This window comes from Fundulus heteroclitus, chromosome 23 (genome assembly GCF_011125445.2).
Source record: "Fundulus heteroclitus isolate FHET01 chromosome 23, MU-UCD_Fhet_4.1, whole genome shotgun sequence".
Classification (NCBI taxonomy): Eukaryota; Metazoa; Chordata; class Actinopteri; order Cyprinodontiformes; family Fundulidae; genus Fundulus; species Fundulus heteroclitus.
Window position 1 is genome coordinate 1,721,816 of NC_046383.1, and position 241,627 is coordinate 1,963,442.

Below are 241,627 nucleotides of genomic sequence, written 5' to 3' on the forward strand. Positions count from 1 at the left end.
GATGGATGGATGGATGGATGGATGGATGGATGGATGGATGGATGGATGGATGGATGGATGGATGGATGGATGGATGGATGGACAGATGGATGATGGATGGGCAAACAGATGGGATGGACAGATGGGATGGATGGATGGAAGGATGGATGGATGGATGGATGGATGGGAGGATGGATGGAAGGATGGATGGATGGGAGGATGGATGGATGGATGGAAGGATGGATGGATGGAAGGATGGACGGACTGACGGGATGGACGGATGGATGGATGGATGGACGGATGGATGGATGGATGGATGGATGGACAGACGGATGGATGATGGATGGGCAAACAGATGGATGGACAGATGGGATGCATAGATGGGATAGATGGATGAATGGACGGACGGACGGACGGACGGACGGACGGGATGGATGGATGGATGGATGGATGGATGGATGGATGGATGGATGGATGGATGGATGGACGGATGGACAAATAGATGGATGGATGGACGGATGGATGGATGGATGGATGGATGGATGGATGGATGGATGGATGGATGGACGGACGGATGGATGGATGGATGGATGATGGATGGGCAAACAGATGGATGGACAGATGGGATGCATAGATGGGATAGATGGATGAATGGACGGACGGACGGACGGACGGACGGACGGGATGGATGGATGGATGGATGGATGGATGGATGGATGGACGGATGGACAAATAGATGGATGGATGGACGGATGGATGGATGGATGGATGGATGGATGGATGGATGGATGGACGGACGGATGGATGGATGGATGGATGGATGGATGGATGGACAAATAGATGGATGGATGGACGGACAGACGGATGGATGATGGATGGATGGACGGACAGACGGATGGATGATGGATGGGCAAACAGATGGGATGGACAGATGGGATGGACAGATGGGATGGACAGATGGGATGGACAGATGGGATGGATAGATTGATGGTTGGATGGATGGATGGATGGATGGATCGATGGATCGATGGATGGATTTGGACTGATATGTTTCAGTTTGGACAAAAGTTTTGAGCCTAGACTTGTACTTGGTAGAAAAGACTTAAGACTGGATCTGGGCTTGCCCCTTAAAAACTTGTGACTCGAGGTGGACTTGGGGTGAAAAAAAAACACTTGTGGACACCTCTGACACAAACCTATTAAAATAAACTCTTTAATGACTAAAAACAGTGGAAAGAAAGACAAACGAGTCATTTGGCTAAACAGATATCCTTTTTACGCCTTTCCATCTCAATGCCGTTCTGTCATGTTGATGGACCGCATCTTTTCGCAGAGTTCACACAGGTGAGACACATTACTGCGGTATCCGATCAGGTATCTTCCTCCGTGAGGATAATATTTCATGTACAGGACATTCATTTTCTAGCCAACTTCAGCGGGTGAGGCAGCGCCCATCTCTGGCCATCCATCATCCCCTGACCTTCAGCGCGGTGTCCTGACGGCTGCCCGGGGCACAGCGAGGGTGACTAATGTCGTCTCAGCCGCCACCTCCTCGCACCAGAGGCCTCTGATATCCTTCAAGTATTATACAAGGCAAGTGTCTACAGATTCCTATCACAGCTACGGGCTTTAATTATTCACACTGCTTGAATCACTTGCTCATCAGGGAGGATGTCATTCATTCCTCCCTCGTGCTTTGCTTATCTAGCTGACAGTTTGACTTAATTTCATTGGGTTTTTTGTTTTGTTTTTGCATTTATTCTTTAGTGGAAAATTGGTTGTTTGAGCTTGTCTGAAAGTTGATTAAATTGGTTTAACATATTTATGGGGGAGTTTCCTCTTCAGCCCCAAAGAAAAGCAGTCTTATAAAAAGTTTCCCGATTTTATCGCGGTGGCTTTCATTTCCCTAAAATCCAGCCCTGATCTCATTCTTTAATTGTGACAGGCAGCGGAAAAAGTCGAAGGGGTGGGCGGCAAACTCTTTTAGCCTTCAAAACCGCAGCGAGACGTCGAGGCGCTGGCGTTGTGAAGAAGAAGAAGAACATTTAAAACTGTTCAGCGAGCTGCTCAGATGACTGGAGATGCTTTGACCTGACAAGACAAATGAGACGCTTCAAAGTGCAGCTCGTCTGAGACGCACCGGAGAAAAGCAACGCGATCCATCGGGGCGTGATGTTCTTTTGAAGCAAAGGCAAACTGGTGAATATTGGCTAGACAAATGAAAACCATAAATAAATGTCTTCATCAACTTGCAAAGGTGCAGTTATATGTCTTAAAGGAAATGTCAGCTGACACAGTCACTCTCAGCCACTCTTTGGGTTACTTCTGTACGTGATGTACTGATACAGAGCACCTCTGCGGTTTGCAATTAAATACATGCTTTTCTTTTACCTACGTCAGAACCTGATGTACAAAAAATAAATAAAAAGTCATCTAGATGTGCATTTTATCTACTTTCAACTCTGTGTTGCTAACACCCCAGAGCAGGACAATGGATCCTATTTCTTCCTGACAGGTCCAGGACACAGCAGGCTCAGTTTTTGGCTGTTGGGATGAGGATGAGCCTGAGGGGGGTGGGGGGGGAGGAGAGGTTGAGGACACAGGATGACCTGCCAGATTGACTCGCCGGCGGAGCTGTCACCGGGGGCCGAGATGTGGAGATGTTTGGGGACTTGGCGTTAGCAGCTCAACAGATAAGCATCAGTGAGAATATGAGAGGCGAGATGATAATCTTTCACAGGAAGTCAGGCTATACCATTGCAGAAGAAACCACAGGAGAGAGGCTGACCTTGTGCGCTAGAGCGGCATCGCGTTTTTGAAAAAAGAGTCCCCAGCCTCACTCCCACTGCAGACAGGAAGATGATTTTGCGTACAACTAGTTGTGCCGATAGAGCTGTCGTTGTGAAGACTAAAAACCCTTTAAAAAATTAGACGTGGGTCTGTTGCTTGTTACAAAACACATGATAGCCTTCTAAACGAATACTTTTCTCAGTAACTAACCCTTTTTATTGTTTGGTGGGTCTGGTTACCTTGCAGCGTTAGAGTAGGTTTGTTCAGCATAGTGATAAAAATGTAACATTACCCCTATTTGCACAATTGCCTCTAGGAAATAAAAAGGGGAATAGACCACATCTAGTTCATGCAACAAAGTGAACAGGCCAAAATAATTATAACAAAGATTTAAAAGGCCAGAAAAGCCAAGAAAAAAGGAAGACTGAAAATATATATACATATACATACACTAATTAATAAACCAACAAGAGGCAATGAACTATATGAGATAAAAGGCAAAAAAAAATGAAGATTTAATTAGGCTAACTAAGACTTAATTAGGTTAACAACGTCCCCCAATCTGTTCTGTCAAAGTTAAACTTCTGTAAGACCCAAAACAGCGGAAACAAGTCAACCTAGTTCATCTTATAAGTTGTGTTTGTGGACACAAAACATAGTTGTAAATCAGAATAGGGCCCAGTGGCACTATGGTAAGTTAGTATAGAAGTTACTTGTGTCAAAATGTACAAACATCTACAGTATATACTGCTGTCTGGTCTCTTTTGGTTTGGAGGGACTGAGTGAAATTCAGTAACCGTAGGTCTGATCAAGCAAAGAGAAGGCTTTATACGGACTTTAACGAGGGTCAAGATGAAGTCACTAATATGAATCTTTGTACTCTAGAAAGTGATCTTGGAATGGTGAATCTGTGTTTTGTTCCCCATTAGCTTTCCGCACCTTGATAGATGGCCGTTCCTCATCCTGAACTTCTGCTGAAGATTTCCTCCTGTTAAAAGGTAGCATTTCCTTTCCACTGTCGCCAAATACTTGCTACGAAGGGGGTATTGCCGTAAAGTCAACGACGCAATTTAACAGGACAAGGTTTCCATTTGTCAATTGGCATTGTAAACTTAAGTTATCTGAATTGCGTTAACTAGGATCAAGCTGGAAATTGCAATGGCATTAGACTGATTGTATATTTCCTAATGACTGGAAATGAATTTGATGTGATTTTCTGGAAAACTGCTATGACAACATTTGTTGTGAATTGACGCTTCGTAAATAAACCAAATCGGATCCGTGCAAGAAATTAGGATTTTAATTGCAAAATTCTTTACAATTAAAAACCGAGTCTTCTTAGGTACTCCGGCTTCCTACCACAGTCCAGAAATACGACGGTTACTTTAGATGCATTAGCTAATAGGTTACCTAATGCTGCTCCCGAATTTTCCTCCAGTGCTTAGTGTGTGCGTGCATGGCTGTTTGCCCTGTGATGGACTAGCGACCCATCCAGGGTGTAGCCAAATTCTTACCCAATGATCCCTGGAGATAATGGCTACCCCTCCCACTGCAACCCTGCAAGGCTAAGCAGGTGTAGGCAATAGATGGATGAATTGGAAAGGGGGTGAACCGGACTTTTAGGGCGACACAGTAAGGCTGCTGAGCCAACATATCAGTTGGCGCTTATTTAAAACATAACGTGTAATGTCTGCTCCTTCATCTCTATGCTTTCAGCCTTTATTTTGCTCAGAGGCAGATAAAACCCAGCTCCACAGCTGACAGAGGAATACTCACAGCACACCTCTACAGATTTTTTCCCACCCCCCGTTCTTCGGCTCTTCTTAACTGCCAGTTCCCTTTAGGGGTAAAAAATCTCAGCAAGGCACCTCATCAGACATCTTACAGTGCAATGTTTTTTTCATTATACGTCTGTCTGTGCGATTAGGAAACCTATTTGGAGCGGTTTACAACCTAACTTGGTGTTTATTTTTGGAAATGAAAATGATCGCAGCTAAAGACTATCGTCGCTTTCAAAAGGTTAAGCTTTAATTAAATGTAGTCACACATTCAAATTTGGGTTCAGCTCCCCGTTTGATGCAGAAGTAAAAGCTGATGGCAACGCGCAGAGTAAATGTCACCCTGCTTCCTTTTGTAGCCGGCATGGCTGAAGTTAAAATGTCACATCAACAGAAATACCCGAAAGCTTTGAAAGACTGCTGCCTGATTTGAAGAAACGATGTTTTGATTAATAATAGATTTTCTTTGACTGGTTGCAGGGTGAAAATAAAGTGCCACGTAAAGCGCCAGCGAGGTGTCAAAAAACTCAACACAGCGAACACTACCGACGTTTTATAACAGCAGATTGCAGCCATGGAGGGAGCAGAGAGATGCAGATATGACCAGCGATGCTTCTGATTAACATTTTGTTGGCTGTCTTCACTGGCAGCTTTTTTTTACGTGGAGGTCGACAGCATCAGATCACAAAGGCAGAGGATGAAGCCCTCCACTTAGTTGCTAACAGACCTTAAGTTGTAGGGCAGTCAGTCACCACACAGGAAGTTGTTTTTAGGTTGCAGTGGGCTGCTCGGCACTCGCAGACAGTCACAAAGCTACTCGGGTGTTGCCGTTCGGTGTACGGGAGAGGAAGAAAAATTGCAGACTTTTTATTTCCGTGAGCGAATGCAAACCAAAGACGCGGCGTTTACTGGATACCCGCTGACGCAGGTGTGTGCTTTGTTCAAGTCTTCAGAAAAGGTAGGCAGACTGGATTTTTTTTTTTTTTTTTTTTTTATACTGACCTTCAAATTTTGTATTATTGAGAAATTATAAACTGAAATCAGGAGAGAAAAGCTTGTCTTGGGTAAAAATGGGAAAGATTTCAGAAGAAGCGCTTTAAAGATGTTCTGGAGAGTGTGAGAATCGCGCGTCTTGCAACGCATGAGGGTGATTTTATTTTAAAAGGAAATGTAGTTCAACTACAAAATCAAAATGTGCTATATTTAAAACGGTTATTGTATTCAAACAAATAAAGTTTTATAGCTAACCTCTTCAAGCATGTTAAAAATTTGCAAAATGTGATTAATACAAATCTCTTATCACACATGGTTAAACCTAAAACTAATCATAATCTGCTAGATTTATATTTAAAATATATATTTTTTCCTTTAATTAAGAAGTCCAACAGGAAATGAGACAGACATCTCTCAAAATGTTATAAAATTGTTATTGAACAAACTAATTTCTCTGTTTTAATTCACAGTTTAAACAGAAATCTTACAAATGACTAATACCCTTCTCTCTAATCAATGGAAACTGTTCCTTCCACAGCTGACCAGCGTTTTGCATCTTTCCACTGCTATCCTGCCACGCTTGGTGATGAGCACCGAGTCTTTGAGGTTGGAAGGCCTCTTGGCCATCACCCTAAACTTTAGTTCCCTCCACAGATACTCCATCACTTTGGCTGTCAATCTTTTTTCCACTTTCAGTCAGAGAACTAAAGTTTGTGAGTTTAAAAGATTGCTTTGAGCCTAAATATGGGCTCAACTGCCGGTCTCTATATGTAAATTTGCACCCAACATCAACATAGCATTATCAATATTCCTTCTACCCTCAGTGTATCGTCTGTTAGTATCATTTCCTTCTGAGACTGAACCTTTACTGGCTCGCTCCAGCTGACGCTTTCTTGGCGCGCCAAGCAGAGCCAGGTCACAAATCCTTAAGAGCTCAGGTGGTTATGATCCTGCAAAATCCTCTGCGCCCATTTCCATGAGGCCAGAGTTCATCTTCCAGAGTAACTGCTCAGCCTCAGATGCTAACTCCTTTTTATATAATCCCTCCTGCTTTTCATACACCTCCTCTCACCCCACTCTCCATGTCTCCGTAAGCTCTGTGAAGAAGCCAGGCGGCCCCAGCGAGCGTTGTACCTCGGTGCCAAATCCGATACCGAGACTACTGAGACCGAGTTTTCCTTTAGAGATGTGAGCCGGTGGCCTTTAAATGCTGCCATTTCTTTCTCTCTCTCTCTCTCTCTCTTTTGCTAAAATGTCCTAAAATCTATTTTGGGGTTAGTTTCATTTCCACTGGCCTGTTTCATTTTTCATCTCACCTAACTGAATTTAAATCCTGACACTTACGGGGGAGTGGGGGGTGAGGGAGGGGATGGGGCTTCATGATGAGCAATTTTTATTTCCATGTCCCACTTACAGTGTAAAACAAAAAGGTCACATATTTGAGAAAGAAGCACTCACACTCATTCGCTTGGATTTAAATCCTACCTGATCACTTGGGATGCTTTGCTGCCGAGATTCAGTCGCGTTTTTGCGCCTGTATCACAAACTTTACTAAAATACCACAACTCCACACAGAAATTAAAGTTAGAAACATATAACAATTTCATAGCTATCACTTAAAGAAAACATAGACTATTTATACTGCTGCCAAGATAACAATAATAGAGCAAAGAAAATGTTATTTGTAGCACTTCTTTGATTTGATTTTGATACCCACTGCTATTTACAGAGCGGCACAAGTATAACTAGAAAAGGCTGTTCCTGCGAAACAGCAGTGAGAATGCTAATCTGCAGAATGATTGAGCAGAAGATGCAGAAAACATTGAAATCAGATTTGAAGAATTTGAAAAAGTTTGAAGAATTGAAAGAAATAGAAGAATTTGAAGGATTTTGAAGTTTGAAAAATTTGAAGAAATTTGAAGAATTTGAAAAATGTTAAGAATTTGAAACATTTGAAGAAATTTGGAGAATTTGAAAAAGTTTGAAGGAATTTGAAAAATTTGAAGAAATTTGAAATATTCGAAAATTTTCAAAAAATTTGAAGGAATTTGAAAAATTTGAAGAATTTGACAAACTTGAAGAATTTAAAAATTTAGAAGAAATTTAGAGAATTTGAACAAATTTGAAGGAATTTGAAAAATTTGAAAAATTAAAAAAAATTGAAGAATTTGAAGATTAAGAACAACTAAAAAAATTCTGAAGAAATTTAGCAAGGCACCTGCCTCGTGGTACCGTCAAAAATACTAACGGGGAGTAACACTGCGAATTTCAGCTTCCTACGGTCTTCACAGCACCCACAGTGCCCTTCGAAAGGTGCCATGTTAAGTCAATGGACCTCCTAGAAGCCTCTGGCTAAAAGGGTTGTCATGGAGACTCCCTCACAGCTGTAGCCCTCTATTTGTCTGTAAAGGCAGAACAACCCCGGCTAAGCAGAAGTTGGTAGGACCTTTCTAAAGGTACTTCTGGTTAGCAACATGCTAACCATTAGCCGCTAGCATGGTTGTGCTCAGGATCACCGGGTGAAGTGCCTCAAATAGGGGTGCCAATACTTAATGTCACCAAACGTGACCAAAGTTCATGGGTCAGATTGGCCTCCTTTAGAAACTCAGCCTCACCACATCTGGGCCAAGAACTCAACATTTGACCAAAATGGTCAGTAGCGCTATTTCCCACAGGTGGGTGGTGCTGTATTGGCCAATTGGGTCGTGTCTGGGCATCATGCCAGGTCCTGTTGGAAGCAAAGGCCCAATACGAAAGCATGTGACATCCAAAATGGGACAGAAAAGTGACATATCACTGAAAGTCACTTGAAAATTTTAAAATGTCAAGAGGAAGTGACTGTGCGAATTTCAGATTGCTACATTAATCATAGCCGCTGCAGCGGGCGTCGAAAGTTGCCATTGTATCTCAATGGAGATTCTCCCTCTGGCCCTCAGAGTTCCGTCGTCATGGAAACTCACTGACACAGCTGCAGCGGCCAGTCTCCCGAAGTGCAGAGACTTTGTCAGACTCTGCCTCATTGAAATAGAATGGAGAACTTTGCCTCAAACAACGCTCCATATATCCTGTTCTGTAAATGGTAGAGACATAATTTTTTCAGCGTTTAGTTCGTAACGGATAGGAGAACAAGAAAAACTATCGGTTTTTGCTAGAAATATTTTAATTTAGGCGTAAAAAATTATGATATAAAGAGGATTTTTATGAAATTTGAGAAATCCTCTACAAACGGTCCCGAACAAATCGCTGTAGCTGAAAAGGTATAAGGGATATCAAAATAATTCTTTCACTCTGAGTATCAGCAGGCTTTTGAGGACTATGGAGTTCATTTTTAGGTTTGTACAAAAATCGGTGTAGGCACAGCGACGATGTAAAAAGTGGATGATGTGGAAGAATGAAGCTCCAAAGCGTTTTAAGGATTTTGCACATTCGCTACTCCCGAACAAATTGTTCCTGCGGAGAAACTCTAATAGTTATCCACAAAATTCCTTTTTTATGAGTGCCAGAAGGGTCGGGACATTCATGTGTGAAAGTCTCATGCCTGTACATAAAACGGTTTAGGAGTAGTGACGATGTAGAAAAGTGCCTCATTTGGGGAGATTGAAGTCTGATCCTGTTTTAGCATTTTCCCAAAATGCTACTCCCGAACAAATTGTTCCTGCGGCAAAACCGTAACATTTATCGACAAAATTTCTCTTTTGTGAGCGCCAGAAGGGTCTGGACATGAATGTGTGAAAGTCTCGTGCCTGTACATGAAACGGTTTAGGAGTAGTGACAATGTAAATACATGTGATGTTTTGGATTTCCAGGTGTCATTTTGAAAACCGCTCCATAGGAAATGAATGGGGAAGGTTTCGGGTTAGTGTCGCTCTGAGGTGATTTGCGAAAAATCTATAAATCCCACACCAATGATGGTTACATTTTCCGAATCCAGACAAAAATTCCTACGTTTTGATGTATAATTTATGTGGATAGGTTGAAAATTGAGCGAGTGAGAAGAAGTTGTTCGGAGAAGAAGAATTTGTTGAATTTCTAGAGTGCGCACTCTAACAGAGGCTCCTTGACAACCATAGCAACGCATGTTATTTGCTGAATTTCTTGAAAAGCCAAAATTATTTTAAAGACGTACTATACGAAAATGGTGAAAGATATGAAAAAGCTGAAACATACCATAATAGCCAAAAGATATCACTACGTTTTAAAAGTTGAATGGCGTTTATAGGTGAAAGTAGGCTGAAGCAGTAAGATGACAAAAAGTGGAAATATTTGAAGAATTTGAAGGATTTTCCATTCATTTTCAATGAGAGCAAAAAACACACAAAAAGTTAAATATTTTAAATATTATAAAAGTTATAATTACAAAAAGACATAGCAGTAATGTCGTGAACGAGCTGAACGTTTTGATACAAAAATTGTTTAAATCGGTTGAAGTATGCAGGAGTAGTTAGATGCCGAAAAACGTACGGAATAATAATCAAGACCTGAAGGAACTTAATAAGTGAGAATGCTGTATAGCATTCTCACTTGATAAGCAAATATTTAAAGGTTAGTTGGTCATGCTACTTGCTGGAGTAAATAGCCTACTGCCTAAATTACATTAAGTCTTTATTTATACAGCGTCTTTCATGCAAGAAAAAGCATTAATTAAAAAAGACCATTAATGAGTAGAACAAGACGATTGAAAATGGCAACAACGACAAAAAATATATCTCACATATATCAAGAGATACCACAATATACACCATGACTGGCATATTCAATCGTACAACACAATTAGAAGGCAAAATAATGAATTTAAAAATAGATGCTTAAAAGCTTATAAAAGTAGGTCTTAAACTTTTTTTATGTATCTAATGAAAACAAAGACAAGATTTTTTCTTTCCTACTTTAGATTCCACATGATTAGTTTCTTATTTTCCAAACTAGAAATATTTCCCTTTTTTTAGGCCGCTGAAAAGTGTATGACCCGTCTTTCAGCCAGCTGACCAGCCGTGCTCCATTACTCTAAGCCTCAAACAGCCAAAAGAAACTCTGGCACGTTCTCTGGCATCTCAGTAAAAGACGCACAAGAAAAGTTTGGTGGACATTTTTGATTTTAAACCTTACATTTCCAGAATCTCTCCCTTGATATTAGTCTACGTATGGCGATCATTCAAGTGATCACTAAGTCAGATATTTTTATTCTTGAAAGCCAAATTAGAGTATTTTGAATTGCCAGCAGCAGCTAAATGATTCATGGGTACAAACATTTGTTCATTCCTGAGAATCAGCCTGTCTCTCAACAGGCTAACAATTCTTCAGGGTTTTGATCCTCTTGAATCTTAAAGCACAAATATGTGCTTTGTTTCCTCAGGCTTCAGAATCTTTTTTAGGATTTTCATTATTTGACACATCCTATTGTACAAGAAAGCTAGAAGATCAGTTCAGTCTGTATTTTTCACTCATTAAGATTTATGTGCATGTGTAAAGACTTTGACTGAGTGGTGTGCTATTAGACTTGAACACAAATCAGATTGAGTTCGAATTTTTAAACACGGCAAATGTTTTAGCATTCTGCCAGGTTGTTTTCTCATATTAAAAAAAAAATGCCCCCCTGTACTGAGATTAGATTGTCCAGCCAAACTGTGATGTTTGAGTCGCGACTCTATTTTAGCCTCATTTTGAAATTGGTCTTTTTGAATTTGCCGGAAGAACAGCTTCTGGGAACAGATGCACAACTTGATAAGGGTTCTTTAAAAAAAGAAAAAAAAGGCAAATGATTATATCACACAGAGTAATGCCGTACTTAAATATGAGTGCAATGAAATTAACGTCAACGTTGCTTCATCCTTCATATTTCTTTGAGTGCTAAATTCATCTGAACAAAATGAGACACGTTTGTCATAATCTCCCACTTGTAACATGTATTACAGCAGGGATTCACGAAAATATCCTAACTTGTGATGATTTCAAGAGATAAAGGTTTTATATACAGTATGAACGAGACAAGTTTCTTAGCGTATTGAAGTAAATTCATTCAAGTTGGGACGGCATGAAAATAATAGACGTTTGAAGGTGAAAGACTTCAAAAAGTCAAATTAAAAAAATGTAATTCAGACTCCTCCAGATGTGAAACGCAGAGCAGCAGGGAACCACAAACAGCTCAGCGTGCTGCTTCTAAAGACCCCGTTCCTCTGCATGTCTGACTGTTGAGCAAGACAAATCCGAGAACAAACCGAGTTGGAAGGACACATTCTTTAGCAGAAAACCCAACTAATGATGTTTTTCATTTCTGTTTCTCTCCCTCGTTAGCCGCCGAGAGAAAGGAACAGCCATGAGTTCACTGTGATAATGGTGAGTTATGGTGCTCCAACACACACTGGTTCCACATGAACGTTCCCGCCGGGGAACTTTTGGAGTTGACGGAAACTTTTCAAAATGATTACTCTAAATAAAACACATTGCTTTTGACGGCAAAGTAAAGCTGTTGTTCAGGGGATCATGTTTGGTCTGTTTTTTTTTTTGTTTAATTTGTGTTTTGCACACTTGTGGTATGTCTATAGTTGCTTTTTGTCTGGTTTGTTTGCATTAGTTTAGCGCTGTGTACACAATATTCAGATGTTGAATCACTAATTAAGTTGTGCAATATATAGAGGACTGTGTGCTGTAATTGTGTATAATAAACGCTGAGTATTCCTAGTTATGTGTCGCTTAAATGAGCACAGGACTGGACATACTGTATAATGGGGTAATGGACAGCATGATTTGATGTTTTTTTTTATTGCTTCTTGTACCGTTGTCATGTTTTTGGTAGCTTTAGTTCATACACTTCAGAAAGGAGCACTTGTTTGAAATGGAGCTTTTCACACTGTGATCTACACAGTGTATTTGACATGTTTCTTTAGAATAAAATAAGAATATCTGCTTTTGTCCTTCAGAGGGGAAATTCTGGTAAAATTGAATTTCCATCCAATTCTCCCCCCCAAAATGGAGAATTAAAAAATCAATTTACCTGCTTATCTTGCAGGGTTATGAAGGGCTGGTTCCTATCTCTAGCTTTAATTGGCCAACAGGTCCGTGCAAAGATAGAACCATAGTGATGCTGAAGCACCTGCACTTTTACCCTGAATGAGAAAAGTGATCCTTCTTCTGGAGCCTTTTTTTTTTTTTCATTTATCCATATTTAAAAATAAAAATTACCGTCTTCACTCAATTCCCTACCAAAGTGTTTGGATATTTGACTGGCATTTATCAGAGTTCTTGTAGAAATTGTGCACCGGCCTGATACATGGTGCGCATAGCCACGCCTTGCCTCTCCCTCTTCCACCTCCACTTAGCCCTCATGCAGTGCTGAGCGCCACACTTCTCTGGCCCAAAGCATCCGACAAACAGTCGATGTCAGTGTGTGTGTGGAGTCTCCGACGTTGTTAAAAATTAACCACAACAAATACTTTGACGTTATTGTTAAATAAATTTTATAGAGAACGGAGAAAACTAAACAGATTGAAAAAGACCCAAACAAAATATAATGATATCTATGGATAAACTAAATTAAACTTTTCTGCACTCCTAGAGACTCCAAGTGCACAACAAAATGTACTTTAGGGCTATAAAAGTGGATTTTGCATGATGTGCCAGCTCGCACATACTCCATCCATCTAGTTCTGCAGTTGTGTGTCTTATAAAGTGAGAAATGTACTGGCCATAATTCATGTTTTGCCACCTGATGTTGAATAAACACTTCCATTGGTTCTTGCTGTCTGTGTACAGGCCTTTAATGTTTGAGGAATTACTGTACTTAATGCAGCATTTAATTTGACTCCAAGGGCAGAACCCGGATCTGGGAATGTTTTAACCATATTCCAGTAGCAAGCTGAAAATAATCGTTGGATTAGCAAAAAGTGGTGCCACACTACTGGCAACAAAGGTTAGTTACAAGGTAGCTCACAACCGTTTATACATTTTTCATACATTATTCCAATTTCATAACTGTAAGCTTGGCAGCCATAATAGTTTTTAAAGTTGATCCTGGTTAGGAATTTTTCAAACAACTTCAGGGATCAGTCCAGTTTATCCTTCCAGCTCAAAACTTCCCCCAAAAATAGGGATTTTGAAAGCAAATAGTGTGGACTGTGACTATTATCAAGACAGTTAATGATGAGCGTCACTTTCATGGATACCATTAATGCCGTTTATTTGAAATAAATTTCACAACCAACTCAAATCAATAGTTTATCCACCAATAAGCATAGCAGCCATATGGGACTTTTTGAGGTTGTGGTATGAGAAAAAAGAAAGGACCAGAAACTTTCCGAGGTGGAGGAATTTCCTGTGAATTTTCTCAAGCTGGAACTCAAAAGAAATTCCAGCTTCTGAATTTTAAATGGAACACACCAATAGCAGCAGGTGTTAGCATAACAGTAGCATTGACATGCTAGGTTAGCTCAGGAGTTAAAGCATTGGCTTTGCCAATACAGTGTGAAACGGCGCTGGTAAAACTACAATTACTGCATAACATTATTGAACTTGTGCACAACATAGAGGACACTTAATTACAGTAACCCTAAATTTATGTTTCTACACCAATATCATTGTTGTGGTAAAAATCACAACAAAAAGAAACAAATCCAATTTTGAAACCTATGGCTTTTAGACTGCAACAATCGTTGCAAGTCTCAATGTTTTTTTTCCCTCCAACAACATCATAAAATTCTGACACACTAAGCTCGCAATGTTTGAAAAACTACATAATTGTTTCTTCCCCACTAGCTCATAGGTCACCAACACACTGCTTGTGGGCACCAGGTAGCCACATGTGGTTCCCCAAGCCTGGTGTAAAAATTGCGCAATCTGAAATAGTATTTTATTCTATCACTCTTCCTTTTTAATGGTACTTGCATTTATATAGATTTAAAAACAACATATTTTTGAAAAGCATTAAAAATATGTTTATTTTAAATTTATTATAAGTTAAATTGAACTCTGACTCTTCCAGTTCAAAAGTCAGTACTGGTAGCCCTTCATATGAGTATCAATTAAGTAGCTCTCAGTTTCAAAAAGGTTGGTGACCACTCTAGTTATTTCAACATCTCTTCAAAGAGCATGTCTTACATGTCAGCATTTTAGAAACTGTATATAAAGGTTGGCTGCTATGTGTTTGGCAAGGTAAAACTATCAGTTAGTTGCTTGAAAGTAATGGGCCTTAAAATGTAAAAATGGAAAAGTTGGCAGAACTCAAAATTCAAAGACAACAAACTTCAGGAGCATTTTTGTTTAGGACTTCAACTTAACCATTCAAGTTATACTTTTGAGTTTTCCAAACTTAAAAATTTATGTTTTTGTAATCTGAAATCCTGTGTTTGTTTGTTTTTTTTTTGTTTTGTTTTTTTCAAATTTATATGAAAGTAGCAGTGACTTGTAATGTAGAAAACTAAGAAAATCAAATTTCTTAATTAAAGAAAAAATCCAACTTTTTATTCAGCCCTTATTATCTCTCAGAGGAGAAATTTGTCATCTGCATTATAACCCAGCCCTTTTCGTTTCAGGGACTTTCTGAGTTTCAAACCAGAGACCTTTACAGCCTCTTTAAGAAATAAATGACCTGCTCTCTAATCACTAGGCCACCATCTATCGGCTACAATCCCTGACTTCTGGTAACCTAAATATAAGTTGTAGTAACTTTAAACTTAAGAGACAACTAAGAAGCTTTACTGTCATTGTACAGAATGTACAACAACATTTTGTTTGGCAGCATGTCTTTAGCAGCCATTTTTTGTCAAAATTGAAGGTTATAAGAACACTCCAGCTCTATTTCAAAATGCAACTCCAAAAGTTGGTTTTCCCACATTTCATAACAAAATCACAAAAGTTAACAGAACTTTCACCAGTTGGAATTACGTACAACTTTAAGGTATAAGTACTGAGAACTCATTGAGTAATGTTAAAGATTATAACTAGCTTGGTTTTCTGAACTGAGTTAAATTATTGTACGTATATGTCACACTTAGTTTTTCAGGTTTTCACAACTGAAAATAGTTATTCAGCTTAAAACATTTTAAAAATAATTTTAAGTGTAGGCTTACACCTGAGGCACTTTTTCCCAATGGAGAAAATTGATTTAGACTCAGTGAAGAAGGGTCATAACCTGTGATATTCTGGGCCCAAACAGTCCAACCAGTCCAGCATAAATTGAAATAGAATGGAATATGCAAATTCTTAATATAACTGAAATAATTAAACATCAGATTTTGACATTTGTATGACCATTTAACTCCACGGTTCATTAAAATAACACCTTGCAAGGCATAATTAATATATCTTGTTGAACTAGTTTTTTTTTTTTTTCTGACAGCTTTGTATCAGAGGGTTTTTTTTTCCTTACATGTGTAAGCTGATTAGCATTCATTCATGTAAAACACGCCTTAAGTTAATTTATTTCTGTCAAGAGTTACAGAATTCTATTAACTATGACTTTATATACAATAATATATAAATATATTTAGCAGTTAAGCCCAAAGCTATTAACACCCCTGTCAGATATAGGTTCAGGGCAAATGTTTTACTTTCTCTTGAGAAAAATCAGGATGATGGCATGGAGGTTCTCCTACAACATCAAAGACTTGAAGCTCATCACCAAAGGCAAATGGTAATTCTTATAAATGCTAATCAGCATTTATAAGAACTGTTTGTTTGCTTTAAGGCTAAAATGTATTTTTTCATTTGATTATCGAGAAGAGCATAAGTGCCAGTCGACATTTTATAATAACATTTTTAAAAAGCATAAACAAAAACTGATTCATTTTTTTTAATCAAAAATTATATTTAACTTTTTTTTATATTGAGGAATGACTGTCACATTTCCTATGAAAAGCAGATGCATTGGTTGAATTACATTTATTTTAAATCTAAACCTGCCAAGGTTGATGAACGTCAATAACTTTGATATTGGGACATTAAATGATTTCCTGGGTGGTTTTGACAAGCAATAAATTAACTGCTGCTGGGATAACAAACAATGAAAAGAAAAAACAGAAATAAGAAGATGCTTTTATTTATGAAGCAATGTGTGTTTGAATGAATCACTGTATATTCAAATAGCCTTGCAGGCTGAGTTCATCCTGTATAAAAATATCTTCACACCTAATGACGTCCGAAGTGTCGGCCTTCATGAAAGAAAATCAAAATCGCGTGGTGTCTGTGTAACATCTTCATATGAGACATGTTCTACGACTACTGTTGCAATTGTCCCAATCAAACCCATTTGACCATAATTGTCCTACACTTTTAGGCATAATCCCTTTCCTCGCTGAAAGAATGTGCTCATTATTTAACATTGTGAAGCAGAATCCTGCTACTTTTCTCAGGCTACATGCGAAAGTTAGTCAGTGCGAATCAAAAGCTTAAAAAAAAAAAAAAGAATCCCCCGGGCGACAAGCGCGTTGTTATGTTGCAACACTTCACAACTTCCTGTGCTTTTCAGTAAATATAGATTTAGATATTAAAAAGGCATAGCTGAGAAAAATCTCACTGTGCATTTCTTGACATAAATACGAGGAAGAACCGTAGCGTACTGAGACCGCAGGTTATCTGGAAGAACAGTGCTGCATAAAGAAGCTGCGATTCTCTGTTTGCAGGATCGCTTCAAAGAAGACAGGAACAGAGCTCAGACATGTGGTGACACGGTGGAGCCCGAGTATGACGTGGTGGATGACCAGGAGGAAGTGCACAACGTGCGCATACTTCCTGCCAGGCCTATACATGATGAGAGGGAGTACGCAGGTAATAATAGGGACGCACATTTTGCCATGTCTCCATGTCTCACTTCCTCTTAAGTGGGTTTGATTTAGTCAATCTAATTTCGGTTTAATTTCTGTTCCGAGTTTTTTTTTTTTTTTTTACCGAAAACGTATTTAAAAGTGTACATTCACCTGAAAGTTTCCCCAAAGTGCTAATGCACTGAAGGGTTGGTCTCCTGGAAATTGTACCCAAGAAAGAACCAGACTTTTGCAGGCCCACGATTGTATTCTGGATATCTCGGCTTTTTCTTTTGGTTTTCTGATGAGTTCATACACGGAAGCAGTGTGTTTTAGGCGCTGCCGCAAATACCATTCACAGGGAGGCCTCCAGTTCACTCAAACGTTGTGAATCAACCCGCCAGGACGGCCTCAATTACTGTCTGAATAACCATTTCAGCGCGCTTATGGGAGCATTGCACTTTTATTTTCAGATGGTCAGTTAATCCTTTATTGTGGAAAAAGTCAAATAAATAATAAAAGGTCACAGTGACGTAGAAAAGTAAGTTCGCCGGTCACCGTGTGGCAGAACACTGTGAATTCCACGGCACAGATCCCAGCAGGTCCAAGAGGCACATCAAGAAGCAGCCCGTGTTCTTCAAAGACCTGACCTGATCTTCCACAAAATCCACTTTATTCCCCTCGCCCTGAGATCTATGTTATGCATGTTTTTTTTTTTTTTTTTTTTTTTTTTGTAAAGCCAGTATATATAGCGAGATAAGAAACAGTTTGACAGCAGCTTAAAGTAGTACTACTTTACACTTTAGCCAAGACTCTGTGGCTGGGTATGCACTTGTGCATATAATTAGAAAGAGTCTAAATTAAGTTCAGGCAAAAAGAAAAAGTTAAAACAGCCTGGCTGGAGAGAAAAAAAAAAACAAAAAAAAAAAAACATGCTGAGACTGAAAGCAGTGCGGCTCTGAGTGAGAACTCATGCTGAGCGAGCATGATCTGCTAGTGGGTCTCCAGGGCCATCTGTTGGCTGAGTCAGACTGCGGGAGATTACAATTATCCAGGAGCCGAGGAGGGAGTAATGGGAACAGACAAGCTTTTTTTTTTTTTTTTTTTTTCTCTCTCCTGCATGAATGTGGCCCACAACCAGAGGCTTCACAGCTGCACGTCGCCAAACCTTGTACCCAATGTGTCTCTTAAATGTTTACACCTGCAGCCGTCTCCGTCGGTAAGCCGCGTGAGCTTTCATCTCGGCGCGCACCTGGGACCGGCGCTGACCCGAGTTACCGGGGGATGACGCAGACCGTTTTTAATAAGAGCTAAAACTCACACATGCCTTGTGCCATTAGTGATGCAAATCTGGCAATGACATTTTCATTTGCTTTCAAGACAGGGATCTTCCGAGGTTATCGTCTGCTCAAAGCCCTTCATCAATCTCTACTGTAAGCCTTCTTGTCACTAATTTTTTAAATAGATGACCATGTTCAACTTCACTACTGTACTGCCTTTACTCTTTGTTCTGTTCTTCAATCAATCAGCGTAGACCCCTTCCTCGATATCCACCCAGAGAGATCACCCATAATAGAGGTAAGCCAGACTATTAAAATATATATTTTTTTAAATAGAGTAAATGTTTAAACTTTATACGCTTTTCTAAAAAAAAAGTATTTGTCATGTTACATCTAAAAAAATTCAATGTATTTTATTGGGATTGTATATCACTGAACAACGCAAAAGTGCAGAATTGTGAAAAGCAAAATGACACATGGTTTTTTAAAAAAAATATGCTGAAAATTGTACCTTTTTTATTCAGCCCTCCCGAACCAATGCTTGCAGATCCACCTTTCATTGCTGGTATGGTTGCAAATATTTTCACCAACGTCTCTACCAGCTGGCAGAGCCATTGCTCTAGAGATGGAGACGTTATCCCATTGCTCATTCAGATTGGATGCATACTGTCTAAAAACAGCAACCTTAAAGTCTTGCCATAAGTTCCCAGCCAACTTAAGCACATGATACCTTGATCAAAACCATATACCAAAGCAACGCTGATGTATGTTTGGGGTCATAGTCCCTCTAGAAGCTGAACCTTTAGTCCAATTTCATGGATTCCTGTAGCATCTAACAGGTTTTATTTCAAAATTGTCCAGAATTTAGCTCTATCTTCCCATCTGACTAGCTTGAGTGTCACTGCTTAAAAATAGCATCCCCAGATCATGATACTGCCACCGCCGTGTTTGACTGCAGCCGTGGTGGTTTTACAGTGATGGACGTGATGGATGGTTTGTTTTCACACATTTAGGCAAAAAATAAAATAAAAATCTCACTTTTGGTCTCATCGGACTAGAGTGCCTTCTTCCATACATTAGCTGTGTCCCCTACATGGGGGTGGTGTGGCACACTATAAACACGCACCGAACGCCTATAGTATGTTCTTTAGAAATGTTCCAAAATCGTATTACTTTCAGACCACAGCTATGCAACACATTGTGCTGGTCAGCTGCACATAAGCTATAAAATATACTGAAGTTTGGGGTTTAAACACAGCAAAATGTGACCGAAATACAGGGGGACCCATTTGTAAGGCACTGTGCTTGTTTAGTGGCCAGATAAAATATTTTACTTTTGTTCTTGGGACAGTTTATTTCTTGAAAAGAGTACTCTTCCCCAGTAAAAATGTTGATTTTAAAACATCTTTTATGTCTCGCATTATTATAGTACATTCCTGCTGATTCTTTGTGTTATGGGATCTCACGGTGCTGCTCTCTGTCCTTTGACACCTGATGCCTTCTCTTCTTTCTGTTTTCGGTCTTCAGGGCCTGCTGTAAATAGAGAGCTGAAGCCAGGCCGGCGAAAAAGGAAATTAGGTAACACCATTCAATGGCTAATAACACTTCGCCTCTCTGGTTCACACTGAAGCGTTAAATATCCACACACTGCCTTTACAGACCGGAGGCCCCCACCTTTGGAGCCAGAGGAGCAAGTAAACACCTTTGGAATAAACTTTTTATTTAATGCAGATACAATCTTTTGATTCCAACTTGTTAAAATCACAATTCCTTTCCTTCTTTTTTCTAATCTGACAGCCCTCTCGCAGGTAATCGCATAACTATTTACTTCAGGTCTTTGTCTCTAACGTCAGCTGAGCAGATTGACAGATTGAGTCTGTGCTCTGCAGATGTTCCCCGCCCCATCCACCTTCTGCCGTGGACGTAGCGAGCGCCCTCGCAGGGCTGGCGGTAAATGAAGCCAGCGGGAGTGAGTGAGTACAGTTTCCCTGGCCTGTCCTGCTTCCACGCTGCTGTGCTTTACCGCTTCATGATCCAGAGCCCTTGTGTGGACCGGTCCCTGTCCCTGCATGTTACCGCTGCCTGTTGCTGATTGTAGAGCGTGGCAGTGCTGCCACCTGCTGGTTGGTTAAAAGGCCTGCAGCTTCCCTGGAATAACGCTGCTCTCTTTTGGTTTCAGCAAACAACTGAGACACGCAGAAAGAGTAAGTGAGTCATATATATATATATTTTTAAATCCTAACCTGCATTGGCACGTGTTACTGGCGTATTCTTCAAAGGTCTTGACTTATTTTCTCTAAATTTTCTTCCAAACAACTAGACTTTTAAAATTCTTAAAAAGTGGCATCAAGTCAGGCATTCTTTAAGCCAACTAATGTATGCTTTTTTTACTCTCGTATTTGTTTAGTTTAGTACAGCTATTTTACTTTGCCAGTATTTTTAAGAAAAATATGCTCTTCAGAAATGCAGTCAGCTACTTAACGTATTTATTTATACTTATTGATTAATTGTGTTTCTTTTTTTCTGCAACTATTGTTACTGCCATATCGAGGGGCTTGGTAATAAAAATACAGGGGTTGGACATTGAAACTGAAACCCCTCTCATTTTAGTGTGGGAGGTTTCATGGCTAAATTGGACCAGCCTGGTGGCCAATCTTCATTAATTGCACATTGAACCAATAAGAGCAGAGTGTGAAGGTCCAATTAGCAGGGTAAGAGCACAGTTTTGCTCAAAATATTGCAATGCACACAACATTATGGGTGACATACCAGAGTTCAAAAGAGGACAAATTGTTGGTGCACGTCTTGCTGGCACATCTGTGACCAAGACAGCAAGTGTTTGTGATGTATCAAGAGCCATGGTGTCCAGGGTAATGTCAGCATACCACCAAGAAGGACCAACCACATCCAACAGGATTAACTGTGGACGCAAGAGGAAGCTGTCTGAAAGAGATGTTCAGGTGCTAAACCGGATTGTATCCAAAAAACATAAAACCACGGCTCCCCAAATCACAGCAGAATTAAACATGCACCTCAACTCTCCTGTTTCCACCAAAACTGTCCGTCAGGAGCTCCACAGGGTCAATATACACGGCCGGGCTGCTATAGCCAAACCTTTGGTCACTAGTGCCAATGCCAAACCTTTGCACCACAATGGTGCAAGGAGCGCAAATTTTGGGCTGTGGACAATGTGAAATATGTATTGTTCTCTGATAAGTCCACCTTTACTGTTTTCCCTACATCCGGGAGAGTTACGGTGTGGAGAAGCCCCAAAGAAGCGTACCACCCAGACTGTTGCATGCTCAGAGTGAAGCATGGGGGTGGATCAGTGATGGTTTGGGCTGCCATATCATGGCATTCCCTTGGCCCCATACTTGTGCTAGATGGGCGCGTCACCGCCAAGGACTACCGAACCATTCTGGAGGACCATGTGCATCCAATGGTTCAAACATTGGTTTGATGAACATGAAAGTGAAGTTGAACATCTCTCATGGCCTGCACAGTTACCAGATCTAAATATTATTGAGCCACTTTGGGGTGTTCTGGAGGAGCGAGTCAGGAAACATTTTCCTCCACCAGCATCATGTTGTGACCTGGCCACTATCCTGCAAGAAGAATGGCTTAAAATCCCTCTGGCCACTTTGCAGGACTTGTATATGTCATTCCCAAGACCAATTGACACTGTATTGGCTGCAAAAGGAGGCCCTACACCATACTAATAAATTATTGTGGTCTAAAACCAGGTGTTTCAGTTTCATTGTCCAACCCCTGTATGTTTAGTTGGAAAAAAATTCTGTAACAAAAAAATTAAGAATGAACAAAATCCATAAAAAACAATTGAATTACTCTCTGAAAAAGTAAAAGTCCTCCAACTCTCAAGGAGATTTAATTAAAACAAGAGAAATTAAGGGGCTGCTGCTGAATGAATAGATTTTTTTCTTCATTCTATGTTTCCAGGGAGACGTCAGATCGCATGCCAAAGGTAAGCCTAGAAAAAAACAGTCTATTACAGTCATCTATGTAACATTTTTTGTAAATATATATATATATCCCAGCCTTAATGATGCTTAATGTGTTTTTAGGTCCACAACCTGCCATGCTGACCCATCAAAGACATTCTTTGGATTTGGAGACTCATGACTTAGAGAATAGGTGGGACTTAATTCTCAGGCTCATTAATACAATTATGTGACGGCGAATGTAACTTCCACGCCATCTTCTGTCTTTCTCTAGGTCACATCAGCAGTTAGGTGAGTATGTTTGAACCCATCTTAATCAATGGTTTAATCAGTTAAGTGAGTCACACTTTACATCCGGCTAAAGAACGCTCGCCGTCAAGACGCCATCACCATGAGTGGCCTCAAACCAAGGAAGACATCGACCAAAACGATTTTGTTCCGGCAGACAAGCCCAACGTGAGCCTGCCTTTGCACACTTTCAGAATTTGCCCTACAATAAACATTAACAGCCGATAACTGAGGCATGAACTGCTCTCTAAATACTGCAGACCTACTGTGAGGAAGACTGGTATGTCGGGGCTTGTAATCGGACAGACGCGGAGCACGCCTTGCACCTGGTGAACAAGGTATCTCAATACGAAACCAGTTGGAAGAGTATTAATGGCCCTGGAATGTTTTATTACATTTTGTCTCGTTACAACCACAACCCCCTCCAGTGCAACCTATTGGGATTGTTTCTGGTGATAACACCATGTAATGAACAATTGTGACGAGGAAAGAAACGGATTTACAAAATGTTTTACAAACATGTGTGTTGGTATACATTTGCATTCAGTCAATACTTTACTGAACCACCTTTTTTGCTGCAGATTTTTGGTATTTATTATCCACAGACTAAACGTGTCGCTCCTTCATCGCTTCCTTTGGAAATGACTCGTGTCAGTCAGCGACAATGGGGAGCGTCTGCAAGTCCTGTCACAGATTTGCAATCTGATTTAGGTCTGGACTTTGACTGGGCCATTCTTATACATGAATATGCCTTGATCTAAGCCTCTACCACAGTATAAATGTTATAAAGGGCTAAACAGACACGAGCCTGTTACGTGCAATCTCCAAGCTTATTAGCATTTTGTTAAACACAATAATCTACTATTACATCCGTTCTCAGGCTCTCAGTTTTAATTTTGGTTCTGAGGCGCCACTTGTTGGTGAAAAGAAATTAAAGCGTGGCCAAGAGCAAAGCGGCCAATGGTGTGGCTGCCTAATGGTCCATTCATACCCTACGTGTGGCCTACACGTCCGTATTTCTGTCTGTACGTTCTATCTGTTGACTCCTTCATACCTCTGTCCGTCTTTTATGTTGAGGTGCGCAATAACCAATATTTCCTCTAGGTGGCAGTGCTAAAATTGGAGGGCCTGCTGCAGACATCCCGTTTGCTCCACCGGCGCTTTTTTTTATTATTTATTTTGCTATGAGCGCACACATAGCGCTCCCTAATTGCGGTCCACTTGGATTTTATGACATCCCCTGTCATGCCCAGAGCGTCCCCGATTTCTAGAAAACTATTTAGAACTCTTTGTTTGTCCCTGTGCCCCGGACATGACACATCATCACATCATATATGTGTGGGTAGTTGCGGACAAGCTCCGCAAGTCGTTCCTCGAATCCCGCAATTGTTTAAAGCCCAGAATTATAACCTTCTTCGTGATTTTGTTAACATTTTGTACTACAAACTCAATAGCGCCCCCACCTTTTCCGGTAGTATTGCTCCGTATTGATCCGTTTCGTCCGTAATCGTAAGCTCCCCAATTTTCGTGTCAAAATACGGACGAAATCGACGGTTAGAATGTATGAAACACTCCACACGTATTCGTATCCGTGTTTTACGTGAGGTACGAATGGGCCTTAAAACTACTTAGCTGGAGATTTTACCTGCTTTTACATTATTTCTTTGTGTTGTACTTTACGACCTACACTAAACCCCGCATAGAGATCTTACATGCAGACCCGACTGAAGCACGTTTGTACTCCTCAATATCAAAGACCCGTTCTTAGCTTCGGCTTTGTGGACAACAGAATGTTTGGCGAGTGTCAAACATCCAACCAGCTCACATTTATTCATAGCTCCTCCTCTGAACTTGTCTTTGCAGCATCTAAAGGGCTATTTTTTTACCCACCACTTCCCAGCATGATGCTGCCACCAACATCCTTCTTCTGTCGTTTCTTGAAGGCATCTCGCCTCTCACCCAAAAATGGTTCTTCAGTTCTGAACATGGCTGGAAGTAACAGGCTTGTAGTCAGAACAATCACACCAACAGAGGCATTAGAGTCAGTTCTGGGGAAATTAGGACAGACGAGTCTTTGGCCCTACTCTCTTGTATGATGTTCAAAGTGAAAAAGCAAAAAGAGATATGGAGTTTGGGTGCCATCTAACCACAGCACTTTGTTTGCTGTGTTCCCTTTTAGGTTTTTGGCAAACTACAAATAGCACCTCTAAAAATCGGCTTTCTTCTTGCCACTTGTCAGTAAAGTCAAGATTTGTGGAGTGTGCAACGGATAGCTGTTCTGTCCACAGAGTCACCCGGCCGAGCTGTGAATCTCTGAAGCTCCTGAAGAGTTACGATGGGCCTCTTGGCTGCCTCTGTGATTAATGCTCTCCTTGGCTTGGCTGACAGTTTAGGAGGATGGCCTTGTCCTGAAGGGTTTCCAGTTGTGCAGTGTGAGATGTTCGATCCTTGGGAGCCTGTTTTAAAACCTAGCTCTGCACAACTTCCTGACTGGTCTGCTGTGCTGCTCGCTCATTATTGGGTTTTTTGTTCACTAACGTTTTCTAACAAACCTTCAAGGCCTTTACAGAACAGCTGGGTTTAGACTGAATCACACCGTCAGACTAATTACTGATCTCGTAACTTCTGGAGGTCCGTTTTTGTGTTGGATTTCATTTAGGATTACCAAAGTAAAGGGGCCTGAACAGTGTTGTATAAAGTACTGAAATATCGGAGTCAAGTAAAAGTACAGGTACCTCTCCAAAATATTACTTTGGTAAAAGTCCAAGTCACTGACTGAAATGTTACTTGAGTAAAAGTCTTAAAGTATCTGAAATGTCTTGTACTTAGGTATGAAAATTACTGTAAAAATAGATGTACTCAAGTAATGTAATGAAAAGTATAAGTAAAAAGTAAAACAATGCAAATGCAGTTTGAATGACATTTTTTTAGTTTTTGGTCAACTGAAATGGTAAATGGTAAATGACTTGTACTTGTATAGCGCTGTAACTACTCTTGACGACCTCCAAAGCGCTTCACACTACAGTTCAGTCATTCACACCCACATTCACACCCTGACGGTGGTGAGCTATGTTAGTAGCTACAGCTGCCCTGGGGCAGACTGTAACTGAAAGTCAAATTCACTTAAAATAATATGAACAACCAAGTGCAGGAGAAATTTAGACCAAGGGGTGTATACTAAGAATGTGGTGATAAAGTGATAAAGTGATAAAGCATGCTTAGTTAACCTACAGGAAGTGGTAAACCTGCTAATAGATACACCTGCAGGCAGGCCAGCTGACACCTTCGCTAGGGCCCGGGACAACAGTCTTTTTGGGCCCCCTCTCTACACCTGCCGCCACCACACACCAAAAAAAAGTCAACTTAACTGTATACTTCATGCCCTGGAAATGTCTGTATTTTATATTGGATATTTTCAACCCATCTGTTTAATTTAGTGCACTAGTTGATCTTTTCTTCATCAGAGAACAGCAAGCACTCCAGCCAGAATATGGCCTTTTTTGACCTGCTGTATATTAGCCAGTCCCTAACAATTTTTTTCCCTACCATTGCAGGAGGTAGAATATGTTAGATAAATTGGGAATTCTTTGCCCTCTGAATCTGCTGGCGGTTCATTTGCCATCTCTGAGAAAGGCTTCCTTTTTGCCATTAAACGCACAACATTCATTTGATCAGAATCAGTCATTTTTGTTGGCCATAAGGCGGGATCACTGAAATTAACGCTGTGATCAATCTCTGAGCGACGATGCTCAGACTATCCGATCGGGCAGTAAGCCTCTCCACCTGCACTGTCTCTGTTTTCGCTAGGGATGACTCTCTCTGTCTCCTCCTCAAACACACTTTGCAGGTATCATTTAGTTAAGAAAATTAGGACTCTCTGCTATTAGATGCTTTACTTATACCACAAGGTTAACCTAACATGCTTTACTACTGAACCAGCTTCTTATCCTGTTGGTGGCGATGAACAAGCTCAGGCAAGTCCCGACTTTGTTGCAGTCAATCAGTAGTTGGGGTCAAAACACTTGTGTGCGTGAGTCTCTCTCTCTCTCTCTCTCTCTCTCTCTCTCTTTCTCTCTCTCTTTGTAACGAGTAACTAAACCAAACATTGAAAATGTATCTGAGTAAAAGTATGCAGTTAAGTTTGGAAATATAATGACGTAAAAGTAAAAGTTATCAAAAAAATGTAAACTCAAGAAAATTATAAAGTACTCCAAAATATACTTAAGTACAGTAGTGAAGTATTTTTACTTCGTTACTATACAACACTGGACCTGAATATATTACACTTTTCTTATTGTTTGTGAAAGGCTTCAAAAATCCTTTATTCCTTACCTTTACTTTGCAGTTGCATGTTACTTTGTGTTGGTCTACCGCATAAAAACTCAATGAAATACATGGAAGTTTCTGGTTGTAACTGTGACAAAATGTGAAAAAGTTCAAGGGTTATGAATACTTTTGCAAGGGGTCGTAGGCATATTATAGTGTGTTCCATTGATTGTCTTGTACATCTTAAAGCCAACAAGCACATTTCATAGAAGAAGCTGCCGTAAAGTGATAACAACAAAACACAACAGCTAACAGCTAAATCGGCTTCTATAAGAAGATACAAAATCCTCCTAAAATTGAGGCACACAGCTAACCCACTTGAAAAAAAAACATTTAAAATTGTGTATTCAATCAAATGATTTAAACTTGTCCTTATTTCTTTATCTCTGACAACAGGATGGGGCGTTTTTAGTGCGCGACTGCTCAATCAACACCAACAGCGAACCCTTGGTGTTGGTCGTGTATCATGAGAGGAAAGTCTATAACGTAAAAATCCGGTTTATTGAGGCCACCGGGAAATACGTGTTGGGGACGGGCCAGCGATCAAACGATGTAAGTGCTACAATTCAATAAAGAACATTTAAACGTGTACTCTTCAAAGCATTAAATGTATTGTAACTCCCACCTTGTCCCCCCCCCCCCCCCCCCCAGATATTCGACTCGGTAGCAGGAATCATCAAATTCCACTCCATTTTTCCAATAACACTCGTCAGCGGGAGAAACACGGCAGCCAGCAAATGCCCAGACAACTGTGTGCTGACATGTCCAATAACGAAAAGGGATGTTGTACAGCTCCTAAAGTAACGTCTGCACCTTCCAGCAAAGAAAACACGTTTGAGCTTGCGCTGTTCTCCACAAGAGCTACAATATTATTAAAATGCTGAGATGAATATTGCACACAGGAGCTGTTCTGGTGGGGTGAAGATAATAAAACCAAAGGTTATCTTCTGTTCCCCTCTTGATGACTACTATTAATTATTATATTGATGTCATATGACTTGTAGCCGATGATTTTGTGCTGAATAAAAGGGTAATTTGTGTTTTTAGAGGTCTTGTTCAAAATATTGCATATTTAAACTGGTCAGACCTAAACTAGATTATTCTTCACTAATAAGAGATTATTTAAAACATAGTTTGAGATTTACAAAACGTTTTTTCTAATTTTGAAACAAACACAAAAAAGACAATCATCTGCTGGTGTGTCTTGTTGAATAAACAATTGAACAATGTTCTTTTTTTTCTTTAATTTGAATAAGTTATATGGTAAAGAAAATTTGTTTTCAGATTTGTTTTATTGGGGAAGTTGTTGTGTATTTGGATGCGTGTGGGGTGGCAGGAGGACGGTCCCGCCCTGGGGCGCCGTTTACTCTAGAGCCGCCCCTGAATGCAAGTCAGAATTTGATTCTCAATTAACAACAGGAAAGTGTTCATATTGTATTTTTGCCTATTTATGGAAGCACAATGAATATTTGGCTTTTATCAAATTATTACATATTAATACATCAATATAAAAAAATAAAGGTTTATCAAAATGTATGTTTTTTTTTTGTTGTATCAGCTAAAAAATTATTTCAGACTAAATTTAGGAGGGATTGAAACCAACTCTAAATAAGGTAAGAATTTATGTTACCTTTGTTACAAATAATACTGTTGCCCAGAAACTTTAAATACATTTTGTTACATCTTCACATGAAGTTCTTTAATGTGAATTAGATTCCAATTGTGATACTTTTGCTGCCCCTCAAATGGGAAGTTTATTTTTGAAATGACAGTAAAAACACTAACTGAGGCCGTATCAGTATGAGTGTAAAGATGGTACATTAAAAAAGTATAAGAACACAGGAACAAAAAATGTAACCAAAACAATTCGAGAAATTGTGTAAAGTATCACTAATTCAAAATTTTCCAATTAGTAATCATGTTAAATAATTGCAGGACAAATTAATTAGCATTTAAATCTCTGAGGTTTGGATCAAAGCAGCACGCGTCTCCATCCTGAACGAAGAAGAATAAATCCCTCAATTAAAAAGGCACAGGGTGATCAGGACAGGAAGGCACTGACCAAGCTTTCTGTAGAATCCTCTCCCAATAGTTTAATAATTTGGACGACTTGTTTTTGTTTTGATGTCAGATTGCCTTAAAATAAGATTGTGCAATATGTTAAATCTGAATCAATAAGCAGACTCTAAAGATGTAATTTCAACATTACATGAATTCAATTTGCACAGATAAACATCCTGAAGAGGTTTTTGTGTTCCTGAGTAAAGTTTTTTTCCAAGCACCCTCCATAGGTTCTTGGAGCTGCCACCATTTCCACATCTGGTCCACAATTTTATGTAAGAAGAATTCATACTTTTGAATTTTGTTTATAAAATTCAACAACTGTATGCTTAGTTTTGGCTGTTTCACAATAACACAACGTGTCAAAACTGGATCACATCTCCATCCCAGAGTAGCTGCATCATCAGCAATGTTCAGAGAACGCCTGTCAGAATGGTGACTACTTGCCGTCATCATTGTAAAACGTGAGAACTTTGTCAAACGCCAGTGGGTGACATCTTCCTCAAAGACCAAACATCATTTATCCTGACTGACTGCGACCTGTGTGTTAGAAAGTCCAGCCGCCATTTTCCACGCAAATATCAAGATTAAAAATGACACAAGGTTTTTTCCCATAAAACCCATGGCTGGATGGTATTAAAAGTGAGGGAAAATCTATGAGTAAAGGCTTAGGATGTATTCTCAAGCTGACTGGATGCGGCAATGATCCTGTAGCCTGCTTTTTACCGCCGACAGTTCTCAAGCTGTTTATTACAAGTACTTCGTCACTAAACACTAGAATTTCCAAGTACCACCATGTTTTCAGATTTTAAAACAGCATTATAACAGAAGATGGACTTTTTTCTATTTTTGATGTGTTTTACCTTTAAAGAAACACCAATAAAAGGAAAATGTGTTCATTTGCCTTTCTATATTATAGGGGAAGTTTTCCAAGCTGGAAAAAATTAACGCAAAGGATTCCTGAATTTATAATGCATCCAAGATGGCATCTTCAACCTTCAACTCAAAATCCAAAATGGCTGCCACACTTTAGGAGATGAATAGTAATATTTGCAGTAATAAGCTATTTGCAATTTCGGCAGCATATATATATATATATATATATATATATATATATATATATATATATATATATATATATACACACACACACACACAAACAGCTTAATAAATATCCAAACATGTACAAACTAGATCCTAAAACAAGTTTGTATGAATGTCTCTATTAGTCATAAGTTTCGATGATAAAGAATCGGCATCAAGCGAACAAATTCGGATGTTATAAGTCATGCTGATGACAGCCGCCGTATAAATGTGTCAGTTAAAAGCAGCTAAAGCAAAGTCAGGATAACAAACGCGCCATCTCACAGGTGTGATGTAATATGTGAGAGCTCATTTTTTTTTAAAGTTGTCACATATATATATTTCTGGTTATTAAACCTAATTATCTATATCAGTTGTATTTGGCGCAGCAGTTAAGAGATTTTGCATCAAAGCTTTCTGGATGTAAGGTAGCAGTAAGGTATGTTTTTTCCTCTCTCTCTGTGCTCTATTCTTCTTTAGGTCTACCAGATGTCATAAGAACATTTACAAACAAGCTTCCTGAACCGTCACTTGGTCAAACAATTTCCCCTTTTGAGATTTTACTGTCTGGAATTTAGCTGTCATGACAAAGTAGTGTGCTGGAGGGGCCAAAGAGGGGCCCCACCCATGAAAGAAAAACCTTTTGCATCAGATAACACTGAAACTTTTGGCTTTTTAAAAAAAAAATTTAACTACAAGGGTTTCGAACTGATTCCGTGTAAAATTTACACGAGACGACCTCACAAAGGAAAGCAGAAGACATCAGTCGTCGATATATTTCCCCCTGATTTTATTAGAAAAAGTGGAGTTACACAATTGTTATAAAAGCATGGAACACAATGATAATGAACACTGAGTGTGAATCGAAACAAAAACAAAACAAAACAAAAAAATAAACACCTTTGGACTAGATTAAGACTAACTCTAGCACAAATGAGCAGGGAAGGGAAAATGTTCCGACACTTTGGAAATAATTTATAATGGTGACTGCACAGCAGCTTCAGATACTGCAGCGGAAAGGAGGATATGAGCTGGCGGGCGTTCATACCAATCAAATATGAACACCGCAGTTTGTTTTATACATTTAGATAGATAAGATTTTCATATTTGGGTCTATTTACAAAAACATGACAAACGTGACCCCGAAAGAAAAAAAAAAGAAACAGAAAATGTCCATAAACAATAACATCTGTGGGCAGCCAAATTGATGTAACCATAGGTCTAGCACCTTATAGGACTTGATTACATCATAAACGCAGATAGACAGATAAAAACAGCCTGAAAATGGTCAGGTCAAAAGATTTACGCAAGTCAAACTCAAAAAACTCAAAAGAAATATATACACAACAGGCCTGGACGGCTCAAGGACAATTACATTTAGCATCATCAAGACAGGAAAATGTTACAACAGTTAATCCGTTTCATTCGGACGCTTTGCTTTGTTTGCTTCAGATCGAATGGGCAACTGAAAGCACGGGACAGAAATTATAGATGTATATATATATAAAAAAAAAAAATTGTTAAAAGGAGTTGCTGATCACATGTTTAGCTTCCCAGTCGAGAGCTTTTACAGTAAATTCACACATGGCAAGATAAGTTAACACACTGTGTTGGAGACTTTTAATCTGCTAGTTCAGGCAAAAAAAAACAAAACATTAAATCCTTTTCTTCTTCATCTGCGCTCCAGCCTTAGTGTTCGGTTCAAAGTCTTCCCCCTTTCCCCCTCCGGTCACGGAGCCCCCTCACCTGGCCACGCCCACGACGCTCCCAATCCACGGAGTAGCAAAACACTTCAAGTTACGAAAAACAGCGACGTTTCTCACCACGCCGCTGGTCAGTTTGACAATACCGGCCGAACGCATCAGTGCTGATTAACTTAACCAAACGTGCGTTGCGAAGAGCAAAAGAATAAATAAAAAAAAACAAAATTTACGTCTAAAATTTCCCTTCCCCACACCTCGCAGGGGCGCGCTCTGGTCGCCGCGGGGTGCCCGAGCCGCAAGGGGCGCGTCTCCGGGGGGCTGCTGGAAAGTTTTACCGTTTTGCAGGGGGGGAAATTCACCCGTTGCTACTCATTCTGCAATTTCAAACCTAATTGGCGATAGATTCCAAACTTTAATGCTGATCTGAATGTTTGAACGTGTGCATCAAAGTTGGATCGTCGCATACGGTGACGTGAACACGTGCGAGTCGTGTCCGGTGAACTCGGCCCGCATAGAGCGGCTCTTAAATAAAATGCGATAAAACTTCAGAAGGACCGTCGGGTTTTTCTTAAGCAGCACTCGACCTCTGCGTCGGTTTGTGCAATCTACAGTGGCACACAGTCCAAAACCCCCTGGGCATAAACGCATCCGACTGCATTGCACTTGAATATTCAGTATAATATACGACATTTATGTTTGTTTCTTTTTCTTTGCAATAAGAAAATAACTGCCTTGTAATTTTATTTTATTTTTTTTTTTTGCGAGACTTTAATGATAACACTACTTCTTTAATAATAAATGTACACTCCGGTCCGCAGACGGGACACTACATTCAGGGAAAGTCTCGGACGGTACAGCCCATCACTTCGTAGCTCTGCCCGATCCCTTTGCTGAGCCTCATTTTTAAAATTTGGCACTTTGGAGTCGCCTCCGGGGAGCCCGCGTCGGAAAACGAGTCCGCCCTCGTCCTCTGCACGCAGGCCCGGGGCTTCGGGTGATTGAGCACCACCACCGGCTGGTTGGGCCCGGGCCGCTTCACGGGCTGGTCCTCCTTCAGCGGCATGGGGTAGATGACCGTGCAGTCGTTGAGGCCGCCCGCGGGCAGCCGGGGCTTGTATCTGGAGATGCGCAGCTTCAGTCCTTTCTTGCTTTTTTTCCAGACCCCGACCTGGACCCGTTTCAGGGAGATGGTCAAGAACCGGGAGGAGTCGCCCCCCTTGCTTTTGTCCGTTGGCTGCAGGGGGTCTACGGCGGCGGGCGCCTCCGTGGGTTCAGAGTCTTCAGGTGCGGAGGGCTTTTCAGCCGCATCCGAGTCGCGCTTTTTAGCGTCCGTCGTTTTTGCTCCGCTTTCCTCCTTCTTGATGCGAGTGGCGTTTTGTTTCGGCGCCGGCAGCTGCAGGTTTTCCTGCTCCTCCACCTTTACACACTCGGCTGCCGCCTCTGCCAGCGGCACGCCGCGGGGGAAGGCCCCGTTCTTCGCGGCCAGCGGCACGCACCGGCCAGAAGGCGCCGTCTTCCTCGTTCCGTCCGTGTCGCCTCTGACCTGATCTGGACCTGTGCTCTGCTTCTTACCCATCACCATCCCCTGCAGAGCCATCACCAGCGGCTGAATGGGGCCCCTGCCTCCCTCGGGCTGCTGGCTTAGCGAAAACACAGAGGAGATGACCGGGAAGCTCCGCGGCTCCGAGACACCTCCGTCTTTTGGTACGCTTTTAGGCCGGGCCTCCTGGACGCAGGTCGGCGGTTTAGGGTTGGCGGGTTTGGACGACACGGGGGGTTTCACCGACACGGGTTTCATCAGACTGCTCGGTATTGGAAAAGTCTGGTGGGTCAGGTTGTCTTTGCTGACCGAGACGGCAGGAGGTCTCACTTGGACGGCTGGAGGAGCGGAAGCCCTCAAAGGCTTGGGAGGCGGCGTGCTTCGCTGATCCAAGCACACCACGTCTTTGTCCTCCCCAGAAGCGGCGTTGCTCTTCAGGCGGACCTCCCTGCCGCCCGGCTTCCCGGGCATTTCTTGAACACAGTTCGAGTCGGACAGCCTCCTGGGCGGAGCGCTCTTGGAGAGATCCACGGTCCCTTTGTTCCTCTCCTCCACAGCCCTCGGAGGAACTTTAGCAACACCAGCCGGGGGATGCAGAGCGCCGCTCAGCCTGACGGGGACCCTGCCGGACGCGGCGGCAGAAGACGAGGAGCCGCGGTTCCCCGGCGCCGCCTGCGGGACTCTCATCCCGCTGTTGGCTTCCCGCGCCGGCGTGAGAACCGTTTTGGGGACTTTGCTCGGGACGACCGCGTCGCACTCCAGGTTGATAATCTCCGTCGAGGGCCTCTTCTGCGGCGCCTTCTCCTGTTTTGCCGCGTTGGCCGGACCGTTGGGGATCTTCGCGCCGACGGCCGTCATCGTCTGCGTCTCGCTCTGCTTCCTGCTGCCGGCGCACATCCCGGCGCCCGCCGCCCGGTTGGGGCGGAGCAGCGCCGACGACAGGGGCTTCTCCGGGCCGGCGTTCTGAGGAGCCGCCGGCGTTCTGGCGTTTTTTATCACCGACTCGTTCTCCTGCTGCGAGATGAGCCGCAGCTTCAGCTCCTTGGTCCCGTTGACGGTCTTCACCTCCACCAGCTCCACCAGGCAGCCGGCGGGGATGTTCACCTCCTCCGGCAGGGACACGGTAAGCGCCCGGTTGGGCTGAATGATCCCGTTCAGGTGAGACAGACGTTCTGCGCCGCCGTTAGTGGCGTTGGCCAAGTTCAAGTCCAGCGTCTTCCCCAGCCTGGCGGCCGGTGCCGCCGGGGTCGGCACGGCAACGCGGACGACGGGCCGGGGGAGCGGCGGCAGCAGCGGGTCAGCGGCGGGCGCACTCGTTAAGGCACTGGAGACGGTGACGGGCGGAGCTTTCGCCGTGCCGGCCTTAGGAGGCCCCTGGTTCACGCCGTTGCTGTGCAAACGTTCGATGTGCTTCACCAGGCACAACCTCCTCATGTAGCCCTGTCCACAGTGGGGACACTTGAACGGATACTTGGACGTGTGCTGCTTCAGGTGCTCGTTCAGCTCCGCCTCGCTGAAGGACGCGGCGTTGCAGTAGAAGCAGTAGAACCTGGTTCCGTGCTCCATCATGTGCTTCTTGAACGCGGCGGGGTCCGCGGACGCGAAGCCGCACTTCTCACAGTACAGCACCTTGGAGGCGCCCAGCAAGCGCTCCAGGTGGACGCCGTTCACCGAGGACGGCATGCTCTGGTAGGCCACGGGTTTCATGGCGGGGTCCACTGGTCATCTGGTCTCACCGGCGAAAGCTGAGGCCCGTTTACTCCATGAGGTCGACTGGCGTTCGCCTGGCATCCAGGGCTTGGTCCACGGGAAGGTTTCACGCTGCTGCGGCCATGAGGGAGTCCCTGCCTGTCTGGAGCAGATGAGAACAGAGAGATTGAACAGCTGCTGCATTCACGGAACCTGACAGAGTACAGTGCCTCTATGAAGAGGAGAGGCCCATAAAAGCCCCTCCCCCTCGCATACAGCTAGTGCAATATTTTCTGCAGCCATTTATCCTCCAAATGGAGAATTATTTCAATCCTTTGCAGAAAACACCCGGGCAGTCGGTCTAACCGCATGTATTCCTATCAGCATTCTCTAACTGCGGCCGGGAGCTCCCCTCCTTTGAACGTCAGGGAAAAGGCCCTCCCTAACGAACAGGAGCTTCTTCTCCCGGACGACGCTCGGCTTTGCCAATGTTTATGTTTTCAAACGAGTACGGTCTCCCGGAGGCGTCTGATTTGACAGCAGCTGAACAGCTTACGGTCTGTAACGTGGTTTTCGAGGTGGTAAAAGGGGTCAGAAATACCTTGAGTCGAGGTGATTTTAACGCTTATCGCCGCAGCAAATGGATCCCCCCTGAGTTAGCTTGTCATTAGCCGTTTAAAGCTAGCAGCAGGATACTGTTCCGGAAAACCCCTGGTTAGATTTACAAAATAAGAGCATGGAATTAAAATAAAATAAAAAATAAATAATAATAAAATAAAATAAATATTGACTTACGCTTCTTGTTTTACTTTTATACTTTTATACATTGCGTCAATTTCGGTATATATATATATATATATATATATATATATATATATATATATATATATATATATATATATATATATGTGTAAGTATTATATAAATAGATATTTATATAATACATAATATATACACAATATTTTTATCCATCCATCCATCATGCTTATCCCTGTTGGGGTCACGAGGGGTGCTGGTGCCTATATCCAGCTGTCAATGGGTTCACCCTGGACAGGTCGCCAGTCTATTGCAGGGCAACACAGAGACAGACAGGACAAACAACCATTCTTACACACACTCACACCTAAGCAGAATTTATAGAGACCAATTAACTTAACACTGTGGAAGGAAGCCGGAGTACCCGGAAGAGAACCCACGCATGCACAGGGAGAACATGCAAACTCCATGCAGAAAAACCCAGGGTCGGACTCAAACCCAGGACCTTCTTGCTGCAAGGAACAGCGCTACCCACTGCAACACTGTGCAGCCCATATATTATTATATCATATAATAAATTAAAAATGAATAAATAATAATAAAATTATTACGATTATAAATAACCTCAAATGGCTATGTCTATATCCAAAATGGCTGTATAGACATAGCCTGGCCAGCCAGACTGAGGCTCCATCAAAATACCTATATTAGGTAAGGACTCTTCTAGCCAAAGCGGAAGTGTGATCAGCATTATAAGTGCTGTCCAAATAGTGCAGTGAGTTGAGAATGAGGTAGGAAAAGGAACCTGTATGCTTCCTCTCACAGTTAATTTAGCATAGGAACCTTGCCATGTTCCTTACCGGCGCTATGGGGCTATAAATGAATCCCACAATCCTTTGCATAACATGACGTATAAGCACAGCCCACCTCACGGAAATTAACGAAAATGTTCAGAGAGAAGACAGCTCGCACTTTGTAGTTTATTCTTAAAAGGCTGTAGGCCCGGCACGCATCATTACATAACAGTCAAGATGGTGGCCCTAATGGAGCAATGTTTATATGATGCCCTTTATTATGTTTTGAATGAGCTGTATAAATCCATCCATCCATCCATTTTCTGATATAAATATCTTTAAAAACTCAACTGACTGCTCTAAGATAGGGTTGGGTGATAATTTAATAACAATATATATCGATTGATAGACATGTGGTTCAACAGAAAAAAAAGTTCAATAAAAAGTTCAGTAGAAGAACAGTTTTCCTTCCTTTTGCATTTTAGCCTATCACGTAGGTTAATACTACAGTTATTACATCCTCCCTACCAATCACAAACACAGACCCCGGGAAAGCTCCGCCTCCAAGCTTCAAAGAGTTAAGAGAGCACGGGTTTTCTTTTTTGTAAGACCAGTTTTGGTAAAAAGTTGGTTGAGTCATCACTTTTTTATAAATAGTTCATTAAATAACAGTATAAAATCTATATCTATATCGATCAATACGATTGCTATTTTATCAGTACACTTTTTTTCATATATTGTCCAGCCCTACTCTAAGAGCTAAATCAAAGCGAGTTGCTTGCAGTTGGCATCCAATTTGTAGTTATCTGATTGGTTTCAACCTGTTTCCAACAACCCTGTTAGTCCCACCTTTGAAATAGGGCTTAACCGGCTACTTTCCAGACTGATATGCCGTGTTTACAGCCTAGTGTTGCATTCCAATTGCCTCAGAAAATGAAAATTGGAGCTGGGAGTGGGGTAAACCCGAGTAAAAAGTGTTCAAGTTAAACCAGTCAGAGAAGTTGGGATTCCAAAATAAAAACAAAACAACAAAAGGTTAGGATTCCGATATGGAGACAGCCAGAAAAGCTGTTGTTTTGTTTGTAGTACCTCTTACAAAACGCCCTTTAAAGCTGTACTCTCCACATGCAAACACCACTTTTAATTTGTTTGGTTCAGAGTTGCAGCCATGACATGTAACATTGATTATAGACGCACTCTCACAGCATGCAGCTGCCATGTTGGACCCGACAATCGGGCTTAAAAAATTTCTCAGACTTTCCAGAAAGAAAGTCTGACTATAGCAGTCATTACAGTTGATTCTTCGGGCCGTAAGCCGGGTTTTCCAAGGAGCAACTGCAAATGGAATGCAGCATAAGTCAGTCTGGGTGTTCAGGCAAATAGACATATATGGGCATGTTGCTCATTTTATCCCCATTTTCATGTCCTCTAAAGTTTATATATTTATACTTAATGTATGTACACCGTGAGTGCTTCTAACCTAGTTCCTTGTTTGTGCACATAACCTTGCCAATAAAGTCAGTACAGTGGGGGAAAAACTGTTTTTCCCCCACTGTCCCTCAACTTTCCCCAAAAATGTTTTCTTTCTGTTTCTAGTCTGCTGTTCTGTTACTTCTGCCTGTTTTTTATATCTATCTATCTATCTATCTATCTATCTATATATATATATATATATATATATATATATATATATATATATATATATATATGTGTGTGTGTGTGTGTGTGTGTGTGTGTGTTACATATTAACTACGTGTACGTCACCCTTTTAAAGGGGATTGCGGAACGTCACAATCTTGTTTGACGGAACATCCGCATTAAATGTTCAAACTCCTGTTCAGTGAAAAACGTCTGACAGGCATACATCCCTCTGGATTTTTTTTTTTTTTTTTTTTTTGTGTATTTACATATTTTGGAGGTGATTTTATTTTGACAGTTCTCCACGGACGCTACGTCCAACTTGTGTTGCTCTTGACAACAGGCTGGCTTGCGCAGGTGGGATTCCTAAAGGTCGACAACGCACACGTCTCTGGGTTTTTTTCCGTGGGGTTTACGTAAAGGATCTAAATTTACTACAAAACAACGTGCTGTTGTGGGAGAACGCATTGTTGTCAGCTCCCACTGCCTATGAACGCGAATGTGCTGTCATCTGCCGCGGCTACACGGTCGTAAATATTAACAGACAGGCGGACAGTTTGCGCACCGCTAACGGTTTTAGACTTTGACGTTTCCTGGGGCGGACCTTCGCTTGACTTGGTTAAATTACCTCAGAGACATATGGCAGCATGCAGCTGATAAAAGTCCGCAGATTACTGTGCGTGTCTTTGCAGAGGTAAGTTTAACGGCGTGTCCGTGGCAGTGATACACGTCCACTGGTTTCTCCGTGATATGTAGCCGTGATATTTCAGCGAACAGCCGCAGCGGACGGCTTGTTGTTGGAGCCCCAGCACAGTTGCCCCCATGTGAGTCTCGCTTTGTGGAAACCGTTTCTGGGATTTGCACACCATTGTTGCAACTCACAATGACACAGCACAGGCTTTTCGCTTGACCCTCCCATTTTTTTTTTTTCTGTCCCTACCCTCCCTGTGCAGCTTCCTGGTTATGGCACTATTCTTGGGCCGGTTTCCATTTGTCAAAGCGTCCGCTTGGTTCGCCGCCCGACGGCTGATCTTCTCCTCTCCCCGCAGACACGAGCTCATCCGCCGCAGCATGGCGTCAGACCGCGCGTCGGCCGCGGAGACCACCCGCTTCGACTTCCTGGTGATCGGCGGCGGGTCCGGAGGTCTGGCCGGGGCTCGGAGAGCGGCGGAGCTCGGAGCCAACACCGCCGTGATCGAGAGCCACAAACTCGGAGGTACCTGCGTGAGTAAAAATGGAAAACAAACAAACAAACACAGTTTTACACACACGCTGACACACGCGGCGGCGTTAACGCCAATCAGCCATCAGGGATGACTTTGTTGATAAAGCGATCAGGAATTTAATATTAGTTTTAATTTTGTTTTATCTAGCTTCCTGACATGCGGCGTGTCTCTCTGGTCCACTAGGAAACACAATTTCTTAATAAACTCACTGGGGGGATTTAATTATATATTTGACATTAAATCAAATAAGTTACTATAACAACTTATTATTTTAACTTTATATGGCAATAATGGATGTGGTTGTCACACAATCCCGGTTCTGTCAGGTTGTAGTATATTTTGTTAAACCTTTATTTTTGCTATTTATTTGTTTTGCTCATTTCTTTACAGCAAAAGAACTTAAATAGGCCCTTTCCTTTCAAGTTCCCCTTCAAGTGAGTTTATTTGATCTGCAGCCCCTTCAAAAAGCAGCTAAGTTTGTCTCCAAGTAAATTGTGAACCAGTTTATCAACTTTAGCATTTCATAGGGGAGATGGGTTACTCAGTTGTTGGTGAACTTTATTTGCTAAATGGAAATGTCAGAGCCCTGCTCTAGATTATTGGTTTGTGTCATTTTGAAGTTCATTTGAAGAAGTGTCTCTGCAGATTGCAATAGGAGCTCTTAAACAACACCCCGATTGCCTAACTCTATCGCAAGTTAACATTCGCTTCCTAATTTGTTTCTTTTGCATAAGGAAATTGGTGCATGTATAACATAGTTTTCCCATCAGTTACATTTCAGGTGAAAAGCTTATCAATTTCAGTGTGTGCAGGTTTTGAGTTGCAGCGTAATATAATACCCTTCCTGTCCAGTTTAGTTTCATATCTGTCTTTCCCCCCCCCTCTTCATTAATCTCTAAACCAGGATGTAGTTCAAATACATTTACGTCGCTCTAATATAGAGATTTCACATTCATTTAATTGTTGTTTACCAAGAGCGTGCTGAATTTATATGCTGTGCTTTATTATTTCCCCAGGTCAACGTTGGATGTGTTCCCAAGAAGGTAGAGTTTCCTTCTCTTGTCATGTGACGGGTCACGGTCGGACTAATACCCCGTAGAATTTGAAGTCACGCCGTCTTTCTGTGTTTTCCCAGGTTATGTGGAATGCGGCAGTTCATGCGGAATATCTACACGATCACAGCGATTATGGCTTTGCGACTGAAAATGCGCAGTTCAGTTGGGAGTAAGTTTCACTGTCTGTCTTTTGTTCACTTTGTGGTCAGCCGCTATGAGCGCTGTTGAAAGTTTCGAGGGAAGTTGTTGAAAGAAATCAGTGTTCTTTCACAGTCATGATGCCTCATCTAGAATGCTGCTTTTGTTTTGTTTTTTCTCTTTTGCCCACTTCTCTGTCTTTTGCCCATAGCTTTGTTGAGTCATCGTGACTTTTAAAGATAAGACTCTTGAGGGAGTGGTTCAACGCAACATGAGCAAACTTTAAAGCGTGTGTGTCTTAATTACCCTGAACCCTTTAATTTGTTTGCATTTCAACTGCAGCCCTGTTTATATAAATTACATGGAAGGGTGGAGAAAAGTAAAAAAAAAAAAAAAAAAAAAAAAGGCTCCCCGAAGAGGAAAAGGAAAAACAGCATGAGAAATGGAAATCCTCTCATTACTTCTGTATGCTACGACATATGTAAAGAAACATCGAAGTTTGTGCAGCTGTAACAAGTTTCAAAAGAAATTGAATTGAAGAAATTGTACGCAAACATCTTTCTTTTTCCGCTCTGGTGGCTGAGAGAAGAACAGGCACTCCCACTGGAGTTACCATCCACTCTACTAAAGTCTTGTGCTGCCTTTCATTTACCCCAGAACTCAAAACCGGGTCTCAGAATGCGTTTTTAAAATCCCATTTTATCGCAGCAATAAAATGCCACAAATGTTAAACCAATGAAAATTACAATAACACAGTTCTACTTGTTATCTTGTGCATATAAACAGCACTAAAACATCCTGTGTTGTCCTCACTGTAGCTACTGCCGCTATACAACTGGCTAAACTCGTCCTCATAAATGAGCACAAGGTCAGAGTGAAAAGACGTTGCCTCTGTGAAGTTAACAGTGATAAATTCAGGTATTTGAAGACAGAAATGTAGCAAAATGTGAACTAACCTCCTACAACTGCTGTACTAACTGAAAACAAACCTGAGTTAAAAACTGCCCTTCAAAGTAAGAGCTCCTTCAAAACAAAGGTCAGATTCATGCCTGAAAGGCAACACACATCCCGTCTCATAAACACTGAAAATTAGTACGTGTACAACTGACTATATGTTACTTAAATGATAAAGAGCTGCTTCAAACAGTCAAAGACATTTCAGTCAATGTTGCTGCAAGTAGCAGCCATCTTTAATGCAGAAGTCGGGTACTTTCCGACTTGTAATTCCAACTTTAAGCTGAAATTTCCTGCTCGGAGGTTGGAAATTCCAACTTTTGAGTAAAGATGGAATGCTATCTAAAAAACTTTTTTGTTTTTTAGATTGCGGTTATTCTCAGAAATATAGGGGGAAAATCCTTCAACACTCTGAAGAAAGATGCATCATTAACACGGGTTTAATAAATCTAGCCAGACGTGTTACAAAACACTAACACACACCCTGCACTGTGTTCCTGCTTTACATCATTCCTATTGCAGCCTACTTTCCTGTTTTTGGGGCTTTTGCGGCTTTCCTGTTTTTGCTCATTGACATTAAGCGCCAGACTTTTGTCACCTTGCAAAATTACATCAACTCCAAAGCTGAACGAACTGCCCATGCCAAAGCAAAAAGCAGCTGTTTAATTTCAGTTCAGAGAATTGATGAACCAGTGGTGAATGCTTTGGACGTCCGGCATCTTTTAGATTCCAGAGGTGGATTTTATGCCACAATTGCAGTGCATGGTCCTAGCTGGTCCGTGCAGGATGCAATGAGGATGATCACGACCAATGAGAAGACTGAACCAAAAAGCATCCCAGCCAAAGCCCCCCAAAAAGGGGGCCAGATCCCTGAAAGCACATCCATTACTCTGCTCCTAAAAATACAGAGGGATAGGAAACTACCTGCACATCGTTTAGATGTTAGATTGTCTCCATTTTTAAAAAGAGCTGCAAGTCAGACTTGGGAATTGTACAGCGTTTTAGCCAGAATACGCACACTACTGTCAAAAAAAAAAAAAGTAGAAACATAATGTGTATATATAATAGATGTATAATATAGATGTGCTTCATGGACCTGTTCAAAGCCTTTGGTTCTCAACTGTCAGACCTCCCAGAAGAATACGTTACTTACTAAAGGAATCATAAATGTTTAGTATCTTACACAGAGGCCCCACAGCTTCATTAAAGGCAGCCATTGATTGAAAAGTAAATGCTCATGTTGCCTTTTTTTTTTTAGTTTAAATTCTCTTTTTTTGTGTTTGTAGGACTCTTAAGGCCAAAAGGGACGCTTATGTTTCTCACCTAAACCGGATTTATCGTAACAACCTGGACAGAGTGAGTAAAAAAATTTGTTTCACAAGTTTCAGTTATTTCACCTGTTTTGTTCGTACTTACTTTCACAAGAATACAAAAAACAGTATAGAGTAAAAGTAACGTGGCTTTTATGCTGCTGGTTTTTAGGCCAAAATCCAAACCATTCAAGGCTATGCCAGGTTTACAGATGACCCCGAGCCCACCGTGGAGGTCAATGGTAGAAAACTGACGGCGCCTCACATCCTTATAGCCACCGGGGGGCAGCCTTCTGTTCTGAGTGATGATGAAGTTCCAGGTAGGAGCCTCGCTGAGGATTTGCTTTGAAGGTTATGGAATTTCACATTTTAACCCCCCCTCCCCCCCTCTATTAATACATTTTAGGTGCGAGTCTTGGAATCACTAGTGATGGCTTTTTTGAGCTTGAAACCCTTCCAAAGTAAGATTTTCTGTTATTTAATATGTTTTTAGGCACCAGTAAGTCTCTGTATATAAAAGCCTCCTTCCTCATTACAGGCGCAGTGTGATTGTAGGCGCTGGTTATATCGCCGTAGAAATGGCCGGCATTCTTGCCACCCTGGGGTCCAAAACGTCCCTCGTCATTCGACAAACAGGGGTGAGAAACAACGGAACAAGCTCACTACACACTAACGCTTCAGCAATGCACCACCCTGCCGCAAGTTCTCTCTCTCTCTGTAGGTTTTGAGAAACTTTGATGCGTTCATTAGCACAAACTGCACCAAAGAACTGCAAAACAACGGCGTCGACCTGTGGAAGAACTCCCAGGTGACGTCTGTGAGCAAGACGGACAAAGGCCTGGAGGTGACGATCGTTACCAAAGACCCAGAGAAGAAGAACGACGAGAAGACCAGCACTATCGAGGAGGTGGAGTGCCTCCTGTGGGCCATCGGACGGCAGCCCAACTCTTCCGGCCTGAACATCGGCAGCATGGTAACAGTTTGCACATACAGGGCGGGGCAGATTAGTAGGATACATCAACAACCTTAACATTTTTTTAAATATTTTTTTTTCTAAATTGGGAAAACTGCAATCTTTACTTTCCCTTTTAGGATCTCCCTATCGACCAGATGGCAAGAAAGTACCATGCGAATGGTGCAAAGTCTTCTTTGAAAATACTGTCTGCTTCTTGCAGCTAATTATGTCACTGTCCTTCTGAAATCGATTATTATTTTTGGGATCGTTCTGATATCCAGGGGCAGATTGCGCTGAACCAGGCTGTGAGTTGCTGTGTCTCTTTTTTATAAACTGCTTCGTCGTTGACTGAATTGAAGCCGACAACACTGGCATACTCAGCAAAGTGAATCACAACTTTGGCCGTAAAGCTGACGCAGCAGTAACGTGCCAGCAGTGGGAACAGTGGAGGGCTCCTTGTGTTGGTTTCTGATGGAGCACTGCCAGCACTTAGTGCTTGTAGTCTTCCTGTAGATGTTTCCACATGTGCCAGCATAATGTGGAGCATGCTGGGATTCCCGTTTTCTCTTTGTTTTGACAAAACGCTGGCATCGCAGAATCAGAATTCGGTTCATTGACTCGAGTATTTTTACATACAAGGAATCTGACGTGGGGCTGTAGTGGTGCGGGACATATAAAATGTATTGAGAGTTACTGGTGCTCAATCTCTTGTTAATTCTTTGTACCATCTGATTTAACTAACAGCACTTACTCATCTCCCCTGGAGTGTCTAGAGAAAGGAGTCTCCGACCACTCCTCTCCTCTATGCTTAATCTCTCAAGAACATCAAGGGTCCCCTTCAGCTCACTGCAGAGGTTTTGAATAAGATAAAAGCTTGATATTTTTTCTGTCTCGTTAACCATTTAGGCATTTTTTTTTATCCCATTCAAAGACCCAAGTAAGACCCATTATCTGACAGATTCCATCTGAGTTTAATTTGCCATCTCCTGGTACTTTAAAGATTTCCACATGCCTGATATGGTTCCCATGGCCTTTTAAAGTGAAACAGGCGTAGATCCTCCACCTTAATATAAAGTGGGCGCACGGTGTTTCTTCTCGTCATGCTTGACAACCAACGGGTTGCCGTGTAAAATGCGTCTAATGATTTTTAGGGAAACTTGGGGGCAATGAGATTTTTACCTCTCTTACCATCCATGTTCATTGGTCATGTCTTCGTCCAGCTCGGCGCTCATTGGTTAAGAGGCATAATTAGAAGTTCCAAGAAACTCTAATCAACTAAGTAAATTTTATCCAAAATTAAATTATGCCACAATTATCAGAGGGATAGATAGGGGTGCCATTAACCGGTATTTCTAAACATGTTTTTTTTTTTTCCTCCATTGTATAAATATACCCAAATTAATTTTTCTGAAATATTCTTTGTGAGATAATTCTACTGCAATAAACGATTTATTTTAATATGTGACATAGGTGTTTACCAAGGACTGTCTCTGAATATGGTAATCTGATTTAAATGACAAATCCCATCATCTAAACCAAACAACTTCTACCATTACTTAACGCTTTTATTTTCTGTTCTGTAAAGGTATAAAAAGTCTACAGTAATGTTGCAGTAGGTCGGCACCATAATCAGTTTTTGTTATTCAGAGCTCAGCATTCATAACTGCACTTCAGATAATGTAAAGGTGCTGTTCTATAAGCACAAATGTATCGTATATCAAGTTTCTACAACAGACCAAACAATAAATAAGTCTGTTTTCGCATTAGTACTGTATGTTGGGTTCAGTGAGTGAACCTCTCGCTCATGTTAAATCCAAAGGTCAAGTGGAAAAGCCCTATTATCTTATCGGGCTATTTATGGTTCATCAGCAGTTTTCTTTACTGCTGCTCTTTATCATGCCAGGGTGGAAAATGAAATCTATATATAGCTAATTCATATACCTAACTCCTACAATGTGTACTTTTTAGTTTTTATCTAATAAATCACATAAAGTAAACTGACAAGAGTAGAATTGATCTCTCTTTATTTTACATTATCTCATTATCATTTCCCCATCGCTCTCTGCATGACCAGGTTTATAGAAAAGAATAGCCAACTGGTCAGATTATTTGAGGAGAAAAACATAGAAGGTCCTGTTTTTCCTCCATTTGTTTTATGTTGGTGTTAATGATTACCTTCTGCATATACGTTTGTCCGTCCTTTTGTCTGCCAGGGTGTGGACACTGATGAAAGAGGCAACATAATCGTGGATGAATTCCAGAACACCTCTCGGCCGGGGATCTACGCCGTCGGGGACGTCTGTGGCAAAGCTCTTCTCACACCTGGTAGGAGGCGGCCCAAGCAACACAGGTCGCTTTAGAAGGCAGAGCCCGATCGCTAACAGACCTGTGCCGATCACAAAACCAAATCACTACGAGAAAACCACATTTTACCCAACGCTGCGCAAACAAGTGGATTTGTCAAAGTGAAGTTATTGCATATGTGGCGGTTTTCATTTGGCTTTTTAACATTACATTTCTCAGTGGGCTCTAGAAAAGATTAGTATTTTACTACTTTTTACATTTTTATGAAGCATTTTATTATGTAGTAGGACCTGCACTGCAAAAAGGGAACTAAAAGTAAGTAAAAAGTTCTTGAAATTAGTGTATTTTTCCTTGATTTGAGGAGCTAAATATGATTATTTGCCAATGGAATGAGTATTTTTACCCCTAAAATAAGATAATTGGATATCATGCACTTAAAATAAGAACACTTCATCTCCATCATCTTATTTTAAGTGCAAAAATCTTATTCCATTGGCAAATAGTCTTATTTACCTGCTTTAATCAAGGAAAAATTCACTGATTTCAAGAAAATTTTACTTACTTTTAGTTCCCTTTTTGCAGTGTGGTTTGTTTGATTTTTGTATTTGTAGCGTTATAAAGAGCTCACTGTTATTTTATTTGTGGGGCAGTTGCCATTGCTGCTGGCAGAAAGCTGGCACATAGACTGTTTGAAGGCAAGAAGGACTCCAAGTTGGACTACTCCACCATTCCCACGGTGGTGTTCAGCCACCCACCCATCGGCACGGTGGGCCTCACTGAAGGTAAGTCCTCCTTTCTCACTTTCTCAGTTCAGTTAACAGTACTTGGTGTAATCTAATATTTTGGTATAAATATCCCAACATTCCTGGCTTCAGTAAGCAAACCGATGAGTCAAATGCCTCCTCCTTGCTGTTCTCGTCACAGAGGAGGCCATTAAATCCCATGGAAAGGAGAACGTAAAGATCTATAAGACATCTTTTACTCCGATGTATCATGCCATCACCAGCAGGAAGAGCCAGTGCATCATGAAGCTGGTGTGTGTGGGCAAGGAGGAGAAGGTATGAGCCGTCTCTTTTTTGGCGTCGTTTTTTTTCTTTTTCTTTTTTACGCACAAAGTCCTGGAGATTTAAAAAATAAAAAACGTACACCGTCTTGTTTCCGCAGGTGGTGGGCCTTCACATGCAGGGCCTCGGCTGTGACGAAATGCTGCAGGGATTTGCCGTGGCCATCAAAATGGGTGCGACCAAAGCAGACTTTGACAACACGGTCGCCATCCACCCCACCTCGTCGGAGGAGTTTGTCACGATGCGCTGATGCCGGCAGAGCCTCCATATCTGTCTCTCCTGTCTGACAGACGACCCAGACAACCAATCCAGGACCAGGATATTCTCCCATCAGCTTGATGACTTGTTTCAGGAAATTAATTCTAAGCTTATATTTTTTAGCATCTAAGTGCCCTTAATTGTAAACAGTGTTTTTCTTTTTTCTTTTTTACCCAAACACTTTAAATTCAGTTTGGGGTCTATTAAATCATGTTATTGGTCTTGACTATTGACCCAACCCTGAGAATGCACTTCATTGACAATGAAATGGAAGTAAAGAATGTGCAAGGATCGTTGTCAAGAAAACCCTTGGAAACTTCCTTTGACTTGTCGGTTGTTTATGTAATTTCTAATAAAGCCACACCTGCCCTTCAATTCACCATTTTAATGCAAAGTAAAAAGATATATCCTCTGTATTATTCTAAAGATTAAATAAACCTGCTGATTTTTTTATTTTATTTCGTAAGTCTTGAGAGTATTGTGTCGTTTGGTGACAACGCCCTTAGATGTCATTGCTTGGTTAAAGAGCTTTTCCCTTTGTGTGTTTGCAACCGATTTGGGCTAGACAATGACTCAAGCACTCCTTTCATATGGACCAATAAGCTGTGTACCTGCTCAAACACGTTGCCTTTTCTAGTTATGAAGCTATGTTAACAGTATTGCATGTAGGAAAACTTCATAGTTTGTATTTGTGGTGAGCAGATAGTTGAAGAAATTAAGAATTAGTTTGACAAGTTCAGTTATATACTGAAAAATACATCACTGCTGCAGATATTTGTAAACATTTTCCCTTTTATTTTATATAATTTAACAGAATTTTTTTCCTAATACACACACATTACTTTTAACTAAATCTGATATTAAGTTGCATGTAATATTAACATGGCCATAAAAGCACTCAAGGGAAACATTGCTAGACAACACTTATGTTGTATAAAACCCTGATTAAAGTTCTAATTCTAAAATTGTTAAAGGTTTATTTTTAATTTATAATTTTAAGATACAGACATGGACACATTCACACAAAGATATGCATGAGGTCAAGTTATCTCACAGTAATAAATTAGAGAAATCAAGCCTTTAAATTTCACTGGACGTATTCAATGTTGTAGAAAAAAATAGAATTTTACGAATTAGTAGTTTTTGGAAGCATTCACACCTCACCCCCCGCCAAAAAAAAAAAAGTACCACAATAATTTTATACTTGTGATCAGAGTTTCTATGTATTTCTCATTAATAGTCCATAACCCTTTGTTTTCCTGGGTTATCTGGTTGGTATGACACAGGGCCACATTTCTTTTAGATACTAGCCATTAGTGCAATGACCGAAGTTTCCCTTCCCAGCAGAGAGAAGAGGATGGAAAGGGGAGGTAAAAAATATCTCCAGAGTTGGAGATCTTTGTTTACTGTTGGAGAACTAGAGCAAAATGCAGCACCTCTCGGTCACTCCATAATAATCAGTAGACTCTACCTACATGTCAACTGGTTGTTTGGAATGGTTGGCTGAAAAAAAGCTTTTTCTTCTCTTTCAATCACAAATGTAATGCGACTAAGATGGAGCTTTCTGGAAGCAAACATTCTGCTGTGTCTACCATGACCTAAAGGACAAATATGTGGTAGCGCACCTGTTAAGTATGGTGGATGATGTGTAATGCCGTGACCTTTTGTTTTATTATTCTCCACAGCATTACGCAGAGCTTGTGGCTAGGCGACTGGCTCTACTCTATTCTATCAATTATGTTTTCTTTCAACCATTTTGTAAATGCTATTCTAATTGCTTTAAGATGTCTTTGAATGCTGTTGAAATAATGGTGTCCAGGATCAGGGAAAAAAAAGGGTCACAGATTACCATTGTTTTTTCCACCACTGAATAAATTAATTCAAATTAAAGGATTGATCGTCTTAGCTTTTCAGTGTGAGCTTATGCTACAGCAGCGAACAATGGATTTATTATGGATTTTTAACACAACTTTACCAGAGCCTGGTATGTTTAATTAGCATGTAATCCTTATTTTGCCTCCATCTTTATATAAAATCTTTATATAAAACATAGCAAAAGGTGTCTTTTACTATGTAAAAGTGTATTTTCTGAATTTCTTAGCTTTTTTTTTTTTTTTTTTTTTTTACTTATTTTAACAAAATGGACAAGAAAATGAAGGTCATGCTCTTCAGGTTGTTGTTTTCCTTTTCTTGATCCATGTTGCCAATTATGTAAACTTCATTGTCTTTTAAATAATGTCAAATAAGAGAAAAGGACTTAAGGAAGAAACTTGACCTTGTTGCACAGCGCAGTGCAGAATATCGCGATATTATTTGATTCCCAACGAACCCATGTCCATTCACGCGGGACTTCCTCACTGAAACGTCACAGGTCACGTGATTCGGTGTTTGTAGTTTTTTTTCTCCTCTGTATGTCTGAAGCGGCGTTACGATCAATTCGTACAATGGATACATACTATGCAGAAGAAGCTTCCACATAGAAATGTATTTATTTTTCTTAATATTTTATAGACGCACCCGGTACTCCATGGCATCCACTTTGTCTTAATTTTGATGTTTTAAAAAAAAGCACCTGCTATTTCCGAGGCTAATGATGTTAGCTGATCACGCTAGTTAGCTGTTTCCACCGGGTTGGCTTATCGGCGCAGAATGGAGCTAGCATAGCAACAGACGCCGCCATTCCCAGCCAAATGATACATATTTCAATTAACCACACCTGTCAGTGTCATTTATCGCGCTGGTTCGCTTTTAGCCACGCTAACGTTGCTAACTAACGATAGTTTCTGAATGGGAGAGGGTGTTTGTCAGCGTTAATCTGTCTAAGTGGGGCTAGCTTAAGTTGGGCAGGCTGGGAATGCTAACTCAACTGTGACCGGCATATCTGTGAATCCGCAGAGCAAGTTCCTGCACTTCACCGCCAAGCCCCGCTGCAGAGAGGATGTTCCCCAGCCTGGCCCACAGACCATGGCATGCCTTCTGCAGAGTGTCCCTGCCGCACAGGTCCTCCCTGTACCACTGGTCTCCTAGGGTCCACCGAGGTGAGTCCTGGATGCCAATGTCTGCTTTAAACCAGCCAGCTGGCTCCTCGCCAGACCTCTCTGTTAAATCAGTGAAACTTATTTACGATGGTTTTGTCACCTTTGGAAGACTTGGTCACTCTTCCTCTGGTTTTGTTGTTGATGTTTAATCAGGATGAAATCCACCCTCTCTGACATCTCACAAGGCAGCTACTGTCAGAGCTAATCTTTTAGGTGCAATCTTTACTTTTCTCTTTTCTTTCATTGCTGTTTGCGTGTTCAAATCAGTTGATTTTCCTCTCTTAAAAGCAAGAAAACAGTGTCAGTTTGATACATTAGCTTTTCTTTCACTTGCTTTTACTGAATAAAGAGCAGGATGGCAGAATGGTTTAATGTTTCGTCTCATTTTTCAGAAGATGACTACTAAAACTATTAAGCGTTCATTCAAATGATTTCTACATTAGTCGTTGTTTCAACACTACAGTGTTGGGGCTGCACAAAATATCACAAATAGTCGTACTTACGCTTGGCGTTGCGATGATATATCCCGTCTCGCTGCTGCGGAAGCCATCACCTGACATATTATAGTGCACAGAATGCTAAAGGTCACAGAGACAGTTGGAAGAATTGATAAGACAAAGAGGAGTGACATGAAAAGTTGGATTTATCATATGGATAATGCCATTGGGATATTTGCAAATATCTCATTTGCATGATTTCCCCATATTTAAACCTATATAGATGATTAATGTAACTGTAATAACGGATATGTAATAGATTGGGGAGCAATATGTAAAGTTGTTATTGCTATTTTAGCTAAAAGCAGCTAGATTACTTTTTTGTATTTACATTTTTGCATTAATAGCGTAATATAATAACATCATGGTGGGTTTTTTTTTTTAAATGTATTGCATGTTTTGAGGGGATTTATTATTTATTTTGTTGCTCTGCTCAACCTGATGCTACTCAGAAGCTTCAGAATCTGCATCTAAACCTTTTGTGCCTCTTGTTGATGTGATTGATCCAAATACACCCAAAGCAGAAATAGTTAGGTGTTTTACCCCAGTAGGCTTTTTAAAACTACATTCACTGTAAACGCCTGCTGTGGACATCCCTGCGCCATTGTCCCGCTTTTTTTTAATTGTCTCTGTAATTGTTTAGTGGAAGGAATAAACCCCACTGGACGTTATCTTTTAACCAACCGCTGTGTTGCTCAGGCTGGCAGGGTGGAGGCATACATACCTCGTGGTTCAGCCTACCGGACTCCCGCCTGGCCTGCTTGGGGCTGACCCAGGTGCAGTACTACTCTACCTCTGGCGATAGTAAAGATGGTCCTCCGAAGTCCGAATCAGCAGATGCCCCCCCAGCGGGGAAGGGGGCCTCTGGTGCTGCAAAAGTCACTCCAACCTCATCAGGTAAACCTTTCCATGCACTAAGCAGATAACGTGTTACGTCTGCCTGACTGCATGTCGTTCACAAAAAAAGCAACTTATTTATGGACGTTTAAGCTTTATTTGTACCTAAACTGATATATTTACTCTCTCAGATAAGGCATCTCAAGGACTGTCGAAAGTTGAGAGTATTCAAGTCAAAGGTAATAACACATTTGTGCATCATTCATATCAAATGGGGTTGAATATGGCCCATTAGATGATTTATGGTTATGGTTTATATTAGGGATGCACGATATATCGACATTAACATCGGTATCAGCCAATGTTGATCCTTTTTAACATATCCGTGTCGGTCCGATAAGAACCTCTGTGCCGATATTAACAATCTAAGGTTATTTCCATCCATCTTTCTACCTGCGTTTAAAGAGGGGGAGGTGAGGGTGACAGTGACAGTGATGCATCACAGCCAAGATTCTGGGTTTTTTAAATGAAGCAGAGATAAAAAAAAAAAAGAAAGTCTAGACTATAACCCACATTAAAAATTTCAGTTAGAATAGTTTTCAGTTGGTACAAACGTTTACAAAATGTAACCATTACAGAACCGTAAATGTTTGGATACACACACACTGGTAACTATCGGCTATCGGGGATAAGAGCAATATTAATATCGGAGATCGATATTGGTCCAAATAGTCATATCAGTGCATCTCTAGTTTTTATAAAAATATGTATATTAAAAAATTAGTTTATTTATTTATTTATTTGCTCTAATTTTGCACACAGTCCGAGCGGTCCTTAAGAAAAGGGAGTATGGAGCAAAATACACTCAGAACAACTTTATCACGGCTGTCAGAGCTATGAATGAGTTCTGTCTCAAACCCAGGTAAATCCTTTGTCTCGTTTTGTTAATATACTGTAAAATTGATAACAATCGGATGAATTCCTTCGGGGGTTAATAATTGAGCATGCCTTTGCTTGAACGAGACTGGCCGACATTTCTGTAGGAGTCTGTTTCAGACCTTCTTGTCCTCCTCTTTCTGTGCCCGCAGTGATCTGGAGCAGCTCCGGAAGATCAGAAGGCGCAGCCCCCACGACGACACAGAGGCCTTCACTGTGTTTCTGCGGTCGGACGTGGAGGCCAAGTTAGTGCCATAACAATCTTTCTACAATACACAGCGAAACATTCGCAGACAGCGGCACCGAATCCCTTTAAAACAAATCATTTATCAAACCAGCACCTGCGTGCGTATTTCTCTTATGTTGGCTTATGGTTACTTTCCTTCTCTGGCTGTCAGAGCTCTAGATGTGTGGGGAAGCCATGAAGCTCTCGCCCGAGAGAGGAATCTGAGGAAAGAAGTGGAGAGAGAGTACCAAGAGAGTAGGTTTAACATTTTCTCTGTTTATAATGGCTGTATTAAAAAAAAAAAAACTTAAAATCTGTTTATTTTGTAATGTAGAGAAATAAAAATGTCAGAGCTCCAGGTAGAAACGGTTCTGGTAATTTTGCAAACGGGTTATAAGCATTGGACGGGACAGTGCTTAAGCCTGTACTCACATAATTTACAGCTGCAAAAGTGTCGGGAAACCCATGAATGACTTTTCTTATTAATGGAGTCCAAGTTCAGGCTGCATGTTTGGAAAAGAAGTGTAGAAATGTTGCTTTCCCTCAGTGGTTATCGTCATGTATTTTCTGTTTTGTCACCTTGTTATAAAAGAGTTTCATTTTGTTTTTGTTTGTTCTGTCGTCTACCTATCTGCAGACATTTTCCGCAATCAGCAGCTGTTGAAGGAATACAAAGACTTCTGGGGAAACACTAAGGTGAGGGCGTTCTTCCTTTCCTCGAATATAAGTCTGGAAAGTTAGAAAATAGGATATTTCTGTGTTTTCCAAGTCTGGATATTTGTGCAAAAAGAAAACAGAGTAGGGAAAAACATTTGAATCTTTAAAGATTTTATTCCCTGTCCCATCTGCATGTTGCGTCCAACTATCCGTATTTCCATTTGTTTTTCCATCCAGCTGTTCCTTCATCATCTGTTCTGTTTGTATTCAAAGCCCGAACCTCTGTAGAAACACCGTCTGTAAATTCATATTGAACTCTTGTATTTATACATAGAAAAATAGGCAAATGGATTTAGAACTTTGAAACATTGCAATGTGACGATGGGATATTAATCACAACCATATTTATATTTATATTCTAACTAAATTATCTGAAAACATCAACACTTAATAACGTTTCCACCACTATGCCCACTATCCCTACCCGTGTTTGAGTGACCTTTGTCCCGATGACGGGGGTCACTGCTTCTTTCACCGTGGCATTCATGTTGCCCTCCCCCCCCCCCACTCTTTACTGTACCTGGCTGGTATGTGGTGGTATATTCTACGCTCTGCTGAATTGTTTGGCTCAGGTATCCATCTAACCCGCTGCCTTTTGAGAGAACAACAATAGGGACAAAATAGGGGCCATCTTCTAAAATCAACTACCGACTATGACGAGACTATCACTCTCTGCAAATCATTTATTATTTAACTCCCTTTTTTTATTTTTGTGTTTTCTTTATAGCCGCGATCCGGCAAGAGGGGAACATTTCTGCAAGGTCCAGGGAAGGTGGTAATGGTGGCCATCTGCATGTACGTTGTTATTGTTTTTTTTATTATGGTCTTGCCAGTCTGCCATGGGTCTGAATTCTGTTTGTCTTTATGGAGAATTTATCTCATATTTACTGAATTCACTGAAATGCAGCACGCACGGCAGGATGTGGAATTACAGGGAGGTGTTCAGGGGTCTGCAGGTCTGCAAGCTTCCTAATGATATATTTCAGTGGCTTTATCTATTTTTTTTTCCTCCCATAATTGCAAAGATAAATATGTTTTGAGTATTTTATTACCAAATCCTAATGAGTCCTTTTAGAGAGGCTTGCAAAACTATTTTTACCCATTAATTATGTTTTTTAATGAATAACTCTAAGATTTCAGTGTGTTTTTATTCAGGATTTTTATAATATATCAACACAAAGTAGTAAATATGTGGGAAGTGGAAGGAAAATGATTCATGGCTGTAATTCATGATGAGGCTGCTCGTCTTTAATGGAGACTATATGGGCGGGAAAGTTGGAGAGTTGCTGTCACATGAGCTTCTGGTGCTCATTAGATTAAGGTGATCGTGTTAGAGAACATGTGCAGTCACATGAAGCAGGACGACGCACGAGACCTCAGGAGCTAAGCGCTGATTTAATCAGAGGTCCAGTCTGGCTGTGAGATCTGTTTCCAAAGCATTCTTGTGAAAAAAAAAACAATAAATAAAACTTTGCACAGATTTCAACATGTATTTGCTTTAGTCAAATGTGTGCACAGTAAATGCAAAAAGCTCTATTTTATGTCCCCAGCAATGGTCTGAACTTCTTCTTCAAGCTTCTGGCCTGGGTCTACACCGGATCAGCCAGCATGTTCTCAGAGGCCATCCACTCTCTGGCCGACACCTGCAACCAGGCGCTGCTCGCTCTAGGGATCAGCCAGTCGGTCCGCAACCCGGACGCCATTCACCCGTAAGCAGCACACCTCCACTCTTCATCTGCCGCCAAAGGAACGTGGAGTCGGCCAAGCTGGCAGAAAGCAGGAGCAATGTGTTAAATTGAAACCAGTATTTAGGACAGGTTCTGATCGATCTTTACTCCTACACTGCAAAAATGGAACTAAAAATTAGTAAAATTTTCTTAAAATTTGTGTATCTGTCCTTGATTTGAGCAGGTAAATAAGATGATCTGCCAATAGAATAAGATTTTTGCACTTAAAATAGGAACAATTCATCACCATCATCTTATTTCAAGCGCAGTATATCTAATTATCTTGATTTAGGGGTCAAAATACTCATTCCATTGGCAAATGATCATATTTACCTGCTCAGATCAAGGACAAAAACACTGTTTAAGAACATTTTGCTTATTTTTAGATCCATTTTTGCAGTGTAAAAACCCTAAACAAGCTTTGTCTGCACGCCGCACTTGATTTTTTTAATTTATTTATTTTTGTACAGGGGTTGAAAGCGAACTCTTAAGGAGTTCGGGAAACCCAACTTGCACTATAACCGTTACAGGTTAGAATAATTGGATCTTGTTTTAACTGTTGGATGCGTCCTTCCAGCTGTTCAGTGTTTTAGTCCCTATTGCTTAAAGCCTCCTGGATCAACAAGTTTCTAACCCGTGAATCCATGAAGCCAGCACCTAAGGTTCTGGTTCAGTGACAATTTCTATTTAAAGAATCCTTGTGGTTCTACCGTCTAATGATCAGTCCACAGTACCTGGCCATTACCGAGCTTCAGAAGTGGTCCCTGAGCTTTAATGTCATCACCAGCTTGCAACAGAAAGACATAGATGTAAACGTCCTTTTGCTACATCCTGTGGGGATGAGCGCCTCATTAAGCGTCTTCCAGAACCGGGCGATAAGAAGGGCTATAAGAAGAGTGGGCTGACGCGCCTCGGCTGAGAGAAGGTCGGCTCCTCAACAGCAGGAGACGACGACGTCAGACTCCACGATGGCGTTAAAACTCCTAGCCGGAGTGGCCAAAAATAAATTTCAGCGCGGCAACACGCGTTTACAATAAAGAATATTTGAGTCTAAAGGGCGCTTAACAAGTTATTAAGACATTTTTGCTGCGGTTTAACAACCACTGTTTTTCATTTTTGTTTCAATAAATTGATGGAGAAGAAGAAACTGGTAACCAGACCCTGGCCAGCTGAATTTCGTTCCGCTTAGCTCCGCCTAGCTTCACTCACATCCATCTGGGACCTCTCCCATAGAGAGTGATTTCTCCAACCAATTTTATTGTCCAGCCAATCAGGACGCAGGGCTGGCATTTCATTGATGTGACGTAGTGGAGACGCGACCGTGAGACTGATTCAGACAATGGCGGCTCGCATTGAGGAAGCAAGCGTTAACATTGATGCTGCTATTTCTTCCGTGTTGTCCAATCTACCTAATATTGTTTCATTAAAAGAACATCAGAGAACGGCTCTGAAGGCTTTTGTTGGTGGAAACCATGTTTTCGCCCTTCTCCCGACCGGATTTGGCAAGTTTTGTTTTCCGGGGTGCGCCCGTGGCGGAGCGGTTAGCGCGAACCATGTTAGGAGGCCTTTAGTCCTCGACGCGGTCGGCCCGGAATCGAATCCAACCCGTGGCGCTTTGCCGCCTGTCTTCCACCCTCTCCTGTCAGCTCACTGTCAATAAAACGCGTGCCACTAGAGCTGCAAACACATAAAAAAAAAAAAAAAAAAGTTTTTTATTTTCCTGCGTCGCTCTCACAGCGTCACGGGTTAGCTTCGGTGTGAGTGGTTGAAATAGCACGTCGATAAAGATGACAGACAAGTGGCTTATCCAATCATATGCAAGGATTTTTGATAAGGCCCAGCCAATTCCTATGGATCGGTCCCAGATGAATGAGTGGAGCTAGGCGGAGCGAAATACATCTGGCTAGAGTCAGGTTAGAAACTGGAGTCTCCATTGGAGCGCCCATTCTAATTTACTGAGATTCCCTTCCCGAATTTAAACGCAGATGTTTCCACATCTGCGTTTAAATTCCTGTTGAATATTGCATTTCTTCAGGGTTGAATTTTTAAGCTGAATAATCTGTAGGATCCCTGCTGTTTCAGGGTCCGTGTGCTCAGCTGCCCAACCCTCGCTGGTCTAAGTGTTGACTCCATGTTTCAGGTACGGCTTTTATAACATGCGCTACATCGCCTCCCTCATCAGTGGAGTGGGCATTTTTATGATGGGAGCCGGCCTCTCCTGGTACCATGGCATTATGGGATTACTGCACCCAGAACCCATTCAGTCTCTGCTCTGGGTGAGTGTCGCCGTCGACTGCCATCTGTAATCTGTCTGAGTTTATAAAGAGAAAAAAAAAGAAAAAGCATGTCTAACCTTCTTTTTCAGGCCTACTGTATTTTGGCGGGCTCTCTGGTGTCTGAAGGAGGTTAGTTACATTGATGAAGTACATTTCTTTAGATTTGTTTGGCTGAAATTTTGCATTGAAACTGTTTTTTTCTTTTCTTTCTCAGCCACCTTACTCGTTGCAATTAATGAGATAAAGAAGAGTGCCCAACAGCATGGGATGTCTTTTTATGAGTATGGTATGCACATTTGGCATTTAACGATATTAAAAAGACTTGTGTGTTTGTGTTAGACTAGATAAATGTTATGATTTCTTTATTCAGACACTACGCATAAAAAAAAAAACATTATCTTTGCAAAAAGGTATCAACTTTTTCTCAGATTCCCACACATTGGCACACCTCTGTGTTACCTGTAGTTTTGATTGGTACCCATAGCAGATCAGAGAGAACACGATGTGATTGATGAGCTTCAACGTGTTTAAAAATAATTAATGATAATAATCCTTATCTTGGGCTAACTGTGTGCAGTCATGCAGAGTCGAGACCCCAGCACCAACGTGGTGCTGCTGGAAGACGCTGCCGCCGTGTTGGGGGTCACCCTGGCTGCCGGCTGTATGGGACTCACCTCCCTCACAGGTAAACACCAATATGTTGGAATGGTTACCATTAGTTGTAAATTACCTTCAGCCGTTAGACCATTGTTTCAATTCCTGTTCCTTACCAAAAACAACAACAAAAAAGCCTTCAGCGTTGATCTGTAATTGTCCCAGGTAACCCGTACTATGACAGCTTGGGCTCTCTTGGCGTCGGCACGTTGCTGGGCGCCGTCTCGGCGTTCCTCATCTACACGAACACCGAGGCCCTGCTGGGCCGCTCCATTCAGGCGGAGCATGTGCAGAAGCTCACCGAGTTCCTGGAAAACGACCCAGCCGTAAGGTCAGAACATGACGCTTTGGCGTGTCCGGTTATGGTAACGGGATCCTTTTAATTGTTTTCCTTTTAAATTTGAACAAATACCAAGTAAGCTGCTGCAAACCACAGACTTTATAAAGCTCTGTTTAATGGAAACACATAAACAACATAAACCACTCTTGATTCTGTAGCACAGTTCATTCCCTCACACACAGGAACCTTAAATTTGCAGGTGATTTGCTCTGTTTTTTGTTTTGTTTTTTACTGGACACAGAACTGTAGATTTTCCTGTGTTAGCTGGGACAAATCTCAATTCTGTTTTGCCTGAAAAATAATGCTTGCTTGGAATAAGCTAAAACATTTGTTGCCAGCTACCCACTACTGGGAGAAGGTTCAGTGACTTAAACTTTAATTCAGAGACGTCTTTGTCACATGAGCTGAATATCTGCACCATTGCCAGGCTTATTGGGGGACTTTGTATACAATGATTGAGGCTCAAATTGTTCGTTCCTGTCTTGGTTGCCAGATCTGGCCCTCGTAAGTTTGAAACCTTCAGTAAAATGTTTTACTTTATGAAAAATAGTTTAGTGCTTATGATTGTCACCGTTTGCGGGGCAGCAGTATTGTGCTGGAGAGATGTTTTTCAGCCGTATTTGTCGCACGCAGGGCCATCCATGACGTAAAGGCCACAGATATGGGACTGAGTAAAGTCCGCTTCAAGGCTGAAGTCGACTTCGACGGCCGAGTGGTGACACGGTCTTACCTGGAAAAACAAGACATTGACCAAATCCTCAACGTAAGTCTTCACTTTACATTTACAGTGGATTTCGTTATTGGTATAAAGACATTACCGTATTTCTCGGACTATAAGGCGCGCTTAAAATGCTTAAATCTTCTCAAAAATTGACGGTGCGCCTTATATATGACCAAAGTTGTACTTACTGGCTGATTTAATGTGGTACAATGCGCTCAAAAATCTGTTAATATGCGTAAGTACGATGTTGGTTTGCATCAAAGCCGCTCCGCTCAATGGATAGTCGGAGCATTACGGTACACTGTGTCACTACCTGATTGGTCCCCTGCGCTGTCTACAAGACTGCCAGACTGTAATGTCTAAACTAGAAGTGCTTTCATGTAAAGGCCCCCACATACTGAATGTAGTTCACTCCACCGAGGTCTGCACGTACTCAAGGTGAACTCTGTGCAGACAGGTATGTGTCAGACTATAAACTTCTCGGAGGCAAGAAGTCTTCACATCGAACTGTCTTATATGTAGGGATGGGAATCGAAAACCGGTTCCTGTTCAGAACCGGTTCCGTGTTTTCCAATTCCTTGGCAGCTGGCTAAACGATTCTCTTTTCGATTCCGTCGTGCCGCGGTTCTTAGCAGCACAAGGTTAGCACAACGTTTTTTTTTACGCAAGTTACGTCACGTTTTATACACAAGTTACGCACACGGCGTTCAGTAAGCACGTGTGCGTAACTTGCGCACGACGTGACCAGGCTTAAAGCAAAACAAAAAAAATGCCGCCCCATCGGGTAAACGGCGAAGTTTAGCTTCATTTTAAGGAAGACAAAGATGGCAACGAGGCGCTTTGAAATCATTGCAAAATGGCATATACATCCGCGGGAGGAAATAGATCCAACAGGCAGAAACACCTGCCGTGTTTTTCATTCTTACTGGACAGAAGCTAAAGTTACGACCAGCATGGAAGGCAGCTCTGTTTGGTAAGTAGCTAGTTTTACATCACTGGCTGGTTCCTAGTAAATCATATGCCATTTCTGGAAATAAATCAATTTCCTACCTCTCTTTGGGGTTATTAAGGGAGTGTGCCTTTCTCATTAATCCAGCCCTTCATTGGTAGCATGTTTAGTTAGAACTACTGGTAGCTGGAATTCTTACATGATTCTAGCTATTGCAGTGGATGTAATGAAACATGCTACGAAGTTGCTCCGCAGTTCAGGGAGCGAGAGAAAGGTGACGCTCGTTTATTTAAACAGGGGGAGATGAGTTTATTTCCCAAAATTGTACAGTAATGCTTTTTCATTAAACGGATGCCTTCTCTGTTAGATTTAGATGACTGAGGTTATCTAAAGGGAGATTTGTTGTGACAACTGTCACAACAAACTTACATTTTCTTGTATTCTAAACAACTCATCTACTGTATTTAAGTTTGTTCTTATATTCCTTTTTTTATTTAAACAAATAAAAATGTTACTCCAGTTGCACATTTCACTGCATGAAAAGTGTGATTTTCGTCACTATGCGGCACTGTAGATTGTCGTGGAAGTTCAGGTTAACGGCTGTTCACGGTAATTTGCAGGCAACACCGAAAACTGCCGTGAATTGTCAGAAATTGACGTGGGCCTTGCTTGGCGTGGTCCCCCCATGACCCCCCCTCCTCCTAATTCTAGGGGAGGCTTTAACATGTAAATGAAAAATGCTGTGAGCTATACAAATGCAAATCAGGGTTGCAGGGGGAGTTTACCCATGTCTCGCATTCAACTCCCCTTCAACTCCTCTTGGACGCGATCTACAACTTTCAGCCAGTCCGCAGACTGACGAGAAGAAACTGCTGATTGCTATCAGTGGACTGTCTCATATGAGTCAGTCGGTACTGAAGCAATGCCAAGAGCGTGGAAATGTTCAAGTCAGAAGTTTTGGTTGGGTCATTCAGGTTAAAGTAAATGAAATGGGGTTTAATGAACTAAAAATAAGTCCCACTTTAATGGAGAGGTATAGTGAGGATTTAACTATATATACAGATGCATCTAAACTAACTGATAAAAGAATGGGTGTTGCTTATGTCATTCCAAAATTAAACATTAAAGTTGGAAAAAGAATGAGTGATGATTTAGCAGTTTACACAGCGGAATTGATTGCTGTGTGGCTAGCTTTGCTTTGGGTGGAGGACAATAGGCCAAGGAAGGCAGTAATTGCTTCAGATTCCAGCTCAGCTTTAATCAGTATTAAAACATTTCAGTCAAAATCAAGGCAAGACATTGTGTATGATATACTGCAAGCTGCAAATAATCTAATAAAGTCAGGAATTAATATAACTCTGGTATTGTACCAGCTCATATAGGAGTAATAGGAAACGAGTTAGCAGATAAAAGTGCTAAGCAAGCAGCTAGACATTCTAATATAGATGTTGAAGTGCACTACAGCAAAGAAGAAATTAAAAGTATGGTCAAAAACATAGTTAAGGGTAAATGGCAAACATTATGGGACGGTGGGCAGACTGGAAGACAGTTCTATAACATTCAGAATAAAGTGGGAAAGAGCAGAAATACAAACAGAAGCAAGGAGGAGGAGGATGTATTTTCTAGAATGAGGTATGGACACACACGTCTAAATAAAACTTTGTTAATAATGAAGAAGCATGCTGATGGCAACTGAATTCTGTGGTAGTCCAGAGACTATAGAGCATGTTATTGTACACTGTAATAAATATCAGGAAGAAAGACAAAGACTAGTCTTACAATTACAAGGAGAACAGATGAGGCTAAACTTCTGCAAAAAAAACACAGGGGAAATGAGCGTAAACTACGTAATTGGCTTCCTGAGGAATACAGGACTAATAAAAATAATTTAGTATGATCTTTTTGTTTGTTTTGTTTTGATTGGTTTGTTTCGTTATGTTTGTTTGTGTGTTTGTTTTATTTGTTTGCAACCTATTAGGGAAGGTTAGACTCCAGTACCACACTCCAGTCCAGTTGGTGGCGGTAATGCACCATAAAAGTTAGTTGCCAACCGCCATAAAACCGAAAGAAGAAGAAGAAGAAGAAGAAGAAGAAGTAGACCGTCTCGTCAGCTAATAGTGCCGATATGAATTAGCGGTTCACTTAACTGCAGAATTCGGTAAACTCCAGGTTGCTGTCCATAGAGGACAAGTTGGCGGCTCTGCAGTCGAACAACTGTGCGGGAGAGACTAACTCCAAGAAGAGAAGACGGGTGCAGAATCCCAAGCTTAGGTAAGAATATGTTCGGTGACTGCTAGCTAAGCTAAAAGTAGCCTAGCCTACAACCAAATCTAAGATTAGCCTAGTAGCCTTGCAAAAGAACAAGCTTTATTAAAGTGTATTTTCATTTACAGGAAGCAGTATGCCGTCTTCACAACTCGGAGACAAATTGCAGGCGCTATGAACCGGAGCGAGGCGGTGACCTCCTATTTGCTCGGAGCCATGTCTGCAATTCCAGATTGACACGATGTTGATAAAGACGACATTATCTGTAAGTGACTTGTTTTTACTGCTTCTCCTTCCTTGTTTAATGTTATTGTGACTTGCGTTTGATTTTTATTCATACCACTCTCATTTAATTATTTTCTAGCCTGGCGAAGAAGATGGCGTTGTTGGCGTGGTCTCTGGATGGATTGGACGGCCGCCGCCATTTCGTAGGCCGGTGTTGTGCGCTGTTTCCCCCGTGTCGGGAGCGTACTTTGCAGCCGTTTCCCCGGCGCTTCTAGTTGATTTCTCGGTAAAACAAATCCTATAATCATGTCAAGGTTGTAACATTCAGTTTAATCGGCAGCTGTTTACAAAATTGTAAAATAAAAATAAACGGTCTTTCAGACATCTCCCGAAAACTTTGGGAAATAAAGAGCAAATGTTTCTAAATTCTCAAAAATTATGTGTGATGGGATGTAGTATACTAGAAATTTCCTTTTTCCAGTAAACTGTCATATTTTAGATTACAAAGGGATGTACTGGGAAGTCTACACTCTTGTGTTTTCAGGAAGTCTTAGGCTGTTTCTCAATTCACGAGAACGCGCTCGCATTCTCGTGAATTGAGAAACAGCCATAATGTTTGTGTCCTGCTATCAGCCATCCCATCCTCCTCTTTCAGCAATGTAAAATCATAAATACACAGTAGGTGCTGGAATAGTGTTTTATGGCTTACTTTTATTTGTCAGGTTAAAGTGACAAAAGTTGGAAAAAGACCGTTTATCTTGACATTTATAATAACACAATACAGCGTAAGAAGACATAGTTTGTTTATTTTTATTCTAGAATTTTGTAAACAGCTGGCGATTAAACTGACTGTTACAACCATGACGTGATTATGAGTTGTTTTACCGAGAAATCAATTAGAAGCGCCGGGAAAACGGCTGCAAAGCGCATTCCCGACACAGGGGAAACAGATTTTCACGGGGGAACAGAATTGCGCACAACACCGGATCTCTCTGAACTCTGTGTGAAGCTGCAGTCCCGGTTAGAGGCGACGCCGAAGTACAGAGCCATGCACAGGAGGCGTCTGCACATCGGACCTGCCTCAGAAAGAACGCCGCCAGCAGTTACCTACAACCCCGAGGAGGCAAACGGACAGTTCACGGGGTTGTAATTTTTGGATCCTCGCGTTGTATATAGTTGTTTGTTTTAATAAAGCTCTTTCTTTGCATAAACATCTTCCTGGCAAATGTTCATTTCCTGTATAAATTCATTCATGTCCTTGATGGTAGCCTAATAATAGTGTAGTAGCCTACATAGGATAACATGAATATACAGCATAATATGAATGAATAAATAAATATATATATATATAATAAATATATATAAATATATATATGTAAATAAGTTATTGGGGATCTGCCAACCAATCAGGAGTGATTTTACTTGTTTGAAAGAAGTGGTTCCATCCAATACTCAGTAAGAACGTTCAAGCCTGGCCTGGCCACGTGTGGTTTTGCTGCCAATCAGGAGCGATTTTACTTATTTAAAAAAAGTGGTTTCAGCCAATACTGAGTAGGTTATTCAAGCCAGACCTGGCCAGCCGTGCGGGTTCGCTGCATTCATATGCTAATTAGGGCCATTAGTGCAGCTGATCGCTCTCCACATACGTCAGAGTCCGGTTCCGACAATTTGTGGCACTGAAAACGGCAACAAGCGCGGGTTGCAAATTGTCGTTAACTGCCGAAAATGAGGGAGATCTGCAGTAGTTTACGGGGACGAAAATCTCACTTTTCATGCAGTGTTTGCTGTGGACATCTTGACCTTGTTAGTTTGTAAGGTCGTGTGATAGTTAAGGAAACAAAGTTGATGTTCATCATCAAACTGTTTGTTCTCCTTTTTTCCCCAAATTGGAATCGAAAAGAGAATCCAAAAGGAAGTGAATCGTTTCACAGAATCGATAAGGGAATCGGAATCGTGAAAATCTTTTCAATTCCCAACCCTACTTATATGTGACACTGAGTTTGATACACCAACCAGGTGGTCCAAAGGACGCGTAGCATGACAGACGCTCTCTGTTCTCACTGACAGGTGGGAGCCTGCTGGAAAAGAAACGGCTCTAGGTGCTCAACTAGCTAATGTCACACTTTACCGTTTGTTGCGCCGCTTCGTCCCACTGGCAGAAAGTGTGGGAATTGTAGAAATTCGCCACAACAAAATGTAGGCAACAGTACGCTCGACTATGAAGGGTAAAACATCCGCAGCAAGTCAGCGCAGAGTCCACTCAGCTCACAGTTTGCATGCAGTACTCCCGAGTATGTGGGAGCCCTGAGTACGCGCTAGCAATAAGAAACCTAGTTAATTAATTCAGTATAAAAGTTACGTTTATTTTGGCCTTTTGTTAGAAACAGGGCAGTGTAGTGCAACTGCTCTGTCCTCCCAGCAGAGACGGATGGCTGTCTCTCTCAGGAGAGTGCTGTGTGTGAAGGGGTGGAGTGATATTACACACTTGGTAAGAATATTTATACACCATATAATAAGGTGCGCCTTATGGTCCGAGAAATACGGTATTTTTATTTGTCTTTGGTGAAGATTTTGTTGGCCTGTATTCTTGTACGTGTATTTTAAAAAGGGAGACAGCTAAACATGCGTCTGGTAAACATTTACTATATTATATGTAGATTTACATGAGAAACAAATAGAATGAAGATATTACAATTTGTGTTTTAGAATTTAAAAAATCCTGCGTAATCCAAATGACAGATATGAGACTGAAGTGGAAAGAAACCAAAAAATCTGGCCTCAGTTCAGTCATGCGTGAAACTGCCAAGGAAGCAGAATCAGTTTTTTACTTGTAATAAAGGACTTTAAAATAATAATTATTAGCATCTATTATTTATGAGTTTGTCTGTTTTTAAATCTGATTTGTTTGGAAATTAAACTCATCTGTATATCTCAAAGTGTTTAAAACAGAAGAAAGTAAAATTAATTTGGTCAACTGCAGAAAAACGTCACATTAACACAGACAAGCACAGCGTTGATCAGTCAGAAGTGAGTCTAAATGGAAAACAAGTTTCACTAAAACATGAATGCATTCAGGCGCTTTAAAAAGGAAACCTATGCTGGCTTTGTTCTTCTAGAGATGAATAACAAACGTTGTTTTTCATCGCTTTACTTGATGTGTTTCTATGCTTTATTCCACTTCTACTTTTGAGAAATGAAAAACTTTTAAAAGCGCCTCATTTAAGAAGTAATGAGATGTTTCCCCCACCATGTTTGTTTTTAAACTTCAAGTTTAGACAGAAACGAGCAAAGAATAGAGCCAAAGTCAGCTAACCTACAGCACACACACACACACTGCTGCAGACTGAGGACTCACAGCGTCGTACGAAGGATAAACTATTATAAAATGCTGTCTGGGAATTTAACAAAAATATATCATTTAAAAAATGTTTTATTAAAAGATTATTGAGGTCATTTCGGTGATCCACGGCAGCCTTCAAACCAAGTTTGCAGGTTTCGGGATGCTCACAGAGAGACGATACACTTCATAGCAACAGTCATCCTAATAAAGGTACAGCTAATCCTAGATTGTATCGTTCTTGTATTGAAGCATTTACTTTTTTTTTAGTGTTCAATTGAGAATATGACGCCTTTCCTGCTGGGAGTTATCCTGCAAAGACAAGCGGGTCATAAGACAATCTCCACGGCTTCCAGCGGGTTTTTCTGCTCTCTGACCGCATGAAGACGCAGTATTTGCGTTGTTCACTGCAAACATCGGGGGGTTTGAAACGGATCGTTCAGCCACGGGACTGTTTACCGTTTGTCTCTGCAGGAAATTCAGCAGGTGAAAACGCCCGAAGAGCTGGAGAACTTCATGCTGAAGCACGGCGAGAACATCATCGACACCTTAGGGGCCGAGGTGGACCGCTTGGAGAAGGAACTCAAGGTAGTGGAGGGATGAAGCGTCGAAGAACTGGAAGCACGTCTTTCTCCATTTTATGAGGCGATTTTTATTTGTAACTGTATTCATTTCCTTTGCAGCAACGCAACCCGGAGGTTCGCCACGTAGACTTGGAGATACTATAGTGACTGCTGAGGAAAACGTCCTGCCTCACAAAGAACATTTAGAGGAAGGAAAAGAGAAAGCAAAACCCACCTCCACAGTCCCCCACCCGGCAACTCCGACCATCCCCCCCCTCCTCAAGTGAACCCGAAGTCTTACTCCAGATCAGTCCCGAAGCGTAAACCCGCCGTGTGCGTTCGAACAGTAAATGTTGGAGACGCTCCGTTTCGTCAGCAGAACACCAGACTGTCAAACATCCTGTTGAATTTAAACAGAAACCCTTCCAACCAATCACTGCTCGCGTTGGCTTACATTCCTCCGTGTTTGTGTCTGGATTCTAAGAAGATCGAAATTCCGACCAGGACCAGTGTTCGATTACCTAAACATGTACGTTCATGTTGCGTGTGAACCACAGCCGTAGCGTTTCCTTCACCAGAGCGAAGGAAACTCGAGCTCTGTATATTTAAACGAACCGTATTTAAAGGCTAGTCAATATTAGCTTCTTTTTTTTTCTTCTTCTTTTAACGTGAAACATTTGTGAAGATGTGTCAATGGGTGCAGGTCCTGTGATGGGGAGAAGGTTTTATGCTTGGAGAAAAATATGCAAGTGAAATGGGTGTGAAGGTTTTCGTTTGATTTCTTGAATGAACCGAAAGGAGCAACAACAAAAAAAAAAAAACGGCAGTAATGATGTCTTTCTGATATTTTATGAGAATAAAACACAGTTTGGTAGAGATTAAACTATTTAAGGCGATATGATCCCCATAAATTATTCTATAGGTTTGTTTTTCATGCGTTTGTTTGCTGCAAGCTGAACCGATCAGCAGGGAGGTGGCCGTTGCTCCAAAGACGAAGCCCTGAGTGGGGATAGAAGTGTTTCATCCCTTTCTCAACAAAAAGCACAAAACAATTTCATAAAATCCCCAGATTTCATTGAATGCAACACTCCCAACAGGTTTGCTGATAATTATTAAGCAAATTAAATCCCACGTTAGTATTTCTGCTGATCACTCACTGAAAACATTCAGCATATATCGTGGTTTTTTTTTTTGTTTCTCTTAAATTCTCTGCCGGCACACAGCAGCAGCTCAAACACCTGCTTGAGGAGGCGGGCCGAAGTCTTTAGGCTCTTGTTCATGGATGATGGGTTTATATATATATTTGAAGGCCTCGATAGTTGGATATTTTACTGATGTCGCCACTGCTGAAGGACTTGGAATAAATTCATAATAATTTATTGAACCATTGTGGAGCCCTTTCTGTTGTGATCAGTGACATTTCTCATGCAAGGTTGTGTTATTACCCGTCAACGGTCACATATGGGGCCCATGCTGGCTGGGAATATCCACATATTACATCAATGTGTCATGTAAACTGCCAACCTAGATTTTATTTAGCAGAACTACGGGTACACAGTGGGACCCATATGTGATCTCGATGGGCTGAATATCCTTATGGGGATTTATTTTTATTTATTTTTTTGATAGGGATTGTATGTAATAAACCCAATTGGGACCCCAGGTCCACTTGTGCTTAATGAGTCCCACATGCTTATGTTGACTGGGTCTAAGTCATTGTTGGCTTTTCAATATTTGTTTGTTTTTGGGATTTGAATCTGGAAACAAGATCCTTAAAGCTTGTTTGCGGTGTGGCAAATTGCATAGGGGCTCAATTTTAAACCTGTTATATTAATTTGATGCAGAACAACTTGGGGTACAATAAGACCCATATGGTCCCTAGATGTTTTTTGCTATTTGAAGTGATTATCTTTTGGACACAACACTCCACTAGGTTTGCAGGAATAAGTTGTCATAGGTAAACTTAAGTGGGACCCATAAAATAACTCATATGTTTCCATACTCAGTTCTCACACTGCAAAAACGGATCTAAAAATAAGTAAAATCTTCTTAAAATGTGTGTGTTTGTCCTAGATTTGAGCAGGTAAATCAGATCATCTGCCACTGTAATGAGTATTTTGACCCCTAAATTAAGATAATTAGATATTCTGCACTTGGAATAAGATGATGGAGATGAGTTGCTCCTATTTTAAGTGCAAAAATCTTATTCTATTGGCAGATCATCTGGCCAAATCAAGGACAGATGCATACATTTTAGGAGTATTTTACTTATTTTTAGTTCCGTTTTTGCAGTGCACTGAGAGCAAAATGAAATAGGCACATTTAGCTTTATAAAGATGGTCATCTACTTAAATAATTTGTATTTCAGGGCTTTAAACCAAGAAATGCTGCAGCCATGTGTTGTATTTTGTCTTCACAGTGGCCTTGTATTATTTGACTAAATATGATGCGAGACAACTCTGGATACTAACTGAAACCCATATAGATCCTAGATGTGCCATACAGTTTGATCAGATAATTTTTTTTAGATTATACCTTTTACAGGTAAGAGAATCTGATTTTGCTTATATAGGTTGAGTTTAGTAAACCCATCGTCAACCCACACCCACGGAGGCCGAGGAAAGTCCCAGTGTAAGGGCTATAAACGGGTAAGGCCTTGTCAATTTTTAAATATTTGTGTCTGTCTGGGCTTTGAAAAAAAAAACACTTATCTAGTTTTGCATGCCATGTGATAGTCTCAACAGGTTACATCAAAGCCACATCTTAACTGCCTATATAGGCTGGGTGCGCACCAGAGGGGGACTCACATGGGACCTATAGATGATTTGTGCACTCAGTCAAGACTTGTTTAGATGACTCGTTTGGTTTTCTCAATATAGGCTGTATTGCACTTCTTATAGGGAACCCATGTGGGTCCCCTATAAGAAGCTCAGGCTCATTTGGTCCTTAAAGTATCAGAGAAAAATCAATATGTGGCCCTCCATGTTGAGGACGTATAAATTTGTCAGTAATTTATGTGGTTATGTGATTTGCCTCTTCTACACGCAATAAATGATGTAGTAGGTTGTAGTAGTAGGTTCAGATGTTTACGTCTTGGGGCCCCATAAGTTAGGTTTTCCAGCATCCTGTAGGAGAAGGGGGGGGGGGCTTCCTGTTTGAACCTCAGATGGGTGACTGGGAACGTAAAGCCATTAGATGGTGCAGTTGTGGGGATGAGAGAGGGGGGCAGCAGCCTGTGCGCTGACGTCAATAAAAACAGTCATTTCCAACCAGTCTGCGCATTGACCGACCGTTCAAAAACATTACGCACAGCGCCGCGGCCGGACCGCGCTCCTCGACTGAAAATAGCCTAACCCCCCCCTCTTTTTTTTTTTTTACCCCCCCACGCAGATGCTTGGAGAGCGGACGCAGTGCGGATGATCCCACCGGTGCAGGTTTTTAACCGTTCGATGTTGTGTGGACCATTTCTGGGTGTTGCGCGCATCATCGCTGTCATGTCTCATCTTTCCCATTCCCCGGGTCAGCTGTGCCGCCGCTGCCCATCTCGTCTCCGTCCATGTCACCCCGTCTTCACCCCCCCCGCTCCCCCTCCCCCCCAAACATGCTCGCTTGTGGACATTGAATGAATAGAAATAGCGATCAGATTCTCGAGGCTCGTCGTAGATTTGAGACGAGCGTCGAGGCGCGTCTGCTGATCGCCGCACATACATCATCTCATCTCCAGCAGCTGAGCGCCGTAACAAAGACGCTTTTATCACACCACCCCCCCTCCCTCTTTGCTGATAACTTTTATTGTCGGTTTTTTTTTAAAATAGCGGTGTTTGTGGGAAAAAAAAAATAATCCTTGATGCGTCTTGGATTTCTGCTTCAACCGTCTTTTCGTCTCCATAACCCCACAGATGGGGGCGCGCTGAGACCTACACAGTTGGAGCCTCGCATTTTTCTCCATCACGTCGAGCCTGTGATCCCAAAACCCAGCATCTCACGTCACCTCATCAAATGAAAGCTTTTGTGTCCATCTTTATTATTATTATTATTATTATTGCCAGCCTTCGACGATTGAACGGCGTTGACACCGCTCGCCTCTTTGGTTTGAATCGCAGGTGGAAGAGGAGCATCTCGCAGGAGGATCGGTCACCACCACCCTGCTCTACGCTTTTAGCCTCTTTACGGTGCTGCCTTGTCTAATCATGTTCAAGCAGCATTGTACAGGGCTATGACAGCATAGAGAGCTTTGCTTCGTTCCCTTCGCTAAATCCCAGAATTGGTGCCAACCAGAGCCGGCCAGAGGAATACGCAAATTAAGCCACCGCTCAGGGCAGCCCAGACCTTTGGGCTTTGATTCTTAGAAATCTCAATTTGTGTAAAAAGAATGACCCCCTCCTTATTGAGTGATCATTTATCAGTGATTTTTTTTTTCTGTGTGGAATGAATTATTTATGATAACGCCTCGTTTTATGCATCCATCGAATGAATGTCATTAATTCCTTCCCCTGTCCTCAAATAACACCAGGATCGCGTATTTAGGTTAAAAGAGTAGCAGCTATAAAATTTCAAGTCTTTGTGTTTTTTAGCATTTAAATACACGACATCTGTGCCCCAACTGTATTAGGTTTGTTTTTTTAGTAGTTGAGATGAAACCTATATTAAAATTTTCATCTTACCAAAAAGTATAACTGTTTATTTAATAAACTGTTTCATTCTCTTTTGGTTCTAGTGTGCCATCGGTGGCGGTTCTTGCATGAATGGCTCCTCGGGGCCAGGCGTGCTGCACTTTGTGGGGCGGGATAGAATTAAACGCAGCTCCGTTCGAAGCAGTATGCAAGGCGCCCAAATCAAATGAACATTTATAAAAGTGAATAAAAACTGAATCCAGGGTATGGAATCATTTTTTTATTTTTATTTTTAATCTGGTGCTTTTTGTGACCCCTTTTCTCATGCCGCCCTGGATAACTGCCCATTTTGCCCACATCAAAAATTGCTTTGTGCCCCGAGATTTTGGACCCCATCTGGCCACTCCATGAAAAACCTTATGGTTATGTGACTCCAATAAATAACATCGACCAGTTAGAGGTCACTCAGTATTATTTTGTCACAATGGCTAATAATCCGCCCTATTTTATTAGAAACAACTGGCCTCATCAGAGACCAGAACCAAAATATTTTGAGTACAGGGCGTAGTGCAACACTTTTCATGAAATATCACCTTAAATTATATGTGGGACTTTGTGTGATTTTGTTATGATTTTATGCATAATTAATAAAAAAATTTAAAATGATTGAGTACGTGGGTGTGGGTTTGTGTAATGGTAAATTGACCTGGAGCCTTAAATCTATGATGATTTAAAAATCTTAAATAATGTTTTGGATTGAAATTTTAATTTGTTTAAGACTTGAACTGATGCAATTATAGCTGTCCTAGTTGTACCTCTTTATATTTTGACAGTGAATATTCATAATTTCATGGTTCTTTATCCCTTCTGCTGCTTATCCCTGTACGGAGCTCCTATTATATGTATACTGTAAATGTTCACAAGCTGCTACTTTTCTGAACATGCTTTTATGCACAACTGATTAAACTTGACTTCTTAACTCTCATTGTCTGTGTTTAAACCTTGCACTTCAGACACACCTGCCTGGCCAAATGTGTGAGTTAGAAAAATAACCTGACCTGCATGGTTGCCTTTTCAGACATTATTTTAAAAAATCTCAAAACCAGAATTGCGTCATCAGGCAGCACCCTTGAATCTCGCTCTCATTTTATTCATGGACTGCTACCGGGATCGCTGAATGCTCATCAACAAATGGACAGGTCAAGGCTGCAGTCTGAGTCTCATGATGCACATTTTTCCAGCACCTAAACTTAGCTCCATCAACTGTGTAATATTGTGCGGAGAAAAAAAAGGTCTTCTATTCTTCCTTCTTATATTACGCTATATTTTGCTTCCCATGATCCAGTAATTCTTGCAATCTTTTAAAGTAACCTTGATCAGGCTTCTTAGGGTCTTTCAGAACTTTTATCAGGCTTTTTGGTTTCTTTTTAATTCATCATTTTAACCTATAAACCGCTGTTTTCAGATAAATACATTTGCTTGTTTAGTAACCTAACAGGCAACACAGTTGATAGCAGTGTTGCCTAGCAGCAACAGGGTCCTGGGTTCAAATACAAGCCTGAGGTTTTTCCGCGTGGAGTTTGCGTGTTCTAATGTGCAGAGTGGGTTCCTGCCGTGGTCCAAACACGACGATTAGGGTCTCTGGTCTCTCTAAGTTGCCCTTTGGTGGGAGTGTGTGTCTCTGCGATGGACTGCCGACCTGTCGTTGGCGCACCCCGCCTGCTGGACTGCTGGAGGTTGGATATTCGTGGAAAGTTGTGTGGAAGGAAAACCACGAGCGCAGGGAGAAGGGATAACTACAGCCTTTAGAGGATTGTGAGGCAAAGGTTATTCAAGAAGGCGTGGCCTGCAGGTGGAGTTAGAGCTTCAGGAGCCATCACACACAGACATGTTGTAAACACGGCCTCCAACCCCTTGTTAAGATACTTTGGATTAAGGAGATGTCAGAAGGGCGAGTAGAAGAAAAAAAAAAAGAATGACCCGTTGATCAGTGGTCCAAAGGCCTCTTTTCACAACAGTAAATTTGGCATTTCATTTAGGAATCAAATCTGGAAGACGAGTGCAGAGCCACAGAAACCAAGTTGTTTCTTATCTGCAGGTGTTTTGCTTTACTGAGTTTCATCAACTCTGAAGCCTGTGATGTCTGCCAGGAAACTTCAGAGCACTTCAGCAAACTGGTCTGACACAAACCCTACGCAGAATCTATTGGGTATTGTCAGAAGGAGGAAAAGAGACGTGAGAGCCAGCACTGCAGTCATGGTAAAGGCCGCCATCAAAGCGGCCTACATATCTACACATGTACGTTTCAGTAGGCCCTCATTTTTCTATTAAAAACCCTTTTTTACCGTCTTACATATATTATCTCTAAAACTTAATTTGTGGTTTTCCTTTCCTGTAAGTCAAAATTATCAAAATAAACAGAAATTGAAAACCAGATATACTTCAGTGTGTGTGTAATGAATCAATAAGAAGTATAAGGTTCATATTTAACATTAACATTAACATTAAACATTAAATTACTGCAATAAATAAACTTTTCAGTGATTTCCCATTAATTTCAGATGCACCTGTAATGACTCCGGCAGTGCAGATTATTTACGGGGCTCGTATGCTGCTTCTTTGATGGTAAACATAGCATCAGCAAATATTCGGGGGGCTTTGAATGTTACTGTTCAGGGTTTAAGCTTAAATTGATCTTTGTGCTTCCCTGGGAGCAAAGTTCCAGCTTGTTGCCTTCGACTGTCTGAAAGCTGAGCCCTCGACTTTCGCTCTTCGTCCTGAGTGTCTGTTATCCAACCGCGTCCGATATAGGATTAGTGACGAGAGATTTGTTAATTACGGCGCCTCCTGACTAACAGGCTTATGTTTCCCAGAGGGCGAGCTAGTGCCATGACCCATCAGTGGATGTTTAATGTTTTAAACAAATCAAATACTGATATGGAAAACCTGAGACAACCACAAGGTTTACAGATTTTTATTTAAAAAAATCCCGTTTACAGAATGAGAATGGCCGTGGAGAAACGCAGTATTCCTGCTGGGGTGCGGTTGAGGTCCATTTCAGGTCGCTGTTTGTGGTCCTGAAGCGGGATGTTTGGTCCAGGCACACGACGCCCTCACTGGCTGCAGCTCGCACAGGGCTGCAGGCCGTTCTCGTTGCAGGAAGTGCACTTTAGGGCTTTGAAGGAGTCCGTGAAGCAGTTGCGAAACACGGACATCTTGCTGCCATGGCACATTGAGCATGGGATGAAGGCGAAGCCTCCGCAGGTCTGGCACGTCTGGGGAAGCTGTACCCTCTGGCATATAGAGAAAATGTAGTTTTTAGTTTCAGGATGTTGGCTTGATAAACCAGCAGTATGTTGCATGTGCAAATAAAGGTCTGAGTTTAAATAAATAGAACCAACTATTTAACAAAATACTTAGACTTAATATTTCAAAGGCAAATAAAAGTGTGTCCAAAAAGGTAGAGAAATCTGATAATGAAGACTTTTTGTTTAATATAGAAACTGAAGAGTTAAAAAAGGGGCTTTTTGCAGGCCATCGCAATTTCCTTCAATGCTCCTGGTATGTAAATTCAAGCAGATTTTGTAAACTAAACTCCTGTCAGATTGTCTGAGTTTCATGTTTAGTAACGCACACACTGCAAAAACGGAACTAAAAATAAGTAAAAGGTTCTTAAAATGAGTGTAGTTTTCCTTGATTTGAGCAGGTAAATAAGATGATCTGCCAATAGAATAAGATTTTTGCACTTAAAATAGGAACAACTCATCTCCATCATCTTATTTCAAGTGCATCCATCCATCCATCCATTTTCTGATCCGCTTTATCCCTCACGGGGTCGCGGGGTGCTGGTGCCTATCTCCAGCATTCTATTTCAAGTGCAGTTTATCTAATTATCTTATTTTAGAGGTAAAAATACTCGTTCCCTTGGCAGATAATCTTATTTACCTACTCAAATCTAGGACAAAAACAAAAATTTTAAGAACATTTTACTTATTTTTAGATCCGTTTTTGTAGTGCAGTTGTCACACCCTGTAAACCTTTTCACATGTTGTCACACAGCATCCATAAACTGTTTATTGCATTTTATTTGGATTTCATGTGATAGACCAACACAAAGTACAGCATCATTTTGAAGTTTTTAACTTTTTTGCCGCCCTGAGACAAAATGTGTTTGTTTTCCAGTTGAATTGTTCGGGATAAATATCCAGTTGAATACAAAAAAATATATATATCTAAAATGATTTATTAAAGTCTAATTCTTTTCTGTCACAAAAATCTTGTGCACACTTTTTATATCAAATGCACGTGTGGTTAGAAAGCTAGCACTTCGCCTCACTTTGAACGCACCATGCCGCCTGTCAGTACAGATGGTGGCAGTATCATCCTGTGGGGCAATGCTTTCCTTTGACAGACACGGTAGGTGGAGCTAAATACCCTGGATTAAAATCTGTTAGAGGCTGCAAAATACTTCAGACTGGGTTCTCATCTTCGCTCCTTCAAATCTGACTGATCTTGAGCTACGTTGTTAAAACGACAGACAAAAAGTCTTTAAATGTTTAGAAGAAACAGTAAAGACATGCAGCTGTAATTAAAGCAAAAGGCTTAAACAATTTAAAAACCAAATATCCTTTTCCTCCACATCACAACTATGAACCGCTTTATGTTTGTTTGTCACATAAAATCCAAAAATACCTTTTTTTTTTTATTACATTTACAGCTGCCATGTGACAGAATGAGAAGAGCATTGAAAGGCATTCATTATTTCTTTTCTTGCGTCGGCTTAACATTTAAAGAAAAAAAAACAGGGTACACTGCGATCCTTTCCTCAGCCACTACACAGACAACAAGAGAGTTTCCCAAAATGTCAGCCTCCTATTGTCTAACAGCATTAACATTCATAATAGTTTTGCATTCACAAACATGCATTCTCCAGTGTTGTTGGACAGTTTTAGGGTAATTTGTGCATGCGTGACCTTTCAGGACGCCCCCCCCCCCTCTCTAATGAACCTTGCAGGCGTGGGTACTAAAACACTATAACCTAAATGTCATTGTAGAGCTTTGGATCCAGCTTATTTTTTTCTAGTTTTGGAGGGAATCTGAAGTCCAAATCAAAGGAAGGATGAGAAATGCCAGCTACTGCTACGGGGGAAACAGAGTTATATTGGTGTGCTTGTCATTTTTAGCCAGTCTGACCATGATTTATTGATGACACAGTGAGAGGAGCTGACTGTTCCTGTTCACTCTGTTCACCTTAATGCCTTGGGGCTTAGAAATATTGCAAGGTGTAATGATTAGGCCAATAAATCTGAAAGGGAACAAGTGAATTATTTATTGTTTGCGTGGATCAAGCTAAGAGGCTGACGGAGACACATTTGGCCAAAACCCCAACCTCGATTTTCGTAAGCAGGTCTTGCAGATCTCCTGATTCGTTCATGCCGAGTATTTTCTCAGCCCCCTGCAACACAGGTTACAAACCATCATGAGAATAGAAGCACGACCAATGTCACCGTCCACGGGTGCCGCTACGAAACCACGTGTGCGACTGACCCCGAGGAAGTGTCCGTCGATGAACACGACCGGCAGCGAGGGAGCTTCGGCCACGCGTCTGCAGCGCTCCTCCAGCTCCTTCCCGTACTCGCTGTCCAGGGCGATGTTCTTCTCCACGAACTTCACCCTGTGGTTCTGGAAGATCTTCCTCACCAGCTCGCAGCGCTCGAAAGTCGTCCTCACCACCCGGAAACTGGTGGTGTAGATGACTATGCGGCCAAACTCCAGGGGCACATGCATCTGGCCAAACACAGAAATTTAAGAACGGGAGGTTTCAATAGTAAACTTGAATTAATCAAACTGATTCGAAGTTGAATCAAATGATCTGGAATTCAACAGGGGACAACATGCAGTGCAGTTCGATATGTTTTAGGAAGCAGGGGAAGACTTCATCTGCATAAAGGCAATAGAGAACTTGCTTAGGGCACGTCATATTGTATTGGCGCTCTTTTTACGCCCCCCCCCCCCCCACCCCCACCCCCCAATGTCGCCCTGGGTAATTGCCAGCGTGTTTCTAATCTAGAAACAGAGTTGTTCAGATCTGAAGTCATGTTTTTAAAGACAGAACCAAATGATGCTCTTCATATCAGAAGTATTTAACGTCACATCAAAACCATTTAGAGTAAATCAAACCCTTAAAGCAGCCTTTTTATCATTCTCTTCCTTTTATCTCTTCTTTCTTTCACCTCTTCTTTCTCTTTTTTTTTCTCTTCTTGTTTTTCTTTTACTCTCCTACTTTCCCATTGTAGTGTCCATATCATTTGAAATTCTCCCTGCAGGAATCACAATAAAGCTATTTACACGGACAAATCAAGCGGAGCATTATGGCGAAAGCTGTTTGCTCCACTTGTGAAAGTAATATCTGTCGAGCTCTATGTGGCATTAAGATATCAATTCTTATTGCCACATTGCTAGACAGGACACTGGGGGAAAAAAAAAAAAAAAAAAAAAAAGAGAAAGCAGCCTTTTGTGACACACAGAGACTAAACAATGGGTCAGTTATTGTAGTTGTGATTCTGATATTTTCCTTAAAATAACAGCTGAAACCAGATATTTATGTAATCTATATAAAATCTATATGAACACACAGTACTCTAAATTAAACCTTTGCTGTTGTAGGTGGGTTAGGATTGCCCAAATCATCGATATTTGCTTAATTCCTCAAGAATGAGAGAAATATTTGTGTTTTTATCTTTATTTAAATTCAAGTAAACTCAAGCTTTAAAAATCTCTCACTCACCATTCTGACACTTAGCAAATAGAAGTAATTTCAGTGCCTCTGACTGGCCTAAAACAGGAAATGTTTAGTCACCTTTATTGTCAGACAGGGAGGGAATAAAAGAGTCAGACATAATTTTATACTATGTATGTAGACATCTGGTTTCAACTGCACATGTGATCATTTCCTTGATCACATTTTGTGAAATTAAAAAGATTTTGGGAGAAAGGCCGCACTTAAACCGCTCCCAGTACACAAGCGGCCCATTCTGGCACAGGTTTGTGTCAGACCCTCACACCCTCCACCTCACGCTTTTCCTCCATTAAATCGTTGTCTATCAGCCTGAGGATGTCCAGGTTTGCCCGGTTCATATGGAAAGCTACCCTGAAAGCTGCCATCCTACCAGTCACTCTGAAATGTGTTATAAACAAGCAAGTAAACGTTACATTTCTGCAAAAAAAAAAAATGATGCTGAACCGCTAGTTTAGGCTTTTGGAGCTGACCAATCAGAGCAGAGGGTAGATTTCTGAGTCAAGCTGATCATATTTTAGTAATCTGACTCATAGTGTGAGACTCATATTAAATAAATACTTTGCATCAACAAGAGTTTCTTTCTCTTAGTTTTGACAAATAGGGTTTACAGCTGATGGAGAACCAAAAAAGAAAGTTTCACCAAAAACTACATTACACCAATAAGACCAATAAAAACATTTTAACAGTATGTGCATGTACCATATGGCACGTGCAGTCAATGATTATTCAGGACTGCTTTTGCATGAACAACTGCATCAGCTATATATCATGGAGGCTTGTGGGTCAGGACTGTATTGTTAGGCCTGGTGTCTCACATTTCCCTCTTTACAACAGATTGTCAATGAGGTTTAATTCACCTTCAATAGGCTTTGCCTTAAAAACATCCCAAAGTTGTGCGAAATCCTGTTGCTTGTGCACCTTTTCCTACCACAGTTTGTCCTTCCACTTAACTTTCTATAAAACTGCATGTATACAACAGGTAGCTTCTTTAACAATAATCTCCTAAAAGTTCACCTCCTTTTATGAAGAAACTCATCGCTTGTCTGCTGGACAGCTGTCCTTTCAGCAGTCTTTCCTGTGACTGCGAAGGCCTTCACATAACAATTCTGTATTTTGCCAAAATCTACAAAAATAACAAAAATAAATCTAGCCCTGTTTGTGAATTGGTAAAAGATTTATTAGTTTGTTATTTTTTATGTAGTTTTTTTATCTAGATTTATGATAGTTACTTGAAATATTTTTTTCTATAGATTTTTTTTCCTTTTTGGCAATTCTTTTTTTGAATTAAATAATTTGCATTAGGACCTTCTGGAATAACTCACATTCATATAACAACCTTTTTCTCTGCTTATGTAGCTGAATAAGCCTAGATAGAACCCATTTTGTCTCTTGCTGCAGAGAAAGATAATCTGACTTAATCATTTGGTGGAGGTTTTAGCTTGTTGGCGCTGTGTGTTCCTGTTATACTGCCCTGCACTGAACGGTTTGCTATGACTTTCCATGTAAACGCTGCATCGGCACACAAGCCCAGGGCTGCCTTGCAGTGACGCGCAGCGGACGGTGCTGTGATACTAGAAAGCAGTGCTGAATTCATTAACCTGATTAGTTTCTCCTGAAACACTTAATGAAATGCGGCATTAATCTTTAATTGTTCTGTGACTTCATCCTCGGTTGGGAGCTTTTGTTCTGGTTCTAGGTACCGTACAATGTACCGTACAGCAGTTATCATACGACTACAACGTACACTTTGTCTCTTTACAACCACGAACGTAATGAGTTTAGTGAATTTTCTATTGATAGACAAACACAGAGGGGTGAGTAGTTGTGAAGAGGACAGAAAATATGCGGTTTTCTTTTTTTACTCCACAAATGATAACACAAGTCCACTTTTTGTCGTATTAAACCCGCTGGAGTCAATATTTTGTAGAACTACCTCCAGCTGCTTGTTTTAGGGGTATGTCTCCCCTAACTTTGCTTATCTAGACTAAACTATTTGCCCATTCTTCATTGTAATGCAGCTCAAGCTCAGATCGATTGGATGGAGAGCTTCTGTGAAAGGCGATTTTCACGTCTAGGCACAGACCTGAAAAGTGGATTTGACTCTTAGAATACATGAATATGCTTTGATTGTAGCTCAGGCTGCATGTTTATGGTTGTTGTCCTGCCCAAAGGTGAACCTCCTATAGGTGAACGTCCACATCACTTTTTTATTATCTAGATAGAAATACAACATCATAGTCCCTCCACCATCGTTAAGAAGCGATGCTGTGTTCAGGGTAATGTGCAGTGCTAGTTTTCCAACATCGACAGTGTTTATCTCATCTGATCGGAGCACCTTATTCCACACATTTAATGTGTTTACATGCATTTTGTTCACTAACGTTCTTGAACAAGCCTCTGAGGTCAGCTACATTTGTACTGAGCTCAAATCCAGTGGCGGTTCTACACCACATTTAGCCGGGGGGGCCAGGGTGGGGTCAATGTTTTTTCACGGGGGGCACAGAACTAAAAATTGGGAGGGGGAGGGGGGGGACTAAACAGGTCATTATTTCATTATTTAATCTATTAAGTGAGCCAAAGAGCCAATTGTGGCTCCGGAACCGCAGGTTGCAGACCCCTGATCCTATCTCAATACGGCTGGAGCTAAACGTGAAACAGCTTAATTTTTAAATTGTTGTTAGAATAAAACTGTAAAGGTAAAAAAAAACAAAAAACACAATGGGTCCTAGTGACCAATCAGTTATGGTATCTTTGTCAGCATATATCGTGAGATATTTATTTTATATCATGTCTTTAGTACAGGGGACATAACAGGGGCCAGGACCAGTTCTACAGGGGCACTGACCCGTGTTGGTCCCTCCCTAGAGCCGCCTCTGCTAAAATCCATTACTGCTGGACTCCATTTCCTAAGTAGTCAGCATCTAAAAACGACTGGTTGTACTTTTATTTCATGTTGTTAGCGTAATGCGGGATGAATACATAATATGCTCACCCAGACTTTTCAGATTTTGTTTTTTAAGGAAGTTGGAAAAGCACTGACAGTTTTTTTTTCTCCCGCTACACAACTGTGCACCACTTTGTATTCCTCTCAAAATGTAATGAATTTTGAAGTTGTAATTGAACAAAATGTGGAAAAAGTCCCAGCGGTCTGGATGTGTTTGTAGGGCACCGAAGCTTCTATCGGATAGAAAATAGTCTTAAAACCGCTAAGGCAATAATGGGATTATCTCCAACAGGTACTTACGCCGTTGGGAAGGTTCTCAAAGAGCGCCTGACCTGCGCTGACTTTGTGCTTGACCCCTCGGACCGTGCCGTTCTTGCTGAGAATGTTGACCCTCTTGGTGGTGAACATCCAGTCCTTGGTGGCCCCCGCGTACAGGAGCAGCTCATCGGGCTCGCTCCCGCTGTCGTCCGGCTCCGAGCCCAGGTATCCGTACGGGTTCCCGTGAACGTCTCCGGTTGTGGAAGGCGTGCTGGCCCGCTCGGCGTCCGAGCTGCTGGTGCAGTCTGAATCCAGGGAGTCCGAGGGCCCCTCATCCTTGAACATCTCCTTCAGCACCCGGCCGCTGTTCCCCGAAGCCACTCGGAACCTCACCCGCCTCTGGGGCTTCTCCTGTCCGGCCGTCGCTGCCGTCCCCTCCATTTGAGCCCCTCTGCCACGTTACATGGTCCAGTACACCGCGGCCCGGCTCCTTCCCTCTCATTCGGAGGTGAACATCCAGCTCAGACACGGTGATTTGTTTGCCATGGATTAATCGCGGGTTTAAGCCTCGCTGTGTGAGGGGGATCTAAAAACGACTGGGAGCCAGTAAGCTGCCTTACAGTCACATTGACTCAGCCAGTAAATAATGTATGCACGCCTGCCATGGCAACCCAGCAAGCTTACCTCAAGTAAAACGATCGTGTCCTTTGAATTATTCATTATCACAGTTTACAGAGTTTTCACTAAAGCTTTGACAGAGGACTTTTACAGCAGGGCTTTATACCCTTAAATCAGTCTCGGAAAAAAATTATAAATCACCTGGGATCATTTTGTGGTACGAATGCAGCCATATTTAGTCTTTTACCCATTTGAAACCAACTACTACAACCAAAAACGTGATCCAGGGCAGTTTTGTTAGCATTTCCTTTCCGGTTGGCGAGTAAAAACAGTGTTTGTTGGATTAAAGATAAACAATTATGTAATGTTTAAAAGAAAAAAAATCTGTTTAACCCAACAAACACCTTTTTTTTAATGAAGTAACTGGAAATTGAATGTTACCATAGAGTGGACAACTGCTTTTGTATACTTCTTGAGTGTGTCTCTTACTGCTTGACAAACACCTGTAGCCTCAGCAATCAATACATCCCATCAGGGAATGCAGGAACAGGTGAGAAACAAAGAAGAAGAAAAAAGACTTAGCAAAAACGGCTTTCATGGGATGGTTCCAAGACACACACACACAAAAAAAAAAAAAAAAGAACAATGGTGAAATGAAAGAAAACAAAGACAAGTCTCGTATTTGCCAAAAACATCATGATGATCTCCGAAGGCCTTTGAAATTATTTCCTATCCTGTAACAACCGGTTTAAATCTAACACAGCGTTTTAGGAAAAAAGAACATGACACTGACAGTCAAACATGGTGGTGGCAGTGTGATGGTCTGGGCCTGTTTTACAGTTCAGGACCTGGAGGAGTAGCAGTCATTTATGGAACAATCTCCAGTCCAAATAAATAGAAACATAAGGTGCTGCCGTCCTCGTACTTCCAGGAACGCAATCTTCCTCTTTTTTCCCCACCCAATTGTAACAATGGTTGTTTGTGACAACACTGGTAAGCTCTATCAGCTCACAGTTTGTTATAATATTGTATTAATATGTGTTTTTGTGGATCTAAACGTTTAAAGTAGGAGGTTCCAGTATAATTATGTGAAAACTAGAGCGAAGGGAGATGTTCCTTGTGCACAAATCCATAACTCACAGTAAGGTGATATTCCCTGAACAGCACCCAACCAAAGGGAGAGTGCAGCTGTTTCCTGAGGTTACTGGGGGAGAAAACAGGACCGGTACATATAAGGTGTCACATTAGCGCAATACAGCATGGCATCTGCACTGGAGCCCTGACTCTGTGCAACAGGCGATGAAGGGCTTGGCCAATGAGGGTTTAGTATCATGGACCCAAACAGGAAGACAAACCCTGCAGATCGTTATATTCCTCATGCGTATCGAGCTTCCTTATCCTCCCTTCTTTCCCCACTGATCGCTTGCTGCTCCCCGTCAAGTGAGTCAACATTGAGTATGCGTGGGGAGCTGGGCCTCCTGGTTGTCACCATTTGACTGTCATCACAATATCACTCTGGATTCTTTATTTTGTTCTCTGGTTTATGAGGAAGTTTGAGAGCTTAATTCTCCATTATATAATTTTTTACATTTGATTGATTTGTATCTGTCAAAAATGAACATTATTTGGCGTTCTTAGAAGTCAGGACAAATCTCTCTGATTTCCCTTAATAGACCAGGAGTGTCCAAACGTTTGGTCACCTACGCCAACATCGCCAAGTCAAAAGTGCTATAGTGCCAAGAAAAATTTTAAAATTTAAAAATTTTCTTGGCACTTTTTCACTTGGCATTTTAAAAAAAAACTAAATAGAATGATTAAAATTATAAAAAGCAAACTAAAATCGCCTAAACATTTTACTGTGTATTTATTTTTACATCCTCCACAAAATGTGAGCATGCAATGATTTAATTAAACTGATTTGTTAGATTTTCTGTAGGAAAGAGCTGTGTAAATCATTGTAGATCCAAAACTCAAAAGGAATTTTGCACCTTGGCCCTATTAATAGGTGGTCGTTTAGCTAGCTAATTATTTTGTGCAAGATGGAATTAATTAAAAATATATTTTATTTATTTATTTGTCTATTCTCAGCAATGAGAAACAGGATTTGGGTCGGTCTTTGTTTGAAAACGTTTACTGTATTGAGACAATTTTGATAACTGAAATAAAAGCAGATTTTGGTGCACCAACAACTAGACATTTAAATGCCTAAACTGGAAATAGAAATAGATCTATGGGAAAAGGAAATAGAAATACAGTAATGATAATTACATGCTAATATTGTGCCGTTAAGTCCTCTTTACGTCTCCTTTCTATTTTAATTTACTGTGCGAGGCTGTTATACAAAAACCAAGGCTTGAACAAAAATAAATACGGTCCTCTTTGTCTAATATTAAAATCAATAAAGAATGGTTTCTCCTCCAAACTGACAGCAATGTTTCAGAAGCAGAGGAACCACAGTCTGCTGGTTTCCTCCCCTAAAAAAAGCCCCCGGCCATGCAGTTATCGGTAACAACGAAAAACTAAGACAGTGCTTAACCATCTTGTTTGGCCTCCTGTGCAGACAGGAAGGCGGCATCCTTATCTAGAGTTCAGAAAAGTGTACCCAGTCCTTGTGTCAAGCAGCCATTTTATCTTGCATTAACACATTTAGACAAGAGACCAACCTGAAGAGCTTATCTGCCTGTCCTTCTCATAAGTGCTGCTAATGTGGCCTCTGTGGCCACCCCAGCCGCGCTTAAAGAAGTAATTTGGAGGACGAGGGTTAATGCCGCAACAGCCTTTAATGTTACTGCTGACTGACGGCTTGGTTGTGAGGCAGAGCGCTCACAGACCAATGGGAGGCAGGGATTGAATTTAGGTCTTTCAGAAGAAAAAAAGGGAAATTTAAGGTGCCATGGATTTGATTTTGAAGAGAATTGAGTATCAATGTCTTCAAACTGAACAGCAGCTTAATAAAATGTCTGTTTATGGAGGACAAACAAAAGGAGCTGCATGCACTGATTGGATAAGGTGAATAAGGCGTGACCTAATGGCTCCGCAGTGACCCAGCGTTTACGAGGAGCTGCCCATTAAACCTCCTCTGACATCAGGTCAGCATCCACAAGGGGGCAGAATGCAGTTCAGTCACAACTGAATGTTACACCAGCGGCCACTCCCTGCAGAGCTACAGCCAACAAGATGCAGCTGCAGGCCAGAGGGCTGCATTATCATCTCAGTTTACTCAGGCTTTGGAGAAACTAATGTATGACATAATGGATAGAAAGGTTATTCAAGGGAACTATATGACTCCTCAAAAAACAGAAATGGATAGATATTCTGTTTCAAGGTATGCAAACTTATGGTGAAAGGATTTTTAGCTGTGGGTACAATCAAAAAAGAAACTAACCGAAAGGAAATAAGGGACCACCATGCTTATTCAGTATGTATGACTCATGCAGCCATAAACTAAATAAAAAACAAAAAAACTAATTTGGTTCATAGTTTGTGAAACTTGCTTTGCTTAATATTTTTGACGTGAACGCTACAGATAAAAAAACAACAACAAAGATTCAAACAACATAATGTGCACTTAAACATTTACTACGTATAATTTCTGCCACTAGCTCTGGTCCTTTATTGGATAGGCAGTCAATATTTCATAATGAAAATCAATATTTCATTAATATCTAAAAATATTGCCAGCCAGTGCCTGAAAAAAGTATTCATACCTCTTAAAAAACTTTCAAATTTTTATCACATTACAACACAAACTTCAATAAAATTGACGGATTAACTTTTTCAAATGAAAATCTGAAAGTGCAATGTATGCATTTATTTAGCCATTTACTCTGATACTCCTAAAATGACATCAAGCTTAAAACTGGATTAAATTCTGAAAATGTCCAAAGCTTTGAACATCTCAAGGAGCACAGCTCAATATGTCAACTATAGTGCAACTGCAAACCCGACAAGATACATCCGTCCCCCTTTACTGACGAGCTGGATCAGAGAAGCAGCCAAGATCTTCATTGTAACTCTGGAGGAGCTGCAGAGTTCCACAGCTCAACCCATTGACAGGAACTCTAAAGTATTTGGTCCTTATGAAAACCATTGTTGAAAGAAATCTATAGAAAAGTCTGGTTTGCTTCTGCCCGAGGCTATGTAGCTACATACGTCAGGCGAGACCAAAATTAAACAATTGGGCAAATAAAATCCTGTGTGCACTGCTACTGAGGACCGCTCATCACCCTGAAAACACCTGTTTACATGTTGCAGTGACAGTGTGCAAGCCTTTTTTCAGCTCTGGCGGGGAAGCTAGTCGAGGTAGATGTAAAAACGGAGGGAGCGAAATGCTGGGCAGTACTGGAAACATTTCAGATTCCCTTTTCCAGCAGGATAACAGCCATAGACGTAATGACAGAACTGCAACCGAAGGTTTTGATCAAAGTATGTCTGTGTGTTCGAATGGCCTAGTCAAAGCCCGCAGCTGAATTCAACTGAGGAAACTGCTGCTCAGAGATGAGCTTGTGGCAGAATCAGTGAACTAATAAGTACAAAGCCAGGGAGGCTAATTTCAAATGCATTTTTCAAATTTTTGTTCAAAATTTTTTTTTTAAATACTTTTCATTTACTTGACATTAAAGGGGGATATCATGCTTTTTAATACCTTCTTTTCACATTTAAATCACTCAGTTGTGGTCTATATAAAGTGGAACTGTGATGCTTTGGTCTGGTTTTCTCGTTATTGTTGCCCCACACCTCCTTTATTACCCCTGTTCTGAAGTTTGTCTGAGCACAACTTGTTTTGGTGCCGTCTCTTTAAATCTAAAGGCGGTATTTCACACCTCAGCCCCCTCCAGGTCACCGAGCGTTCAACTTCCCCTCGTTCGGTCATTTTTGTAGGTATGCTGGGAGACAGTGTGATGAATTGTGTGGGTTAATACACCCAACAACCGAACATTTTCAGTCTCCCGCTTGTAGCTTCACCATCCTTCAGCTGGGACTGCAAAATAGTGAGGAAAAACAAAAATGACAAATTAATGAAATTGATAACAAGGAAATCCATGACCTTGTTTAGCAGCTCCGGAGCAAATACTGTGATGTACTTGTTAAAAAAACTTATTGACAATAGAGAAAACTGAGCATATTGAAAAAAAACATGACCTGAACAGAATATAAAGATATCTGTGCACCTCCTGGACAAACTAAATCAAACTTTTCTGCGCTCCTAGAGCTAATTAAATGTATTTAAGGGCTTAAAAAGTGGATTTTGCATGATATGTCCCCATTAATGCATTGATTTGTGTTTGTCTACGACATAAAACCTCACTATACTAAAGTTTTACGTTACTTTGAAAATGTGAAATGGTTCAAGTGACATGAATAGTTTAGCAAGTTGTTTGATAGCTAAAGCACAAACCAAAAGCTACAGGGTCATGTTACCACACTGCAAAAACGGATCTAAAAATAAGTAAAATGTTCTTAAAATTAGTGTATTTATCCTTGATTTGAGCAGGTAAATAAGATTATCTGCCAGCAGAATGAGTATTTTAACCCCTAAAATAAGATAATTAGACATCCTGCACTTGAAATAAGATGATGGAGATGAGTTGTTCCTATTTTAAGTGCAAAAATCTTATTTCATTGGCAAGTCATCTTATTTACCTGCTCAAATCAAGGACAAATACACTAACTTTAAGTACATTTAACTTATTTTTAGTTCCGTTTTTGCAGTGCAGTTAAATAAAATAGTTATATGGTATATCTGTCATCTGTGTATTTTTTTCCCCAAAAGTGGTGCATTTATATATTTGTATGTGGTTGTATATATTTTTTTTCAGTACTTGAGAAGAATATTTTTAGTTTAAAAACAAACACAGAAGGGAAAGAAAAAAACAGAAACGGGGACATCTCATGTGCATTTGATGGTGGATTGCACAAAGTGGGGGTCAGCCTACTTTATGCTCCAGATTCTTCAGCTTCATCTCAAATAAACATGCGGAGGCTGAAAACCTTGGCACAGTCGGGCGCTCCGACAGGACAGTGATCCAAAACACACATCAAAAGAGGTTTTTGAAAGGATGAAACAGGCTAATATTAGGCTTCTGAAAGGGACCTCAGCCATGAATAACTTTGGTGAACTATGCTTGAAAGGTGGATGTGTGTGCCGCTAGACGAAGCAATTTAGATGACCTCCGCTGATTCTGCCAAGAAAAGTGGCGAAGAAAAAAAAAAACCCAGCTTGCAAAAATCAAACGCTTGCATTTGTTAAGAGATTAGTATATAATTGAGTTTGTATGCACACTTTTAATCCTGCTGGAGTTAGAAAAACAATAACAATAAATTATATTTCATTGCATGTGATTGGATTTTTTAAATTTTAATCATTTTTAATCTCACAAATGTGTTTACGGCTTAACAACTAAAGAAAATTTGATTTTAGTTGAGTGAAATCATAGAACGGCAAACCATAGACTGAAGTGCTCATGGCTTTGTCAATGAAATTACAGCTGACTTACTGTCTGGTGTCTGCTGACAGTCTAAATATAGATGCTTAGATTTACCTTCAGATTTTGGCTAAAGTAAGATAAAATAGGTTATAATTCTGAAGTCGCTTGAAGCATGTATAGTTACACCCAATTCTGGGTTCATTAAAGATTCAGTAAAGCTGTAGAATAGAAGAAAAAATAAAAACTGATAAAATCACTCCTGCTGTTTGCGTCTGACACAGATATCAGCAGCGCTAGGAATGTGGATAACTGGCTGAATGTGTCATTGTTTGGGCTGGGAATGCTATAAGACAGAAAACCAGAGCAACTCGCGCATAATCGCGAAAGGCAGGCTTCCTGTCACTGTTTCTTAGCAACCGTGGGAGCTAAAGAGCCAAATCCCTGTGGTGGTGGGCTGATGTTGAATTAGGTGGAGGGGAGGGAAAGAAAGCAAAAATCTGCCGAGATGCTTCCGTGGCAGGCAAACGGGAAAGCATGGATCTTTTTTTTTTTTTTTTTTGGTGTTTGTCGCTTATTTTTGGGTGCGATGAAGGTTGACCTTTTTGTGAAAACAACAGTCGCTTTGGATTCTGTAGGTGCAGACCAAATTTTCATTCGAACAACGTTATGAACTTCCACATTTTAAATAAAGAGGGGTAATAGAAAATCATATGCAGGTTTCAAAAAATAATAAACCCTTTATTACATATGAGCATTGTGCAAATATTCCATCCCTCTGTGGCGTGTCTGCAGTTCTCTCAAGCAACTGCAGTGGAGCTGCTGCTGCATAAATGTGGCCTCTGCTGTGATTAACATTTCAGCCGCAACGTGAATGGGGTACACAAAGCCATGCACGGCAGATAGGCAGCAGAGAAGGGGGGGGTCGTCGCAGCTCCCTCCCTTCATATTTGCATACGGGTTGCTACCCGGCATCTAGCTTCAGATCGCCCGGCCGATTCACGACGAGGTAGTGGCACGCTGGCGAGGGATGAGACGAAAACCCGAGCAAATCACCTGTGGATTAGATCTGCTGCTGAGCCCGTCTCCAGACCGTAATCGCATAATGACACAACGACTGATAGCGGTGTCTGCTTATGGCTGCTTAGTGTCGTCGTTGTGGTCAGCATCCAGGTCTGCAGCTGTTTGTCACAAGCACCTTAGTCAGGAATCCCACAGCGATGTGTTTGTTTCTTGGAAAAGATTGTTCAGCTAGTTTATTTAGGACTTTTGCATCATCATCATCATCATCATCATCATCATCATCATCATCATCATCATCATCATCATCATCATCATCCATAAAGGTGCCTGACTAAGCTAAGTTTTCTGCAACAGCTCACATTTAATTGTACAATCAACAACCCTAACCTGTCTCCATATTGAAAAAAACATGCTGTTTCAGGTTAAAAGGGGTATAAATGTGTGCTTTTGTGCTTTTTTTTGTCTCTCTTGTTGTGTCTCTGCTCTGTCTTCTCTAACCCCCAGTCGGTCGAGGCAGATGACAGTTCATACCGAGCCCGGTTGTGCTGGAGGTTTTGCCTTCCCGCTAATGGGTGGTTTTTCTTTCCACTGTCGCTTCGTGCTTGCTCAGTACGAGGGATTGCTGCAAAGCCATGGACAATGCAGACGACTCTCCCTGTGGCTCTACGCTTCTTCAGGAGTGAATGCTGCTTGTCGGGACTTTGAAGCAATCAACTGGTTCCTTTATATAGGAAATTTTTGACCAATCTGTATAATATGATTGATTTTGACTTAGTAAAGTGCCTCGAGATGACATGTTTCATGAATTGGCGCTATATAAATAAAATTGAATTGAATTGAATTGAATTAAAGGTCGGCAGTTTAACCAACACTTTCTTCAAAAAGGTTGGGCCATGGTAATGTGCACAGTCCAACATTAGTTAGTTGGCTAACCAACCCTCGCTATATATTAGATGGCTAACGCAGGCCTGGGCGCTCAAGAGCACTGCTGTGCCGTGCCGTCTGGAGCCCGGATAAAGTTGGGAGTTTAAGTGAATAAATGTTTAAGTACACGATCAAATATGCATGTTTTAGCGGTGTTTATTTTTTTATAAGAACTTGGTGTTACATAATGTAGAGCTGCGCTCCCTCTTGTGCATCTGTGCTCTCTGTTTCCAAGACACTAGATGTGATGCTTTTTTTTTCCATCCCCCTTTGTTGTCCTGGGTTCTCTGATACGCGTTTTTCTTTATTCATCCCAGAGGTTTCCTGCAGAATTTATGTCTGCAGAATGCAATGAAGATGGATTTCGTGTCTGATGAAGTATTTAAAGTGCCGATTTGACTGTTATTCTGTTGAAAGACCCAGTGACTACGCGTTACCGATTAAATGCCCATTTTTTTGTATTGATAATGTCGTAGTATTTCAAAGACTTCATGGTCCCATGTACTCCAGGGTATTTGGAAAATAAACAGGCCCCCAGCATCACACATCATCCGACATACCCAAAAGTGAGCACGAGGGGCTTTCCCTTACCTTTTTACTAAAAAGATACATTTCAGATTCATTTGACCAAAGCACACAGCTTCAGTTTGGACAGCAAACAGGTTCAAAATGGAGGCAACCAGACTTTGGCTCAGTCACTTAGGCCCACCCAGGAGTGTTTGTCAGTTCTGGCGGGTTGCTCAAGTGTGAGGCAACAGAACTGACATACATTCCTGGATAGACGTCGAAATGTTTTCAGAAAAACTGAGTGAAAGCTCAGCAAACTTGGTAAGTTTCTGTTTGACATATGGTAGAAAAGAAAAAGCTTTTTTTCTGACATCCCTCCTAAACAGCTGATTGTCATTTAGACAGCGTATAATGGGAATTGCTGATACTTCATGATCTGAAGATGAAACTATTTGACACAGTGAACATTGGAGATTTCTCTTAGAAAATATGAATGAAATATAAATATCAAAACATTTTGAGACATGACTCAAAAATTAAGACAATAAACAATAATTTTTCAAATGAATAAATGTATTTGGAATTAAAGGTTGGATTTTTCTAAAGGTTATCAGTTTGAAATTACTACTACTACAACTATTACTCCTACTAATAATAATAATCATTTAAAACTTTCAATAAGCCTTATTATGATACCTTGATAATACAAGGTTTATAGATTACAAAGTGGGCGTGTCTGGATTGTATTTTTAACGTGAATATAAACATCTATCGATATTTCAAACACAATCATCAGCGATGCGCCAACTCCCAGTTTGTAAACAAGTGCTACTGCAGAGGGGGGGAGGTGTTCACACCGAGCGGCAAATTTCTCAAGAAACTAAAAATATTTCTGCCTCAAACTGAATGGGTCACGCTGGTTAACTCAACACCGGATGTTTTTTTTTTGTTATTATTATCCAGGGGTAAACTGAATTATTTAAGACACACGCATAGACAGTAGACAGTTGTTTTGGTTTAACCTCCCCCTGTGTGTCCCACCCCCCCCCTCCGGCTTTGCTCCGGTGGTACGGTCCGTGTTGTGAAGCGGCGCCGTGTCTCTCGCTTCACTTTGGGTTAAGTCCGCGTCCCCCTCCCCGGGAAATGAAGGCGTGCGGTGCTTTGGTTCTGGCCGTGTGACACCAGGGGGATGCTGGAGGGTTTGTGAGCCGAGCCGCCGGGCTGCTGGAAATCATGTTCCCCTCGGCAGCGGCGGAACTGAACGGAGGCTGCTTCCACTCCGCCCGCCTATCTCGTTAAGGAGCGCGGTCCGCATGAGAGAGGCTCCTCCGCGGCATTCCAGACGGGCTTCCGACATCGCTTGACGGCTCCACGCCGCCTCCTCCGCCGCCGCCGCTGCAGGGAGCACAACCTACGAGCTTCTAGCCGCTTGACAGGTGCCGTCGCTCGGCTCTTCTCGGAGAGAGATGCCGCCCGTCCAGAGGACAATGTCCGATCTTCGCTCTCGGGCGGAGGGTATGTAGACGCAGCTCTAATCCGCTTTATGTCTCCGAGAAGGCGTTTCTGGCACTTTTTTTTTATTATTATGAATATAATATGGCGAAAAGCTGCACGAGCTGACGTCAATACTTCCTAAAACTAAATAAAATAAAATAAATGTATGGTTGGAGTGAATGTGTCAAAACAGATCCTAAAGCGAAAGAGGAGATCGTCTGCTGTTAAGCAGTTTTTAGATGCTTGAAAACTTGTGAGATGATCACTCTGTTCACTTTTTTTTTTTTTTTTGCCGCATTACTAAACAAACTTCAGTTTACTGATATATTGGGGATTCTAAGATAGACCGAGATACTGTGGTGCATGTTTGTAAATTGAGTGAAACGTGATTAATGGCTGGCCTAAAAGTTCCCCAGATTAAACCAAAGTCCAGCGATTGAGGGTTCTTTCTTTCAGAATACCTCCAGATTGAATGGAGAGGGTTCGCCGACATCAGATTAGCCATTCTAACGCGCCATCGCTGATATAAAAGCGGTCTCTCCGAGCCCAGTCCTCTGAGAGGTATGGCCCTGCAGCTTTTAGATGCATCCCTGCCCCAACAGCTCCAGGGGTTGCATTACCTCTTCAGGAAGTTCAGGGTGTCATCAGCTTTGGGAAAGGCCATAAAATGAGGCCTTTTATTGGATTCAGGTGAAAACTGGAGGACAGAAGCGAGCGAGGAGTTGAGTTTCAGAACCCTGACTCCACCGATGTTCTGGCTGTAAGTCGATGGACTGCTGGAGGGCCCCTGGGACTGGCCTGTCTCTGGCTCCATCTCGCTGCCTCCACAAAAACCTGAAGAAACGTGAAGATGGTTTGCTGCGGTGTTAGTTTTAACACTGCACAAACGAAAAGGCAAAAATTAAAACTCTATTCTGGTCTCACCTGACTAGAACACCCTCGACCACTAGCTCACATCAGGGTTTTCCGTCCCAACCCCAGGCTGCCCTACATGCTTTAGATGCAGCACGCCTGATTTCTGCTGAAGGCTCATTAACAGACTTTGGCCCAGTTGCATTTATCTGAATCTGGTGTCTTAAAGCAGGGAAGCATCTGAAACCTCCGTATAGACGTGTCCTCCCACCTGAGCCGTGGGTCTCTGCAGCTCCCCCAGAGACGCCGTGAAGCCATTTCTCTGAACAATGCTCCACCGTGTTCAGTTTAGCCGGACGGCTGAGCATTTGGAGGTTTGTGCTCTGTGACACACTCTTTCAGTGTAATGGTGCAAAATACATTAAGGGGTGTGTTTTGTTAACCTGACTCCGCCAAATGGATTTGCTCCGCATATCCATCTGGAAACCTTCCGTTGAAGTAATTTTGGGAAGGGGCGAAAATACTGGTTAGCTGATTGGCCTATGTTGGTGATAGACGGGCCAAATAAACCAATCAGATCAACGAAGCATATGACGTACTAACAGCGACGACGGAAACACAACCACAAGCTCTTGCCGAAACCAGTCAGGAGAAGAGCAAAAACATCTTTTCCTCTGAGAAAAGCCTCCAGAGCAGTGTTTTGCTCTTCTTTCAGTGAAGAAATACTCTGTAATTCCAATAAAACTTCCTCGATAGCCACGCTAACGCTAGTTTCATCGGCTGAAGCCGCCATGTTCTTTAGACTGAACTGTCGCGCTTCTCGTTGCGTCACACCTCAACCCGCCTCAAAGCCAACGCTGATTGGACGTTCGTTTGGTGAACGGCTCCAAATTTTCTTTAACGGAAAGTAGCCAGACTGATCTGCGTGTGAAACCTTGAAAGCTCGTGAGATCAGGATGGTCTCACGAGGCTAGTGTTTTGTGACGTGAAAAAAAAAAAAATTCATAGAATGACTCCTTTTGGAAGCCCTTCCAGTCTGAACCACCTATGTCGTTCACCCAGCGATGACTAGTGATGCTGGGGCTTCTCCAAAATGTGTGCATCGGCTGAAAAATACATTATTTTGTGTTTCCAAGTGAACCACAATGTGCATCCTCTTCATCTGTGAAAGGTGCTCGGTGGATTTGAGTTTTCGGGCGCGTCTGTTTATGCAGGAGCTCGCCTCCTATAGCTGCGGCTCAGCCTGGCTGCAGGAGCACGGTCAGTGTCGAAGCCCCAGACCCTCCAGGTCGCCGTTTAAAAAAAAACTATGCTGACCTCAGACCTCTCAGGAATACATCTCTGCTGATCGATATCATACCCTGTGATTTATCACCCTTTCCTGCGTTTTTTTTTTTCCATTTTTCCTTCGCACCAAATATACAGTCGGCACTGATGTGATTTGATTAGGCTCCCAGTTTGATTTATGCGCCGGCTGATTCTCCAGTCTGGCTTATGGCCGTTGAGGGTATTATTTGGCTGCGAAGCAACTAGCTAGCCCCCGTTGAAGGGCATTTAAATGGATTCCTTGTAAATAGTTTTCTGTGTGTGCTTATCTCTTGTAATGCTGTGTGAATAAGCCTTAAAAAAAAACGTGGACACCTAAGGTTTGGATTAAGAAGGTGAATTACTGTGCAACAGGTTCGAGGTAAAGTCGAAGCACTTGTGAACTCCACGCTTCTTTCGAACTCTCCAAAGCACAAAATACATTTCTTAGGGTCAATGCAACTTGATTTACGAGTATCGAGGTATAAAAAGTTGTTTGCAAGCTGCTGTAGATGAGTTACAATAAAAAAACGTGACCATGGTCATTAGATCGTCATCGTCCGACAAGATGGGAAGACCACTTTGTGTTTGTGGATGATAAATATGACCCGTGATTGTCCTTAAGGGTGAATCAAGAAAAACTCGCGTTAACCAGCGTTAAGGCTTTGCAATTTATGCGATAATCAAGAAAAAAAAGGGTCCGTCTTTGCATCACATGACGCGTTCCGTGCAAAGGTCCTGTCTGCAGAGAAATGGACTAAAATACTCACTGCAAAAATATATCTAAAAATAAGTAAAAAGTTCTTAAAGTTAGTGTATTTATCCTTGATTTGAGCAGGTAAATAAGATTATCTGCCAATGGAATGAGTATTTTGACCCCTAAAATAAGATAATTAGACATCCTGCATTTGAAATAAGATGATGGAGATGAATTGTTCCTATTTTAAGTGCAAAAATCTTATTCCATTGGCAAATAGTCTTATTTACCTGCTCAAATCAAGGACAAATGCACTCATTTTAAGAACATTTTACTTATTTCTAGTTCTGTTTTTGCAGTGCTGCTTCAATTAACTAATATTTCCAAAAGAGATCAGTGTAGATATTTGTGCTTAACAAACTTTGAGCAGCGATCTAAACCGTTTATAACGGTAGAGATGCATAAGAAACCCTTGGTAATGGCAAAGTGTGGCTACATACAGAAACTTTAACCTCAAACACACCTTAGTTACTGGAGTTGCAGCTTTATGTTTTAGAGTCTTGCTAATGACATAATAATGTGATTCAAAAGCGCTGAAGCAATCGTTGCGGGACCCTCTTGGAAAATCAAATACATTGGAGGAAATATTCACCTAGAAATTGTACAAAGCAGAAACAAGCTAGTTGTCGCTAACAGAGAAAGCCTGCAGCCAGCACTGCTCACAGTTTTCACCAGTGCAACATCTCTATAGCCCCCAGTACGGCATGGCAGACGTCGCAGACCACAAGTGGGTGTGTGCGAGACTTCGACGTCGAAGGTGGACTTCCTCGGCACCGTCAACGCACCACAGCAGGAAGCGTCAGCACGTTCAGAACTGGTTAAACCGTTTCCAGCCCAAGCTGAGGGACGCTGCAGAGCAGAACCCGGATGCCATGCAGTCTTTGCATGCTGAGGCTGATTGCCTAGCTGCCAGCGCTACAAGATATTGGAGTTGGAATCTATTCACCCGTCTATCAACGGCTAATTCAGACGAGAAGCGGTTCCCAGCTTGATAATTGCCAGGCTCATATCAAGTGGAATTTTTTTTCCCACCTCTATTTATTACTGTTTTAAAGTTTAAAAAAAAAAAAAATCCTGTAATTCCCTTTGACTGCTTTTGTTCAAAATACTCTGACGTTGTCCCAACAGATGGCTAAGGAAGAGACAAAACACTCTTCCAACAAAAAAAAAAAAAAGTGTTGTTGCAAGAAACTAATATAACAGTTTTGTCTCTTGGCTTAGAAACGTTAACTTAGAGGTGGACAGATATTCTGGCTGGTGATGATGAAAATGGACTGATTGTCCCAGAACAATTGGACAATCAGTCCAAAAACTCCAAAAGCTCAGATGTTTTCTTTATTTTATTTCCAAACCGCACTGATCTCTGCCTTGTTGCGGTTAAAAAAAAGGAAACCTTTGGTGTGGCTGCGCTTACTGGGGAGAATCAGGCTCGACGGGTCCCGTCTCGTTTAAAAATGAGAGGGTGTTAAAAAAGGAAGCCGGAAGGAAGCGCAGAAATGTAAGGATGCCTGTGGTTCATTCGGGCTGCGAAAAGGCGAGAGAGAGCGACACCGATAACAGGAAGGCTGGAGGACAGAAAATGTTTTTTTTTTTATTTTTAAACCTGATGGATCACGTTGAATTTATGTCGATAGTCCTTTGAAAATCTCACAGTTAAGGAGCTGCATTATCTAGGAAATACACACAGATTGCCGTTTTACCATTAAGTGGCATTATAATTGTCTTTATCGCTAAAGCCAGTTTGAAATGTCAAGTACTTGTTCTGAAATAATACAACCTTGCTTTACAGCAACACTCCTCTAATAAAATAGCATCATTTTGCCTCAATTCCTAAAATAAATAAATGACTACACACAGCAGGACGGATAGAATTTATTTTTTTTAATATATTACAGCATCTAAAGAGAAATCATAGTTGGCCGTAATGTGTATGAGCAGGACAAAGCTTGGCGAATGGGCCACAGATTTCTGCTTTGTGCCGACATCTCATCAGAAACGGTTGCTATTCTATAGGCGGCCTAAAACGCTGCTGCTGGTAGAGTCCTAAATAATTTAATACCAAATATAGATTATTCTCCAAAACTGTTGACAACGTAGCTGCCGCAGTCTCAAGGATAAAAAGCATTAATTATGCAGCAGCTATTGCTCGCGCTACTTTTTACTTTTTACAAAGAGCAAACCTTTCCCTGCGCGCGAGTCTGATTATGAAAGCTCCCATCCGGCAAAGGGCAACCCTCTGCCAGCCTCGCCACCTAATCCATCACAGGCCCGTCGGTCAGCTCTGCGCGCTGCAGGTCCGCTCGGCTGTGGGCGTGACGCACAAACCGATCAGCGTCCGACTGGACTCGTGTGTCTGGAGCACACAGATTTCCGCGGAAGCTTTCGGGTGATTGATATCTGCCTTCCTCGGTCCGGATGGAAGAAGCTGACAAATGCCGCCGACGGTTAAAACGATAGGCGGAGGGGAGCGAGCATCTGGTTCGCTGTCTTGGCTTGTGTCACGCCGCTCTGCAGAGGGGTAAGGGTCGCCCTCGTGAAGTTTACTCTGAAGGCGGAGACAGGCCGGTAAACCCTGCTGACAGACGGCTGCTGGTTCGCTGCCACTGCCAACGCGCCATTTCTGCAAGACGCAAAGTAATCCGCTGCTTCTTTAAGCCCTGTACCTCTCTCTACCTGCCTGCCTGTCTTAAGGTTTCATTTCCAAGTGGAAGGGAAGCAGGATGCCCCCACCACCCCCACCAGCATCTCAATAACACCAGCTAAGCCTCAGTCTGTCTGAATTGTGGTATCAGCATGAAGGGAGACGTTGGAGGGGGACAGGCTTCTCTCTTTTGGAGGGATCAAGAGCTACCTGTGTGCCCCGCGGATCACCGGCTGATAATAATTTATCAAAAGTCCAACACGCCGCTAAATCCCTCGTCTGGGGGGCTGCCAGTGTGATATCTCTGGTCCCCCGCCGGGCCTTCCTTCTCTCGGTGCCGGCCCGGGACATGTCCTCTTCACTGCTTTCCGTTTAGCGTCCCTTTCCTCCATTGGTTACCTGCAGCCGATCCAACCTTGTGATTTCTCCGGCTACTCTGTTTCTGTCACTTCAGTGGTTCTTCTCTGTGCTCAGCCGCAAACTGTGCACTGGAGGGATGTGAAAGAACCGTTGTGCTGGTGCGAAGACAAAGAAGCTGCAGTTCCTCAAATGTGGAGAAAGCAGAGACGGCTCCAGACCCAGTTTGGTCTATGATACCTTTTTGAACTGACTGCTAGTTTCACTCTGTTGTAGTTTGAAAATTAAAAGCCAAAGGTCCTTTCTTCAAAAGGGCAATAAAATGCTAACTAGTTAAATGGTTAACTCCATATATTCTCTCTTTTTAACTTTTGCACGTCTTATGACAGGCCTCTCAGCCCTGAGCGAGCTTTCGTAAGAGATTACCCATGGACAGGGCAACATCGGTCTGCTGGGATCCAATATTTGGAAAGCAAGCTCAAGAAAAGTGGTCTGAGAATCTTGATGGTCAAAAAAAAAGTGTGAGAATTACCTGTCAGTAACTGTTCTCCAGCAATAATTTCCTACAGCCCTGCTAGAGATGCGGTGAGAAAAGGGCCAGTTTTAACTTGATCGAGTCTGACTGATCAGCCAGTTGAAAACTGAAATATTACTTCTTCTTTTCTTCCAATCAGTGAGCACACCATGCAAAGGTGTTTTAAAGTGAATCCAGAAGGACCAGACGTAAAGCTATTTCTGAGAAATCTTTTTTTATGACATCTTCACACATTCAGGCTTGGAAGCAGCGAGCGAGAGCAACGCTTTCAGCAGAGAGGAGGAAGGCTGACCGTGTTACATCCAAGAGGCTCTTTTTTTTTTTTATATCCTTTTAGACTTTCAACTTCTGTCTGTGAGTTGGGGAATATTGGCAAGTTTTTTTTGTAAATCTCAGATTAAGTGTAGAGATCTATTTTCACCAGGAAACAGAGACTGCTGAATTTGCTATTCTTTGATATGAGACGCTAAAGGGAGTTTAAAATGTGTGTCCGTAATCATTCTGTTGCTGAGCAACTGCTGTCTCACAGGTGGCTTGACAATGCCAACGTTAAAAATGGACTGCTTGTGGCAGGAAAGTTAAGAAAAAATGTTTTAAAGCCTTTCTTTCATATTATATTAACAGTTCTTACGGAACAAATGGGAATTTGCTAAAATTAGTTATCGGTAGATCGAATATTTCCAAAAGCTGGAGATTGGGAATTGTCTCTGACCTTCCGATCAATACATCGCTAGTGTTCTGAAATATTGTGGTTTAATGGTTTGAGTATATTTTGCATGCACTAGCTGTGTTAGTATAATTACTTCAGGTACTTTCCCATGCTACATGGTTCAAAACAGCCGTCACTTGTTTGCAAACCTATTGCGCCGGGGTCGGCCAAGGTGGATTTTGTTTGCGATCCCGACTTTCTGAATCTCTGGAACCTTTCTGCCTCTTGAGCTGAATTGGGTGATCCGCGGATCTTAGTTCCATCATCAGCCACAAAAGACCCTCTCAATGGATGCCAGAAGGCTGTGTAATCCTCTACGTCTGTCATTACAGCCTTCAGCTTTAAAAGCACCAGAAGTCCGGACTTACTTTTGGATCTGAACGATGAATTGATCTCATACAACGGACCCCAAACCACGTTGGCCTTTTTTGCGGGTTGTTGTTCTGATCCGCGTGCCTCTGTGTGGCTCCGACATTTTGGCACAGCAAGACAATACTAAAAAAATCTTCATGTGCAGGAATACAGCCGGCGAGATGGTGGTGGGCCGGGGAGGGTCAGATGAAGACGTGTTGGCAGGCTCTCCACAGGAAAGCAACACCATCAATGGTGGGGGAAGATGAAACCCCTCCCGTCCTTGAAATGTGTGGTATTGCTTCATAAGGCAGATATAACTAACTAACATTAACAGATGACCTACTCTGAAGCTTTAGGCCCTGAATCGATTAGACAAGTATGGTATTCACGTATAAACGTGTCCTTCGCTGCACTTAAGAATGGTGCATGCGCCCTGCAGACGTGCACCATCGTTTGCTGATGTTTCTGGCAAACAGGCGCCTCACATGGGACACATCAGGTCAGACGCTGGCCTAGATTAATTATCAGCTGCCTCCTCATTATTGCAGCTCTCTATAGAGAGCCTGGGATGGTAACCAGATGGCTTTTCTATTGTTTTTGTACCTTTTTTTTTTTTTTGGTAAATTTTTGGTAAAATGTCCAATATATTACATATTTAATTACAATATTAGGTTTTTAAAATGAAAATGCCTGACTGGCGGAGGTGTTTATATAAGGCAGTATATTCCTCCCTTTCACTTGATCTCTGACCGACGGTAGTTTACGCGGAAGAACATCTTTTCAGGCAGCATGAATGAACAGCCACAGTATTTATCTTTTATGGTTGAGTCCTGCCAAACCGGTCGGTCAGACAGACGACACCAACTAGGCTGTCATTCCTAATCAGTCTAATCCTGCATCATCAACATGACCGCAGGCTCGGTCTCTCGTAGGCATAGGCCGGTATCATGTTCTAACTCTTATGATCAACTTGAGTAAGAATAGTCATAGTGGTATTTGGCACAAAGCTGTTTAACATGATGTAATTGCCTTAATAATATTCTTGTTATGCAAAAATAAGTGTTTTTGTTTTACTGTTAGAATTATGCACAAGATATTGTTTTGGTTTTGATACATAGAATTATTTTCTAAAGGATTGTAATGATTATCATTTTGTAAATATTTAGAGGAGCGTCATTAGAACGAGGTTGCTTTTTAAATCATCAGTGAAAGTGTTATCTCTGGAAGATTCAGACAAGATGTGTCCAATTAGCTTTGACCTAATTAACTTTTCATGAATCTCTGGCAACAGAACGGCTTTTTTTTTCTTTTTTTTTGCAGCAAATCTTTGTCGTTCATAACTGAGCACAACCGGAGCACATGATGATCTCAGGTTCCTGCGATGGGTTTCAGTGTAAAGTGCTAATTGGCATTTATTAGTATGCTAACAAGCTGTTGCTAAGATCTGCTCAACGTCAGCATTTCACCATGATCTATATTTAGGATGTTGGCAGGCGCTTGTTTTAACCTCGCAGATCCTTCAGGACCCTCAGGTTTTTGATGCGATGCGCGGGAATAGAAAGATCAGCGACGCGCAGACAGCGGGGCTGACATTTGAAGCGTTTCGCACCTCGTATCCCGTTTGCAGGGATCTGCGACGTGTATGTCATATTGCTCTTGCCTTTTGATCATTCAGAAAGTCCCCAGAGTAGAAAGCTCTCGCCTCCCCGTAGATCCCTCCCTAAGCTCAGCCCGGGCCATCCCTGTGATGTCACTGCTAGACCCAGCTGCCTGTGTTGTCCCCGGACTTTCCGTCCCGCCACAGTCGGCCTGAGCTTATCAGGAGCCAGATGGAGCCAAACAGGGTGAGGGGATTAATCCTGCAGCTGCCCTGTTGATGCTGTTGTGGATGCCGGTTAAAGCATCGAGGTCTGATGTGAGTCTTAGGAACGTAGCTCGGATTGAGGCAATACCTATAGTCCCCATCAGCCCTGGCTGCCATTCACAGACAGTGAAAAGAGAGGAAGGGAGGATTTCTTCCCTGAGACGTTGGTGTCCGTGAATAGACTGCCGCCATAAATAGGCTTCTCTGTCCACTAAAATATTTATCTAGGTTGAATGCATCATGTAGAGGGCTTTAGTTAGTGCAGCTATAAAGCTGTGTGTTATGTCAGGCTCACTTTGCAGACCCATAAAGAGATTGTCCAGCTTTCGGACGAATTTGAACTCGATAACAATGCTAATATAGCCTCAGTTTAGATAATGCAACTTTATTTATAAAGCAACTCTTTGGTAAAACAATACTGTTGACCAAAGAATTGTGCACCGACTTAAAAACTCATAAAATGCACAAATGCTCTTGCAAGCAGAAATAAAATAAAATTATGACCAACTAATAAAACATCAGAGCAAAAAAACAAACTAATAAAAAATAGAATAATGACATCATGTCAAACTAAGTTAAAAGCCGAGGAGAAAAGAAAAATGTGTTAAGAGAGGATTTAAAAGCAGTTGATTCGGCCCGTCTGATTTGCGATGGCGGCTTATTCCACAGTTTGGAGGCAGCGACTGAAAACGCTTGCTCACGTCTCAACTTCCTCTTAGGACAACCGGCAGTAAGTGATCTGCCGACTTCAGTGAGCGTGAGGCAGCATACGTCGGAATCAGGTCGAACACATACGGAAGGGCAAGACCATGCGAACATTTCAGAACAAATAAAAGAACTTTAGAAGCCACTGTAGAGATGCCAAGACAGGAGTGATGTGTTATCAGTTAAAAGGCGTGCAGCAGCGTTTTGGACCTGTTTAAATAAAGACTGGCTCAGCCCCACATAAAGACCATTACAGTAATCTAAACGAGTCGTAATAAAGGCACGAGTTATAATCTCAAAATGATGTCATGAAAGAAAAGGTTTAACTTTGGCCTATTGTCTCAGATGTCACAATAAAAGATGATTGATTACTGAGAAGAGTAAAAACTGGACTTTATCATGACTTTGACCTGTGCATCAAGTCTATGATCATTGTTAAGTGTCACACCCAGGTTTGTTATTGTCTGAGTCAACTATTCTGATAAAGGACCCATATCAGCATGGACTTTAAAAACATTGATGGGTTTAAACAATAATACCTCAGTTTTGTGTTTGTTCAATGCAAATAATTCTACAATGTCTATATCACTTCAGCGATACAACCCAGAAAGTGAAATACGGAGCGTTGCTTTCCCTGTGTCAATGGCATATAATTTGGCTGTCGTCAGCATAAAAATGAAAGTCAATACCGTATTTACTGAGAATTGAGCTAGGAGGGAGTAAATGGAGGCAAAAGAGAAGAGGGCAGAGTATGGAGCCTTGAGGTGCCCCACATGAAAGGGGCGCTACTGATGACTCAACAGAACCTAGACAAACAAAAACTTATCTCCATTAAATCCATTAAATAAGATTTGATCCACCCTAGAGCAACACCGTAAATGCTCACCCAGCTCTCCAGGTGAGTTAAAAGGATCTGATCCGCTGTGTCCGAACGTAGCAGTTAGCTACGTTTACGTGGACAAAAGTAGTCGGAATAAAGGGCTGATCGAAATAAATATGTGTAATGTAAACACGACAATTAGAAGACTTTGATCAGATTAAACTCAAATCGGAATGAAATTGTATTATGAATGAGAGGGGTGATTTATGCCGACTAATAATCCGATCAGAAAGGGAATTTTGAAATGGGCCTAAAGTTTTTTTTATTTCTGTGGAGTCCAGGCCAGGCGTTTTAATTAATGATTTCACAACTGCATGTTTTAAACTGGCTGGTACATAACCATTGTTTTCATCTTACCTCTATGCATATTTTTTCTTTTTAGTGATTTACAGCGTCTATTGTTATTTTTCCCAGCTGCGGCCTGGCTCGTATTCACTTGCCTGTTTGGCTATGTGTTGCTACCGCTCTACTTATTATTGAGTAAACTCTGAGTGAGCCTGATGCTGTCCAGGCAGACGGGTTCAGCCACATTTTATTGACCAGCCTACTGACCTCTCAGGCTTATCAGTTCAAACCCTGTGTTTTAGTGAGACTGGCCAACATATATGGTGTTCTCTGAAATTTATAGATGCACCTATCTGAAGAATTAGGCATTTGTTACCATATGCAGGGCTGGACGATATGGCCAAAACTTATATCAGGATACATTTCTTAATTTCAGTCGATACAATATAATTACGACATCGATGTAAACGAAATAAAAGCCTCAGAAAGACTGCAAAGAATGTCCACAACTGATGCCTGTACAAAGTTATGACAATTATTTTGCCATGTTTCTCTCCTCCAATATAACATTTTAGAAACATTTGCTTTAAAAAGTAAAACACAAAATTACATAAAACCCAGGACGTCAGTTATTGACAAATGCTATAATCATAGACTGCATTGTATATTTAAATATTGGAAATGTCATATCACCTTTATTGAATAATGTTATATCATGATATATATTGATAATGAATGATTGACTACTCCTATTGGGAAATACTCTTTAGTTTATATATTACCTTTTGAAATAAGAGGGGAAAAAAAGCATTTAGTAAACTAAAATGTATTATCTTTGCAGCTGAAACAAATATGTTAGAAAATGTTTTTTTTAAATGGTTAAAATCAAGAGTAGGTTCAATAATTTTCAAATTAGAATAAAATTAAATGAATTTTCTGTTTGGAAAAAAGGGTAAAAATTAATAAGAAATATTCAAAAGTATTGCAATAAATAGTAAAACTAACAGTTTTCTGCTTTCATTTAGACTTAATTGTTGTGTTGTTTGCTTATTCTTCCATATTTGATTTAAAATCTTGAGGTTTGGGGCAGCACTTCTGTGACGAACAGTAAACCTTTGATTTCCAAAAAAAAAAGAGCATTAAAAACCTTAGATAATATTAATACACAGTTTATCTAGTCACGTATGTTTACATTTAAAGTAGTTGATTTAGTTTTTACATGCAATGCTCAAAATAAGTTGTCAAATTATTTGCAGATGCCTAAGCTTGAATGATGATCATAGGTGGAAAGAAAATGATAAATTATGAATAAAATGTGTGTACGTTCTAAGTTAAATAAGTGTATTTTACTTGTGTGAGACTAAGGGATAACTGGATGATGGTATTCTATTTAAGTAGTCTTGAAATTTCACAAGCAAGAAAACTTTTTGCAAAATATTTAAGTGAGGATGATCAGTATTTATGAGTTTTCGTTCATGTTGTTGCTACTTTCTCTATTGGAGAGATTTTGTATATTTTTGTTTTCGATTTATGGGATGCATGCTGACACAGGCCCAAAATTGTTCATTGTCATGTCAGATTTAGATGTAAAATGAAGTATTACATTTAAACCCAAATCTGCCATGGGCACAATTTAAGAATTCTGGGCCTAGCTGCATCGGAATGTAATGCGTAAAATAAAACAGATCTGAATTGAATCACGGGTTCAGCTCGTCACTACCGAATTACGTCACTCCTCTTACGTTCTCCACCACAGGCAAACTTTTACAAAAAAGGAGAAATTAGCCATTACAGCTTTCTGCTAGTGTCTACTGTGACATTTGCACTTTAAAGACTTTAAAACGATTATATGGGCCGTGAGCTGAAGGGGTTCATAAAGGGGGGGCCGGTTGGCCAGATCTATGCTTAACGAGGTAATTGGTTGTCGTTAATCCTGCTTGTATTTACAGCCAAGTCAGATATAATTTCTGTTGACCTGAGCTCACACATGGTCCCACGGCAAATCTGGTTTCTTTCTAGTTGTCATATATGGACATAAAGACATCTTTTTCTGTACACAATCTCTCCTTGTAACACACAAGAGCTTCTAATTTTTATTAGTACTATGTCTTGGTGGAGCTTAAATATTTATACTGACCGGAATTTGTGATTTTTAACAGGACCTTGTCTTGCTAGACGCTGTCTCTTTTACAAACAGTAAGTTGCCCAGCCTTACTACACTGACTGGGGGGGGGGAGACAAGCATGTCATAGTCGAGTATTCTGGACAGTTTTTCCCACCGGGCTCCCTGTCCAAAATATGTCGCCTCTCGTGACTATTGTTCCACCAGTCTGCATCTTGGCTGACACAAGCAATAATCCTGACATCTGGACTGCATCCAAACATTACAACTCTCAGTGGCATTGATCCTTCCCCAAGAGGCTTTCCCTTCGGAGCTGTCTGCCACTCCTCTCTGCTCCCACTGAGCTTTATTTAGCCCCGCAGAGTGTCTGTGGAGTTTTAAGTTACTTAATATAGTACGGGACCATAATAATAAAGCCCAAGGGAAGTGTTTTGTCTACTTCCCTCTCTTGTTTTCTTTATTGCGAGCGGAGTGGTGTCGTGACACGCTGGAGTTTGTGTAGCTCGCGGGGATAAAAAGCACGGGGTTGTTAGAAGCAGCGTGGCTCAGTATGCTTTACACGGGCTCTTGTACAACCTGGGGACTTGAACTGGACGTCAGGAAAAAGAAATCGTTCAGAAAATCTCTTCGGAGAAAAAAAAGCACATTTATTTTATCTTTTATCTTGGCATCAGTTTTTGCTTGAAAATATGAGCGCGCTTAGATAGAAATGATAGGATTTCTGTTGCGTTTTAGATCCGTACTTGCAGTATTAGACCACTCTGAGGGTTCCACTTCTGGTTTCTCCTCCGCAATCCAATTAAAGTGTTCAACACAAAGCTTTAAATTGGATCAGATGTGTAAGAACAGTTGCTGCAGCAGAAACCTGCTGAAGATTCTAGAGACATAGGTGGCATAAAATAACCTGCCGGTGCTATGCATCATGCTAACAAGTTAAGTCATTGCTGTTTGTTTTGTTTATGCAAAAAATAAAATAAAGAACTGTTGTATTTTCTACTTCGCAGAAAACATGGGTTGTAATAAATACCTCTGTGTGTTTTGCTGTCTAAACCATTAGCCCATCCTCCTGCAGGTTGACTCCACCTGCAGAGTCTTGCGTCGTGGTTTGCCAAACCTAGTCCTCGTTCTACTTCAGAACCTCAGACTGCTCGTCATAGTCGTACCTGGATTTGTTGTAGTGGCAGATTAGAGCGGTCCTCCAGCTTTGAGGAGATGCTGCTCGACCATAACTGCTAAAACCAGTGCGGGCATCTCTTTTTTGTTGTCTTTCCTGTCTTTCTGCTACACTAGTGAATTTGGTATTTTTTCGCGATGGATTTCTGCTTCTGTTGTGAGCGGTAACGTTGCTTTTGTACGCACAAATCTCTTACTGAGCCGTGCCTATGGACAGCCGTACAAGGGAGTTAGTTGTCAGTCACAGGAAGTCGTCAAAGACGCCACAGGAAGCCACAAATACTGTTGAGGAACAAGGTAGAAATCTAAAACTATAATGTATTTGTTAATGAGGATCAAAATCGGACACAAGCAATACAGACTGATAAAGTGCTATACTTCTTTCTGATTTGCACGTATAAAGTGTCTAAATGTTAAATATGCATATTCTGTGTATGTGCAACACAATCTGCATTTTACATTTTATAGTGGCTTACTGCAAATCGGCAGAAAATGTTTTTGAAAGGTTGCAAACAGCTAACCAAATAAAATTATGCATCAGAGAACAAGAGAGATGATCTATTATTACTATCAAGTCCGACAGGACCAAGCCTAAGACATAATCTGTTTTACATTCTGTTTTTCGCTGTTAGCTCTGTCCAGCAAGCAAAAGTAAAACTCAGCCTGAGGTGTACCGTCTTCTGCTCTCGTACTGGTCCGCTTTATTTGTCCTAGCTCTCTCCCATGGCTGTTTTCAGGGTTTTTATCTCTGTATCTCTACCGCTGTGTGTGCATTTAGTCCAGATCAGAAAAAAATCAACAACACTTTGGAAACACGTCACATGTCAATTGGGAAAACAAATCAAACTGGAAATCCATACTAATATGGACTGGGTAACATATTAAAGAACTTAAAGATGTCTCATTAAAATTAAACTTATCAACTCACTCAAAGCTTTATCCGATGTCACTGAGAAAGTGTAACAATTTGCTGAAATGTCATTGCAACAAATCAAAATGGCAATCAGTTTGTATGGCCCCCACGTGCTTGTATGCATGCTTTGCCAACATTGGGGCATGCTCCTTGTAAGATGACGAATGGTTTCTTGGGGTATCTCCTCCCAGATTCTGACCAGGGCAGCACTGAGCTTCTGTAAAGTCTGAGGGGCAACCTTGTGGCGTCAGATAGGTCGAAACATGATTTCCCAGCCATGCTCCATTGGGTTTAGGTCAGGGGAGTATGTAAGCCAGTCAATGGCATCAGTTCCTTCATCCTCCAGGAACTGTTTGGATACGTGTGCTACATGTAAGCGGGCATTATCACGAACCAAGAGGAACCCAGGACCCACAGTACCAGTAAATGGCCTAACAATGGGTCCAAAGATTTCTGAATCAGTTTGCCCCCATCCCTCCAAAACCGATCATGCTTAACAATGTTGCAGGCTGCATAACGTTCACCGCAATGGCACGTATTGATGTGCCATCTGGGTGGAGTTGGACTGGCTGTGCAACCTCTTTAGGCTGCAGTAGTAGCCTCATGCTACTACTAGTGACTCTGAGCCTGGTCAAATGCAAAGCTACTGAAAAGCAGTCAAAACAATGAGGAGGGATGATGTCTGTGGCCTAAAACTGTAAAACCATTCCTGTTTTTGGGGTCATCCTATTGTTGCCCCATTTAGTGCACCTGTTAATTTAATTATCACCAGTACAGCCAACACTGATTAAGACAACCAAGTTTATTTCTATAGCACATTTCAGTGGCAAGGCAATTTAAAACACGAATAGAACAGTACATGAACAGAGCATAAGAAAAGAAAACATAGAGGAAAGTACATTGCAGTAGAATCGAGAGGAGCTGGACTACAGACTTATTCTAATGTTTCAGTTGACTACAGCAGTTTAAACGTTACATTAACATTCAAAGGCAACTCTAAACAAGTAGGTTTTTAACATTGATTAAAGGGAACTCAGGGTTTCAGCACTTCAGGAAGTATTCTCCAGATAACTGGAGCATAAGAACTAAATGCTGCTTTTTCGTGTTTGGTTTTGGGAATGCAGAGTAGATCTGAGCCAGAAGACCTGAGTGGTCTGGCGGGTTGATACTCTGACAACAGATCTGTAATGTATTTTGGCGCTAGGCCATTCAGTGATTTATAGACTAATAGAAGTATTTTAAAGTCTTTTCTCTGAGATACAGGGAGCCAGTGTAAGGACTTTAGAACTGGGGTGATGTGCTCTACTTTCTTAGTCTTAGTGAGGATGCGGGCAGCAGCGTTCTGGATCAGTTGCAGCTGTCTGATCCAATTTTTCAGCAGTCCTGTGAAAACACCGTTGCAGTAATCGATTTGACTGAAGATAAATGCATGGATTTCTTTTTTTGAGATCCTGATGAGACATTAGACCTTTAATCCTGGAAATGTTCTTCAGGAGGCAGAAGGCCGACTTTGTGTTTAGATGCTTTTGGAGGTTCAGGTCTGAGTCCATCGCTACACCCAGATTTCAGACCTGATCAGTGGTTTCTAGCTGAAGCAGTGTGCTAACTCTTGATTGCTCCTCTTTTGGCCCAGAAATTATGACTTTATTCAATTGAAGAAAATTTTGCCACATCCATGCATTGATTTCTTCTAAGCATTTACTCAGTGCTTGAATGGGTTCATAATCACCTCGTGACATGGTGATGTAGAGCTGTGTGTCGTCTGCGTAGTTATGGTAACTGGTTTTTGTTTTTTATGACCTGAGCTAAAGGGAGCATGTAGATATGGAATAGGAGGAGACCCAAGATAGACCCTTGGTGAACCTCACATTTATGATCTCTGATGAAAAGTTACCTATTGACACAAAAAAAGGTCCCCGTCCTTTAAGTAGGTTTTAAACCAGTCAAGTGCTGTACCAGAAAGGCCGACCCGGTTTTCCAAGCGCTCTGACAGGATGGAGTGATTAACAGCGTTGTATGCAGCACTCCATTCCAAAAATACCAGCACTGTGGTCCTTCCACAGTCTGCATTTATATGGATGTCATGAAACACCCTGACAAGGGCGGTCTCTGTACTGGTATTGGCACGGAAACCTGACTGGTCATTGTTAAGAAGGAGTTTAAAGGAGCAATAAGCCATAATTCAGTTTTTAGAGACTGGGGGACAACACCTGACAGAAGGGGCGTGTTTATTATAAGTCAAATCAGACGTTATGATAGGCAAAACCTTTATAAAGAAAACTGGGTAGAACATCGAGACAGCAAGAGGAGGAACTTAGCTGGTGTATGATTTCTTCTAAGCTTTTGTAATTATTTGCCAGAATTGGGACATTTTGTCAAATTCTAGTTGGTGAGAATTTTGGTACTGAACTTGATAAGGATGTACAGACTGCCCCTTTAACGGTTCGGATTTTCTCAGTAAAGAAGTTAGCAAATTCATTGCAGGCCCTGGTAGAGTGAAGTTCAAATGGCACAGTCACAAGAGGGTTTGTTAACCTTTCAACCATGGCAAATGATTCATGAGTATTATTAATATTTTTGCTGATGATCTCAGAGAAGAAAGGTTGAGTCCGCCTGTAATAGCGATGAAGTCTCTTTCTGGGTCATCTTTCTAGCTATCTTTATCTTGGGTCTTGCATCCTGTGCTGGGCTTATCATTTCCTAAATCTGACATGTTCTACGATAGACAGGGGACTGAAAGTTCAAAAGGACAGGAAGCAACTTTGCTTTACATGATTAAGCCTTCCTGTTATCTACTGCAAGTCTTGCTCTCTGTCTCTCTATCAACTGGAATGAGCAGCAGACATGTAAGGACATATCGTAGAAAAAAAGCTTCTTTTTTTAATTATAATTAATTTATATGCTTTCTGACTTTAGTTTTTTTAAACACCCCACTGATGAAGTAATTTATGTCTAGGTCCAGATGGATTTGATAACTGCAGACGAGAACTATCCAGCTGAATAACCTCCTTTTTTAAAAATTGTTTCATACCAACCATATTTGAAGAGAGATTTTTACTCAGATTGGGTGCTAAACAGCTGCTAAATTGGGAAGTTGAAACAGGTCGAAGTTAAATAGGAGCACAACCAGCAACTGGTGCATTGCAGCACTTGCCCTACCCCAGTAGCCTACTCCTGCTGCGAAGGCTCATTCAGAACACAGAGGTGCAGCATCAGTCACGTATACTCACTCACATGAGCTGCTTCTTCACAATGGCCTCATTTTGCTACGATGGGTGTTGTCTTTTCCTGCCCTCGAGCGTTATGAACAATATTTTATATTAGGTTAGATTGTTTAAAGAAAGATCTCCTGTGCATCATACCTTTTTTAAAGACTGATTGGGAACAATGCCTAAACTCTTCAGCAATACTATGCAATGCTTTTTAGATGGACCCAAATATCTCTTAGCTCTTGAATTTAACGTGAACCTTTTTTTCCATTTTAAATGCACATTTTGTACCTAGTCTGTTCTCGTGTGAGCAAAAAAGAAAAGACACAACCTTTTACTCTGCTCTTGTTGTATGGACACTGTTTTGCCCCCCGCGCTAATCCAATAAACCACCTTTGCTGATCTGACATCTTGCGTAACAAGGTCGGGATAACCACCCAGTGTTTTCCCTGGTGACCAAATGATTACAAGGGGCCATTTATTTTTAGCCGGCGAACACATGCTGAGAAGAGAAACTTTCCAGATAAGAGTTGTCCCTTACTTCTCGGTGTGCTAAACTAACCAGAGCTTAAAATAACAAGGGCTGGAACAGGAGATTTGGCGGTTGCGTAACACGAGTTGGAAAGTGATAAAGGTAAGGCGAGAAAGTGAAAGAGAGCACGCAACGGTGAAAGTCGAAAGGTTGGCTTCAGAGGCGCTGTCAGTCTTCTGTCTTGCTTCCTTGACGTGACATGAAGGGAATACTGCGGAGCCAGCTAGGGTTACAACTGGGGCATATCATGTAGTGTCTCTGGTTACAGCATCTCAGCACCCTGCAGGTTGTTGTTGTTGAAGCCATCTCTCTTTATTCGCATTACCTTTCCTTTTCCTACTGGGGTTTCCTATTTTTGTACTTTGTCGAAGCTAAACCTATATCTACTAACACCACTACGAGTTAGCATGTGATCTGCACCATCCTGATTGACATTCATGAAACTTTAGAGTCAGGCTCATGACTTGAGAGTTTTGCTGGGGCTTTCCTGGGTCTCTCCTTGGTGCCAATCCAAACGTCTGAATGAAAATACAACAGTTAAGGATTTTTTTCACAGCACTTGACCCTCCTTTTGAAATAGTCAGGACTACTATATCGTTTGCAGTTTTTAATGTGAACTACTCTGCCTACTTTTCAGAAGCAATAGTTAGGCAGCTTAGTTACATCTAAGCTCCTGTAACTATGAAGAAGCCAAAAAAAGAGTAAATGTCAGGTAAAGCTTGATCTAAGCATTTTGTTATGAATAAGTCAATTAATAATTAATTAATCAATTGATTATTAATTGTTATTAATAATTAATAATAAGAAAGTGGCAGTGTTGGAGACCTAAACTACTGAAAAGTTTGATGTTTCAATCACAAAATTCTGTGTATTTTTTTGGTACAGACAGACACAAATATGTCCTTAGTTCTCCTGAGTGAAAGTTGTGCAGACACACCTTTCACTGCAGTTACAGCTTCAAATATTTCAGGCTATGTCTCTACAAGCTTATAGCTTGGACCCCTACAGATGTTAAGTTCAGTCAAACAGATGCTGTCTGTAAGCAGTAAATGTTGAAGTGTTGCCATGGAATGGAGTCTGGACATTGACTGGGCCGTTCGAACACATGGCTCTGATTTGAGCCAAAACCATTCAAGTAAAGCTGTGTTTTTATGTGTAGGGTTGTTGGAAGGTGGTACCTTCACCCCCATTTTCTTGTCTTTTCAAGAGGAACTGTGGTTTTCTTCCAGGATTTCCTGTATTTAGCTTCCTGCGTCTTTCCATCTAATCTCACCGGCTTCCCTGTGACTGCTGGAAAGTATTCCTATTGGCATGTTCAACGGTGCTCTGCGAGATGTTCAAAGCTTCAGATATTGTTTTTTTTAATCTAACCCTGCTCTCTGCTTTTTCCTTGGTCTTCATGAGGCAGTTTTCTTTAAATCCATGATCTCTAACAAACTCTTGAGGCCTTCAACTGAATTTACACTGAGTAAAAATTATGCACTGGTGGACCATAATTACTAATTAGTCAATATGGTACACCGGTAATTCAGTAATCCATTAGTAATTGACCTTAAGAGGCAATTGATTGTGCTGGGTTTTAATTTAGGGGTGTTGGAGTAAAGGGGGTTGGAGAAAATGCATGACAATCTTTTCACATTTTTATCGGTATGAAATTTTGAAAACTATGTGACATATTCTTGCCCTATCGCAATGATGCTCTACTTTTTATTGGTCTATACCATAAAAATTCCCAAAACTACAGTAAAGTTGTTGGCCGTAACTTGACAAAATGTGGAAGAGCTTAAGCAGTATGAATACTTTTAAATGTCACTGAATGTTTTGTCGATTGTCCTGTCTGTCTCTGTGTTGCCCTGCAATAGACTGGCGACCTGTCCAGGGTGAACCCCGCCTCTCGCCCATTGACAGCTGGAGATAGGCACCAGCAACCCTCGTGACCCCATGAGGGATAAGCGTGTTAGATAATGGATGGATGGATGGATGGATGAATGAATGTTTTGTCAAGTGTCTTTATATGAAAAAGCCAATTTCTATTTTATCCAAGGCCGTTTACTCTTTAATGTGTTTTTGAAGGGCAGTCAAATATGCTTATGTGTACCTTTCATTCTGTTTTGCTAACGGGGATGCATTAAATTTTCACGGGGGTCACAAGAACGAACAGGTAAAACGCATTCTGACTAAACGCATTGAAGTATGAGCTTCTTTTTTTTTTTTTTTTTTTTTTTTTCCCCCAAGTCAGCTTTTTCACGATGCGTCTACTATCCTAACTGCATGAGAATAGCAACCTGCAGAACAGTGCCTGCTCGCCTTGTGTTAGCCTTGCTTACAAAGTCAGATCCTTGCCAATTTTTGATTGGCTCCTGGCCAATAAAGAAAAATGCTTTACACTACCTGCATGAGCGTCCCTGCAACCTACATGCTGCCCCCGTCGTGCCTCAGTAGGGTTGTCTTTCCTTGCAGAGCATCCCACTTTGTTGACCTGAGCGGGAGGCAGGGAGCAGACCAGCGCCTTGTTGTTTCAGGGACGGAGGGAGAGTTTTACCCATCCTTTCAGAGGGTTTCCCAGTAGAAAACAGCTGATTCTGCCAGAGAAACTGTTTTATTTGTAGAGTTGAGAGTAAAAACGTTTATTTTTTTTCTTTTAGGGACTGAAACAAGATATTTTTGCAACTTTAGTTATAAAACCAATAAAAAAAAAAAAATCAAACACTAGGCGAAAAAAGCCTCTTCACTGTTGTAGTTTCAAATCCTCCGACTGCAGCAGCTAATCTCCTCACATAAGATCTCTGCGATCTCTGCAGCAGGATGTCACACTGGACAGGAAATTCCCAGCGTTAATCACGCATTTCCAGCAACAAACAGCCGTCTGATTGTAAGACCGCAGTCTTACAATCTAATGTAGGCTTTGTATTGTGTTTAAATCAATCAGACTACAAGTTTTTTTTTTTTTATCTTCCGCTTTAATGGGTGCTTCAGAAAGCTATGAGCGCTGGAGATCAGCTGAGGTACACAAGCCTCCTGTGGAAGGAAGGAAGGAAGGATCAGCCTGGCATACCACGTCCTCTCCGTGGTATTCCACAATGCCTTTGGGCTAAACTTAGGTGACCATGACTTAAAAACGCTGCTATTCTTAGTGCTTCACTGCTTCTTTTTTTTTTACTATGGGTGCTCAAAACAGATGGCCAATGTTCATGTTAAAAGTTTTATCCTAGAGACTTGCAGAGTTTTTTTTTCTTTCTTTTATTTATCTACAGTACTTCTGGGCATTATATTGAGATGTAAAAAATATCGAGGGATATAAGATGAGAGTATATAATTTGTAGTGGGAAGGTTTATGTTGCGTTAGAATTAACATTTTATGTATTCCAGTAGGTTGTTTTTCAGCCGTTTCTCATATTCGTCTGTTAAAAAAATGCGACTGTGAGACATTTGGGATAAACCTTTGATTCAGAGATGCCTTTTTTAATAAGTATTTTATGAAGGGAAAAACATATCGAGATAAATATCTCATATTGGCATTCAGCTTAAAAATATCGAGACATTATTTTTGGTTTATATCGCCCCAGCCCTATTTTGATCCAATAGCTACTAACTTGTAACAATATTTCATGGTGTTTACACAAAAAATTAAATCAGAAAAAAATACATTTGTCTTACAGCTTTAATTTAATACAGAAAAGCAACAAGTATTCCTACAGCTGGAAAAATAATCTAATATATTGATCACAATTATATTGATATTATCCATAGATTCCCCCCCTCCTAATTTTGATAAATTGACTTAAGCAAAGTTTACTCAGTTTAGTTGTTTAACTGTATAATTGGCTATAATAGGGTTAGCAATCCTTAAAATCATTAGAGCCATTTTTTCCCTCACTCCTGCAACAAAAACTACATGATCCTCCAAAGAAGATGAACATCTACTGTGTAAAATATACATTAAAGCTTCAAATTGTTTAAACCCTTCGATTATTTCAGGATAAATTATTATCTTTTTTTTTTTTTTTTTGCGGCATCTAGTGACTCGCTTTTTATTGACAGTAGACTGACAGGAAAGGGTCAGAAGAAGGGGAGAGACATGCTGCGAACTCGAACCCGGGACTAAAGGCCTCCAAACATGGATTGCGCTACCCGCTACCCCCAGGATAAATTATTGTTAATCAATAATTCTGCTTTTGAAAACTAAAACTAAAAGGAGTACGCATTTTGAAAGACTAACTTGTCTGCTTGTATTTAAATTTTATTTAAAAATGCCATGCTGCAGCTAAATGACCCACTGTATTTTACAAAGCTTTAGAACATGGGAGAACATGCATATTTTTACTTGAACACAAAAACATTTTCTTGAATAAAATATTTTAGATTTGTGGAAAATGAGCGGACAAAAGCATATAGATCTGCACCTCAGTGACAGATCTACATGCTTTCAAGCAAACAGACAAAAATGGTGTCGTTTAGCTACAGTGGCATTTTGCTGTGAAGATGATCAAATACAGCATGAACATTAAAGAACAAGGAACGTTTGCTTGAACTATGCTTTACTTAGTCGGGCTATCTACAGCAGTGGTAATCCTCCTGTTAGCTCTCAGCTTCATAACAGGCACACTACTTGTAGACAGCCAACTGCACCTTTTTAAAGGCTGTTTGTTTTAAAAAGAGATGGGTGAGTGCTCCTTTAATTTCCACATCATGACTGTATTTTTTTTCCCTAAATACCCAAAACATTTCCATCCAGATGAAACCTGCAGTAGCCTTCTTTGAGACAGTTGAGCAGCAGTGTGAAGCAACAGGTGGGGGAGGGGCCATACTGTTTGTGCCCCATACTGTCGGAGAAAACATCGGGCGTGTTTCTGACATGATGACCTTTTTAAGTCCTTGGTATAGCATGACGCCGTAAAGCTGCCCGTGCCTAGCTGTGCCTTGTGTTTCTTTTTATAGCTCTACGCTGATGTCTAATGTCTGAAAACTAAAGGAGCATTAAATCTTGATTGATTTAGAGTTGCATTGTGTAATATAGTGCAACAGCAGTTCCTGGTTGCAGTTATGTAACATCCCCGTGCACCAAGAAGTACTTTCACAGTTGAGATTGCAAGAAATGAGCTCCCAGTGACACGTAATTTGGCAAGCCTCTGCAATATTTCCTAAAGCGCCTTCTCACTCCATTAGGATTATGTTTTAAACATTTTACCGACGTTGCTCCAAAGGTTAAGTGAGTGTTCTGTGAATTTAATTAGAAATGTTTCTTTATTGTCTATGGCCTACATTTGTTTGGCGGCTAATGTAATGCGCACTTCATTGCGGATGCAGCGTAAGTTGACTCCTGGTTTAGCCCCACGTCCTCTTGTGGATGATATCCTGATAGGAAATGTTGCAAAGTTGGGTTTAAAAGCCAGAAATGACCGTATGATTGTGTGTCATGTGCTATAAAGCTATAAATACAGCATAACACCATGATGTACTTTGCCCTCTGAAGCATCAAAAGCAGCTAAAGTGTCCATGGATGTCTCCCTTGGTACTGTCCACATGTGACGGCTCAAAGACTTCGAAGCGCCTTTTTCATCTCACCTTCCCCTTTGTTGGTGGGTTCCTGTGACGTTTTTGTTTGTTCTTTTGAGTTAAAATCTCCTTTCTTGCCCGCTGCAGGATATGAAAAGACAGAGGACACGACGGAGAAGACGTCGCTGGCTGACCAAGAGGACGCCCGGCTTATATACCTCAACCAGCCGCAGTTCACAAAGTTTTGCAGCAATCGTGTCAGGTAAGTTCACGGAAATGTCCCAAAGATGATAACTGTCTGGACCTGCCCGTCCCTTCCTTCGGGTCGTTATGGTTCATCGTTTGCTGTGGGCTGATTGCTTGATTACCTGAATCCTAACGCGATTGCTTGTGTAATTTCTTTGGAATAGTTTACATTTCTTTGGAATTGTAGATGCTGGAAAGCTCTCCCTCAGTTTAGTGTGGCTTTGTCTCCTTCGACAAAGATGGCTTCCTTCGCCCCTCTTTCCAACCATCCATCCTCCTCTCCTCTCTGCTCATCTTTGTTCATCGGCGTTGTATTTTTGATCCAATGTAGGCAAATCATAACCTGACACAAGCCAGACGTATGTTGCTCCGCTTAGCTTCACTCAAATACTTCTGGGACATCGCCCATAGAAAGTGATTTCTCCAACCAATTTTATGGTCTGGCCAATCAGGACGCAGGGCTGGAGTTTCATAGATGTGACGTAGTGGAGAAGCGACCATGACGTGAGACTGTTTTGATAGCAATGGCGGCTCGCATCGAGGAAGCAAGCGTTAACATTGATGCTGCTATTTCTTCCGTGTTGTCCAATCTACCTAATATTGTTTCATTAAAAGAACATCAGAGAACGGCTCTGAAGGCTTTTGTTGGTGGAAACGATGTTTTCGCCCTTCTCCCGACCGGATTTGGCAAGTTTTGTTTTCCGGGGCGCGTCTGCGTCTGCAGCGGATACGCCCCGGAGCGGTTAGCGGTTAGCACGAACCATGTTAGGAGGCCTTTAGTCCTCGACGCGGTCGGCCTGGAATCGACTCCGACCTGCGGCGCTTTGCCGCCTGTCTTCCCCCCTCTTCCTGTCAGCTCACTGTCAATAAAACGCGTGCCACTAGAGCCGCAAACACATAAGAAAATGTTTTTTCTTTTCTGCGTCGCTATCATCAGCGTCACGGGTTAGCTTCGGTGTGAGTGGCTGAAATAGCACGTCGATAAAGATGACAGACAAGTGGCTTATCCAATCATATGCAAGAATTTTTGATAAGGCCCAGCCTTCAATAAAGGCAATTCCTATGGAGAGGTCCCAGATGTATGTGAGTGGAGCTAGGCGGAGCGACATGTGTCTGGCTTGTCAGGTTAGGCAAATCAGAGGCAGTAAATTGTTTCGATGGGGGACGTTTTGTGCGACATACGTTACGCTTTAACTATAAGAGCTGAATTTGCTGTAGCTTTGACTGCTCGGACACCACGCCTGTCTGGTAGGGCTTTCCCCCAGACACAAATAAAATGAATTAATAATCTTAGCTTGCGTAGTTGATGGGCAACTGTGTTGCTCATGCACTGGGAGGGGACACAGGTAGCGCTACGGTGTAGGCTGCACCAGAAATGGATGAGAGCAGATGCTTCAGCCTGACCTCTCTATCCTGTTGCTTCTCTCGGGGGGGAGTTTGGGGCGGTTGCATTGAAGGTCAAAATTGTTTGTTTGCCATCCGATGAGATCGCTCTCATCTGCGCTACAATTTATTGCAGCTTCTCGCTTATTTCTTTAGCAGCTCTACGAAGCGGTGATAAAAAGTATTTTTTTTTTAGTTAATCTAGACTGATTATAACCTGCGGAGACGGATTTACTGGTGTCTGCTGTTTGACAGCTCTGACTCCATTGCAGGTAAACCACATGGAGTCAGGTGTTGGAGCGGGAACAGCCACTAAAATATGCAGGCCTGTTAGCCTCAGGGGTCAGGATTAGATAGCACTGATTAGGATGGCGTGGGGCTTTAACATTTCTTACAGTAGAGCGGTTGTTTATTATCTCAGCCATCAGGATGCTAGTATTCTACACAGTAGTTGTCATGCAGGGTTATTTACTACCCTGGGTTAAGCAATGAACATATTAGCAACACAAACAAGAAATGGAGCCTCAAATGATGACTTCTCAGTGAGCTTTAAAAGTTGCTTTAATGTGACCTTTTTTATGATGCACTGAAACGTGAAATGTTCATCAAACAAACTTCATTACCAGACAAAGATGGCGTGAGTAAATATAAATGTTAGGTTTTATATGACGATTTCTTTGCATTAGGGGGAAACGAGCTAATTTCAGCAAAATTTGCTTCCATTATTAAATTAGATTATACTACAGAAATTCAGCAACAGATGAGAGTTAAGTCAATGGCATGTTTCAGTTCACTGCAAAAAGGGAACTAAAAATAAGTAAAGTTTTCTTAAAATCTTTATATTTTCCCTTGATTTGAGCAGCTAAATAAGACTATTTGCCAATGGGATGAGTATTTTTACTCCTAAAATAAGATAATTAGATATCCTGAACTTGAAATATGACGATGGAGATAAAATTTTCTTATTTTAAGTGCACAACTCTTATTCCATTGGCAAATAGTCTTATTTAGATGCTCAAATGAAGGAAAATGCACGAATTTCAAGAAAAGTTATCTTACATTAGTTACATTTTTGTAGTGTTTCGAAAAGGGTTAAAATGCAATTTGCAAATTTTTTTTAATAATTTTTTTCTATATTCAGTCACATTGTTTTGGATTGCTTTTTTTTCCGTTAGTTAAATTAAATCATAGTTTGAAAACTGCTTTGTGCCTCCTCAAGTTGTCATGATACTAATGGTTATTTTGATCTGTTTGTGTTTAAAGGGGTGTGTGGGGGGGAAGCTAACACAAGGGGACTCTTTAGGGACCCAAATGGTTTTTCACGGTGCTGGAATTAATTCTTTATTGAAGCATTCCTCGTTTTAATGTGCTGCAGTCCATCATGGAATCATTTAAAGTGTCGGTATGGTCTGGCGGAAACTGAACTGTGGCTAAACCTTTCAATAGGTCCAGGCTGTAGACCTTTTCTAAGATCCCGTTTCTTCAACAGTTTTGGTTTCTATCTCAAAGGGAGCTGTGGTGACTCACTGGCAGGCTTTTCTCCCTTTTTTTTTTTTTTTTTTTTTTAGAGTGAGGCTGAATCTAATTTTACCAACGTAAACGTTTGGTGGTCTCGGTCTCCACCTGCTGCAAGTCCAAAGTGAAGGGAACCACAGCCCGTTTCATTGTGGATTGTTTGCTCACCTGAACTCGTTGACAGATTAATGTAAAGGCCGTTAATCTCTGTGATGTTGGCGGCTATTCCTGTTAAACGATGGGAGCGGCTTTGCAAACCGTCTGATTGTTGACCGTCTATTATGTGCTGCTGGTGCGAAATGCACGGCACCGTCTACGGGAACAAACGAAGCACATCCAGCCGATGTAGGACTGGATTTTAATTGTCGTGGCTCACTCACCTGATCCGTGACGTATTTCACTGATTTTATACACGTTTATTTGTTCAAAGTAGGGATTCCCTTGAGCTGTTCTTTATAAAATCATACAAAAGCTTAACACCAAGCTCCAGTCGCCATGATAATGGCTCAGCTGTCAAGTTAAAGAGAAACATCGATCTGATTTCCAGATTTTAGATGACACGTAAGCCGGCGTTAAAGTCCGCGTTGCTCCGTGGTCAGATATGTGCTATAATATATGCCTTTAACTAGGCCTGCGCAATTTAGCAAAACCTTAACTACAAAATTATTATTGAATAGTACAACGTCTGTATCGATTGTGATTGATCAATGTTTTGCACGCCTCTCTTTTTGTTTTAATCATCTGGAAATCAGCATCTAAGTAGTCCCTTGCAATTGAGAAATTATGCACGACACATTGATACAGTATTTCTTTGAAGTAACGTGCCAGTGCTCTGTGTCATCTTCTGCAAATCCACATGTTTACTGTGGAAGCCGTTTACATTAGTATGTTACTCAAGAGCTTTTCAGTTACGCCCATTTGTTGACAGAACATGATGACAGATCCCTTACCTAGAGCATGGTGCGGGTGGAAACTTAATATCAAGCTGTTTAGTTTCACTTTATCGGTCTACAGTTCTTAAAAAAAAAACAGCTCATTCAAATTTGATAGATGCTAGACTGTTTTTAGCATTGTGTTAGCCAATGAGCTGTGACGCTTTTTCCATTGTCACAGCCTGGTTTCCTGTGTCACAAAAACTGTATGGTAGGCTGTGCGCCTTATTCTGATGCTGAACCAATAAAATAAACATCAAAACAAACCCAATGTGGGCTAGAAATTGTATATATTGGCAAACAGACTTGTCGGAAGTGAACTCCACAGTTTTCATGCAACAGCGAACGAGCCCTGTCCTGTCTCGCGTATGCTAGTATGATTTTGGCACCAAGTAAAATCGTCTGATTGGCCGGTATGGTCAAATCCCATCGCTGACCTCCACAAGATGTAATAATTTTCTTTTTAACATCATAGTTATGCTGATTGAATGGAAGATTACAGCTTTATCCAACCAGAAACCTGTTTGCCATTTGCCCCAACATGCTTTTAGCATGCTTAAAACATTGGAATGCAGTTGTTCTTGTCACTGAAGCACCACCCGGTAGAGGAAAAGCTACTTGCCGTACACCAAAACACCATAAAAATGCCCCAGTTTGCATCGATGAACTCAGTTTTTCAAGGATTTTACTGTTAATCACGGCACCCGGCCCCTCCAGCCGTGTGCGTGACCTGCTCAGGTCAGGCTTATAGGTGCATCCCACATACTGCTTTAGTCCCTGACTAATGCTCTGGTGCAATGTGAAAACTTAAAAAGAGGAGATTCTGGAAGCATGTAATTCATTTAACATAAAGTAACTATGGTATGCAAGTATACGCCTTAGTTTTCCATTTTTAATCTATAACACTAGTAGTCATCTGTCAAGTTATTTCACCTTATCTCACCCCGACAGCTTAACGTTGCTGCAAACAGCATCGCGTGCTGCCACTGCTAATCAGAACTATTATTTTTTTTAGCTTTGTGTTTTGTTAACAGAGCGCGGTGCATACAATGGGGGCTGCTACTGGTTCTTTTCTGGGAAATATGTTACCTTTTGTAACCAGCACTACACCTGCCCTCTGATCTGTAGCTTGTTGCTATAATTTGCATAAAGTGGAGGAACCGTTTGAGATCATCTCGATTCTCGGTTAACCGCCAGGACATAAATGTTTTTAATTGCCACTGGGGTGACACTTCTAATGGCGAGTTTTGGCTGCAGCTTGAATAAAACTCTGATCCCGATGGTGAAATCAACTAGCGTACATGTGTGTAAAAATGACTACTGACACAAAGAAACTTCCTCGTCTCAGCCTGTTGGTTCGCTTCATGTGTTTGGTCAGATTGATGATGCTGAGCTTCCCCTTATGATCATGACTCGTGACGGCTGTGAATCAGCAGTTATGTCCGTCTAACAACATGCAACGTTTTAGTTACGAGGTCAGTCGCATCGCTTGTTCCCTTTTTTGTTCAGTGTGCTTTTCTTTGTCAAATTACAAATCTACATATTAGGTAAATGACATTCAAATGTGTGTTCGTCTGTAGATCTGACATGAAATCCCTCTTTTGACGGATACTTGGGGGTTATGCACGCTTTTTAGAGTTTTAGATATTTTAAGACCTTGACACTCAATAGAGAGTATGAAGTCCTGATTTCGTTCATTTTTTCACTAGTTTACTACTATGCGCAGTAGAGATGCATGATATATCAGCATTAACACTGGTATCAGCAAATTCTTTTATTTTTTTGTCATATCGACATCGGTCTGGTAAGGAAAACCAGACCACCGATGTGTGTATGCATATATATATATATATATATATATATATATATATATATATATATATATATATATATATATATATATATATATATATATATATATATAGCAGTATTGATATCAGATATCGGCTCAAATTTTCAAATCGGTGCATTCCTAAGCTGCAGGATCTTTCAAAAGTATTTCCGACCCTTGAAACATTTCCATATGTCACATAACAACCATTTTTATTTTATTGGGAGGTCTAGTGGTAGAGATGAACACATATTAGTGCATCATTGTTGAGGAGAAAGCAAAGGATACACACGTTTCAAACTTTTGAAACCAGCACCAACAGGCGGGACCGTGCTGTGGGGTTCGTCTCTGTGGGGTTCTTCTCTTTATCAGGAGCAGAGAGTGGTCAGAGTTGTTGGGAGCAAAACAAATGGCAATCCAGGAAGAAATGTTGCTGCAGTCTTTAAAGGACTTGAGACTGGGATGGAGATTTACTTTCCCGCACGAGAATGATCCTAAACATACAGTCAGAGCTACAGCAGAGTTACATTGACCAAGGCATATTCATTTTCAAACGGTCTAGTCAAAGTCCAGACCTAAATCCAAGGCCTGACAACTGCTTTTCACACTTTGACACATCCAATCCGACCGAGCTCGGGCTAGCTGTTCAAAGGATAGACAAACTTTTCTGCCTCAGGATGAGCAAAGATGGCAGAGATATACTCTAAAAAGTTTAACTATCATTGCAGTGAAAGTTGGTTTTATCACGTATTTATTTAAAGGGAGTTTTATAAATGTGCCCCAGTTTCCATATCTTCAATTGTAAAAAGAAAAGATATTTCTGTTGGGTTTGAAATGGCAATATCATTGCTGTTGAATTCGCACGTTCATGGTTGCCTTTAATGAGTTAGACACTCGGGAGCATGCAAAGCACCGCTGCTGGCTTGGCCTGCAGCAGTATATACATCTTCTCCTAAAGTGGCTCCTCTGACTGCCCCCCCTTTTTAATGCAGCTGTAAATCAGCCCGCTGGAGGCTGGGCCGTGGGACTGCCGCAAGCTCTTCCAGTTTCAATATCCCAGCATCATGAGCAACCCCACAGCGGCACAGGCCACATCGCTCACCTCTGCCAGGATGTCTTTATGCCCCCTCTGCAACCTCCTAGCTTCTAATGATTCTTTATTATTAGTGCCCTGGTGTTTGCAGTTTGTCAATGCCTGACACACACATAAACATGTTTTTAGAGGATTGTTGTCAAAATGCTTAAAATAAAGCTAAAAAAAAGGAAAAGTAAAGCCTCATCTGCATTTTGCATTGTTTCAGTGATGAAAAGATTGCATTTTGGGAACTAACTTTGTCATGTTTTCTCCCCTCTCTCGTCTCATGTTGCTCCGCCATCACCTCGTTGCATCCCGCCTGACTCGGCTCTTCAGCACGGCCAAATATAACGTTCTCACCTTTCTCCCTCGGTTCCTCTACTCGCAGTTCAGGAGGGCAGCCAATGCCTTCTTTCTCTTCATTGCACTCCTGCAGGTAAGTTTTCGTAACAGTCTTTCTCTGTGAAACACACAAATAAAAAGGAAAAAAAAGAAGATAAATAACACAACTGTGAATGTCAGCGCTGTGGTAAAATTTTAGCAATTGGGCCATTTCCCTTTTTTTTTTTGTCCTGCCACACTTGGCGTTGAACTAGACACCACTTCCTGGAAGGTCATGTCTGTAATTTCATACGTTTACACACTAACACACACACGTTGGTATGTATATATATCGTTGTTAGGACATTACATTGACTTCTATTCATTCTCTATTGCTTTCTATGCCCTAACCCTAAACATAAGGTCACAGGTACATACCTTAGCCCTATACCTAAGCATTAGCTCAATTTGTATTCTGAGGATCTCGCAAAATGTCCTTTATAATGCCAATTTGCCCAAAAGAACGTTGACCTACTGTCAGTTTTGGTCCTTATAATGATAGCCACTCTCAGATGCAGTATTTTTTTGACATCCTGATAATAAAACATGCATTCTACACCTACCAGCTCAACACTGCAAAAATGGAATAAAAAAATAAGTAACATTTTCTTTAATTTGAGCAGCTAAATAAGATGATCTGCCAATGGAATGAGATTTTTGCACTCAAGATAGGAACAGCTCATCATTTCACGTGCAATATATCTAATTATCTTATATGAGGATGACTTGCCTGAGTCATTTACAGGAAGCCGCTTTGCACCACTACACTGCAGCGCAGACGCGGCTGACATTAGACTTTCAGGTGTTTGGAGCTTTCCAGCCTCCAGCAGAGAAGGGACCGCTCCGAAGACTTGACTTTTTGTCTGTATATGTGAACTGACAGACTGTCCCACCCGGAGAAAGCCGTGTGGTTAGGAAGCGACTCCATCCTGTGTCCTTTTGAAACGCAGCCAGTCCGAATCTCTTGTTTTCTGCCGTGTCGATATGTCGACCTTGAATAAAACGGCCACGGCAGATGAAAGAGGCATGAAATCAATTTCCGGTAGTGTAAGACTGGCTAATCACTGCGGCTCTGCTGTTATTTACATGTTAGGACCCAGCAAGCTAATACGTTTTAGCACGTTCGCATTAAAGCAAATCGATAACACTCGTGTTTTGTTTGTTTTTTTTTTTGGCTGCACAAAATTTACAGTCCCATCATTTGAGAGTTTCTTTCCATCCATATGTCAAAATAATTTGGCGCAGTAATTTTTTTTATGAAGGATTCAGCCTAGGTTACTTTTAATTTAGAGCAACATTAGCTTCTGCTAGCTGCTGCATGATGGCTAATTTTTCACCACCGCATGATTGTCCTTTTTAACAGAGCTCCGCTGTCTCTTCAATGACCTTTTTAGAAAAACGGAAATCTGCATTTTTTTTTAAAAACAGATAGGCACAAAATTTGAAAGGCCTCATAAAATGATGTTAACTCATTTCCTTCCCAATTTTTTTTTTTTTTGCACTCAGTGTTTAATCACCAAGCGATTGCTACAAGATGAACGACGTTCAATTCATAACTTTTTAATACATTCACAGACCTCTCAACTTCTATCAAAAGTTAAGAGTGAGATTATGCTAATTTGGGGGCGGGGCTTGTTTGGGGGCGTGGCTAACGTGACACTGGAAGAGCGGGTGGAGTCATCTCCATCTCCGAGGGAAAGGAGGGGGGAGAGGAGCAAGCGCGGAGGCACAGAAATACGGTGCATGTAGTTAAAAAATGCAGAATTAATAAAAACGAAACTTATAAACAGACCAAGTGGCGTTTTAAACTGCATCTGGTTAGCAGAACTGTTTTATGATCAGCGTGCAGCCATGACTGGTTCTGAATGAACCGGTCATCTTGCAGCAGCCCCCCCCCCCCCCCCCCCCCCCCCCCCCGCCCCCTCCCCTCCTGTGTACGCGGTACAGGACCTTACCGGCTCACTTTCACCACTGTTAAGACTAAAATTATTCATAACTCTGATCACTCTTCCTGCTGCTCTGTTAAAAAGAACTGCAGCAGGAATTACTGATGGCCACAAGCTGTGAAAGAAGCCGAAACAGCTCAGCAGAAGGCGGAGTTTTGTCGTCCGCAGCCCAGACGGGCTTTGTGATTTTTATGCGTGAGAAATTCAATGTTTGCGTGTGAAATGTCATGTGTTGCGTGTGAAGTTAGTGAAATGCGTGTGTCACACGGTCAATGCGTGAGAGTTGAGAGCTATGCATTCAAGAGAAGCTGTGTGAAGAGCGTCTTATACAGTAAGTGACTAAGCGTATCAGGAAGAAACCGTTATTGTGTCACCTTATCTGCTGCTAGTTGTATGATACAGCAACTTTACCAAGGAGGACATTACCATGTCAAAATAAAACCCTTAATTTTTTTTTTACTGTCAAACTTTTTTGAGAAAGAAAAATCCCCCCAAATCTAAACTAATAGTGTGACTTCTTTTTTTTTTTTTTTTTTTTTTTAGCAAATCCCAGATGTGTCCCCCACTGGTCGCTGGACCACACTGGTGCCGCTGCTCTTCATTCTGGTTGTAGCCGCTGTCAAGGAAATCATTGAGGATCTGGTAAGAAAAACCTCGAGCAGAGTTTCCTTGGTCACGTGTCCCTTTTCGTAAACACGGGAAGCTTCCACTTCGGTAGGGATGCTCGAGGCTTACACTCTAAAACCTGTTTCATCTGATTGAAGTTAATTTAATAAAGAAGCAAAAAAAAAAAGAGAGGAAACCTGTACGGGTGGTATACTTACTCACAGCTCTGTACATCTTGAGCAACCGGCTCGGACCTGTTGGGCAAAAAGCAGATAGATCGTGGCGGCTATCCGAGCAAAAGCACACACAGTCAGGCACGCATGCGAACCTGCGCATCCATTTCTGGGGCCCCAGCTGTGCCAACTGGACCCAAAAAACACATTTAGTCAATTACCCTAGATACTCAGTGCTCAAGCACAAAGACAGTTTTGTACAGGCGAAACAAAGCAAGCGCCCTGAGCTTTCTGTGCCGTCAGGTTCTCCAGAGTGCTGCTAATGACCTGAGCCGCCGAGCAGATGCTTAAAGATGCTTTAGGGTGACGTTGGTATTGTTTTTGAATTAACTGCTACTCTTTTAGGGAAAACCCCTCACAAAAAAAAATCTAAACTTAAAAGGTAGCCATAGAAACGATGGTTATTGGATCTTGGCTCAGAACGCAGGTCCCCCTTACCCAGTCCTGGGTAGGCGGCAGATAATGTTTGCCGTTTTCTGCCTAGAGTGGGGGCGGGTTACTAATGGTGAAGTCAAATAAAAAAAAAAAAATATGTGCATTCTGCTGTTGGTGTGTAATCGAGCCTATCTTAGCAAAGCGAGGGAATGTTGCATTGTACTGTATTGCAGTGCCACTGCAATGCGATCCCCTTGTGCAGGTCCCGGTGGGTGGTTACTCTACACTACGCCGTAGCGTCTATCGTGCGCTCGAAGGGACCAGCGCAGCAGTTCCCCCCCCCCTCTTGGCTTGTTGTGGAAAACATGGGAACAGAGTGGGATGATGACTCCATCTTTATTGCTGAAGGTCACCTGCGCACACGTCTGCTCCCTGCACTGCGCTGTCCCTCACGAGTTGACCTGACAGGGCAGCATCCAGCCCTAACTTCATGAATCATGCACACGCGTCGCACGGCACACGCCTCGCTTTGTCGCTTGGCCGTCTCTTCTGCCGCGGCCTCGGGCTCTTTTGTTCAGAGCACTTCTGCCGTCATTCAGCTTTAAATGCCTCCAAATGGCAACATAATAACCTGGCTTTGTACTCTCAAGTGGCATTTTTACAGTATCAGATTTTTTTTTAATTATTATTATCATCTTAAAGGCTAAAAACAGAGATTGCAGCTGCTGCTTTTAGATTTTCTACCGTGTTGAACGTCTGTAGAGGCCCGGTGATGTACTACCTGTGCGTAACCTCCTCTCTTTGCTCACCTTTTGCCGCACCACGTGCGATTTAAATACGCCGCATCTCATTTTCTCTCCACCGACAGCGAATGTGAGGACGAGTGGAAGCGGCGAAACCTTCCCAGCCACTCCTTTAAATTCATCTCTGCTCGCCTAACGCGTCTTCGGGAAACAGGCGAAGGTCTATCTGTGCCGCCACACCTAATAGTGAGGATGAAGGGGAAACGAGCTGACAGCTCTAGCACAGGCCCGTGATGAATGGGCTTTCGGAGAAGCCAACTTTTTCTGGGGACAGCGCAGCCGGAAAAATGAGCGATGCCGAGCCCCGCAGAACGGTCACGTTCATTAAAAAAAGCACTGCCTGTTGCTGGGATATTACATTTCATTTCCTTTTAGCCTGAGTCTGAAGAGGAAGGCCGGTTGTCCGGAAAAGAGACTGATCGATGGAGATTTCGTTGTGGCTCGCCTGGATTCCTACGTTGTCAGGAATTGGATTTCAGAATCAGAGAATCAGAATCAGAAAAAAACGTTATTAATCCCACGAAGGGCAATTCATTGCAGCGACCCGGCCAGACATACACAGAAAAACAGACAAGGGGACAAGCATGTGATACGTTTCACACACAATGGTCAGAAATGCAAACTTGATTCAGGTTTATGAACCTAAATGCTGAAGGTACAAAACATTTAGGATAATGAGCAGTTTTGATCATAGGCATATAATAACAGCGACCTGAGGGCATTAAACTAAAACATGTGGATAAAACATGCCTCTGATCCAAGTCTATGATCTAACCAGTCTTCTTAGTGACCCGGCTCACCCAGCGTGTGGCCAGATGTTTATGGATTTCAGGATTTTCCCAGTCCGGATGGAAACAGAAAGTCGGAATATGCAATAATTTTGGATTTCCAGATTTTATTTCCTATCCCATCATCTCAATGCTATGCCCTTCCTTCTTTCCTTCCTTCTTTGTGTGCTTCTTTCTTTATTCCTTGTATATTTCCTTTTGTCCTTCCTTTCTTCCCTCCTCATATACTTTATTATGTCCTTCCTTCCTAGTCTTTCCTTCTATCCTTCTTTCCTCCCTCGTCATATTTTCATTCCTTCTGTCTTAGCTTCCTTCCCTCTGTTCGTCCCTTCCATTTTGTCATGTCTTACCTCCCTTCCTTCTGTCCTTCATTCCCTCCTTTCCTTGTGTCTGCCCTTCTTTTTATGAGAAAAAAACCTGTCCTCACTTGTGTGATTCATACCTTTTTGTTTTTCTCCGTCTTTCCCTCTTAGCATCCCTTCTACCCCATCTTGCCTCCTTTTGTCCTTCCTTATATCTTCGTTCCTTCCATCCTGTCTGTGTTTTTGCAGTTTCTCCATTTAAATCCGCTCCCCAGTAGCAATGTCTACCGTTACAACAAAACGAAATGCAGTGTTTAAAATGTTCAAGTGAACACGAGGGACATGCAACTCTTGATGGTCGAGTCTGGAGAGGGGAACGGGGGTTTCCACATGAAATATGCAGGAACCCTGAAGATCGGACCACACGGAACAAAGCCGGAGCATCGCTGCAGCCTCTTCTAGTTAATTTCTGCGCAGCACGTAATCGCTCCTCTTGTTGCGTCAAACAGGAGGCTCCTGAGACTCCGGAATATTATGTTGTGGACAAATAAGTGTAGCTTGTCAAGGAAAAAAAAATAAATTATGTTTGTCACCTAAACATAAACACTGCTGGATTTATTTTTGTGTATGTATACAGGGCCGATAGCAGCTGTTTAATAAAAGGGATGCTTTGCGTGACAGTGGTGAGGGGCCGAATTTGTCACATATTAAATTAGATTACGTTGCTGCAGATCTTCTCTTCTTGTAAACAGGTAGTTAGCAGAGGTGTGTGTGTGTGTGTGTGTGTGTGGGGGGGGGGGGGTCTGTCCTCCCCTTGTTAATCAACTAGAGCACACGTTGCTCTCAGGAGCTCAGTTTTAATGCACAGTAATCATTTTAATGAGACGGGGGCAGCAACACGTTATTACTCAGCGTGATGCCGCTTGACAAGCTGTCCCTTGGAATCAGCCGCCGAAATCGCAGCTGATTGCGTGATTGTTGAGCAAACAAGCGGGGACACGAGGGGAAGGGATGGTGCTGATTTGCCCCGGTCACACCAAAGTGTTCACACCCCCCTGAGCTCCCCCCCCCCCCCGACTTACGTAACAGCCGCACTCTTCAGCTTCGCTGCCTTTTTTTATTAGCGTGAGAAAAATGTATACACTGGTTTTTATTAAAAAAATCAACAACAACTGTTCCGTCTGCAAATGCGAAGCAAATGGCAAAAACGTGCCAAAGCATAAACTTTGATAACGAAAGCATTAATCAGACTCTGAAAGAGTCCATGTCGCTCTGGTGGGGAGAAATGGGTGGCAGGAAAAACTGAAATGCTCTGCATCTCTACGGTGAAACAGCAGTGGCAGCAACGTGCTGTGGGCGAATAGGAATGGTTTAGTGCTGCAGGGATGGAGAAGCTGGTCAGAGCACTGAGCTATATTATACACTGGAGTGCTAATCGCCCGCTGTTAGAACGAGTCGCTTTGAAGCCACCAGCCGCCATATTGGTACTCCCTATTTCCCCCCCCAGTAACGAGGGAATATGTGCGCTACAGCATTGAATAACGATGATTTTTTCATGTTCAGGGGGAGCTTAAAACTTTTAAAATGTCTAATGCCATATACTTTTATGTTATGTTCTAAAACTATCAAGTGCTGAGAAAGTCATGTGCTGAAATATTTTGCATTTTATTAATTTAAATATACATATATAACATTTATAAATATTTAAATAACAATATACAAAAACATATATTTACATATATGTATACATATATATATACATATACACATTTATATGTACATATATGTATATTTAATATGAATAACATGTAAAATATTTCAGCACCTAATTTCCTAGTAGTTGATAGTGTTAGTACATCCACTGACTGTAGAATTACCTGTGAAACGTTTTCACACAGCCAGAAAACTGCTTGTTGTTGCAGCCAAATCCTGTGGGATTCTGTGAGAGTAGGGAGGAGCAAGATGGCGGCCAGTGACTTCAGTTTTTCGCCTTAATCAGCCTTAATCAGTAATATATAGCTCAGTGGGTCAGAGTCAATGGAAAGATGGACGTGTCTATATAGAGCAGCTAGTTTTGGTCCTTGAGGGCCGGTGTCCTGCAGCTTTTAGATGTCCCTGGTCCAACACACCTAAATCAAATGGCTGAATTACCTCCTCAGTGTGCAGTCAGGTTCTCCAGAGTCCTGCTAATGACCTGATTATTTGCCTCAGGTGTGTTGAAGCAGAGACGTGTATAAACGTTGCAGGACACTGGTCCCTGGAGGACCGGAAATGAAGATATAGAGCATTCCTGGAAGACGACTGAATACAGGCGGTAAACGACTCGAGACTGAGGCAGAGGTCCTCCTTCCAGCAGGACAACACTAAACAGAAAGCAACGGCCTCAGATTGATGCGTATCTCTGTGTTAGGATGGCCCAGTCAAAGCCCGGACCTGAATCTCCAGACCTGAATCATTGACATGTTTTGAACAGAAATCCCGGGTCTGAAGATGAATAAAGCTGGTAGGGATGCGCATCAAAGGGAAGAAATGGTTCACCCACTCTTAGAGTTTGAATTTGTGAGAAAGGTTTGGAAACGATGCGTAATTTTTCTCCCGTCTTCCAGCTATTAGACGCGTCGTGTTGGCCTATCTCGCTTAAAATCCCATTAAAAACACGATGCGGCGGTAACATGATCTTGCGGGGTGGATCCCTCTGCCAGGCGCTGAGTTGTCTGTGATGGTTAAAGAAAGATGACCTGGAGTACTTTCCACGCCGTCTGCGGATTCACTTCGGAATCTTATGAGCTCTGAAATTTCTTGGTGCGGTTGGATCACAAGATAATGAACAAATTTCCCATTACATATGTATGCCTGCAAAAAAAAAACTAGTAAATATTGCTTAATAACTGCAATAGTTAACCTGTGCACCATCCATGCTTTTTAAGTAAAGCAAACATGCCCGTCGAGATGCAGATGCTTCTGTCACATCCACTCTGTGACGGTTTTTAATCCTCCGTGACTTTCTCCCCATCTGCCAGGTGACCCTGCAGGGATAACTGAGAAAAGTTAAGCTGTAGATTTAGGACTACTATTGGCGACCACGCCGGGGGAAGAACACTGCAGCAGGAAGGGATGAAAACGCCGAATGATGCGGCTGCTAGAAAGGTTACACAGGCTCGAGGTGGAAATCACTCTGGATCGTCAGGCTTTCATCTCACTTCGGCTCTGTAATGCTAATTTATGGATCTGCATCTGTTGGGGTGGGGTGGGTGGTGTTATATCTTTTCAGAGTTTCAGCCACTTTATTATTTCATAAATTAAGTTGCTCCACATACTTAAAAACATTGTTTTCGTAATTAACTCTCTTCAGGTTAAATCATTGACGTCGCAGCATAAAATGTGCTAAAGGCGAATGTTTGTTCTTCACAGAAACGGCACAAAGCGGACAACGTTGTCAACAAAAAGGAATGTCAAGGTACTGAAAACACTCTGTTGTCTCTGTTTAGCTCACAGAACATCGGTGTCCGTATTGTTATTTCTAAAACCAGTTCTCCTCGCCTCTTTGTTTTATTCCTGTTGTTGCTTCCTCTTGTCTTTGGCGCCAACCTCCTCTCCGTCGCTCTCCTCACTCGCCCCAGTCTTAAGGAACGGCGCCTGGGAGATTGTGCACTGGGAGAAGGTATGTACTGTCACCACTTCTCATTTGACCTTTTTACGCCTTGAAAGAAGAAGGCTTAGAGTACTCATTTTGCTGCTGTTATCGCTGGAAAACCTCCCAACTTATATTCTGATATTTTTCTCTCTACACACACCTTTACTGTCCGATTCCTTTTATAAGTATACGTCCTAGAATAATTGTACAGAGTGTCCCATTGAGGTGGCCTTTAGAAAGCGAGACTATAGGACAACAAGTCTATTTTTCTCGTCTCTCAGAATAAAATCTTTTTATTTCTGTGGCCCGAGTAGGACGGCTATAAGCGGAGAGCGTGCAGAAGAAACACCAGGCTGCGGAGAAATGAGCTACAATCTGAGGGCTGGTTCTCAGCTTTTTTTTATTGTTGGTAACCTGATCTCTTGAACATTTTGCAGACAATACATAATTCATTTATTACACAATGTATTTGTGGATTTCTTCTGCATCGAAGACGCAAAAGGGACTAAGGTCGAAGAAGCTTGTTCCAGCCTCTGTGCATAAAGCGGAGCCCCGCAACAACAAAGAAGCTTGATGACTTCGAAATGTGTATAAATGAATGAATGAATGAATAAATGAATGACGGCAGTGCTAGAGAGCTACTGCACAGACAGACAGACTTGCTGCATCCTGAGTGCAGGAAGGAGCCTCATCGCAGATCCTTCCTCCCTCTTAGACTGTATCACCATCACTGCTCCCAACGAGCTCAATGAGTTGTTTACTATCTGCACAGTGTTCCCATTTTTGTGCTTTGTTGCTTTTATGCCTACATAAAAAAGCTTGTTTTGTTTAAAATCCCCCCCCCCCATCCAGTTGCACGCTTCATTCAATCCGAGTGTGCCATTTTTATAACTACAGTATTTTTGTCTCATGCAGTAAACTTTTCCTTTATTCGCTGCTGACATCATTTAATTTCTCCGCTGCGGGACATTAAAGGTTATTGTCATTCTTCTACTCTGAAATAATGACAGTTATACATAGTTTTATCTAGTGTGAGATTAGGCATTTGTTTTTAAGCGCAAAATCAACAGTAACCCCTCTCCTGTTAGAATCGTATCATCTATTCATTATTACAGCCTTAATGATTTTAACACATTAATTGCTCAGATTTTTATCTCTAAATTGGAAAACACTGTAAAATGTTGTCATTTTGGTCTTTATAGCGGTGGCGCTATAACGAGCTAATACCAGCTGGTTAATTAGTTAGCCTTCCTGCTCTGGTAGAGCCTGCCTAGAGACACTTGAGGATGGCCAACTTTAGTTTTAAAATCGCAAAATGATCTAAATTATATTCTAGAAAAATATGTTGTTTTTTGTAAGTCAAGTCGAAGAGATGTAGCTTTCACTGACAGCTGACAACAGTGCTCTATACAACAATAAAATAAACCTTCTGGTTCCCACAGAACTTTGTCTCGCATCACATTTAAGGCCTTTAAGCTGTAGGAGTTTTATGAAAGCAAATTTTAAGGTGTTAATGAGTTTTGAAACCATGGTTCTGGGAACCATCCATGCCTGTGTGAGATCTACTTAATTTGTTTTTCTTTATTTTCCTTTTTTTTTTTAGCCCAACAGATGAAGTTTCAAATTTTGCTGAAATGTTAGCAAATAAACCCTCATTTTCACAACCCAGAGATTTATGCAAAGTTAAAGACGAAAGAAAGTACATTCTATCACGGAGGTTTTGTACTTCTTGCCACTGGATGGAAATGCGTGCTTCTTCCCCTTGGTTTTATGTGAATGTCCCATCCCTTTATAGACTCGGGATTCTCTAAAAAGGCAAAGTTTGAATAATAGATGAGCTTTTCCTCTTCAGCATGCATTTTGCAGAAGCATCGTCTGTTCCACATTTTTGTCCGGTCCTGTTTGTTCCTCTTTTGAGCATCTTGAATGAAGCGAAAGTGCAAAATGTGTTTTTTATCCCCCAGCCACCTCTGGTTGTTTTTACCTGTAAAAAAAAATCCAGGTTATGCCTTCACATAGTTCAGTTTCAGAAATAAACAGAATTGTATGAATGTTACCTAGTTTTTATATATATATATATATATATATATATATATATATATATATATATATATATATATATATATATATATATATATATATATATATATATATATATATATATATAGATATATATATATATATATCTATCAGCTGCTCCATCAGTGTCTTCTCATTACTATTAGATGTTTCTGTGGTTTAATGCCGCCCCCCTCTTTATCTTTCCAGCTGTGAGTTCTTATTCCCACGACTGATTTCTTGTGTTCTGTGCTGTTTTTATAGTCAGCTCGCCGCAGTAACCGGTTTATTTTTCACAGGTGGAAGTGGGAGATATTATTAGAATAAATGGCAGTGATTTCGTTCCTGCGGATGCTGTCATTTTATCATCCAGGTACAGGAACCGCCCTGCTGGAAGGCTTTGGGAAGCTTTCTCCCTCTTTCCTTTTCTTTTATGACACTCTCAGATCCTCCTACAGAAGTGATGGTTTATTTGCTTTTAAGTCAAGATTCCCCACTATAGATCTGATGTAGGATAATAAATATATCACATTTTCGGTGCAAGAAAATGGCCATCATTTCCTTAGGTGGGTCGGGAGTAATGTGATGTTTGGGTTAGATTTGACCAATCATGTGCTCATAAGTCTATCGATCTCCTTCTCCTCTTCAGAAACTGTTCTGGATTTGGTCTAGATTTGACTTTTAAAAAACAGAATCTGACTCCTCGGCAACATTTAAAGCAAAGATCCTGCTCTGGAACAGCATTTTGCTGAAGCAGCAGTTTCCTTGTTTCGCATTTTCTCTAGCTCATTTTGTGAAAAGGAGAAAACGCGGAGAACCATACTCTCTGCTCACGCTGAGCACCGTGCTCTTCATGTCTCCCTAAAACTGTATCAATTGACTCTCTCTCCCCCTCTTATGTTTTTCTTTTACTCCCACCCCCCATTTTACTCTCCCACCTTCATTCCTCTCTTGCCTCCTGTGCAAACCACCCGCCACACTTCCTCCGTCTCGCCCCCTGCTGGTGTCTGGTTGGTAATATCAGCTGGCTGTTGGAGAAGTAGTCAGAGCTGCAAACGGGGATCATCTCCCGGCTGACCTCGTCATTCTCTCGTCCAGGTCAGCAAACCAGCAACGTAGCCAACTGAAACAGCGGTGGGAGAGATGGGGCTGGGGCTTTGTGTCGACTGGTATCAGATGTCAGAGGCTATTTCCGCTCGGCAGGAAGGAAGGAAGGAGCCCATGCTGTTCTTTGTCGCCAAACATATGTCAGTGAAGTTGATTGCGCTGCCTTTTGTAACGTTTTTATGCCTCTTGAACTTTTACCACTTTTTTGCCCCGTCACAACCACAAAGCCCTAATTGTATTTACGGAGATTTAGTGTGATAGATTAACACAAATCTGTGCAAAAAATGTTTAAGACAAAAAACGTACGTTGTTTTTGATGGAAACACCTAAGGTGTGTGGCGTGCATTTGTGTTTAACCCTTTTGCTCTGATACTCAGACGTGATCCAATTAGAAAAAGAGTCCGCCTGTGTTCAGTTTAATCTCCGTATGAATCCAGCCGTTCTGTGTTTGAGAGCAAACAGCATCATGAAGACCGAGACCAACGGTCAAGTCAGAAATAAAGTTGTTGGTGTTTCAAGCAGGATTTTGTTCTGAAACATTGTGCCAAGCTTTAAGCGTCCCAGGAAGGAGTCCATATTAAAAATATGGAAAGTGGATGAGAAGGCTGAAACATACCAACCCAGAGTCGTTCAACTAAACTGAAGGTCTGCTCATCCAGATTTTTAAAGTTACAGTTTCTTATTCAACTGCTGTTAAACATAAAATCTAACAATAACAATAATAAACCCTCAATCAGGCATACTTGTTAGTAATAGTATGCCTAGTTTAAAAACCTTCTAAGCTTTCTTGTATTTTATCCTCATTGCGTGTTTCTCGTGTCTTCAACGAGCTTGAGTTTATAAAGTGATTACGACGTACGGCGCCAATAAAGACTCCGAATTGAATGTGAGCTGAAGAAAAGAGAGTAATAGCCTTGAGGGCTGTTGTAACCCTGCGATTTTTCGACTCTGCAACTGTCAGTTGTGCACTCTGCAAATATGAAATTTATGCAAGAGTGCAAAAAGAAAGCCACCGCTGGCAAAAAAAAAAAAAAAAAAAAGGCCATAAGGGATGGGAAAGCTGGTCGGAGAGGATGTGTAGATGGATGAAGCTTAAATGCGGGCTATTCTGGAAGAAAATCTGGTAGAGGCTGGTAAAGATCGTAAACTGGGCTGGTTTATCCCCTTCCAGATGGGCTATGACCGCAGACAGAGCTACAATGTTATAGTTCACATGTAGGCATGTTCATTAGAATAAACCAGGTGACATGAAAGTGGACCTTCAGGGATGCTCTCCATCCAGTCTGACTGAGCTTGAGTCTCTATATGTGCAGTGATATAAGTGAAATTTATATTATTGGGAATACAGAACCCAAAAAACATAACTAACTGCAGCAAAGGTTGACTACAATTTATTGACTCGGTCAGGTCTAAATGCAGGTGCACTCCACCTGTTTCCTTTTTTATTTGAGAAATGGCATACAGTTATGCACGTTTTGTGGTTGTAACGGCAAAATGTTCAAGCGGTATGAATGCTTTTCCAAGGCACCGTGGAGCTAAAACTTCTCACTGTCAAAAGGCACTGGCAGCTAAATTAGGGATTTCTTTAGTTCCTTCATACGGTCTTATATTCTAGTCGACTTTAAATGTTCACAGCTCCCAGTGAAAGGTGACTCGTAGTATTCGGGAGCACATGCTCCCTCTACATCACGCTCTCTTCTGGGTGTGAATAGTTTTTGTGAGTAATATCTGCTTTTGCATGGCTTGCATTGCACCCTGAAGGCAGCAGCTTGATTTGCCTGAACCGTTTGCATGAAACCCGGAAGCCATCTTGGATTTCCGCTTGTGCTAATTTGCCTTTTCAGTTCAATCTCGGTTCTCTTTTCGGGCGCTTGAACGCCCTTCTGCTTATTTATTTATTTATTTTTTATCACTGAAACCCCTTGTGTGAGCTGATCATGCTGTTAACATAGCTTCGACCCAGCTCAACATTTAAGCACAGGCATGCTCTAACCCTCCGTCTCTGTGCCAGGAGTCCGTCTGAGGCCCCATTTGTCTGCATTGTTGGCCGTGCTTGGTAGGCCTGCTTGCTCCTGTCACCCCACTCTGATGTTTTCCTCTCACTGTCCCTTTGGACTTTGTTCTAGCTTCTCTGGGAAGACAGTCGAACTCATGGGAAACAGCGGCCCCAAACAAAGATGTTGTCCGGCCTGTAGATGTTTGCTGTATATTAAACAGACAGCGTCAGTCGAACGATGGCAGCAGTGTTTTTTTTTTGCTGGCTTCAACATCTTTGTTTGTTGTGCTTTACTTCTCGCTGTTTCTCTGCTGTAGCCCCTTAATCTCTTACTGTGGTTTCTTACACATTGATTTCTCGTCAACGGTTTTGTTTGGGAATTACAAAAATCTAAATAAAATCAAAGTCTAGTTTACTGTAATCTAGAATATCACGGAATACATATTGTTGCTACCGTCCTTTCCCAAGTTTCCTTGTCCTCTGCCTCCCTCACAGTGAACCACAGGGCATGTGCTACATTGAAACGTCTAACTTGGATGGGGAAACGAACCTTAAAATCAGACAGGTCAGTGCAACGGCTCCTCCTCTTTCCGTTAGCTGTTGCACATTTCTGGCCCAGAAAGGAGTAATACTGGGTTTTCACCACAACAACAGGGTCTCCAAGTGACCGCAGACATAAAGGAGATCGAAAACCTGGTGCGGCTGTCGGGGCGGATGGAATGTGAAAGCCCAAACCGGCACCTGTACGAGTTCGTCGGAAACATCCGCCTGGATGGGCACAGGTGAGCTCAGCATCTACATCCTTTGCCTCACTTTCCACCTCAGGAGCTCATTGGTCAGACAAAAAGTAGGGCTGGTTGATGATTCAATAACAATATATACCGATTGATAGACGTATATCGATGATAGAAAAAAAAAAGGGTCGATAAATGGTTAAATAGAATAACAGTTTTCTTTCCTTTTTGCATTCTAGCCATATAGGTTACCAACATGAGCATGTAATGCCTTCAAGCCTGTTCAAAAAATAGCACAACCCTCCATTGAGCTGCATCTAAAATTTTATTTTATTTAGTTGCTCTTCCTTTTTAGTCATACTTGTATTTACATAGATTTAAAATGATGAATGCATTAAAAACATATTAATATTACATAAAGTCAAAGTGAACTCTGACTCCTCTCGTTCAAAGGTTAGCACAGGTAGCCCTTCGTATGACGTGGTAGCAATGAAGTAGCTCCTAACTTCTAAAAGGTGGGTGACCCCTGCTGCCAACCAATCACAAACAGACCCAGGAACGCTCCGTCACCAAGCTCCGCCCCCTTCAAAGAGTTCAGAGAGCACTTTTTTTATTTTTAAATACTTGCAGTTTTGGTAAAAAGTTGATTGAATGTTGGGTTGAGTTTGAGTTCAGTGTTTGTTGCTCTGTATCTAAAAATAGGTCGCTAAGCAACAGCATAAAATGGCCAGGGTTGCACTTAAAGTATGTTTTTAAATTTATCAATAATTATTAATATCAATCGATATGATTCCTATTTTACCGATATGCTTTTTTTTTATATATATATCGACCAGCCCTAGAAATAAGTATTGTTTTATGGGGTGAAAAAGTACACGAAATATGCTGCTGCCGTCACATTAAGCAGCTTTTCTTGCAGGTTTTGAAATTAAAGCCATTTGGTCTTTTAGGGCAGGCTTTCCCAAACGTCTCAGCCTATAACCCCCAAAATAACAGCAGCAGAGCCCAAGAAAAAAAGTAGTAATTTTATGAGAGCTTTTACAAAAAGGTGCAGTCTTCCCTTTGTGTCAAAATGAGCAATGTTGAGCATCTTGTAAAATTATACTTTAGTTTCGATTTTACAAATAAGGAAATACTAAATCTTTAGCAAATGAGCGTCAAATTATTTTTATTCTCAGGACTTTGAAATGATTGTGGGACTTTATCTCAAAATATTTCGACTTCATTCTCCTAATGTTATGACTTTATTGTTTTAGTTTCCAAAAACAAGAAAATGTGTGTTATGGCCATTGTAGATGAAAGAAAACAAATGATTTGCTACCGTAGTAAGTCTCCACACAAAAAAAAACTCAGGAACTTTGAGATAAATTTCACTTATTTGTTTTCTGATGTCGAAAAGTTGTACGTTTTCAAGAAAAAATACATCTTTTTCCACGACTAAAGGCATAAAATTGCTATATTAAAACAAGTATATGTCTGACATTGTAAAGTGAGAAATTTTGTATCATCATCTGGATCATCTCGCCACCCCCGCCATGGGAACCCCTGTTTAAGGGCATCATGGGGATTCCAAATGCCTGCATCGAGGAAAAAAAAAAACAACACATACATAAAAATTCCCACCCCTTCTTAGACTTGCTCTAAATTTTATATGTATTCAGAATATGAAAAAACAAACTGTGTTTGCAGTTTATTGAGGAAGGTGATAGAAAGTAGCGTTGTGGAGCTTCACCTTAAAACTGATTTAATCAACATTCAGAATTCCTGACTAAAACATTGTGATTTACAGTAGGAACCAGTTCTGCTTCGTCAGTCTTTTTATGAAATGTATAAATCCTGACGTCACGCCTCAGTTTAGCATATTGTTAATGCCCTCACGGAGCCTTTGCCGGTGTATTTACGTCTGATTAATTCTCTGCTGCGATCTTTGCGCACATAAATTCTGTTTTAATAAGGCCAAGTTCTCAATAAAGCTTTTCAACCTCTGCTTTAGTTGCCAAAAAAGCGTAATGAATCTTCACTTTAACACGAGCCTTCCCCGTCAGGACCAGGTTCGTAATTGCAGCCACCGGTACGGCACGGCGAGGCTGATGTTTATTTCCCTTTAATAAAATCCCGTTTCCGTCGGAACCCATCAGCTGACATCAGTTCTTAAAATGAGTGTATTTGTCCTTGACTTGAGCAGGTAAGTAAGATGATTTGCCAATGGAATAAGATTTTTGCACTTAAAATAGGAACAGTTCATCCCAATCATCTTATTTCAAGTGCAGGATGTCTAATTATCTTATTTTAGGGGTCAAAATACTCATTCCATTGGCAGATAATCTTATTTACCTGCTCAAATCAAAGATAAATACATTAACTTTAAGGACATTTTAGTTATTTTATGTCCGTTTTTGCAGTGTAGAGGGCAAATGTCTTAACTCTCTTCTGCATAAAGAAGCTAGAATAGTTTCCTTAGCAGAGCGAAGCTCAGTTAGGCCATGAGAAGCTACGCATAGTTCAACTTCTTCAAAACCACAACAAGAAAAACAACCTGAATTGTTAAGTTAAAAGTTCTCCACGAATGTAATGACAGGTTCAACAATTTCTATAAAGTGCAAAAATACACGAGGACTACTTGTTTTGGGTTTTCTTCAAACTAACCACAAGTTGTGACTTTTCTGCAGTTCTTATTTTTACAAGCATGTTGCTTAAAATACAGAATTTTTCCGCTAATGCCAACCTTCACTTTGTACTTATGGATATTTTTGTATTTGTAACATTTATTTAAAAACTAGTTTATTTAGCTTGAGGCCATTACCATTTTCTGATTATTGACACTAAATATTAAATCTTTTTCTCCTTCTCTGTAGTTTTATATTAGGCATTACAGTGAACTGCTCCCAGGTTGTAGTAGTGACCTTACAGAGCAGGAATCAGGGCAGCTTTTTATCAGGTCGGGGATAAACGATGTCAGAGAGGACGTGTTTATGTAAAGTTTGAATCCCCTAACGGCAGCGCTGCTTTCTGCCTCAGCACCGCTCCTCTGGGTCCAGACCAGATCTTACTGAGAGGAGCCCAGCTGAGGAATACCCAGTGGGTCCACGGTGTGGTGGTCTACACAGGGCATGACACTAAACTCATGCAGGTAAAATTAGCCTATAGTTTCTCATTTAGTTCGTTGTGTAGAAACAAAAAAATTTAGCAATAACTGTTTTTCGAATGCTCTTGTCCGCTGGTTACCTGACGAGCCAGATGAATTTCGTTCCGCTCAGCTCCGCCTTGCTTCACTCACATCCATCTGGAACATCTCCCATAGAGAGTGATTTCTCCAACCAATTTTATTGTCCAGCCAATCAGGACGCAGGGCTGGAGTTTCATAGATGTGACGTAGTGGAGAAGCGACCGTGACGTGAGACTGTTTTGATTTAGACAACAATGGCGGCTCGCATCGAGGAAACAAGCGTTAACATTGATGCTGCTATTTCTTCCGTGTTGTCCAATCTACCTAATGTTGTTTCATTAAAAGAACATCAGAGAACGGCTCTGAAGGCTTTTGTTGGCTGTTCCGTTTTGTTTTTTCCTGCGTCGCTCTCATCAGCGTCACGGGTTAGCTTCGGTGTGAGTGGTTCAAATAACACGTCGATAAAGATGACAAGTGGCTTATCCAATCATATGCAAGGATTTTTGATAAGGCCCAGCCTTCTGAAATGCCATTCCTATGGATCATTTCCAGATGGATGAGTGGAGCTAGGCGGAGCGAAATTCATTCTGCTAGGGTCAGGTTAGTCCGCTGGTGCTTTTGTAGACGATAATATAGCTAAACACGGACTGAATAATTACTACTGGAACAGCGTTCGCTTAAACGCATCTAATTTTCTAGAAGATATCGTCCTTCTTTACAAAGATACCCGTGAGCCAGATGTGGCAGCGAAAGCACAGCGCAGTTTAGTTTGACTTGTCCTTCCCCGTCTGCCCGCGCCTCCCTCAGAATTCGACACGGCCTCCTCTGAAGCTCTCCAACGTGGAGCGCATCACCAACTTCCAGATCCTCGTGCTCTTCGGCTGCCTGCTGGCCATCTCCCTCGTCTGCTCCATCGGCCAAACCATCTGGAAGTACCAGTACGGCGACGACGCCTGGTACATGGACCTCAACTGTAAGAGTCCGGGCAGCCGCGGCTGCGCGTCTTATTTCCACATATGGTGTCTCACTTGTTCATATCGGCTTTTTTTTTTTTTTTCTCTTCCTTTTTGCCATTTTGAGTTCCTTAACAGCTAGTACGCGTTTGTGTTTTTCTGTTGCCTTAGTTAATTCACATTCTGTACAACAAGTGAAATATGTGGCAATGTGGGAATAAGTAAGCTCAGAGACGTTGTTTGTGACGTGGATGAATGTCGTTGAAACAGAAATGGTTGAATATCACTGCGCTGCTGTACCTTTTTGTTCCTTTCTAATGTTCTGTTTGATTTTTGTTTTCTTTGTTGTCGTTTTTTAACAGCTCCAGGTAACAACCATTTAAAAGCCTTGGCCATCCGTGAATGACCCTCCCTTACTAACCCCTTACTGAAGCTCTGCCTTTGCTAAGCAAATGAAGCCCCCTACCCTCGCCCCCTATATGGTTGCCCTACTTTGTATGGGCCCATGCCATGGACAAGCACAAACCAGGGATCCAACAATAGGTTTTTCCCCTCCAGCTCTCTTATACCTCCGTCCAGTTATTTTCAATGCCTGATGCAAACTGTTTCACTTCTCTTCCTTTTTCTTTTTTTCTTTTTTTTATTTGTATCACGTTAAACTCTTTGCAGTTACCAGCTTCAGACCTGTTTTTCTTATTTTTCGCCCAAGAAAAAGGAGTTTTTTTTTTTTTTTTTTTGTTAATCACATGAGGCTCATACATGTTTGCAGCTTGAACATAACGTGTTGCAACCCGAGGGGGCGAGCGCTGACATTTTCTTAATGCCCCTGCTGCCCTCTCGCTCCTATTTGAGTTTTTCAAGGCGGATAAAAGAGGGAGGATGGCTCAGTATTTATACTCCTTGAGCTTTTCTTCTTTTTGCCACGTTACAGCCACAATCTTCCATTTATTGGGATATTTTACGTACATTTTTGAAGCCGGAGGAATATTTTTCATGGCTTAAAAAATGTATTCACAAATTATAGCTGCTTGATTATGGACAAAAATATGATCACAGTTATTTTGGTCAATATTAAAATCAAGATTGTCTTCTATGATTATTCTTTAAGATGGGGAAAACAGGAACTGCCTTAAAACAGTAATATTTCGCTGGAAAAGTGAGGGTTACTCCGGATGAGCTGCAGAGACCCGGAGCTCAGGTGGGAGTATCTGACCACCATGTTTACTCATGCTTTCTACAAATATTTAAATTGTGATATATTTCAACCATAATTGCGATTTAATTTAGACTTTTTTTCTGCATTAACCACAAGCAACAAGAATGGCCTGTAGATAAAGATGTTTGTAAGCAAGGACTATTAAAAACAAGAAATGGAACTGTTTTTATTAATCAGAATGTTGTTGTTCAAGAGAATAGCTTTTAATTGAGTTGGACATCAATCCTAGTTGAACATAAAGTGCAACCAACAAACAAGTCTATGTATTAAACAGTTTGACCAGTACTTAATGCTGTGGTGAGATTTCTGAAAGTTTCTGGTAAAACAAGTATGATTAAATAAACTCTAAAACAAATAAAGTTAGATTATCTCACTGCTGCAAGGCAAGTTTATTTATAAAGCACTTTTCATTAACAAGATGATTCAAAGTGCAGCACCTGAACAAAACAAACAACAAACTGAGGAAATGAAGCATTATAGAGATAAAGGGAAAACATTACAGAAGCAAGCACGTTGCATTGGAATAGTAGCAGCAGGTCAGAGACAGTATATGACAAGTTGGACTACAAACTAAAACATTAACATTTAAAGGCAACTCTAAACAAATAAGTTTGTAACCTTGATTTAAAGGAACTCAGGATTTTACAGTTCTCTAGGAGTTTGTTCCAGATGAGTGGAGCTGCAACTCTCTTCCCTTCCATGTGGAGGAAACCCACATTAAACATAATTACAGACACCTACAGGACGCGTTTTATCCATTAATTGTTACGTGGCCAATAATTACTGACCTCTGCGATTTGGAAATTGCGTTTTTTTTAAAACTGCGATTATATTGCAAATCCGATTAATTGTCCAGCCCTACTTTCTACAAACCTGGCCTTGATAGGAAAGTGGCCAGAAGAAAACTGATTTAAATATGGGTGCACAACATAGATTTTTATTATAAAAGTTAATTTCGGTAAAACATAAATCTATTTCAATTCAATTCAATTTTATTTAGATAGCGCCGATTCATGAAGCATGTCCTCTCGAGGCACTTTACAAAGTCAAATTCAATCATATTATACAGATTGGTCAAAGATTTCCTATATAAGGAAACCAGTTGATTGTTTCAAAGTCCCGACAAGCAGCATTCACTCCTGGAGAAGCGTAGAGCCACAGTGGACAGTCGTCTGCATTGTCCATGGCTTTGCAGCAACCCCTCGTACTAAGCATGCATGAAGCGACAGTGGAGAGGAAAACTCCCCTTTAACAGGAACGAAAACCTCCAGCAGAACCAGGCTCAGTAAAAACTGTCATCTGCCTCGACTCACTGGGGTTTAGAGAAGACAGAGCAGAGACACAACAAGACAGACAACAAGCACAGAAGCACACATTTCCCTCCAGTCCATAATCTTATGCTGCTTTATGTGGGTCTGTCATTCAGGATTGCAAAACAATCAGGGAAGTTTGTGGCTGTCATGTTATAATGTGTGTATGAATACTGTTGCAGGCCTCCCTCTATCCTTTTTTTTAGTTTTTATTTTTTTTTTAAATTGGTTGCTGATGTGTTGGGATGAAGCTCTGAACCTGGTACGCAAAGTGCTTATCGTGACTTGTGCCATTTCTCTACCTTGATAGGCCTTTTTAGGACGGGTTGTTCCTCTGGCCAATTCAAGCTTGCGTTACAACTTACACGGCCCCTTATTATCCTTCCGCTATGTCTAGTTGTGTTTCTGTCGGCTCATCAAAGGTTTTAACATTCTCCCCACGGACATTAAAGCCTTCATCTAAAGGATGGTTTATCAGAGATCAAGGAAGTGTAAGTTGTAAAGCAAGTATCCATCTTGAAATAATTTTACTTCCATAAGGAGCTGTTGAGGCTCTGTCCAGTGCATATTGTCCAACCTGTGACAAAAGAGAGGTGCAGAGATTGTCATGTATTGTCTTACTACTATTTTTTTGTACAAATCAATCAGTTATTTGACATCTATTTCATAAATGGAGACTAAAATGGTCTGGCCAGCACTGACCCTGACCGCTGCCTATGCAGTCTGATTGAATAAATCTGAAAATAAATTTGACTTGGACATGTTTGAAAGTGCTGACACTGATTGGGTTGATACATCGTGACCACTGGTGCAGCGACTGAGTAAAACGGCTTTTGTTTCTGCTTCAGGTTGTTAACACGGAGGCCGAATCCATATGCACGCCTCAGTTTTTACAGCATAGTTTCAAATACTTTCGGACCTTTTAAACGGCTTCGCAACAGTTAAAGTTGAGCTTTTGAAGTAAAAACTATTGCTTTATAGTAAAAATATGCACACATATATTTGCTATTTGGATCAGATGGATATTTTTTGTTTATGTTTTCTTGCCCTAGTGAACAGCAGGCCGTCTATATGTATATAAAACAAAACAAAAAACACTCTTAAAGTAGTGAAATCATAAACCGTGATATCTTGCTTCTGTTTTTTGCGCAAATACTCTTAAAAAAATTCCACCTTGCGTTAGAGGAATACAACTACACTCTGATGGCGACTAAGAAATCAGCTGTAATCTTGTTAACTTTGGTTTTGCTTGTCCCGATCGGCTGGTTTTGTCTCATTTTTAGCCACTCATCCCAGTTTCTAGCCATCTAACGCCAACTCACTGCCAACTTTCCTCCCCGCGGTGCCGAGCCCGCTACTTGACATAGCAGAGATCACACTGTGACTGACACAATCCAGCCTCTCTTTTCCACTTTTTGCCGGTTGAGAATGTGCCGTGGACTGAATCTCCCTCCTTTGTCTTGAGAGCATCTGAAATGTCTTGTCTTCCCACTCACTTCTAAAAACAAGAAAGCATTCTTCCCTGTTTTTTCTCCGTGTCGTAGCTGTAGCTTTCCGTTCTGCCACCTCCTTTTGTGTCGTGTGGTTTTCCTTTTGCTTATGAAATCATTCTGTCATGGGGAAGGGCTGGCCCTCTCAATCAGCCAAGCTAAGCTCAAGGCTTGGGTTGAGGAAGGTAACATTTGCATCTCCTGCGAGCTGAGGAAAGGTAAATCACATCCCTCCTGTTTTCATGATTGGTGTCAGTGGGTTTACATGTTGATCATTACAAGTTGTTTGGGGCTTTTTTTTTTGGTTTCTTTTTCTTTTCTTTTCTTTTTTTTTTGCTGGGACCAGTATTATTTCTTGCATAGTGCTTTGTAGTATTCATTGCCTGGATCATGCTGGATGCCAAGGCTTAAAATCTATGGGATTTTCCCATTTAAATGCTAATCGGATGAGGAAAAAAACAAAACAAACAAAAACAAAACAAAACGACGAGGTTGGGTGAAAGTAAAGGCCACTTCCAGCTAATGCGCAACATTGGTCCACAAGCACTTACCTGAATGTTGACCCTCAGCTGGAAGTAGCCTTTTTGGCATTTTGATTTGACTTTACGGGCATTGCCAAGCAAGCACTGACGAGTTTCCCCTTGTTTCGTTGCTTTCTTGTCCAAAACGTGTCCCCTGACAGATGGCGGGGCTGCTAACTTTGGCCTCAACTTCCTCACGTTCATTATCCTGTTCAACAACCTGATACCCATAAGTCTGCTGGTCACACTGGAGGTCATCAAATTCATACAAGCCTTTTTCATCAACTGGGTGAGTCCACACAGCGTCAAGTGTTTTTTTTTTTTTTTTTTTGCTGTTTATGTCCGTGTAAACGTGGCAGTCCGAGACAAAAAGTACTCTGTACAGGCCTCAACTCGCTGCAGCCACTCTCCATATAGTTACCGTCAGTTAAATACAGTTTAACTCAAATTTAATTCACTTTTACTTTTGTTTCGTTCAGAAAAGCAATGTAAACCTTCTAACCGTTCACTAATAATATTGACTTCTATTTCTAGTCTTAACAACAGGATCATTTAGCAAAGTGTTTTGGGTTTATTGATGGATGGTTTGAAGATATTGCTTAATTTATCGACGGTATGTATAAACGGTTCTTACTCGGAGCCAGCTTTACGTTACGAAGACATTTTTCCTTGAGCATTGTGGGAATGTACAGCACGTTGCAAAGCTTTAAGCACCCCTTGAACACTTGATAGATAGTTTCCAATGATTTTGTTGTGACATTTATTTATATACCTCCATTTACTGTGCTAGCCCTTAGCAAGGTTTAGTTCAACCAGCTCCTTTTGAATTTACCCAAGTAGTAAATGGTCTCCATGTGATCTTAATTTAATCTCAGTATTAATCCAGTTTTTCTGTGAATGCCTCAGAGGTTTGTTAGACTTTTTCCCCCCCACACGTATCCTGTCACACATTCATGTCATAACAGATAGAGAAGCGGGCTGCCTACATGTGCCAGTGCATATTTCCTCTATAAAAAGGATTTTTATTTATTTATTTATTTTATTATTATTATTAAATCAAGGCTGGGTACAGCATCAAAGTAGGCAGGCCACATTGATGTATTAGTAACTCGTGTTTTTATGACCTTCAAAGTTTATTAGAGTAATGAGCAAAACGGCATAATGGAGGCTGAGGAGCACGGCAGAGAGGTTGGGGATCAATTTCCTCACATAGATCATCACAGAGCTCTGTTCAGTCCTTCGGCCGATAGTGGGAAGTGTTTGCCACGACTGCAGACCAGCCAGAAGGTAACTCTGGATGGTCTGCAGAGACCCCGAGCTCAGCTGGGACAATCTGTCAGCCTCAGTCAGGCTCCCCCTAAGTTTGGCCTTTTTAGAAAAGGAATCTGCCGCTGAAAAAAAGTCAAATCAATTCCCTTTTGTAGTTTGCCACAGAGCGGGTAGATTACACAGCAAACATGAGAATGAGGGGGTTCTGGTCCTTGGCCGAAGCATATCTGTGTCTCAGAATGGCCCAGTCAAAGTCTAGACCGACGTCCAATTGAGAACCTGGGGTAGGACTTGAAAATTAATGTTCTCAAATGCTCTACAGTTGTGGTCAGAGGAGCAAGCAGGAGCAGGCACAAGTCTTTTCTTAAAAATATACAATCAAAACGACTCAGGAAAGATATGGGAGGCCTTATTTATCTTATTTATGCAGGACCTCTACAGTGACTTGTCAGCTGTTCTTCTCTCTACTAGAGGAAATATCTTTGTGCTGTTTAACTGAACAATAGTTATTTAATAAGCTCTTACAAAAACCCCACTTCTCAACCAAACAATCAGTATAACAGAGCTTAAGCCATCTTATAAGTGATGCTATAAATGGTTCGGCTCCTAGATGGGGCCTGGCTGGTAGAGACGAGCCGCTGCAGCTCCATCTGAAGTAAAAGGTGGTTCTGAAATACTCTGTGGAAAGTTGGGTGAATACAAATCGATGATTAAAATGTTTGTAAAGCATGAATCTGTTGCCTTTCACTTCACAAATGTACAGCGCATTGTGCTGGTCTGTCAAAAACAGCCAAATACATGAAATATGTGTTTGGAAAGCTCCAGGAGTTTGAGTACTTCTGCAAGGCGCTGCTGGATGCCTGAACCCAAACCGGTGTTTTCAGCCATTTTTTTTCTGATCGGAACGTGGAAGCTCGTGAGGAAAAGGTCGGCGCTTCCTAAAGGAGACGTCTACACATTCAGCGTATGTCATGGTGCTTCTGAAAGAGACGCTTTCTGCGTGAGGAAGCTTGAAAGCGGAGCAGAAAGGAACATGTCTGCATCTCAGTCCTACATGATGTGAGGTGTATGAACGGAGATGTTCTTACGTAATCTCCCCTATCTAGGTCAACCCGCCAAGTGTTTCCTCTGTGGAATCACACGTTTTTGTTTTTTATGCTAACCCCCCCAGATGTTTAGTCGGGTTTATCCTTCGTATTCCTAATGAAGCAGCTGTAAGTAAATACTATCTGGCAACTCTTAGGTATTTTCCTGTTTATGGGGGGGGGGGGGTGAGTGGAGCTATCAGAAAGATTTTGGGCATCGTCTTTGCTTTAATCGCTCCTCTGTGATTTCTTTCAGGACACCGACATGCTGTACGAGCCCACAAACACACCTGCCATGGCCCGCACATCCAATCTAAATGAAGAATTAGGCCAGGTAAACGACTCGTTTAATTGATTTTTGTCCTTATATGTGTGTTTCTTGAGAGGTTTTCCGTCTTTTTGGAACTACCCGTCCTCCTATAAGCTGTTTTTCTACCCCACGCAGGTGAAATACATTTTCTCTGACAAGACGGGAACGCTGACCTGTAATGTGATGCAGTTTAAGAAGTGCACCGTTGCCGGCGTGGCCTATGGGTACGTCCTGCTTTCACGTTCCCTGCTCCCCGCCCCCACATCCCATCCCTTTGCCTCCACCCGTAGCCTTTATTAAATGCTGGTTATGCATCAGCGTGCACCTGCCGTTCCTCGGCTCTTCCTCGTCTTCTCATTAGCAGCTGCGTCGGTTCTCCTCTTCCTCTCAGCGTTGACTATAAATAAAACCTGGACGGAAAAGTTGCAAGCAAAGGCTCTTCACGCCGTCGCCCTGGCCGGCCGTTGGTGTTTCTGTGCCGTTTCCTGTCATAAAACATGAAAGATTTTTTGGGAGCGTTTTTAACATTTCAACAAATAGGTTCTTGTTTTTTTTTTTCTTTCTTCCTACTCTGATTTTAATTCTGTGCCTCAATAATTAGCCTTAACAAATGCAAAACAAGTGGGCGAGCTGAGTGTCTTCAGAGACGGCAAAGCGAGTGCAGGCGTGACGGTAAATGATTAATCCCGTTTGGATTCCTTTAATAAAAAAGTAAGTAAGCTAGTTCACATCGAAGGACGTTATTGTACCTTAGGTTTGCTCTGCTCCAGTCAAGATGTGCTTACGATCCCCGTAAAGAACGCCTTGCTTGTTCCCAGCGCTGGTCTCCGGCTCAACAATAACACATTCAGGAGTTACAGTGAAAATTACGGCAAGGACGGGCCGTCCCCAAATATTGTTGCTCATATTTCATTTCAGCAACTTTGGAAGCAGAGTTGAATTTTTCTTGTTTTCTATTAAACCTTTTTCTCTGTTTTTTTTTTTTTTTTTTTTTTTTGGGACTTTATTCTGTCAAGCCTCCAGCTCCAACAGGGATGGACACTTTCGCCTTCAAATATTGTTTTTAAGCAGCAGTGAAACAGATGCATCAATTAAAGTTTGGCCTTATTTTTAATTTGGGGCAGAGGTGATGTCCTCATTTCTTTGGTGTAAAATAAAAACAAGGGGATTAAAGGGATTATATTTTAAACTGTCTTTGCCATCTTATATTACAGAATACTGCTTTTAGCACATTTAGCATAACTAAAATATCAGTGTCCCTGCAGGTGCATGTAGATCTTGGCCTTAAAAAAAGTCGCCGACCTTTCCAAACCCAGAATGCCCCATGCCAGGCAGGAGTTAAACGCCCAGTAGGACAAAACATGGCAACTTCAATTTAATACCTGGCTGACCTTTGACTGCTGTTCTTTTGTGGAAGCGACGGGGCGGGAACTTCACTGAGGTCCTGGCATGTTGTAGAAAATACAGTTTCGGTCGAAATTGCTATTTCCATCTCTGCGCCGCCGCGGTCTTCATTTCAAACGCCCCAGTAATTGTGAAACCGGCTAAATTAGAGTCCTCTGCTCTCAGTGACTGTGCCAACGCCAGAGTGTTGTCACAATCGGATATTTGAGCCTCCGACCAGCCAGTCACGCCAGGTCAAGCCGAAAAAGAGGCCAGTTTCATCACGTGCCTGTTTTTTCTTTGCCTCTCTTCCTTTTTTTATTCTCCAATATCGACTCCTTTGTGCATCTAATAGAGATCTGAGCATCGGGGAGAACAGCTGATGATGTTTGGTTCGTTTCACCTTTTTTTTTATTAAGGCTCTCAAACTGAAATTGGATGGTAGAAAAAAAAAAGTATAGTTTCCAAAACAAACAGAAACATATAGCAGCCTGTTTGTGCTCTCATAATACATCTAAAGGATGGCTTTAACCCAGGAGCAATCCGGAGACAATGATTAATCAGCTAACAGATTTTTTTCTCCAGATTAGCTAGAGAGCACATTTTAAGCGCTCCACTTCAGACAATTTCTCTAAAGTCCTATAAAAAGGGGAAACATTTGAGGAAATGCGAAGATAAGACGTGCGTTCTTGATAAAGAAATGTGAAATCACGTGCTTGGCCCCCACTGAGTAGCGTGACTTGTAATTTTTGTCTCAGCGCACATAAGAAACCCCCACTGACACCGCCGCCTGTGTGTGCGCCTCGCCACAAATTAAGTGCTGCTGTAATTAATAAAGCCATGCCCAAGGGTTTAGACATTAATTAATTCCACTGGATTGGAGTTCAAATCTGAAGGAGAAATGATGTTGGTTTGGAAACGAATGTCTCTCTGAAGCCGCCGGGGCGTCTGGACTGCGCTGAAAGCGTATTTTTGGGTTAAAATTCCAACCCACCAAACATCAGGTTGTATTCAGACATTATTATTATTTTTAGATTTTTTATTTTTTTATGCCAAGTAGTAGCTGGATGTCTGTTAGCGTTGCATCAGACACGTTTGTAGATGCTTACTGCAATATTTAAAAAAATAAATGTGCAGACAGATTTATTGGTTAGTTAATACTAAGGTTTCTTTTGCAGAGGTTCAAGACCAAAAGGCTCATAAGTCAAATGTAAAACTGTAATCTTCTGCAGATCACTCTAATTCCCCCAAAATAATAATTGTGCTAGACAGTCTCAGTACTTAAAAATATTCCTTCAGTTTCAGTTCAACGAGTTTGAACTGTTTTAGCAGCAAAAGGGGAACCGGCACACTATTAGGCACCTGGTCATAACTTAATGCCCGCTATGGTGTATAACTACATCGCTGCAATACTTTTTAAGGAGCTAGGACACTAAAGAGGTTATATCCGTATAGTCCTAACACTCTCCATTGTCGACAGAGAAAACCGCGCATATGTGAAGGCGGATAATTAGATGCTTTCAGGTCAGGGCGGTGTGAGACGCTACCAGCTTCAGATACCAATACAAAGGCGGAGGAAAAAAAAGTTCCTGCTTTTGCAGAGCAACCCCCTTAAACAGCTGCCGGCAGGTTGTTTCTGCATTTCTTTCCCTTCATCCTACGCCGCTTTTTAAACGCAGCGCCGCTTGTATGTCGCCCCCTTGCAGCAAAATACGTGTACTGCATCTGCATCTTTAATTAGAGAGCATAGTAAGCCTTCTTGCCCCACATCACTTTTAAAATAAAAAACTAAATGCTGGTCCTGGTGCCCGAACATTAACACAGCATGTCAAACCAACATCTTTGACAACAACATGCCTTTTCTTTCCACCTTCGCTCCAACAGCCATGTCCCTGAAGCTGAGGAGGGTAGTTTTGCAGAAGAAGACTGGTAAGATGATTGGTGTAAGGAACAAAAAAAAATAAAAAAAAAACCAAAAAAAACCCCGTCCTCCCTGCCTTTGTGATGTATTAGTGCTGCATTGCCTTGTGGAAATCGTGACTTTGAACACAATACCTCAGTGTGTGGTTCCTCTCTGTGCCCGTGCAGTACTATCTGGAGGTGTTGTTGTTTGTGACTGTGGCTCTTAACACCGTGTGTATCTGTCTTAAAAAAAAAAACAACAACAACAAAAAAAATTATACAAATGGTTATGGTCAGTTCTTTAAGAACAAACGTGTACGTTTCTTCATGCATGTGCACATCTGTAGGTTGGATTTGATAAAGAGATAATAATTGTCAGAGAAGCAAAAAAAAACAGCTTTGGTTTTCATTCGGCATTTTAACAATGGCTGCCCTCTTACATTTTACACCCTCTCTTTCTCACGTGCAGCGCTCTCTCTCGCAGTCCTCACACATTTGCAGCATGGGTGTGCCTAATTTATTTTGCATGGAGGATTTTGAGTCTGTTTGATTGATTGAATATACTTGCTGCAGGCTTCCTCAAAAGCATATTTCTTGATTGATCTTTTTCCTCATAAATGAAACATAAGAAAAAGGAGAAGGAAAAAAAAAAAAAGCAAACCAGCCCAAGTTGAGCAGCAAGCTTGACAGAGCTCAGTTATGAGTTCATTTCCTCCTCGGAGCTTGAAGAGGACAGCAGGACGCATGTCAAGGTTTCGATCCGGATCCGGTCGCTGATTATCGACCGTGAACTGCCTTCACCCTTGTTCCCATAGCGACCGGGGCGGAGCGTGCTGGTGGATAATCGATACCTCGATCCGTTCTCGCTCAGTCTAGCTCCTGGCAGATTTCATCGAGACAAAGAACGTGGCAAGCTGCTCCACTGGCCTATTACGGTGATAGAAGACGTGCAAGGAAATAAATACCAAATTTAAGCCTTTTATTGAAGTACATTTTGATTTCCTGACACGAGCATGAACAGCTTTCCCATTCGCCAGCATGTCTATCCAGCCATGATATAATATCTTACTTTTTGACAGAGCATTTTTATCCTGTCCCTAAATTTGCGTCCCTGCATGTCAGTTTTCCAGCTGGCTCTCAGGTTGTCTTTGGTGGATCCGTATCCCTCTTAGTGTTGGATTAGACAAAGTAACTGGAGCCTCTTTAAGCTATCCATCAAACCCAGGGCTGTCTGCCTGATCTATAGGACTATATTTATCCTAGAGTCATATATTGATCCCTGCTGTACACCCAGTGGTTAGAGGCAATTTATACGTTTACGACCCTTATGAACAAGAATAGAAAAATACTCTTTGTTTCTAACAAACTTATGAAATTTTATTAAAAATTCCTATTAACAGCTTTTTCTTAAGTAAAAATTATTTAATAATTTTATGTATTCTAGTAATTCAATGCCATTAAAACTCATTAAGAATTTACTAATTGTGATTATTTTATTCAGAGCATCTCATAAAAAAACTCCAAAATTCAGTTTCATTGATCATTAGAAGTAGAATTAGGAACAAATAGCTGGATTTAGTCTCAATGCTTTCCATTTTGTCCAGTTTTAAATCCTATATAAGTAATCTGGCCTGAAAATGTAAATCTAATTACGGTAAATTAAAGGTGGCCCAAAAAACGATTGTTAGTTCACAAGTATGTTTGTTCGGGTTAACTAGGATCATTTTCACTGTTTTTAGAGTTTTCTTCGCAACAGGACAACAAGAAAATGGAACGTTTTTGCTCAAATATGCAAAATAACCTTTGAGCTTGTATGATTTAACTTGCAAAAATGAAGTTCAGTTATTAGTTGTTAAGCTAACATTAAAACTAAAGTTAGTTGCTAGACTTGGTTTATTGTTCCTTAAGGTAGAAAGTAAGTTGGACATTGTTGCATCACATATTTTGCGAATTAGATTAAACGTCTTCTAACAATTTAAATGGTTGCAGGTATCTTTTTTTCTGTCAACTGCACTTAAAAAGTATTAATTTTCTTTTATCAATTTCTCTCTCCTTCAATGAATGTGAGATGTAGGAATTCTGCAAAGGTTTTGAAATTAGCTGGAAATTAGAAATGCATGGTGGATTTCAGCACTGCATGAGGCATGAGATATCATGTATTTAGAAGTCTAAAGGTTTAAAACCAAGTAACATCACGAGTCAACAGTGTCGAGGTCCGAGTAAAGTTCAAGGGTTTGTGTGATTTTTCACCAAGTTAAGGCAAGAGTACACAACCCTGCATGAGACCAATAAAAAAGGGTTTGTAATACGAAAACATCAGCCATCTTGTATGTATGACCATGTACTGTAAATGCACTGCTAGGCTGTAGAATGGTCGGTCTGGTGTTTCCCCATATTTTCTGCAGGGTTTAGGTCAGATCTAGTGACATTCAGTCTATCAGAGCAAATCCTGCTACCTTTGGCAGGGTGGGCAGGTACCAGGTCCAGCTGGAAAATTAAATCAGTTAGTCTACCAAACTTTTTCCCTCCACTCAACCTTCCAATAATATGCTAGGATGTAGTACGATGTGAACAACCAGCTTGTTTAAAAAGGAATTTCTCTCCTTGTGGAGGGTGTCGGTGCCGATATATGGGTAAACTGTGACGGCAATCTTTCCCGGGGACTATCAGCCAGCTGTAATTTTTCTGTATTGAGAACTTTTTTATTTTATTGGATCCTTTATAAGCTGTGTGAGCACTAGTCATCCGAATTAATTGGAATAAATTGTTGAAATATATCATTCAGCGTGTAATTAACCTATATAATGAGCTTTATGTCTGGAATTGAATTACAGAAATTGGGTAACTTTTCTCATATTCCAGTTTCTCGAAAAGCGGCAGTATGAGCCAAGTAAAGAAGTAATTAGACATTGACACAGATTGTTTTGTGGCAGGACTCTTAATAAATAATCTCTCATATCAGGACTTTTTCCTTCTGAATAATCTGTTTACGGCATGAAGGACAGAATCCCAAATACTTGCACTCCACGTTGCCTAATTCAAGCCCAGGAAACCAACATTTGCATTCCACCTGCAATGTGGTTGATCCAAGTTTTGTCAATACTGCTGGCACACCGCATTGCCGGCGCCATTAACTCTTACACATCTGTCAGTACTTGGGTAATAAATCAAGTGAGAAGCAGGGTCATTTTTCTCCTCGACTTGTGCAGAACTCGTTTCTTTTTGCAGCCATAGGTGCTGCTTTTACACATGAGATCTACTTCATATTAAAGCTACGCTCAGACCACTCTTTAGTAATAAGACCTTAGTTAATGTGTAATTTATTGGAAAGGCATCAAGGGTTCTTCTTTTAGTTTTTCCACATAGCGTATATATGTTGAATGTTAGCATTTAGATTTGACTGAGATATTGGTGTCATTTTTAGCTTTTTATTTTTTTAAATTAAGCCTTTCTGGTGGCGCAGTAGCAGGAAATTAAAAACAACTTTTTAAATCTAAGGGAAACCCTAAGTGTCTGCATCGTCATCGTTGTCGAAATGCGCTTTGATTGTGACGTGTCATGCCTCTCTGCTGTTTGCTGGGCAAGTCTAACGTTTTCTCTTGTCCTAGTTTGCTTTTTAGTGTTGTTCAGTTGCTCTATCAAAGTGTGTTCTGGCGAGTTGACGTCTCCCCTTCGCCTCTCTCCAGGCACAGCACGAACTCATCAGAGGAGGCTGGATTTAATGACCAGAGCTTACTGGAAAACCTCCAAAGCAATCACGTAAGTATTGCCAGGGATCCCCGTCGCTTGCCTCCAGTCGCTGCTGCTGTTTAGAACAAATTAAGGTTTTTGACTCCAACTCTGAGGAGCTTTTAGAATTAGTTTCTTTTTTTAAGTGGACTGTTTCGGCATTTATATAGTTCTCCTTTATACCACTTAAAATTTTGAACAAAATAACTTGATATAAGTTCAATCAAACCATGCTTTGGCTTTTTGCTTTCAAATTACTGTAAAGAGACAAAAGCCAGGGGATGAACCAAGGACAGGGTTCCTGTGGATCCTTAAAAAGTCTTAAAAGGCATTGAATTCTGTAATATAAAACTAAGGCCTTAATTGGCATTAAAATGTCTTAAATCAGTCTTTCTTAGGTCTTAAAATTGTTACCAGGTCATAAATAGGATTTTATTTTTGCAATCCTTACCAAACAGTAAAATAATTGACACAATTATATTTTTTTTAAATTTACCGAACGGCTCAATGTAACCATTATTGGTTCAGTCCCGATAGCGGAACCAATAAGAACTGTTGCGGCCGGACCATAGCTGTGAAAAAGAGTTGGCACTGGTTATGTTGTGGTTTTTAAAACTGATTTATAGTTTATTTTAGTAGGGAACAAAACAAAGTTTGTGAATTCAGCTCAGTAGTTGATAAAAATACATCTGTAATTTGTGTGTTTTTTAGCTTTCTTCCTATATGGAATGTTTTTCAAAACTTTAACATGTCTACTTAGCCAGAAAGTAATGGTTTATGTTAAAATAAACATCTGGGTGAAGTTGTCGCAACCAGGTTTATCTTGTTTATTGTGAAGTTGGTCTTAACTTTTTATTTCAAGTGGCATTAAAAAGTCTTGAATTTAACTTGGCTTATGCTGTAGGAACCCTGCAAAGAGTAGCTCATCGTAAAGTTCACCAGACACTCTGTAGATGTGAAACAAGGGGAGCCATCATGGCCGTCTGTACATACAGTAGGTTAGGGCGAAGGCTGTGATTGTTTGGCTCGTGAGTCACTCACTCTGCCTCCTCAACTCTGCTCTGCAGCTGTCGGATCTAATTATGTACAGTATCTCTGCTCAGGGAAAATGGTCATCCCACTGTGATGTTTGCTTTGTTATGACAGCAGAATCTGTTCGCACATCGGCTTTGTCTACGGTCTGCTCCAGCTCCATGTTGACGGGCCCATGCCCGCTGCTAATTACCGACCGCCGTTTCAGAACCACGGTCTCTCTGCGGCTTCAGTCATATTTCTGCTCACCAGCTTTTGTGCTGAAGCCAGGGTGAATTGCGGTCCATTGTTTCCACACCTAATATTTATTTAAAACGGCTTTTAAAGACATCACTTAAAATAGTAAAATACCTAATTAGGCAAAGCTCTTCTATTGCTTCTCAGCTCAAATAGCAAATGAGCCAATCGGGTTGGAGCAGCTCAGTGCATTTAGGGCGTGCAAACGGAGCATCAGAATGTGGAAGAAAAGGGATTTTGCCTACTTTCAATGTGGTATGGTCTTTTTTTTAGCAGACATGCTGGTCTGAGTTTTTCAGAAACGATCATCTCTCAGGTTTACAAAGAAAAATAAAATATTCAGTGAGCGGTATTTGTGTGAGGCCTTGAATGAGGAGACTGGGTTCAGATGATAGAAGGGCAATAGTAGCTCATACATTCAGGTGTTGTTGACCCTGGTATGTCGGAACTCCGTCCCCGAGTGCACAAAATGTCGAACCTTGAAGCAGACAGGCTACCTCAGCAGAAAATCACCGTCCGTCAATCCTTTCAACTAAGCACAGGAAACTCAGGCTATGCACTCGCAAATAGTGGGGAGAGAAGATAGCGTTGTTGACGTAAAAACAGACATTAACCTGTGTGTTGTCCCTGAGCTAATTTAAGGCATGAAGCTATTCTTCTCCTTTAAAACACATTTGAAAAATGCTTTGTTTAAATTTGAAAAGTCATGTTTATAAAGTTTAGTTGCAATCTGTAGCTTTTGCTAGATGTCACCAATTCCTTTCTTTTTTTTCCATCTTTATTTCATCCATTTGTCAAAAAAATAAGATGAACCTTGTTTAAAGATTAGCAGTGGTACTGATCAGAATGTCGTGACCAATTTTCAGTCTCCAGTTTTTGTAAAGCTTTGACCTGTCAAAACATGTAATCTGTAATACAACATCATAGACATAAAGTTTTAAACATATTTTTAATGCCTTCTCACCAGAGCAGAAATTAGCCATTTATGTTGTTGTCTGAGGTAACACCACACTGTATCTAAGTGAGCAGTCTTTATTAAACCGCTTTTACTAATATCATAAAACAAAGACAAATTAGCCTTTTAGCATCATGTTAGAAATGAGCACAGCAGCATTTCTAGCACAGCATTTTGTGCCTATATTTTAGAAAAGTCAAAAATTGCCTTGACCTTGAGCATTTGAAAATACTGACAATATTTCCAAAGTTCAGCTTCCTCGTCATCGGCTGAAAGTCTTGCTCTCTCAAAACAAGTCATAACATCAACATTTTTCTTTTAAATAGTTACATTTCTGGCCTCCTCTTGGAGGGTATTTTTCTTATTTTACTTCCGCCACCCAGTCGGCTGCTCAAGCAGGAAATATTTCAGTTCCATCACCAAGCAATTTCACTCTCCATCTTTTGTATTTTTGAATTCTCAGTTAAACGTTTTGCCTAGAATAAACAATCCCTTGTGCATCAAATAAAGATAAATTGGCAGAATTTTTAAACTGAATATAAATCTGCTTTAAACACCAAGTTGGTTCATGAAACAAGGAATTTGACAAAAAAAGGAGAAATGGAAATATCATCTCACTGATTCTATAAATGGCCAACATTGATTCGTCTGTCCTGTAATACCATCAAAACTAAAGAGTGATTTCTTTATATGATCAACAATCATTTAAACTGTCTCTCAGAAGCTTTAGTTACTCTGAGGTGTTTGCTTGTACAATCATGCATATTGCATCGTTTTCTCACATCGTTCCCTAAATCGGCTGCTGTCTTTCCTGTATTTAACTTGGATATTGTATTTTTTACGCAACGTATGTAGAGTATGCCATGTTATCAATTAATATTGGGACAGTATGTTTTCCCTGTCTGATAAGTTCAGTCTCTACTGCTATACAACGTAACTTTAAATTAGCTTTTTAAAATTCAGATTATTTAATCTAGTGTAACCCTGGATTTTTCTATTTTGGGAAAACAAAGGTATCTCTATTGTGTTTTATTCTATTCAGTGTATTTCTGGATGTGCCTCTAGCAAAGTTGGCTGCTGTCTTTACTTTAAACTCTATGGATATCTGGTCCTCGCTGACTTTCATATAACACTAAGCCAAAAAAAGCTTAACTTTAATTTTAAAAGTGTTTTTGAAAAGAATTAAACATATTTTACACACTATCCAAATGTCAGTGTCACTTGCATGGCAGTGCTGATGATGTTACATAGAGCGCCGACTGTCTCTTCACGCCTAAAACTCTCACTCTTGAAACACTTGCAGGCTGTCATTAGGAGTCATGCTAGGACATTGCTAATTATTGCCTCTAAGAACAGTTTTACATGTCTGGAGGCTCTTTAGAGACGTACTGTTTACACTGTGGCGAGGGGGTTTAGACGGAGGCGTGGATTTAACAGTTCTGATCAAATTAGACACCTTCTAGTGCTGCTGATGTTGGACTTGCTCTCTGGGTTCCCACTTTCACCTACTTCCTGGGTGTTTATGCACTGGCTGTCCCCTTCGCTTTCTCCTGACCCTTCAACCTATTCGCACGTTGGCCAAGTCTGAAGTGACGAGTGCTTCTCTACACTGCCGTGGCAGAAGTTAGCCAGAGTTCAGTGGCAAAAAGCGCTGCAGCACATCCTTTGTGTTTTTTTTAACTGATCAGATCCGACATCTGAGGAAAGACGAGCTTGATTCTCCACCTTGATTGTTTTTCTTCTTCCTTCTTGGTCGTCTGACCGAGAGGGAAGAAGTGCCTTACAAAAGTATTATTACCGCCTCATCCCCATGCACTGTCCTAGAAAATGAATGCAGCACATCTACCTGAACTCCCTGAACATCTAAAACTTTATTGTATTCTGTTACCCTTCCTGTTTATTCACACTTGCATTTATCTAGATTTAAAAATGACAATATCTATAACAAAGCATGAAAAATGTGTTTATTTTACTTAAAGTAAAGGTGAACTCTGACTCTTCTATTTCAAAGGTCAGCACTGGTAGCCCTTCGCACAACACCATTAAGTAGCTCTCGGTTTCATAAAGGTTGGTGACCCCTGGTCTAGTTAATATTTGTCTAAGCATAAATAAAAAAAAATCTGTAAATTAATTTATTTACAATTAAATAAGTAAACATACCTTTTACTTTTGATTTATATATTTTTTTGATTGTATGTTGGGTCATATCCAGGATGGATTTCTGTGCTGTTCGTGGCGTTATCCTTGAGCTCCTAGTCCACACAAATCCTCTCGCTCTCTCTCCCGCACACACATCCACACCCACGTGTCCTTCAGAGGATACCTGTCAGCCCGGACCAGATTAGCATGCTGCTAGGAGACAGAGGGGACTCTCACGGCCACCTGGACTGTAACAAACTCTGTGCATTTTCGCTCACAAGTGGCCCTTTGATTTGCCCCCGCTGCCCCGGCCATTTATTTTCTCCTTTGTTCCTTTCATCCTGGCTTTCAAGGCCAGCAGAATAAATCTAACAATGTCCTCAACTACAGAGCTTTGTGTTTAAGTGAGGGAGTAAAGGAAGCACTCTTTTTTTTTTTTAATGATCTTTTCATAGATTCATGCACTTTAAAAGCATAATTAAAAGGTAATTACTGTATATGTAATAGCTGCTTTGTTTTCAGCTACAGCAGCTTTATAAAAGCCGCATACTTGCTCTTGGAGATGGTAGAGCAGCAGTGTGAGTGCGATCAGGCTAATATTAGGCCATTGTTAGGAAATGTTTTACCCCTGCTGGTGTACTGAGGCCTTCTGCGGCCCTGGAGGCTGCTAATATCCCTGGCTCAGTTGTAGACACTGACTCCAGACTGGTAGTCCTTCGGCATTAGCTGGAGCCTCAGCAGATGCCTGTCTGAGTGCACCCCACGGCAGGTTAGTCACACTGGTCTTCTCATTAATGTAAAATGCCCTCAGTATGTAGGTTGGGCTCTTTTTTCTTCTTTTTTTTTTCCCCCGTGACCTGAGGCAAGTTTATATTGGATGGAAAAGCATGACTCAATGTGTGTTAGTAGCTAGAATCCAGCAGGCGAGTTCTGTGAGCCTATTGGCTCGTTACCAGCTGTCGTCTGTCCGATCCGATCTGACAATTCACTACTTATGCCGCATGTTTTTAAGAAGGTAACACACACCACAGGCTGCCGTTACAAAGGAACGGTTGGGATGCTGCTGACATTCTGGAAAGCTTCGGCAGTTTTTATGTATATGAGACACGAGAGCCGTAACACAATAACGTATAGAAAAAACGAACGAGGACAGTGCACTGCAAAAACAGAACTAAAAATAAGTTACATTTTCTTAAAATAAGTGTATTTGTCCTTGATTTGTGCAGGTAAATAAGACTATTTGCCAATGGAATAAGATTTTTTCCTCTTAAAATAGGAACAATTCATCTCCATCATCTTATTTCAAGTGCAGGATGTCTAATTATCTTATTTTAGGGGTAAAGATACTCATTCCATTGGCAGATAATCTTATTTACTGGCTCAAATCGAGGACAAATAGACTAACTTTTAAGAACATTTTACTTGTTTTTGCATCCGTTTTTGCAGTGTGCAAATTGATTGATGAATAATTAGAAATACCTTTAGTGGTTTGTGAACAGATAACCGGTCCTGGATTTAATTTCATGGACAGAATTGTGAAGGTGAAGGGCTATTGTTAAATCTGCAAAGCTGAGAAGAAGGTGTTACATTGCCTTGCAAAAGTTTTCATACCTATTCAGCTTTTTAACATTTTGTCACAGAAGAGCAAAAACACAAATTTGCTTTGTTTCGTTTTATGTGACAGAACAACACAAAGTCCTGCATGATTGTCAAGTGGAGTAATTTTTACAAGTATGATCTGCAACTGTGTCATGCATTAATATTCAGCCCACCCAACTAAATACTTTGTTTGGCCACTTTTTACTGCAATAACAGCTGCAAATCCGCGTATTTTCTCCTGCTCATTCAAATTGGTTGGAGCGTCTGTAGCAGGGATCACCAACCTTACTGATACTGAGAGCTACTTCATCGGTACTGTGTCATACGAAGGGCTACCTGTCCTGACCTTTGAACTACAAGAGTCCAAGCTCACCTTAAATTTGCGTAAAATAAACATGTTTTAATGCTTTTGTTATTTAAATCTATGTAAATACAAGTATGATTAAAAAGAGGAGCAACTGAATAAAATAGCGTTTTAAATGCAGCTCCACGGAGGGTTGTTTTATTTCTTTGAACAGGCTTGAGGGCAACACTTATGGTCCTGGGGGCCTACCTGGTGCCCGCAGGCACAATGTTGGAGACCTCTGCTCTATAAACATTAATTGTTCAAGCTGGATTTAGATCTTGACTGTGACTGGCCCGTTGTAATTTATGAATATGTTTTAATCTTAAACCAGGAGTGGCCAGCAAGTTCAGCTTCAAGAGCTAGAATAAACTCCAGCAGCATTGCAAAGAGCCACACAACAAAATTGGCACACATTTTTATGCCTTATAACTTAAACCTAAACAGTTTTTAACGTTTTGGTATCGGATTTTCCTATTATATCTTATTACTTGAAGATAAAAACAGCAGAAGCCACAACATGAACTCTTAAACTCAATCTGAATACTTGCTGCATTTTTTTTCTTCTTCTTACAAACCAGCCTTTCTGTGACTCAATCTGGAAAAGGTTTGTTTTAAAACAAATTGGTAGATCTCAGCCTATGAATAGTTGAGGCTGTGAATGTTTTATTTTCATTCATTTTTTTTTTTTATCTTGTTGTGTTGGGAAGGGTGGCAGGGTGTAAGGTGTATGTGTCTGCTGGGCCAACAAGCGAAATTGACTTGTGTTATGAGGTATAGAACTGTGTATCCCCCCTAGAGGATCGCTTGAAACAACTGCAGTGAGGATGAGTAAAGCGTCCTCGCTGGATAAAGACGTCAAACACAGGCGAAACCTAATATATTTTCAAAATAAACAGTTTTTCAGAATAAAAAAATCATTCCAAAAAAAAGTAAAAAACAAAGCAACTGGACTTGTTTTTCGTAGTTGATGATGTTTCGCTTCCTCTCCAGAAAGCTTTATCTAAGCCATTACAAGGCCTTTGTTTGGCAGTAGTATAAAGCTTGTTACTCCACATTACTCCAGACTTTTTGGAGAGGAAGCGAAACGTCTTCAACTACGAAAAACAAGTCCAGTTGCTTTGGTTTTTTACTTTTTTTGGAATGACTATGACCTGGATGACTGAGAATCTTCACCAGCAGAATAAAAAAAAAAACACAGATAAAAAGAGAATCCTGACCGATCAGTCAAGTAGGTGAGAGCTGCTCAGGACAAGCGAGAGTGGCGCATTCACTGCTTTTGGTCTATCTATTGTAGCTCTGGTTGTGTTCTTAGGGTCATCCTTTTACTGGAAGGTGAACCTCGGTCAACGTCCTCAAACACATTTAATTTCAGGACTGTTCTCCGTCCATCGTCCCATCAGTTCTGATCTGCTTCCTTGTCCCTGCTGCTAGTCCCGGCTGCTCCACAACATGGTACTCCACCGCTGTATTTCAGCGATGTGTTTTTTGGTGATACGCAGTGTTAATTTTGTGGCAGTGTTTTACATACAGGGCAAACAGCTGCATTTTGGTGCTATATGATCAGAGCACCTTCTTTCACATGTTTGCTGTGCTGGCGACACAGCTTGTGTAAAGCTGTGAACCTGGCTGCTTATTGCTTTCTTTGAATAGTAGCTATGTTCTTTCCACTCTTCCATAAAGGCCAGAATTGTGGAGTGCACAACTAATATTTGTTCTGTGAACAGATTCCCCTACCAGAGTTAGAATATTTTGCCTGCTTAATGCTATCCCTGTCTGACCTGCCAGTTTATGTGGGCAGGAATATCTTGGTAGCTTAGCAGTAGTGCCATAGTGTTTCCATTTTCAGGTTATTGATTGAAAATGGCTCCATGATATGTCAGAGGCGTATGGTATTGTTTTATAACCTAACTCTGCTTAAAACATCTCCATGAATCCTGAATGATCATGAAACTACTTTATCCCTGACCTGTCTGCTGTGTTCCTTGGTTTTCATTAAGACGTTCTTTAATAAACCTCTTAGGTCTTAACAGAACAGCTGGATTTATAATGAGATTAAATTACTCACAAGTGGACTCTGTTTCTCCAATTAGATGAGTTAATTATGAAGATGTTTGCACTGGATCTTTGTTGTAACGCCGGCTGGAAGCAAACACAATGAACTGTAAATATAACCGTAGTTATTTTTCCAATTTAAATTTTATGGAATATTTCTATTTTATTTTGCCTGTGAAGTGATAACCTGATCATCAATTGTTTAAATGTTGTGAAGTACTACTGAACAGCCTTGGAAGAAGGAACAGCTTATCTGGTTCTCTCTCGTCCTCATTTGATAGTTTTACTGGTTAAAGTTATTTAATATAATCAGTTTTTATAGTTACTCTTACAATGTCTACCCTCATAACTGGATTAATGCAGATGTAAGGACAGTGGGATTTTAAATTTTTATTTTACTTATTGCCCTACTTTTACTTCCAAGATGAATAAAATTAAGATCAACACTGGGGACATTAGCAGTATTATACAGACTTCAATCGATAGCTTTATTAACCCTCCAGACCGCTCAGATCTTCTGGTTCTGGTCTACTCTGCATACCCAGAACCAGAACCAAACATGGAGAAGCAGCATTTAGTTCCCATGCTCCACAAATCTGGAACAAACTTCCAGAAAACTGCAGATCAGTCAAAACACTGAGTTCCTTTAAATCAACACTGAAAACCCACCTGTTCAGAGTTGCTTTCTGCCCATAATAGCAGGAACATTGACCAACATATTTGATGTGTAACGATGTTTTCACTTAATACAATTTAATTGTTTGTTACTGATCTCACAACTAGTGACTGTTTCGATGTCTTTATGTTTTTATGTTTCATGATGGAAAGCACTTTGAACCACCTTGCTGCTGAAATGTGCTATACAAATAAACTTGACTTAAATAATAAGCCTTGCAACTTGCAGTTCCTCCTTATCTACGTACATCTCATACATTCATTTAAAATCCTTTTTTTTTCATGTCTGACTCTAGTAATGGCTGCTTTTACAGTATTTTACTGCTGTTATTCATCAGTCAGTGTAAGATGTCTCCTTAATATCAATCAGTCTCAATCGGGGCTCTGTCTGCCTCTGCTCCACCTTAGAACAAGGTCGCCTTGCTTCTGTGACATGTTTTATTTAGCAACATTAAAAGTCGAAGGGGTCCTTTCTTCTTTTGTTAGCCTACAGCTGCTGTTATCCTGGAGTTCATGACCATGATGGCCATCTGTCACACTGCAGTCCCTGAGCGCGTGGATGGAGAAATCATCTACCAAGCTGCTTCTCCAGGTATCGGAACTCATTATTCTCCTCTGGTATGTCATCCCAGCGGCTTAGTGTGCTGATGAACAGGATCAGCGAATGTTTTATCTTCTCTTTTCTTTAAAGCACGTGACGGATGTTTTAGTTATAGTTTATCATGACACTCAAGACACGGATATAGTTTTTTTTTTACCCCCCCTTAGATAGTTCTCAGAGAAACATTTATTTATATTACCTCTGTACACATCCTGTGAAACTGTGTACCAAAAAAAAACTGGAGCTGCTTCCAGGTGGTTTGGATAAACATGACTTTGAAGCATTTCTCTAATGTTTAATTCCCCGTGTGTTGACCTGTGAGCCTGAGCAAAGGCAGAGGAACACTCTGCTTTAGCCTCCTGGCCCCAGTGTCTCATAAAGGCATTTATATAATCCTAAAAGCACCAGAGAGCTCAGGAACACACTATACACTGTGGTCTCCTGTTTACAAAAAGCCTGGTGCATGTCACTTTTGATTTCTTTAGCCTTAGCGTGATCCCTCAGTCTATCACATTCACAGTTTGGAGTAATGAACATAGACAGCTGTCAGTCAGGAAAACATGCCCTTCAACGCTTCTTTTAACTCCACACAACTGCTATCATGACAAACATTGTAAAAAGGGAAAGGCCTTAAAGTATTTTCTTTTATGAACAAGAGAAAGCAAAACAAGCCTATATATCCAGTATTTCGTCAGTAATTTATCTCCTACTGGTATTGGAGATAAATATCTCTGTATGCTGTAAAACTGATCTGAATAAAAACAACTTGTTAAGAGTTTCATTAGATTATTGGTAGAAAGTGAACACTGAACTAAACTTCGAGGAGAGGCATTTGAAACTTTTAATAATTGTATTAAATAGCGAATCCTCTGCTGATGCTATAGTCATTGTTTATAGGACAAATTCCTTCCAGTAGCTTCAGGGCTAGCTTAAAACCGAGTGTTTATGTAAGCTACAATTGAAATATAGCATCAAAAATTCGGGTGTATTTCTACACTAAATTTAAAAGTATTTGTACCAACGAACAACCACGCCTGTCCACCTTAACTGACTGTCCTAGGAAGGTGAGTTTCTAATCACAGGAACAGCCAAGGCACCTCTGCTACCTCTGGAGGAGCCGCATAGACCAACAGCTCAGGTGGGAGAGCCTGTTAACAGGACACATTTTAGTTGGACTCCACAAATATGGCCTTCTAGGAAGAGGCGAGACAAGTCACGGATTATATAAAGCCATAATTAGACCACAAGCAACTGAGTTTAGGAGACTCGCAAGGTTTGTCATGAAATTCAGTATTTATGGCTAAAAATCTAATCTTCCGACCACCCTAAGCATCGTATCCCTGCAGTAAAACATGCTGGTGGTAACATCGTGCAGTGGGAGGACTTTTTTTTTCAGCAGTGACAAGAATGCTGATGAGGGCATAAGTCATGTGTCATAGTCCAGACCTACATAAAGCCAATTGATAATTTGTGGCAGGTCTTGAAAAGTGATGTTCCCAGTTGCTTTCCATCCTATCGCACGCTGTTTTGCAAAACCTTTAGTCTCTCCATTAGCAAGTTAGTCAGTTGTTCTACAAAGTATTGACTCTGGGGGGTCTCAGTATAAACGCCCACCACATATTTTTAAGTTAAAGTCAATTTTAATTTGTAAAACATGTTGATAACAATATTGTTTTTCCTCCCGCTGAACAATAATGCTCTACTTTGTGTTGGTCTTTCACATAAAATCCCAATAGAATACAATTGAAGCTTGTGGTTGGGGTGTGACAAAGCCTGAACATTTTTTCTTGAATACTACAATAACAACACTCCTTTTTCCCCCTTATTATTTATTAATACAAAGCTTCAAACTGTCACTTTGACCTTTAAAGCTCCTGGGTTGCCATAATCCATGTCAGATGTCAGCATCAGCTGCAGTAGAACGGCATCCAGCAGGCAGAATATATTATTGTTTTATGTTAATTCATGACCCTTGAAATATAATAGTCAACCATGAACGCATTCCAACAGTCCTTCGCAACAGCAAACATTCCGCAAAGAGATATTGCTTTATCAATATGCTTGCGATATGTTGTACAGCTCTAGTGTTGTCGTTTCTTCAAGGGCCATTAATACTTTAGCTGGTGTGAAGAAACTGCAGAATCTGTCTTCTGTTTACAGGTTCTGTCTTTGTCGTCCATTTTTTCCAGGTGCAATAGATTTATGTGCAAACTGTCCAGCTCTATTTCCAAAACATCTCTGAGCAACAATATGCCAACGGGTCTCTTCATGTATATCTTTTTTCCTTTATTCTTTTCTCCTAAGACGAAGGAGCTCTTGTGAGAGCGGCCCGAACCCTCGGCTTTGTGTTTTCTGGACGGACCCCCGACAGCGTGATTGTGGAACTAGTAAGTCGAGAAAGCTTTGAGGATGTTGATGGATGGAACATGCGATGTTAGAACAATGTTTTCATGATGGTCTGGTGTCACACCACACTGTGGGACTCCGGAGCCAATCAACAAGGTTCATGTTAAGTAGGGCTGTACGATTTTCCCAGAAATCTAAATTGTGATATATTTCAACCATAACTGCGATTTAATTTAGACTTTTCTCTGCATTAACCACAAGCAACAAGAATGACCTGTAGATAAAGATGTCTGTAAACGAGGACTATTTAAAACAAGAAATTGAACTGTTTTTATTAATCAGAATATTATTATTATTATTATTATTATTATTATTATTATTATTATTATTATTATTCTTCAAGAGAATAACTTTTAAATGATTTGGACATCAATCCTTCTTGAACATAAAGTGCAACCAACAAACAAGTCTATGTATTAAACAATTTCACCGGTACTTATGCTATGGTGAGATTCCTGGTAAAAAAGTATTGATTATATAAACTCTAAAACAAATAATAAAATTTGATTATCTCACTGCTGCAACTCTCTTTCCTTCCATGTGGAGCAAACCCACTTTAAACATAATTACCGACACCTAAAGGACGCGTTTGATCCAATAATTGTTATGTAGCCAATAATTGCAGACCTCTGAGATTTGGAAATTGCAGTTTTTAAAATTGTAATTATATTGCAAATGCAATTAATTGTCCAGCCCTAATGTTAAGTGCTTAAAGATGACATATTTGGAACAAGTGTTTTTTGCTGCTTTTTTCTTTTTGGGAGAAATGGTTTCCCAGTCTTTTCAGCTTTTGCATGTAATACCAGCCTGAGTAACCCCCTCAGTTTGTACCTCCCTCTCCATGTGACTTCCACCTATAAGCACATACACTACCCCGATAAACACGCATTTGTAAGAAACAACGTCCTATTATGTAAATAATCAAACAAGGCAACTAAAAAAAGACATTTGTCCTATGCAAGTGTTGTGCTCTACAAAATACGTTTTATAAAAGGGCCTGAGTATATTTGGACATTCCCTGTTTTTATCTCTTTAAGGTGGTCCTGATACTGCAAAAAAAAACACTGGAAAATGTTTGTATTTAGTTCAGTTAAGGTTTGAGCATTGTTAATATTTTGAATTGGAAGTCAGGCCCTATAATCTAGTTTTGACATTCAAACAATCAGTCAAAAGCTACCGATAACATTTTTTTCTGTTGTCTTTGTTGTTTTAGTTGTCTGCTATTGGAGCCCCACAAAGACATGCCGCCCTGGGCTCGCCGCCCAGAGTCCTTTCCAGGCGTTACACCTGTTGTCATAAATAGATACTTAGCTAGGCCAGGCAAAATCAAAACCGTACATCTGTTTGTGATCACACGTGAAGGTGAGGCGGTGTCTCCCCTCCAAAGCTCAGGTCAGCCATTCTGCTGTTAGCTTGAAACATGAAGACTGCGCTAAAGGACCCTGAGGCTGAAAAGCCAGAACAGCTCCATTTTTTTCCCCCACCTGCCGGGTTAAAGACGTTCGTCCTGTTTCCTAATCGTCATTAGAGCTTCTGAAATTCTCAGCGTCTATTTAATCACTCTGATCTTTTGCCTCGGAGTCTTCCCAAGTTAATTGAATTGCACCTCTCCCTCCCGCCATCAGCTCAGGAGGCAACCGCTATAAACACATTTAAACTGCAGTTACGGCTGGTTCAAATGAAAACGAAAAGGTTTCCTTGCGCTACTTGATGTTGGCTCCGACAGAAAACCCAAGATGGAGGCGTCTGCTCGGGGGTTTAATTTGCATTTCCCTTTGATTTTTCAGCTCGGAAGCGAAGAAAAGTATGAGCTGCTTCACGTGCTGGAGTTCACAAGGTATTTGCTTTCGTTTAAACGTTCCGGCTGCTACCGTTCGGTTTGCTTTCTCCATCTCCTTTTCTTTCTCTTTACTGGGCTTTTTGTTTCACAGCACGAGGAAGAGGATGTCGGTCATCATGCGCACCCCATCTGGGAAGATTCGCCTCTACTGCAAAGGAGCCGTGAGTGCCTGTCTCTCTCCATGGCAACACATGACAGCCCATCAGCAACCCGTCCCGCTCTGCGTCTCGCTCACATTAGGAAGTCTCTCTTTGAGCAGCGGGATGAGGCTGCTGCATATGTTCCACGTGTGCAAAGTGACAGATACAGCAACGCTGTCTTTTTTAATATTAATATTTTTTTTTTGCCATAAATGTTTTAGGCCACCTGGAAGTCTGCAAAAACATTCTACATTACACATACACTGAAAATTCATGTTACGTTTTATGTTCTGTATTCTGCGTGTGGTTGTAAAAGACTGGACTGCATAGCCAAGAAGCCTGGTTGTCTTTGTGCCCAACATCTGCGCATCTGATGAGGGATAGAAACGAGCTTCAGATTCAATCTAACCACACGCACGACTGCAGCCGGTTAGCATCTCTAGCCTCTGGTCGTTGGGAACCAATGAGTTTTTATTTCCTTTCAGGACACGGTGATCTATGACCGTCTGGCAGACAGCTCAAGGTACAAAGAGATCACATTAAAGCACCTGGAACAGTTTGCCACCGAGGGTGAGTGAAGAAACATCGCCCCCTGTCTCAAATAGCCTGCAATGCACAGGAGACGCCTCTTATTTCTTTCTGCTCATGATCAGATGCTTTATTTCAGCAACCCAGGCCGTTTTTATTTTCCTCCCCAAGCGGTTTCTCTCCCACTCACCTTTCTTGGGATAATTGATTTAAGTGAGTCTTTTGCAGGAGTAATAACATAACATAAAAGAGCAAACTGGTTTGGTTGGAAACTGCAGCAGACGGAGTCCCTGGTGTTCTGGGTTCATACTGCCCCCTAGTGAAACACCAGCACAATGATGTCATTGGGAATATTTGATGTTGGCTACATGTGGCGTTCAGGTTGGTTTGTGAAGATATTTGGTCTCTGTTGTTTTTGAAAGAGCCAGAAGTGGCTAAAAACAAAAGCCAGTAACCCTGGGTAGTTTTGGAGGCCTTTGTATAGAGACATTTTGTCACGATACATGTGACACCATACTTGGGGCCCGTATGATAAGATAGATTATATACATTTGACTTCACTATAGTAGGTACATCTGGTCTAATATTCTGTTAGCTGTAACATCATCCAGGGGAGGCAGATCATCTTCTATTACCATATAACATAGAAAGGATTCCTGGATCAATCTGTGCTCCTATGCTTTTGTGTCTCTGCTCAGTCTTCTCTAACCCCCAGTCGTTCACACTGAGCCTGGTTCTGGTTCTGCTGGAGGTTTCCCTCCCTGTTAAAGGAGAGTTTTCTTCTCCACCAGCGCTCCATGCATGCTCAGTATGAGGGATTGCTGCAGACGACTGTCCATTGTGGCTTCCTGAGAAAGGAAACATTTTGACCAATCTGTTTGGATGATTTGATTGAACATACTTTGTAAAGTGCTTTGAGGTGACATGTGTTGTGGATTGGTGCAATAGGAATAAAATTTAATTGAATTCAGAATAAGGCTAATCAGTAATTATAGACCATCTGGGTGTAATCTAATCTCTGTATACATTCATCTCTTCTGTGACGGTCTCAAACGTTTATTAGAAAATATTGCTAAGCAACGAAGGATGGGAGACTCGACCACATTTAGACATCAGGGTATATATTTAACTTTCACTTTTCAACTTAAATTTTTCATATTGTTCAGACAGAAAGTGATTTTTCTGTTTGCGTGTCTTTTGAACTGAAATTTTGAAAAAAAAAGTCTGCGAGTTTTTTTTTTTTTTAAAGGTTACTAATGGGCATACCAGATATATAATGAGAAGACCCTCGGCAGATGTCTCTTCAGATAAACACATTTAGTTTACGGTATGGGAGAGATGCAATTAAAACCAGATACAGTAAATCATTACACTGTAGAAAAGGAAAAACATGATTACCTGAATGGTTTCTCTTCGCTAAATGGAGGAATATTGAATGGTTCTGAGGTGGATTTACAACATTTGAGATAATTTTTTTTTTTTTTTTACAGACAACACCTCCAACACACTGCTAGGTTTTGTGACATCATGGGGAAATTAAAATAAACCAAGATTTCAGGAGAACTGTGGTCCTCCGTTGGCTTTGCATATCTTTTGGCAAAATCTTTAAATAGTTCAGTTGAAATAAATAAACTTGCCTTTACTTCCCTAGAAAGGATCACGGCATCTTCTCCAGCTGCTGTATGCACATATAAACAGCATGGGGATGTCCAACAGCTGTGGGCACGGTGGCGCTACACTGCAAAAATAGAACTAAAAATTTTTAAAAAATTCTTGAAATGAAAGTATTAGTCCTTGATTTGAGCAGGTAAATAGGACTATTTGCCAATGGAATAAGATTTTTCTGCACTTAAAATAGGAACAATTCGTCTCAATCATCTTATTTCAAGTGCAGGATATCTAATCATCTTATTTTAGAAGTAAAAATACTCATTCCATTGGCAAATAATCTTATTTATCTGCGTAAATCAAGGGCAAATACATTCATTTCAAGACAATTTTACTTATTTTTAGTTCTGTTTTTGCAGTGTAGAGTCAGGGATTTGGTCCTGCAACTCGCTTTGCCGGTTCAATCCCCTGCTCTATCCGTGTCATCCGACTCTCAGTCGTTGTGTCTTTGGGCACCTCCTTAATCTCCTCTGACCATCGCTTCTGTCAGTCTGCTCCAGGGCAGCTGTGGCTACTAACATAGCTCACCACCGTCAGGATGTGAATATGTGAATGACTGAATGTAGCGTAAAGAGCTTTGGGGTTGTCGGACTCAATAAAGCGCTATACAAGAACAAGCCATTTACCATTTATCTGTCTCCCAGAGATAGACCTGCTATAGTGAAAAATGGCAGAACAGAAGCAAACGCTGAGACCTTATCGAACTGTTGGTAACTTATTATGAACAGTTCGATGGGAGGCCATTCAGAAAGTAAAATACTTTACTCCAAAAGCAACATAAAATGCCAGGTAACAGTTTGCAAATGTACTCAGGGTCAGTTATTTTCAGTCCTGTAGTCTGATGAGACTAAAATTCACGTTTCTGGCTATAATGACCGTTGTGACAATCGATGAAGAAAGAGAGGACTCTTGCAAAGTCTGAGAAGGCCATCCCAACTGTGTAGCAAACGTTGTGTTGGTGTTATCGGGACGCGTCCACTTCACAAAATAGATGACACCGTGTGGCAAGAACACAATGTGGATGAAGATTTGTGGGTGGTTTTTAAAGGGTGTGTGTGAGCAAGGAGACCTATAAACCTGACTGTTGCAGCAGTTCTGTCAGGATGGGTGGGCCAGGAAACTATTTTTAGAAGCTTGTGGAAGGACACCCTCGTAAATCTAACTTTAAGTCTCCACGAGTCTTTCCTAGTTAAATGACGTATTAATAAATGAATAAGTAAGTGATAAAACGGTCAACCCAAGTCAAGCGGTTTGAAAGGCGACTACCAAATACTATGGAGATGCATGTAAACTAAAATGTAGAAAATCCTGAAAATTTGAAACATTCTGGCTTTTAGTAAAAATAAATAATTTATCCTAATTGTACTGATATCATGTCAGAGAGGAAAAAAAAATGCTTTTTTAAAAAGGTGTATGGAAATATCTGGTTTTAGCTGTGTTTGTGCTAGCTGCATCTTCTATCACTGAGAACTTTGTCATCATGCAAACAAGGACTGGTTGCTTTTTACTTTAGAGCTTTGATCTTTCCTGCTTTATTTTTATTCAGTGGTTGTCAGTTTAATTGACAGAGAAATGAAAAGACAACATGAAAAGCTAATATACAGAGAGATCCATAAATAATACACTCTTACATAAATAAATGCTCTTTATTTAGTTTTTTGAGCATTGGGGAGGAGACACGGCCTCTGATTAGGGAGCTCCCTGTTAAACATGAAGACGTCCTGACCTTGGACCTGTGTTGTAATTCTGATTTCCCTCCCCCAGGCCTGCGCACGCTGTGCTTTGCGGTGGCAGACATCAGCGAGTCGTCCTATCAGCACTGGCAGGAGCTCCACCACCGGGCCAGCACCTCCATTCAGAACAGATCCCTGAAACTGGAGGAGAGCTACGAGCTGATAGAGAAGGTCCGCTAAAGGAAATGCTCCCTTATTGTTTTCATAGCATGGATTTCTGTTGATGTGACGCTTCCACTGAGAATCTGCGATTAATGATTGCAGTTGCTTAATAAACCACACAAACCATTTTAAAAGACCTCTGCAGCAGGCGCAGACTTGCAGTGCCCTTAAAATGTATTCCCACCTCTGGTGCAGAAACCTTAAACATCGTTTCATTTCTTATTGCAAGTGGTGCAATCTTGCACCGAACATTTTGGTTATTTTATTTCTAGTACGTTTATTTGGTGTTTTTAAAATGTTTCACCTAGAAAAAAATAAAATAAAAATAAATGAATTATGTTTTTTTTTTTTAAACCACAAACTCACCAATGATATGGTTATCGGCATCAATGCAACCCTATTTCTTCAGAGGAAAGTGCTCAATTATCTTTTTCACATTTCACCAGGTTTTTTTTTTTTTTTTTTGGCAGAGACCTCTGACTTTTATTTAAAATGTTCCAGTATTTCATAAAGTTTATGATGGGGAAGCAGGCCCACAGCAGCATGGAGCCTTGACTATGCTTAACAATGAACATAGGGTGGTTGTCCACACATCCAAGCTTCATAGATATGTTTTACATTTGGGTGTGGAACCATTTAGGTGCATGGATAATTTCCTGCAGCCATTTCTTGATTTTTTTGAAGCTTAACTCATATATTCCTGACTTAAACAGAGGGAAACTGGGAAATTGTTAATTATTAGGTTCCTAGTAGGTTTTGTTTATCTAAAAATGTACACGGTAAATTGATAAATGCTTCAGTTACTTTTAATTTATAGAAATTGTGTAGGGTACCAATAGTCATTTTATTAAAATATTGTTTAGCAAGAAATTAAATTCTCCAGGGAATACACGTACTCAAATTAAAGGCTAGATTATTTGTTTGTGTAAGATTGTGGTAATGGAATAAAAACATGCATTTATAATTCGGCGTTTTACACATTTCTGCCCATGGACCAGTTATGCCTGCAGAGATTGAAATGTTCTGAAGTGTGTCCATTTTGTTTGAATCCAAGGGGTTTCTGCAGCAGGTCGTGTTGGTTTTCTGCGAGGCTGGTCTGTGTGAAAGCGCCGCTCAAACACAGGAAGCCGCAGTTGTAAATCAGCCTTTTTTGGCTCGTCTTCACGGCTGCTTGGGGCTGCCCAAAACAAATGGAGGCAATCAATCATGAGGCAAACATAAAAGCTTTCAAAAAGGAAGACGTAATGTAAGCTGCCTAATGAGCCGAGTGTGGCACTGCGGCTGCCCCGGCTTTTGGGGTTCACCGCCGCTCGGGGCCACCCACGCCTCAACGGTGTGCACATCAGTTCCACAAGGGGGCGCAACAGAGCTGCAGCCAAAATTCAAAGAGGGCAAGTACACACTTTTACAGTGATCTGCTGGGGGGAACAAAGCCCATTGAATGCAACAGTGTCCAGTTCTTACTTTTAATGATTAGGGCTTACAGCTAATGAAAACGCAATATTCAATTTCCCAGAAAGTCAGATGACTTAAGAACAGTAACTAAAGGAATTCAACACAGAAAAGACCATCATGTTGAAAAGTATGAGCGTGCACCTTTAATTACATACACTTGTGCATCAGTGCATCGTGGCTTGGACGCAAACACCTTTATGCTTCTGCAGCGGCTGCTGTAACAGTGGCATTGCTAGATCTGGGGTTTCTCATCTTAACCTCAACAATGCCTCGTGGATTCTCCATGGGGTTTAGGGTCAGGGGAGTTTGCTGGCCAATCAAGCACGTTCGTGCCACGGTGATTAAAGCGGGTATTGATACTTTTTGCCGGGCCTTTCCTCTGCTGCTGGCTTCTGTCTCCCCTCCGCCCCTGGCTCTTGTCAAATCTTTGCCCTACTGATGAGCCCTTACAAGTCCATAACCAGGCCCAAAGAGCAGCAGTGTTTCCTGAGAAAACTTTTGTGTTTGTGGGGCCGCTTATGTGGGGAGAGAAGAAGAAAAAAAAAAAAGGTCATGTAGAGAAATGTTCACTAAGAGGGGCTCGGTAATTGAGCCAAAACCACATAAGAAGCCCACGGTGGTTCTTCTGAGTGGTAAACAAAAGCGCCTGACGAGGGGAAGTACACGACCGATGAGTGACACAACCCTTTCTGTTTTTTTTGTTTTTTGTTTTTTACAAACAATGTTTTTATTGCCCTCCTTTGTCACTTACCGATATATTTCCCAACCCTCTCTGTGATAGAACCTGCAGCTCCTTGGGGCCACGGCGATAGAAGACAAGCTCCAGGATAAGGTGCCCGAAACTATCGAGACGCTCATGAAGGCCGACATCAAGATCTGGATCCTGACGGGGGACAAACAGGAAACAGCCATCAATATCGGTGAGCGACAACAGAAGGCTGTCGATTTAATGTCATTAAAAGGGGCCGCGCCGTCTCCCGCCAAAATCATCTGCGGTGTAGTTTGTAAACCAGCTCTGCAGCAGAGTTTGTTTTAATTCTCCCTTTTCCTCTAAAAACAACTTGTACACAAAAGAAAGCCACCCTGTAAGCCTCGTACAAACTAAGCTCGGCTACCAGCTGCGTAATGAGGAACCGGTGCTTGAATTGTTAACACATGTACAGTAAAGGCCTCCGCAGTGGCCCCCGAGAAAAAGTATTCACTTCCCTCGGATGTTTTCAGAGCTGACATTAATGTATTTTAAGTAATAGGCCAGTAGAAAGTAATGCATAACAGTGAAGTGGAAGGGAAAATCTCAAAGGTGTGGCGTGCATCTGCATCCAGCCCCCCTGAGTCGATGCTTTGTACTGTAGAGGAATTACAGCTGCAAGACTGTTTAGGGCGCGTCTAGAGCGTCTTAACACATCCACAGGCCAAAGTATTTACCAAATTCTTCATTACAAAACAGCTGAAGCTCTGTTGGATTGGATGGAGGGTTACAAGGTTTGTCAAAGAGTGTCTGGACTTTAACCGGGCCATTCCCATGCACAAAAATGCTCTAAACCTCGTAGCTCTGGCTGTACGTCCGGGGGTTTCTCCCAGTATTACCCAGTATTTAGCTTCATCCATCTTCCCAACATGTCTGACCAGCTTTTCTGTCGCTGCTGAAGAAATGCATCCCCATCGCACTGACAGTTTCACGGCGGGGATGTTGCCATCAGAGGCGATGAGTCGGTTTCTGCCTTTTTCATGCCTTTTCTTTAAACCATTTTTTTTTTTTCACTAATCTCTTAAAAATGTCCAAGGCCACTTTATTTCTGCTGAGCTTGATTGTGTCATGGTAAAGGTGGCTAAAACATAGATAACCTGACCCTAGCCAGATGTATTTCGCTCCGCCTAGCTCCACTCATCCATCTGGAAATGATCCATAGGAATGGCGTTTCAGAAGGCTGGGCCTTCTCAAAAATCCTTGCATATGATTGGATAAGCCACTTGTCATCTTTATTGACGTGTTATTTGAACCACTCACACCGAAGCTAACCCGTGACGCTGATGAGAGCGACGCAGAAAAAAACAAAACGGAACAGCCAACAAAAGCCTTCAGAGGCGTTCTCTGATGTTCTTTTAATGAAACAATATCAGGTAGATTGGACAACACGGAAGAAATAGCAGCATCAATGTTAACGCTTGCTTCCTCGATGCGAGCCGCCATTGTTGTCTGAATCAAAACAGTCTCATGTCACGGTCGCTTCTCCACTACGTCTCATCTATGAAACTCCAGCCCTGCGTCCTGATTGGCTAGACAATAAAATTGGTTGGAGAAATCACTCTCTATGGGAGATGTCCCAGATGTATGTGAGTGAAACTAGGCGGAGCGATATCAATCTGGCTAGGGTCAGGTTAAAACATAAATGTACTCTTTTCAGATTTTTGTTGGGGGGGAAAAAATGGAAATGTTTATTATTTTCCTTCCACTTATTACAATTTGAATAAAATACGTTGAAGTCTGTGGTTCCGCTGTGACAAAATGTCCCAAAGTCATATGAAAACCTTTAAAACAGTTTGGACTACAGCTGCTTTTTCCCCCCATGTTTATGCTCCTGCATCAGGGCACCCTTCAGGCCTTGTTTGTGCACGTCCCACATACAGGTACTCCAGTCAGCCACGTGCTCATTCCTCACCCAGCATGATAAACTCCTGACAAGCTCCGTGTTGCTCCGTCACACGCGTTTAATGAAAGCATCTGTTGCAGAATGATGTATGAGCCCTCTGCGCCGACGTGAAGTAAATGTACTCAAACGGGCCTCTCTCTCTGCTGCGTCGCACTTCCTCAGAGCTTTTACTGTTGGAGATCTTATCTGGAAGGTAAACAGCCCGAAGCTGCCCGACCGTTTCAGCGCGTAGCCCGCGTCCCGGTTTGCCCTGGGATTACTTCTCAGATGTGGATGACTACCAAATATGGATCGACCTCGAGCGCAGCCAAGTTGGTAGCCTGAAGTTTAGAAAAATAGATATCAAAAGTGGGTTCCGCTCGCGGCTGCGGCTACCACTGAGGCCCGACTGAATCAGCCTTTTGTGCCCGCCGTGCCCAGACGCGAGAGGGCTCAGCTGGGGCTAAAGCTCACTGCAAGTATTTTCACAGCTCCGCCTTTTGGCTGAGCTGCTCTGTAAAAACCCTGCTCACTGTGCATGGTATTTTTTTTTAGCGTTTTCCCGCTGGCGGGATGGTGCACCGTAGAATATTCCCAATTTAAACTGATGCCGCCGCTCAAGATCGGCGTTAACAGTTAGACGGAGCCCGAAGCGCCCGTGCGGCTGATTTGTTACAAATAACTCCTGCCGAGTTCACATATGGGAACGTAATGTAAAGGAGCTTCCCTGTAAATCTGGCTGGCTGGATGGAAAAAGCAACGTTTCTTTTCTCCAGTAACACATGCACGTACTGCTGAGAGCTGTTGCTGCGTAATGCTGCATGCTGCTTCCTTTGTAAATACTTTTCAAGCTTATCTGCTGGGTTGATCTTTTGACTGTTTGCAGAGAGGCACAAAATGAAATTACTTCTTTCTACGCACTGAAATATGAGTTCCCTCTCACTTCAGGGGTTTTCCCATTAGTCTTAGCCGCTTCCTCTTCCTTGGTGTTAGCGCTGTCACATCTGCTGAATCCTTCTGAGCCTTGCAAAATTACTTACGGCGTTTAAAAATCTATACAAGTATGTGGAAAAAACGGTGCATGCCCTTGCGTTTGATGTTTTACACATACATAAAATCCAACTGTGGTGGCAGCATCATGCTGTAGGGGATGCTTTTCCTCAGCAGGGAACAGAGAAGCTGGACAGAATCGATGGGAATATCAGTCAACCTTTTATTTATGGAGCGTTTTATGCACCCAAGGTGACAAAAGTGGAGTTCAGATCCATGCATTTAAAAGAAAACAACAAAACATAAAACATTGACCAACAAAAGACTTGATCCCCTACTGTAAAACTGATAGACAAAAAGAAAATAACAGCTAAACGGTAAGCTAATAGAAGACAAATTCTAAAATGGATTATATGTCACTGTCATCCAGGGGGATTAATTAATATCAATGTATTTGAAACTTTAGATGCAGTTCTTGCTCATTGTTTAGCCGTAGCTGCACTCCTTGATATAACAGGGATTAATGCGGCTGCGTCCATGTATTGCCAGGCAGAAGATTTAAAACATTTTGTTATTGTGATTAAACTGTCAGATCCATATCCTCCATCCCTTACCACTTGAAGTCTTGACGTTTTTTTTTTTCTTCCAATTGAGACCTCATCCAGTCGGACTGAGCCTGATCTGTTTTGTCAACCTCAGTGTGTTGAATGTGCCAAGCTAGCACACAAAGACCTGCAGCTGAAACGCATGCAACACATTTCAGATCTTTTGTTGCATGTAAAACGAAAGAAGGCCGCGTTGTTTCCTTTTCTTTCAACTTCACAGTAATAATCATATAATGGTGGACACACTTGTGATGGTCTATCACGTAAAATACACGAAGGTTTTTGGTCGTAACGTAATGAAATGTGAAAAGGCGCAAAGGTTATGGTTATTGAGCGTTATGAGTGAAGCGTTAGGTGTTGCTTCTCCTGCGCAGCTGGGGTTACTGTGACATGAGTGTCGGCACACATTCCTGGAGGCCTGTGGGAAAGGTCTTTAGTTCCGCCTGGGGTTGAAAAAGCTCAACAATTTAACTCGAGCGAGATATGGAAAAAAAAAGAAAAAGAGTGAAACGAGCTAAAAGGTGAACGCATTAGGCGGACTGCTGTGTCAAGAATCGACAAGGTTGGGGGGAAGGGAACGGAGACGGTGTTGAGATGGGGAGACATTTTCCACGCCGCGGCAAATTTTTAGACGTTTGCACCTTCGCGCTTAACTAAACAATCTGCTGGACTCCAGACTGGAGCCTGTTTCGGTTTAACGCTGGAGGTGAAACATGTTCATTTCCTCTAGCGTGTGCACCGTTGCTAAACTGTGTCTTTTATTCATATGCTTATTTTATTTTCACTCAAGGCAGGTTATGTGGTAGCCCTCCTTTAAAAAAAAAAAAAAAAAAAAAGACTAAAATCTCTTTCCAGACAGAAGCAAAGTGTTGAAGCCCACAAATATGCCTGTGGTCATGCCACAGATGGCAGCCTTCTCAAACAGCCGCAGCGCTAAAGTGAAGGCTTCGGTCTTGGTTCATGAAACGTTTCTGTTTTGCCCCCCCAACGAGCGGCTCCGTCCAGCACTTGCCGGTGACCCTGAGTGTGTGTGTCCCGGCCAAGAGCCGAGAAGAGTGCTCCCCAGAGAGCCATGTTGGGTTACCCAGAGTTGTAACTGCACGTTAAAACAGGAAACTGACAAACTCTTGTAAACCAAACTCATTAGTCATGTCCTACGCCCGGGGTTCTCAGCTAGCTGCAGCATTTAGATCTTTGCTGCCTGTTTGACTTTCTTCTTTTTGCTGTTTCATGTTTTTTATACAGTGTGTGACATAAGTAATGATTTTGTTGACCTAATGGTCTTCCGTAATGTATAAAATGTCTGAATTCCTCTTTGATTTAAACATTTTTTTTTCCCCCTATGATACTATAGGACATTCCTGCAAACTCCTCACCAAGAACATGGGCATGCTTGTGATTAATGAAGACAGTCTGAATGTAAGTATGTTGGGATTTGTTTGATCATAGCTAAAATATATATCTAAATGGAGCAAACGATGTAAAAAGTTACACAAACCTCAAAATGTTGAACTTAACTCTTTGCTTTTAATTTGAAAATTCATTGTTTAAAGAGAAGGTGACCCAAAACAGAATTTTCCCATTTACAATCTCAGGTTTTGTGAAGCTTTGACCTGCTCACACAATCTCTCTTTAAGAACCACAATATAAGAGGCATTTAACACTGAAAGGGCAGTTGCTGTGAGACCGTGTTACCACAGAAGTGACGGTTTAAACCATAATGGCTCCAATTCCTGTCCCGGGGCTACTGTTCTGCAACCTTTAGATGCATATTGCTCTAAAGCGCTTCAATCAAATGGCTAGATTACAACCTCAGAGTCATCAAACTTTGCTGGGACTGAGGCATTTATTTCATTTGTCACCAATTTAAACTGCCTTTAGCTTCTTGTTTTAGCAATTTACACAGCTGGGTCAGCTAATATTACCTTAAAGGAGCAATAAGCAAAATTTCACCACTCGGTTTAGCAACACAAAACAAGATGTGCGGATAGCTTTACCTCCAAAATGTAAGCAACAGATCCATTATACGTTTAAAGTTTACGTTTTTTGTTTAAAAAAAAAAGGCCCTAACTGTATGCTAGGATCATAGTGGGCACCTCTCAAGCCCACCGGGCTGCATTAAACAATGCTAACTGTGTTAGCTGGGCTACCGGCTACTCGCCTCACATGACAGCCACGCCTGGCGCATTAATCAAACTCCAACAATTAGCCCACATGCCACAATTGTAGCATTACATTGAATCGAATAAACAGCAACATAAGTCTAACAAGGACACACAAAAAAAAAAGAAAAACATTTAACTTCATGCTGTGATCATCTGTCCAGAGGAGATACTGGAGCTGCCTCTGCTCTCCAAAGTGGAAACGCGAGGCCAGTGTTAATCCTCGTTTTGTCTCTTTCCTTATCCGACAACTTCTTTGCTAAACGCCGTTGTTTTTTGTGGTAAAAATGGATCCTGATCGTCTGCGGGTGAACCCGGCGGTGGCATTTTATAGAGAGGAAGGGGCTAAACCCTGAGTGGCAGCTGTACACATGGACGTGCGGCCTAAAAAGATACCTTTAGTTCTTTACAAAACTATTTAGTATTTTTTGTCTTATCTAAAATAATGAAATTTCGCTTGTAGCTCCTTTAACTAAAAGATTTTCAAGATGCTGCCAATGTTTCTGAATCCAGTATTGTTGCATGACATAGATCGAAATATGAAAAAAGGACAAAACCATTATTGTACTTTGTTTAGGACTCCCGTTGTTGGAAAGTCTTGCCACATCTCGCTCTCTCACAGCCTGAATGAACTTTATATAGGACTTGTCTGAACAGGTCGTAGAAAACGGTTTTCTCTAAATAGCTTTATACATCTCTATTCTTCTGACTATCAGTAAGGCGTTAAAGCTAAGTGTCTATTTTGCTAGCAATCAGGGTTGGACGGTCTAAAACACTCTAAAGATCTATTAAAGAAACTAAATAGATTCATTTATACTTTGTAAGAAATACTTTTGCACAGGTAATTCTGTTAATGCAGGTGTGGATTTTAAAAGGTTGTAAGAAATTCATAGGTACATCTACATGCCTCACTGGAAAATATAAATAGGGTTGCACTCATTCTAATGTTAATTAATAACAGTATGTCCCTTACTTAGGAAATTACAGATATATCCTTAATTATCCTCATTTAGTCTCTGCCAGAAAGATTTCTCAGTAGTAAAGGATGAAGCCACAGGGTGCCTTATTAAAAAAAAAAAAAAACGCCCACATCCTGAAATGCGTATTTAACATCAAGACACCCAGCAGTGAAGTCTGTTAACCCCCCTGCAGGAGAGCCATGTCTGTTGTTCTTGAGGCTGAAAAGGGCAAGTCCCTGCAGTTTGAGCTGGGGAAAGCCAGGCACGTCGGCCCAAACCCACGCTCCGCTAGGGCTCGGCTTTGTCCTACAGAAACACGGGGAAAAGGTGAAAAGATGTGGATGAAGTAGTGGCTGGGGGGGGGAGGGGTGGTGGTGGTTCTAGGTGATGATGGACGGCCTTCACTCTGTCAGGCTTCTCTTAAGCGTGATAAATGGAGCCGAGGTAGAATGTGGGGTCGGTGCCTTCGTAAAGCCCACAGGCCAGGGCTTTGAAATGTCAGCTCCCATTCTGCTGTGGTTGAGCAGATGCTTACATAAGGCAGTTTGTTAAAACTCAGATACAGAGAGCCGTCCGCCAGGACACCGCCGGGCTGCGGGGTCAGCAGGTATGAGAGCACTTATTCAAGCGCATTTCTTTTTTTTTTTGCCGTGTTAAGAGAAGTCTTCTTCTTTTGATTTTTATTCCCCAATATGCCTGAAGTGGCGCTAGCTAGAGTAAATTTAAAAAAAGTAGGCATCTTTGTGGACTTTTTCTGAAGCGTGGCTGTCCCTTGTTTCAGGCCTCTGAGTCTGAACAGACGATGACATTTGATCTACACAAAACGTCCAGATTCCACATTGTGACTGTCATGTCCTGGTGGCTGCATCAGGCACGGCCTATATCAACAATGGAGCTCAGTCTTTATGGGAAGCGCCCGTGGATTTCTGAATGGCCACCACATACTTGTCCTAAAACCAAACACTGGCTCGTCACACAGGCTGAAATGGTGATTATAGCCATAACAAAGAGGCTTTTGCAGGAGAAGTGTAGCATTAGTGCTAGAATTCCTCAGTGGAAATAAGGGGGGGGGGAAATGAGCAAAGTACTTGAGGAAATGGTAAACTTTATGATGGATCACTGTTGTCCCAAACAACGTGGATTCTTTCTCATACAAATGGTCTGTACAGAAACCATTTCATGCGTTGCTGATGCACTGAGATGTTATCTAAAATGACCCTGGTAACTCAGATCTAGCAGTTGTACTTAAATGTAGATACCTTAAGCCTGTGGGTACCCTGACCCTAACACATATCCTCCGCCGATCACCATTTCAAGCTGTTTTATAGATCCCGTCAGGACGGTAAAGTCCTCGCAGCTGCTCTCGGCTTGTATCCTCTCGCTCAGCCTCTCTCCCGTTAATCCATCATCTCTCTCCGTGCGTGTCTCTCAGGTCTGCATTGCTCGCTTTGTGAAACGTAAAGCCCCCCTCTCCAAATATTTCCCTTAAGCTGAGGTTTCAGAGTTTTGTTATGCCAGGGGAAAATTGCACGGTCCCCGTGGTGCAATCTGAATGCTTTGACATATCTGACCTCCACACCAGGCCAGGCCCCTTCCGCCTTCATTTCTGAAAAGGGTCTCCATTATTGCTTTAAATGATTTCAGCTGTTTTGGGCATCTGCTTAGCTCCAACGCGATGCAGTTTCTCTTCCGTTCTATGTTGCAATTTCCTATTGATGCTGGTGAATTGAAAGTATTATCATTTATTTATTTTTAAGTTAAAATAAGTAGCATCTACCTGTCGGATACTAAGAAACCAGCTTTCATAGCTAACATCTTCTCCATCTGCGGCGCGGCCAGAAAGATGAAAACAGCGATGATCTCACCGCTCTGTCCTCTCAGACATCCCAGGACAGTTGATCCTCTTGTCGGACTCATATTTATATTTTTCCGTCAGCGCTTATCACTCATCGCTGGACGTACTGTAAAGATATCGGAATCCATCCGCAACTTCTCAGCGATATCACCTCGTAGCCCGAGTCTGAGCATAAGAAATATGAAAGATGATTATAAACATCCAGTTTATGGAAAGCAGATGTTCCCCGACAGTTTAGTGTTAGAAACTGGACTGAAGATGTACACAGATCAGACCTAACATTACGACCACCTGCGTGATGGAGGTTTGCCACTAAAGCATTTGTCGAGCCGTGAGCTCCCCTAAATCCCTCAACGCTTGCTGCCGTATCTGGCGCCAAGATGTTAGCAGCGCATCCATTAAGTCCTGTAGGTTGAGATCAGACGTGTTTGTGCAGCTCGTCCCACAGATGCTTGGATTGAAGTCTGGTCAGTTTAAGTAAACACTTTAAACTTGTTGTGCTCCTCAAACAGTTCATAAGCATCATATCATATTGCTTTTTGTTATCACCCTTCTGGAAATGACCACAGTCACAGTTTTGGAGTTAATTAGTTGATTAAGGTATGACACCATGAGTTCTGACTATTTAACCCTTTGAGAATTTTCTAATTTTCTGAGACACTGAATTTTGAGATTTCATTAGCTGTAAACCACAATCGCATGCACAGGGAGAACATGCAAACTTCATGCAGAAAGACCCAGAACCTTCTTGCTGCAAGGCACCAGCACTACCCACTGCGCCACTGTGCAGCCCTGCACAAAGTCTTTTCACTCTGTGCAATTAACAAGTCTCACTTTTTGAAATAAACAATATTTTTCATGGTATTACATTTTTTTTAGCTGTATATGTATAAATTAACAGACACTGACAGTTGTCACAATTTGAAAAAACTTGTTAAAATCATACAAAGGGTAAGTACTGTTAATAGTTATTAAAATATATTTCCAACTATTTCAAGGAAGTCTTTAATAAACAGTTGATGTGTTGTTTCTTTACTTAACCCGGGTGCTTTAAAAGAATTGTTAAACGCAACACTAAGTGACATTTATAGATTTTGTTAAAAATCTTTAGTATTTCAGACCAGTTTGTGGAGACATTTCAAAGAAAATTGTATCAAGGCAAGGCAAATTAATTTGTATAGAACAACATTTCTGTACAAAAACAATGCAAAGTGCTTTACATGATTACATTATAGGAAAATAAAAACGGGATAAAAGCAAGTTGGAATAAAATGTACAAGAAATTAAACAAAATAAAACATGGGAAAATAGAAACTAAAAGCAAATATTACAGACAGTTGGACTGCAAACTTGAACTAATGATGTTTCAGTAAAGAAAACTAACCAGAACACAGGTTAATCAAAGGTGAATCTGTAAACGGGTTGCCTATGAGGTTGGTTTTCTGTTCATGATGTAATTTAACCCTCCAATAATTATGGTTGTTGCTGGTTTCAGGTATTTGTTGGCTTTGTTGGAAGATGGTATATTAAAAAGTCGATTATTATTATTATTATTAATATTAATATTAATATTATTATTACCATGCAGATTGTACAACATTGCACCTGCAAATATTAGGATGAAATCTAGCTTTATAAAGCTAACATTTGTGATGTTCTATTTTTCTACCATTCAGGCAACAAGAGAGACCCTAAGCCACCACTGTGGACAGCTGGGAGAAGCCATCTACAAGGAGAACGACTTCGCTCTCATTATTGATGGAAAGACTCTTAAATACGCTCTTACGTTCGGCGTGCGCCAGTACTTTCTGGACCTGGCCTTGTCCTGTAAAGCCGTTATTTGTTGCAGGTAAGGTGTACTCCTAAGGAGAACAAAATCCACGTGAAACAGATTTGAACATATGAAACATTGAACAACCTGTTGTTCTTTTTTATATATATTTATCAATTCAAACACAGAATACTAAAGTAGTTCACTAGATGAAATAACAATCTTCAAATAAATGACAGCAAAGCTCGCATCTAAAGACACATTAAACCACAAACGCTTTGGAGCTCTTAAATAATTCTACTTCTCTATTATCATCAAAACTGTTTATAAAGCATCAAATTCTGATACATAAGAATGGCGATAAAAAGATACCCTTCCTTTAATTAATTGGAAGTACTTCTGTTCTTAAGCGACTGTGACGAGCTATGAGGCCAGAAACCAGCACCATGTTTTCAGAGCACCTCCTTACCTTTGCATTTATTTTTCCCCTCCAACCCTACCTGAGTTTACTTTGAGTACACTCTGTGGCCGCAAAGATTTACCAGGGCATGAAAGAGGCTTCTTAAACCTCAGAAAATAAACTTTCACAGTTTAACCCTTTAAAGACAGATGTGCTGCAGTTTATTTACTCTGGGTTTAGTTCACAAAGGAGAATCGCCCATTTTTCACACAGTGTTAGGCTTGTAAATGTAAAGTGTTTCACAAATGAGTAGATATGTATATATTTCAATGTACGTATTTTTTTGGGGTTTTTTTTTGCTGACCATGTTGACACTAATCAACTGAAAAAAATTATTTAAGTTGACGGCAAAGGCAAAATATATGTGAAAAGTGTTTGAATCCAACGTTGGCTGAGCTGATTTGCTAATAATGGGACGAAGGAAACCGCACATATTGTATCGGGTAGTTTTTTTTTACTAGAGGTCAGATGTCAACACAGCAACAGTAAATATGCTTTGACTCTTTCTACTTGGACTCTGGTCAAATAACATAAAAATGTCAGCTGGGTGGAGTATATTACTTCATATGGGAGCTGCGGGCAGAGCTTTGCTTCCCTCGATGCATGAGGTGTCAGCAGCCGGCTCGCCTGGCACGGAGGAGCTCAGATGGAGAAATCCACATGCAGAGGTTTGAGGTTTGCTCCTCGCGCTCCTCACACAAAACACGCAACAGGTAATAACTGTCCGAGCAGCAAGTCAGTGAATAATGTTCTCCGTCGACTTTAACCGTCTGGCATTCCTGTTACCTGATTCCTGATTATGATGTGAAGTTCAGCGAACGGAGGCATTTCTCTTTTTGCAGAAACTGTGCTTTACCACCAACCGCGTTCCCTTTACCCACCCTCAAACTGCGCCTGCAGGAAAAGATTTATTGCCCCGGTTTGGTTTGTAGCTTCTTGGCCGATGGAAGTGCAGAAGGCTGAGTAAGGCGATGCACGGATATAAACTGACAATTTTTTATTTATTTATTTACAAAAGATGTAATGATTACATAGGTGAACTCATCGGAAAACGTGTGTAAATATTGCAGATTTTGTAAAGCTCCAACCAACCAATGCACATTTTTTCCAGTTCCAGCTTCTCTACAAATGCTATAAAAAAACAACAACATATGTTTCTCCTAATTATTCCATGAATTGGCCAAATTTAAATTTATGTGGTAAAATGAATATATAATTGTCTCTCAAAAAGCCTAAAGTTACATCCCACTCAATATCTAAAAAAATCAGATTTCTGACGTCAGCAATTTATTGTAATTACAAAGGAAACTTAAGGATCTCTTCTTTTATGAACATTACCGGACAAATTTATCATTACTGCTGTATCACGCTGCCCAATATTAATATCTCAAACATTAATATCTCAAAGAACTACTTAGAGTGCAAAAAATATTAGGTTAATATATAAGTACAATGCATTCAGGCGGTTTATGCCAGTACTATAGTTTGTGATGTTTGGTTAAAATCATCCACAAGTGAGTTGTTTCCTTGCAGTGTTTTTATAAAACCCCTTACTGAGATCCAAATGATGAATTAAATTTCTTATCCCAGCAGCTGGATAAGGTCCTCATTATCTGGGGTCTGTGTTTACAATGAATCCAAAGCAGAGACACACTAACACTGTTTATTTCAGTGTTTCAGTCATATGAGTGTATAGAAATTAGGCAACATAGTTGATATTTTAAGACTGTTTTATGTCTCTATCTGGTTATTTTGAATGTATTTATTGTTACTCATAACTCTTAAAGGTCCTCTTCGGGGCGGGTGTTGCGAATAAGCCTTTGGTTAAATAAACTATGATGCAGGCGTTAGATTGTTTTGGGATTATGATCTATTTTTCTTTGGTATTGGTCCCTGTGGGATAAACAGTAATTAACTGGACCACAGGTGATGTTTCACCGTGTGTTTGAGAAAGAACAGTCGGTGTTTCGCAGTAGAACAGGATGTCACTATTATGTCCAAACATGAAAAAAGGATAATGGAGACTTTTTAAAAGCAACTTTAGCATCTTGTTTTATCATTAAGCTGTGATTATTACCATTTCTAACTATAATAAACATTATAGTGAGGACTCCTTGTTGAGTAAGTAGACATTAACCTTAATGGTGTGATCTCCAAACCATGGTCAACTTTTCCTTGACCCACATGTTAACACTGAATTGGTTCTTTAAAAGGATAAAACAGCAACTTTGCTGTAGTATTTTTACCTTCCTGTTAACGTCTGAAGTCTAACTTGCTTTTATACAAGCTGGAATGAGCAGCCAGCATGTCTCTGTATTGAAAAAAAAAAAGCTTTATCAGAAGCTCCTTTAACCTTTTGCTCTTCTTGTGACTTCATTTTATAAACACTTCGCAGTTATCACAAACAGCTAAAATCCGGTCTCTTTCACTCTGGAACCACTTCCGGCACACAAAAGCGTTGTTAACCACAACGTCAGTGACTAAATGCGGCGTATTCACTGTTTGGAAAAATCCGATGTTTGGTCAGGTAGGACCTAACGATAATTCAGTATATTGATCGATAGACGTGTGGTGCAATACAGGAAAAACAGGGTCAATAAAAAGTTCAATAGAAAAAGTTTTTCTTCCTTTTGTATTCTATCCTATCATGTAGTTTATTATTACAGTCGTTGCATCCTCTCAACCAATCACGAACGCAGACCCAGTACAGCTCCATCACCAAGCTCCACCCCGTTCAAAGAGTTAAGAGAGCACTTGTTCGTTTTTCAAAAAACTTAAAAAGTCGGTTGAATAAAGGGTTGAGTTTGAATTCAGTGTTTGTGTGTTCTGTATCTAAAAACAGGTCATTAAGCAACATCATTTTTATTTTATCCATATGCTTTTTTTCCCTATATCGTCCAGCGTTATGGTCAGGTCTGGTCAAGAGTAAAATACGCTGATTCCAGTCACTAAGTTATTTCTTTCACAATAAACGTTCTACACTAAAGAAATATTAACGATATGAATACTTTAATGTGAGATTAAGCTGAACGTTATACTGGACAAACATTACTAATTGTGACCCTCATAGACGATCTCTGGTGTGTTCCTGTCGTCTCTCAGGGTTTCTCCTCTTCAGAAGTCAGAGGTGGTTGAGATGGTGAAGAAACAAGTGAAGGTGATCACTTTGGCCATCGGGGACGGCGCCAACGACGTAGGGATGATCCAGACGGCTCATGTCGGGGTGGGAATCTCCGGCAACGAGGGTTTGCAGGCGGCAAACTCCTCCGACTACTCTATAGCGCAGGTGAGCTCAGTAGCAGAGGAAGTGTTATCAACCATTCTAATATAAAGATCCATAAATTTGCACTTTGACAAATAACTGCGCCTCATGCTGTGATATTTGTTTAGAAAATGGATCATTTGAAGCATATAGCTAACATTCCAGACCCGATTAGCGTGAAATCAAAGATATAAATGAATTTTAAAAAGGGGTTTGTGCCAGAATAACAAACACCATCTAGGGATAAGCCCGAACTTAAACAAACCATAAACATTTACTTTGTTGTCTTGGTATATCAGCAGGCCAATGTAATAAATTTCTCTAAGTGTCGTTCCTGTTACGGCCTTCCCATGTGATATGTGTAAGCGATAAGTTTGCACATTGTTCCCATTAACAATGGGGGATGTATCTGAAAGAGCTTGGGCTTAAAAGTGGAGTGGTAACACCTGTAAAACAGGCGTGCGGTGACACCCGATTCCCAACGAGCCGCCACAGGAACGGATTCTGTCAAAGATGTTGTGTTAAACACCGGCTCGCGTCCTGGTAACCAGCTCGTTCCCGAAACGCTCCGTCGACATGCGATCTGCGTAAACGACAAAAGCCGCGGAGCTCCTGATTCACAGCCCCGTCGTACGGGCAAATGTCCCGTGCATCATGTTTCTGTTAGCGCTAAGAGGCTTTAGAGGATGGGAAAGCAACAGTACATCCTCTGTACCTCGGTATGCAATTACATTTCAAGAGGCTTGAAGCCCTTTGATCCACCTAACATGTGGAGAGTGTATGTCCCTGGAAACCCAGTGGTCTCATCATCCGTTAGGTTGTGTCCCTGCTTTAAATTTAATTGCGCCTCCAGATCTCCGCTGGTATGTTGCTGCTACAGTACATTAACTGTAATTTGCTGAGTGCAAACCAGGATCAGGCCTAGGAAATTACGCAGCTTGTTCTTTATCCCTATACATGATATATGATGATCTTCCAGAGAGTCAGATGAGCTCCTTGCTGCTTTTTTCCCCCCACAGTTTTATGCTTGAGGGATCAGGTTGGCTTTCTGAGTAAGTTACAGCATTAAAAAGCTTTGGGTCGGGGCACCTCTGCTGTCGGTTCAGCTCTGTTTTTAACCGAGGTTTGATCCAGCGGGAGAGGCGGCCACGCTAGCTGGTGCCCACCGCCGTGCTTCTATTTCTACAGATAGGTCTGCGGGGATCCTGAAAGACGAGCGTCTCCTTAAACCTGACGTAGAAAAAAATTATCTTTTACAGGCTAGACAAATACCGCACGTTTACCGTGTGCAGCATATAACGTTTGAACTCGTAATGCTATGGCGCATAAGCAGGTCAGTTTACGCATGACAGCGTTCATTAGAACAGATCAGACAAACGACAATCTAAGGTCCTGTCATTTAATTATGGAAAATCGTAGTCATAAAGCACACATCAATTAGCTAAAGATTATTCGCTTTTTGACATTAAAACGAGTTGCGTGCTATGCTAATGTTGCAATCCGGTTGGTATCAATAACTAAAGAACGCAAGTACGCTAAAGAAGCTTCCTGACCATGTTTACTTCGCAAACAATGAGCACGGCAGTATAAGTTATCGCATCTTTTGCGCAATGCGGACACTTTGGTATGATTACGTCCACGAGGACACAAACAAGTAGATATATTTGAAAATGTAACGACCGCAAAAAATGATTACAAAAAAATTAATGGCATCAAGGCCTGCAGTGTGTCTACTCAGGTAGCCTTCTTTCAGCCAGCTCACCGACCGTGTGCAGCAGAGAAGGAACCAGTCCAACTCTTTTCTCTGAAATCTCTGTAAAAGGACTCGAAACCACAGAAACAGCATGATGGAAACTTTTTGCAGTTTTAAAACCGTAACTGTTGCTCTACATTAACATCACTAACCAGCCCCTACCTGCCATCTCATTCACATGGATTTTGCTCCGCCAAAAGTTTTTAAAACAACACTCACATTTCAACACAACCCATCTAATTGCCGAAGCCCTGGCTGCTAAAATCAAATGAAAACTATTTTCCGCATCGACTTGTACGTAACTAGCATAGACGATGTCAAATCCAGCATATTAAGTCCATCCTAAATCTTGCTACGACCGAAGGACCCCTGAGCTCATGGTGTGTCTCAACCGACCGTGGACAGACTGAAGAATGATTTGGTCTGCCTATCTGTGCGCGGGAGTCTCATGGTCATAGCTCATAAATTTAACAGCGTTTCTAGACGGCCTTGAAAAGCCGGAAAATCATTTTCCAGGGTAGATAGTATGGCAAAAAGAAAAATCTCACTTCAGACATTATTATTTATTGAGTTTTATAAATGATGACAAACTTCATTTCTGGAAAGTGCTTGTTTCTTTGGTTTATATTTGTATTTATTTTTTCTCTGATTTCCCACATTACAGATTAATGTAACAATGTAGAGTTTCTGGCTGAGAAACTATATAGAAACACCTACAAAAAAAAAAGGTCCTTTTAAAACCTTTTAAATTCTCGCTCACTTTAATCAGGATTTACCGGACCCGTGGTTCTAACAATAAGCTGGATCTAAGGTTGGTTCAGACAGAAAACGCAGTACTAGAGCGCCCTTTTTACTGATGATAAAAAAACAGGATAAAAGTGTAAAGTCCACAAACTTTAAAAGTGGTCCCGAATTGGGAAAAAATAAACTTTCATAGATTTTAAATTGGACTTAATCTAAGTTAGATTAGATGCTGAAAAGGCTCTAAATGAGCCATTTACTTCTTCTCTGCTGGTATTTCATAATCTGTGAAACATGTTATGAATACTGTTAGAAGAAAACCCAAATTTTGAGTCTAGTAGCACCATTTTCTGATTGAAAACACACACAAACCAGGATTTAAAGTTGACTTTCTCTACAGTTTTCTGTTATTGATGCAGTTATTCTGCAACTCAGTCCCATTATGCTTTATTTCTGGACTAAAATCTACTCGCCCTAAGATGATCCTTATTGACTTGCCATTTAACTTCCACAGACTTTTTATTCATTTTTGTTTTTTCTCTTTGCAAAATACTTGATACAATGCTTGCCGTTCAGGAATCACACCGCAATTATGACACAGATAAGTCCAAATGTTGCACTCAGTTTGAAAATTCAACATAAGCTGTAAATTATAGCCTAATCATAAAGCCACTGATGTATAATGCACAGCCTTTGGAGACCAATACCTCTATATGAACCTCGCTAATTGCGGCAATTTAAAGCTTGGCCCTGCAGCCCGTGACTGGCCTTTCCTGGAATGTGTTAGTGAAGGATTTGGCCAGAATCTTCCATCGGTCCTTTTAGATTTCTGCTGGGGGAAAAAAGACCAAACCCTTGCTTTAATCTTAAAGTTCCTTTAGCTGCTTCAGTGTTCCAGCTATGATCTCTAATTATGAAGAACGATTAGACTTGTGCTGCACTCAGGCTTCCGCTCTTCATTCATCATGTCGTTGCCCTCCATTTACTCCCTCCCACACAGTTCAAATACTTGAAGAATCTGCTGCTCGTCCACGGGGCCTGGAATTACAACCGCGTTGCCAAATGCATCCTGTACTGTTTCTACAAGAACATCGTTCTCTATATTATTGAGGTGAGTGGAACAAATCGTCTTTCCGTGTCAGAAACAGCGCAGAGGAACCATAGTTGTATAAAAAAAAGTATTCATCTAGTGACACAAATGAAGACGTTTCCTTTTAGTCGCCATGTTTATATTTGTCCTTCTGTCACACTGCTGACAATGATGGTTTAATTGTAATGATAATGTAAAGATGTCGGGCTCGTAAAGGAACGCAAAATCAGGATTTACTACCGCAATACCATCAGAATCAGAAGATTCAGAATCAAGTTTAATCGCCAAGTAGGTTTGCACTTACAAGGAATTTGACTTGGTGTTGATGGTGCAGACAAAAAATAAATAAATAAAAATACAATAAAATAAAATAGATATATATGCAGAAGCTATATACACTCAGTAAACTGTGCGTCAATGTGCGTCATTGCATTGTTGTCACTTTACATCAGAAAATGCAAGGCAAGGCAAATTTATTTATATAGCACAATTCAGTACAAAGACAATGCAAAGTGCTTTACATGATTAAAATATAGGAAAATAAAACAGAATAAAAGCAAGTAGGAATAAAATGTAGATAGAAAAAAAGAACAAAAAAGTGGTGATTCAGTTAACTAGAACAGTTGAAGGCAATCTTAAACAAATGTGTTTTTAATCTTGATTTAAAGGAACTCAGGCTTTCCGCACCTTTACAATTTTCTGGAAGTTTGTTCCAGATAAGCGGAGCATAGGAACTAAATGCTGCTTCTCCATGTTTAGTTCTGGTTCTAGGTATGCAGAGTAGGCTGGAGCTAGAAGACCTGAGTGGTCTGGAGGGTTGATACGCTGATAACAAGTCTGTGATGTATTTAGGTGCTAAGCCATTTAGGGATTTATAGACTAACAGAAATGGTAGGAATTGACCTGCTCAGTCCTTGTGTTTGTTACAGTACACCGTATATGTGTAGTAGATTTGTGCAGCGCTTAATAAATTAACTTCCTGTGGCAACAGAATACCTAAACTGCTCAGGTTTAGAGGAGAGAGGAAGTACTTGTTCAGCTCTGTGAGTCTCCTCTGTCCAAGCTAGACCTGAGTTACTGCGACCGCATCAATAGCCAGGCTGTGAACCTGCCCGCAGCAGCAGCAACACCGACAGGCTGACCACCCTGTTGACAGCAGATAGGCTTTAGGTAGATTTACACGCGTCGGTCCCTGCAGCGGTTATTGCATTTGACAGAAAGCAGGCTGGGTGCAGATAGCTGCTTCAGAGCTATCACCAAGAGTAGCGAGGCAGGTTAAGTAGCTCCTATCAGCAGCGCCCGTCGCCGCCGGGCTTCAGATGTTCTGGTCCGTCTTTTCACTCATGGGAACTCCGACTTTGTGTGACCTCTGAGATTCAGACCTGGACTCTGAGTGTAGTGCCTAACAGACTCTAAGTAATATTCCAGTCCAGGAATATCAAACAGGATTGAAGGTTTACACTGCAAACATGGATCTAAAAAAAAGCAAAATGTTCTTAAACATAATGTTTTTGTCCTTGATTTGAGCAGGTAAATAAGATCATCTGCCAATGGAATGAGTATTTTGACCCCTAAATTAAGATAATTAGACATCATGCACTTGAAATAAGATGATGGAGTTGAATTGCTCCTATTTTAACTGCAAAAATCTTATTCTATTGGCAGATCATCTTATTTACCTGCTCAAATCAAGGACAGATACTCCCATTACATCGGGTTAGCATATGCGTGAAAACAAGAAATTGTACTTATTTTTAGTTCGGTTTTTGCAGTGTAGATGGCTAACAACTGATTTAACCCTGGATTTTAAAGCGGTCCACATCTTTCCAAGTTTTTTCACTATAATCCTTTTCACTGGAAACCTAGCCCGTGTAACAGTTGGTAAACCAAATCCTTCTGTTTTTGTATTAATACTTATTACCCAAATGCTTATAGTTCTAATCTATATTTAAATAAAAAAAAACTTGAAGTATATCAGTCTGTGTGTGTGACTGAATATAATATACTAGTTTCACTTTTTGAATGGCACCTGTATATCAGATGTAGGCAGTAGATAAATGTAAAACATCAGGAAGTTAGTAACGACATAATGAAACAAAAACATATGATGTAACATTTTCTGCTGTATTTGCTGATGTAAAGCAGAAGTTAACTACAATGTGTAAAATATGATTTTCTTTTTCTTTTGTTCACTTTTTCTGTGACACTTTGACCTCTGGATGGCTTTTTTCATCCTTAGTTTAGTTTATGATTCCATTAAACATCAGTCTCTTACCTTTTGACGTTGTAGTACGCCTGCTTCATAGCCATTGTGACCCCGGGCGGGGGACTAAAAGTCCATTTGTGTTTTCATTGCATCTGTTCAACCACGCTGCCCTTTTCAGGATCTTGTTAAATAGAAGTTACACACACAAATCCAAGGGAAAATTCAATTTTAGGCTAACTTGATTAAATGATGACGAACCCTTACATTTGACATTTAGATTTTTCCTCGAAAATTCAATTACAGTCATCTGTCCCTTTTCATCATCACGTCTAGCTTATATTTTATTGTATAGGAGTAAAATAAATTGAAAAAGATGAATATTTTCAATAGTGAAGAAATCTACAGGTTATATTTTTACACTTTAACGTTATTCAAACATTTACCTGTGGACAGGCAGAAAATATAATCAAATCAAATCTATCTAGCGCATGTACTTTTTAGGAGCCTGAAGCAAATAACAGGACATTTCTCCAGTCTTTCACTGCTTAAAAGAAGGGCTGGGCGATATTGTTTTTTTTTTTACCTTTTCGTTTCACAAAAAGAAATTAAAGAAATCATTTTTAAAACTTGCTTTTATTTCTAGCATTTCATCTGGGAGTAGACCTGAAGTCAAAGTGCAACTAAATCCAAGCTGTGAAAACATGCTTGTAAAACAAGATGGCGGCCATGCCATCGTAAACAGTAAAAATGTAGTAAAATGTTTGCTGCTAGTGGTTATACACAATGAACTAAAAGCAGGCTTTACTTCACTTGTGTAACTTCAAACAAGTGAATTAGTAAATTAAAGTGTCTCATAATATGGCTAAAAAAAATCCTCTTTACAATATTTTGACAGTATATTTCCCTAAACATAAATTCAGCATTGCTGCTATTCTATTCATGGAAGCCAAATGAGCCCATTGGCAAAAAAAAATCCAGATTTTCCAAAAATGAAAGTTGTTAATTCAAATTAATCTATTAAATCGCTTTATCGCCCAGCCCTACTTCAACAGACATGTAACCCACTTTTAGCCCCGGGTACGAGTAAAAGCTACGATTGTTGCACTAACAGGTTTACATTTGAGCACTCGTGTTTTTCTGTTCGACTCTCAGGCTGACTTGCAAGTAGAGAATTACGGCTGCTAATGGGAATTTTGACTTTTTGTTCTCCGCATCATTGTCCCTATACAGTGAGAGGTAAAATCCGAATGCCATGCAGGCCAGGGAGACTTGCTGCTTAGGCCTCTTTTCATCTGCCTCTCTTCCCCCCCTGGCTCTTTGAGTCTTTAGAATAGACATTCTGTTGCTGGATTTGGGGATCCTTGGGCTTTTGTTGGAGATTTGAACATGGGTGCAACTTTGTTTGAAGCTCTCGGATCAGTTAATGATTTTCTCAGTCATTATGGGGTTGATTGCGAGTTCATAAGATCGTCTCTTAACGGGATCATTGACCGTTCCAACGACTTCAGAGTCTCTTTCAGCTTCAGTGATCCTGTAGATTGGAAATGCCATTTCTTCTGGTCTCGCCTGATCATACTTGAGACATAACTTCATAGTGTTTAACATAAATATACAATGCCTTGCAAAGATGTTGATACCCCTTGAACTTTTTCACATCAACACATGAAAACTACTAAACTCAATGTATTCTATAGGGACTTTATCTAATAGTCTTGAAATGAATGCTTAATCCTCGCTGGATTGTGAGGGTCTCGTACTCGAGATGGTGGCTACACCCTGAGCAAGACTGCAGTTTATCAAGGGGCAAACAGGATGCTTAGTCCCCCTCCTTTTTTCTTTTTTTTTACAACCCAATTTTTTCCTTTTCCAATTTAAATTTTTTGAAAAGCTGAGTGCATTGTTCTTCAGCTCTACCAACTCTGTACTTTGCACACTGCAAAAAGGGAACTGAAAGTAAGTAACATTTTCTTAAAATTAGTATATTTTTCCTTGATTTGAGCAGCTAAATAAGACTATGCCAATGGAATGAGAATATCTAACCCTAAAATAAGATAATTAGACATCCTGCACTTATTCCATGGGCAAATAGTCTGATTTACCTGCTCAAATCAATGAAAAATACACTCATTTCAAGTGGATTTTACCTACTTTGAGTTCCCTTTTTGCAGTGCAGAAACACCTTTTCCTACAATTACGAGTCTTTTTGAGTAGGTCTCTCCCAGCTCTCCATATTTGGAGACCAACATTTGTGGCCATTCCTCTTTGCTTAGTAGTTCAAGCTCCCTCAGACTGGATGGCTGGGAGGTTTGCAGGTCTTGCCACAGCTTCTTAGTTAAAATCTTGGGAAATAATTTCTTTTTTTAAATAATTTCTTTCTTAAATATCTGCACAATGTTCTCCCTGACCTGTCTGCTGTGTTTTCCTTTAGTCTCCCTGATGCTGTTTGTTCACTAATCTTCTTTATCAAACCTCACAGATCGGCTGTATTTATGCTGAGATTAAAATGCACACAAGTAAACCATACTTGTTGAATGCTCTAGGTAATCGTTTTCTCTGCTTTTTTATTAGGTGTGTCAAAGTAAAATGGAGAGAACACAAATGCAAACCTCAGTTGTTTGATTTTTTATTTGTAAAAAAAATAAATTTTAAACACATTTTCTTTCCATTTATTACTTATGCATAATATGTGTAGGTCTTGTAGGTCTCATCAAATCCCAAGTGAACACATTGAAGTTTATGCTTGTAGGATGGCAAATAAAAAAAAGTTCAAGGGATCTGAATATCTTTTCTGGGCGCTGCAAAGATATGGTTTTAAAAAAAAAAAGTTTTATTCCCAAGTTTGACTTTGGCATAATTTAAAAGTGACTGAAGGGAAGCGATGAAAAGACTTGAATTTCCCCTCTTTAAGGCTAAGAAACCTTTGTGAAAGAATCCATAGCAACTCCATTCAAATGGCTGATCTTTGTAGTCGCTCGTGTTTGATTGACAGATTGTTGGGCGCTGCACAGGGACATGATGGACAAGTGGTACATGCGAGGCAATTACAAGACCTCTCATTCAGCCGTGCTCACTGTGGATGAGGAATGCTCAGAGCAGGAGAGTGCATCTTACCGACCGGTCGGACTGAATGAGTCCTTAAAGGCTGAGCCTGCCATTGTAATGCCACCTCCGTTCAGAGCTTCACATATTTCCAGCATATTTATCAGCTCCCTCTTTATCGTTCTCTTTATTCTCCGCTCGCTTTGTGGGTGAATGCCTTTTAGCTATTCTGCGGAGCAAAACTTAAGAGTATCAGGACTTGCACTATTGGGGACAAATGTCATTCCCACCCAACCTCCTCATGGCCAGGACTCCTATACAACTCTGCAGCGCTGTGGAGCAACCTTGGAATCAATGATTTTTCATTTGCTGATGAATATGCAAGTCTCCTTTAGTCTTTTGTCCCCCTGTTTTCTTTTTCTTTTTTTTCTCCACCTCTCCAGCTCTCGCTTTGCTCTAACAATGTTTTCATGATGTGCAGTGAGGGAGAGAGGCCAGCCACACCCCTTCACTGAGTGGCACTCAATGAGGAGAAGAAAAGGGGAAGTAAAAATCCTGCCTGGTACTTCCCCTAATGAGCAAATCAATGCATCTGTCCCTCAAGAGATGGGGAGAGCGAGGGGAAAAAGAGGGAAGCCTCGAAGACGAGGCCAAAACACTCGCACAGAAGCGGCAACCCCACCGTGTGAATAGGGGGGCTTTTTTTTTTTTTAACTTGGCACAACAATGTAACGACACAAGAGGCTCTTATTGAGCAGATCTGTAATTAATTCAGCAGTTTGACCTGCCCACAAGCCGCGCGGTACCAACCCTTGAGCCATCCCGACGGCTGAACCTGCCTCATGACTGGCGCTTCATCCATACGCCGCATAACTCCCAGCAACGACATGCGAATGCAATTCTAAACAAGCAGAGATGCAAAACATCTGAGGCTGTGGCTCTATTGTCTTTACATTCAGAAGCCATCTGGTTCCGTTTTCATCCCCACGTGATGTTAGCAACGGGCCCCAGAAAACACGATAGAGTGGACCTGACAGGGGATGGGTTGTTTGTGGGTGTGGCTGAAGTTGAAAGGCGAGGGGCAGGATCTGGGCACTCGCGGAAAAGTTGGGTCTTATCAACTGGGGCCCCCCCTCTCACAGACACACACCATTTGTTTTCACGCATATGCTAACCCGATGTAATGGCAGACCGGCGTTGGTCGTGCAAGACATTGGCAGCAGCAGCAGCGGGCGGGGCCGTCAAACAAGCTTTGTCCCAATGTGAGAATTTGTAGCAGTTCAGGCCTTCGTAATGACGTTAAATGAAGCGAGGAAATTCCTGGTAGGCCACGGCCAAAACACAGCTTCCCTTATGTTTGCCCGACGGTTTTTGGAAGCAGCCAAAGCCTGTCCTGGATCACGAAAATGTCAGACTTCAACACGTTGGGGGGCGCAGTTTCTTATCGTAGCCTAGATAGGTTGTCAGTTTCACTCCGGGATGTTTCAGATACATCAGCTTTGTACCAATAGATCTATATTCAGAATGCATTTTTTTTGTTCTAGTTTTCTAGCTTTCCGTAGAAATAAAGGTTATCATCAGTTTTAGTTCTGTGCAACAGATGGTTTGCATTACCTTTGTCGACTTCATTCAGATTACTTAGTGGCTTAAGCAGCACAGCTAACCTCATCTGTCACCCACATGTTGTCAGGTAGAGCGGAGTGAAGCAGTGGCTTTGACTTTAGAGGTAAGCCTGGGACGAATACAGTGAACAGTCTCATCGAGGGGATGCGGGTTATTATTTCTAATTAGCCCCTCTAATTAAGAAATTTGGCAAAGCCCAGCTAATGACATGCTGATCCCCGGTCCTTAACTTGCTAATTTATTTATTTAGCTTGAATTGATTGAATTCCTTAAACATGTGTCATTACAAAGATGTATAAAAGGAATGTTTGACCTGCGCTGAGTCCCTTTTTATAGTCTAAAATGAGTTTATGGCTTAAATTTGTCTCTCATACTCGTTACCTCTTAAGTCCTTGACATGCGTCTCAGCATCTGTGAACAGTAGCCACTCGCACGCTCCCTATTCATACAATTATTAGCTCAGATGAACAGCATTCAAGTAAGAGACTTACAGTTTTCTCTACAGCCTTACGGAGGGGTGATTATGTGCTGGTTTATACGGTGTCCTTACAGAAAAGCAAATTAGTTTTTTTCACAAGGATTGAATTGTTTTAATACCTTTGTTCCCGTTAAATGAATTATCCAAATGGGAAATAAACAGCAGATCTGTACTGTACTCACTAATGACAGTACATTTTCTTTTTCATTTTATACTTTTGATCTGACAAATTTCTTTTAAAAGCCGTATGTTTGACGCTACCCTTTAATTAAAGTGTTTATGTACCCGTTGCCGTTCACAGTCTGCGTATAGGCAACATTTAAATTTACAACACATAGGCAGGCTTTGCAGTTTAGCAGAAAGTAGGCCGGACCAGAAGGTATAAATTAGGCTTTATCCTCACTGTTATTAATGGAAAACATTTATTCGTCATCTTGTTAAAAAAAAAGCCTTCCCTAAAAACCCTACTGAGTACATTACACCTCAAAATAAAAGCATTGGAAAAGGTTTTGTGAATGTTTTGGATAATGTTTTCTGCTGTTGTTGAGCTTTCCTGCCTTTTGATGTGATTCTTTTTTTTTTTTTTTCCCTAACAGATCTGGTTTGCATTCGTCAATGGCTTCTCTGGACAGATCCTCTTTGAACGCTGGTGTATCGGCTTGTATAATGTGGTGAGTGTTGGGAATTATTTATTTTCTGGAGAGACCACTTTGCACCTCCACCCGATCCCCTCTTTGACACCAAACAGTTTAGCTCTTGGTACCACAAAAGTGATCCTTTTTTTTTTTTTTTTTGCCAGAGTGTGGCATTTACATCCCGAAAAATGTCTTTATTTATTACCAGATGTCAAGCCTATACTCCCTCTGTGCCCCGAGCTATGTGCTGAATGTGAAAGAATAACAGCTTCGCTCGCGCCAAAGAGTTTAGTTATTCGGAGCGGCCGCGTTTAATGATGAAAAGAATAGGAAGAGTGGAGCGGCAAGTGAGCTGATTTTGGGAGTCCCACAGGGCACAATAACAAGACCACTCCTAATGAACTCATATTTCATATCTGTCATAAATTAAGCAGAGGGAAAAAAAAAAACATCTGCTTGTTAACTCTACAATAAAACTCAAATTCAGCTCCATTCAGAATAAGAAATATTCTCCAAATATGGAAACGATGTACAGCTTGAACTGTCAGTCCTGAAGAACAGCTCAATAGTTCTGCCTCTTTTATCAGCTAGATAATGAACCAACATTTCACATTACCACTGATGTTTGAACCGGTGGGAATAGAGTTGAGTTTTTTTTTTTAATTCTTAAAGACATGGGGGAATTCCTTTGGCTGAGTGGGAGTCTGTTGGAGGCAGTGGTCCGAATCCACCCTTCAATAGGAGTCCTCCAGGGCTTGGCTGTGAAAAAGAAAGGGAGCCCAGTGGAGCATGTCCTGTGGCCTGCCAGTCCTGCAGTCTCGAAGGCTGCAAACTCCCACTCCAGATGGGTCTGCGGGGATCTCGCACCAACTGGCCCACTGAGCCCCTCTCGGTTACACAATACCATCACTCCTCTCTGAGCAGCTGCTATATGGAGCATTACAACATCTCTAAGAAATTACACTTAAGCCCGACTTAAATACCTGCCTCTCGGTCCAGAACTTCGCAGATGTTTGTTGGGAGATGGGTTTTGCATATGAACAGAGTGAAAGCGTGACCAATCAAAGCGAACCTCAAAAGGGTTCAAGGTCAGTGGTCTTCAATAATCAGACTTTTAGTAAACGCAATTGGAGAACAGACTGAAACAAATTTCCAGCAAATTAGGCGATCGGAACAGGCATCTGTGATTAGTTCAAAATAGACACAAGTTTTAGAGTAGAGTGGCTCATTTTCAGTATTTTGTAAAGCCTGACCTGAACTTTAAGAAGTCATAAGAACAGCATTTAATACATTTTCTATTAGATATTTATATTGGGAGCAGGAGCCCGTGTGAGAGCAATGTTAGTCAGTATTAGTAAAACTGTTAGAGTTTCACTAATATTTCAAAGCATCAACTAATCACACTGTTGTTTTTTTAGCTTCTTAAATTAGCAATAAGCATAGCTAGCATGAGGACTGATGATCCCTAGAGATCATCAGTCCTCTCATCTCTCTCGCTGACCTGCAGCCTTAATAAACTGCCGGCAGGTCAAAAACATAATTTTACTTTTAACTAGCTCTTTACTTTTTTGTGCTTTCACTTGGTAACAACTCTCCCACTAAAGAGTGCTGGATTTAGTGAAACCTGGCATCGCTGATTTGTTTGTTTGTTTTGTTTTCACCCCAGTGGTCACTAATTATGGATTATGCCAATTCCTGTTATCAGCAGATTTGTCTGTGAATTTCTAGTTTAGCGATTGGTTAATAATTTTTTTTGGTGTTACTGAAATTAGATTTTTGTGTGTGTGTGTTGTTTTTTTTCCCTGATGTAGATCTTCACTGCCTTACCCCCTCTTACCTTGGGGATATTTGAGCGCTCCTGTAGGAAAGAAAATATGCTGAAATACCCAGAGCTCTACAAAACCTCCCAGAATGCAATGGGTTTCAACACCAAGGTAAGACAAAAGTCCAACACGTGATTTGCATGTGAATGCTTGTACTGGCATTATCCCGGCATTCTGCTTCCCAATTTGTTTCACAGCATGACTAATAGATTAAAAAAAAAAAGTCATCTGGAATTTCAAAATATAGTAGGATGTTTATCTACAATATGTTGGTCGTTTTCTGACTTATCCAGAATTATTTTTTTTATTTATTTCATTCGCTAAAGTTGAAATCAATTGTTCTGTTAGACAAATGGTCTGACCTCCCGGCTCCTAAAACCAGCTGCCTTCACGTTAATGAAAGGAGATGTTTCTGCCTTCGCTCTGACGGATTTATCTGCACTGACCTGGCAGCTGTAGTTTGCGGATCTCCTCTCGGAGTCTGGTTTGGCTGGGCTTGACCTATTCTGTCTGGTCGTGGGCGCTGAAGGGCGGGGGGGCCTGTCCGTTAGCTTTCCCCTGCTGGGTAATAAAGTTGTCTCCTCCTTTCTTCATGCCCAGCCACAGACTCCTGGACCTTCCTCACAGGCGTGGCGACCTGGTTAGCTCCGCATGGAGGTGCGCTAAAAGGCGGATTGGCCATGGTGGTCCGGGGCAGGGAAGGTCAGATGAGTTTTGGGATGCGGCAGAAAAGAGAGAGCAAGGAAGGAAATTGAGAGCATGCTGCCTTTATATGACAAGCGTTTGCGGCGGAAAATTAAGCAATTTGTTAAAAGGAAGGAGTGGTGTGTTTGGAGGCCAGGCCTATCGGATCACATTCAAGCCAGACAGGACCCGACGTCATGCATCAATTTCTGACAGGAACTCCTCTTTAGTTGTAAGATTAAAGTTAATTGGATTTATTTAGTAAATAATTAATCAATTTGTTTATTTGACCCCATATTACCAGGATTTGTTAGATTAATAAGTACTATATATAGTCTTATGACTATATTTGTCTATTATTATTCATTTTTAAAACAAAAATCTTACATTAGGTTAATTCAATTAATTTTGTTGGGTTTTGCATTCACGTAGATTTTTTTTTTGCGATTTTGTCCATTTCTTCACTTTATACATGCATTTAATATTTTGGTTAGAGCTATATTACCACATAGCTGAAGGCTTGTTGTTTTTTTTTAATCATGAATCCTGCTCTCGGATTGATTTTTCCCCTCGTTAATTTTTTTTTGGGGATATTTCATTAAGTGTTTTTTGTGCCACTATTGGACCACAGATAGGTAGAGGGAAAATGAGCCCAAATTTTGTTTGGGCCACGTTTTCCAAGAACCATAAATGATGACTGGGCCAGGTCAGCTAGTTGTTTTTGCTGGCTTGTCCACTCTCTCTTCCACAGATATTTTCCTTGCAGCTGGCCCGAGGCGAGGCGAGAAAATCCATCAGGAATTTGGCCCCTCCGAAACCTGTCTTTCTGTGGACCCCGGCTCTTTTGTACACAACGGATACTGTCTCTGTGAATTAAAGCTGTTTGTGTTGAGGTGTGAGCAGGGAGAGGTTCACACCGGGGGGTTTCGACTTTGCCGCTCATTTACTTTTAAGGACATAGTAGGTTCCCATGCAAACTAATAAAAGCCCTTTGCAGCTCGAGTCATCGCTGCAGTTTAACAACAACTACCGCCGCGTTTACAGAGCTTTTCCTTCTCCTTTAGCTTCTTACCTCATTCCTTCATAAAGAAACGGAAAGTAGAGGGCTGCTCTGGAAATATTTGGCTCCATATTAATTAGTGCCTTTCATGTGTTTTGCTTTTTTTGGCCATTAAGACTTCCACAAAGGGCCAGATTTTTCCCAAGACAGAGCAGCCATTCATTCAGAGTGGATCCTAACCAACTCAAAGGAGAAAAAAACAAAAAAAAAAAACCAGAAAACAAGAGCCACGAGATACCCAGGTGGATCGATGGCTTGAAGCAAAGGATCCCGCTGTGACAAATTATTATGAACATTTATTGATTCCATTTGCATTCATTATTGTGCACAGGAACCTGGAGGTTCGTTCTCCCTCCTGCAGTGATCGAGATGGGATAACTGAGGGGGAAGCTGATGGAGGGCTAAGCCTGTCAGTGGGAGGCTAATTGAGTAAAACCTGTGATTGTAACATTAGTGATCATTTAATACGCGTTTGACCGAAGAGCCGAGGGAGCCGGGGGGTGGGGGGGTTTTGCTTTTGGCCACCCTCGCTCTGTGGATTGGGTTTTGTGTACACAGTGGGAGCGTGAGCTAATCCAGGGTGGGGGTAGCTGTCATGAGACTTTGTTTGGTTGGTGGGAAGGTGATGAGGTTGTGCCACTGAGGTCACGGTCTATTAACGAGGATCATATTAAGTGTTGGGACATTAAATATTTTCAGAAACCCACAAGTTATTTACTTTTCAGGATGACATAAAAATGTCATGTTAAATTTTTTAAGACCTGTTTGCTAAAGGTGCCTGTACTGCTTTCAGGCTCTAACTTTTCTTCTACTGAGGGATAAATTAAATAGATTGGTCAGAAATGTGTTGTTTTTATTACGGTGCCTTGCAAAAAAAAAAAAAAATGTTCTTGTTGGAATTGTTCACATGCTGCCGTGTTACGGCCACAAACCTCAACTGATTATTGTCTTTTAGATGTATTTATTTTTTTTGTGGCTGACCAACAACGCAAAGTAAAGCAGAGTTATCATGTAGGAGGAAAGAAATAAAAATCTGAAAAGTGTGGCATACATTTGTACTTTTCCCCCTCTTTTTAATAGTTTTTGGACCCACCTTTAATGCAAATTTCAACGTTTTTCGATCATTGCTGTGTTTGTCGTATGCTTTTATTAGCTTTGCACATCTAGAGGTGCAAATCTTTGCCACTTTTTTTCTTTTTAAACATTTCCTTTCCATTGGAGAGTGCCAAAAAATACTCATCTAGATTTACCACAAGCCCACGCTAACCTATGACTTTAAAACATACAAATATTATTTGATTTAAGCCATTCCATTGTAGCTCTCGCTGTGTTTTTGGTAGTTGTCCTGTTGGGTTGTGAACTCTTCTCTCCCTGGTCTCCAGTCTTGCTGCGTTGCTTTTATGTCGGAAGTGGGAGTTAGGAATGTTGAGAGCGTAGTAGTTGCGAGTCAAAAATCTGAGTTTTCTGTTTCTTTCAGTGCTAGCTGTTAGTAGCAGCCAGAGAACATGTCAACCTAATATATATGCCAACACAAGCCCCAATAAATATTACATTCTGGCAACTTCTACTGCATGCTAGTTCGTGACACCAATATCAAATACAAACTTTCCCTGTTGGGACTTCAGAGGGATTTGTTTTGTATTTCCACCGGCGATGTGCCGTGTTAAGTTGTGAAAACCCACAGATTTACATTTTTCTAGTCTAATAATGATAGAAATACATTTTTATTGCAACATATTTATTCCATGTAAGCCATCCCTTAGGGAGTAGTGGGCTGCCACAGCAAAAGCAGATGGGATTTCTTCTGGCTTTGGAAGAATTTCATAGGCTTGTGTCGTGACTTTTTCAGAGGATGAATTGATCAGTCGGGAAATTGTTTCATAACCCTCTTCAAACCTCTCCACAACTTTGTCCCCGACCTTTCAGATCTGTTCCCCCGGTCTTCACGAACCTGAATGCTCACTTATTTTTCCTAACAAACCTCTGAGGACTCAGCAGAACATCTGTATTAACACTGAGAATAAATGACCCACGGGTGAACTCTATTTACTAATGATAATCATTGGCACTTAACGGGGTAGTAATTTAGGGCTTCTCCAGACTAGTTGGCCCTCTAAGGTGAAGCTAACAGCTAGCCCCGCAAAAGGAAATCAAACAATGTGGCATTTACTTAGCTACTTTATGTTTGCTTTTTTTTTTTTAACCAGATTACTGCTCTAACTGAAAGGGTTTTCTCACAGTAAAATCATTGGTGGTACATGACCTCCTACCTCTATTTTCTGTGTGAATAATCAAAGGCCTCAGTATAAATAAGCCCCTTCTACTAAAATGACAACGGTCTAAAGGGTCATAAAATGGCACCTACATAAACCGCTGATGTTTTTGAGACTGGAGTTGACATAAAATGATAGGCCTGCTTTGGCGTCGGTCCCTCTTGGACTAGCTTTTAGCTTCGCCCTGATTAATCTGGATTTATTTTAGATTAAGGCACCCAGAGAGTTGTCTACTGCAGGTAAGATATTATGTACCTTTCATTTCTAGGCCTGACCAATTTTCATGTCTCTGGGTGAGGAGAGGAAAAGAGGGCACAAGTGTGAAGCCCTTTTTTTTTTCTTCTTCTTCCCCTTCGTCTTTTTGGCTGAACAGATTTCACGGCTGTTTCATGCTACATGGCCCATTAGTGTTTTGTTTGGCCGGGGAGTTGCATTAATATAAATTTTAAAACAAGGTGGTTTTGGAGTGGGCGTATTGGTTTAACCAACTCATCCGCCGTGTACACGTCTGCCCAGACGGCGTTCCATACCTCCACTTTCCAGGCTCTTGATAATTACCCAGAAAACAGTTTAATCTCTGTCCGGCCTGTCGGCCTCTGTGTGCGTCTCCAGACTGATTTGTTTTACTTGTTTAAACTCTCCTGTAATTTATCGCTACCCGCGTTGAAATCTTCTCGTGGAGGAGCTGTAATCTAACCATGTTAAATGAGTGTAAACCTTTCCTCTGCACCTCTTAATATAATGTCGTTTAATGTTCTCAGAGTCAGTGGACGTATTCGAGTTTACTATGTCTGAGGTCGGTTCTTTGTGTTAGTTAATTGCTATAGAGGAAAATGATTAAAACCCAGAACACTGATGTCATCCACTTGCTTTTCATTGCTAATACATATACTGGGTAGCCTCTCTCCCCCCCATAACACTCGGAGAAGATATACAACGTGTCTGTCAGCGGGGTGGCCATTCACTAAGGAGGCCCCGACAAAACCGCCACTTAGCCCAGTGCTGGGCTGGCACAAAGGGCCCAGGTCAGGGGTGACCTGGAGCTCCCCACAACCTTTTCACATGCTTTTTTTTTTTTCTTCTCTCTCCCTCTGTTTCTCACTCATCCCCCCACCCCCCACCATCTCCCCGCCTTTCTCCTCCACCCCTCTTGCCTCTGTTTTGCAGGTCTTCTGGGCCCATTGTCTGAACGGCCTCTTCCACTCCGTCATCCTCTTCTGGTTCCCCCTGAAAGCCTTCCAGCATGGTTAGTGGCTCCCAGCGACTCCTCCGCGGCTCTCAATGGACTGGATGAAAATAGAAAACAGTCGAGCTCGCATACTTCATCTTAATTACTTCTCTCTTTGGCCGTTCCAGTCATGAATTGCAAACATGTGGCATCTTCGGTTTGAGCCACATGCAGCACCAGGCGTGTGTTCATATCTGCATCACTAAGCAAAAGCAGTTAGAGGCAAAAGGAATGATCACACCCATCAGTTTATACAGGAAGCTGACATTTTATATCGGTTTGGCAAATACCTTTTAGTGGGTTTCACATGTGCAAAGAGAATGGGGATCCTTTAGCCTGTGTCTTGGCTGGCCAGAGCTGAGGACCACACAAGCTCGGGGCCTGCTTTCCAAACAAAGGCGCCAAGCCGCCTCAGTCTGACTGACAGGCTGTCAGCAAAGCCTCGACGTGCACAGGGCATGTTACCAACCGGAAGTGGAGAGAACCTCCGCGTCTTTCTTCTCTGATATTCACATACAGTTGATATTTCAGCCTTGGCTCCAACCCAAACACGCTTATGTGTTTCAAAGCAATATGTCTGTGTTACTCTGTTTTTGCTAATCTCGTTTGGAAAAATAGGTTGCATACAACTGCTAAATGACCGTCTTGCCGCAGAAAGCCGCCTTTTAAATCTGATTTATTAATGAGTTACCAGGAAAATTGGATTTCTGACCCTTATGAAGGCATACAGACTTAATTTCAGCCTCAGCCTTCGAAACCTTAATGCAAGTTGGAATTCCACTCACCAAGCTTCACTCAAAGGTTAAATGAGGAACCATATGGCTTCCAGTACCAAACTGGTGCTAGTGTTTGCTAGGAACTACATAGCGACTGCACAGTGTCAGGAAAAGCATCACAATGTCCCCACCGCTGCATCGACGGCAGGGAAATCCATCCAACAGACCAAATATATTAATGGCGTGCAGAATTTGCATGCATGGCAGCTGAAAGTCCTTTGTGACTTCAAAATGAAACATATTGATATTGCCATGACAATTGTGCAGCTCTGCTTGGCACCAGTTCTTTGTTTTTTTTCTCCCCTGTGAAGCATTGCTTCTCGTAATAACCAATGTTGTAAGAATGTTCCACAGAATTCGTAAATGCCAAATCCAACTTGTTTCTTAAACACCATTAGTCTTTTCATATCAGTGCTGCCAGTACTGGTCAGATCAGCAATCTGATGATCAGTATTTCAAAGCACTCACAAACTTGTTGTTCAAAAGGACATGAATAAATTAAGATGACGGTACTGGGACATTGGTTTGCAGAGATGCAGAGGTGAATAATCGGAAAAGTGTTGTTAGAATTGTGCTGGAGCCTGTTGAGAACTGGCTCCAGCTCTTAATGAGGTTATTAAAGTGACATCTGCTCTATGAAAACCCTGAGAGCTGAAAACAAAACTGATTTCCTTCACAGATACGGTGTTTGGCAGCGGACAAACTCCAGACTATCTCCTCTTAGGAAATATGGTCTACACAGTAAGTGCATCTATCCTTTTGATACCATAGGTATGTTGTCCTGTGACAATACAACTAGCAAACATCACATATATTTTGTTTTGTCCTCTCTACCAGTAGCATAAAACTAATGCGAAAGAAAGGGGTTCCTTTTTTTTTTTTTTTTTTACATTTGTACGTAAAACAGTGGATATGAGTTGATTTTTCTTTTCAGCTGAGTATTTTCATTGTTTATCAAGATAAAATATAACAGGATGATAATATAACAGACATAAAACTTAATTTATATGTGTATTATTTCTAGATAACAGCAGAAATCGGCACATGGATGAGCTGACTACTCTGATATTGATGAGAATAAAAAATAAGAATAAGAACTTACATATGGTCAAAAAAAGATAACAAAGAAAATAAAAAGGATAGAAAATGTTTGGTTTTAAAAAACGTCTTCTGTTGCTCAACAGTTTGTCGTCATCACAGTCTGCCTCAAAGCCGGTCTGGAGACGTCATCCTGGACCATGGTAGGTTAAAGGCCCTCTGGTACCTGTGACATAGTTTAAATCATGATTCTTATCTTAAAGTCTCCTTACGGTCGGGCCTTTGTGGGCTCGTAACTATAGCCAGTGAAATGAGTGGAAATTCATTCAGTGTCCCCCCTGTGCAAACTGTTACGCAGCAAAGAAAGGAAAAGAAAAAAAAAACGAGAAACAGGGCTGTAAATGTTAAGAACACGTTGTAGAAACACAATTACAGTAAGTAATGGCATTAAACACAAGGTCTAATTACTTGGCCGTGTTTCCATTTCCTCACAGTTCAGTCACATCGCCATCTGGGGAAGCATCGGCCTGTGGGTGGTGTTTTTCATCATCTACGCCTCCCTGTGGCCCCTCATTACCCTGGCACCCGACATGTCCGGAGAGGTAAACCGCGCTAATCCACACGCTGCATTCGTCTGAGCCCCGCGGACTCCCCTAGCGCCTTCTGCTTCGTTTTCCCGCCCAAGGACGCTGGTGGGAAAGTTCCGAGTAAAACTGAGGCCCGATCTTTAGAAGCCGAGCCGGAGGGGTTGCAACCTGTCAAACCTCTGGCATGTGTTGCGTAATGACTTAATTGGGCCAATTAGCAAAGTGTTTGTGTTACATTTCCCTCCCTCTGCTCTGAGTAGCCACAGGTGACGCTGGACGAGGGAAGCAGTCCGCTAGCTAAGCTGAGAAAAATGAGGGGCAGCTCATGGTCTAAAAAATCTCCAATCACCATGACAAAAAGGTTTAAATTGATCTTTTGCGATCACTCAATGCAATAATTGTTAAAGATTTTGTTTTTTTGTTTTTCTCTACCAGCTATAATTTCCATGTGAATGTGGCTAACGCTCTGACTCACCCCAGGTGTTTAATGGGAGGCTAATAAACATTTGACATTTCCCAGTGCATTCTGGGGGAGGGAGTCTGGGGCGTCTTTTCATTAGAGAACAAGAACCCAGGAGGAGGTTATTTCAGGAAAACCGGCTGGCATTACCCAGTCTGTGGCAGAAAACATAACCTCCTACAGTAAACATTGTCTTTGTGAGACCGCTGTGAAAACACATGTTTTCAGGGAGATTTCCTGTTGGGATAAACGTAGCAGACTGTTTTTTAACATTTGCACCGTGGAGATTTTGCCGGGGCGACCCTGGCACATGAAGAAGCAATCTTATCTTTCATCAAAGTCCTACTTTTTGCCCCAATAACGCACTGTTTTCATGCTGCGTCCTTCAAGAGGCAGAGGAGGGTTTCCAAGGAAAATGTGTTGCTGCAGGTGTAGCTTGTTTCGGCAGCTTGGAGTTGTTTTTCATTTGGGAAAAGAGAACCGTTGTTCCTGAAATATAAATGGACAGGTCTTACACACAGTCTGGAAAAAGTCTGGGCGGGTACAGAACCTGATCTGCTGGTTCTGACTCAATGAAGAAACATAATTGTTTCAGCGTTAAAAATGTGAAGTAATCCTGTAAGAAACTCCACTTTCAGTACTTTTTTTTTAGTCAAGTAATTGAGTAATTGGTGGATGGAAACCGTTTGAGCTCCTAAAATGATTCATTTGTGGAGCATCTTTACCTGTCAAACTCTCACTCAGTCAAGTATAAGAAAAAGAAAACTCACCTCATCTTCTGTCTGTGAAGCCAGCTGCTTTCATCCAGTGACTGAAGACTGTAATGGTGTCCTGTGGGCAGACGGTAACTCTATGCCCAGAACTAACTGGGGGATACCACTATATCATCAAACAGTGATGCATCCCTGTGAAAATTGAGAGGACATCAGAGACATGATCTTTGGTTTCCTTTTAGCCTCTGAGGAGCAGAATCACATCGACCCTCATGCACTCCCACATACTTCACCAGAGCCTTCCCGGTGTTTACATGAATCTTCTCTGCCCTCTGTCCTATCTGTTTTCTTTTTTCCCCCCCGAAACTTTTTCCTCCGTCTCTCGTTTGCCCCTGCTCACCTCTGCTGATTGAACCAGGACCTCAGGGCAAACTGTATAACAGACACCAGAACTCATTCTCCTCCTGTTACTTCCCTCTCTCTCTAACTCTCTCTCTCGACGCCCTCAACAAGAGATGCTAAGCAGCGCTCGGATCCTTGCCATCGCATTAATCAGCTTTAGGCAAAGTGTGCTTTGGACAGCGAGCAGGACAGGTGCAGCGTCCATTCATAAAACACGTCGTTTGGACTACTGTAGCGGCTCAGTCTCAGAGCTCGTAGCTCATCCCGTTTTCCCCCTGAGAAGCGTCGCTGATGGAGGGATGAAGGAAAAAAAACGTGTCGGGTTATTCTGCTCAGGCAGGCCTCACCATGAGGCTTTGACTCTTGAGATGTCTATTACACCAACCTGCCGTCTGCGACAGTGACTAATGCCGATACATCTGTTTCTAATGCAACGCTTTCTTTCTTTTCGTTTTTCCTGCACACAATTCTGCCATCTTTCAATTCTGCAGCTAAACACCTCTCACTCACTCAGACTAAAGTACCTGTCATCAGCTGATGAATTGTAGTCGGTGCGGGAGTCCTTCACAAGAGGTTTTTTTTTTTATCATTTTATATACAATATTCATGCCCATCTGCAAATTGATGACAATGAAAGGACTGAAACCAGTCTCTAAATGAAATCAGATCAACAAAATTACCTATAAAAAAAAAAGTTGTTGTTAGTATGGATACCACTTTACCTTTGTGTTTAAGGTCAATAGATTTTAAAGCAATTTAATGTTATAGAACGACAGAAACTAGGCATCTAATTGGGAAGTGGAAAGGAAACGGTAATAGTCTGAAAAGTGCAATTCATTTTTGTTCAGCCCCATTTTCTCAGAAACCCTTAAATAAATCCAGCGCCTCCAGCTGTCTTCGCCCAGTTAGCAAATGAGGTCCATCTGTGTGGACTTTAATCTTAATGGGAGTTTTCTGTGTTCTCAGCTCCATCTCGGCTCCTTCTGACTGAGATGGAGCTGTTTTGCGAAGAAAAACGGCTAAAGCCCTCTGTCAAGTTCAGCCAAGCTGAAACATCCTCCAGAGGGCTTGTATCTGTTACTGCAATGTAAGTTGATCCTACAAAGTCACACTTTGATTGTTTAATGTAAAATTTCCTTTTCTTGTCACTTTAGAATTATGCCATACTTTTCGTTTTTTTCCAATGAGAAAACCCAATAAAACACCTCAAAGTGTGCGGTTGTAATGTTGGGAAAATGTTGAAAGCTTGAGGGTTATGACTACTTTTCTCAGGCACTGTAGCGACTTGGCTCATTTCACTTGTGGGAAAGGACAAAGTGATCAAGACTATTAGGCTATAGTGAAGCAAAACAGATGTCAATCATCCAATATGCTACAAAGAATATAAAAAACAATGTTCTGTTTCAGTCTGAAGCTGCTTAAACATACCTTTGCATTAGGAACGGTGCCAGAGTTTTGCATGATTCATTGATCTAGTTAATTGCTTTTAAAAGTACATCAACATTTCTGTTTTTATTCACTTTTCCCTTCCCATTTCTCCATAACCATGGCTCTTTTTTTTAAGCCTACTTAGAAAACCCACTTGTAGAAGGCTGACGCTTGTCTCAGACAGGTTATCCATCTTTTGTCCCGCTAGGTTTTCGCTTAATTGGTGTTTGCAAGATGCAAAGCAACTTCCACGGTGATGAATGCAGTTGTCTGTCATGTATAGGAGTCATAAATGTGGATGCAATAAATTTTCCCTCTTCGCTCATTTTTCTTGGAGCAGGCTGAACTATTCTACACAAAAAAAAAATTTCTAACCAGCCGACAGACGAGGAGAGATGACGCCTTTGATTAATTGCGAAGTCTGTTTGCAAAGGCTGTTCAAAGTCTGGTGGCATGTTTTTGTGTGTAATGTTAGACGTTGAGAAATCTCTTTCGTCTTTGTTCAGACTAGAATGAACCTATTTAAATCTTTTCATCACTTGCTAACTTTCTCCTCGCGGTATTTCAAAATCTTCACTGTTCTTCCTCAAGACCCCTGAGCCTGTGACTTTTCAGTTGTTTATCTTACATTTTTTTTCTCCCCCGGCTACTGATTGATGAGCACCACAACACAAGATTTGTGGAACAACTCGTACAATCTGGGTGAAGCACATAGACGCACCGCCGATGATGTATTTACATTCAGTCATGGAGTGGTTAAAGACAGTTTACTACAAACAGGTTCAAATCAGAAGAAACCAGACTTTGGCTCGGTTTAAAAAAATAAAATAAAAAAAATGTCCACACCTGTCCAGGAGTCTGGGTCGTTGGAGGCTATCCTTTGCTGTGAGTTGTTTACTTGGCCTCCTGATTCAAGATGAGACCGCTCATGTAATTTCTTTGGAATGAGTTTCAAGACGGGGTTGTAGGTTCTTGGAAGCTGAAACCGCAATCCTCTCCGTCTGTTCAGCGTTGGCTTTTCTATTTTGACAAAAATGGCTTCCTTCACTTTGAAACCGTCTGTCCTCGCTGTCCCAAATCTGATCATAATTGACGTCAAAGGTGTGTCCTCTGCCCTTGAGGTGCAAGTGCACTGCCGAATCCTGCTGTAGCTGCTCGGGGAAGCCATCTTTGGGGCAAGGAAGCCTGTTTTTGTGGTTGCCATAACCGCCATGACCTGGATAACAGGGAATTTTTGCAGACATATTTTCTACAGGTGTTTTTTCAGAAAAACTAAATGACAAGCGATTTCATAAAATTCTCACCTAAAATGGCTAAATGTGCACATAGGCGTATCGCCAGGTGCACATGATCAAAACGTCATTACACGGGCATTTTGAAGGAGCTTTGCTCTGTTTAAACCTCAGTTAGTTTGGTGTGCTCCTGATTATTGACGCAAGAGTGAACTCCATGATGAGATCACAAGGGCTGTAGCAGCTAATGAGTCTGCTAAGAGATGTAATGGGGTCCTAAGAGATTTTGAAATCAGCCATTCTACTGCCTGGAAAATAGTCTACAAGTGGAGTACATTCTAGACTATTGCTAAGTTCACACTACAATCACAAGAATTTATTTATAGTATTCTCATGCTCTCCTTGTTGACTTAAGACTACACGGCTGTCCTGTCAGAACGAGACCGCACAGGTTTAACTTTGATGGGAGGCGTCCAAACAGGAAACCTTTGCGCTCTAAGACAAAACGTGAAGGTCAGACTGAAATTTACCACAGAGATCATAGATAAAAGCCAGGACGAGTGTGAAACTGAATCATCTGAACACCAGAACAGTGTTTTGCCTAAATCAAATACAGCAATGCAGGAGATGAACCTCACACAACCTGTAAAGCGCCATGCTTTGGTAAGGCTTTGCTGCAGCAGGACATGGCTGACGCACCATCATAAAGTCCACCGTGAATTATCTCATGTCTGAGTGGCTTCTGAAGGAAAATGGGATGCACCGGTAAAAAAAAAAAAAGCACATTTTAAAATGCTGTAAATGAAGCTGGAGCAGAACCGGGCCCTGAAATGTCACAGATCGTGATCTCAGAGAGGATGTGAGGTGACTTGAAGCAGCCTGTATATGTGAGGAACCTCCCAAACATCTCACACACGAAAGGGAGAAGTGGAGCAAACGTTTCTCAGATTGCCTGGTAGACTCTACAAGACGCATGTTGCTGAAGTTATTCCAGCCAAAGTGGGCAAGATCGGCTGGTAGAGGGTGGGGTGTCATTATTCCTGTTTAACGAGTAAAACAGTTTGTTTCTTTGTTTTAAATTTCTTTTCCATAAATTTTTTTTAAATAAGATTAAACATCAACATGTGAGCATCTCCTAATGAAGAACTGAGCATCCAATGGGGTGTCCTGAGTCTTTTACAGCTCTCTATAACATGTCCTTACAGTAGATTGTGAATGCAATGTAGATTTGTTTATTTTTAGGTTCTCGTTTGAAACCTCACATTGGGTACAAACTGGCACAAAGTCAATAAGGAACGTCCCACTGCAATCAGCTGCATCTCATATACATATTATTTAACATATTCCAACCTCTACTTGATTGATTTGTGCTTTTCTAACATGTTTTAGACGTGTTTTTTTTTTGTTGTTTTTTTGCATGCTGAAGTCTAAGCCTGGATCTAACCTTAAATTATTCATATCGCACATTTGAGTCCGTGACCAGGAAAGGGTTTCATGCTACAGCGTTTTTGTGATCTTTCCAACCAATCGTAGCGCTTTCACACGATGAGTCACATTCACCCACCCTCACAAGCAGACATGCACCTACAAACCAGCAGGCGACGCAGGGTTCAGCGTTTTGGCCAAAGACACTTTGACATGTGGCATTGGGGGGGGGGGGGATTGAACTCTGTGTGGGTCTGTGTCTTTCTATGGTCATAAGGAGGGGTTCATAGTCTGTCAAAACCCCCCCCCCCCCCCCTCCCTGCCAGAGGACACTACTGTCTGTCCAGCCAGACAAGTTTATTAGTTTGTCCTAAAAATACAGCCATGCACCCTGGACCTCTCTCACCCCCTCCAGCTCCCAGGGGCCCGGTGGTATGAGACATGCTCGCATCCACCAACACCGCTGGACCCGCTCAAAGTCCCGGAGCTGTTCCAGATGCCTGCAGACAAACATTTGTTGTTTGCAACTCCGCCGATTTGTTTGGGTTTTTAAAAACTGACGTCAAAATGAAAAATGCTCTCCGTTAGCTCGACTTCGTTTCCAAGTTTCCACCGCCGTCGCTTTCACAGTTGCACCTTTTACAGGCTTTTGATTCCGTTACCCCATTAACTGGATGCGTGACGTCTCGGGCTAACGTCTGTGTCGTAGCTAAGTGATACAGCTGCATAAATAAATACTGAACTGGTGAACGACTTAATTTGTTTTTCATTCTGCTTGGCTATGATGTGTCCAAGTATACACTCCAGGTTTATTTTGAAAAGGCCCTGCAGACAGTTCAAACGGCGCCTTGAAAATGTTTAATAAGCTTAATGAAAATGAAAATAATTAAAATCCCCCCCCATCCCCCAAATAAAAAAAACTTAAAATAAAAAATATAAAAACATTGCTAAATGTTCCCATGGGGGCTGCACAGTTTCAACACTGATTTGAAAATATCTGCTGCTTGAACGCAATTTTCCCTCGCACGTTTTTGGCCTCTGTGGGTCTCACAGAAAGACCTTTATTCATTCCTGTAGGGGAAAAAAAGCCATTTTTGATTTCCTGACGTTTAGGGTGGGAGGGCGCTTCCTCTCCTTCTGTTATGTCAGACATCAAAGTCAGTTTGCAGGTAATGGCAAACAGATTGGGCAATTTGGGCTAACCTGAGTGCTTTGGTAGTTTTGACACTGATCCGTGTGTGCGTGCATCCCGCGGGTCGCGCCGTCACGTTTCAGGAAAGCCACTGTCAAGTGACAGTTCGAACAAGCGGCACGTTGCAACGCAAGGAGCACGAGTTGTAACTCAGGCACGCAGTGACAGATAGTTTCGGTACGGTGGGCCAAAGAAAATAGGGCAGGCTTGAAGTTTTGAGCCTCCACCATGGCGATCCACAACCTCTCTGACACTAAAACCCATAAGTCATATTAAATATATTTTAACTAGTTTTTAAATGATAAAGTACCTTTATCTCAAGGGTGGCCCTTGAGAGCCTTTTAGGAGGGGGTTAGGTCTGGAAACAGTGGCGAGAAATTCCATTATATGCAAGAGTTTTATTACCATTTTGAACTTTCTGATGTTTTGTCACATGACAACTACAACCGCTGATGTGTTTCATTGAGACTTTACGTGATGGACCAACACAAAGTAGTGAAGCTAAGGGAAAAATGACACATTTTAATTTTTTTTAATATTTTCTCTTTATTTTTTTACAAATACAAGTAACAGGTGAAGGGTACATTTGTATTTATTCCCTGCGAGTCAAAATGATGTTAAACCCCTCTGGGTGCAGTTCTAGAGAATTTTACCCACTAAATTAGAACAACTAACCCAAACTCAGTCAGGCTGGATAGAAATCGTCCGTGAACGTCAATTCTCAAGTCTCGCCACGGACTCTTAAATGGATTTAGGTCTCTACTTCGACTCGGTCCTTCTAACACGTTAATTAGCTTTGATCTGAACCTCTCTCATAGAGTTGTCCTGCTCGAAGGTTAGTCTTTGTCCAAGAACAACCGTCTTCCTGTCAACTCTTGCCAGCTTCCCGGTCCAGAGTGTCTACCTCGCATAGTGCATCCACCACCATGGGGAGGCTGAGTTCAAAGTGAACGCTCGTGTTGGTTTTTCACCACTCATACCATTTTCTCGCTCAATTTTAATCTCATCTGACCAGACAATCTGTTTACACGCTGTATGTGGCACTTGCTTGGCTTTATGGTAAAAAAAAACAACATTTCCTTTCAACAATGGCCTTCTTCTTGCCACTCCGCCATAAGGTCCAGAACTGCAGAGTCCACGGCTTCCTGTTGTGTCAGTCTGCAGCCCCTTTAGAGGAACCATGATGCAGAACAGCTATGTTTCTGCTAAGAATAAACCAAATACACACAGGTGGACTTTATTTATCAGTATCAAGACATTTTTGATGAGATGGACACCTGCTCAGGGTGCACACAGATTACATATGACACACAGACACAACAAGACATAATCTTTCCACTGTTTGTTTATTTTTAATGAAATCAGTTGATTGCACTGACCAACAGGCTTCCTGGGAAGCTTGAAGCCTGCAAATAGCCTTTATGGTCTGATAAGGCTTGTAAACGAGTCTGAAAAGTCTCTTTGCCAATTATATGAATTGCTGTGTTGCTGAATGAATTGGTCACCACAACGCTCCCTCGATGACGCACCCATGCACTCAGTAAATACTGTGCAGTAATTTTAAACCTGCGTTTTACAGAACTGTGTAGTCTGCATGGATGTCCAATCAGGTATTCCCCGGGAAACTAGAGTACAAATACAAATTACCAGTAGTGTGTCTGTAACATGTAATAGACCGCAAACTTCTCAGCAGGGGGCGATAGCCCTCACAGCTTTTGGAAAGAAGCTGTTTTTGAGTCTATTAGTTTTTGAGTTGACGTTTCTGAAGCGTTTACATGTTGGAAGTGGGACAAACGCTGCATAGCCCGGTTGGATGGGATCAGTGGCGATACCTTTGGTCCTTCTCTGGACTCTGCCTGCATAAACCGTGTCTTGGTCCTGGAGACGGCATCCCATAATCCCCTGAACTGTCCTCACCACCCGTCCTAAATCCTTCCTCTCCTGCACTGTGCAGCTCCCATACCACGCTGTTGTGCTGGGACAGAAAATGCTTTCTATTGTAGCTTTTCAAAAGTAGGTAACCCCTCCTCAAGACAATTGGTTTCTGGTTGTGTTGGGTTTTATTGAGGAGGATTAAAGTAAATGGGGCTACATATAAATATGCACGCCACACTTTCCAGGTTTTATTTGTAAAACATTTTGAACATCAGGTTATCGTTTTCCTTCCACTTCACGCTTTAAGCTGTCCTTTGTGTTGGTCTTTGACGAAGCAAAAAGCTCAATGAAATACATCGAAGTTTGATATTGTAACGTGACAAAAACGAATGATATGAATATCTTTTGAAGGCGTTTTAATTGTTTGATTTCTAAAATAATTTCTAATTTTAAAAAAGCTGATTTACACCTGCACACGGGGGAAAAATTTTTTGAAGCTGAGTAAACTAGCGGCTGATAGAGAACATTCCTGTCGCATTCCTGCCACATTGATGGAAGCGCTCCACGCAACAGATGGCAGAGCTGTTTTTCTTTGAAAAAGATTCAACTATCTTAATGCACTGCAGGTACTTCCTGCTCCCTGAGGGGCACAGAGGTTTAGGGGGATCCAAATGTAAACTAAACAAAGGCATCCTTTAGTCATGGCCGATTAAACCACCTTGAGCAAGTTATCCGAACCCATATTCTCCATTTTCGCTCAATAGTGGTTTGTTTGGGGTTGCTGTGAGACACAGCAGAGGATGGGGATTGTTGTTCAGGTTTATCTGGTGTTTCTTCTCTTTAAGACCCCCCCACCCTCCCCCCTGCTGTTGAACTCTGCGTCGCCCACCGTGACCTGAGATTAAATATGTGTGGATTTGTGTGTGTGTGTGTGTGTGTGCCCTGCAGGCGAGAATGATGTTCAGCTCAGGAGTCTTCTGGATGGGCCTGTTCTTCATCCCGGTCACTTCGCTGATCTTTGACGTGGCCTACAAAGTGTGAGTTTTCTCCCCGCTCCACTCGCTCCCCAGTCTCTCTCACACATGCGCGCAGTACAGGAAATTCCTTCAGTATCTCTCCTATCGCCAGAAGAAATTCCTGTTTTTGTTTTTTGGGTTTTTTGTTTTTTTTTTTCCCACTTTTTGAGCAAACTTCCCAGGAACTCTAGTGTTTCCATGGTGGGAAAGCTCAGCGGGAGATCTCTGCTCCATCCATCACCAGATTCAGCCTTTCCAGAAAGATTTGACAGTCTAGGAGCTTTTGTTTCCATGTCATCCTTTTTTAAATTGCCAGTCTCTAAACGCCGCATCCTGTATGATCCTGACACGATTTTTTACTTTGCAGTGTGAAGAAGGTGTGTTTCAAGACCCTGGTGGATGAGGTGCAGGAGCTGGAGGCGTTATCTAAGGACCCTGGAGCAGTAGTGCATGGAAAGAGGTACAGAAACACACCACTACTCCTGTGCTCACTCCTTGATTTCAATCTGCATGTTTTCACTGACCTAAGGAGGCGTGTGCACGGTGGATGACTAAACGTCTCATTTGTTAAATAGCGAGCCTGATTGCTCGTTGTTTACATTCACAGTGTGCCTCTTGTTCTCTCCAGCTATCAAGTAGTCTCAGAAATGGCAAACAGAGTAGCCGGAAATAGTGGGAAAAGAAAGCTATTTTCTGCACGTTTACGTCACGGTTCAAAACATTACTCGGTTTTTGAGATGATACTATAGCAAGAAGGAACCAATGTCAACTGCTGAGCTTCTTTTTACTTCCTCTAAACCGTATTTTTTTTTTATATTGAAAAATATTTGTGATTTTCATCCAGGTTGACCTACACAGGTTCTTACAAGAGTATATGTTAAACAATGGATCATGGATCCTCCTCTCTTTGAAAGTACAACAAAACATTAGTTTTTTTGTTCACTTGGTGTTCAGTTCGTGAAAATAGCACTGTACAGAATTACCAAAGAGCTTCTCGCGAAGTGAAAATAAGAAACAGGCCATCAACGTTTGTTTTTCTGGATAGTCCGCCTCTGTTTGGAGAAGGTGTGAAAGCTCGTGTAAAATCTGCTGCAGGCCAAACAGGTGAGCTCTGATCCGCCTGAATCTGCGAACCCACATGTGGTTTGCTTGAAGTAGGAAATGCAAACAGACTATCCGCTAAAGAGGGAGAGAGAAGGCGAACCTGCTGCGTTTCACCTCGTATACACAGCAGCACGCTGAATGGATCGTTCCCTCGCCTGCTGCGAGGTTAAAATAGAAACCGCAAGTCTGCATAAATGTAGTGCTGCTGTTTGTTTTTGGTTGTGAATGTTTAGTGTTGTTTATCAATATCAAAGTATTTATGGCAAACCGCAGACTATTGGGCAAAAATGTCACCTATTATGAAAGATGCAGAACAAATACTGGATGGTGTTGCTGTTGTACTATTAAATTACATTTTAGTTTGCCATACGTCCACCACTCCCACCACAAAAGTTTTTTTCATAATGCAGATTTTGCATTATTTATTACTTTGGTATGGAGTGCTTTAGATATTAGCTTCACCTACTCATTTTCTGCCTTTGTACCAAACAACACAGCAATACATACCTGTCTAAAAAAGACTGAGCCTAGAAAATGCATTATGGCAACAATCTTTGGACAAGAAAAAGTAGTTGTAATTCTGATTATAAATGAAACCGAAACACCGATTAGAGATCACATCTTCCACATGTAACATTTTCTTGGAAAAGGTTGAACTGTTTCACAAGAATCCAAACTTCGATCCGGCACATCTACCATTTCCTGCCCCGTTTAAACAAAACGTCTCATACATCCAATGGATATAAATGATTTTGTAGTACCTATATCTGCGATTGGAAAAAGCTAATTGTCCTGAAAAGTAGTTTTTCTCATCTTTTGTTGAAATGTATTAACTTCCATGACTAGCGCTGTGATTAAATGATAGATTTGAGCCGTCCCATGGCGTGATCTCTCCCCTGACCTTATCAGGACCTGCACAGTCGAATGTTTAGCTGTCGGCCTTTTAACGAAATATGAATCATCTTTTCCAAAGCCAATTAGGAGGAAGAATCATGTTTTTGTCACGAAAATGTCACGAACGCTCACAGCTAACTCTGCCAAACAACGGCCCTGCGTGGAGGAAAGAAATCTCAAAATTGCTGCTAAATTGCAGGAGTCTGACTGTAATATCAGTAATCATGTCATAATGGTGGGTTGTTGTTTTTTGTTTTTTTTTCCCCCCCATCAAAATACGGAATGCCGGATTTCAGAGCGAGAGCCCTTGGCCTAATTAAAGCCATGCAGTATTACAGTGTAATAGCCGAGGCAGGTCTCCTCTGCTCCCTGGGGCCTGAGGTCTGCTGCTCGCATCAACACGGAGCACATCAGTGTGAGATCTGCTGCAGGCTGAAAGCGATCCTCCTGACTGGCTGCTGTCCAAGAGCCAGCAGGCTGCTGGAGCACACACACACACACACACACACACACACACATACACACACATAACACATACAAACACATGAAGGATTTTCTTCCAATACGCAGACATGTCTTGTCCCTCACATGCACACGAATTCCTCCCGGCCGCCCCGCTGTTTCGCATTCTTCCCCACGCTCTCGTTTGGCCCTTCCTCTCGGGCCTCCACGGTGTAGTCTCCCCTGCATGATGTTCGAACCAGCAGGTAGAGCGGTCGGTAGGTCTAAGGCGCTCTGGAGCTGCTCGGAAAGCCGTGATTTACGGGTCGTAAAGTGGCGGCTGCTAACGCTGGCGGTGTTTCTGCTGTGTGCAGTTTGACGGAGAGGGCCCAGCTCCTGAAGAACGTCTTCAAGAAGAGCACGGTCAGTCTGTACCGCTCCGACTCCATGCAGCAGAACCTGCTCCGTAAGTCTCTCTTCTCTTTGCTTTCTTTGTACTTTGTTGCTCAGGATGTTTCCGTAAGTGTTCAGCAAGACAACAGAGAACCCCCCCAATGAGAAGCGTGGAGGATCAACAAACCCCACCTCAGCAGCTAGTAACCTCCAGACAGTTTGTCACCATTTACCTTTATTTTTTGTTGCATTTTTGCCATCTCATGATTGTGACGTCCTCTACTCTTATTTCTCATGGCAGATATATGATAAATGAGGAGATGCTCTAAGTAGGGGTCCATTTAGCCATTTTAACAGTAACTGGTTTATAGTAAAATAAAACGATCCTTTCCCCAAAACGGCTTAAAATCACAGCGCTTTCTTTCCCTGGATTATTAAAAAAAAACAATAAAATTCTCCAGATAAAGGGATCAATCAATGAAACCCATAGATATGTATCACAGCAGGGCACAGCGTGGTGCAGGGGCTGAAAAAGGCGAGCCATGAACGGAGGCCTCGGTCCCCGGCTCCGGTTGTCGTTGGTTCGAGTCCCAACCCAGAGGACTTTGCCGCAGGTCATTCCCCTTCTCCCTTCGCCCGTTTCCTGTCTAGCAGCTGTCAAATAAAGGCTGTTAGGGCCTCAAAATAAAAAAGAAGAAGATATGACTTGCAGCATATCTCCCTGACTCCTCAAACAAAATTTAGCTCAAATTGTGCACAAATCCTAACCTAGACGTTCGCCTTATATCACGAGATATACATTTTGTTTGACAAAATCTGGTCAAACTGTAAAGGTTAAGCATTGCTAACGGTATAAGTCAGTCTCTGGGTCGATTTCCCCGTTGAGTAAGTAAGTGTGCCAACATTTTCTACAGCAGTATGAGCTGTGATATATAGAGACTGGGCTCGTCATCCCTAATCAGAGGATATGTGAAATGTTTCTGAAGAGACCAGGTCAAGGCTAGTCGAGGTCACCAAGCAGTTTCTTGGTGCATCTCTTACTTGGTTGGCTGCGTATTCCTCATTATCCTTTATCATGGGGATACCTTTATCGTTTTATGCAGCCTTTGCATCTCTGTGTCCACTGGGACTCATCACATTTATTTTTATAAAGAAAAAAGCTGCAAACTTCTCAAAGCTTTTAATTTGTTTTCCGATACAACGTATTTTTTTATTATTATTATTATTATTATTTTGGGTTGTTTGAAAAGTCTCCACATTTTTTGACTTTCAATGAAAGAATCTGTCTCCGCCCGGACAAAAAAGCTAAACGATTGCTTAATATTCAAGTTAGCCACTTCAGACAGCCTGACGGATGCTGCATATTCTCCCATCAGGCTTCTCAGCCCTGCCTTGCCACGCTGTTCCCTGCTGATATGTATTCAGCTCAACTTCTGCTTATTCTCCCAGGACTGGACCTAAATCACAGAGCAGCAGACTCCATAACTTAAGCTTTTCTGTTTTTATTAATAAGCGCTGATCATGATCTATTATTGAGAGAGATCTCGCTTCATAACAGAGAGACGTCTGTTCCCAGACCAGATTGATTGAAATCAATCCGAATGAAGTACTTTTATATTTATTTTTTTTAAGTTCAGTCTTAGCTGTCAAACTATCCAATATCATCTTAAGCATGGAATTTATTTTTATTTCTGTTTTGTGTGTTTCTCTGTTCTTTAGTGAGTGTGTTTTTTTTTTTTTGGTCTGATCAGCTTGTTTTTGTTTCGTTTGTCCCATAGGTGGGGATGAAATCGTTGTTGTGTGATACCTTTTTGGTTCATTATTCACACCTCATCCCCCCCACCCCGTAGGCCTCAGCCCCTCCATAGCTGCTGGGTAGACACCACCTGTCTCTCCTCCTTGTAGCTCCTTGTAGCTCCTCCTTGCCGTGTGCCTCAGTGTGTCCTGAGCTGAGCTCAGTAGAGCCACGTAACCATGAAATGATGAAATGTTGCGCTGTTATTCCCTCACATTGCACTCGTCTCAGCGGGCTCCTTTGAACTGGCCCGCTGGCCGCCGGGCACTGAGCGAGTCATTTGACACCTGAAGGTGAGTCAGGGGTCAAAGGTCAGGTGAGACTCTGTAGGAGAGTGAAGGTGTAGATGATAGAGCAGCTTCGCAGTGCAGATAGGCCGTGTGTGTTTTTCACGGTATTTACTTTTAACCTAAATGTTTAATGTATAATTAATTATCTATTTAATTATAAAAGAAAAGCAGAACTCCTCCTGTCTAGCATTAGGGTTGTGCCTATAACAAAAAGCAATGTTGATTTTTGTTTTCCTCGGGAACGTTTTCCCATCTGTTCATTTACCAAAAGGAAAGATATATATTGTATATTTTTTCTATATTTATAATTTAAACCAATACGGCTACTAAAATACGAACGTTATAGCAAAAGTTAATTATAACACTGCCAGCATTTTTTTCTCCTTTGAGTGAAAAAGTTACGTAGGAATATTGTGTCTGTGCTTACCCTACCCTCTTTGTATTTTAATTTAAAAGTCTCCTTCTGTGATTAATGTAAGATCTAAGAACGGCTAAAACCGCTAGGCTGGATCTGCTCGACGGTAACGCCACATATTAACATCATTAAACTCAGAAACTGAAAACCTGCAGCTGCTCAGTAATCCAGAAAAATCATTAAAAAATGTTTTTTTTCAGGTATTTTAAATTTAAAACAAAAGGTTCCTTAGGACCTGTAGTTGTCTTAGACAAAAGAGCAATTTACTTGATTTGCATTTGTCACTTCAGTATCGATTTGTACAATAAGTCAATTCCAAAGGTCTGCTTGGACACAATCTTTGAAAGCTTATTAGATCTGAGGTTATATCAAAAGACTTGTAGCCTTTTTGTCTGACCAATGCGTTTTAAGCGTCTAAGAGAGTAACACAATATTTAGTTAATTGGAGGATCTGCTGTGAATGTATTTTAAGGCAACAGTTTTCCTTGAGTGCCATAATGGAGAAAATAATCAAAGATAAATAAGCCAAGATATCAGGAAGTAGAATGTGGATCTCTACTAACCTTGTGTGCAGTTTCCAGATGCCTGGAGGCATTTTGCTTTAAGAGGGACTGTTGCTTTTGAAAAAAAAAATGGATGGCGTCATGAGAAGAAAACATTATGTGGAAATAATAAAGCAAAGAAATAAAACAGAAATTTAAAACCTGAGCACAGATGGGACGTCTAAATGGACAAAGACCCCAAACACAGAGTTTAATTAGTTAGGACATCAACAAAGGACAGCAAAGTCCGCGTTGGAGTGGCCATCATAAAGCTCTGGTCTGACTCGGTTACACGTTCTGTCCGGAGGAACGGGCTGAGACGTCCAGCAGATTGTGGGACGGACCCCCAGAATATTTCACACAAGTCATTAAAACTTAAAGGCAGTTTTATCAAAAACTAAGGGAATGAATCTGAACCATGCTAAATGAACTAACTTTCAGCAAATAGAAATCATTTAGGTAATTCTGACTTAAAACAGGAACGTTTAATTCTGATTTCCTATTAAATAGTGAGGGGAAAAAAAAGGCTTAGGGTTTATAACATATGATTTAAACAGTAGTTATTAGTGACAAAGATGCTGAACCTCACAGAGAGCGGTGGGTACATCGCGCTCTGACTGAAAACAGAGTAGTGAGTTAAACAAAGCATTCAGCACTAATATTGAGCCAGCTCTAGTATTCCCCAGAGGTTTTATGTATTATTTTTTTGTATCTTCTTTAATCTTTTCTCTGCTGTTTGCTGTAATCGAGTCTCTTCGTTTGCAGACGGCTACGCCTTTTCTCAGGATGAGAACGGCGTGGTGTCTCAGTCTGAGGTCATCAGAGCGTACGACACCACCAAACAGAGGACCGAGTGGTGAGCCGCCCGCCGCCCCTCCCGCTCCCAGTCGGACCGTCTGGAGCCGGAGCTGCCGCCTCCGCCGGGGGGACGTTTAACGGACAGCGGCGCCGGTGGGAGGCTAAACTCCCAGCTCCGGAGGGAAGCTATGGACAAAAAGATTGACTGAGGGGAAAAATTGCGGAGAAAAAAAAAAAAAAAACGAAGAAGAAAAGAAAAAACTCACACACAGAGAAGGAAACAAACCGTGTTCACTATCAGCTTTGTTTGTGTGTCCGGCAGACTCGATGAGCACTGTGCATTTTTTTGGCATCCTGTGGTCTGAAGTTCCTCACTGTTCTCGCTCGGTTCTCGACGGAACCGCGAACCCCCTCCCTCCTGTTGAACGACGGCTTTTCAGCACCGAGCCTGAAGCACTCCTAAACACTGTTAGCAGGCAGGTAGAAAACAAACCAACAAGAGCGATCCCAACTGGTCAGAGATTGCCAAAGAGCAGTCGCGTATACAATCGTCCAAGTACTAGTGAATTCGGACAATTTTATACCAAATGCAGGATAAATGTTCTCCAGACCACTCCAGAGCAAATGTTTGTAACGTTTTAAGTTTCCTTTTTGCACTTAAGTGAGCATCTCGCGCGGCGCCTTACATCTGCTCATGCCTTTCGTCCCCTGCTCTCTTCTCTGTTTCGCTCCTTTTTGTTTTCGGCTTTTTAAACAATGTAGACGCAGCGCCCGGTTTTTTAACTCGCCTCGGCTTTTTAGTTTGTCTTTTGAGGCCGACAGTAGTCCTGTTTCCTCCTCTCTCTTTAACAGCCGGAGCTCTGCTCTCGACATAGAATCGCATTCCACACATCACTCCTGTCTCAACGATCACAGCGGTGCCTACCTGAAACTTTTCCCTCTTAGAAGAAAAAGATTGCCAAGAATAATTTAGTGCTACTTTGAAACTCTCTCTCTCTTTCTCTCTCGCTCGCTCTCTCTCGCTCACACACACACACCTAAAGACAAAACCACTGTCTGAACTCCACAGTATTGCACTCCTGCAGTGTTTAAAACTACGGATCTGCTCCTGCAGAGTTGACCTAAAGGCGAGCTCACAGTAGTGGTAGTGCCCCCCCTCCCCCCCACAAAAAAAAAAAAAATGGACATTTTATCCCTTCAAACATAAGTGCCATTAGCTTAAGGGAGAGAAATATTAGCCAGGAAAACTCCGCAACGGTATCAAAACTACTTTGTCTCTGTGGTTCTTTTGTGAATTTGTATTTTTATATTGGAGATCTATGACTTTTTGCATTGATTGGCTTTGTAACGAATCGTCTGTAACTTTTCATTTTTTCGGCGGGGTGGAATGGATCCGACGTGGAAAGTGAGCTTTTTAAACGTCTCGTTGTTATTAATATGAATATTATTGTTCCTGCTCGGTTTGATTTTATGTTTGACTGATCCGTGTCCGTGTGATTGCTTTCTTCTCCCTATGGGAGATCGGATTTCCGACTGTGCGTGTGTGTGTGCTTGTCACTTCATAGCCTGCTCGCGCATGTGCCGTACGCGTGGGTGCGTGGACTGCATGTGTTCGTCCTCCGTGAGACTGGGAGTCCCGGCGTGTTGCGTTTATGATCTGGATGAGTGTGTGTGTGTGTGTTGATGCTTGCTCCAGTTGTCCGTCTGCACGACTTCAGGTATAATTCTAATTTATATGTGTGTGCTGCTGCATGGCCCGTTTAGGGGAATGTCTGTGTGCAGGGTGACTGTGTGTGTCTGTGTGTGTGTGTGTGTGTGTGTGTGTGTGTGTGTGTGTTCAGCTCGCTTTTACACAAAGTGTTGCACAATGCACTCAATGTACCTTTCCAGTGGTTCATATCTGGTATGGTCTAGTTTCTGATTTCTGAAGACTGTATATGTTTGTAACTCGTTTTACTTCCTACGATGTACCTCTGCTCTACAGGAATGCTCTTTTGTGTTTTCGGATACTTTTCTTGTTTTCTGCTTGTTAATGGCGTAAAAAGTGAACTGGCTGTTGGACATTTCCAAAGCAGCCGAATGTGGATGATGCCACCGCCGCCGCGGTGGTGGTGGCGGTGGAAGGCTCGGACCGTCGCTTTTTCGTTTTCCGCAGAGAACTTAAAACGTCGTCGTCTGTGAAGGTCGTGGGCTGCATGACAGGATAACGCAAACTGTTCTCCGACGTGTTAACTGTGCTACTCAGAATCTCCCTCGAGTGTTGATCACTTTGCAAACGACGGAAAAAGAAAATGCACCTTTAACTTTTTTTTTTTTTTCTTTTTAACGTCCGATTCTGTTCATTTGTTCAATGATTGTTCTGCATGTTGGGACTGCAAACCTATTAAGTGTTGTCTTTTACTGCCATGAAGGACTACTGAAATAAACTTTACAATCATGGAGGAACAGTGCAGACACGGTGGCTCATTCTTGTACTTGTATTGATTTCTGGCTTTCTTTGAAGGTGGGACCTGCTGATTCCATTGTTTTTTTTTTCAGACACTATAGCTCATAAAACAGGAAATAAATTTGCCCCAGGTTTGTAGAAATGTCCCTGGCCTTAGTACAACCGTGCTGTTGTTTGATTTATAGACCAAAGGCAGAAGTTCTCAGTTTTGATGCCTTTAAAGAGTATAAAAACGACTAATTTTTCAGAATTTTACCAGCCAATCTACTCGGAGCTGATCCAGGGAGGATTAGCTGACTTTGGTGCATCTCTAAAAGCAACAGATACAGGGAAAAGGGAGAATAATCACAAGGAAATCCTAGATAATAAATCATTTCTGTGCTTCCTTAATTGCATTGTCCCACAATGACCGTATCAGACGAGCCTCCAGACTAATTACCCCGTTTCACACCAGAGGCCCCTCTGTTGGCCTCGGCTGTTGTTTGCTGTAAAAACACTACGGACGCCATCGTTTGAAGGGATCCAAGGATAGCACATTAACTGAAGAGGCCGCTGGGTAATGAACTAACTAAAATGGATGTAGCGTTCGATGCGTGACGCTTCTGTGCCAGCAAATGTTGAAATCTGTGGAAAAGGAAGAGTTTGGTATCGTTTTCTAAACCTGGACAAGTACGGGAAAAGATCAAATTGTGTATGGAAAGATTTTTGAGTAACCAGACGTTATTTTTATCCCACTGCATTTTTTTTTTATTAACTAGTTGATACTGTGGTATCATTTTTATTTTCTCTTTACTCGTTGATCGTTCTGGCTTTCTGACCCACTATTACAGGAAAGCCGTGGATTAATCCACACTAAACAACGGGCCATTTCGCTGCTCTTTGGGTCTCCAGGCCCATGGGTCCTCTGCTTCACAAACTGGGCCCTGCTTTATGTATTCATGGTGCTGGCCACATTTAGCGGCACCTCTGTTAAACATGTGTAAAAAGCCTTAAATGAATTTGAATTCCAACACCATGATTTCTGAAAATTTAAGGTTTATTCGGTGAGGTGTGGGGGAGGGGGGGAATCCATGTAATTATGTAAACCACTTTTTATTTTATAAACCTTTTTGCCAACAGGGCATCATTTAGTCCTCCTAAACAAAGTTTTATAAAATTTAAAAAAATATTTTTGCATTTAATTAGATCTGTAGATCTAATTAAATGCAAGAAGGTTGATTTACCCATATGTGCTGCACCATTGTCCCCCTGAGGAACCTTATTTTTGGGTTTTCTTTCCAGAGGCTACTAGATTTAAAAGCTTTAGCATTTCGAAGAGTCCACGACGCCATTCACCCCGACAAGATTCCCCAAGAAAGACCGCCCCATAGCATCACACATCCTCCTCTCTGCTGCACTTTGCCGGACCAAAGTACACAGTTCCCGTCAGAAGTCCACTAGATGCTAATGGTTTTAGGACAGAATAGGCTGATTTATTTCTGCCATGCCTCCCAAGCAGCTAGATGGTGTCTAATGTGTATTATGGAGATTATCCTGCTCCCTGCGACAGAAATGTGGGTCTCTGTCCAGTTAATGGCTGAAGGGAAGGTTTACTGATTTAGAGGATGTATGATCAACAAAGTACTCACAAAAAACTTTCCCCGATTGTGCCACTGGTGATTTTGTAACAAAAAATAACCTATTTAATTGTAATTAAAGCCTGAATTTGGAAAGAAAACAATGTGATATTATGCTACTGAAAGAAGGATTTACCTTTACAAGGGGGTTATGAATGTGAATTATGACTTGCTTCCTCAATAAAGCATTCATTATTTATTTATGTACTTTTATATCTAAGGATTTTGGATTATTTAAGGCTCGCTGTGATTGCTGACTTTAGCAACCTCTTTTTGAGAAACCACGCTTTCAGAAACCAACAAAAGGATCTGATGCATCTGACTGCAGCTCCATCGGTTAACCCACGCCGCCTCAATAAAGACGCGTGTACAAATAATTGATGTTTACGCCGTCTTTTCCTTCCTGCGATATTTAAAGCTGACCCACAATAAAGCCACGTCAAGCTGTGTCTCTTCTTGTTCGACATAATTTAGATGAATGATTGTGGCTGCTGCTAACCGTGGTGGCGAATACATTGTTTCGCTCAGGGGGGAAAAGGACCAGAAATCCCAACAACAGGGTTTGATTACGTGAAAATCTGAAGAATCCGTACTAATGTGCTCTTCATCTCGTTATTGTGGCTAAATGAGGTCATGTGGTTTTCCTAAAATGTTCTCAGTGGCTTTAGGATCGAGAAAAGAGGCAAAAGTTCACAAAACTCCCCCTTCTCCCCCTTTTATTTCAACAAAAGCAGTGTGAGGGCTCCTAAGATGAGGACAGCTTTTATTCGGGTTCATATAGTTTCTTCTGAACAACGTGTTCCCAACTTGTAGTTTTTCTTTCAGCAGCCTCAAACTCATCCTGCAAGCTGAATCTCTGAGACGAAGGCCGTGACTTGATGTATCCTCTACGTGCAGCAGTCCGAGGAGATGCTGATCTGCAGATCTGTTTCACAGTCAGGTAACCAGGGAACAGAACGGCCTTTGTGGACGCTCCCCTATAAGCTGCTGTTGCAACCTAAACCCGTTTCTGGAGGCAGTTGTTTTTAACACTGCGACCGTGCCATGCTCACTGAGCACCGACAATGACCGACCTCAGCTCTGCATTCCTGCCGTGAAGTCTGGCGCAAGAAGCCACAGGTAGGCGGCGGCCATGTTGGTTCCGACCACTCCAGCACTCACGGCCCGTAAACTATTCACTTCTTTAAGACATCTTCACACATTTTGTCTCATCAAAAGTGTTTTTTTTTGTTTTTGTTTTTCTATGTCTCTGGAAAGCTAGCTAGCCATCTATCAGTCTCTGACAGCAGTCTGAGGAAAGTTTGCTTCTCCTCACTCCCAGCTGTGAGATTTTTCAGGAGCTTCTTCCATATAAAGTCAAAATAATGTAAATGTTTCAGTTCTCTAAGTCTGAGGCCATAGTCCTCGACCGTAAAGAGGGTGGACTGGCCCCTCTGGCCCGGGGTCAGTCTCTGCCTCAGGCAGAAGAGTTCAAGTATCTTGGTGTCTTGTTATGGAGTCAGAGTAGGAAGGAACGAGAGACGGACAGACAGATTGGGTATCTGCAGAGAAACGGGTGCTGCTCCGGTCCGTTCTGGTGAAGGAAGAGCTGAGTTTACTGGTCCGTCTGCGTTCTGAACCTAACCTATGGTCATGAGGTATGGATCATGACCAAAAGGATGAGATCCCGCATACAAGTGGCCGAAATGAGCTTCCTCCAGAGAGTAGCCAGGCTCAGCCTTAGCGATAGGATGAGAGCTGCTACATCACCACATCGAAATGAGTCAGACGGGGTGGTTTGGGTTTCTGATCAGGATTCAGGAGAAGACACCCAGGGAAGACTCTGGACGGACTATTTATCCCCATCTGAGCCGGGAACGCCGTGGAATCCCTCGGAATGAGATGGAGGATGTCGCTGGGGAGAGGGATGTCTGGGTTTCTCTCCTGGTGCCGCTGCATCCGTGACCCAATCTGAAATAAGCGGAAGACAATGGATGGATGGATGGATGGATGGATGGATGGATGTCCCAGTTCTGCTTCAGCTGTAATTTATTTCTCCAGAAAGTCTTGTGTTCTCCTTATGTAGCCTCTTGTCCATGATTTAATGGATGGCCCAAAGAAACATTAGTCCAGAGGTTTACTAAGATTCCTCTTAGTAAACCTCTTAAGATAAAAGTCCAGCTGGTTCAGTTTCTGCCACTTTCATATCAGCAGCAGCAAGAGGCTGATGTAGGTTTCTTCATGACATTTTAGGGTTCTGGAGACTTTGCGTCTTAGGACCAGACCCGGGCATGCTGGCGGTTCTTTTTATTGTCCTCCACCTGTGGAATATGTTTTGTACTGAAGAACAGCTCGTTTTAAATTCTTTTGAGACCTCTTTAAATCACCTACCAGACTCATAAGCTGCTATAATCTCTGTGAGCTCTTTGGATCGCATCTTAATGTTTGCTCTCATTTTAACATTCAGGAGGAAACCTAGCTGAGGTTTAAACTGGACCGACCGTCCTTCAAAATGTTGAATAATGATGTTCTGATCATGTGTATCCGATGCGGTAGTGTTTAACTGAGGTCGGATCAAATGTGGGGGTGTCCTTTTTTTTTTACTTTAGTGAAACAGCAGTGATATTTTACAAAACCTTAAATTATATTTTATTAATTTTTACTTTGGACATAACTGCATTTTTAATCATTGAAAAAATGATTTATTATCCTTCTGTCCAAATGTGCTGCAAAAACTGTGCTGCTCATTTCACAGGACTGGTTGTCAGACCCGGGAGGACTCTTCCTCTTTTTCTTCTTCAAATGAAAGAACTGTTTGACAAAAAAACACCTTGAACACCCACAGAATTGACAATAAACCATATTTTAATCAGCGCACAAAAGGTCTGCATTTCCTCAAAAAGAAAACTTTCACTCTCAGGAGTCCTTTTTACATTTAAAACATCCTACATCCTGCTGCATAATATACTTCTATTAAAGGAACTTAAAAGGAACTTTCTTTTTTTGAGGATGTTAGACAAGATTTCAGTTCGACCACAGGGATCTGATGGCTTTAGAAAAGTGCATAAAATGCAGAAATGGCCCCCCCTGATTGGCCCGTTGTTGTGTCTGGTTGCTCTGTGCACTCGTTCGCCTGATAGCGAGTCCTTTACATCACAAGCTGGGCAGCCAGGTCTGTCCTCCCTGACTCATGGTCTACCTGTAAAGGCTCCGTTGACCCCCCCTCCCCGCTGGCATCCCTGTCAGCTCTGTCCAAAGTCGGCGAAGCCCTTTGTTGCCGTGAAGGCGTCAGGCTGCAGGGGGAAGAAGTACTGCTGAGGAAGCAGGAAGCTGGGGCTCTGGGTGGGGTGAGAGGGCTGGTGGAGCTGCAGCTGGGGGTGCTGCAGGCCTCCTGTTATCGCCGCTGGCGGCGACGTGTAAGGGGGAGGCGGCGGCGGTGACGGGAGCAGAGTCTGAGGAGTCTGAGTGGGAGTGGAGGCTGAGGAGGAGACGGTGGCGGACACGAGGCAGCCGTGATGCTGCTGCTGCTGGTGCTGGGCCTGGCCCCCCAGGGAAAACCTCCGCGTGGAGCTACCCCCGCCGGCCGAGCTGGAGCTGGTGGTGGCCGTGCTGGACTGTCGCGATGGAGCGCGCAGGCTGGGCGGGGCCGTGGTCAGGATCATGGGGATGGTCTCTCCCTGGCAGCTGCGCAGCGAGAAGCGCATGGGCTGCTGGGTGGGCTGCTTGGGCCGCAGGCAGGTGCAGCAGTAGACCGCCACCAGGGAGCCAACGATGACGAAGGCGACGAAGATGCTTCCCACCATCAGGAAGGGAACGTAGATGGGCTCTGAGGGAGAGGAGACGAGGCGGGTTAGACTGACGGCCGTGATGGTAAACCTTAGTATCTGTCAGGCAGTGAAGCATCAATCCTCTCCTATCTTTTAAAAGGTTATAGAAGTGTATCCATCACTTGTGTTTTGTCACGCTTAGTGACAAGCGCTTAATAAAAACAGTGTTTTTGCCGAAGTATTCATACATTTAGTCTCTTTACCGCCACAAACTCCAATGTACATTATTGGGATTGTATGTAATGTTGTGAAATATATAGAATATATATATATATATATATTCCATATCAAGAACCACCACTGGGTTAGCTTTCATTTAGGGATGTCAGAATGAAGAATCAAGAGTCTTTGTTGGCATTATGTAATCATAATGACATTTTTGGTGACACAAAGGCTAGGTGCTGTAATAGCTGCCCACTGCTCCCTAAGGGGTGGGCTAAATGCAGAAGACACCTTTCATTGCAAAGTACAATTGCAAATAGTCCTAGTTATCTGGTAAAATATAATGTTCAAGTAAAAAAAAAAACTAAGACAGGTAGCAGTCAGTTTACAGAACAATGTGAAAATGCTGTGCGACTGCATGAATCTGCCAGACAAACACTCCCTGTGAAGCTAGAGAGTTGCAAAAAAGTAGCAAAAATGTAAATGTTCCAGTACCATTAACATGTGAGAGACAGTGTAAATAATTCTTAATCGGATCAGGAACCCGTGGAACTGGTCCCATGTTTGCAAACATTTCACAGACTTTGAACTGGGCTGCTGGTTTATTTGATGCTCAGCAGGGGGACGATAGCCCTCACAGCTTTGGGAAAGAAGCTGTTTTTAAGTCTGTTAGTTTTTGATTTAATGTTTCTGAATGGTTTCCCTGGTGGAAGTGGGACAAACGGGGCATTGTCTTGGTGGGTGGGTAGGATGGCCATTTTCTGGACCTTGTAGACGACATCCCGGTGAATATAAGCACCGGCCTTACTTTTCAGATTTTCTTCCTCTTTTTTTTTTTTTTTTTTTTTTACATTGTAAATTTACATCTGTTTCCAAATACATTATGGTCTGTTGCATGAATCCCTGGTAAAATACAGTACGTTAAGGTTTGTGGCCATAACATGATAAAAATGTGGGGAAGAAAAACTCAGAGGACTTGACTACTTTTCCAAAGATGTTGAGCTGTACACAAAGAACTTTTTCCAAACAAATGATCATCAAACACTTTGAGTCATGTTATTCGCTCTAAATCTTTACTGTCTTTTGACAAGAAACAGGGACACGCAAACATTTTAAGTTGCTCTTCGTGAAGCCTGGTTGCGCTCAGGGAGGAAATCTGTGAGTGTTTATTTATTTTATGAGACACGCAGTGAAATCAGGTCCAAGACTTATCCGCATTTCCGTTCTGGAATTTGAAAGAAAACTGATAAAACCTCAGATTTAGGGAGCTGAGCATTAAAACCTACACAGCTAAAGTGAAGCCTCGACACAGTTTGTAAAAGCAGCAGAAATATCATTCCGTACAATAATGATGTGATCAGCTCTGTATTAAAATGACAGATCCTTGGCAGCACTAAAGTGCCAGCTTGTGTGAGAACTGTTTTGGACTTTGGGAAACACCCAACACTCCACTGTGTTCATCTTAATTTCTTTGGAAAAATATTTTAAAAATTGTGTGTTTCACCAACATCGGCTGAGAAGCAGATCTGCTGCGTCAAGAGAAAGTTTTTTTTTTTTTCCACCAGTAACAAGCTGAAGTGTGCTGAGGTAAAGGGAAGCATCTGGAGCTGAGATGAAAGCAGGTGGTTTGGAAAGTAGACTCCCTTTGCCAAAATAATGCTGAAAATACAACTTTATAACAGCATGAATTTATTGAATTTGAGCAGCTCACTAAAACTTCAAAGCATATGGAAAACACTTGAAGGGGAAAGAACTTGTGTTGAGATTCTGCAGCTACATTTTTTTTTGCAATAATCCTCTTTTTGTCGTGATTTTGAAGGATTGCAGGGTTGTCTTCTTGTTGGAAACTCCTGTATTCCTGGGCAAATCTGTGCAACTTAAAACCGGTTCTGCCTTCTCTGGCGGACCTCTGACCTCCCATGAAAGATCTTCCAGTTAATTCTAAACAATAGCTGCATATATAACGTCAACTTAAGCATAACTGGAAAAAGCTGAAAAACTGTTAATATATTGATGTTATTACTGTTTATTTAACTGCCGCTGCGCACAACACTTTTTCTAATAACAATAAAACAAAACGGGACAATAGGTGATCTAAAACTAAAACTGTGCTTTTGATTAGTTTACTTTGAGCGCTGGAATATAAACACGCTCCCAAACTCCGAACTTACGGGGCGCAAACTCCGTGTTGTCCGCCTCCCTGTCGTTGGTGCAGACCCCCTGGTCCAGGCGTGCGTCCGCGGCGGCGCAGCAGTAGCGCAGGGCGCAGGAGCCGCAGCACACGGTCGCGTCCGTGGTGTCAAAGACCTCCGGACACTGAAAGCCCTCATGGTAGTTCCCGTTAGCGTCCAGCCAGCCGTGGCAGTACTCCCCCTGAGCGTCCGAAATGCGCAGGTTCCAGGTCAGATATCCCAGCAGCAGGCAGTTCCAGAGGCGCACCATCCCGCTCAGCCGCTCCGGGTTCACGGTTGCCCTTCCTCCCGCCGCCTCGCCTCTTGTTCGGCCTCAGCTGCCCGGACACGGGGTCCGAGCTGGGATGAACGTCCCAACGCGAAACTGGACCCAGCGCATGGAAAGTTACGGCATCTTCTTCGCTGCATCCGAAGCGCTGAGCAGCAGCCGGGTGAGCAGAATCCGAATGATGGGTTTAGGTGACTTTTAAAAGTCTCATCTCTGTGGTTCTGGTTCCAGGCGGAGAGCTGAAAGCCCAGCAGAACGACGCCAACCCACTCCGGCTTCTTCACCTCTCCAGCGCAGCAGGCTTAGCTGGGGCTGTGTGTCCAGCTCTCCGCAGATCTGCCGCTTTTGTGAATCGGGGGCTTTTGGACGCGCGCACGGCACCCCACTTCTCCAGGACGTGCGCGTTCACGTGGTCCAAAAACAGACGGAGTCAGATTGTGATGCCCAAATACAGACACGGATTCCTTATCTTGTTTATCTTTTTTCTTTCTTTTTTTTTTTTTTTTTTTTTTTTTTTTATAAATGGCTGATGAATTTTAGTCCTGCAGCTATAAACAAGAGAAAACAGTTTGGGCTTTTAGAGTCGGTTTTCAAACCCTCCGTCCATTATGTAAAATCTTGTCTTATAAATAAAGTTCTCGCCATTGTTATAAATTAAACCAAAATTATATATTAACGTCTTAACCTCTTGATGTTGACAGTTATTATTATTATTTGCTCAGTTCTTTTTTGTGGATATGTTTTTGGCCCTGCTGTGGTTTTATTTTTTATTTTATTTTTTTACCATTTTTACTTTTTTCCTCATTTTGGAGGGCGTGTAGCACCAGTTCCTTGCAAAAGTGTTGATATGGGTTAAACATTTTCACTATTTTCACATTAAACTGCGAAGTTCAGTGCTTTTACAAGGAGGATGGTGCGAGCTTGAAGTCTTCTGTGGCATCTCGGAGGTTTTCTTACAGGATTATAATGCATTTATCTCCACCCATCAACTCCGTCCACTTTCTGTCCCTGCTAGAGAAGGGCATCCCCACAGCATGATGCAGCCATCACCATGTTTCAGCAAGGATATAGTGGGTTCAGGGTAATGTGCAGTGTTATCTGCCCAGCACACAAATTGTCCTGCTCTGTCCCAGATGGGTACAAATGCCGCCACAATAAAACCCCAATAAAACACTTTAAAGCTTATGGTGATGATGTTACGAAAATGTGAAAACATTTCAAAAAGTATAGAGATGTTTGTAAGGCTAATGTCTGGCAGAGGCTGATTTTTATTTATTTGGGTGAAGGTGATCCTTTTCATGCTTGGCTGTTTCTTTGCAGATGTTCGTAACTCTGATTTAATAGTATTGGTCACTTTTCAACATTTTGCGGTTGTTTTGCATACTTCTCATGATATAGTTTTTGTGTGCACCGTGAGCTGCTTTCTTTCCTCAACGTAACTAAAGGTCAATGCATTTAATTTCTAAGAAAATAGGCGCTACTCATACCCAATTGTGTCTTAGTTTTTCACGTAAGCAAGCATAATTTTGTGCTGCAAAAACATAATTAAAAGCGTAAAAAAATTGCTAGTCTGTAAGGTCTGTTTGAACGGAAAAAAATCAAACCCGTAGTCAACAGTAGCAAGCGAGCGTCTGTGATGAGCTCCTGTTTGAAACCTATTGAAGTGGCGCCCCCTTGTGGCGACGCAAACTTTAAAGTCTGGAGGCTTCTGGACAGCTGCTGGCTGTCTCCAAGAGCGGCTGACAAACATAAACTTCACAGACTGGAGATATAAACACAAAGGGAGTTTTAGGTGCTTCTATGTGGGCTCTGACTTAAGGTAAATAAAATCATCATGAAGCTCCGGTGCATTTTTAAGATTTTATTTTTTTTGTTTTGTTTTATCTTGTAGTTAA

The 241,627-nt window shown here is 41.4% G+C and overlaps 7 protein-coding genes and 1 long non-coding RNA gene across 24 annotated transcripts; 5 read left to right on the top strand and 3 right to left on the bottom strand.

Moving 5' to 3' along the window:
* Window positions 1–1,999: 1,999 nt before the first annotated feature.
* On the top strand, window positions 2,000–28,300 carry LOC105916774 (cytokine-dependent hematopoietic cell linker). 5 transcript variants are annotated; one of them, XM_021309949.2, is made up of 18 exons: window positions 2,000–2,178; window positions 3,699–3,767; window positions 11,829–11,870; window positions 17,150–17,294; window positions 18,650–18,702; window positions 18,799–18,847; window positions 20,077–20,127; window positions 20,209–20,243; window positions 20,347–20,357; window positions 20,439–20,522; window positions 20,729–20,753; window positions 22,507–22,531; window positions 22,632–22,701; window positions 22,783–22,799; window positions 22,873–22,964; window positions 23,057–23,134; window positions 27,519–27,674; window positions 27,774–28,300. In XM_021309949.2, exons 3-18 carry the CDS (start codon window positions 11,868–11,870, stop codon window positions 27,924–27,926), a joined length of 1,047 nt encoding a protein of 348 aa, XP_021165624.2. In that variant the 5' UTR covers window positions 2,000–2,178; window positions 3,699–3,767; window positions 11,829–11,867; the 3' UTR covers window positions 27,927–28,300. The 5 variants fall into 5 exon arrangements, with proteins under 5 accessions (XP_021165624.2, XP_021165626.2, XP_021165625.2 ...); XM_021309951.2 differs by lacking the exons at window positions 2,000–2,178; window positions 3,699–3,767 and adding an exon at window positions 5,218–5,505 and having other exon boundaries at window positions 20,732–20,753; XM_021309950.2 differs by lacking the exons at window positions 2,000–2,178; window positions 3,699–3,767 and adding an exon at window positions 5,218–5,475.
* A 2,734-nt stretch (window positions 28,301–31,034) lies between these two features.
* Window positions 31,035–35,904, bottom strand: LOC105916773 (nascent polypeptide-associated complex subunit alpha, muscle-specific form). The gene is made up of 2 exons (XM_012851392.3): window positions 35,800–35,904; window positions 31,035–35,361 (listed from the first exon to the last, which is right to left on the bottom strand). Exon 2 carries the CDS (start codon window positions 35,214–35,216, stop codon window positions 32,802–32,804), a length of 2,415 nt encoding a protein of 804 aa, XP_012706846.2. The 5' UTR covers window positions 35,217–35,361; window positions 35,800–35,904; the 3' UTR covers window positions 31,035–32,801.
* A 2,855-nt stretch (window positions 35,905–38,759) lies between these two features.
* On the top strand, window positions 38,760–48,318 carry gsr (glutathione reductase). 4 transcript variants are annotated; one of them, XM_012880004.3, is made up of 13 exons: window positions 38,760–39,080; window positions 39,436–39,610; window positions 40,629–40,655; window positions 40,748–40,836; window positions 43,046–43,115; window positions 43,242–43,389; window positions 43,476–43,530; window positions 43,608–43,707; window positions 43,791–44,042; window positions 46,238–46,349; window positions 46,979–47,110; window positions 47,253–47,386; window positions 47,493–48,318. In XM_012880004.3, exons 1-13 carry the CDS (start codon window positions 39,034–39,036, stop codon window positions 47,640–47,642), a joined length of 1,491 nt encoding a protein of 496 aa, XP_012735458.2. In that variant the 5' UTR covers window positions 38,760–39,033; the 3' UTR covers window positions 47,643–48,318. The 4 variants fall into 4 exon arrangements, with proteins under 4 accessions (XP_012735458.2, XP_021162858.2, XP_012735451.2 ...); XM_021307183.2 differs by lacking the exon at window positions 38,760–39,080 and adding an exon at window positions 39,087–39,210; XM_012879997.3 differs by lacking the exon at window positions 38,760–39,080 and having other exon boundaries at window positions 39,218–39,610.
* Window positions 48,319–49,995: 1,677 nt separating this feature from the next.
* Window positions 49,996–68,342, top strand: slc30a9 (solute carrier family 30 member 9). The gene is made up of 18 exons (XM_036127009.1): window positions 49,996–50,134; window positions 50,546–50,688; window positions 51,885–52,082; window positions 52,214–52,261; window positions 52,845–52,944; window positions 53,111–53,203; window positions 53,357–53,439; window positions 53,822–53,880; window positions 54,629–54,696; window positions 55,452–55,610; window positions 57,769–57,904; window positions 57,994–58,033; window positions 58,119–58,190; window positions 58,482–58,589; window positions 58,724–58,889; window positions 59,532–59,661; window positions 66,870–66,983; window positions 67,079–68,342. The coding sequence occupies exons 2-18, from the start codon at window positions 50,589–50,591 to the stop codon at window positions 67,121–67,123; spliced, it is 1,719 nt and encodes a 572-aa protein (XP_035982902.1). The 5' UTR covers window positions 49,996–50,134; window positions 50,546–50,588; the 3' UTR covers window positions 67,124–68,342.
* Window positions 62,810–63,240, top strand: LOC118557295. Its single transcript, XR_004927779.1, has 3 exons — window positions 62,810–62,839; window positions 62,962–63,098; window positions 63,198–63,240. It is a non-coding gene; the product is annotated as an uncharacterized LOC118557295 (long non-coding RNA).
* Window positions 68,343–74,529: 6,187 nt separating the features above from the next.
* grxcr1a (glutaredoxin and cysteine rich domain containing 1 a) lies at window positions 74,530–82,205 on the bottom strand. Its single transcript, XM_012879771.3, has 4 exons — window positions 81,615–82,205; window positions 77,119–77,358; window positions 76,961–77,026; window positions 74,530–74,864 (listed from the first exon to the last, which is right to left on the bottom strand). The coding sequence occupies exons 1-4, from the start codon at window positions 82,011–82,013 to the stop codon at window positions 74,685–74,687; spliced, it is 885 nt and encodes a 294-aa protein (XP_012735225.2). The 5' UTR covers window positions 82,014–82,205; the 3' UTR covers window positions 74,530–74,684.
* Window positions 82,206–92,134: 9,929 nt separating this feature from the next.
* atp8a1 (ATPase phospholipid transporting 8A1) lies at window positions 92,135–231,694 on the top strand. Of its 10 annotated transcripts, XM_036127397.1 has the most exons (40): window positions 107,297–107,399; window positions 113,909–113,917; window positions 117,400–117,514; window positions 124,571–124,670; window positions 127,105–127,203; window positions 133,080–133,125; window positions 133,289–133,329; window positions 136,385–136,458; window positions 138,959–139,028; window positions 139,118–139,245; window positions 142,216–142,327; window positions 143,171–143,336; window positions 143,679–143,684; window positions 148,015–148,142; window positions 150,464–150,541; window positions 150,653–150,741; window positions 153,785–153,829; window positions 157,489–157,561; window positions 167,053–167,158; window positions 169,472–169,554; window positions 171,361–171,410; window positions 171,505–171,574; window positions 172,039–172,123; window positions 175,514–175,653; window positions 177,881–178,019; window positions 182,679–182,743; window positions 187,977–188,149; window positions 191,634–191,817; window positions 195,288–195,398; window positions 203,320–203,394; window positions 205,170–205,292; window positions 210,366–210,444; window positions 211,882–211,943; window positions 212,387–212,443; window positions 212,735–212,842; window positions 222,503–222,591; window positions 222,938–223,030; window positions 225,384–225,475; window positions 227,429–227,490; window positions 229,210–229,296. In XM_036127397.1, exons 1-39 carry the CDS (start codon window positions 107,312–107,314, stop codon window positions 227,479–227,481), a joined length of 3,504 nt encoding a protein of 1,167 aa, XP_035983290.1. In that variant the 5' UTR covers window positions 107,297–107,311; the 3' UTR covers window positions 227,482–227,490; window positions 229,210–229,296. The 10 variants fall into 10 exon arrangements, with proteins under 10 accessions (XP_035983289.1, XP_012735357.2, XP_035983290.1 ...); XM_036127396.1 differs by lacking the exons at window positions 107,297–107,399; window positions 227,429–227,490 and adding an exon at window positions 92,135–92,584 and having other exon boundaries at window positions 229,210–231,694; XM_036127392.1 differs by lacking the exons at window positions 136,385–136,458; window positions 227,429–227,490 and adding an exon at window positions 135,660–135,733 and having other exon boundaries at window positions 229,210–231,694.
* A 4,433-nt stretch (window positions 231,695–236,127) lies between these two features.
* On the bottom strand, window positions 236,128–240,130 carry shisa3 (shisa family member 3). Its single transcript, XM_012879960.3, has 2 exons — window positions 239,444–240,130; window positions 236,128–237,109 (listed from the first exon to the last, which is right to left on the bottom strand). The coding sequence occupies exons 1-2, from the start codon at window positions 239,712–239,714 to the stop codon at window positions 236,526–236,528; spliced, it is 855 nt and encodes a 284-aa protein (XP_012735414.2). The 5' UTR covers window positions 239,715–240,130; the 3' UTR covers window positions 236,128–236,525.
* Window positions 240,131–241,627: the final 1,497 nt, after the last annotated feature.

What these genes read in the sequence shown, in the direction of transcription:
- LOC105916774 (XM_012851393.3), top strand. Translation starts at nt 5,431, where the DNA reads ATGCAAACCAAAGACGCGGCGTTTACTGGATACCCGCTGACGCAGGTG. An exon ending in TGATGAGAGGGAGTACGCAG is followed by an intron (nt 17,295 to 18,649) that starts GTAATAATAGGG and finishes TTTGCTTTCAAG; the next exon opens with ACAGGGATCTTCCGAGGTTA. An exon ending in AGAGATCACCCATAATAGAG is followed by an intron (nt 18,848 to 20,076) that starts GTAAGCCAGACT and finishes TTCGGTCTTCAG; the next exon opens with GGCCTGCTGTAAATAGAGAG.
- LOC105916773 (XM_012851392.3), bottom strand. Translation starts at nt 35,216, where the DNA reads ATGAAACCCGTGGCCTACCAGAGCATGCCGTCCTCGGTGAACGGCGTC.
- gsr (XM_012879997.3), top strand. Translation starts at nt 39,350, where the DNA reads ATGGCACTATTCTTGGGCCGGTTTCCATTTGTCAAAGCGTCCGCTTGG. An exon ending in GCCTGAACATCGGCAGCATG is followed by an intron (nt 44,043 to 46,237) that starts GTAACAGTTTGC and finishes TTTGTCTGCCAG; the next exon opens with GGTGTGGACACTGATGAAAG. An exon ending in GTGTGGGCAAGGAGGAGAAG is followed by an intron (nt 47,387 to 47,492) that starts GTATGAGCCGTC and finishes TTGTTTCCGCAG; the next exon opens with GTGGTGGGCCTTCACATGCA.
- slc30a9 (XM_036127009.1), top strand. Translation starts at nt 50,589, where the DNA reads ATGTTCCCCAGCCTGGCCCACAGACCATGGCATGCCTTCTGCAGAGTG. An exon ending in AACCCGGACGCCATTCACCC is followed by an intron (nt 55,611 to 57,768) that starts GTAAGCAGCACA and finishes TCCATGTTTCAG; the next exon opens with GTACGGCTTTTATAACATGC. An exon ending in GATGTCTTTTTATGAGTATG is followed by an intron (nt 58,191 to 58,481) that starts GTATGCACATTT and finishes AACTGTGTGCAG; the next exon opens with TCATGCAGAGTCGAGACCCC.
- grxcr1a (XM_012879771.3), bottom strand. Translation starts at nt 82,013, where the DNA reads ATGGAGGGGACGGCAGCGACGGCCGGACAGGAGAAGCCCCAGAGGCGG. An exon ending in TTGAGAACCTTCCCAACGGC is followed by an intron (nt 77,359 to 81,614) that starts GTAAGTACCTGT and finishes GTGTTTGGCCAG; the next exon opens with ATGCATGTGCCCCTGGAGTT. An exon ending in TCGACGGACACTTCCTCGGG is followed by an intron (nt 77,027 to 77,118) that starts GTCAGTCGCACA and finishes CCTGTGTTGCAG; the next exon opens with GGGGCTGAGAAAATACTCGG.
- atp8a1 (XM_036127392.1), top strand. Translation starts at nt 107,312, where the DNA reads ATGGACAGCCGTACAAGGGAGTTAGTTGTCAGTCACAGGAAGTCGTCA. An exon ending in TAAATGAAGAATTAGGCCAG is followed by an intron (nt 150,542 to 150,652) that starts GTAAACGACTCG and finishes TACCCCACGCAG; the next exon opens with GTGAAATACATTTTCTCTGA. An exon ending in GTATCGGCTTGTATAATGTG is followed by an intron (nt 203,395 to 205,169) that starts GTGAGTGTTGGG and finishes TCCCTGATGTAG; the next exon opens with ATCTTCACTGCCTTACCCCC.
- shisa3 (XM_012879960.3), bottom strand. Translation starts at nt 239,714, where the DNA reads ATGGTGCGCCTCTGGAACTGCCTGCTGCTGGGATATCTGACCTGGAAC. An exon ending in CAACACGGAGTTTGCGCCCC is followed by an intron (nt 237,110 to 239,443) that starts GTAAGTTCGGAG and finishes CCTCTCCCTCAG; the next exon opens with AGCCCATCTACGTTCCCTTC.